This window comes from Pelophylax lessonae (genome assembly GCF_965119305.1).
Source record: "Pelophylax lessonae genome assembly, chromosome: 8".
Lineage (NCBI taxonomy): Eukaryota > Metazoa > Chordata > Amphibia > Anura > Ranidae > Pelophylax > Pelophylax lessonae.
In genome coordinates this window covers 240,687,752-240,976,109 of record NC_138775.1, presented here as the reverse complement: position 1 = coordinate 240,976,109, position 288,358 = coordinate 240,687,752, and the positions used below count along the sequence as shown (strand labels likewise).

General features: G+C 44.1%; 2 protein-coding genes across 3 annotated transcripts in view; both read right to left on the bottom strand.

Annotated features, from left to right (window-relative positions):
* The window catches only part of NRDC (nardilysin convertase), an 88,905-nt gene extending 7,177 nt beyond the window's left edge, over positions 1 to 81,728 (bottom strand). Inside the window, exons 1-28 of the mRNA XM_082265914.1 lie at positions 81,446 to 81,728; positions 75,045 to 75,288; positions 71,460 to 71,541; positions 70,650 to 70,803; positions 68,704 to 68,777; positions 68,514 to 68,609; positions 66,707 to 66,829; positions 66,378 to 66,435; positions 64,067 to 64,140; positions 61,806 to 61,875; positions 61,561 to 61,638; positions 60,325 to 60,445; positions 59,612 to 59,670; positions 59,468 to 59,522; positions 49,506 to 49,610; positions 47,711 to 47,834; positions 47,520 to 47,606; positions 45,492 to 45,611; positions 45,358 to 45,409; positions 41,532 to 41,682; positions 37,645 to 37,772; positions 33,838 to 34,000; positions 33,627 to 33,658; positions 26,356 to 26,494; positions 26,200 to 26,247; positions 25,908 to 25,960; positions 25,083 to 25,166; positions 2,679 to 2,769 (exon numbers count right to left, since the gene is read on the bottom strand). Coding sequence (XP_082122040.1) covers positions 2,679 to 2,769; positions 25,083 to 25,166; positions 25,908 to 25,960; positions 26,200 to 26,247; positions 26,356 to 26,494; positions 33,627 to 33,658; positions 33,838 to 34,000; positions 37,645 to 37,772; positions 41,532 to 41,682; positions 45,358 to 45,409; positions 45,492 to 45,611; positions 47,520 to 47,606; positions 47,711 to 47,834; positions 49,506 to 49,610; positions 59,468 to 59,522; positions 59,612 to 59,670; positions 60,325 to 60,445; positions 61,561 to 61,638; positions 61,806 to 61,875; positions 64,067 to 64,140; positions 66,378 to 66,435; positions 66,707 to 66,829; positions 68,514 to 68,609; positions 68,704 to 68,777; positions 70,650 to 70,803; positions 71,460 to 71,541; positions 75,045 to 75,288; positions 81,446 to 81,708 — 2,928 coding nt within the window. The 5' untranslated portion in view covers positions 81,709 to 81,728. The remainder of the gene's footprint in view (positions 1 to 2,678; positions 2,770 to 25,082; positions 25,167 to 25,907; positions 25,961 to 26,199; positions 26,248 to 26,355; positions 26,495 to 33,626; positions 33,659 to 33,837; positions 34,001 to 37,644; positions 37,773 to 41,531; positions 41,683 to 45,357; positions 45,410 to 45,491; positions 45,612 to 47,519; positions 47,607 to 47,710; positions 47,835 to 49,505; positions 49,611 to 59,467; positions 59,523 to 59,611; positions 59,671 to 60,324; positions 60,446 to 61,560; positions 61,639 to 61,805; positions 61,876 to 64,066; positions 64,141 to 66,377; positions 66,436 to 66,706; positions 66,830 to 68,513; positions 68,610 to 68,703; positions 68,778 to 70,649; positions 70,804 to 71,459; positions 71,542 to 75,044; positions 75,289 to 81,445) is intronic.
* Positions 81,729 to 103,588: 21,860 nt separating this feature from the next.
* RAB3B (RAB3B, member RAS oncogene family) lies at positions 103,589 to 267,903 on the bottom strand. 2 transcript variants are annotated; one of them, XM_082266680.1, is made up of 5 exons: positions 267,627 to 267,903; positions 217,742 to 217,969; positions 126,606 to 126,724; positions 117,316 to 117,440; positions 103,589 to 104,456 (listed from the first exon to the last, which is right to left on the bottom strand). In XM_082266680.1, the coding sequence occupies exons 2-5, from the start codon at positions 217,967 to 217,969 to the stop codon at positions 104,272 to 104,274; spliced, it is 657 nt and encodes a 218-aa protein (XP_082122806.1). In that variant the 5' UTR covers positions 267,627 to 267,903; the 3' UTR covers positions 103,589 to 104,271. The 2 variants fall into 2 exon arrangements, with proteins under 2 accessions (XP_082122806.1, XP_082122807.1); XM_082266681.1 differs by lacking the exon at positions 267,627 to 267,903 and adding an exon at positions 238,676 to 238,754.
* Positions 267,904 to 288,358: the final 20,455 nt, after the last annotated feature.

Sequence of the window (288,358 nt, the reverse complement as noted above, 5' to 3'; positions counted from 1 at the left end):
TGCAACTGATTAGCATTATTTTTTTTCGTTATATTTTTCCCATAAGTACAAAAAAAAAGCTGTTAATCTGGCCAGAAATCCAATGAGCTTCTAACTTTCTTCAGTGAGTAGACAATGCTGCATTAATATCTCAATGATCGGGCTACAGAAGACCTCCACTCTATAGGTTATGGAGATAAAGGGGAGTTCTGTAGTGCAAATCAGGAGTGAGCAGCTTAGGGTGACAATGCTAATTCTCCATAGACAGTACAATGAGTGAGCGCTGACACCCTAGGAAAGGGAGTGTGTTCCTGTCAGCATCATCAGATAAAAATAAAAGAAAGTGGGGAAAAAGAATGCAGCCACCTCATAGAAGGATCAGACAACTGTAATACATTGCACTTTGCTTTTTTTTTTGTTCTTGATCACCATACCAAGGCAAGGACTGGGATACATGTAGCATGAGAAGGAAAACCATGTGTATCTAGGTTTCTGTTTTTTATATTGCTGAGTGACAAAGTGTTTTTTACCCCAACACTTCATATTCCTGATATGTGTCTGCTGTACCATGCACTTATATTAAAAGTATCCTGTTCTCTTTGTATTGCTTCCTTTGAGTGAAATCCCTGGTTTTCCTGCCAGTTTCTCTGCTTTCCTAATAAAAACTGACCACTCTAAACAGGAGAGCAGTGTGGCCAGTTCTCTGCTGGTAACTCAGTATTAATTTCCAATAATGATGATCAGACTTTTCCTGACATGCCCCCACTGCACAGCCATTCACCGGGAAGCTCAGTATGCAGCTGCTTCTCCTCCCCCAGCTATTATGCAGCTGTGAACAGAGGGATTGTGATCATTTATAAAATAAAAAAGGGTGTTTTTTTTATATCTATACAAAAATGTTTTGCCAATTTCTATTTTAAACTGAATGGGTTGTATTACAGGACAAACCCATCAGTCATGCCAGTACACTCCTATAAACTTGCAGAATCCTATTAATTTGCACTAATGCATTTCAGCAGTACCAGTGAGTTTTAAACTCCCCTCCCCTGTTTTTAAACATCCTGGTATACGTGGACTTGTTTAACTTATCCAGAGTAAAGCAAAATGTCTGATGCTCTAAAAACCCTCCAGACAGTTCCTTGATATTTGCTGATCTGATCATCTGCATTATTCAAGAGAAGTTGGTGCCTAAGAGGTGCAGTGTACAATTGAAGATGGCCAACCCTTAGGTTGTGAAATCATTGAGAGTAACTTGGTTTGAGAGTGTTTTGCAAGACAAGAAAAATAATATATTAAATTGTGACTTGATAAACAAGCAATGTCCTGATATACAAGTAGCGTCACGTCACAACGGAGTATAAAAGAGAAGAGAGGCGCCTCTAAGTGTACCAATATGGTTACATTTAACCACTTGCCGACCGCCGCACAACTATTTACTGCGGCAGTCAGCCCCGTACAGGCAAAGTGGCGTAGTATTAAGTTGCTCGCCTAAGAGCCTCTAGGGGGCGAGTGCGCGCCGCCGGAGCCACGCTCCCGCCCCCGCTCGTTCCCTGACATATCCGCGCGAGTGACCGGCGGTTCAGATGTCCGCCAGTCACCCGAGATCTCCCAATGCAGAGGGAGAAAGGCAGGCAGGTAATGTAAACAAAGCCGCCTGTCATTCTCCCTGGTGTAACTGCAGAGATCATACAGGATCGTATGTCTCTGTGGTTACATCACTAGCCACGCCCCTCTATAGTTAGAATTACGCCCCTAGGGACACACTTAACCCCTTGATCACTAATAAAGTTAATCCCTTCCCTGCCAGTGTCATTTTTACAGTAACAGTGCATATGTATAGCACCGATTACTGTAGTAATGTCACTGGTACCCCCAAAAGTGTCAAAAATGTCAGTCAAGGGTCTGATCTGTCCGCCGCAATGTCGCTGTCCCACAAAAAAAAAAACGCAGATCGCCACCATTACTCGTTAAAAAAATACAATAAAAATGACATAAATCTTTCCCGTAGTTAGTAAACGCAATAACTTTTGCGCAAACCAATCAAAATACGGTTATTGCAATTTTTTTTTTACCAAAAATATGTAGCAGAAAACGAATTGGCCTAAAATGTTAAAAATTTTTGATTTTTACATTTTTTTTGAGTATTTCATATAAAAAAAAAATGTGAAAAATATTTTTTTCAAAATTGTTGCTCTTTTTTTGTTTAGAACGCAAAAAGTAAAAATCGCAGAAGTGATCAAATACCACCAAAAGAAAGCTCTGTTTGTGGGGGAAAAAAAGGACATCAATTTAATTTGGGTACAGTGTCGCACGACCGCGCAATTGTCAGTTACAATCACGCAGTGCCGAATCGCAAAACAGGGCCTGGTCTTTGAGCAGCCAAATCCTCTGGGGCTTAAGTGGTTAACTTATCCAGGAGTAAAAGCAAAATGTGTGATGCTCTAAAAACCCTCCAGACAGTTCATTGATATTTGCTAATCTGATCATCTGCATTATTCATTATTACATTGATTAGGTAACAGTGGTGCAAGAGAAGTTGGTGAGTAAGAGGTGCAGTGTACAATTGAAGATGGCCAACCATTGGGCTGTGAAATCATTTACACTCACCTTAAAGTGAGTATAACTAAACAGACTAAACAAAATGTACATTTTAAGAAACTCTTCACATTAGGTGACCCTGCAACTCTATTCCAGTTTACCTGTGTTTCAAAAGCTTCATCAGTCAAGTTGTTAATTTTTTCACCAAAACAAACCAGAAACTCTTCTATTTTCTTGTCTACCACTTCAGAGCTGTGGAGAAAAGACAATGCTTAGGTCATTATGTCTCAAATTTGGTCACAGAAAAAATCCTGATCTGGTTTTAGGACAAATATTGCTCATTTACAGGACAAGTAAAAGCCAAGAAATCGTTCTTCCCAAAACATCAGCTGCTAACAACAGCTCCTTCTCACAGGCCGTGAGAAGCCTGTAGCGTAGCCTCACTTTCTAGTCTCCACGGACCCGGTGTTCAGGACTCCATGCCCTGTACCGGTGACGTCACTTCTGCTTCCGCCTTCTATGCTGGCCAAACCCGGAAGCACTACGGAGGAACACCAGCCCTTCAGCCCCAGTGACGTTGGAGCGATCAAGTCCTCCAGGATGCAGCAGTAGGCGATAGACCTCCACTTCTAGAGATGCCTACTATTTCTTACCTGTAAGTATTTTAATCTTTTGCAATAAACGTATTCCTTATAATAATGCACTTAGTGGCGCCCCCGCCGCCCCCCCCTTTCTTCTCTCTTGTACATACACAGAGCATGTGCACACTGAGGATGGCAGCCTAATCACAGTGCAACCAACCACCTGCACGGACAGCATACACAATTCCCCAGTTCAGATGACTCTCAAACATTGGAATCTTGGGAGCACCAGACTCCCAACAATATTGCTTATCTCAGTATATTATGCAAATATGAGGTACTACGAGTTTCTCTTCTAGCAGATTCCTTCGCCTGCCGCACTCCCACTCCTCTGTGGTCACAGCAGGTTTGCTGTCTCCCTACAATGCAGCCATTAATTTATGGACAGATCAATACCATTAACGCATTTTAGAGTATCTAGAAGGAACATTCTGTTATTCCTAAATGAAAACATTGTGTACAGAGTAAACTGTCTGGACGGCACTTCATTACTCAGCTGAAAGAAGCCATTCCTGTCTGTGTATATGGCCTTACAAGAACTATGCTTAACAGTCTGATGGTGTCCAGGGATGGGAGGGCACACTACAGATGGAATCAGGTCAAGTGCCTTCCCTTTATGACTTTAACTACAAAACCGCACTCTGCAAACACAATGCTGACCAAGCGTATACAATTTAAAGTGCACCTGTGCCCAGATTATGGATGTTAAAGTATTTACATATTCTTAGCGAGAATTAAAAACACTTTAAAAACCGCAGTCACCAACCAGTGGTCCTGATGGTTCACGAAAAAATGTTGGTGGTTCCCAGGGATTTTGCCACAAATCAACATTGTGGCGGATGTAGTCAATACTGTCAGCGCGCATTGATACCCGATGTCTCCTCTAGTTCGGGCTCCTGTGAATTCAGAGGGAGGTGCTGGGAGTAGTGCAGAGAGCAGAATGTGAAGGAGAGGACTTCCAATGGCAGCCCTCATCACAGACTGCAAGAGGGAGCACGGAGCCTGAGCACATGGCTGGATAACGAGGTGAGATCCAATGAGAAGTCTGTGTAAGGAGAGTCGGAGCATTGAGTGCATAAAGCAGCAGTGTGATCCAGGAGGAAGGGGGCAGAGAGATGGAGTATTGTGTGTACAAGGCAGCAGTGTGAGCCAAGGGAGAAGGAGCAGAGAGCCGCATCATTGTGTATATAAGGGAGCAGTGTGATCCAGGAGGAAGGGGGCAGAGAGCTGGAATGTTGTGTGTACAAGGCAGCAGTGTGATCCAGGGGGAGGGGGCAGAGAGCCAGAGCATTGTGTGCAAGGGCCCCAAAGAACCTGAAGAAGGCAATGCCCTCTGAAACGCATTGTCCTGGCAACCCTTTAGCATCCCTTGTCAGCTTGCACAACTTGGAGTCACGTGATCGGGGAGGCGGGACCAGCCTCCCCATGGATTCGGGATCCCTGGTCTGAATGAGCTGCTCAGCCCTCCTACTGTCCAAGGAGTCACACTCTGTATGCTGGCCAGGATTACCTGAATGAACGCTCAGCTTTACATTACTTTTGTGACTGCAACTTCTTTTTATGCTTTCATTTACTTAATAAAACTGTATTGCATGAGGAGCCTGTGCGCTCTGTTTTCCCTTTTATCTACTTAACCACTTAAGAACCAAGCCTATTTCCAACACTTGTTTACAAGTGAAAAATCAGTATTTTTTGCTAGAAACCCCCAAACATTATATATATATATATATATAATATATATATATATATATATATATACACACATATACATATATACACACACACACATATATATATATATATATATATATATATATATACACACACACATATATTTATTTATATATATATATTTTTTTTTAGCAGAGGCCCTAAAATGGAGATCGTTGCAATACTTTATGTAACACTGTATTTGCGCATTAAAATTAAAAAATAAGAAAAGCAGTAAAGTTAGCCCGATTTTTTTTCTACAATGTGAAAGATAATGTTACACCATGTAAATAGATACCAAACACGTCATGCTTCAAAATTGCGCACGCTCGAGGAATAGCGACAAACACTGGTACTTAAAAACCTCTATAGGCGACGCTTTAAAAAATTTACAGGTTATCAGTTTAGAGTTACAGAGGAGGTCTAGGACCAAAATTATTGCTCTGGCTCAAACGATCGCTGTGATATCTCACCTGTGGTTTTAACACCGTTTACATATCTGGGCGTGATTTGAGTATGCGTTCGCTTCTGCGTGCGAGCTCGGAGGGACGGGGGGGGTTTAGTTTTGTAAACTTTTTGTAAACATCCCTTGTAATAGAAGCAAGCATGACAGGTCCTCTAATTCCGAGATCTGGTGTCAAAAAGACCTCAGACCTCACATCTACATCTTTTTCAGCATGAAAAAAAAAGGGGGATTTTGGACTTATCGTAAAAATCTATTTCTCACCTCCTCATTTTCTTGCCTACGTGGGTTATGCTGCCCCCTACAGGACACTAGGCAGGAAAGAACTTGACTACACCTATGAGACAGTCCCGCAGGGTATACTCCCACTCTCTGCTATAGGTACTATACTATAGGTGCTATAGTGCTAGTTTTGTTACAAGCAGTGTCAGAAGAAAGAAAAAAACAGACTCCATAGAGGGGTGGGTGCTGTGTCCGTCAGTGGGCATCAAAGAAATAGATTTTATGGTAAGTCAAAAATCCTATTTTCTCTTTCGTTCATTGACAGACACAGCTCCTCATCTTCTGGACTACGTGGGACTTTCCAAAGTAGTGTCAAACATGAGGGGTGGGAACAGCAAGAAAAAAATACTTCCCAAGGCTAAATAGCCAACCAGGGAACATGGAAAACACCATCTTATAAAACTTTGTGAAAGTGTGACCAGGTAGCCGCCCTGCAAACCTGCAGTACTGACGCAAAGGCACATGACAGAAGGCACAGGAGGCACTAAGCACCTGAGTAGAGTGTGCCTTAACAGGGAAAGGAGGAACCTGACCCTTAATGGTATAAGCCTGAACCACAGTCTGTCTGATCCATCTTGAAATGGTGGCAGCAGAAGCAGCCAACCCTTTGCGAGGTCCATCCGTGAGGACAAATAGTGAGTCTGACTTTGTAAAAGACCCTGTAGCTGCCAGGTACACCCTTATTGCCTGACCACATCCAGAGAATGCAAGGCAATTGCCTTAGGATGCTTAGGCCTGGGACTGTCATGGTCTTACCTTCTTGCTGTTCTCCTTCGTTTGACATGTGCTGGCGGCCATCTTGGTTTCTGGGTTTCTTGTAGCCTCCCACCCTGCGGCTCCTCCTTCCCACTGGGAGGAGCTGGATGCCTAGCTCATATATATAGGAGGTCTGTGGCTTCAGTTCCCTGCTTGGTCCTCCTGTGTTCACATGCTTCTAAGACTGCTGCTACTTCTGGTTCCTGGCTTCGTCTGACTACCCTGCTGGTTCCTGATCCTGGCTTCGTCTGACTACCCTGCTGGTTCCTGACCCCTGGCTTCGCAAAGACTCTGCATCGGTTTTGCCATCCGTTTGGACTTTTGCTTTATAGCTTGTTTTTCAATAAGGCCCCATGCACACGGGACGTTTTTAACGCCGCTGTAAGCAGCGTCAGGCGTTTTCTTTTTGCAGCCTAAAAACGCCCCTCCATGTTATTCTATGGCCTCATGCACACTCAGACGTTTTTGAGCTGTAAGTGGCTTAGACGTTTTTAGGCTGCAACAAGAACCCACCACCTGCGCGTTCTGAGGACCAGCGTTACAGCGTTAAAAACGCCTGACGCTGCTAAAAGCTGAATAACTTTGCTATAACGTTGCTTAACGTGCGTTAAGCCACGTTATACGCTTTTTTTTCTTCCATTCAAAATCAATGGTTCCCTATGGGATCCTATTGATTTGAATGGAGGTCGCACCGCAACACCGCAAGTCGGATCCGACTTGCGGGGTGACTTGCGCTGTGGGAATCTTGAGGGGGAACTCCACGCCAAAATGGGAAAAAAACGGCGTGGGGTCCCCCCCAGGGTTCCAAACCAGGCCCTTCGGGTCTGTTATGGAATTTGAGGGTAGCCCCATGCCGAAAAAACGGCATGGGGTCCCCCCCAAAATCCATACCAGACCCTTAACCGAGCATGCAGCCCGGCAGGCCAGGAAAGGGGAGGGGACGAGCGAGCGGCCCCACCCCCCCTGGACCACACCAGGCCACATGCCCTCAACATGGGGGGGTGTTGGTGCTTTGGGGCAGGGGGAGCTCTGCACCCCCCACCTCAAAGCACCTTGCCCCCATGTTGATGAGGACAAGGGCCTCATCCCCACAACCCTGGCCGGTGGTTGTGGGGGTCTGCGGGCAGGGGGCTCATCGGAATCTGGAAGCCCCCTTTAACAAGGGGGCACCCCAGATCCCGGACCCCCTCCCTATGTGAATGGGTATGGGGTACACTGTACCCCTACCCATTCACCCCATAAAAGGCAGTGTATGGAAATAACGACAAGAGACGTTTTGGAAAGTTTATTAAAAATCTTCATCCGACTCTTCTTGTCTTCTCCTCTCCGGGGGTCTTCTGCTCTTTTGCTGTCCGCCCTTCTTGTCTTCTCCTCTCCGGGGTCTTCTCCGGGGTCTTCTGCTCTTTTGCTGTCCCCCTCTTCTTGTGTTCTTGTCTCCGGGGTCTTCTGCTGTCCCCTCTTCTGCTGTCCTCTCTTCTTTTCTTCTCCTCTCCGGTCTTCTGCTCTTTTGCTGTCGGCTGTCGGCTGTCTTCTTCCTCCGGTCCTCCTCCGACGACGTCTCCGCTGATTATGCCTATCTCCGGTCTCTTCAGCTTATTATATAGCCATTAGGGGCGTGGCCCCGATGACGTCATCTGGAGGCCCCGCCCCCTCATGTCACATATGACGTCATCTGTGACATGAGGGGGGCGGGGTCTCCAGATGACGTCATCGGGGCCACGCCCCTAATGGCTATATAATAAGCTGAAGAGACCGGAGATAGGCATAATCAGCGGAGACGTCGTCGGAGGAGGACCGGAGGAAGAAGACAGCCGACAGCAAAAGAGCAGAAGACCGGAGAGGAGAAGAAAAGAAGAGAGGACAGCAGAAGAGGGGACAGCAGAAGACCCCGGAGACAAGAACACAAGAAGAGGGGGACAGCAAAAGAGCAGAAGACCCCGGAGAAGACCCCGGAGAGGAGAAGACAAGAAGGGCGGACAGCAAAAGAGCAGAAGACCCCGGAGAAGACCCCCGGAGAGGAGAAGACAAGAAGAGTCGGATGAAGATTTTTAATAAACTTTCCAAAACGTCTCTTGTCGTTATTTCCATACACTGCCTTTTATGGGGTGAATGGGTAGGGGTACAGTGTACCCCATACCCATTCACATAGGGAGGGGGTCCGGGATCTGGGGTGCCCCCTTGTTAAAGGGGGCTTCCAGATTCCGATGAGCCCCCTGCCCGCAGACCCCCACAACCACCGGCCAGGGTTGTGGGGATGAGGCCCTTGTCCTCATCAACATGGGGGCAAGGTGCTTTGAGGTGGGGGGTGCAGAGCTCCCCCTGCCCCAAAGCACCAACACCCCCCCATGTTGAGGGCATGTGGCCTGGTGTGGTCCAGGGGGGGTGGGGCCGCTCGCTCGTCCCCTCCCCTTTCCTGGCCTGCCGGGCTGCATGCTCGGATAAGGGTTTGGTATGGATTTTGGGGGGACCCCATGCCGTTTTTTCGGCATGGGGCTACCCTCAAATTCCATAACAGACCCGAAGGGCCTGGTTTGGAACCCTGGGGGGGACTCCCACGCCGTTTTTTTCCCATTTTGGCGTGGAGTTCCCCCTCAAGATTCTCACAGCGCAAGTCGCCCCGCAAGTCGGATCCGACTTGCGGTGTTGCGGTGCGACCTCCATTCAAATCAATAGGCTCCCATAGGGAACCATTGATTTTGAATGGAAGAAAAAAAAACGCTGCTAAAAGCAACGTGGCAAAACGTGCAATAACGCCAATGGAAAAAGCTACTGAAAGCACGTTTTTACAGCTGCTTTTTCCGGCGTCAGAACTAACTTTGACGTACGTTTTTTCTAACGCCCCGTGTGCATGGGGCCTAAAGCTTTCTTATTTTCACTTATCTGTTGTTGTACGTCTGGTTCATGGTTTCGTGACATTAGGACCAAGCCATGAATTCTGACGGTACAGGGCCATCCTCGCTACCCACGCTGGTTGCCAGACTTGATCAGCAGGATCACCTGTTGGGTCGGTTCGCCGTGGCGTTGCAAACCCTGCTTGAACGCACGGCACCACAGGCCACGAATTCTGACGGTACAGGGCCATCCTCACTACCCACGCTGGTTGCCAGACTTGATCAGCAGGATCACCTGTTGGGTCAGTCCGCCGTGGCGTTGCAAACCCTGCTTGAACGCACGGTTCATTTCGCTCCCGTTGCCGATGAGTCGGTTGTCGCTCCTGGGCCCGCTCCTACTGCCGCTCCGGTTGTTGCGCCAGAGTCTACCCCGACACCTGTTGTTGCGCCTGCGGTGTTTCGGGGTATGTCCGGTTCTGCCCCCCTGCCACAGCGCTTTGGGGGAGAGCCAACTCAGTGCCGAGGTTTCCTTAACCAGGTGGGCATTTATTTCGAGTTGCTGCCACATGCCTTTCCTACTGAGAGATCAAAGGTGGGCTTCTTAATCTCGCTGCTCTCGGGAAAAGGCCTTGGTCTGGGCCAGCCCTTTATGGGAGAACAACAATCCGGTGGTTGCCGAGTTTTCCGGTTTTGTTGCTTCTCTTCGGAAGGTATTCGATGTGCCGGCTCGTGCTGCCTCTGCTGCGAAGCTCCTTATGTCCATCAGACAGGGTTCACGATCCGTAGCTGAATACGCCATTGAGTTTCGTACCCTGGCAGCAGAGGTGGGCTGGAATAATGAGGCTCTGGTCGCTGCTTTCTCTCATGGTCTCTCGGATGCCTTGAAGGATGAGGTTGCAGCTAAGGACCTACCAGTGGAGCTCGAGTCTCTTATTTCTTTCCTGATCTTGATTGACACCAGACTCAGGGAGAGACCTTCCTTTAAGGAGAGTCTGCGGAGGCCTCCTAACAGATTGGCGCCTACCTTTGTTGTCCCACCCGTGCCTCCCTCTCCTCCCACGCCTCCTGGGGATGACTTGTCTGGGGGTGAACCCATGCAGCTGGGGTTTGCTCGCCTGTCCGAGGGGGAGAGGGTACTCCGGAGACGCGAGGGCCGATGCATGTACTGTGGTCTCGGTGGGCATTTTCGGTTGGCATGTCCGAACCGTCCGGGAAACGCTCGCACCTGATCCTGTCGGGGGCAGATCTTGGGTGGAGTCTCCTCGTCCCCGGTTTCCCGTGTTGACAAACCACTGATCACTGTTGTCCTCTCCTGGGTCGGAGGCTCGGTGACGACCCAGGCGTTGGTGGACTCTGGTGCTGGTGGTTTGTTCATTGATAGTGTGTTCGCTGCCGCCAATTCCATTCCTCTGCAGGCTCGAGGTTCTCCTCTGGCTCTTGAGGCGATAGACGGCAGACCCCTTCTGCCGCCACACGTGACTCATGAGACCCTTCCAGTGGGGTTAGCCATTGGTGCCGTCCACAGAGAGTCGGTCTGCTTCCAGGTTATTTCGTCTCCACACTACTCGGTGGTCTTGGGGTACCCCTGGCTCCAGAAGCATAATCCGATTTTCGATTGGAGATCGGCCGAGATCCTCTCGTGGTCACCGCAGTGTGGGGCTAGTTGCATCCATGGGCCTGTCAAGTTGCTGTGTACTTCCTCGGACTCTCTGTTGCCCCCTGAATATGAGGAGTACCGGGATGTATTCGATAAGGTGCGCGCGGTTGCCCTACCTCCGCACCGCCCATACGATTGTGCCATCGAGTTACAATCTGGTGCCGTTCCTCCTCGTGGCAAAGTCTATCCACTGTCGGTAGCGGAGAATGAGGCCATGGAGGAGTACGTGAGGGAGGCGCTTTCACGCGGACACATTCGCAAATCCTCGTCCCCGGCAGGGGCTGGATTTTTCTTTGTGAAAAAGAAGGGCGGTGAGTTGAGGCCTTGCATCGATTACAGGGGTCTCAATCGCATCACGATCAAGAACGCTTACCCGATACCCTTGATTTCCGAGCTGTTCGATCGCCTTAAAGGGGCCACGGTCTTTACCAAACTCGACCTGAGGGCGGCATATAACCTCGTAAGGATCAAGGCGGGCGATGAGTGGAAGACCGCGATTAACACCAGGACCGGTCATTATGAATCCTTGGTTATGCCCTTTGGGCTGTGCAATGCGCCCGCAGTCTTTCAGGAATTCATCAACGATGTTTTCCGTGACCTGTTGCAGCAGTGTGTGGTGGTCTACTTGGATGACATCTTGGTATATTCTGAGTCCATGGAGACCCACATTCTGGATGTCAAACGAGTGTTGCAACGGTTACGAGAGAACAAGCTGTTCGGTAAGCTTGAGAAATGCGAATTTCACCGATCCCAGGTAACCTTCTTAGGTTACATCATTTCCGCTGAGGGGTTCTCCATGGATCCTGAGAAGGTTTCGGCTGTCTTACAGTGGCCCCAGCCCAGTGGTCTTCGCTCCCTGCAGCGCTTTTTGGGCTTCGCCAATTATTATCGGAAGTTCATCAGGGACTTTTCCATGCTAGCCAAGCCTCTCACGGATCTGACCAGGAAGGGCAGTAATTCCCAGGTCTGGCCGCCCGAGGCCATCCGAGCTTTTGAGGCTCTAAAGTCCGCCTTTGTGTCGGCTCCGATTTTGTCGCATCCCAACCCTGGGTTGCCCTTTGTCCTCGAGGTGGACGCGTCTGAGACGGGAGTAGGCGCCCTTCTGTCTCAGCGTAGAACACCAGAGGGTCCTCTGCTTCCTTGTGGGTTTTACTCCCGGAAACTGTCTTCCGCAGAGTGCAACTACCAGATTGGTGACAGGGAGTTATTGGCCATCGGGCTCTTAAAGAATGGAGGCACTTGCTCGAGGGTTCGGTGGTTCCGGTCCTCATCCTGACGGACCACAAGAATCTGACCTACCTCTCTGAGGCCAAGAGATTGACACCACGTCAGGCCAGATGGGCTCTGTTCTTGTCACGTTTTAATTACGTGGTCTCCTACCTACCCGGTTCCAAGAACATCAGGGCGGATGCCTTATCACGGCAGTACTCCGACCTGTCCAGGGAGGAGTCGATTCCGACCTTGGTCATACCTCCGAATCAGATCCTGGCCGCCATTCGCACCAGCCTGACCTCTCCCCTGGGTGAGCAGATTTTGGCGGCTCAATCTGGTGCTCCCTCTGGGAGACCCAACGGCAGATGTTTTGTGCCTGAGGAGTTGCGCACTCGGTTGTTGCGAACCTACCATAACTCCAAGACCGCGGGGCATCCTGGAAAGAATCAGCTGTCCGGGGCTGTTTCACGTCTGTTCTGGTGGCCTTCCCTACGTTCCGACATCGCCGCATATGTAGCGGCATGCTCCGTTTGTGCCCAAGAGTAAGTCCCCTCGGCACCTTCCGTTGGGCCTTCTGCAACCCTTAGCCACCGGGGAGCGCCCATGGTCACACCTGGGGATGGATTTCATTGTGGACCTCCCTGCATCCCGAGGCCATACGGTCATTCTCATGATTGTGGATCGGTTTTCCAAAATGTGCCACTGTGTTCCTCTCAAGAAGTTACCCTCTGCACAGGAGTTGGCCACGATTTTTGCCAGGGAGGTCTTCCGGTTGCACGGTTTGCAGGAGATTGTGTCGGATCGGGGGAGTCAGTTTGTGTCCAGGTTCTGGCGCGCCTTTTGCTCCCAGTTGGGGATTCATCTCTCCTTCTCCTCGGCCTACCATCCTCAGTCCAATGGGGCCGCAGAACGATCCAATCAGGCCTTGGAGCAATTCCTTCGTTGCTATGTCTCCGATCACCAAGACAATTGGGTTGACCTCCTGCCTTGGGCTGAGTTTGCCAGGAACACGGCGGTGAACTCTTCCTCTGGGACGTCTCCCTTCATGGCCAACTATGGGTTCCAACCTGCCGTGTTACCGGAGGTATTCTCTCCCCAGGATATTCCGGCTGTGGAGGATCACCTTTCCGTCCTACGTGCTTCTTGGGTACAGATCCAGAAGTCCCTTGAGGTCTCTGCGCAGCGCCAGAGACTCCAGGCTGATCGCAAACGAGCGCCTGCTCCTTCCTACCAGGCCGGAGACCGTGTATGGTTGTCTACCCGCAACCTCAACCTTCGAGTGCCCACTCCCAAGCTGGCGCCTCGCTTTGTTGGTCCCTTCCGAGTGCTTCGCAGGGTAAACCCGGTAGCCTATGCCCTTGCGCTTCCTCCTGGCATGCGGATCTCCAACGTGTTTCATGTCTCCCTGTTGAAGCCTCTGGTGTGTAATCGTTTCACTTCCTCGGTTCCTCGGCCTCGTCCGGTCCGAGTGGGCAATCGTGAGGAGTATGAGGTGAGCAATATCCTGGACTCACGCCTGGTCCGCGGTCGGGTGCAGTTTTTGGTTCATTGGCGTGGTTATGGTCCAGAGGAGCGTTCCTGGGTTCCCTCCGCAGATGTCCATGCTCCTGCCTTGCTCCGAGCCTTCCACGCACGCTTCCCTCAGAAACCGTTCTTTACTCCGCGGAGGAGGGGCCCTTGAGGGGGAGGTACTGTCATGGTCTTACCTTCTTGCTGTTCTCCTTCGTTTGACATGTGCTGGCGGCCATCTTGGTTTCTGGGTTTCTTGTAGCCTCCCACCCTGCGGCTCCTCCTTCCCACTGGGAGGAGCTGGATGCCTAGCTCATATATATAGGAGGTCTGTGGCTTCAGTTCCCTGCTTGGTCCTCCTGTGTTCACATGCTTCTAAGACTGCTGCTACTTCTGGTTCCTGTTCCTGGCTTCGTCTGACTACCCTGCTGGTTCCTGATCCTGGCTTCGTCTGACTACCCTGCTGGTTCCTGATCCTGGCTTCGCAAAGACTCTGCATCGGTTTTGCCATCCGTTTGGACTTTTGCTTTATAGCTTGTTTTTCAATAAAGCTTTCTTATTTTCACTTATCTGTTGTTGTACGTCTGGTTCATGGTTCCGTGACAGGGACACAGGGAGGGAAACACGATGCCTTCATTCAAATGAAAACCAGAGACAAACTTTGGAAGGAACGACGGACATGGACAAAGAACCACCTTATCCCTGTGAACCACCAGGTAAGGCGAATGACAAGTTAGAGCCGCCAGCTCCGACACCCTGCGTGCAGAAGTAATAGCCACCAAAAAAGCCACCTTCTGGGACAAATGTAAGCAGGGGAACCTCCCAAATGTTTTCAAAGGGAGGCTTCTGGAGAACTGACAACACCAAATTGAGGTCCCACGACGGCAATGGAGACCGCATAGGAGGAACCAAGTTTCTCACTCCCTGGAGAAAGGTATGCACCAAGGAGTGTGTAGCCAACAAATGTTAAAAAAAAAAAAACGGCCAAAACCGAAACCCGGCCTTTGATGGTACTCAAGGCCAGGCGCTGCTCAACCCCTCGTCAGAGGAAGGCCAAGATTCGAGTCACTGAAAAGGAGCGAGGGTGTACCCTGAGGGATTCACACCACACAATGTACGTCTTCCAAGTACGATAGTAAATCTTCCTAGAAGTAGATTTTCTAGCTTTCAACAGTGTAGGAATCACTGAGTCAGACAACCCTCTATCCTTCAACACCTGGCTTTCAAAAGCCAAGCCGCCAAAGCCAGCGACTGTTAAAGCAGGATAGAAGATTGGCTCTTGTGACAACAGATCTTCCCTGAGAGGAAGTCTCCAAGCAGCATCGGCGACCACCCGTACCAGATCGGCGTACCAAGGAGAGAGGATGAACCCCAAGAGACTCACACCACGCAATGTTCATCTTCCAGGTGCGATGGTAAAGCTTCCTAGTAGGTAGATTTCCTAGCCTTTAAGAGCGTAGGAATCACTGATTCAGACAAACCTCAGCACCTGGCTTTCAACAGCCAAGCCGTTAAAGCCAGTGACTAAAGTAGGATGGAAGATTTGGGCCACCAGATCTTCCCTGAAAGTCTCCAAGGAGCATCGGCGACCAGCCGTTCCAGATCGGCGTACCAAGACCAGCGAGGCCAGCCTGGAGCCTCTAGGTATTACCGGAATCCCTTCTGCCTCGATCCGGCGCAAGAGTCCCTGCAGAAGATACCGACCCCAAGGAGCCACTAATGCGTCTGTGGCATAGGCTACAGGATCCTGGGACCGTGCCATAAACCTCTGCACTTTCCTTTTGAGGCGAGAGGCCAACTGATCCACCTCGGGAGTACCCCTCTGGAGACACAACTGATGAAACACCTCCGGATGAAGTGACCATTCTCCCTGGTCCAATGCCTGTCGACTGAGGTAATCCGCCTGCCAATTTTCCACCCCTGTAATGTGCACAGCAGAGAGGGCTAGGACGAATCATTCTGCCCACCTTAGAATGCCGGCTACTTCCCGAGCTGCCGGGACACTTCTTGCGCCCCTTGGTAATTGACATAAGCCATGGCATTGTTTGATTGAATCCGTACCGGACACCCCTGGAGATGACATGTCCAACAATCCAGACAGTCTGATCGTTCAGAGTTCCAATACATTGATCGGTAGCCTGGACTCTGCCAGAGTCCAGACCCCCTGAGCGCACACTGTGCAGAGGACGCCTCCCCACCCGGACAGGCTGGCGTCTGTGGCAACGACCGTCCAGTACAGAGGAATGCACGATCTGCCCTGACGAAGTGCTGGAGAATGAAGCCACCAAATCAGGGACCTCCTTTTACTGCGGCTCAACAGGATCAGATTGTCTATAGACTAAGGATTCTTGTTCCATTTCACCAGAGTCTCTTTTTGCAGAGATCTCGTGTGGAACTGTGCAAACTGAACCGCCTCGAAGGTAGACCCCATCAGGCCCAGTACCCGAATGCAGGACCGAAGAGATGACCATCTGCTGGACAGGAGAAGCTGAATTGCCTCCTGCAATTTCTGAAGTTTTTCCTGAGGAAGTAACAATCTGACTGAGGCCGAGTCCATAGGCAAACCCAGATAGTCCAGGCTTGTGGACGGAACCAGAGCAGACTGCTGAAGATTCACAAAGGGTAACTCCATAAACTAATAATGCTCCTCACCCACGGCAAAAAGGAGGAAGTGCTGGTGGCCGACACATATTGGGATGTGTAGGTAGGTGTCCTTGAGGTCCATGGAGGCGAGGAAATCAGGGGGACGCCACCATCATGCGAATGGATTCCATTCGGAACTTCTGTACCCGCATAAAGCAGTTTAGCGCCTTGAGGTCCAGAATTGGACGTATATTGCCTTCTTTCCTGGGAACTGTAAACAGTTTTAAGTAAAAACCTTGAATGTCGGAACCGGGAAGAACTTGTCCAGAGGATATCATCGAAACTCGATCTTGTAGCCGGAGCAAATTACTTTGTGGACCCACTTGTCCTGCATCAGGGAGGTCCACAGATTCGGAAACCCACAAAGACCCCAGATAAGAGTGGGGGCGCCCCTTCATGCGGAGGATGCCTTGCCTGCAGGGCTGGCAGAACCCGCTCGTGGCTTGCCGGACTAGGTCCTCTTAGAACCCCCGGGGAAGCTCTGAAGGGCTTACAGATCCCTTGTCTTGAGACCCTGAGGAACGAAAAGGCTGCTTGTGAGCCGAAGAGAAAAGGCCCCCTTCTGCGACGGGACTCCTTACCCTTGGAAGCCTGAGGAAGAAGAGTACTCTTTCCTTCAGCGAGGCCTTTGATGATGTCATCCAAGGAAGATCCAAACAGGCGATCCCCCACAAATGGAAGATCGGATAAAGCCTTCTTAGACGTCTGGTCCACAGACCAGCATTTCAGCCAGATAATGTGCCGCAGGACCATGGCTGAGACAGACAGTCTAGAAATCAAGGGAGACAAACTGTAGCCCCTGGACCAAACTGATCTGCCAGCTCTGCAAAGGCGGGGGGGGGATTGTTCCAGTGGGGCTGTGTCGTGGGCGACCTAGCGCAGAGCTGCGGTCTGCACGCGCTCGTTGGCCAGACTGAGGGGGACCCTCTGGATCTAGATTATCCAGTCCGTCACCCAGTCCATCACTTGATTGTAGATCTCACAGGAACAAAATAATAAAAAGAGGAAAAAAGTTCCATTCAAAAAGAAAAAATTGCCAGGACTAGAGATCCCAGCAAGGAACTAGGCCCTTACTCCTGACTAGGCAGAAAAAAACTGAGTACCTACAGCATACAACTGCCCCATAGGCGTAGTCAATTTCTTTCCTGCCTAGTGTCTTACTCCTGTAGGGGGCAGCATAACCCATGTAGTCAAGAAGATGAGGAGCTGTGTCCGTCAATGAACAAAAGAGAAAAAACTGAATTTTTGTAAAATCTTACCTGTAAAATTCCTTTCTCTGAGTCCTCCGACAGTCGCCGCCTCTTCATATTCGTCACATATGGGGTATTAGACTTTGCTCCGAAGGAGTAGCTAGGCAACAGAATATGTTAACAATAAAGCTTTAACATATCCCACCCTCAAGGGGTGGTCCCCTCAGTCAATACCCTCCTACTTCCTGCAACCATATCTCAGTTTTAGTGGAATAGCAGTAGAGTATACATACAAACCCCAAAAGAGGGGCGGGGGCGGCGACTGTCGGAGGACTCAGAGAAAGGAATTTTACAGGTAAGATTTTACAAAAATTCCGTTTTCTCTTACGTCCTCCGACAGTCGCCGCCTCTTCATATTCGTCACATATGGGGACGTCCCAAAGCAGTGCAAACATGAGGGGTGGGAAACGCATCCGCGCCGAAAGGCAACGCAGTCTCCACATCAAAGAAAGGAACCTTACCAAAGGAAGGAACTAGCTGGGCAACAGCAAAAATAAGTGCTCAACAGGAGCAACAACCCAGGAAAAGACAAAAAACCAGGGGATACAAAACTTATCCCAACAGCCAGGAGTCCCCAACAAGGGACCCTAGGGAACAGCCGCACTAAGAACCTTGCGGCCAAAGGAAGCATCCGCCGATGCCTGAACATCTACTTTGTAGAATTTTGTGAAAGTGTGCACGGTCGACCAAGTCGCCGCCTTACACACCTGGGCTACAGAAGCCCCATGACGACAGGCCCAAGACGTACTCAGAGATCTAGTAGAGTGCGCCTTCACAGGCACAGGGGGAACCTTCCCCTGCAAGGCATAAGCCTGTTCAATGGTCTGCCTGATCCATTTGGCAATGGTAGAGGCGGAAGCCGCCATGCCCTTCCGAGGACCCTCTGGAAGAACAAACAAGGAGTCCGTCTTTCGAAAAGACTCAGTCGATTTAAGGTAAACCCTAATCGCTCGAACAACATCCAGAGAATGCAATCTCACCTCCTTAGGATGTTTAGGCTTCGTGCACAACGAAGGCAAAACAATATCCTCGTTAAGATGGAATTCCGAAACTCGTTTCGGCAGAAAAGAAGGATTAGGTCGCAAGACCACCTTATCCAAATGAACAACCAGGTACGGAGACTTGCAGGACAAAGCCGCCAGTTCCGACACTCTGCGAGCCGAAGTGATCGCCACCAAAAAGGCGACCTTTTTGGACAACATAGACAACGAGATCTCCCTGATCTGTTCAAAAGGAGCACGTTGTAACACAGACAGGACTAGATTCAAGTCCCAAGGGGGCAAGGGATCCCTCCTAGGAGGAACCAGATGCCGCACACCCTGAATAAAAGTGCCAACCAAGGAGTTGGAAGCTACGGGACGTTGAAACAGAACGGCCAGCGCAGACACCTGACCCTTTATCGTAGCCAGCGCCAAACGCTGATCGACACCCGTCTGAAGGAAAGACAGCACACGGGAAACCGAGTACGTGCGGGGTGAAAACCCCCTGGACTCACACCAGGCAAAATAGGCCTTCCAAGTACGGTAATAAACCTTTCCCGAGGAAGACTTCCTCGCGTTGATCAAGGTATGAACAACCTCTGGAGAGAGACCCTTCTCCTTCAGGACCTCGGTCTCAACAGCCAGGCCGTCAAAGCCAGCGACTGTAAAGCAGGATGGTAAATCGGTCCTTGAGACAGTAGATCGTCCCGAAGAGGCAGACGCCAGGGGGCGTCGACCGCCAGATTCACGAGGTCTGCGTACCAGGACCGGCGAGGCCAGTCCGGTGCCACAAGAATCACCGTGCTGCGTTCCGAGTGTAACCTGCGAAGGAACCGGGACAGCAACTGAATCGGTGGAAACGCGTACATCAGCCTGTACTGATGCCACGGGGCCACTAACGCGTCCGCCCGAGGGTCGCGCGTCCTTGCCACGAACCTCTTCACCTTGTAGTTGAGGCGAGACGCGAACAGGTCCACATCTGGAAGACCCCACTTCGCGCACAACATCTGGAAGACAGCCGGGTGGAGAGACCATTCCCCCTGATCCAGGGTCTGGCGACTCAGATAGTCCGCCTGCCAGTTCTCCACTCCCGGAATGTGAACCGCCGTTATCGCCGGGACATGAGTCTCGGCCCAAGACAGAATGTCGGCCACTTCTCGAGCCGCTCGGGCACTCCTGGTGCCCCCTTGGTGGTTGATGTAGGCCACCGCCGTGGCATTGTCCGTCTGCACCCGAACCGGGCAGCCCTGCAGCCGGTCCGTCCAGCGATGAAGACAGAGCCTTATCGCACGCAATTCCAGAATGTTGATCGGGAGGGAAGACTCCCCCTCCGACCAGGTCCCCTGGGCGGACAGAACGCCCAGAACACCACCCCAGCCCGACAGGCTGGCATCCGTGGTGATTATCGTCCACGAGATCGGACGAAACGACTTGCCCCCGGACACCAACGGGGACTGGAGCCACCACAGGAGGTTTTCCCTGGTGCGATGACTCAACGAGATCTGAAGATCCAGAGATTGAGGTCGCCCGTCCCACTTGGACAAGATCTCCGCTTGGAGACCCCGCGTGTGAAACTGCGCGAAAGGAATCGCCTCGAAAGCCGAGACCATCAATCCCAGACATCTCATACACGTCCGCAGAGACGAGTTCGGAACGTCCCTGAGGGACCTGACTTCCTCCTGAAGAGTCCTGAGTTTGTCTTCCGGCAGGAAGACCTTCGCCTGCACCGAGTCCAGTATCATTCCCAGATAGGGAAGACGAACCGACGGACTCAGAGTCGACTTTGGAACATTTATCGTCCAACCGAACTCCTGCAGAGTTTGCATCGTGACAGACAGGTCCTTCTCCAGACCCTGACTGGTCGCAGACCGAATCAGAATGTCGTCCAGATACCCCAGGACAGAAATGCCCTGGGCTCTCAATAATGCCAGAACCGGTGCAAGCACCTTGGTGAAGACCCGCGGAGCCGAGGCGAGCCCAAAGGGCAACGCCACGAACTGGTAGTGATCCTCCGCAATGGCAAATCGAAGGTATCTCTGATGACCCTCGAATATGGGGATGTGAAGATACGCATCCTTCAAATCGATGGAGGCCATGAATTCCCCCGGAACCAGGGCAGCCACCACCGAGCGCAGGGATTCCACGCGGAACTTGCGAACCCGCACAGAGCGGTTCAGAGCTTTCAAGTCCAGAATTGGACGAACCTTGCCCTCCTTTCTGGGCACAGTGAACAGATTGGAATAAAACCCCCGAAATCTGTCCCGATGAGGCACCGGAACCACCACTCCCTGAGCCCTCAGGTCCCGCACCGCCAGGCGCAGAACCCGCAGGCGCTCTGGAGACAGTTGTAGATTTGAGGGAAAAAATCTGCTCTCTGGCCGAGAGAGAAACTCGATCTTGTAACCAGATCGAACGATTTCCAGAACCCATCTGTCCCGCACACGGGCCAACCAGGGCTGAAGAAAACCGAGCAAGCGTCCCCCCACCCCAAAACTGGGTGAGGGCGCCCCTTCAGGCCGAACTGTTATGGGCCGCAGGTCCGGATTGGCCGGACTTCTGTTTTCCAGACCAGGGCTTCTTCTGAGAGCCCTGGCCCTTGAACGGTTTGCCCTTGTAGTGCGGCCGAAAGGCACGAAAGGACCCCTGAGGGGGCCGAAAATTAGCATGCTTCTTCCCAGAAGCCCCCTTAGCCTTGGGGAAATGGGGCAAGAGAGTGCTCTTACCCCCAGTAATCCCCTTAATCAACACATCCAGGGACTCCCCAAAAAGGCGAGACCCATCATAAGGCAGATTGGCTAAGGTTTTACGTGAAGATTGGTCCACCGACCAACATTTCAACCAAACCAGGCGGCGAGACAACACCGCCACGCTGTGTACACGCGCGGCCAACGGAATCAGGTCCAGGTCCGCATCACACAGATACATGACACCCTGGTGGATCTGATCCACCATATCCAGGGTCGCCGCTGAGGCCGAATCGGCCACTAGGACGCGCCTAAGCATCTGCGTCCAACTTGCGATCGCCTGGGCCGCCATGAGAGAAGCAAACAGAGCCTTAAGCATAGAACCCGTAACAGAATAAGTATGACGGGCAAGAGACTCCAGTCTCCTATCCGTGGCATCACGGAAAATAGGGGATCCCTCTGCCGGGATCGCAGTGGCTTTGTTCAAAACCGCAATAGCATGATCTACTGGCGGAGGCACACACCACCGTTCATCAGTGGCAGGCGAGAAAGGATAACGCAGCTTAAATTTACTTGGTACCGCAAAAGGCTTGCGCAAATCGCGCCATTGGTCCTTAACAGCGCGCTGAAAATCAGCATTGCAGGGAAAGACCTGCGGCGTCCTGCGTTTTCTCTGCGTCCCATAAGCCGCCAAGGCAGCTGGGGGACACACCTCGTCCTGCAAACGTAGCGTCTGCTTAATGGAAGCAATCAACTCATCCATGATTGCAAGCTCTTCAGGCGAGCCAGGGGGAGAATTATCAACCCCCTCAACTTCAGCCTCTACCTCAGACCCCACTAGATCCAGAGAGGAGCGGGACCCCGATAGGGGGGTCCCCGCCAGAACAGCCCCATCACCTTCACCCTCAGAATCAGAGGACAGAGCAACTCTGGGCCGTTTAGTAGATTGAGCAGCCACCAGCATTTGCACCTGTGCAGCAAGGCCAGCCACAATAGTGGCCAAATCCCCCCCTGGGGGGGAAACAGCGGTCCCCTGGCTTTCCACCAAGACTGTGGGAAATTTGCCCTCCTGAGAATCCATTGCCCCTGTATGCCAGACAACCAAGGGTTAACTGCCCCCTTACAGCAAGCGCGGCAAGCGCAGCCCACCGCACCACACTCAGGCACAATGAGACCCCCACAGGGAATATACAGACTGAATACAGGCAATGGAACACAGGAATAGAAGGATAAAACCTGAGGAGACTCCGCTGCTGCTGCTGCCTCGATCGGTGCTTCCAGGAGAGAGGAAGTGATGCTGCCAGGGCGCTCTATGTAAGCCTATGGAGGCTACAAGAAAATGGCCGCCGTGCATGTAAACCATGCGGCCGGAGCGGGCGCCGGTAAAATGGCGCCGTTTGGCGCCGAAATCGCCGCTCCACAGTGCATAAAATCACACACAATATCATCCCATAATATGGATACATGTTAGATCGCCGCAGCGATCGCTGTATATGCCCCAACATGCCATTAAAAACATGCCCCACAGCACACAGCTCCTCACACTGCCCAGCCTGACATACTCAGTGTCATACAGCTCCCCCCCCCCCTTGCAGCCCACAGCATGCAGCCGAGAGATAGGGAGACAAGCAGTGTGATTAAAGGCAGGTTACACAGTCCCAGACTGAGACCCCCCCAGACAGACAGGTCCCCACATAGATACACTTACCTCACATGGCGTGGGGAACCCGCACAGGCGAACAAGCCGCTGCACATGAGGCAGGGAGAGTCGCTACTCAAGACGCACACAATGGCGGTTCAGAAACCGCACAGCGTCCGGTGAGGTAGCCACCTCACCAATCATCCCTGCACCGAACAGGGATGGGTCGTTCACCGTGCCAGGAGCGTTACCTGGCTGAACGCTCGATGGCAGACTGGGAAGCCACTGACCCACGACCTGCGACCAGGGGGATCAGCCCGAGACCCAGTCCGCATGATCCTCTTCGTCCGAAGAACTAACTAATGCTGACAAAAATAACAGCTAAGTAAAGGCAGAGAGAAAACTCAAACAAAATATCAAAAAGAAGAAAGAGTCTGGGACAAAAAGTCCCAGCACAGAGAGAGCCAGCCACTCCTGACAAGCTAGACATTAAAACTGAGATATGGTTGCAGGAAGTAGGAGGGTATTGACTGAGGGGACCACCCCTTGAGGGTGGGATATGTTAAAGCTTTATTGTTAACATATTCTGTTGCCTAGCTACTCCTTCGGAGCAAAGTCTAATACCCCATATGTGACGAATATGAAGAGGCGGCGACTGTCGGAGGACGTAAGAGAAATGGGCCCTTTAAGGCCGTTGGGAGGAAGTGACATACAAGGTCGCTCCGGTCCTCCAAAGCCATAGAGTCCAGAGGGGGCCATCTTGCCCTCACTCGACTTTCTGATTGGGACATGGACAGGCCGGATTGTTTTCCCCGCTACCGACAGTTGTGGTAAGCGGGGGAAAATGACCGGGAAGCGGCAGGAGCGGGGCACCTCTCCCGCCTCCCATAAAAGTGATCCTGCTGCGAGGAACAACTTTTATGTGAAAGAGGACCACCCACCCTGTAAGAAAATACCGGGGTTATGGGAGCTATCAGTGTTATGGCAGCTATCTGCTGTCATAACACTGGTATTTAACGTCGAAGTACCAATGTAAAACTGCGGTGGGCGGTCCGGAAGTGGTTAAATAATATAACTTCTTGTTCAGAATATGTACATTTTAGACATGCACATAGTCTGGACACAGGTGCACTTTAAATGCAAACTTTAGGCAGACAAAATTAATGGGATTTTTGTGCTCACTTTCCTTGGGAGTCCATTAAGTGACACGAAAAGTCTTAAACTTTCGAGATTATACTGCCACCTACATGAGAAATGAACACTCGCAAGGAAATAAATCTGTAGGTCAGCCCATGGTTTGACACCTCCAAATACTAGCATGTCTCAGTTTTGAAGCAAAGCAATACCAAGGGCATGATCATAAACACAGAGCAGTAGTGTCCCTCATTGCACTCCAAAAAAAGGATTTTATGGTGCATGTACAAAAATCATATTTTCTCTCTTGTTCTCATTCATTGAAGGAAACAGAAATCTTAAAAATAGAAATAAAGTCGAAACCTTTTTTTTAATTGTGGATAGAGTAAGGGGGGGGGGGGTTTAACCAACTGTAAGGTTTACATTTGCCATCTGTGTCTCTTTTGGGGGGGGGGGGGGGGGAAATTTGCATTCACATCCTATCTTATAGCCAAAAAACAGTCCCCTCCTGCCGCCTGTAAAAACAACCACGCGGCTGAACAGCGGCTATGATTGTTTTTATGGTGCAGGAAATTGCTGGCAAAACTAAAAAAAAAAAAAAAAAAAAAAAAAAAGAAAAAAGATATCTGAATGATGCCTACAGTTGCAGCCATCATTCAGATATCCCCACTCAAAGTCCAGGACGTCATATGATGTCCAGCGGGCGGGAATTGGTTACAGAGTTATTTCTCTCACTGATAACTCACATGTAAATTTTTGGTAGATGCAAATGAGTTGATTCTTCTCTTATAATTGTTCAGCAATACAGCAGTGATCTATCTGCATCTAAATTATCTGGTCTTTCTTCTGACCATGGTCACTATATAGGATCCCACTCTCCAATGGAGATTTCAATTAGTACTGATAATGAGGGGGGAAATCAATTTCATTTGGGGGGGAGCAAAATCGGGAACAAAGGCATTAGACTTCATCGGCACAATCTCTAGGACATAAAATAAAGTTTGTATTTCAACTAGCATCTTACAAACAGGAGTCTGAGCTTGACTGACTTTTTTCCATGTTTATTGGTGAAAGCAGAAACGCATTAAGTAAAAAGTACAACCAAAATTGATATTTCCAAATCATTCTACATTGTGAAACATTTACAACAGCAGTCAATTTCCATCTCACTTACTTGTACTTATTTGCTTGCGATTCCACTGTGACTGAAAATCCCAGAATTCCAGAAGTGTTTCTGCAAGTTGGATACACATGGTATCTACAAAAATAAATTGTGAAAGAAACTGCATCATTGTGGCTCAATATTATAGACCTCATAACAATAATGTTTAGAACAACTGTTTGCTGTCCGTAGTTGGTTTCCTAATTATTCCTCAAAATATTGGCTGGTGTCTAAAGATCAGTATTTTTGTCTTACAAGTCAAAATGATGTAGTCTGATGTAGCAGAATTGAAAGACTACATCATCCTAAGATCTATCATTTGCCTGGCTCGACTTTTGCTATGCTCTAATCTAAAGTGGGAGTAAACTTGTTGTTTTGTACCTACCAGGTAATCCTATAATAAGGCTTACCTATAGTTACAGTAAATATAACGGTGCACATTTAGGAGAGATTTACATGTGTAGCAGCCAGTGGCGTCACAGGCACATGAGCACTGTGCTCTCAATGGACGGAATGGCATGCGCAGGAGTGATGTCATCGAGGCTCAGCCATTCAAACGGCCGGGGTCCGGGAACCCGGATGGAAGACCAGGTGAAGATGGATTCCCTGTCAGTGGTGACAAGGCGCCACTGGGGGGATCCATCTTTTAGGTAAGTGCTAGTATGCTGAGCATACTAGCACATTATGACATTACCCTAAATGGGGACTAGTTTCTTTTTTAAATTTTTTTTTTAAACGCGGGTTACTACTGATTTAATAAAACTTTTATAAACAACTACTACGTGCAATTTAAAGGTTATAAGTGATTTTATTACTTCTGCTTCAGAAGCCTCTTACCCCAAAGTCTGCTTTGTCCTCAGGAAATCAAAGCAAGGTTCTTCCATATGCATCTAAAAGACAGATTCAAACAATTATGCTACAATTCACTTGCAAAGTAAAATTGTATTTAAAATTATTTTTCAAACAGAGGCAAGTGATTCCTAAAAAGATTTTTCCATGATGTAGCCTCCTGATTTTCTGTGACTTGTGGTTTGAAATCCAATCAAGGCCAACTGTAAATTATTGGATGAGGAGGAGTTTAGCCATATGCACCATGGATTCACTTTTATATGGACAAGCAAGTACTTACCACCAAGAGCTCCATCAGTGTGTATTCCCGTAAATTCTTAGCACCAGACTGCAAAAAATACAGGTCATTAGGGGCTGGCATGGAGTCCATGAACTCACAATGAGGGGAAATGGGAAGTCATAGGGCACATCTTTATAAAAAAAGTCAAGTTCTCACCTGGTAGTATACAGTGACCTCAGAATTGGTATCCCCTTTATTCAGAGTCTTGATTTTACACAAGTGATGAGCAGTTGGAAGCTCTACTACTTGGAACTGCACAGGAATCATCTGTTCCAAAGGCCGATAATGCAGCTTACTTGAGAAAGGCAAATAGGTATCATGTCAGCTTATACTAGGCACATGGCAGGCAGTATAAATCACAACAGAACTTCAGATTTTACTACAAGCAGAAGCTCAGCTCTAGATGACTGTTATGACATGACTAGGGCACCTCCTATCTATGCGTATGTGACATTACCCAATCAGTGTTCCTGCTCAGAGTCTACAATACACATAATGCATGCTTGTTGCAATGGCAGAACAAACATCCACCAAAATGCAGGCTACCAATCAGATAAAAAGGAATGTTGTCACGCAAAAATGCTCATACCTACAGGCTGAAGAAAAAACAGAGCAATCTGTTCAGGCTATAACAGAAGGGAAGTGAATCTTTTCCTGCTACAAAGTTTATGTAGGGAAATACAGACCTTTTCTAGGAATTAAAGAAAGGCTATGGTGACATCCTGGAGAGAAGCAGGACCCAACTAGAAGGATTTTCGAAAAGAAGCTGTGTGGTGTTAAGCACAACTAAAGTCTTGGCAGGGTGGGACAACTCAGATAAGTCCAGAGTTATCTACCAGAGACCTAATGAGCCTTATTGCCCCAAGTCGAGTAACGCCTCGACCAAGGAACTACCCCCTATGTGGAGCACAATCTTTGACCAGACAGGGAGCTTTAGATGTGGGGTCTCGCATTATGGGGCTTATCAGTTCATAAGCCATAGGAAGAAGGAGGCGGCAGGGGTAGACGGAAGAATTTTTTCCATCAAACAGTTTATTGACTGTTTAGCGCAATTTGTTGTGTATTGTGTGCTCTACCCCTTCTATATGTGGGTCATACCTCACGGGCTTTGAGGACTCGATTTAGGGAACACAAACGTAACATTTTAAAAAGAAGATTAGACTGATATTTCCTCTTTTTCCACTTTTGAGATGTCCACAGCAAAAAACTTACAGGCCTCAAGGTGTTTGGCATAGAAGCCATAGTTGGACTTGTGGATATGGGGATGAGGCATCAGAAATTGTGCAATAGGGAAACTTATTGGATACATTAATTAGGCTCCTTGGCTCCTAAAGGGTTAAATGAGAGCATGGATATACATGCAGTGCTTTGATCCAATCACGAGCTTCCCTCAAGGGGGCTGGCTCAGAAGATCTGATCTGGGGCCCATATACATACTGTAGATTGGAAATAGGTGGCTAGGCGAGGACTGGATCCATCACAATGGCAGTTCTAGAGGACACAATGTATAGGATGCCCCCTGCACCTAGGCTCAGGTGCTCTCTGGCCTCCCCCCAGGGCATGCTAGTTGAGATGTAGTTCTCAGCTTTGGCTTATTGCTCACGGATTAGTAGAACAACATAGTATTCACTTTCAGTTTACAAATGTCTATGTACAAGTGTGCATGCCTTCTTATCCTGTTTAAGCATACAGGTACTCATGTAAGAATGTATGTAGACGTGTGCAGTATATCAGTTACAGGAAGGATTGGGAGTAAGCACTTTAGCCAAGGTCCGTATTTTTACAGGTATTAAGGACCCCCAATAAGCCATTCCCCCACTTTGAATGGTTGTCTTCTATACAATGTAGGGAGAGAAAGTTGAGGGGTCAATTATGACCCTATATATTAGACAGAGACGATGTTTCCTAAATTTACTATCAGTAGAAGCTTTTGCTAATGAATTTTATTCTATTTATTCCTTCTGTAGAGGATTAACTAGGACTTGAATTATATTGGAGACCTCCATATATTTAATAAGAACTTGTGATCTATAGAACAGTTTTATTATTATGTAATGGGTGGCCACCTCTCTATGGGTGTTTACTGGTAGTATAAGTGGTACTATTGAGAACATTTAAGACTGTACCAGCTTGCACCCAAGAGAAAATCTTGTTATATATATATAATTTTATATACTTCTGGCAATGTCCTGGTATCTTTTTGGTTTCTTGGATTATATGTATGTATATATTTGTATACACTGCATTTTTGAGCATTGTGCAGATCTGGGTCCCTTCTTTTTTATTTGCAACACTGTGGCTTTATAACAATCGCTAAATACCATCTAGGTGAATGAAGAGAGATGTTCATTGTTGTCTAGTTGTTAAAATGGGCCACCGATTTTATGCTTTTTACATGTATTATATTGGGTATAGTACCCCATTATTGTAGTGCGGGAACAGTCATTTTAGATAGAGCCTTTGTATATACATATATCTTTCTGATTGAGAAGAGTGAATGGGAGGCAATCTGGGGCTGATGTCCACCACACCCCCAGACATCATGCGCACTCAGTGCTTCTGGCTTTCAGACCCAGAAGCTGAATCTGCAGGCCAAAGGGGAAACATTCCAGAAGCCACAAGCTGCGATTACGGGTCCCACCCCCCAGACACCATACGCACTACGTGCTTCCGGCTATTTGATCCGGAGGTCTATCATGCGGGTCAGGGAGCTTGGCATGCGTTACAGAGGTTACATGATCCTCATGGGTAAGAAATAAGGCACTAAACACTCTGGACCATTAAAAGCCACACTTTTGAGGTACACTACAGTATATCTGCAGGTGGGATGTATGCAACCTGAGATGTAGATATTGCAGGTGGTGATGGTCAAAGCTTTATGTATGTTTAAAGACTGGACACTAAAGCTGGATACACACTATACAATTTTCATTCGATTTTTTCCTTTAGACTTACCAAAACCATATAATATGAGGTCAGACCTAAACACTTTCTTATTGCAACAGACCTAAACACTTTCCATTTGTATGCAATCAGGCAGGCCCTTGCACTACATAGTTGAAGGTAAATCTAAAGGAAATCAACCAAAAAAAGTTGTATAGTGTGAATCCAGCTTTACTCTTCCAAGACCTTGAGGTTAAGTTGCCCTGCCTAGTGCAGCTGTTGGATGGGAGGCACCCTAGGTCTGAAATAGTGTATAAATACGGTGGTTTCATTCAGTTGGATCAGCTCTGAGGAATGGAGTGCATCTCCCGAAACGAGTAAGCTTTCCAACAGTGGAGCGGGGCTATCCCCAACACTGGAGATTTGGATTCTTGATGCTTGTTATCATCCCATATTTGTGAGTATGTTTTTGGCGGTTTCTAATAAATGGGATACCCACTCACAAAGATCCTTCAGGCCTGATTGGTCAGAACGCCACAGGATAAAACAAGGAGGGTAAATCTCCATGCGCCAAAGGAACAAAGATTATGTTAATTTATGTAGAAGAGTTTCTTCCAATCTTCTTACAGATGCAACATACACTGCTCAAAAAAATTCAAGGAACACTTTTTAATCAGAGTATAGCATAAAGTCAATTAAACTCCTGGGATACTGATCTGGTCAATTAAGTAGCAGAGGGGGTTGTATTCAGTTTCAGCTGCTTTGGTGTTAATAAAATTAACAACAGGTTCACTAGATGGGCAACAAGGAGATTACCTCCAAAACAAAGACCTCCAAAGAAGGTCCTTAACCAATCAGCAGGACCAGTATCTGCTCCTTTGTGCAAGGAGCAACAAGACCCTTTGTGCAAGTGCAACAAGAGCACTGCCAGAGCCCTACAAAAAGACGGCAAGCTGGCCACTGTTGTGAATGTCTCTAACCAAACAATCAGAAACAGACTTTAGGAGGGTGGCATGAAGTCCTCTAGTGGGCCATGTGCTCACTGCCCGGCACCGTAAAGCTTGATTGGCATTTGCCACTGAACACTAGAATTGGCAGGTCTGCCACTGGCGTCCTGTGCTTTTCACAGATGAGAGCAGGTTCACCCTGAGCCTGTGACAGATGTGAAAGGGTCTGGAGAACGTTATGCTGCCTGCAACATTGTTCAGCAGGACCGGTTTTGGTGGTAGGTCAGTGATGGTCTGGGGAGGCATATCCATGAAGGGAGGCACAGATCTCTAGAGGCTAGACAGAGGGGATATGATAGAAACTTTTAAATACATAAAGGGAATCAACTCGGTAAAGGAAGAGAGCATATTTAAAAGAAGAAAAACTACCACAAGAGGACACAGTTTTAAATTAGAGGGGCAAAGGTTTAAAAGTAATATGAGGAAGTATTACTTTACTGAGAGAGAGTAGTGGATGCATGGAATAACCTTCCTGCAGAAGTGGTAGCTGCAAATACAGTGAAGGAGTTTAAGCATGCATGGGATAGCCATAAGGCTATCCTTCATATAAGATAGGGCCAGGGACTATTCATAGGATTCAGATATATTGGGCAGACTAGATGGGCCAAATGGTTCTTATCTGCCGACACATTCTATGTTTCTATGTTTCTAGACAATGGCACCCTGCCTGCCATTAGGTATTGGGCTGAAATCCTTGGACCGATTGTCAGACCCTCTACTGGTGCAGTGGGTCCTGGGTTCCTCCTGGTGCACGACAATGCCCGGCCTCATGTGGTGAAAGTATGCAGCCAGTTCCTGGCTGAAGGATTGAATGGTCCCCACACTCACCTGACCCAAATCCAATAAAACACCTCTGGGACATTATGTTTTGGTCAATCTGACACTGCCAGGTTGCAGCTCGACCTGTTAAGGAGCTCAGTAATGCCCTGGTCCAGATCTGGGAGGAAATACCCCAGGGCACCATCTGTCGTCTCATTAGGCGCATGTCCCGACATTCATCAGGCATGCATACAAGCACGTGGGGGCAATACAAACTACTAAGTACCATTTTGAGTTGCTGCAATGAAATTTCAGCAAAATGGACTAGCCTGCTGCATCATTTTTTCACTTTGATTTTCGTTCCTAACACATTATCCAGTCCATATCAGTATAGATATCCAGCATATTTTTCCCCATTGAGATCTGATGTGTTTTCAAAGTGTTCCTTTAATTTTTTTGAGCAGTGTATAAAGGAAACCTATACTACAGCGGTCACTAAATGGCGGCCCGCGGTCCATTGGCGGCCCGCGCGATGCTTCCGCCCGGACCGCCACCTGTATTCTGCCCCCTCCTCACTGCGGCTCCCGGCTCACTTGCAGCCGGTGTCCTGTCAGGCCGCGAGCCGCGAGTAGGGGCGTGACGTCACGCGCGCGCCCTGCCCCCTGCTCCTGACTGATAGACATTGCGGTGTCCTGTCGGGCCGCGAGTAGGGGCGTGACGTCACTCGCGCGTCCCGCCCCCTGCTCCTGACTGCGGCTCCCTCTAAGCAGGGCAGCGAGCTAGGGTGTGACACTATGTGCACGCCCCGCCCCCCTGTTCGCGGCTTTTGGACAGCTCCTGGCTCCAGGTATGTGGAGCACATTTTTAGAGGGGAATATCTGCATTTAAAAAAAAACCTCTCAAGCTTTAACAAGTGTGCAGACAAGTGGCATATTTTGTTGTGCTCATTAGAGTGCCCCATAAAAGAAACAAAATATGCCCATCAGAGTACTCCCTTGACATAAAATGTGCCCCATATTTTATGCTAAGGGACACGCTGATGGGCATATTTTATGTTAAGGGGCAGGCTAATGGGCATATTTTATGTTAAGGGGCACGCTAATGGGCATATTTTATGTTAAGGGGCACGCTAATGGGCATATTTTATGTTGAGCGCAACGCTGATTTACACGTTTTGTTTTGCCCATCAGAATGCCCCCTAACATAAAATGTGCCCATCAGAGTGCCCCTTATTTTATGTTAATGGTCACGCTGATGGGAATATTTTATGTTAAGGGGCACTCTGATGTGCATATTTATGCTGTGGTACACACTGATGGGCATATTTTATGTTAAGGGGCACTCTGATGGACATATTTATGCTATGGGGAACTCTAATGGGCATATTTTATGTTAAGAGCAACGCTGATTTACACGTTTTCTTTTGCCCATCAGCGATCCCACCATCATAAAATATGCCCATCAGGGTGCCCCCTAACATAAAATGTGCCCATCAGCATGACCCTTAACATAAAATATGCCCATCAGCGTGCCCCTTATTTTATGTTAAGGGTCACGCTGATGGGCAAATGTTATGCTAAGGGGCACGCTGATGGGCATATTTTATGTTAAGGGTCACGCTGGTGGGCACATTTTGTTCTGCCCATCAGAGTGCCCCTAACATAAAATGTGCCCATCAGCGTGACCCTTAACATAAAATATGCCCATCAGCGTGCCCCTTATTTTATGTTAAGGGTCACGCTGATGGGCAAATATAATGCTAAGGGGCACGCTGATGGGCATATTTTATGTTAAGGGTCACGCTGGTGGGCACATTTTGTTCTGCCCATCAGAGTGCCCCTAACATAAAGTGTGCCCATCAGCTTGCCCCTTATTTTATGTTAAGGGTCATGCTGATGGGCATATTTTATGTTAAGGGGCATGCTGATGTGCATATTTATGCTGTAGTACACACTGATGGGCATATTTTATGTTAAGGGGCATGCTGATGTGCATATTTATGCTGTAGTACACACTGATGGGCATATTTTATGTTAAGGGGCATGCTGATGTGCATATATATGCTGTGGTACACTCTGATGGACATATTTATGCTATGGGGCACAGTGATGGGCATTTTTTATGTTAAGGGGCACTCTAATAGGCATATTTTATGTTAAGAGCAACGCTGATTTACACGTTTTGTTTTGCCCATCAGCGTGCCCCCTAACAAAATGTGCCCATTAGAGTGCCCCCTAACATAAAATGTGCCCATCAGAATGCCCCCTAACATAAAATGTGCCCATCAGAGTGCCCCCTAACATAAAATGTGCCCATCAGCGTGCCCCCTAACATAAAATGTGCCCATCAGAGTGCCCCCTAACATAAAATGTGCCCATCAGCGTGCCCCTTATTTTATGTTAAGGGTCACGCTGATGGGCAAATTTTATGCTAAGGGTCACGCTCTCGGACACATTTTATGTTAAGGGGCACTCAAATGGGCATATTTTATGTTAAGAACAACGCTGATGAACACGTTTTGTTTTGCCCATCTTTCTGAGTCATAGCACAGACTTCAGATCCGGACCTCGGCCCAAAGAAAATTTTAGCGACCGGACCTCCTTGAATTTTAATTCATTACCCCTGCTATACTAGGACAAATACAAAGTCTGCAACAGCTGACCTTTAATTGCCTGGCTACCGCTAAGCACTAGTATTTATAGAATCAACAATGGCAGGCTCTACAGTTCATCCCTAGGGTTCCCTTTAAGCACACATTTATAACATTTATAGTCTCACCTTATGACATAGTTCTGGAACTCTGCGGACTCCTGAAGAGAAAGAAACAAAAACATGCAAATTATCAAAAAAATCAAACCAAATAATATTGCAAATGCAGTTGTTAAACCATTGACCTAACTCTTAATTTTTTTAAAAAAATTGCTTGGGGGGGGGGGGGGGGGGGGGGGAAGTGCCACATTTTTAATACATCATTTATTGTTTCGCCTACCTTACTGGTGAAGTTGCCCTGTACCAAGCCCTCCACATAAAGACGAGACTTGAACTGGTCTACGAAAGAGTTCAGTTGCTCCAAGCTCACACCCTCTAGAATGGTCCTGTATTTCTCAATCATAGACCAGCGATTATGTTCCAGGATGATGAGGCGAACGTCTCTGAAAATACAGAACACAAGACAAGCTACAACCACTTGCACAAAACAGATAAGCTGGCAGACAAACTGCTACTGATCCAGTATGCAGTTGCTTTTATAGATAAAATAGTAGTGCTTAGTGGAAAATGCCAACGATGAAAGTATCCTCTATCTACAGTATACACAATATATTATACCAACAAGGTGTGACAATTTAATTCGTGGAATGCACACATTGTAGCACGTGCTGGGCCACTAAGCCATTCGCACTTAAGCGTGTTCTGACATGTTCCAACTTGCACTCGCCTGGGTCGCAGACCAGTTGACGCAGTCTTTACAGATTAGTAGAACAAAATAACACGGGTGTGCATTACGCTATTGGCGGTAAATGAGTGACAGTAATCGAAGCAGTGGATTAACATAACATTTTGCGCGATAATTGGCAAAAGCACGAGTTAAACTTTTGCTCTGTTGCAACGGGATATGGTGAACATTCCATGAAGATATTAAGTGTTTTTGAATAGCATAAGCAGTTTAAAAAGGAGAGGGAAGATCTCCACAATGACGCCAGAAGTGGAAAGCCACAAAGGACAGCTGCAAATGTGGACAGAGTGCGAACCCTCGTACGCTCGTGATAGTGTGTTTTTTTGATTACAAGGGGATAGTTCACTACGAGTTCATATGACATGGTACAATGGTCAATCAACATTGTTACTTGAAAATTCTGAAAGGTTATGGGAATTTGTTCTGAGGAAAAAAACTGAGTTCTAGCCTGACAAGTGGATGCTCCACCACGACAGTACTCCTCCATTTTTTGTACAGCCCATTCCTGAAATTAATTTGTCTCACCTCTTACAAAGCTTAGTGATGATAATGGAATGAAACAGAAAAAATGCTCTGAGGTTGAGGAATGCATTTTTAAATAAAACCAGTACTGGCAGGAATACGGAGGATACCATTCCTCAACTCCTTATGAAAATGTAATTGCCTGGCTGCCTTGGACTTCAACATTTTGACTCACCGACCCAAAACAAGCATTCAGCGCCTAAGGACAATCTTCAAAAATTGGAGGCATTAAAGGTTTCCTTATCGGACTCTACCATGGTGGGCCTGCGCCCTTTTTTCCCTGTTTAAATGGGCTACTTGCTCAATTAAGTACTTGGGGACCAAAACGTTGGCAAATTTGAATAATATTATTTTTTTCAATTTTAAGCGTCTCCTGTCAATGCTTACTGCCGAACTTACGAAATGGGACTCCCTGGCCCCATCTTGGTTTGGCTGCTGCAATGTACATGATGCCCAGACTCTTGTACTTGTTACAAGCACTCCTTATGAAAATACCTCAGACGGTTTTCCATTCTGTACGCTCAGCATTTCTCAAGTTCATTTGCCATGGCCAACATCCACATCTTGTCAGAGCGTTGTTGTTAAGGCCAAAACTTAGGGGCGGGATCCAAGGACGCATCACACAGGAACACAGGGCCTGGGCCATCTGGTTCATAAGTTCCATCAGCTCCGGGGGAACCATGTCAGGATCCAAGTTCCCTTTCAGAACCTTCACCGATTCCGTAACCGTGTGACACCAAAACAGACACAAAAAACGGTTTCAGGATAGAACCCGCCAACACATGAAGATTGCAGGAAAGGGATTCCACCCGCCTGTCCACCGGATCTGGAAAAACTGGGGAGTCTTTCACAGGCACTATAGTAGATTCGTTCAACCTGGAAACAGGATGATCCACCTTAGGCGGTACCGTCCAAGGGTTGGAAACCATCTCAGCAAAGGGATAACGGCGTTAAAGCGCTTAGGCACTACTAGCACGTGCGTGATGCGCCACCATTGGTCATTAACAATATCATGAAAATTCTTGGGACAAAGAAAAACCTTGCTCGATTTTTGGGTCTTGCGGGAGCCAAAAGACACCCGTGTCCCTGCCGGCGTGGGCTAACCAGCCATTTTCAAAGTTTCCCTTACTGAAACAATCAGGGCTTCCACCTAGTAGAGTTCCCGCGCTGCAGCTGAAAAGGACAGGTCCTCTTCGCCATCGAATTACGAGGACAGCGACTTCTCAGGTAGAGGGGCGTCCGTGGCGATCATATCAGTCTCTGAATCAGAGGACCCCACCAATGATGGTGAAGGCAGCGGCAGGTTGCGGCTAGTAACCTTTTTCATTACGAAAATCGACCTTGGTCGCTAGGCTTTCCAGTGTTGCTGAAATCGCAGCCAGCGACTGCGATCCGGAAGGTCCGGTAGTCGCACTAAGGGGGTATGAGGGTGAAGTCACCACCTGGGACTCTATAGTAATGCACAGGAAAAAAAAGGAGTACTGTCACTTTAAAAGCACCGATCGCGGTCCCCACCGCCGATCACCGCAGCCTGTGGAGTCCTCCTTAAATATATACAGATAGAGTGAGCAGGGATATGCCCACAAAGACCCCAGTACTTAACCACCTTCAGAGAAAACTTCCTGAATTGATCCGCAGCAGGAAAGTGAGAGTCCCAGGAAATCACATCAGCCTGGTATGTTAAAGGTCACGCTGCCTGTGTAGCTCCATAGGGCTACACAAAAATGGATGCCAATGCAAGTCTATGGGAAACACAGGGAAAATGGTTGCCCCATACAAGTCAATGGGAAAAACAGTTCTATTGCCCACACTAAGGATGGCGGCGCCCAATGCGTGCCATGCGGTCAGGGACCCCTAATATGAAGGCCACAAGGGATCTACAACCAGACCCAGCAGGAAAAAGGTACCATTTACACCCCCCCCCCCCCCCAGGGCACAGGGCCGGGTAGCCTGACAGGCCAGAGGGATCTTAAGGAAGTCCAGGTCCCATTATCCCCAGGAGAGGGCCCACGCCCCCCCCCCGCCCCCAAGACCACCAGGGGACAAGGGGGCCGCATTTGCTCACCATACTATGGACCGGGTGGGCTCCGCTCTTAACAAACCACCTCCCACCCGGAGTGGGGGTGCTGCTAGCCAAGGGGTACACTGCGACTCAGGGCATTCCAGGTCGTCGCATCCCAGCAAGACACCCACTCGCAGGCTTGTTAACATACAAAAAGGGGCTCCGTCGTGGAGAGGCCTAGTGCGGGACTATAACTTGCTCACGCTCGTAGGCCAGGCTGGGAGAGCTTAAGGCTCTAGATTATTCAGTGCGAAACCTCAGCCGGCATTGCTTGTAGATCACCAGGAGGATCCCCCTGAACACTAAACTAGCAAAGTGAGTAAAGATAAATAAAACAAAATATTCTTCAAAGAATTAAAAAAAAAAAAAAAAAAACTGATACCGAAGTTCCAGCATGAAACCTAGGTCCTACTCCTTCAATAGGCAGAAACAAACTGTTTTGCTGTAGCAGGGTGTGTGGGCTTATGCCTATAGGGACAGCCCCGTGGGCGTGGTGAATTGCTTTTTTTTTTTTTCCTGCTTAGTACTACTCCTGCAGGGGGTAGCATAACCCAATGGCTAAGAAGTATGAGAGCTGCGTCTCTCAATCGACGATAGAGAAATTGACCTTCACTTTGGTTATATCGATCAAAAGCAACAAAGTAAAATCAAAACTGTATTATGATGTAAAAGTAGTACTATATATACTATTAACCATATTGCTAATATTAAAAGGACAGAGATGTTTTAAACTTGGGAAATGCACAGTAAACACTCACTTGCCCAGTTTCTCTGGTTTTATAAGGAGATTGAAGTAGGTCTTTTTCAGCTGTTGTGTGATCATCTCAAATACGTCAGGAGAAGCTATGAAGTCTGCCAGGTGGTCAATGATCAATTCAAATAGAAGCTACGCAAAGGGGAACAAAAAACACATAACAGATATTATTTCTTAATTTGAATGCTCAGGAAATAAATGATATTAAGTCTCATGCACATTGGACGTTATCAAAACACCAGTAGAAAGCTGTAGCTGTAGATGGAATTTTTTGCCGTAGCATTTTTCAGGGGGTTTTTTTAGCTTTAGCATATTTTAGCTTTTTTTATTTTAGCAAAAACTATACTCCCACAAAAGCTTATGGCTCAAAAACGTTGATAAACACAGAATAGCCACGTTTTTCAGCGTTTTTTGGCATATTCCATTCCAGCTTTTATCAGAGTTAAAGAGTTTTTAAAGCTGAAAAACTCCTCTCAAAACCCACTAGTTCTGGGGTTTTTTTCCAGCCACAAAACGTCCCTTCAAAAAAATGCTGGAGAGGATACTGGCTGCAGAAAAAAAAACGTCTGAAGCCAAAAACAGCAGCTGTAAAAATGTCCAGTGAGCATGAGGCCTAATACTGAAAGGTATGGAAGAGAGCACAGTAAAGCCCAGTAATTTCTTGGAATACATTCAACAACTTCCGATATTCATGACTACTTAGGTTAGGCAGCCACCTTCGGGTGAACACATAATGGCCAAAACAGGCAGAAATAAAATACCCACCCAGGAATCCCCACTCAGCTCACCTAAGCCTCAGTTTTGCAAGCAATGAGGAACACAGATAAGAGCGAAGGGATCTCTGTATCCTGTGATGTACTCCAAGAAAACTATTTTACAGGTAAACCAAAAATTATAATTTCTTAAAATGTACTTTATATTACAGGACAAAGAGGACTTCTAGATATTCATGAATACTTGTGATGTAGCAAAGTATTGAACATGAGGGGTGGGCAACACAGTGACAAGGCCAAAATGCCCAAACTGCAAAAAAACAGAACAGGGGGAACCCTCCTAGAATGCCACCTGAAAGGCCTTCCACCCAAAACTGGCATCCACAGAGGCGTGAACATCTCCCTGGGAGATTTAGTAAATGTATGAAGAGATAACCAGGTAAGCAGCCTTACAAACGAACAGAATGATGTTGAATAGCTCAGGGATGTATTGGTTGATCCAAGGACTCCTAAAGGTATAGAGCTGCAGAACTCTGGAAGAAACTGGGCATAGGAGACCGCATTGAAGGTGGCTACGGTCTTTCCCAGCACATACCCGGATTAAGGAACCTTCCAACACCCTCAGGGACTAAAATACAGCTCAGAGAGACAGGCATTTCTCCTGCAGGAGCAATTTCTTTATCTCCCATGTCGAGCACCAAGCCTAAGCACTTCAGGTGCCTTCACAGATACCAGTGGTAAATACCACCTACTCACAGTGCCTGTTAGGGATGCATTTAGCAGAGGTCCAGGCAGCCAGCAGAGTAAAAGCACGATTAGGCCCAAAAACAAACATTTACTATATTGCAGTTTACCAGTTCTTAGATGTGGTGGTTGCATTTGTTTTCATTTTCACCTGTTTTTCCTGCCAGGGAACTGCCATAGCAGCTCCCGCCTACACCAACCTTTATGTGGACTATATAGAGGGGAGATGCATATTTTCCCCTCCAAGCACTTTACCAATGTGAAACTGTGGACAGAGTTCACCGATGACATTTTTGTCAACAGAATAGGCCCTAGGGAGGATACAGGACATGGTTACTTTCTTGAATTCCATTGTGGAAGGTATTAGCTTTAATCCAGAGAGAACGCACACTGATATTCCCTTCCTGGATGTTAGGGTGTTGGTTAGCCCCGAAGCCTTGGCTTATTTCACTAATGTGACATTGCACTAATAAATGAGGTAATATGTTGATAACAATGTGCTGGTGAAATGTCATCGCTTTAATGCTAGTAAGTCTTATTTTTCAACAGACCAAGTTGTCTAGCAAAAGTGGCAGAATGTTGAGACAAACCATGTACCACTCACAGGGGTGCTTACAATGGTCAGCGTTATTGATTTATTTAAACCTTTATCCCAAAAGGAATAATAAACATTTGCTATAACTAACTGTTTAAGGAGTGTACTTGGACTTCAGATGTAAATCTGCTAATGCATCTAACACTACCCTCTCCCTAGACTGACAATGCTGCCATCCAAAGATGTCTCCGTTGCTTCTTCTTCCAGAGTGGAGCCACCTTAAAGCTGGATACACACTATCCAACTTTTGTTGGTAGATTTCCTTGCCTGCCAGATTGCATACAAAATGAAAGTGTTTAGGTTTGACCTCATATTATATGGTTTTGGTAAGTCTAAAAGGAAAAAGTCTTCAGAAAATCTTATAGTGTGTATGGCCCATAAAACAGGAAGTGTGTTACTGGCCAGATGAAAAAAAAACAAATAAAAAAAAAAAAAAACAATGGAGCCACCCCATATGAGGTTTGGGTAAGCTGCAATAGATTACATTTTTGTTTTCAGGTTTTTTTATTGCTTGAAGAATGTATTTGCTGTTAGCACTGTGTTGCTGTAAACTAGAGATTGACCGATTATCTGCACTTTCCCCGATATAACGGAATCGGCCACCAAGGTTGCCGATATTTCGGAAAGTGCTTGCACCAGAGTGATGCCTGCAGCTAGAGGCATCACCTCGGTACCAGCGTCCATAGTCGATGGTCGGCTGTCTTGTAATGACAACCAATGCGGCCGAGAAGCCGCTCAGCTGTCATTACAAGGAGCCCCCCCCCCCTTTACCGCTTCCGCGGCTCGCCCCGGGTCTCCCATCCCACCGGGATACCCGGACTACCAGCCTGCACAGCCGGTGAAGACCCGATCAAAGCCGCATTCGGCTCTGATCGGGTCTCCATGCAAAAACCCGGAAGTCATGTCATGACATCACTTCCAGGAACTCGGCACCAGATTTAAAAAAATCGACAGCGTTCAAAACAGCCAAACTTGGCGTTTTGAATGCTTTTAAGTGCAGAAGAGGGGTTTGGGGGTCTAAAAGACCCCCAGATCCCTTCACAAGAATACCTGTCAAGTGATAGAAAAAAAAAAAAAAAAAATTAAATGTACGAAAATATGGGCCGATACTGATATGTATTGGCCAAAACATTGGTATCAGCAACGAAAAACCGATGTCGGACGGTCGATCACTACTGTAAACTGTCAGAAGCTGAGTGAACCAGTCAGCGAGGAGGAAGCAGAATGGTAAAGTGAGCTCACCATCACGCTGCCTCTACTGCAGGGGGTACACTGAGGACATCTAGTGCTGGAACAATAGAACTACAGCAGCTGTAGACCTGCAGAGCACAATAGGAGGGAAACATGGAAGAGAAAGTTCAGCGTGCATGGCTCCTCTAATTGTGCTGCATCATCAGGTCCCAGCCGAGGAGATAGGTGGGACATTTAATGATGGTTGGTAATAACAGTGCTCAGCTGCCAAATTAAAAACAGTGTTTACAGTAAAAGCCTTTGCTTGTATGAGATTAATCAGAAATACATCGCCCAGCTGTCAGCTGGGAACATTGCCCAATTGGAAAGAAAAAAAAAAAAAAAAAGGAGGGGAAGGAGATGCAGTCCCCTCACAGTATTCATCAGAACTCTTAATAGTAAAGTGCTTTGCTCTCCAGTAATGCTGCTTATGAGCCAGTCACATGACATGCTGATCGGCTCATACTCAGGACATGTCCATGCCCTCGTCCTGACTAGCTAGATTTGGCGTTTAAATATACCCCAAGGATGCCACGGTAGAGTTTTACATGTCATTAGCTTATCTCTCCTCTGAAAGAATCATTGTAAGTTTAGGATATTCATACTCACTGCAAGCTTGTGGTTGAACCCCTTCACTTTGATGACTAGGCCATGTTCTCCAGCCACCAGTTTATATTCGAGCTGAGCGACATCTGCTTCATAGGCCGGTTCTGCCAGTGTGTGAGCCAGAATATTGACAAAAATGTCAAACAGAACCAAGCTGAAACAGCAAAACAGGGTAGAAGACTGTCAGCGAATATCAAGGAATCAATGCTTTTGGAGCCACTAAAGATACAGATTTTTACATAGGTCTGCAATAATTATAAAGAAATGTATGTCAGAGAAAAGAGAACACAGAGTTAGGTGGTAATCAATATGTAGCACAACATTTGCACATTGCTTCACTTTATAGCTGGATTATTCCCTGTTACATTGATGATCTTCTTCTATTCCATTTAATTTTTTCCAAAGTAGAAAGATCATGGACAGCCTTGGGTTATCATGTTATCTCCTTATTATTAGTATGCTTCAATCAAACATGAACAGGTTGCACTTAAAAATCTTCAATGTCACAATTCCATCCTTCATATTACTGGCAATGCCAGTTGATAGTAAATACCTAGTGCTCCCGTCTGTATGCTCCCCCATGCAGCATATCTTGTGTAGTTTACACATTGTTAGCATTACCAGACACTCACCTATGCATAGGGAACAACAGGATGTCGTGTCCACAGCCTCATTGTCTTTTTATGATGTCAATCTTCTACCTATATCCCTATATGCAATGATTGACAGCAGTTCCTGTCCTGCTGTAAAAAGCTATTCCTTTGAGCACCCAATAAGCCAGGTTACATGGCCGGATGCTGAAGCTCAACCATACCCACCACCCTTGTGTGCAGTGCATTGTGTAGAACTACAGTAGTCACATGACTGCTCTAAAAATCATTTAAAAAAAAAATAGGATTTTGGCTTACTAGTAAAATCTGTTTTCTATACAGGACAGAGGCTTTTATATATTATGACAGGGTTATGCAACAGCCTTCAGGTGATTAGAGATCAGGAAAAAGGTTTGCAGCAGGGACATTCCCATTAATAACCCCTTTCATCCTAGCTAGGCTCCGATTTGTAGTAAGCACTTGGGAGAGCACAGGAACAGAGGGGAGGGACAGACCTGTGTTCTGTACTGTACGCCAGGAAACAGAATATACCGGTAAATCAAAATTCCTTTTCTCATCCCCTTCTCTTTCTTTTCCCTCCTTGTTCTTATCTCCCAGAGTATCAGGGGAATTCTCATGGCCCATTGACGGCCACTTTGGTTGTTTTCAGGGAGCGCTGATTGGCTCCAGATGTTGTTACAATGACGCTGCCTGGCCTCCGTTATGTGTCAACCATCACTTAGCAGCTCTGTAAATAGCGATTCCCTACATTGACCTATGTGATTGTTACTGTACTACATTATTTTTTGAACGGTTCATTTTGTTTTGGCAGTCTCGTAATCCAAGACGACCTGCCAGAAGGCACAGCCAAGTCCTGCAACCCACCTCCTTTCACATGCATGCCCCTGACTTTGAGAATGGCACTGGACCAGTCCTCTAGACCGGCACGGGGAAGACAACGCACAGCAAGGTGGTCTCACACTGTCGCTGCGCATCTTCGGGGCCACAGGACACCTGACCTAGAGCAGCACAATGACAGTGAGACAAGCACAGTGGCAGCTGGGAGTAGGATCACAGCTGCAGAAGAGAAGCTTGTCAAATGGAATTTGCTTGATGAAATAGGAAGCAGAGAGATGGCATCAGCGAGCTGCTGCTCATTTGTTATTGAATCGGTTCTCTCCAAGCTGTATTGCTTTGCCTGCCGGGGGGGGGGGGGGGTTCAAACCGGAGACAAAACAACTGTAAAACATTTGTCAGGGGATTAAACCAGATTCCCCCTCAGGGAAAATACTGAAGTCTTGATTGGGGCTCTATCCTCTTAATCTGCTCAAGTCTGTAAGCTCCAGTAAAGTATGGTGTGTGTAGGGCGGTGCAGTCAGCCAGTCGAATGTCTTATTAGCTGGGCTGCTCTCTGTCCACCCTGTTCATATAGGAGGGCAGTATCAGCAGGGCCTCACTGCACAGACGCTGCTTTCTTCACCCTCCATCTTTTTTGCATATAATTTTCCGTATTACAAAACCCTTGTTTTGAAACTGCAAACAGATGATATGCTCAAGTCGTTTCAACTTAGAAAAAGGTTCCTGCACTACTTAGGGGCCACTTCAGAACAACCTGCATGGATTTCTGTTAAACAAGTCATTTGCAAGTCGTGATGGAGTCCCGTTTTGCGGCGTGGCTTCAAAGTCAGATGACTTTAAAGCTGCGCTAGTGTGAACTGAGACTAAATCATACCTCTGAAGGTAAAGTGACTTTTTAAACAAGGATTTCACAGCTGCTGTTGAGAAATTGCTAGACCGTTGTGACAGGAGAGAGGGACAATACAAAGCATACAGAAGCCTCTATACACAGGTATTGTTAGATGGGATAGAAGGAATGACCTAAATTATTTTCAGTGTATCCCTTTTATTGCAGGTGGTGTTCTAGTGCAATACCTGAATGAAACTTGATTTTAAAAAGAAGAATGAAAAAGAAAAAAAAGACAGTCCTGACTGTCATTGACTGCAAGTTTCTAACCACTTGAGTTCCATAAGATTTTACCCCTTTCATGACCTAGTCATTTTTTGCGATACGGTACTGCGTTACTTTAACTGACAAATTGAGCAATCGTGCGACACTGTACCCAAATAAAATCTTTGTAGATGCTATAACTTTTGCACAAACTATAGGATATTTTTATTTATTTATTTTGAACTAGTAATGGCGGTGCTTAGCGACCTTTAGCGGGACTGAGATATTATGGCGGACAAATTGGACACTGACAATTTTGACACTTTTTGGAGACCAGAGACACTAATACAGTGATTCAGTGCTAAAAGATTTGCACTGTCACTGTACGACACTGCCTTGGAAGGGGTTAACGGGGCAATCAAGGGGTTAACTGTGTGCCTAGCTAGTGGTTACTCACTGTGTGGTGCTTTGACTAGGGGAAGGCAAATGCCTGTGTTACTGCTTTGCAGAAACACAGGATCAAAGCATTCCCCACTGACAGAATGACAATCTGCTTTGTTTACATTGGCAGATTGTCGTTCTGCCTGTGTCATCGGCAGGTGTCTGCAAACATTGAGTCCGCGGTACCCGCTGCTGGGCTTCCGCAGCACGCGCCCCAGACCAGGAGCGGCCGCCCTGCTGCAGTAAATGTATGGTGGGTGGTCCAGTACTGTAGCTTATCTGTGAAAAATTGCTAGCAGGTAGTCTTTTATAGTACAGCCACTTATGTGCAGCTCAGTGTACAGTTTCAGCATTTTACTGATCCCCAAAACCCCTGTGCACATCCACGGAAGTTACATCATTTGTGGCCAGCAAAAAAAAAAACATGAAGGAAGACTCCAGACATAGGAGCAGAACTGAAGAAGATTGCAGCAGTGATGACAAAGCGACAAAAAGTGACCACCAATGTTGCATCGCTAGGAGGAGGGCACTCTGGGAGGCAAGTCTGCAATAATTTGTAAATATGCTGTGCACACGAACATTATGACAAGAGCTCTTGGGGCCCCAAATAGTAAAGTTAAGCTTTAAAGTAGAAAATAAAAATATTCCAGCTGGAGTTAAGATAATGTTGTAGGGGGGGAAAAAAAAAAAAATAGCCTTCTGTTTAAAATAATAGCATAAACCAAAATATTCTTTACGTAATATACATTTTTCTTATTATCAGAAAGCAAGAGGAGTTTTTACTACTTAAGAGCACCCTTTACAGAATAGACAGAGCAGAAAAAAAAATTAATGAGTACAAAGTACTTACTTTTCTGGTGACTGTTGGATCAACGGAGAGATGAGATGAAAGCGGATATAAGCTAGAAAGGAGATAAAACAGAGTTATTCTATCCCCACCACAGCCATTTTTCTGTGTAGTATGGATTATTCTTCAAGCGTTACCTTTAGGTATCTTAAACTTGTTGTCCTTTTTATACCACAAGCAGCCCTGCTCAATGTTCACAATCCTCTCTGGGTACTCTGTGTCTGGACAGTCGGAGGTCTTCAAAGTGAAGTCGGTGGCTGGGTGAGAATTGAAATCATAGCAATTGTCAGGACAAGGAGACCAAGTGCACAGGGACTCAATGAGGAACGTTCATTTTAATCACATTATCGAACAATAAAAAGGTGACCACTCTATCCTTGTGTAATGTATACATTAACTAAAACTATAAAATTAAATACACATCAGGAACCTCTTGTCCTGTCTGAGAGTTAGAGATATTCTATAAATGTCACTGCCAGACAGCATCTTGATTAATTATTGGTCTGTTAGAGATGACTCCAATTGAATTGAAAATATGCGACCTAGCAGTAACTTTTCCAGAAGAATGGTTATAGATCCATGGCATCCCAGACAAAACCCCTGCCAGAACACACCGATCAAATGCTGATTTGCCAATGCCAGCCAACATTCGGTCCATGTGTACCAACTCTAAAAAAACTCAGTGAAGGTAGAGAGGGCTCATTTAGCATGTGATAACACCAAAAACTCATACAGCAAAAATTAGACCCCTTATCTTAAAATTCAAGCTAAATAATTGCAAAAAATCCTCCCTGCTCCCTTCCTTGGCCCCCAAAGTACAGAATAAATCTAGTTCCTGGGCTACCTGTGTCTCCACAATGCCATCCTATAGAATTTAATGGGATATACTGTACACATACTCCAGGAGCAATGTAGGTAGGCGCATGCGCAGTTGGTTATGGTCCGTCGTGGCTCAATGTACTTAACAGTAGTTCATACTGAGTGCCGTGGAAGCTAGTCTATGCATTTCGCCCACTTCCTGTTACCGCAGGCTCCCTCAGGACCTTATACTAGTAGTTTAGTCATTTCTAAATTCTGACTTTTTAGAATTGACAACGCCATTTTTAGTGTCGGGTGGAGCTGTAGATTGTATTGTGTGCAATTTTCTATTGTTATAACATTACCATTTGGGGGTCACAAAGTCCCGTTTTTTTTTTTTTAAGTCTTTACCCTTATTTTCTTTATAAATCCTGTGAATATTAGGTACACTTACCCACATCAGATACGATGCAATAATGGAATGATTCATTTCCCCCTATTACGGTATCACTCGTGGTAAAACCCATCCTAGTTGGTGCAATTTATTTTTTCAATACAATATACTTTATTTCACTTTATTTTTTATTTAACTTTATTGCTATCACACAGGGTTAAACTCCAGTAACTCCCTTGCCCTATAAAGCATCTAACTGAGCAGAGATCTGCTCGGTTAGGCCTCAGTCACAAGGGGTGTTTTAATGGATATTCCGTGTGAGGGCCGGGTTTACCCATGCAGGGATGGACAGGTATGCCGTACATCCCCATGCAGGCAGTCCCACTGATGTCAATTGGGATGCAGCGGCTGCATGGATATAGGCACTGCTCCCAATGTGACATCTATGTGGGTGCACAGCCCCAAATACACATCATGTGAGTTTGGGGACACAAACCACCACGGATCTCAAATTGGGAGCAACCACTGCTTCCAAATTGACAGCAGTGGGACTGCCTGCACAGGGATCCACAGAACACCTGTTGTGGGTAAATATGGCCCACGCACAAGGGTATGCATTAATATGCCTTATGTGAACAAGGCTTTACATGCTTCCCTGGCTGTATCAGCAAGTAAATAATAGCTCTAACCCCTGAAGTGACTAAATCATTGTTGTTTCTGGTTTCATTCCATGCAGAGGAGATCGTGAAATGGCGGTTCCTGTCTTTTCCCACCCATTTTGAAGTCCTCATATGCCATTAGCTTGTGCTTAACCCTTTACTCTCTGGACGTATGTAGTACGCCCAAAAAGCTGAGCTTGTTAATGGATGGCATGTCTTTCATTTTCGGGCTGCACTAGAAATACTACAGCTGGTATAGGACTAGTATTCTTTAATCTGCAAAGTTAACAGGAGTTCTTTCACTGCACACTAACCGATGAACTTGTTTTCTGCTGGAAGGTGGAGGTCTACATTTAATGGGAAGTCGCTGGCCCACAGATCTTTCCACTGTGCACTGATGTCTATAAATAAAATAATGAAAGTCATTACAAGTAGATGCCAAGGATTATAGAGTCCATAAAAGAAATGTTGTAAGGTTTCTCAACATGACCTCCAAGAGTGTTACCTTCAATATTGTACTGAGTGCCAAACCATTTCTCCTTCAGGTCACACTTGCCCTCATTGGCAGGAGAAAGAAGCAACAGATTTGCTTTATCAGGAGTAAGGCCTCGAAGAGCATCTGCAATTATCTGAATGCAACAAGAAGTGGAAATATATTAGAAGTTGTCTGTTTTTTTTTCTACAGTCTGATTCCATTGCCATCAGAAGAAATTCACTGAAGATAAGGTTTGTATACAGCCCTCTCCTTGATGTGTGCTGTTACACCTAGTCGAAATTATAGTCCTACTATCATAAAAGAAAAAAGTTCTCTTTATGCAAGCAAAGCAATCACCTAGAACTGCCACATGAATGCCAAGTAGAGTATCTAGAATATAGTAAAAAGGTCTATAAAAATTGAAGCAAACTTCTGTAAGCCAATTGTTATCACTGGGAGCCCAACACTAAGTTTTAGGGGCTAGCCTTTTAAGACTGAAATAAAGATACAAAAACTCAAAGTGTTTCTAAACAACTCAGGTCTCATGTGTGGTTTTAAAACATCCCAGGGACATTGACTATTAAAAATGGCACCGGAAACCAGCGACTCTAGAGCAGGCATGGCAAACCTTGGCACCCCAGATGTTTTGTAACTACATTTCCCATGATGCTCAACTACACTGCAGAATGTATAAGCATCATGGGAAATAAAGTTCCAAAACATCTGGGGTGCCAAGGTTTGCCATCACTGCTCTAGAGGGTCAAGGCATGGGTGCAGATTGAAACAATCAGCTCCTGGGCTTTGGATCTTGCTACACAGGACAGCATGTAGCAAGTAAGGGATCTGGTTAAATTTTCACTGACTAGATCCAGACCCACAGGAAGAAAAAAAGGTGTTAAAAAAACAAAGAAAGATAAAAAATGCCCCCGTCAGATTAATCCCCAGGTCCCAACAATAATGTTTGATGATCTGGATGACATGTTCATTAACTGTGCAAGTGTCAAATGCTCAGGTAAATGAATGCAATTTAATTCAGATTTCTAACAATACAAAGGAGAAAAAAATCACTATTGTTTTAAATATGTTAGAGATAAAAAAAAAACATGATGGATCAGAGATAGCCTAATGTACATGGGCATCAGAGTCTGTTTACATCTGGCCACACATAGATCTATCACAGGTCCGCCCATGTCCACCGGACACAAACTGAATGAGCACAGCTGTAAAAAAAAAAAAAAAAAAATTGATAGCTGTCCCGTTTGGCAGTGATTCAGCAGGGGACCTGCTCAAGGAACCCCCTACTGAACGGAGCAGACTGGCTCCATGTGAAGGAGCTCTTAAACTTAAAATTCCACCTGCTTCCTTAAAAGTATCTGAAAACTATATATAAACTCCTAAAGCACTGACCATTAAACAATTGCCATTTGTTTTTCCCCTTATAAAGCACTGCTTTGATACTTTTTTTCTTCTCACCACTATCGATCTCCTGCAACCTCTCTGCAGCCACTTTCTCTCTATATGCACTTCAGCATTAGCTGCATGTCATTTCTCAGGGCAGGTTTCCTATTGATGACAACAGCGGAACATTCCTGTGCAATATGTGTTGGACTGGCTGCTTCTAATCTCCTTTGAGAGAATAAATGGACAGCGTGACAAAGCAGGAGAACGACTGGCAGACAAAGCAATGTCATCCTATAACAGGAGGCGTATACACAGCCACCTTCAATGCAGGATCACCAGATATTACTTAATAAAAGCTGCAAATTGTAAAATTACCTTTTAAAGTTTATGTGAGAAGTCAAGTGATTTCTGCTAAAACACTTACATCAGGGTGGTATTCAAAGAGCAGCTGGTCTCCAGTCAGGAAATCTTCTTTGGGAAATAGTTGCATGTTTTCACATATATTCTCTACAAATTCAATGGGATCAGTCTAAACAGAGAATTAGCGAAGAAAAAAAAAAAAAAACATTGCTTCAAAATTCACACCATTTCATCCTATTAGCCAACTACGTGAGGTCTTAAAAAAGTTTCTGCACTTTTAAATTTTCGGTGGAAACTGTGAGGGCAGAAGGAGTTTTGATGAAAGCATTAAAAAAATTGGTACAACTCTGGGAAAAATGCATCGCAAAGGAAGGTGACTATGTAGAAAAGTGATGCAATTTGTTTTGAAATGCTTAATAAAAAAAGAAGAGTTAAAAAAACAAAAAAAGTGCAGAAACTTTTGTAAAGAACCCTTGACTTTTTTCAATACAAGACACTGTCATTAATATCTTAAGCTGGCTACTCAAGGTCTAAAAAGGCAACCATGTGTAATAGGTACAATGATGGGGTTTTTGTACTGAATATACAATCCTTTTTATGGAGTCCTATTGAAGGACACAGGAAGCCTTGAACTTCTGGGTCATCCTGCCACCTACAGGAGAATTGCACACTGGAAAAGAAGAATACTGCTACCAGCATGCCTGGATTTTCTAGCAGAGCAGTCCTGAGAACATCATAAAAAACACAGACGAGTGGGCCCTGTGCCCCTCACTGGCTCCAAGAAAAGGAATTTATGGGGAGTACAAAAATCCTATTTTCCTCCTCATCCATTGTGGACACAGAATGTCTTTAACCTTCAGGACATCCAAAAGCAGTGGGGTGGGCAACACAAAAACTACAAACAGGTCCACAGTAACAACAAAAAATCCTAGACTGCCTGCAGCTAAAAGCAACCTTACATCAGAAGATAGCATTGCATGAGAATGTCCTATTGGTATACGAAGAGGACAGAAGACTAGGTGGCAGGCTTAGACATCTTGGAAATAATTTGTATGATTTTAAAAAGCCCAAAAAAATGCTCTTAGACCTAAAAGAGTGGTCCTTAAAAGGAAACGGATTAACCGTATTCTTGAGACCATAAACTTGAACAAAGGTCTGTCTGAGCCACCTAGAGTTGGAAAAAATGAGAAGCTGTGGCGCCCTTACTGGGGCTATCCAGAATTACAAAAAAAAGTAAATCAGTCTTTCTGAAAGAATCAGTGTCTGAGAGGTACACTCACACAGCCCAAACCACATCCAGACAATGCAGGGATATTTCCTTCTAATGAACTGGAGCCAGACAAAAAGGACCAGAGAACAATGTTCTGGTTAAAGTGAGAGGCAGAGGCTATCCAGGGCAAGAAGGAAATCCTGGGCCTCATTACCACCTTATCCCTATGCGAGACCAAAAAGGGTTCTTTGCAATATGAGGATGCTGGTTCAGACATTCGCTTTGCAGAGGTGATAGGTGCCAAGAAAGAAAGCTTGTAGGAAAAAGAGAAGAAGGTCTCTAATGTGTTTAAACAGCAGTTTCTAAAGTGCACAGAGAACCAAATTCATATCAACCTGCACAAAGGTCTTCATCAAAGAGTGAGAAGCCAATGGTCCCTAAACAGAAGGGACAAATCACAGACATGGCCTTTGTTAGTGAAAAATGCTGGTTTAGACCTAACTGCAAGAAGGGGAGATTTACCACGTGAAGAAATTCCCAGGGTAAAGCCCCTAGAATCACACCACGTGAAGCAAGCCTTCCAAATACAATGATAAGAACCTGTGGAATAAGGAATTCCCAACCTTAAGCATCACAGGAATCACAGACTCAGAGATTCCACAGTTTCTTAGAACCAGGACTTCAACAGCCAGGCCATTAAGGAATGTAGGTCCAAACAGTCTAACAATGCCCACAGTGCATCTGCTAGAAGTCATACCAAGTAGGCATTAGGGATGCACCGAAATGAAATTCTTGGCCGAAGCCGAATAATAATGAAATGCTTGGCCGAAGGCCGAATACCGAACGCGGTGTTTCACATTTTTTAACATAAAATATGCCCATTAGCGTGCCCCTTAACATAAAATATGCCCATCAGAGTGTCCCTTAACATAAAATATGCTCATCAGAGTGCCCCTTAACATAAAATATGCTCATCAGCATGTCCCTTAGCATAAAATAAGGGGCACGCTGATGGGCACATTTTATGTTAGGGGGCACTCTGATGGGCACATTTTATGTTAGGGGGCACGCTGATGGGCACATTTTATGTTAGGGGGCACGCTGATGGGCACATTTTATGTTAGGGGGCACTCTGATGGGCAAAACAAAACATTTAAATCAGCGTTGCTCTTAACATAAAATATGCCCATCAGAGTGCCCCTTAACATAAAATATGCTCATCAGCATGTCCCTTAGCATAAAATAAGGGGCACGCTGATGGCCACATTTTATGTCAAGGGAGCACTCTGTTGGGCACATTTTTTTTCTTTTTTTTTTTTTAAGGGGCACTTTATAGGGCACTCTAATGTAATGAGCATGGCAAGTGGCAACAACATATGGCAGTCTGCACACTAATGCTTGTGCAGCTACCGTATTCTCCCCCAAATGTGCTCAGCTCCACATACCTGAACTGCAGCCAGGTCGGAGCCAAAAGCCGCGAACAGGGGGGCGGGGCGTGCACATAGTGTCACGCTCGCTGGACCTAGTGTGAAGGAGCCGCAGTCAGGAGCAGGGGGCGGGACGCGCGCGTGACGTCACACCCCCTACTCGCGGCCGGACAGGACACCGGCGGCGTGTGAGAAGGGAGCCGGGAGCCGCAATGAGGAAGGGGAGCGGTCCGGGCGGAAGCTGACATTGTTCGGCACAAAATTATTCGGCCTTTTGACTTATTCGGCCAAACACCGAAAGTGCTATTTTCTCTATTTTCGGCCGAATAATGTTCGGCCGCCGAATATTCGGTGCATCCCTAGTAGGCATAGCACATCTGCTTGGGCAGATCCAGAACGAGGATTACCAGAAAGCCCTCTCTCTCGATCATGCGTAGCAGGCTAGAATATTTTTGGGGGCCGAAAGCATTGATCACAGTGTACTGATTCCATGGAGCCACCGGAACATCCACTGCTTTTGCTAGTGGATTCCTGTGGCTTGATACAAAACTGTCCAGTTTATTGTTGAACCTGGAGGCCAGGAGGTCCAAGTCCAGCATTGCCCTTCTGTGACACAGATTCTGGAACACCTACAAATGTACAGATCACTCTCCTGGGTCCAGACACTGTAAGCTGAGGAAGTCTGCCTGCCATTTGTATGGAAAACAGGAGCTGACAAAAGTGGAATATTAGGTTATGCCCAGGACCTTTTTACCACTCGTACTGCAGCAAGACTTCTGTTTTTCCCTAATGGTTGATGCAGGAAACTGCTGTGGTGTTGTCAGAGATAACCTGGATTAACTGAACTGAAGCTTCAACAAGTTAGTCCAAATCTAAAGGGACAGCCAAAATGCCCAAAGTGCCAAGATGTTTATCAAGAGTCAAGGCTCCTCTGACAACTAGGTCCTCTGCACCAACAGCATACACAGGATGTCTCCCCAGCCCAACAGGCTGGTGTCCATTGTGTGAATCTTCTATAAAAGATAGGAAGAATGGGCTTCCCCAGAATCCAGAGCCAGATTCTTGAATCACCTAACCAGAGAAAGTCTAGTCTGAAAAAACGCTGCGTGGCAGAGGTCTGGAGTCAAATTTGGCAGAGGAAATCAATTCTAAGAAGGCTACCATCAGCCCTTAAGACTCTCAGAGGCGAACATCTCCTGATCTGAAGGGTCTGCACATAAGACAGGATAATCCAAGCTTTTCCTGAGGAGGGAACACTCTGGTCTGAAACATGTCTAGGACAACACCCAGATACTCCAAGTGAGGAGTCGGTCTCGGCAAAAATTTATATAGGTTTAAGAAACCAATAAAACCGCTATAACATCTGGAAGTCAGATACTTTGTCTAACAGAGCCCTCTTCGATTGTTCTCTCAAAAGGAGATCGATGCAAGGTGTCCTACAAAAGGGATGCTGCAAGAGTGCAACAAACTAATATAGAAGCTAAGATCTTTGTGATCACCAAAAGGTGCCGACATTAGGCCGAATGTCAGGGACACAAACTGTTAAGTAGTCCTACTGCAAACTTCAGAAAGTGCTGGTGTGCTGGAGAAATAAAAGATGCTTACTTGCATATCTCTATGTCCAAAAAAGGAAGAAAGTAAGTATGCCTAATGAAGGGAAGAAAATGACAGATCTGGTAGAATTCCAACAGTATTGATGATTTTCAACATAGACATTCAAGGCTTTAAGGTCCAAGATGGGGGAAATGTCCTCTACGGGCTTTGGGAAAGTAAACAGGCTGGAGTAAAACAACTGTATTGCGAGAGAAAGTAAGAAGGGTCAGAGATCAAATTTGAATTTGTAACTATGGGACGCCACCTCCAGCACCCAAAAATCTTGATTCCAAGATGTCCAAGCATGAACAAAGGTCAACAAACGTCCCCCCATCTGGAAAGTTGGGGCACATCATCTTAGGAAGAAAGGCTTGCCTGAGGATTTGACAGACTTGGAATGGAAAACCTTGCAGGTGGACTAGATGCCAAGCTTGGGAGGGTCTTGACACTGAATTTGAAGGAGTGGAGAAGCGAAAGGGACATTTCTTGAGCCAGAAAGGAGAAGACAAAAACCTTTGCAGTCTGCTCCTTAGACTTCTTCGACTGGGAAAGAAGGGTGCTTTAAGACCATAAACATCTTTGAGGAGAACATTCAAGACCATTCCGAAGATGCATTGTCCTTCGAAGGCCATGTGGATCAAATGCTTCTTACAAGTTCCACAGTCTAGCACATTAGGCAGTAGTCGTCTATGCATATGCACCAACATGCATGAAAATTGGGGGGAGGATTCCAGTAAGCCATAACAGCAGAAATTCATTGCCACAGCCATCTGTTTCATGCAATCCACAAGCAGAGGGTCAATGGCAGCAATTGTTAGATCTTCTAAGGGGATTTCAACTAGTCAGACATGGTTTGGTAAAATAAAATGACCACCAGAATAAAGTGCACAGCGGGACCACCAGCAAGAACAGAGTTCTGGAAAGGACCTTCAATTGCTTATCAGTTAGGTCATTAAAAGCAGGCACCTCTTCCTCCAGAATAGTAGTCGACTTGTTAAGGTGAGAAATGGTCGAATGCACAAAGGGAATGAACCAGTTATTAAAATCTGATACAATGCCAGCAACCGTTAGGAATACAAAAAGTCTATCAGGACACTTTCAATCTTTGTATAGAAACAGTTGGAGAAGAAGGCGCAAAGGGAAGGTTTTGCTGCATTAGGGGCCCTATAAGATCCAAGGCTGGAAATAGCACTGGTAGCAGCAATGGGCTAAACCTCTAGTTTTAAAGTGCTGTGCACTGCACCAATAAGAGCCAATATGGTCTGCTTTAAAGCCCCCCCCAACTAGGGTGACCACGTGTCCCGGATCGCCCGGGACAGTCCCGTTTTTGGGGTGTCTGTCCCGGGTCCCGGTCACCCTCATTACGGGACAATGCAGTGTCCCGGAATGTCTGCCGAACTCGGTCAGTCTGGACTGTCTGTGTATCATGTCCGAGTCAGTCCGCGGCTGGATGAGGGAGGATGGCTCGTCATGGCTGGGCTGTGTGTACCATTAGAGGGCGGGCTGCCTGCAATTCGAGCCAATAGGAGAGCAGTGAGCAGAGGTGGACTGTGACGTCAGCCGGAGCCGGCCCGGGATCATCTCATGTGCGGCGCCGCCTCAGCTCAACTCAGCCTGCCTGCTCCTCCTGTAACTGTCTCCAACGGCCGGCCGGCGGGCCGGGTTACCAGCATTTAAGAACAGGAGGACAAAAAATGTAAGTTAAACTTTTCAATTCAATGGATGTCTGCTGCCAGTGCCACACACTGACCATAAATATAAAGGACCTATTTCCAAGAACTGTCATAGACATTCTGCAATGCTCTAATGTATGTTCAGCAAGTGTACCACCAGTTGAAATTGTTGTTGTGCTGCATTGACTAAAGAGTTTCTTTTTTCCCTAGTAAAGAGTTTTTATTCAGTGTTACCATTCTATTCATGTGATCTTTACAGAGAACCTGTTAATAGGTATTACAGCTAACTGCAAAAAAGGGGGTCAACAAAAGCTAAACTGGCTACTGGATAAGATGTAAACCTAGGGATGGAGGCCTCATCCCACCCAAGGCTCCTAAAAGCCTCCAGGAATCAGAGCAGAACTTGCAGAATTAGAAACAAAAAGTCTGTTTTCTCTACATCAGCTATAGAACCTGGAACTCCTCATGTGTATATGGGGAATCTAGGTGATACTCATACACTGTCCACAATCCTGCCAGCCAGAGCCTTACAGCAGAAATTAGAACTGTTTCTGGGTCTGACCCAATTCTCAATAAAATGTCTGACACCAGTCCTCCTGGCATGTATTGTCCGCAGGGCGCTTAATTACACAGCAGTGGCGTGATTAAGGTAAAATCTTGCACAATCTCTATCTGTGTAAAACATAGAAGCTTTTTGGGAACTTGGCTTTAGCTTCAGCAAATACAGCTAGCCTTTACATACTGGGTAGCTCTACTAGAGTTCTCAAACTCCCAAACAACAAAGTCACCAGGAAAAGCTTGGAGAGGGGTATCCCACTGTAGCGTTGGGAATCTATTGCAGAATGTCTATGACAGTTCTTGGAAATAGGTCCTTTATATTTATTTTAACTGGCATGTTTCAACTTTAGTCCCATGACCCCCTTTGAATCTCTTCGCTAAATTTCCATTTTAGGTGAATATTCCTATACAGTTATAGTGGTCTTTTTTTTGGGGCGGGGGAGTTGTCGGGGGGGGGGGGGTGTCCCTGAATGGCAGTTTGGAAAAGTGGTCACCCTACCCCCAACTAATCACGATTAAAAAAAAAAAAATAATAATAATTATTTAAAATAACCATTTACCCTGAACAAAGGTGTCATAGCTCTGATGCCTTCATGTGACAATCTTGCCCCAAAGCTTCTCTTCCATTTTTATTGATTTGGGTCCTTAAATCGGGTGTCCATATCAGTGCCTGCCCCACTTGAACACTTCCTATTGGACTGGCAGATGGGCTGCAGCAGGGTCCTCTCCGATGAGAGGAAGAGGACATACATCATCATAGGGACAAATCAGGGGACTGGCTATCTCAGGGCAGAAGGTTCTTGATTAGCAGTCTACCCACCTAGAACGGGTGGTGGTAAGGGACCTGGATGGGGAACTTATCACAAAGCAAGGAAAAAAAAATAATTACCGTAGTTATCAGGGTATAACACACACCTCAAATTTAGGAGGGAAATTTTAGGAAAAAAGCAAAATTTTAAAAAAACAGCATTGAACTCGCCTCGCCAGCGCCGTGTCCACCAATGCAGCCTCGCCAGCGCCGTGTCCACCAATGCAGCCTCGCCAGCGCCGTGTCCACCAATGCAGCCTCGCCAGCGCCGTGTCCACCAATGCAGCCTCGCCAGCGCCGTGTCCACCAATGCAGCCTCGCCAGCGCCGTGTCCACCAATGCAGCCTCGCCAGCTCCGTGTCCACCAATGCAGCCTCGCCAGCGCCGTGTCCACCAATGCAGCCTCGCCAGCGCCGTGTCCACCAATGCAGCCTCGCCAGCTCCGTGTCCATCAATGCAGCCTCGCCAGCGTCGTGTCCATCAATGCAGCCTCGCCAGCGTCGTGTCCATCAATGCAGCCTCGCCAGCGCCATGTCCATCAATGCAGCCTCGCCAGGGCCATGTCCATCAATGCAGCCTCCCCAGCGCAGTGTTCACCAATGCAGGGCAAAGCAACAGACAACAGCAACAGCAGCCTCACCAGCGCCATTACACAGAGCGGCGATATACCGGTATTTTAAAAAGAAAAAGGGCAGGTAGCGCTGAGAGGCAGAGGGGGGCGGGCCGGACCAAGGAGAAGCGAAGACGAGCGGCCGCTGTCATCAGAAGTCCTGGCGCTTATGATAGACGTCACACGTCCAGGCATTGGGCCACTGTGCTGACTATCATAGGAGGCGGGACTCCCCATAACAGCAACCGCTCGTCCTTCCTTCTACTCGGCCTGGCCCACCCCCTTCTAGCTCTCAGCACTGCCTGGACTGTTTTTTTTTTTTTTATTAATACATCGGTCTATAACACGCATTGGTGTTTTGCCCTCCATTTTTCGGAGGAAAAAGTGCGTGTTATACGCAGATAAATACAGTAATTGAATTAATTGGAAGTGGATGGGTGGGTGATCTGGTCAAAAATAGTTTTTGCCTGAAGGGCCTCAACTTAGGCTTAGACGCAGTAGACTGTGATTCCTTAAGGGTAAGCTCAACCAAAATGAATTTGATTGACTCAGATTCAAACAGTCTTTAAAGTAGAAGGCTCATAAGTCACTAGGGTCTCAAGTAAATCAAATACAGAAACTGCGGGCAAGCACAGGAGTGTGCTTATGGCCTCGGTGAGGAGTCCGTAAATAACCAAATAATTTGGGAAATAAAGTCCTGCTGGACCGTAGTAAAAACTTTATCTGAGAACAAAGACCCTGCTACACCCAAGAGAGCCAAAGAAGATTCCGATAAATAGACTAACAACAGAGGGCAACATATTTCCAGGTTGCAGACATCAGCATCATCAGGGGATATGCTACAAGCAGTCCCTGACCTGTTAGCACAAAGTGAGCTGGTGGCACCCAGTACAGTGGGACGGTCTCCCATACCTCCAGAATCCGACATGTTGTGAATGCACAGCAGATAGGCAACATAAAGGCTCAGGGCAAGAGGCAAGGCCTAAATTACTCAAAGTCCAGGCAACTGGTATCAGGTGATAGTCAATGCCGGAGGGTCGCGTGGAGATGAATCCCGACACTGCAAGGTGGAAAAGTCAGTGCAGAGCAAGTGAAACACTCCAAGCAGAGGACGACGACAGTAGGTTAACCCCTTCCACAGCAGAACCGGCAGGAAATGAGGAATAATGGCACCCAGCAATCAGAAAAACTAAAAAAGCTCCCAGTGTTCAGCTTGACCATTCTCACAAAGTCTTCTGGAGACAAGGCAAACTCAGAGGCAATGAAAGCTGCTCTGGACTTAGAACACAGAGCCTGAAAAGTGCCCCATGTGGAAACTAGTTGCCAAAGGTCACTCTTCCAGACCACCATCAATGACATCCAGTGCAGCTGGGGCTGGATGCAGTACAGTCCACAAACTAGGCTAAGGATGACCATATTAGTTGGCTGCCGATCAGAGGAAACACATCAAGCTGCAATGGAGAGAACAGTCTTGACTAAAGCAAAGTAAATTATACAAGAGAAAAAAATTGCTGTGAAAAAAAAAAAAACTGGTTAGTCTTTACAACAGCAGAGCGGAAAAAAGACATTCATCCTCCTAGAAAAGCAAAATAAAAAAAAATAAAAACTGAGGCATGCCTGTAAAGTAGAAAAGGGTTATGCTGGGATGACCTACAGTTTATCACAATCAGACATCGGTCTGCTGAGCTTTTTAATTCAATATTAAATTCCAAATTAGACGTTAAAAGATCCCATGCCTCTAAAGGATACTCAATGGCAATAGAAACAGAGGCACCACAAGGCACAGCTGCACTCTGCAACGACCCCTAATTTCTCAGACTTTAGTATACCCCCTCTTATTATTATGCTTTACAATGTGTTGCTCTCTGTTGGCTGCTATGGCACCTTATGGACTGTAAGATGCTAGAGGAAGGCTTACAAAGGCTGCTGAAGGGTCGAAGTCTTCAGCCCTTGCTACAGAGTGTGGTCGAGTTTGTAAGTTCCCGGACTGCACAGGAACAGTCTGGAGGAAACTAAAGGAACATACATGCATCACATTTAAGCACTGCGGTTGATTTTTTTTTTTTTTTTTAACAAATCCACAGCAGGCTCACTTTAACATAAAGCAAACATATAAACTGTCCATATTGTTGCATTAGAAAGTGTACCTGTTCCTGATAGCGAAACTCATTGGCTTCAATCTTCTGAATTTCCTGGAAAATCCTGAAAATGTAAGCATTTAGGACTCAGCACAACTTCACTGATTGTTTTTCCTTCACATGTCTTACTATCATTTTTGTACAAATAATCACCTTTCTTGTGGACCCAGCTGTTGCAGCATTTTGATATACTGGAACACAATGTGAGTAACCTATTTACAAAGACAAAAACATCAGGTCCATATTAACCATGCAAATACCACATCCATATTGTTTCTACTAGAGAAGATTAGATATGTTGAGACAAAAAAAGTGAATCCTGATCAAACACCCAGATATAATCTTTGACGGTAAAGCCTCATGCACACTGGAAGTTTTTACAGCTGTTGTTTTTGGCTTCAGCCAGAAAACTCCCCAGCATGTTATCCTATGTGTCCATTCACACATATGCTTTTATCAGCGGTTTTTTGGCAGGGGAATTTTCTGGCTGTAAAAAAAACAAAAAACAAAAACAACCAGTGGGTTTGCAGAGGAGTTTTTACAACTGTAATAATGCTCTTCCTCTGAAAAACATGGTTAAAGTTTTGCTAATGCAGAAACCCTGAAAAACTCACATTTTGAACGCAGTATTCTACAGCTAAAGCTACCGGCATTTTTAATGTCCAGTGTGCATGAGGCCTAAACCATAAAAGGAATCAAAAAAGTCCAAAGATAGCTAGAAAAAAAAAAAAAAAAAAAAAAACCTTGAAAAAAAAAAAAATTGCCAAGCAAAACGAAAGAGGAGGAGGAAATGTAGGAAAAATGTAAATGCTAAAAAGGTGTCCACAATTATATGTACTGAGATTGGCTCTAGTTTTAGGTCATACCTCATAGAAGTGTTCATATCCTGCATCTGTCAGTGTTATGGAAATGCTGAAGACTGAATATGTTGTGTTCTGTTCAAACCCAGTCTCACTGTTACCTCCAAACAGAGCCAGAGCCCAACACCTGAAAGAAGAGAGCAAACAGAATAGATGATACTGCCTGGTCAAAATTCCCTCATCTGCATAATGTAACCAGCACTCCAATATAAAAACCTGCATTAACTAGTCTTATTGCGCAACATAAATCCACCTGATTACAGACGCAGAAAAAACATTGGGTATCGGACATCCCAGATTTTTCTAATGAAAATTGGGAAGATCTTCTTAGTACTTATTTTGCCACCACTATCTCCGCTAGGGACAGAATGATACAGTTAAGTATTTTTCAGAGAATTTATTATACTCCATTAAGGCTCTTCCGAATGTGCAAAAGGGATAGTCCTATATGTCAAAGGCCACAAAGGCACGGGTAAATTAATCCACATGCTATGGACTTGCGAGAAAAAAGCACAACCATTTTGGTCAAATGTAACACACTTTATAGCGACTAATTTTAATTTACCAAGGAAAACGGTAGTGTTGCAGTGCATATATTCCACAGTAATCTCCCTCAATCAATTTTAGACCCTGATCAATCACGTACTACCGATCTATAAGCTCACCTAAGGGGCTAGGGGGTTCCCTAGCAAATTTGAGACAGTCCCCCTGTCAGAACCCAATAGCTCAGTGGGGAGATCGCTGTACTAACATCGCAAAGTTAGTACAGAGAGCGCATCAGGTTTTTTTTTTTGTTCAGCCCACTGGGTGTGTACTAGGCATAATTTCTGTTGAGTTAATCATAACTCTTTGAGAACCCTTGGTAGCTTTTCTGCTGGGGTCATCTGTTGGGTATAAAACATACAGACATGAAAGTAGTCTTGGAAATTCAAATAATGGCCAGTTGAGTCACATACTAGTCATGCTCCCATTATGTTTTTCAGTCATGAAAGTTATCCACAGCAAACTCACCTAAAGAAAGCAAAGCATTCTCAGTTCATGCAGTGTCCAAGTAGTGAAAAACCGAGCCTTACCATCACCAGGCTACAGTTGTAACCATTTTAGCCCCTATGCACCTCTGCCACGTCTTTATTCCAAATAAGAACATTCCCCCTGATCAATAACCCATACACATAATCCTCTACATTTCACACTTCCTTCAAACAGGACACACAAGCCAGTAACCTGAAAAGTTTCACTTACTTCTTACGCAGCAAAGAGAGAATACTGCCTTTGCCCTCGTGACCAATAAGCCAAGAAATGTAGTGAAGGGGTTTCACCCTGTAATTAAATAAGTAGTATTTAACATGTTTATCAGAAACTTAATGAGAAAACTATATTATATATGAATAGAAACTCTGTAAATGAAACAACTTAATATCCAGTGGATCAATGTCAAAAGCCAAAGCCTGGACTGCCCAGCAGGGCACACACAAGGGAGTACTCACTTGTAAAACTTTTCCTGGGGAGGAAGGGCCCATGTTATAGTCAAAGCATGAACCTTTTTTATTGGGACAACTGCAAGGAGAAGAAAGAAGAAGAAGAAGTACTTCATTGCTCTGGTTAACACATTTTAAATATAGAATTATCTTTGTTTTGGGAGGTTAAAAAAAGCTAAGGATGTGACATTAGAGAATGTTACTAAAATGTTAGGAGAATAAAATATATTTTCTTAGTGTTCAACTTTCTATGACTTTAATGGAAAATACAGCTTGGAAAAAACGCATAGGTATAATGGGGGCCAGAATCGCAGTGGAATTATTTTTTGTTTTTACACCCAAGCTTCAAATCTGTTAAAACAAGTATCACAATCATTCCAGCCAAGTAAAACGGAGTTCCACCCTGGAATACTTTTTTTTTATAAAAATACCCCCGGGACAGTCAGGGCTAGTACATTCCACAATGGATAGCCTCTGATCTGTCCCAGGTTGCACTTACCTTTTAGGACAAATACTTACCTTGAAAAAGTATTGTCCAGCGCTGCCATCTCAGGTGTGGGCAGCTTGAAGCCAGCGCGATCCTCTTCTGTGTCCTCTTCCGTCTTCTTCGGTCCCACGATGCACTGCACCGGCCCCGCCGTCACTTCTGGTGCGCGCGCGTCATCCCTCCACAGCTTCTGGGCATGCCCAGAAGCTGTTTAGAAGGGAATGATGCGCGCGCCCCGGAACTGACGTCGGGGGCCGGTGCAGGCGCAATGATTCCTGGGAGCGATGACGTTCAGCTCCCAGGAATCATTGCAAGCCAGGAAGTAACGACTCGCCGTGGCCGCGGAGGGGAGGAAGAAGGAAGTAAGGTAAGTATTTTCTTCTTTACGAGGTAAGTAAAATAAAAAAAAAAAAAAAATGTGATTATCCATTTGTTTTTCAGGTGACCCGGAGCGAGAAGATGGAGGTAAGTATCATTTTAGGGTGGAACTCCACTTTAAGTGTATCTATGTTCAAAATGTAAAATTGTATATTCATTTCCACATTGTATTTTCATTTTTTTGTAGTTTACTCCTATTATTTTGAATGATCTTGAAGTTTGTAAACTTACTTTGTGAAGATTCACACACATTTAATCCCTGCATTCTGTGACTCGTAGTCACTATATCCTGTGGGTAGGCACTGTTGTGTCACACATTTCACAGAGCCTGCCTTCTGAACTACAGAGGAGCTGAGAGGAGGAGTTTCAGGAGGCGGAGTCAGTACAGGAATCACTGCTTGTAGGCAGCAAGGTACCATGGGATATATAGTCCTTAGAAATTGAAAGTAAACAGCAGAGGAGACGCTGCAAAGCATGCAGGGAATCTGGGAAGTTGTGGAAAGAGAAGGCCAGCAGGCAGACAAAACTCACAACATTGAAGATTTTTCAATTAAGCGAATATTAGGATGTCAAATATAACTATTGTTTGTTTTGCTACTACAATGTAGATGTTATAAAATAAAAAAAAGTAGGCTGTGACCATAGATTTCCCTTTAATAAATCAACACAACAGGGCAAATTAACTATCAGACTGTGTAGTTTTAAAGGAAAGCGAAGAGAACATGGAGGCTGCCATTGCTGACTTTCTTCTAAAAATGCTACCTGCCATCATTGGAGTCAGACACAGAAAAATCACCCAGATCAGGAGATGGAACTTCACATACTGCATGTTTCTTTCAGGTCAGTAAGGCTTCTTGCACACTATACGGATGTTTGAGCTTTTGCTTTTTTGGATGTCATTTCAGGTGTTTGTTTTGCGTGAATTTGTGCAACTGCACCTATATGAGCGTTCATGCGCATATTACCTTCCTAAGGAAAATTAATTAATTTTTATGCTCAAATGCACGGATTTGTGCGCATCGGCCCAAAATACTGAACGGGAACGCAGATTTTCCCTTTTTTTTTTTTTTAACTGAGGAATACTCAGCGCTTGTTTACATGCCTGTTTGCACAGGCACATTGTAAATAATGGGTTATATTTTAGCTCAGTCAAAAATAAAATGCTGTACTAAGCTTTTCCAAGCTGCAGTGTGCAAGAGGCCTAAAAAGCATAGAAGTCAAAATGGAAAATGGCAATTAGCATTTTCAGAATGAGTTTAACAGGGGCATTCCCAATACTTCTACCAGTTTCCTTTATACAGTTAGGTGTGCTCATCATGATATGGGCAAGAGCTGGAATTTGCAGGAGAAAAAAAAATGAATGGGCAATATTATATTTATATATTCATAAATGAGAAATGCCTACCTCTATAAAGGCAATTAAAGCCAGGGGTGTCAAATGGTTCTGCCAGGTGACTAAAATCAGGCTTTTGTAAGCCACTAAAAGAAAAGGTATAAAGATGTTATCCAGTGATTCAAAACCAGATTATAGCCTATACATAGGATAAATCTAACACTACAGCACAGAAAAATTTGCCAAGCTATATGTAAAGAACGCCTTTAATAAATAATCACTTTCATATAAAGAGCAGACATGAGCTATCCAAAATAGTACAAGTTTGTATCTTAGGCTGCATGACCGCTGAACAGAACATCTAGGAATGCTATTTAGTTGCATAACTTTACATTTTTTTTTTTTTAATATTCCATTCTGTGCTGTACTTAAAAGTGGATCTTCACCCTAATCAGGTAGTTCTCAATTTTCCATCCCTCCCCCACTCCACTACAGAAATATCTGTTTTGTTTCCGTTTCGGTCCTGTCCCCCCTTCCTCCCTCCTCACCTAGGCGAATGACGTGCAGTCCCCTGGTGCCACCTGGGACCTATAACATGCATATTCCTGGAGTTATCAGGAGCACTAAAAGGTATTCCATAAAATAATAGAAGGATGGGGGGCCTAGCAGCGCATCATCGGGATGCTGCAACTGAATTCAGGAGAGTCGAAAGTCTCCCAATGACGTCACAGGACCCGAGCGGTGGCTGCAGTAGAGGATCTCATCAGGACAACAACGGATCCGGTGGGTGGGCGAGTATCTAAATTGTGTAGAACCGAGCAGCCCCCCCCCCCCCCGGCACCAGTTTTCCTTTCAGCCTTCTCAATTGCACTCATCCTTCCTCCTAGCACAGCGGGGAGTGGGAGGTAGCACAGCTCAGGACAGAGAGGAGGAGCGGGGACTGCCCAAGAGAACACTACTGTGGGCAGAGCCAGAGCCAGCATACGGCGGCTCAGGCAGACATCTTAGGGTGCCAGGATGGGGGGGGGGGGGGGGGTAAAATCACCGGCCACTTGCAGCTTAGGCTGCAGAGAAAGGGACTGGGTTACCAGACCCCTGATATGTCACCAAAGCCTCTAAACAGGGCTCATAAAATAATCAAAAATATTGTAAGATTTAATTAAAAAATACTGACGCCATCCACTGCCGTAAAGATACGGTCTACTTTTAAGGTAGGCTACATTTATATTTTTACAGTGACTTTTTTTTCTACTAAATTTTTCTAAATATTCCTTACTACACTGAACAAAATTATAAAAAAAAAAAAACGCAGCTTTTTATTTTTGCCCCCATTTTTCTTGAGCTGAACTCAAAGATCTAAGACTTTTTCTATGTATATAAAAGGCCTATTTCTCTCAAATATTGTTCACAAGTCTAAATCTGTGTTAAGGCCCGTACACACGATAAGAAAATCTGTAGGGAAAATTCGTCCGACGACCGATCTGTCGATTTTCGGATTGTTAGTATGGTGCTTTCGACAGCAAACTCCGACTTTTCGGCTGACAAAATCCTGATGTGCAGGATATAAAATTTTTGTCGTCCGTCAAAACAATGTCTGATTTTCATCTCATTAGTACAGATTTTGACGGAAAAAAATCTTAAGAGCAAGACTAGGCATGCTCAGAGAGGAAAGAACACATACAAAACAATCCAACACATGACATCACTTCTGAAGTAGAATTCAGTCGTACGGGAGAATTCGTATGAAAATAACCTCTTCACTTTCCACATCAGACTAGCATGCCACAAAAAATGGATGACAGATCGTTTGATAATCTGATCGTGTGTACGGGGCTTTAGTGAGCACTTCTTTTAGGCTGAATAATGAAACATGTCACAATGTGCATGAAAATGCACACATTGCAGTGCAGCGTTGTGGGGTGTACGGGTCCAAAGATTTTGCACATTTTTTTCTCTCTTTTTAATACACCTCCAATGTATCAAGCGGATTTTAAATTCAAGACCAGTTACGCCTTTTATTTTCAACGATGTGTGCCATACATCAGTGGCAGCCAGTGGTGTTTCACACACTCCTGCTACAGCCGGGAGTGTGAGTATTTTTCACAAGGCGACTTTCCCATTTCACAAAAGGGATCAGGCAGCAGCACAGTCACCCGATTGCTTTCAATAACCCCCAAAAATGTGTCACCCCCATGGACAGAGGTGAAAAAGACCAGCGAATGGTCATTTGCTGATCTCCCCTGAAACCTGAAAGTTATGTGTAAAACACCACTTCTGTATATATTATTTATTTAATCTCTAATAATAAACAGAATCAGAAACTAAACAAGGACATTTACACTATATTACACCATCAGCGACCCTCTTTTCTGACAGTACATACTTGGATGGAACTTTGCAGAAGATCTCTCGTATCCATTCTTCTAGCGTATCCAGTGTCTCTACAGAGATCACAACAAAAAATTACTATATTCCCTCAACTTCATTAATTTAGCCAGATGCTCAGGATGGTCATACACACGACAATCTAATTGTACAATCCCATTTAAATTTACCAAAACTATGTAGTATGAGGATACATCTGTACAATCCAATCAATTTCTATGCAGTTGCACAGGCCATTACATTACATCATTGTTGGTAGCCCTAAAGAAGATACAATCAGATGGTATAGTGTATGGTGAGCTTAATCATACTTGAATTAGCACATACCATTAGATTGTACAGCCAGGGTCATATAATGGGCTGAGTAGTACATTCTGTAGAATTCCCTGAGGCGAGCATGTGTATCTATATTCTTTTCTTGAGGTTCATACTTCAGAGTTTGTGCATTTCCTGCAAACAACACAAAAGGATTAAAAAAAAAAAATATTGTCACATAAATGGCTATCCTAAGTTACGTGGAACTGCTCTAGAACAGTAGTAAGGATAAATTTAGTTGCTCAAAGCAAAACAATAGTATGTGTGTATGTGGAGTTCCAGGGAAAGCAAAGCATTAAACATAGCACTGTGATATTATAGTTACTGTATTTTCTGGCGTATAAGACTACTTTTGAAACTCAAAAAAATCCCCCAAAAACGGGGGGGTCGTCTTATACGCCGAGTATAATATCTCCAAGGTAACCTAAGTATAAGTATTACCGGTAGATGAAAATTAGGGGGGTCGTCTTATACGCCCAGTCGTCTTATACGCTGGAAAATACGGTAATCACCAAGTTTTTTGTTGCTAAATAAATGAAAAAAAAACCCAAAAAACACACGAACATTTTGCAAATTCCCCCGACGACGTCTGATTGGAGGAAACGTGTTCGGTGGAATCTGGACATACCACATTACTGCATTTGCGGATTGCGGCCATTTTGCTGTTTGGGAACCATTGAAGTGCTGTATATGAACTGCTCGTTTTATACTGTATACATGCGAGTACCTTGGATCTATTTTAATAAACATTGGAGTGCTTTTACATACTACACAATTTTGTTCTTATTTTGGCACATCTAAACCTATGGAGATATGCTCTCAGTAGAGATTACAGGACTCTAGCTTAGCGTTATCTGTGGGGAATGCTGTTATGGCACTTTTCCACTGCAAGTACCGGCTCGGCTCTACTCGGCCCTGCTTTTCCACTGCTGGTACCGCATGGTACAGTGTTGGAACGGTTCGGTACGGTACGGTTTGCTTTTCCACTAAAGTAGTACTAAAGTTAAGTGGGTGGGATAACAACGGGGTGGGTGGGATTCTCTGACCAATCAGTGGCTAGTAGTGACTGCATGCAAAGGATTGTGGGATATGGTACCAGTATGGTACCTCTTGGAACCACAATCAAGGTGGTACTGTTTTTGAGAGCCGTACCGTTCGGTTCCATGCAGTGGAAAAGCGCCGCTGCCATACCGTACCAAACCGTTCCTACACCATACCATGCGGTACCAGCAGTGGAAAAGCACAAAAGCGAGCCGAACCATTCGGTTCCATGCAGTGGAAAAGCCCCATTAGACCACCTATAATTTAGTGGTCCATATCTTAGGGTAAGAGGCCAGGTGTGCTGTGGTGTCAGTGGCGGATCACGATCTCCCCTGATATTTTGCTGCTGTTACACCTTGGGTGCCTCATAGGTTTGTGGACCTTTTATCTGAAATAGACTATAAGAGCGTTGCATTTCTATTTCAAATGTCCTAATAATTATCACCTACAATTTATGCTAACTGCAGTCCGAGGCCTAAACGCGGTTTAAATCTTTTTAGGTTTTGCAAAAAATCTTTCTTCATTAATTTAGCCCAAAATGTATTCTACTACATTTCTTTGGTGAAAATAACCCAAATCAGTGTGAATTATTTAGTCTGTAGGAAAGTTATAGGAGTTCACAAACTAGGTTATATACACAGTATCTGAAAAATCGATCAATCCTGATGCCCAAAAATGCCAGGGCAGTACAAATATCCCCTTTTTGGAAAACAGATAGTCCAAGGTATTGAGTAAGAGGCACAGCAAGTTTTTGAAATTGTAAGTCAACTTCACTCACCCCAAAAGAATTTGCCCATTGGATGACCAGGCTTTGCCAAACTTCCGAAAAGCATCTCCTTACGATTAGAGTCTGAAGGCCGAGCAAGCTCATATTCTAAAGTAATAACAGACAAACGGTTATATTTTGTATATAAACAAGTTTACTGGTGGACAAAATAAAAAAATGATAAACAGAGAACCAATCTTACCACTATCCACAGCCTGCACTTCTCGGTCAATAGCATCTCTGACCATCAGTGGTGCAATGAAGAACTGTGCCCATCTGAGGAGAAACGTGGACATATAAGGGTCTAAATAGTGACATACATAAAGAAGCCGTCCACCTTTGTAAAAAAAATAATAAATTTACATCATCTTGCATATAAAAAAAAAAATAATAATATGGGATTTTTGACTTACTGTAAAATCCATTTCTCTGATGTTCATTGACGGACACAGCTCCTGATATTCTTAACCATTGGGTTATATTGCACCCTACAGGAGTAGGACACTAGGCAGAAAAACTGGATTTTTGTACTTGCCGTAAAATCCTTTTCTCTGAAGTTCGACAGACGCAGCTCCATATCTTCTTTAGACCATTGGATTATGCTCCTCCCATCAGGAATAGGACACTAGGCAGAAAAAAGCTTTACCATGCCCGTGGGGGCTGTCCCTGCAGGCATAACCCCACACACTCTGCTACAGCATCTAGTTTTGTAGCAAGCAGTGTTTAGAAAACAAAAAAAAAAAACATCATACACTCAGAAGCGGAGGGCCGGGTGCTGCGTCTGTCAATGAACTTCAGATAAGGCAATATGCATCAGGATCATTTGTCATGGTATTTGTCCCCAAACTTTCCATTACATCATGCTGATTACTAGGAAGCAGCAAGGCTTAGAGCCAACAAGAGTGCAAGGCTACCACTGGTACTTGTAGACACCACAAGAACATTAGAAACATTTTAGTTAAAGCGGTTGTAAACCCTAAAAAAAAAAAAAACACCTGCAAGACAAAGGCATAATGAGCTAGTATGCATCGCATACTAGCCCATTATGTGTAACTTACCTTAGAACGAAGCCCCGACACGGACCCCCGGACATCGCTGTGGGCGCTGCCATGATCCTTCGCCGTCTCTTCCGGGTACGGCGGCTCCGGCACGGTGATTGGCCGGAAGAGACAGCTCCGGGGCGATGATTGGCCGGAGCCGCAATGACGTCACTCCCGCGCATGCGCGCGGGAGTGATTTTCCGGCAAGCTCCCGGCAAACAAAATTGAAGGTCCCCCGGACCTTCAGAGCGCTCGCGCGAGCAGCTCCATGCACTGCAAATATCTCCTAAACCATGCCGGTTTAGGAGATATTATTTGTACCTACAGGTAAGCCTTATTATAGGCTTACCTGTAGGTAAAAGTGTCAAAAAGCGGGATACTACCGCTTTAAGGTAAGGTTCAACTTTTTTTTTTTTTTTTTAGGTCAGGTTTACTTGAAGTGTTCCCCTAGTCCTATAAAAAGAGTTGCTTTCATTAATGTCACTGGGGTTATTTGGCCAGTTAACAAGCAAATACTGCTTAGAGGACATCTTTAAGACAGGAAAAACTACTGTTTCAGTGATTTTATTTTTAAAGCAGTGTTCCAAGCAGATATACAAGACCTGAATTAAAGCAGATCTGTACATCTATTTTGTTTTATTCTGCAATAAGTGTAAGCTCCTGAATCTGACTTGGTATCAGCCTCTTACAACCAGAGCTCGTACTGGGGGAGGGAGAAGCAGTACAAGGAGCATGCTGAAATAAGGGGATAGCAAAGTGGCAAAGATGAGCTCATCAGTCTGCCGTTTCTTTCGCTGTCTAGTCAAAGGAGAAGGAAAAGGCCTGCAGGTACTCTACTGGACCAGTGAACAATCAGGTTGCTTTCCCTGCCAGACAGGTTTGAGCTGTTTGGTAAGGTAGTGTAAATCTCATAATTAGATGGACAGAAATACAAATCTTTGTTAGGCATGACAGTTCCATGATCTGTATTTCATTTGTGCATTTGGCTATTTGCCTGGAGTTTAGCTTTAGGAACTGAATTGAGTAAGTGTCATCCCATCTACCCAACAGCTGATATAAACTTGTATTTCAACAGAACTTTGCTAAGAGGTGTTAAAGCAAAACATACCGATCCAAAGCCTCTTTGAAATGTTTCCGCTGTACATCAAACTGGAAGACGGTGCGTTCACAGTCAGTGGAGGCGTTGTCACTGCCACCATGTTTTTTAAGGAAAGCATCAAAGCCATTCTCATCTGGGTATTTTTCACTGCCCATGAACACCACTACAAAATGACAAAAGGCACAGACAATTATGGGCTGTAGGACTGCAATAATGCCAAAAAACATACAATGTGTCTTTGACACTAGGTTTAAAATATTAAATTAAAAAATCCTGTAAATAAAGATAACATTTAAAAGAGAAGTATGCGGTTTCTCTTTTTTTTCCCCAGTTATACTTACCTAGGTGGAGGCAGCCTCGGTCCTATGCTGCATGTGTCCCCCTGGCGCCTCTACACTGAGAACTGAGCGATCGAACCCTGCCGATCACTCAGTCCTGACAGCTCCCCGAGCAGAGAGCTGCTGACTGTCAGTCACCGCTCTTTGCTCTGCCCCCTTCTCGCTCATTGGAGCGCTGGGCTATGGAGGGGTGGGGAGCGGCCAGGTCAGGCTCTCAGCAGCTTGCCGAGAGGCTGAGCCAGGTGTCGGTCCAGGAACCTGGCGGATCTCGACTCAGTGTTCATGATGACGCAGTGCCTGGACCAACATCTGTGACGTCAGCAGAGAGTGGACTTCAAACCTCAAAAAAAAGATGGACACCCATGCACGACAATTTCATTACTGGTCATAAAGCTTGCCTTCCCCATTGATTCAGTCTATCTAACCACCAATATACAGTACCTTCATATGCAGACAACTCAATGCAGCACACAATACTTACTATGTTCCAAGAAGTGTGCTAATCCCGGCAGGTCCTCCGGATCACTGAAACTTCCTACTCCAATGCAAAGTGCAGCTGCAGACTAAAGAGAAAAGAGAAAAGAAAAACAAAGCAAGAAGTTTCAGCAAAGCTTATGGGAGGAGTCCCAGGGGGGCAGCATAAATCAGCATCTCACAAGAAAAACAATAAAGTTTTTAAGCATATCTAAACCAATATTTATATTTTTGGATAGGGTAGGAATTGGATAAACCCAGGTCAGGTATTTTGTCAACTGTGTTTCATTAGGGAGATTTAGTGCCGGTTCACATTTGTGCGATGCGGGGAACGCTGCGAATATACAGCGTGTTCCCGCATCGCATCCGCACCCCTAGCAGTTCACACTGCCATATGCGATACGGTGGGGGTGTCAATTAAAAGTTAACGACACCCCCAGATCACATGACATATCGCAGTGCGATCTGCAAGTTCGCACAGAATCGGATCGCACTAGTGTGAACCACCATGCGATACGATTCTGCTGCGGACCAAAAAAAGGGTCCTGCGCGAGTTAGGTGCGAATTCAGCCATACAAACTGTATGGCTGATTTTGCACCGCACAGAGATCGCATGTAATTTTAGGAGCAGTGCGTTCCGAATTACATGCGATCTGTTTGATCGCACAAATGTGAACCGGCACTTACCTTCAATTCCTGTCCTGTAGCGTGGACAAAGACAGCAAACACAAAAAAAAAAAATTCACTGAGGCTCTAATCCTTCTAAAAGAAAGTAAAAAGTCTTTGAGTTTAGATACACTTTATACGTGTGTGTGTGTGTGTGTGTGTGTGTGTCATTTTAACCACTTCCCCCCTCATACAAAAGGCCCCTTTCACACGGAGCGGACCGTATTGCGATCCGCTCCGGCACTTTTTTTTTTTCACGTTTGCGGATGATATACGGACATAATGTATGTCCATGGGATTGCGGATGTCAGGGGATGACACCGCTGACATCCGATTTTGCGTCCTTTGTTTTTTAAACAGAAGAAAAAATAGGGTTCTGTTCCGTTCAAAAAAACGGAACAGAACTGAAAGGATGCAAATCGGATGTCAGCGGATGGTTTTCCGCTGACATCCGCAATCCCATTGACATGCATTATGTCCGTATATCACCCGCAAACAGAAGGGGTGATATACGGACATACGGAACGCCCGTAAGAAAGGGGCCAAAGGGGCACAGCAATTTTTATATTTCTGATTGGTGGGCGGCACTGATAGATGGCAATGATGGGCAGCACTGATGGGGATGGCACTGGCGGGCAGCACTGATGGGGAGGGCACTGGCGGGCTCCCTGAGCCCTGATTGCCATCCCTGGTGGCCATGGTGGGCATCCCTGGGGTCATGGGTGGGCATCCCTGGTGGTTCTGGTGGCACCCCCCCCCCCCCAGAGGGTCTGCACTGGTAATCAATGATGTGATTACCAGTGCAGACCCCCCCCTGTCAGGAGAGCCACAGATTGGCTCTCCTTTACTCCTGCCTGTCAGGCATGTACTGAGGAAAGCCGATCAACGGCTCTTCCTGTGTACTATGTGACCAGCCGTGATTGGACACTGCTGGTCACATGGTAAAGAGCCTACATCAGTAGGCTCTTTACCGAGATCGGAGATGCGGTGTGTCAGTGTGACACGCTGCATCACCGATCGCCGCTCTGCGTATGACCAGCTTATTGCAGCCACCACATATAAAGCCTGGTACACCACAATATAGTACATTTTTGCCTTGGGTTTATTTAAAGAGTATGTAAACCCAACATTTTATTTTCCTGATATGTGCCTGCTGCACCATGTACTTGTATGAGAAAGTATCCTGTTCTCTTTGTATTGCTTCCTTTGTGTGAAATCCCTGGTGTTCCTGCCAGTCCCTCTGCTTTCCTGTTAAAAACTGACCACACTAAGCAGAACACAGCGTGGTCAGTTCTCTAGCTATGTTGGGAACTCAGCCTGCTCTCCTCCAATGACCAACCTTGTCCTGACACATCCCTCCTGCACAGCCTTTCACTGGGAAGACCAGTGTGGTGCTGTTTTTCCTCCCGCCAGCTCTTATGCTGCTAAGAACAGATAGTAAGTGATCACTTATAAGAAACGGGATAATAAGTATTTTATAATGTTTTTTTTTTAATAATCGATACACAAATGGTTTGCTTTTCATTTCTATTTTAAACTGAATGGGTTTTTTTACAAGGCGATTGTTTACAATCACTTTAACCTTTATGGTGACCGAGTTACTTGTGTGACTAGAAATGCCGAGGTATATACAGTAACAGACACCCATTAGAACTGAAGAAACTGCTTGGATAAGAAGCAAAGCATCTTCGGCTACATAATTTGGTTGATTTACTGGAGTGCGCAAAATCTGGTGCAGCTGAGCATGGTAGCCAATTAGATTCTAGCTATAGCTTGTTCAATTAGGCTTTGACAAAAAAAAAAACCTGGAAGCGGATTGGTTTCTATTGGCGCTTTTCCACTGCATGGAACCGAACGGTTCGGCTCGCTTTTGTGCTTTTCCACTGCTGGTACCGCATGGTACGGTGTAGGAACGGTTCGGTACGGCGGCGCTTTTCCACTGCATGGAACCGTACGGTACGGCTCTCAAAAACAGTACCACCTCGATTGTGGTTCCAAGAGGTACCATATCCCACAATCCTTTGCATGCAGTCACTACTAGCCACTGATTGGTCAGAGAATCGTTGTTATCCCACCCACTTAACTTTAGTGGAAAAGCAAACCATACCGTACCGTACCGAACCGTTCCAACACCGTACCATGCGGTACCAGCAGTGGAAAAGCAAACCGGGCCAAGCAGGGCCGAGTAGAGCCGAGCCGGTACTTGCAGTGGAAAAGTGCCATATGAAAGCTGCTCCATATTCTGCACTCTCCAGTTTTTTTAAATCATCTGCAATGAGTCCAGCTGAATGAGCATATCATTCTCAGACATTTTTTTGGGCGTTTTTTGCAGGTGTGTGGAGGCAGGCATTGACATCTAACAAAAATGCTTGTAATCTGCCAAAAAAGAAGCTCATGTACTTTTATCAGCTTCAGGCGGCAAAACGCTCATATGTGAACAGGGGCCATTGAAATGAATAGGATTTTGCTTGTTGGGCCTTTTGAGACTTCAGAGATGAGCATTTTACGAGCTAAAAAACGCTCAGGTGTGAACGGGGCCTAAAGTTGGATAACAACTAAACAATTCTTCTTTAGATTTTTCCCTTTAGATTCACCAAAACCATATAATATGAGGTCAAACCTAAACACATTCATTTTGTATGTAATCAGGCAGGCCCTTGCACTACATAGTTTAAGGTAAATCTGAAGGTAAATCTAAAGGAAATCAAACAACAACTGTTGTATAGTGTGTATTAGTGATCGACCGATACAGGTTTTTTTATTGCCGATACCGATCTTTTGTTCATCGCATATCGATATCGGCTGATTTATTTAATTTTTTCCAACTTAACTATGACCAGTGATACTAGGACATGGATATACGAGAGCCTTCACCGACATTATCACATATAAACACAGCACCAGTGACACAATGACAGAACAATACCAGCTTTTCTGTACAGCCTTTCTTGTCTCTGGAATGCAAGCTGTCCGATTCCTCATTTTCATCTTCCTCCTCTTCATCATCATCACCTTCAGATTCTTCTCCTTCACTGTCTTCCTCAGACTCATCTTCATCATCATCTTCATCTTCTTCTTCATCATCATCAGAGGAATCAGTGGCAGTGTGACCAGGAGGTGCCATATCAGAGATCAGCAGAACCCGAAGACCACTGTCAAGCTGTATAAACCTGCAGGGGGGGGGGGTCACAAATGGGTTAGCATACATATATAATACTACCACTGTTGATTGGTCTCTGTGGGTTACCGCACCCAGGATTAAAGTAAAGATTTTATGGTTTTCATGAAAAAGCAAAGATAAAAATGGCTATTTCACTTTTAGGCTTCATGTACACATAGCCTACCACGATTTGTGGCTGGCGGATAAAGCTTTCCTATCCTGAATGCGATTCTCCTGCGCTCAGGAGAAGTAGGTTGGACCTCCCCTAACCACAAGCAGCTCCTAAACTATCCTAAAAGCCTATATGTACATGGACACATAGGCTTTCATTGAGTGGAGTTTGGAAGCTTTGGTAAAAAAAACACCAAAAGCTGCTAAACTCAAGTTAAGGAGCTGTATTGTACATGAAGCCTTAAGCTCTATTCAGACTGTGATGGTACATTACTGCATGCATGTCAACGTGTGTTGTGTCAATGTAATGCATGACAATCTAAGGGTCATCTAATGGCACTTTTCCACTGCAAGTACCGGCTAGTACCGGCTCAGCTCTACTCGGCCCTGCTTGGCCCGGTTTGCTTTTCCACTGCGGTACCGCATGGTATAGTGTCGGAACGGTTCGGTAGGGTATGGTATAGGTTTGCTTTTCCACTAAAGTAGTACTAAAGTTAAGTGGGTGGGATAACAACGGGGTGGGTGGGATTCTCTGACCAATCAGTGGCTAGTAGTGACTGCATGCAAAGGATTGTGGGATATGGTACCAGTTTGGTACCTGTTGGAACCACAATCGAGTAGGTACTGTTTTTTCAGAGCCGTACCGTTCGGTTCCATGCAGTGGAAAAGCAAACCTATACCGTACCGTACCGAACCGTTCCGACCCTATACCATGCGGTACCAGCAGTGGAAAAGCACAAAAGCGTGCCGAACCGGTACGGTTCCATGCAGTGGAAAAGCGCCATAAGAGCAGCCATGCTGCTGGAAAGAGATGCTAGGAGTTGTAGTTCTACTGCAGCTAGAGATCTGCTGGTTGCCTTTGCCAGGTGTATAATACATACATTACAAAGCCATCACTTTACTGTCATATACAGCAAAATAAAAAAAAAAAAAAAAAAATAAAAAAACCTTAACTTATGGTTTCTCAACCTTTTTACCATGGAGGAACCTTTTGCAAAAAGTTTAGGATCTCAGGGAACCCCTAACTTTTTTTCAGATCTACAGCTCACAAAACATTGGATCTGATCAGCACGCTTATAGATATAACATACATTTTTGTATAAATAGCATTAAATAATAGAATATACGAGAAAAAAGTACCCCCCTAAAAGAGAAGTATGAGATTTTATTTTAATCATACTTCCCTAGCTGGATGCAGCATTGGTCCACTGCCGGCTTGAACACTGAGAACCAAGCGATCAAACACTGCTGATCACTCGCTTCTCAGAGCTCTGTGAGCAGAGAGCTGGTGATGGTCAGTCAAGGGCTCTCTGCCCTGCCCCCACCTCGCTCACTAGAGCACTGGGCTGTGGAGGGGGCAGGAGCGGCGGCTCAGGCTCTCAGCAGCCTGCTGAGAGGCTGAGCTGGGTGCCAGTACAGGCATGTGGGCATGATCTTTCCCCAGCCTGGATCGGCTCTGTGACGTCAGCGGACTTCAGCCTGCTGTCTGCTGAAAACAGGTCACAGGAGTGCAGAACGGCACTCCTGTGATCCACAGGAGAAATGTAGCCAAACAAGCTTTGGCTGTACTTCTCCTTTAATGTGAAAATTGGGCTTGCTTTTTTCTGCACAGAAAAAAAGCTCACCCAACATTAACACTGTGGTGTGAACAAAGCACCCAGAAATCAATTGTTTTCTTTATATCCTTGCAGAGCCTTTCGTTAGAAAAATGTACATCTCTGCACTTGCACAGTTCTTACGTTTTTCTAATGTAGATCTCTGCAAGGACACAAAGAAAACAATTGATTTCTATGTAACCTGTTCACACCACAAATGTTGGTGTTGGGGGAGTTTTTTTCTGCGCAGAAAAAATATGCACATGATACCAATGTTGTCTAGCCTGTAGAGGTCTGTGCTTCCCTCCATGGAAATGCCTCCCCAGACCATCACTGACCCACCACCAAACCAGTCATGCTGAACAATGTTACAGGCAGCATAACGTTCTTCACGGCTTCTCCAGACCCTTTCATGTCTGTCACGTGTGCTCAGGGTGAACCTGCTCTCATCTGTGAAAAGCACAGGGCGCAAGTGGTGGACCTGCCAATTCTGGTGTTCAATGACAAATGCCAATCGAGCTCCACAGTGCCGGGCAGTGAGCACAGGGCCCACTAGAGGACATTGGGCCCTCAGGCCACCCTCATGAAGTGTTTCTGATTGTTTGGTCAGAGACATTCACACCAGTGGCCTTCTGGAGGTCATTTTGTAGGGCACTGGCAGTGCTCATCCTGTTCCTCCTTACACAAAGGAGCAGATACCGGTCCTGCTGATGGGTTAAGGACCTTCTACGGCCCTGTCCAGCTCTCTTAGAATAACTGCCTGTCTCCTCATGCTCTTGAGACTGTGCTGGGAGACACAGCATAACTTCTGGCAATGGAACGTATTGATGTGCCATCCTGGAGGAGTTGGACTGCCTGTGCAACCTCTATAGGGTCCGGGTATTGCCTCATGTTACCAGTAGTAACACTGACCCTAGCCAAAGACAAAACTAAAGAAAAACAGTCAGAAAAGATAGACAAGTAGGAAAAAAAATGTCAGTGGCCTCCACCTGTAAAACCTTTCCCTTTTTGGAGGCTGTCTCATCGTTGCTCATCTAGTGCACCTGTTATTTCATTAACACCAAAAGCAGCTAAAACTGATTAACAACCCCCTCTGCTACTTAACTGACCAGACCAATATCCCAGGAGTTTAATTGACTTGATGCTATACTCTGATTAAAAGTGTTACTTTAATTTATTTTGAGCAGTGTATATAATTGTATTATATTCAATTTTTTAATTAACCACTTGCCGACCGCCGCAAGTACATATACTGCGGCGGTCAGCCCGGCCTGGCAAAGTGATGTACCAATACGTCACTAGCCTGTCACTCGCTTGTGAGCCAATAGCGGGCGAGCGCGCGCCCACCCCGTTCCCTAACAAGTCAGTGCGTGTGACCGGCGGACCCGACGTCCGCCGGTCACTCGCGATCGTTCGCCGGGAAGGGAGAAAGGCAGGCGGCTGATGTAAACAAAGCCGCCTGTCATTCTCCCCTGTGTAAAAATGGAGATCAGACGGTTCTACTATGTAGGACCGTTGATCTCTGTTTTTACACTAGTAGCCATGTCCAATCACAGTTAGAAACACGCCCCTAGGACACACTTAACCCCTCCCTCTCCAATACAGTTAACCCCTTCCCTGCCAGTGTCATTTTTACAGTAATAGTGCATATGTATAGCACTGATTACTGTAGTAATGTCACTGGTAACCCCAAAAGTGTCAAAAATGTCAGTCAAGGGTCCGATCTGTCCGCCGCAATGTCGCAGTCCCGCAAAAAAAAAAAAAAAAAAACGCAGATCGCCGCCATTACTCCCTTTGTTAGTAAACGCGATAACTTTTGCACAAACCAATCAAAATACGCTTTTTGCGATTTTTTTTTACCAAATATATGTAGCATAAAACAAATTGGCCGAAAATGTTAAAAAATTTAGATTTTTGGAAAATTTCATATAAAAAAAAATGTGAAAAATATTGTTATTTTTGCAAAATTGACGCTCTTTTTTTGTTTATAGCGCATGATCAAAAAAAAAAAAAAAAAAAAAAAAAAAAAAAAAATCGCACAGGTGATCAAATACCACCAAAAGAAAGCTCTGTTTGTGGGAAAAAAATGGACGTCAAATTGGTTTAGGTATAGCGTCGCACGACCGCGCAATTGTCTGTTAAAATCACGCAGTGCCGAATCGCAAAATACCCCCTGGTCAGGAAGGGGGTAAAATCTTCCGGGGCTTAAGTGGGTAATATCATGAATTTAATTGAATATGAAATTTTTTTTTTACGTCAATAATTCGACACCTTTAGCACAAGAAAAGCTCAAGAATAATGCATTCCTTTAGGCTGCATTCACACTTGAGCGTAGCGTTTTTTACCGCGATTTTACCGCGATTTTTTGAGGCGTTTTTCATTGACATCTATCAAAAACGCTGGTAATCAGCCCAAAAAGAAGCTCATGTACTTTTTTCAGCTACAGGCGTTTTGCAAAACGCTCAGATGTGAACAGGGGCTATTTAAATGAATGGGGTTTTACTTGTTGGGCGTTTTGGAAGTGTTTCTTTTGAGCGTTTTTGGAGCTGAAAACGCCCAGGTGTGAATGGAGCCTTAAACTCTCTATGTGTCTTCACACTGGTCTGTCGTGCTTCCGTTGTGTTAAAAATATTGCTTGCTGCATGTTTGGTCAGTTAAAAAAACACACCACCTTGGGGGGGGGGGGGGTCAAATAGGGGGAAAATAGGGAAGGGAGAAATTGTATTACTGAAAACTTGTTTTCATTTGTATGATCTCTTTGTGAAAATAAATAAATGAAAAAAAAAAAAACACACCACCTTGAAATGCATTGAAAAGGCAGAAAGAACACAATAATAAAATGTACTGTGTTACCTTTTTGAAGTGGTTTTTGAGTCACATGACCTAAGAAAAACACACCATAAGCCCAGTAAATCCCTGCATTTTCAGCGCCATTATCGACACCTTTTTCTGTCCTGGCAAAATGCTGAAAACACCGTTTGCAATCTATAGGTTTGCTGCAGCACTGATCTATGCATTCTGATGGTGGGGGAGTCCCGCTCTCAGAATACAATGACAGTGCAGAAGATTCCTCCATCATCAATTCTCATGTGTGTGGATGGTGGCCTACAATTAAAACCTGAGATCAGACAGCTCTTCATTACAGAACTCGTTATGTCATTTCTGCAATAACACTCAACTGGCTGCTAACTGACTTCTGTTAAATGTACGCTAAGCTACGCATGCGTAGGATGACATTGTCCCTCACCAACCAATCAAGAGGCCGGAAACACAACCCCTCATAGGTAACACTGGGAGTGATGACAGCGGCTGGTGAGGGATGTATGATTCATGGCTGGAAGGTGGAGAGGAGTATCTTCCAGAGTTTAGTGTCACCTAAAAGAATACCTTTGTTTATATTTGTATAGAGTAAGGAGGGGTTAGACCCCTGATGGGTTGTTATTGCTGCCAGTGTCCCCATTGGAGAGATGTACACTGATTGTTCTCACATCCAATGTCACAGGGGATGAAAGGGAGGATAGAACTAGATTTCTGAGTGGCCTACAGAACAGGAATAGAGGGGAAATCTTTCAGTGAGGGGAAATCTCTCTGTGACAACCAACTCTAAAGGGGGATTTCCCTCCCATAGGAATGATTTGCTGTCTGTAGTGTACAGGGTAGGAAGGGAAGGAGAATCTCACTAATGAGAGAACAAAAAACTGAAAGTGGTTTTAATTGTCCTCAACTCTATCCAAACTGAAAATGTGTGACTTCAGATATTCCTGAAGGGGGCAAGGATGAGGCAGTATTGTCAGAAGGTGGGGGCGGGGTGGAGGGTGTGATATCAGAACGTAGGGGTGAGGAGGAGGCGGTGATGTCAGAGCGAGGGGGGGGCCGGGGTGGAGACGGTGATGTCAGAAGGTGGAGGCGGTGATGTCAGAAGGTGGGGGCCGGGTGGAAGCGGTGATGTCAGAAGGTGGGGGCAGGGTGGAGGCGGTGATGTCAGAAGGTGGGGGCAGGGTGGAGGCGGTGATGTCAGAAGGTGGGGGCAGGGTGGAGGCGGTGATGTCAGAAGGTGGGGGCGGGGTGGAGGCGGTGATGTCAGAGGGTGGGGGCGGGGTGGAGGCGGTGATGTCAGAGGGTGGGGGCGGGGTGGAGGCGGTGATGTCAGAAGGTGGGGGCGGGGTGGAGGCGGTGATGTCAGAGGGTGGGGGCGGGGTGGAGGCGGTGATGTCAGAGGGTGGGGGCGGGGTGGAGGCGGTGATGTCAGAAGGTGGGGGCAGGGTGGATACAGAAAGAGAGGACAGTGATAAAGCAGGGACAGGAAAATCCCAGTGACGTCAGGAGAGGGCAATAAGTGACGTCATAAAATACGGCAGTGACGTCAGACACAGGGTTCCCCCCCCCCGCTCAGGCACTCACCGGTATTTCTTGGGGTCACTGGGAGATTTAATGATATCCACGTCCTCCTTGTTCTCTCCTGCTTCGGTCTCCATCCTGCCCCCGGTGTTATCGCCCCGAGAGGCAGGGCACGGGCAGGCGGCTTTGTGAGAGTTCCTGGCAGGCATGTTTCGCTGACTCGGTGACCGGAGTTCTCCACAAGCCGGTGTCCCAGGCCTCACAGTGCCGGGGGTGAAAGCCTTGGCCAATCGGAGGCTTACGAGAAGAGCACGTGACCTGCTCATCCTCTGCCAACAGGGAGTGAGGGCGGGGCTTAGTGTCTGAGGCGGGGATGTGAGCACGTGACAATGGATGCGGAAGTAGATGCACGTGGTGCTGTGCGGAGGATTGTAGTAGTGTGCTGGATGGGGGAGGAGTACGGAGGGGTCATGTAAGGGTTTGTACTTTGTACGGGGGCGTCTGATTCCCCTGAGGGATAGCCCTCTGCTGTGATTACACTACAGATAGTACGGAATGGGATGTACTGTGTACATTGTATTGCCTGAATTCCTGAGGCACTTTGGTTAGATATAATAGGGAATGGATGCAACACCCGTCATCATACATCTGTGTCTTTGTATTCCTCTTCTAAACACATAGCAGGACACAGCAGGAATAGTGGGGAATCCTCCGGTAGGGACACTTATCTCAGTGACCCCTATGGGAGCTCAGGTGTCATGTACAGGGGGGGGGGGGGGGGGGTAGCATTAAAGTGTTACTGAACCCACAAGAGTAAAATCAGTGTGTATATTCAGTTACGCATGCTTGTTATACTCACTGTGTAATAAGGGGTTAATCCTCTACATTGTGTAATAAGGCTGTTTGATCCTGTCTTCTCAGATTCTCCCCTTCTTTTATTGTCCCCAATTCATCTGCTGATAGAACAGAGTCCTAGTAGGCACTCTACAGCAATACACACCAAACTCAGCATGTGCAGAGTTTTTTTTTTTTTTTATCTTGGGAGAGTGCGTGTGATCAGCACAGGGCCAATCAGCACTGTCCAGACAGAGGGTCAGGGGTCCTGGACCCAGCTTGGACAGTTAGAGTAGAATGAAAACTCCTCCTACAAGCTTTAACCAGGCAATGATAGAAGTCGCAAGACTGCTATATACTGCTGATGAGAAAAGGTATTTAGCAGTTAATCTTTAATAAAATAATTGCATTTCCATGTTCCTTAGGAGACCAGATATAGTGAATGCGGAGTCTTGGATTTAGTAACACTTTAGTAGCATTCAGGTTTTCATTGGACAGAATAGGAATTTGTTCTAGCCTTTGAAATGAACACTCAGGCGTGTTTTCCTGTGTTTTGTTTTTTTTTGGTCAGAACAACCCTCTCCTAAATAAACAAGTGATTTTTTATTTTCTGCCCGTAAATGCCTGTGTGTGTGAATGGACACAAAAGTCACACACCCTTAGTGCCGGTTCACACATACACAATGTGGGAACCCTGCAAATCCACTGCGGGTTCCCGCATCGCACTCAACTCACAGGCAGTTCACACTGCCATATGCAAATCGCTGGGGGTGTCAAAACAAAGTTAACGACACCCCCAGATCAGTTTGCATATCGCAGTTTGAACTGTCAGTTCGGACAGGAATCGGATCGCATAGGTGTGAACACGCATTCAATCCGATTCTGGTGCGGACCAAAAAAAGGTCCTGTGCGACTTTGGTCCAAACGCGATGCAAATTCAGCCATACAATCTGTATGGCTGAATTCGCAATGCACAGACATTGCATGTTATTTGCAGAGCAGTGCCATGCGAATCACGTGCAATGTCTGACTGCACATATGCAGGGTTCGTACGGTCCTTGAAAACCTGGAAAAGTTATGAAATTTTGAGATTCCAGGCCTGGAAAGGTCATGGAAAATTACAATTCCACAAATGTTTTGGAAAAGTCATGGAAATCTGGGGAGGAGCAGGGAGCGGCGGGCAGCGGCGGGGGGAGCAGATGCTTAAAACTTTAGTGTAAATGTATTATTTTATTTAATGTTTGTGCACATATTGATTTCCGGGTCCGCAGCAGCCGAGGAGATGACCGTGCACCAAGCACCAATGACTGGCAGCGGGGAGGGACGGGCCGCGGTTTGCCTGGATGTGACTGGCCAGCAGCAGCAAACCAATCACAGGCGGCGGAAGCGTCACTGGAGGGTGGGCCGCATGAACGTGATGATGACGCGGAAGGGGGCGGTAACCGCTTCGGTTACCGCACCCCCGCGTCATCACGTTCATGCGGCCGGCCCGCCCTCCAGTGACGCTTCTGCTGCCTGTGATTGGTTTGCTGCTGCTGGCCAGTCACATCCAGGCAAACCGCAGCCCGGCCCTCCCCGCTGCCAGTCATTGGTGCACGATCATCTCCTCGGCTGCTGCTGCCTGGCCAGTGACCGACCGTAGGGCAAACTGCGGACACCTACTGTACCAGTCCTATACGGGAATGTTAAAAAATAAATGTAAATAAATTATTAAGCATCCAATCCTGAGTCGCCTTTCTGTGAGAACTCTTTTCTGCCTCATGGGACTGTTAGGTTCGGCCTAAGAATAGTAAGCGCCGCATTTTGTCCAGCTGCACCTTCATGACTGCCTGAACAGCTTTATTTGGGCAAGCAGGAGCACCACTGTTCTTTCTCCCAAAAGTAAGTGCCGCATTTGTGCACCATCATATCTGTGCCATCCATACCAGTCTGCCTGCACCTCATGACTGTCGCTTGGGCCTAAAAGATTACTTTGCTGCATTTTGTGCATCTCACTGTCTGTGCCATCCATACCAGTCCGCCTGCACCTTATGACTGTCGCTTGGGCCTAAAAAGATTACTGTGCTGCATTTTGTGCATCTGACTGTCTGTGCCATCCATACCAGTCCGCCTGCACCTCAAGACTGTCGCTTGGGCCTAAAAAGATTACTGTGCTGCATTTTGTGCATCTGACTGTCTGTGCCATCCATACCAGTCCGCCTGCACCTCATGACTGTCGCTTGGGCCTAAAAAGATTAAGTGCTGCATTTTGTGCCATCCATACCAGTCCGTTCACAGTTACAGCAATGACAGGGAAATGCAGCTTTAAAAATGTATGGCTTCATTTATATTAGTAAAAATATGCTGGGTGTTACATAGATTTTCTTCTTATTTAACACGTATACATAGACATTTCATGAAACATTAGGTCATGAATATTTACGTGAAGTCATGGAAAAGTCATGGAATTTCATTGGTGAAAATGTGTATGAACCCTGCATATGTGTGAACCGGCACTTAGAATGTGGCATTTGTAAAGCCCAGTGTATATGAAGCCTTAGCCCCTGCACATCAAATCCTGGTATTTTCAGGTTCCAAGGAGGCAAAGGCAAAAAATTTGGGAGGATATTTGCAGTTTTCGCAAAATTGCGGGGGTTTTCACGAACAATTATTAGTTAGAGTCTAAGGAAACATCTGCGAACAACTGAGGCCGTGAACTCGGAACTGTGACTTTGTGGGGGTCGACCGTATGTTGAAAAAATAAAAAATTGATCACATGCTGTTCAGCCTGCATCAATGGATGAGTCCAGTAGTGATGAACTCTGGTCCTCTCTTGCAATTTTCTACATCTTCGGAGCTTCAGCAACATCAGGAGCTTTCCTCACACCTGCTCATGATGGGATCCATCGTGAAAAGGCAATAAATAAGACCGCTGTCTACAAGCACATTGCTCTCTCTGCTGCTGCTCTCTCTTCTCTCATAGAATGGCTGAAATAGTAATAATACTAGTTTTTTGTGCATTGTAGGCATTTTGGAGGGTCTCTTGAGGTTATCTTTAAAAAGAAGTATGGGTTTCTATTTCTTTTCCCAGTTATACTTACCTAGGTGGATGCAGCATCGGTCTGCCCGGCACCTCTGCACTGACAACTGAGCGATCGAACACTGCCGATCGCTCGGTTCTCACAGCTCCATGAGCAGAGAGTTGCTGACTGTCAGCAGCTCTCTGCTCTGCCCCCTCCTCGCTCATTAGAGCGATGAGCTGTAGAGGGGTGGGAAGAGGCTGGCTCAGGCTTTCAGTGGCTCGCTGAGAGGCTGAGCTGGCTGTCGAACCAGGCACCTGGTAGATTCCAACTCTGTGGTTGTGATGACGTGGTGCCTGGACAGACATCTGTGATGTCAGCAGAGAGCGGACTTCAGACTGATCTCTGCTGAAAACAGGTCACAGGAGTGCAGAACAAAGTGTACTCCTGTGATCCATAGGAGATGTACAGCCAAATGAGCTTTAGCTGTACATCTCCTTTAAAAATAAAAACACTTCTAGCCTCAAATGCTCATAACTGCTACTAAACTCACAAAAACGTGGTATGTAAAAGCTGTAAAATGGACATTTTTCACTGACGGTTTCCACATGTCAGTTTCCAGCGTTCAGACAAGGTTGTCAACCGCCCTGTGTACAAGAGCCCAAAAGTAGAGTACACACACTTTTTTTTTTGTTCAAGCAGTGGGTTGTGGATTCAGAAATCTCCTCCACCGTGATATCAAGTGGGGGCTCCTCCCCCATAGAATACACAGATCCACACTGCAGCCTTTGGCTGCATGTGCTGATCAATTGCTGGTTTTCCAGTAGGACTGTTGGACAGAAGCCAGTCATTAGACCAGCTTCTGTTGAAGAGAGTACACATGTACTGAAAGTAGGTCAATTCCTGCTGAACTGACCAGATTTTATTATGTGTGTACAAAGCTTAGGAAATATGTAAATACCTAATTTCAGTATTAGGGTCTAGTCATGTGATCTGGCTCCACTGTTTCCCCTGGGGGTCAGGAGAAATGGATTCAACCAAACAAGACATTTGTTGATCAGTATAGAGACCCTCCTAGCAAAAGTGGAGTACGTGACACGATATGCTTTTTGAACCCAAGGTTTTTTTTAAACCTAATAATTTGCTGCCCATAAGATGTGATTCTTGGAGTAGTAAAATGTGGGGCTTTCAAATAATGGAAGAGCAGGGCCCTCTTAAACTTGGAATTTAGGTCGTGGACATTCCATGACAGTACCTTTAAAGGCTTCAATATATCTAAAGATGTCATTAATCTGGTAAATCAAAATCACAGCAAAGTGGCGTGTATAGGGAAAAAAGGTCATCATAGGAGCAGTAAAATGATCATCGGTCAGCATCACGTACACGGTTGAACTACATAAAACATGTAAAATCGAACAAATTCCCAAGTGCAACTGCGCATACACTGCCTTTGCCAGCTCTTCTCCCATGCAAACTGGGAGAACAGGCAGTGAGGCAACAGAAAAAATAGAAAATAAATGACTATTAATAGCCAAAGGCCACATTTGTGCAAAGTCTAGAGAGACGTGGTAGAAGAAGTACCTTTTAGAGTTCCAAGCTCAAAAAACCTGAGGGAGGGCTCCAGTCTTTGCAAAATGTGTTAGGACAGGAGAAAAATGTGAGTTTAGACTAAAAACAAAAGGAAAAATAAAAATGGATCTCTGATCATAGCAAATGCCGACCAACCTTTTGTTTGAAGAGGAGTACTGAATTGAACTGTAGGTCCCTCCGAAGAGCAGTTACAGCAGCTAGTGCTGCCCATAAGCATTTTCATAGGCAGCTCCAAGGATAATTGTGAAATAAAGGTATTAAAAGGATAGTTGTGGCAGAGTATCCAGCCACTCAGAGACAGCAGATGAAGATTCAAAGAATTTAATCAATCCAAGATGCTCCACGCGTAGTTTGCTGGGATAGAGCATGCCATAAGTGAACCCCTTCTCGCGAAGCCGTTTTCTGACCTCCAGAAAGGAACGTTGACGCCTCTGCAACTCGGGAGAGAAATCAGGGAAGAAATGTAGTGTGGTGTTTTCATACCGGAGCTGGATGAGATGCCAATCTCTATAATTACGGAAACAGACTAGGAATGGTCTATGTGGAGATCCCTGTGGTCTGGGGCCTTTTGTGAGCCCTCCCCACAATATAAGCAGCTGATACTTGCGTTACGTTGAGAAAGTTGAAGGATTCTGCGAAGCTGGTGGGAAATGCACGCTCAGATCCCTCAGGGAGCCCCACCACCCTCACATTACTGCGGCAAAGTCTGTTCTCCGCACCCTCTGACCTGGCCATAAGGATTTTTAAGGTCTGCTGCAGTTCTGTAACATCATGTGTGGTGGTAACAGCATTGTCCTCTACCTCAAAGATGCGGGACTCAGCAGTGGAGAGGTGGCCTCTGATTTTGTCTAGATCTTGCCGGATGAGGCCACACTCTAATGCCAGAGTGTAATTTCGGTGTTCTGCCAAAAACTCCAACTTGCCGAGAACTCCAACCTTGTTACTTCCAGTGACTGTACACCAGGAATAATTGGAGATTTCAACCACTTAGTGTTTTTACAGAACACCGGCAGCCTTTACACTTCGGCACACGCTATAATGATGGATGAGGAACCAAAATATATACAGTCAGGTCCATAAATATTGGGACATCAACGCAATTCTAATCTTTTTGGCTCTATACACCACCACAATGGATTTGAAATTAAACAAACAAGATGTGCTTTAACTGCAGACTTTCAGCTTTAATTTGAGGGTATTTACATCCAAATCAGGTGAACGGTGTAGGAATTACAACAGATTGTATATGTGCCTCCCACTTTTTAAGGGAACCAAAAAAGATGGGACAGATTAACAATCATAAATCAAACTTTCACTTTTTAATACTTGGTTGCAAATCCTTTGCAGTCAATTACAGCCTTAAGTCTGGAATGCATAGACATCACCAGACGCTGGGTTCCATCCCTGGTGATGCTCTGCCTGGCCTCTACTGCAACTGTCTTCAGTTCCTGCTTGTTCTTGGGGCATTTTCCCTTCAGTTTTGTCTTCAGCAAGTAAAATGCATGCTCAATCTAATTCAGGTCAGGTGATTGACTTGGCCATTGCATAACATTCCACTTCTTTCCCTTAAAAAACTCTTTGGTTGCTTTCGCAGTAGGCTTCGGGTCATTGTCCATCTGCACTGTGAAGCGCCATCCAATGAGTTCTGAAGCATTTGACTGAATATGAGCAGATAATATTGCCCGAAACACTTCAGAATTCATCCTGCTGCTTTTTTCAGCAGTTACAGCATCAATAAATACAAGAGAACCAGTTCCATTGGCAGCTATACATGCCCACACCATGACACTACCACCACCATGCTTCACTGATGAGGTGGTATGCTTTGGATCATTAACTCTTCTCTTCCCATCACTCTGGTACAAGTTGATCTTGGTCTCATCTGTCCATAGGATGTTGTTCCAGAACTGTGAAGATGTTGTTTGGCAAACTCTAATCTGGCCTTCCTGTTTTTGAGGCTCACCAATGGTTTACATCTTGTGGTGAACCCTCTGTATTCACTCTGGTGAAGTCTTCTCTTGATTGTTGACTTTGACACACATACACCTACCTCCTGGAGAGTGTTCTTGATCTGGCCAACTGTTGTGAAGGGTGGTATTCCGGGTCCTTTGGTGTTGCTGAGCTCACCGGTGCGTTCTTTCTTTTTTAAGGATGTTCCAAACAGTTGATTTGGCCACACCTAATGTTTTTGCTATCTCTCTGATGGGTTTGTTTTGTTTTTTCAGCCTATTGATGGCTTGCTTCACTGATAGTGACAGCTCTTTGGATCTCATATTGAGAGTTGACAGCAACAGATTCCAAATGGAAATAGCACACTTGAAATTAACTCTGGACCTTTTATCTGCTCCTTGCACATGGGATAATGAGGGAATAACACATACCTGGCCATGGAACAACTGAGCAGCCAATTGTCCCATTACTTTTGGTCTCTCAAAAAATGTAAGGCACATATATAAACTGTTGTAATTCCTACACCTTTCACCTGATTTGGATGTGGTGGTGTATAGAGCCCAAAAGATTACAATTGTTGATGTCCCAATATTTATGGACCTGACTGTATAGCCTATATAAAAAAAAAAAAAAAATGTAAATGTATTTTTTATATTAACACGCTATAATGAATGGACATTGTTAGTCTGCCCACTAGTTGTTGCCGCCTTGGAGGCGGCCATGTTGTTGGTTACTAGCGGGCAGACTAAAATTGTTCACTCATTATAGTGTGTACCGGAGTGTATACGCTGCAGCCTGTTCTGTAAAAACACCAAGTGGTTGAAATCTCCAATTATTCCTGGTGCACAGTCACCAGAAGTAATGTGGTTGGAGTGCTCGGCAAGTTGGAGTTTTCAGCAAAACACCAGCCCATCAGTGTGGTCTTGCTGGCCTCTATTGCAGCCAGGATAAGTGAGGTGGAGGAGATCTCCAGAGGAGGTACTGAAGCCAGAGGCTGTGAGGACCCATCGCTGTCCGGATCCATTGTAAGCAGCAGCCATATGTCCGTCTGGACTGCTGCTGTCGGCCTAAAGGCCCGTACACACGTACCGATCGTCGGCATACAAACGTCGGTGGACGAAGGATCTGCCGATTGTACGCGTGTTAGTATGGTGCCTCCGACAGATGTCTGCGCACAATCCGCGGACAAAAGTCTTTCTTGCAAACATGAAAATATTTGTATGCCGACACCAGAACAGACGATTGTTCGCCTGTCAGTACACAATTCGGCCGACAGACCGCAGATTTGCAAGACTGGGCATGCTCAGAAAATAGAAAACACAGGGAAAGTTAACCATTACATGACATCACTTCTGCAGTCGGCGGACAAAATTCTTGTGCTGTCCTTGTGCTGTCTTTGCACTTTTCAGCAGACACCGACATCCCGGGGAGAAAAGAGGAACATTTGTAAGCCGACCATCGGTACGTGTGTACGGGGCTTGACTCCCGGAGAGTGGGGCAAGATGGCCGCCACACGTGTCCCGGCCAGGGAGCTCCAATGCTGGGAGGCGGCTGTTTCTTGCTGAAACGGCCTTTGGATGGCATAGATGAGATGGGGAAACACCCCGACCTGGTGGCAAATGTTTGCTGAGGAGGATGGCTCACCTGAACACAGTATTAGCATGCAAGGGAGCTAGAGCTCTCAACAGCACGTTTTCCCTCTCTCTCATCCAGCCACTCTTCCCCTATATACAGTGTTTTTAAGGGGAAAAAAAAAAGAACAAAACTCATCAAAAATCACATCACAACTGCAGCATTTCCATTGAAGTCTTTTACATGCAAAATGTGGGGAAAAAAAGTCCCCGACCCTTTGAAAAAAAAAAGCACCAGCTGCAAAATGTATAGATGTGAACATGTACCATAGGAAACCATGTTAAATGGACAGTAGTGCATTTCTGCAAAATGCACTAAAAACGCATAGGTGTGAACATAAGGTAAAAAAAGCATCCATTCTGAAACCCATACAGCAATAAATAGATAAGGGAAGATATACCTGGGAGGAAAGGTGCAGAGACACACCAGAAACAAAGCACAAAGACAGCTGAAGACCTCCAGTGTGGCTCAGAAATCAGCCAATTTTGTATTTTTTTGCACACATTTAAACACTTATTTAGGCCTATAAATTAGTTAAAACCCCCAAATGCCATTTTCTGAAAGCAGGGACCCTGGAGAATAAAATAGTTGTAGATAGAATTTATGTCACTTTATATTAGCTCAGCAGTTTATAAAGCACAATTTTTTTTAGTAAAAAGTACACTAAAGTTTCGTACACACTATAAGAAAATCGGGCGAACATTTTCGTCCAAAGAATGTTCATACAATGTTCGTATAGTGTGTACACAACTTTCCACAGCCGATTCTGAATTTTCATATGAAAATTCTCGACAATAGACAAACTCCAAATTTTTTCTCGTATGGGAAAAAACGAACGATTTTCGTTTATTGTGTGCTGTTTTTGTATGACTTTTGTACAAGAAAAATCAGAAAAGAAAGACTGCGCATGATCAGAAACAAATAACAAAAAGAAAGCCTTTGTCGTACGAGAATTTTTGTACGAATTTTCGTTCATTGGTTTCCGACTTAAGGCCTCAAGAACACTGCTGCTGATAAACAGACGTTTAGGAGCAGTTGGGCGTTTTTTTCAGCAGTCCCTGAACTCTTCTCTGTTATCTTATCTGTACATGTACACCGAGTCATAGTCATTTAGAGGGAGTTGAGTTTAGTGGCATTTTTTTTTTAAAGCAAAAAAATGCATTCAGATGGGATTTTATTGGCATTTGAAACACCAAATAATTATAACAGTGTGCAAATGAGTCTAAACGCAGTAATCCGTGTTTATAAGCATTTCGTTTATAGTCGTTTTCAATGGTAATACATTACTGACCATTTTATAATGTAAAAAGGCTTCTAAATGCAAATGCTGCTAAACATGGTATGTTAACGCGGCAAAATGGACGTTTTTAACCGTTGGTTACTAGCTGTCAAGTACCAGCGTTCAGGGGCGGTTTTCAAACGTCCTGTGTACATGAAGCCTAACATTAATTTTATTGCCCACAAACACAATATATCATTCAATATATTGGTAAAATATAAAAGATGAGGTTGCACCAAGTAAATAGATACCCAACCTGTCAAGCTTTAGGCCTCATACACACAGGGCGTTTTTACAGCCGCTTTTAGGAGCATCAGGCGGTTTTTTTGCAGCTTAAAAATGCCCCTCCATGTTATTCTATGGCCTCATGCACACACAGACGTTTTGAAGCTGTAAGTGACATAGGCGTTTTCAAGCTGCAGCTAAAAAAACCCAGGGCCAGTGCTTTCTGAGGACCGCTTTACAGCTGTAAAAACATCTGACGCTGCTAAAGGCGGCTTGACGCCGCATACAGCATTAAGCCGCGTCAAAGTCAATGGTTCCCTATGAGAGCCCATTGAATTGAATGGAAGTCGCAAAACTCCATATCCATCCCCCAAAATCCATACCAGACCCTTATCCGAGCATGCAGCCCGGCAGGTCAGGAAAGGGGAGGGGACAAGCGAGCCCCCCCCCCCGGACTATTCCAAGCCACACGCCCTCAACATGGGTAATGGGTGCTTTGGGGCAGGGGAGCTCTGCCCCCCCCATCCCAAAGCACCTTGTCTCCATGTTAATGGAAACAAGGGCCTCTTCCCGACAACCCTGGGCGGTGGTTGTGTGGGTCTGCAGGTAAGGAGCTTATCGAAATCTAGAAGCCCCCTTTACCAGAGGGCCCCCAGATCCCGCCCCCCTATGTAAATGAGTGTGGGGTACATTGTACCCCTACCCGTTCACCTCAAAAAAGGCAGTGTAGTGTAAATAGAGACGGTTTTGAGAAGTCCTTTATTAAAAATCTTCCTCTGATCTTCTCCCTCTGATTTTCTCCCTCAGGTCTTCTTTCTCTCATCTTTACCCTCAGGTCTTCTTCATCCAAACTTCTCCCTCCGATCTTCTGCCTCTGGTTTTCTTCCTTCGGTCTTCTGTGCCTCCAGTTTTCTCTGCCGCTGCTGTCCTCTCCACCGCCAACCCGGTCCTCCTCCAACGGTGTCTCGTGTGATTATGCCATCTCCGCTCTTTGCCACTTCTTATATAGCCATGGGGCGTGGCCACCCGGTTATGTCACCCAGAGACCCGCCTCTTGTGTTGTCACATGACTACACAAGGGGTGGGTCTCCGGGTGATGTCACCAGGTGGCCACGCCCCATGGCTATATAAGAAGCCGCAAAGAGCGGAGCTGGCATATTAACGGGAGATGGCGTCAGAGGAAGACGGGGTCGGCGGGGGAAAACACCGGAGGAAAAAGACCTGAAGGAGATTTTTAATAAAGGACTTTTCAAAATCGACCCTTGTCATTATTTACACTACACTACCTTTTTTGGGGTGGATGGGTAGGGGTACAATGTACCCCATTCTCATTCACATGGGGGGGCGGGATCTGGGGCCCCCTTGTTAAAGGGGGCTTCCAGATTCCGATAAGCCCCTGCCCGCAGACCCCTACAACCACCGCCTAGGGTTATCGGGAAGAAGCCCTTGTCCCCATTGACATGGGGACAAGGTCCTTTGGGGTGGGGGCGTGCAGAGGCATCCCTGCCCCAAAGCACCCACCCCCCCCATGTGTAGGGCGTGTGGCCTGTTATGGTCCAGGAAGGGGGGGGTGCTTGCTCGTCCCCTTACCGTTCCTGACCTGCCAGGCTACATGCTCAGATAAGGGTCTGGTATGGATATTGGGGGGGGGACCCCACGCCAGTTTTTTATTTTTGGCATGGGGATTCCCCTCAAAATCCATACCAGACCGAATGCACATTAATGCCAATGGAAAAAGCTACTAAAAGCGTGTTTTTACAGTGGCTTTTTCCTGGTGTTGGTAGTGGCTTTGCAGCTCGTTTTTTCTGACACCCTGTGTGCATGAGGCCTTAAGTTGTGTGAGGCCATGAAACAACAACAAATGTTCTCACTCCGGCATGCAAGGCAATATGTAACATGTAATGCAATCAATGTTTTCTTATGTAGGCTTCCCTTATTCATGCATTTACATATGTATGTACATGGGGACAGATTTGGCTCAACATTTTTTTTTCTTGGGGAGGAGTGGCAGGTTTAAGTGCTTGGGTGTACCTTTTATTTTTTTACACTTTATAATGTATATTTCACTTGCCTATATTTCCTATGTGATAGCATTTTTTTTTTTTTACATTGGCTCTTTTTTGTTTTCATAAGTTTTTTTTTTGGGACATCAGGGGTCTATTAGACACAGTGATGTCAGTAGGATGAAGGATCTATACTGGTCACTTACCCCCCCCCCCCCTTCTCAGTGTGTGTGTTACAGAAGTAGCACATTTGATTGCACACTGTGAGGTTTTATTTACAAAAATTTGAGAGTGCAAACTCTTGTTCAGCTCTGCATAGAAACCAATCTGCTTCCAGGTATTATTGTCAAAGCTTAATTGAACAAGTTGAAGTTGGAAGCTGATTGGCTACCATGCACAACTGGACCAGATTTTGCACTCTCCAGTTTTAGTAAAACAACGTATGTCTCCGTTTCTGTCTTGAAGTGATGGTGGATCCTGCTGCTGATCATTATACACCCGGCTCGTGGCATGTGTGGCCTGGCTGCTATCCCTGTAGCAACTGCTGATGCTGTACGACGTCATGCATCTCTATAGGCTGCATAACACAATTCCTCTCCCTGGGTGTCTTCTGTTGCAAGATCATTTTTAAAATTTTTCACTCACATGCTAAAATTTGCATTTTTGACATGAAAATTGTACTTAAAACTCCCCCAAAATATACATTTTCTAAAGCAGAGAACCTAAAGAATAAAATGACAGTGGCATTTTTTTGGGGGGTTGCAAAATGTTTGTGCAACAGTTTATCAAATATGTAAGGTAACACTTAGAGGAGTGCACTCCCCACACCTGGAGTTTTGAAAACGTCACCATATGTGACGAAACGCGTCAGAACGTGGAATGCACAGCGTGACGTACACTGGAGCGCAAGCCGGAATAACCTCCGCTCGCCACTCTGCACTTTTAAACCTTTTTGCCGATCATTGCTATTTTATCTTGACTGGAACCTTTGTTATTTATGGGAATAAAACCCTTTTAAAACGTTATCACGCTATCTGGAGCTTTTATCTTTTTTACACCAACATTGTATGCTGACCTATGGAGCGGTGAGGAGGGAATCACCACCAGCACACCCAGGAGGCACCACAAGGGGACCTACTGTGGCCCTGAGGGCCTACAAGCGTAATTAGTCTCAATATTGTATGATATATGAGACCCATTACATCTGGTAAGTCACCCACCTTCTAAACTATATCTCAGGATAAAAGAAATCAGCAACTGCACTTTTAAGAAAAGTCACTATATAAAAACTGTGAAAAATATCACTGAGCACCTTCACTTTATTATCGTTACTTGAAGAAAGGAAAACGACAAAAATTGGAACTTTCACTATCACTTATTTATTTATATCACGTGATGAACTTTTAAATATATAAAAAAATGTTTTATGTTTTTTATGTCACATTTTGATACATTTTTCACATGATTTATTTATTTTCAATATATATGTACGTTTTTATCAAATTCTGTATTGGGATCACTGTGGTTTATATTGTTTGCACAATATTTTTGCACAACTTGTACATTTATTTATATTAGCAAACGCTGTAGATAGTTCCTATTAGGACTATTTTTCTTCTAAACAGTTTATCAAAGTCTTTTTGTTAAAAATTCTCAAATTAATTTTGGTACACACAAACAATATCATCTCCAAATCTGCTGTAAAATATCAAAGGCAACATAGGGGTTGATTTACTAAAGCTGGAAAGTGAAAAATCTGGTGCTGCTGTGCATGGTAGCCAATCGGGGTTCTAACTTCAACTTGTTCAATTAAGCTTTGACAATGAGGCCCGGTTCTTACTGGTATGACATGGTTCTTGATTTGTGAAAGCACAAGTCAGATGACATGGTAAATTCAATGTTTCCCTATGAGAGCCGTCTTAAATGATCTGACACAAGTCTGTCCGACTTAAGAAAATGTTCCTGCACTACTTTGGTCCAACTTTGATACGACTTCCATGCCACAGAGTATAAAAAGTCACATTAAGTCGGATCAAAGTTGGATCGGAAGTCGTGCGACTTTTATGTTGGAGCAGTGTGAACCTGGGTTAAAATCTGGAAGCTGATTGGTTTGTATTCAGAGCTACACCAGCTTTTATACTGGCCAATTTTAGTAAATCAACCCCACTGTGTTGAGTAAATACCGATTATGTCAAGCCTCTAAACTGCCAGTGTCATTAAAAAACTTTGATACTTCAAATTGTCAAAAGGTGATGCTTAAAAAAAATACCTTACTCTTATGAAGCCATAATTAACTTACTGTATAGAAATGGCCGTTACCTGGTCATGGGGGCAACAATTTTGACACTTTTATACAAAATATTTCATATCTGCAATAAAAAGCTGCAGGGGACGTCTAATATTAACTCTCCAAACGCCCCTCTGTGGTCTGATCCAAATTTAGGATGATTGTATAAATTGTCTGCAACCAGACGTTGGGCGAGATTCGGTCCAACGTATGCCCATCAATTATTCTCTGAACAGAATTTTAAAACCTTTTTTGTTTTTAGAAGCAAAGTAGGAGTCACGCCTATTAACCACTTCTAGTATATGCAGGTCAGACATGGGGGTCACCTCCTGACCTCTAAACTTGAGAATGCGTTAATAGACAAAGACCATACTAAACGAATCTCCAGGTACTACTCGCTTCTGGTTGATTCTTCTGCACTGATGGAGAAAATCAAAGGGCAATGGAGATCTGCTATACCGGAATTAAATGATGAAATTTGGGAGGAAGTAGTGGAGTCTCAGCTTACTGGAGTTATAGCTGCCGGAGATAAACTCATTCAATTGAAGTACCTCTATTAGATTTATTACACACCTTATAGACTTTATAAATGGGAAGGGCCCCATCCCCAGACTGCTCTAGATGCCAAGTGGCTATTGGGGACTTTTTCCACATGATTTTGGATTGCCCAATGGTGCGCACATTTTGAAGTGATATATGTGGGTTTATCAAAGAGAAGCTGGCCTTATGCAATATATGTAATCCTGCCCGCTACCTACTTGTCTTGGCAGAGGAGGAGAACCCCAAAAGTCTCTACTTCGCCTTCTGTTTTTTAATGCTAAAACAAAGCATTGTGCTGCAGTGGAAGAGGCCAGATCCTCCTTGCTTAGAAACGTAGGTTGACCTAATTAACAAAACATTACCAATGTATGAATTGACTTACCTTGCTTGCTCGAGGATGCTCTAAAAATGTTGATAAGTTATGGTCAGGATGGATTGATGCTGTATCAGGTAACCTAGAGTTTGAAGTGTCTTTATTCTGGCAAAGAGTTTTGGTGTTAGGGAAAAAAAACCTTAAAGAATAATTATCCTAATACAGTGCCTTGCGAAAGTATTCGCCCCCCTTGAACTTTGCAACCTTTTGCCACATTTCAGGCTTCAAACATAAAGATATAAAACTGTAATTTTTTGTGAAGAATCAACAAGTGGGACACAATCATGAAGTGGAACGAAATTTATTGGATATTTCAAACTTTGTTAACAAATAAAAAAACTGAAAAATTGGGCATGCAAAATTATTCAGCCCCTTTACTTTCAGTGCAGCAACTTCTCTCCAGAAGTTCAGTGAGGATCTCTGAATGATCCAATGTTGACCAAAATGACAAATGATGATAAATAGAATCCACCTGTGTGTAATCAAGTCTCCGTATAAATGCACCTGCACTGTGATAGTCTCAGAGGTCCGTTTAAAGCGCAGAGAGCATCATGAAGAACAAGGAACACACCAGGCAGGTCCGAGATACTGTTGTGGAGAAGTTTAAAGCTGGATTTGGATACAAAAAGATTGCCCAAGCTTTAAACATCCCAAGGAGCACTGTGCAAGCGATAATATTGAAATGGAAGGAGTATCAGACCGCTGCAAATCTACGAAGACCTGGCCGTCCCTCTAAACTTTCAGCTCATACAAGGAGAAGACTGATCAGAGATGCAGCCAAGAGGCCCATGATCACTCTGGATTAACTACAGAGATCTACAGCTGAGGTGGGAGACTCTGTCCATAGGACAACAATCAGTAGTATACTGCACAAATCTGGCCTTTATGGAAGAGTGGCAAGAAGAAAGCCATTTCTTAAAGATATCCATAAAAAGTGTCATTTAAAGTTTGCCACAAGCCAACTGGGAGACACACCAAACATGTGGAAGAAGGTGCTCTGGTCAGATGAAACCAAAATCGAACTTTTTGGCCACAATGCACAACGTTATGGTTGGTGTAAAAGCAACACAGCTCATCACCCTGAACACACCATCCCCACTGTCAAACATGGTGGTGGCAGCATCATGGTTTGGGCCTGCTTTTCTTCAGCAGGGACAGGGAAGATGGTTAAAATTGATGGGAAGATGGATGGAGCCAAATACAGGACCCTTCTGGAAGAAAACCTGATGGAGTCTGCAAAAGACCTGAGACTGGGACAGAGATTTGTTTTCCAACAAGACAATGATCCAAAACATAAAGCAAAATCTACAATGGAATGGTTCACAAATAAACATATCCAGATGTTAGAATGGCCAAGTCAAAGTCCAGACCTGAATCCAATCGAGAATCTGTGGAAAGAACTAAAAACTGCTGTTCACAAACGCTCTCCATCCAACCTCACTGAGCTCGAGCTGTTTTGCAAGGAGGAATGGGCAAAAGTTTTAGTCTCTCGATGTGCAAAACTGATAGAGACATACCCCAAGCGACTTACAGCTGTAATCCCAGCAAAAGGTGGCGCTACAAAGTATTAACTTAAGGGGGCTGAATAATTTTGCACGCCCAATTTTTCAGTTTTTTTATTTGTTAAAAAAGTTTGAGATATCCAATAAATTTCGTTCCACTTCATGATTGTGTCCCACTTGTTGTTGATTCTTCACAAAAAATTACAGTTTTATATCTTTATGTTTTAAGCCTGAAATGTGGCAAAAGATCGCAAAGTTCAAGGGGGCCGAATACTTTCGCAAGGCACTGTATATTAATGTGGTATGTGCATTTTATGAGAGCTGTCACCCCCCTTTTTTTTTTACTTTTTTTGTACCCCCCCATATGTTAACTTTTGGCATGCAGGCACATGAGATTGTTTGTTTATGTCACCAGCTGGTTATTATTATTATACAGGATTTATATAGCGCCAACAGTTTGCGCAGCGCTGGTTGCTGTTTGTTTTGTTTTGTTCAGTTAATGCACACCCAATTAGACTTTTGGGTGTTCTTTTTGTTTGCATCATAAAGTTAAAATGTATGCTGTATCTGTATTAATCACATATGTATATCTGTGTGATATACTTTTTTTTTTTTGTTTTTTTTTCTCGTGTATGTTTTACCTTACAAGCATTAATAAAATTACCTTTTAAAAAAATACCTTTTACAGCTCATCATTTTAGAGCTAACCATAAATAATGGCCCTAGAATTCCTTTCAGCATGAACTGGGATATCTTTTATATGTGTTGCACAATCCATGGTAATGTGTGTGTAATGTTGGGGGTTCTTTGAAAACCTGTTAAATTTCTCAGTATTTCACATTAAAAATCACGTAGTTTTCTTTATTATTCTCTTGGCATCAATGTTCCTCTGGATACCTAGAACATAGACTGACCTTGTCACATGGCAAAGACTTCCAGGGAAATGAAAGACTCGTCCTTGGCCAAGTTGTGCTTTGCTTCAATGTCGAATTGTGTTTTTTTTTTTCGTTTTGTTTTTTGTATGCATCAAAAGTTTATTGAATGAACATACCATAATTTAAAGATGCAGTCATGGCTCCCAAAATACTATTCTAAAAAATACTCTACTAAGTACTTTATATCAAACAATTGCATAACATAACTATTATAAATGTGGAGAACCTGTTAGGTCCTGGCAAGGCCAAGCTTACCAACTAGCATTGGAAGGTGTCATTGACTGACCTGCTATTGTGGTGCTAGTCACTAGGAGGCACTCTGCACATGCTCAGTTTGGTGTGTCTCTCTAGAGTTTTTTTTTTTGGTTGGAGGGTGCATGTGATCACCACTGTCCAGACAGAAATTCAGAAGTCATGCAGCCTCATAGAACAGTCAGAAGAGAATGAAAACCCCTCCTACAAGCTTTAACCAGTGCTCGGCCGGACACGGATAGAAGTCACAAGACTGCCATAACTGCTGATGAGAAAAGGTATTTAGCAGTTTATATTTACTAAACTATTTGCATTTCCATGTTCTGTGCATTGTGGGAGACCAGATATAGTGAATGCAGGGTCCTGGTCTTTGTAAAACTTTGAATGATGGTTAAGGCCCCTTTCACACAGGTGGACCATTCAGATCCACCTGTCCGTTTTTCAGGCGGATCTGAACGGATGCCCCATGCATCCCTACAGGGCATCGGATGTCAGTGGAGACATGTCCGCTGACATCTGATCCGTCAAATCCGGACGGATTGGAAACCCTATTTTCCATCCATCTGGCAGATCGGATCGGATGAGAACGGACAGACGGTCCATTCCCATCCAGGACAGACAGACGGTCCATTCTCATCCGATTTCCCCATAGAGAAGAATGGGGACCTGACAGCTCTGTATCAGCACACAGCGCGGAGACAGAGCTGCCATCCGCCTGCTCAGTGGGGGATCGGTGGATCAATGACGGACTCCCTGTGTGAAAGGGGCCTTAGGCTTGGAGGAAGAGGTTCTTTGCAGAAGAGACATGCAAAGTATCTTATGCCAAAAAAAAAATCAACTTCTTCCTTTGGCTCCTGGCAATATTCCCATTTTGATTACTCCACCTGTAGTGTGAGCACAATGCAGTGTACACTCCTGGCAAGATACGGGGAATGAAGCCGGGGGCATGTACCATATATATCCAGCACATTCGCACGTGAGTTGCATTATTAGTGGTAGACTCAAACGCCAGCCACACTAGAAGATAATTAAATTAGGTAATTTATGGTAATGGAGTGATGAGGGGGTATAGATCCCCCATACAGAGTCCCCCTTACATCAGAGACCCCCCACAGAGACCCCCTTACATGAGAGACCCCCCACACAAAGCCCCCCTTACATCAGAGACCTCCCACACAAAGCCCCCCTTACATCAGAGACCCCCCCACACAGAGCCCCCCTTACATCAGGGACCCCCCACACAGAGCCCGCCTTACATCAGAGCCCCCCCCCTTACATCAGAGCCCCCCCACACAGAGCTCCCCTTACATTTTTTGCTGGAGAGAGAGCTTACCTCAGTATGGAGGCTTACCCTGTCTGCAGCTTTTTCTTTCTTTAAACTTCCCGCCTACACATCCCCGGGGAGTGTGGGCGGGGTAGACCCAGGAGGAGAAGGGGCGGGAGGAGGAGGAGAAGGGGCGGGAGGAGGAGGAGCTGACGATCTCCCCTCTGGCGTCCCTGCAGAGAGGAGGAGAGGAGGGATCTGTTACCGGCGGCGGATCTGAGGCTGAGCTGTGTGTGATACACAGCTTAGCCCTGCAGTTATGGGAGACCAAGGCACAGCAGCACAGCGGGAGGTAAGCGGCGGCCACGGCCTGTGTTAACCCTGTCCAGGCCGCGGTCACCGCTTACCTCCCACTGTGCGGCCTGATCATCTGCAAGCTGTGATGGCCACATGGCGTCCCTGTTGCCCATGGCGCCCTGTGCGGTCGCACAGCTCGCACACCCCAAAGGCCGGCCCTGAGTGCTGTGGGTGGATTTGCGATGTGTGGGGGGGGGCGGGTGATGTGAAGGGGGGCAGTGCTGTGTGTGTGGAGGGGGGTGATTTGAAGGGAGGCAGTGTTTTGTGTGTGTGTGTGGGGGGGGGGGTGGGCATTGCTGTGAATAAAGGGGGTTCAGTACACTACTGTGAAGGGGGTTTTGGGGTGACGTGAAGGGGGCCTGAGAATACTTCTCTGAAGAGAAAACTGTGATGTGAAGTGGGGGACTGTGACGTGGGGGGGACTGGAAGCACTGATATAAAAACAGGATTGTGATATAAGGGTGGGCTGTGATGGGAAGGATCTGAGTCTTTGCACAAACATGCGATTCTGACCTCTGCTGGAAGAAAATGTTATTGATCAGACCTCCATATATTTTATGTCGATACTCCTGTTGTTCTAGAAGCTGGATTTCACTGTAGTAGGCACTGCTACTACGTGGATCTCCATTAGCTGCCAGATCTGCTGCTCTGCTAGAGGCTGCTCACTCGGCATGGGCACCATTCAGGAAACCCTTTGCATTTAGCAAACTGTTCTCTGATTGGATAGGGGGGAGCGGCCTGGTGGTGACTTCACAATCCCATACACATGACCATAACTAATGTGCACTGCTTGTTCCAAGTGGAAGTGAGGGAGAAAAGAAGGGGTTTGGAGCTCATGGAGAATGTTAGAAGAAGACTGAAAAATGCAAAAAGAAACAATTTCATGAAAAATAGATTTCGAGGCCATTAAAGTGTTCATCTTTACTAGGTGATTACTCCTATTGCTGTTAACTCACTTGTGATGTTATGCTGTTCCCCTTTATGGGGATACAATCATTTTCTGGCTGATTTTGCCGTGAGGTTGCTATTGCAATGGTATGGTCATGCTTCATCATTTTGGGATGATTTTACAAATCCCATTTCGAGTATATTCTCGGTATTCTTGGGAGGTGTTGCACTAGGGGGGAGATTTATTTTTATTTTTTTTGCATGGTTTTGTCTACCTGTTAACAAAAAAAGAAAAGGTAAAATAATCTTGTACAGACCCTTGGTCCCACTGTACTTACTGCACCTCTGATGATGCTGAACTGTCAGTGCTTCTTCAGCAGGCCCAGCAGTTCGAGGTTTAGAAATGTACGTTCTTTACGCTTCCAGATGCACCAGAATGATTTTGATTGGTCAGCGCCTGCACAGTAAATTGCACTGATCCATGCCGAAAGTGCTGCACAGAGTAGAGAGAGGGAAGATATCAGGGATTTCAAATCACTATACTGGCTGCAGGAGTCATGACCGCTCAACATAGCCAGAGATAAGACAGGCAGGGGGAATAGGTAGTACAGTGTTCACGTTTTCTGTAATGGTGAACTAACATTTTAAGTAGAAGATGTGTGGGGGTCTCTTTAAGCTATACTAGTTAATAGTAGTAGTAAGGCTGCATTCGAATCACGGCGAGTCTGCCCACAATTCTAGAATCGCAGTAAAACTCAGGTCGCGTTTGAGATGACATTGCTTGTTAACCTCGGTGTGATTTTGCTGCGATTTATTGCATGTGTTGTCGCTCAAAAGAAGCTCCTTCTCCTTTTTCAGAGACAAGCTTCGTGATCCATCCTTTCTGCCATTCATGCGCTGTAGTAATCCATGCAGTGTGATTTATCGTGATACAACAGTGGCAAAATCGCACTGCGATCGGGGTGCTATTAACAAGTAATGGCATCGCAAACGCGTTCCACGTTTTGTCGAAATTCTGGAATCGTGGGCAGAGTCATGGCAATTTCACCCGCGATTCAAATAGCCTAGGTGTAAATGGAGCCTCAGAATCCTGGTTTGGTAGAATACAGTGTGGTTTGCTCGGTGTATCACTATTTTCATGCAATGATTTTCATAGATTTTTATTCTCTGTTCTCGATCTGTCTGTCCAGTATTCTGTTCAGCATTGTTAGATACAAAAATGAAAAAAAGAAAACATACAAAAATGAAAAAAAGAAAACATACAAAAATGAAAAAAAGAAAACATACAAACCAAGATTAATTCCTAACAAAGAATGACTTTAATGGCAATGTCTTTAGATTTAACATCAAAATATATTTATATATGTACATTTCTAAAACATTTAAAAAATACCTGCAAACACATTGAAGACACAAAGATTTCAACAGTAATAAAAATGCAAGTTTAAGAACAAAGACTAACACACAGTACACACAAGTAAGACAATGTAGTCACTGTAAATGGGCAAGGGCATGCTGCCACCTTCAAAACTCAGCATACACAGATGGCACAGCATGCTGGGACTTATAGTTCATCAAATGATGAACAGCTGATGCTTACTTCTCAGTGAAAAAGTGGACTTCCACCAAAATTCTGTCCCAAATTTGACAATATGTAGTGAGACCATTGCCCAGCTTTGGTAAGCCGTGTTCTTTGTAGCATAAGATCACGATTAGTCACTTTTGGGACAGTTGGGATATAGATTGTGGGTTGCCCTTGCTTATTTTAACCATAATATGACACACAGGAATTACCCTTCTTTTGCACACAGAGGTCAGCAGCTAATTTCTAGGGATTGATATTCTGCTTTGTGGGATCAGATCCCAGCCCTTTTATCTGGGGAGAGTTCTAAGTATTGGTATAGTGGCTCCATTGGAAATGTTAACGTAGTTTGGAGTTCAAGGGGTTTTGGTTGGTCCCAGACAAGGTGGTAATTGGGTTAACACGAACACTTTTGTTGTATAGGGGGATTGGCGTCAAAGCGCAAGTTTTTGCCTCCACTGGCTGCCGAATTCTCATTTTCAAGACTCTCGGACATCTTGTCGCAGATGATATCAACAAGGCGCTCAAAAACCTGTTTCACCTGAATATTCTCCTTGGCACTGGCTTCAAAGAATTCAAAACCTGTGTATAGAAAACAATATGATTAAATATTGAAGTCGGTATATATTAGGCACATTTAGGTGGAACTATTAATAAAAAATACATACAGTAAGTCAATAGCCAATAGTATTAACATAGCAGGCTTATTACTAGCTATGGTAATACATCACATATTTGTGTTACCTGTTGATCCTGCCAAGAGATCAGCTATTTTTCCTCTTCCTGTAACAGGTCAATCTGTCTAGGAAAAGTGACTGATACAATTGGAACACCAACAGGGATGTTTACAATGGTCAGTTTTTGTTAATATAGCCTAAATTCTTTTTCGCAAGAGTCAGAAAATAAATTGGTGTAACTGCAGGAGTTGGGCTTTAAGCTTGCATTTAGACCGGAGTGGGGTGGGTTTCTGGTGATTTTGAAGAGTTTTTCTCAGGCATTTTTGCATGTATATCAAACTTCAAGCGTTATGGCACTTTTCCACTGCAAGTACCGGCTCAGCTCTACTCGGCCCGGTTTGCTTTTCCACTGCTGGTACCGCATGGTACGGTGTTGGAACGGTTCGGTACGGTACGGTATGGTTTGCTTTTCCACTAAAGTAGTACTAAAGTTAAGTGGGTGGGATAACAACGGGGTGGGTGGGATTCTCTGACCAATCAGTGGCTAGTAGTGACTGCATGCAAAGGATTGCGGGATATGGTACCGGTATGGTACCTCTTGGAACCACAATCGAGGTGGTACTGTTTTTGAGAGCCGTACCGTTCGGTTCCATGCAGTGGAAAAGCGCCGCTGTACCGTACCGTACCGAACCGTTCCTACACCGTACCATGCGGTACCAGCAGTGGAAAAGCACAAAAGCGAGCCGAACCGTTCGGTTCCATGCAGTGGAAAAGCGCCTTTAAGCATTAGTGTCCTGGACTGGGCAGAGGAAGGTTAGCAGTTCTGTAGAAAAGGAGTTTTTCAAGTGTAAAAATGTGCATATCACGCACTCATGCGTGTCATAGGCTCTGTCATTGATTGGAACAAAAATGCCTGAACATGATAAAAAAAAAAAAAAAAAAAAAAGCTTATGTACTTTTTAAACATGGGGCAAACTGAGTGTGCAAGTGTTAACAGGAACAATTAGAAAAAATAGGATTCTGCATGTCAAACATAGTCACTCATAGGGAAATGAACAGAAAAATGCTCCAGTGTAAATAGGGACTAATCTGTTTTGTCTTTCAGAGCCCATTCACACTGCTTTGCTGTGGAAACACGCATAGTGTTGCAGTGCACTGCAATGCAAATTGGGCAATACCATGCGTTGGTGGGCACTGCACTAGAAAAAAATGCAGCAGTTTAATTTTTGATCAATTGTGGTGCATTAGGCAGCCTGTTTAAATGAGTTGTATAGGCTTTATTTTTTTTTTCCCCAATTATACTTACCTAGGTGGATGCTGCATCTGTCCCCCAGTGCCTCTGACTGAGAACCGAGTGATCGAACACCGCTGATCCCTCGATTCTGACTGCTTCCCAAGCAGAGAGCTGCTGACTGTCAGTCACCGGCTCTCTGCTCTTCCCCCTCCTCACTCACTGGAGTGCTGGTCTGTGGAGGGGTGGGGCGGGCAGCTCTTAGCCACTTCCCACCCGTAGGGCCTTTGAACAACTCATCCAAGAAGGATCCAAACAACCTGTCCCCCGTAAAGGGAAGGTCAGAAAGAGCCTTTTTTGAGGCCTGATCTGCAGACCAGCTTTTCAGCTACACCATGCGTCTAATAGCAATCCCCACCGCAGACACTCTGGCTACCAGTGGAGCCGCATCTAGCGACGCATCACGTATATACAGAAGGTCTTGAACCATTTGGTCCGTTAGCTCAATCAGGCCCGATGAGAGCTGCTCTGTTTCCAAGTCACCTTTTAGCAACTTCACCCATTCTGTGATGGTCTGTGACACCAGAGTGATCACAAAGACCGGTTTCAGTATTGAGCCCGCTAACACATGCAAATGGCGGGACAGAGACTCAATCTGTATATCCATGGGGTCTGTAAATAATTGGACTCTTCCACCGGAACCAACGTAAACTTGTTTAGTCTGAAAACTGGATGATCCACCTTTGGTGGCACGGTCCACCTAGTGGAAACCGCAGCCGTGAAGGGATAACGCCTTTTAAAGCGCTTAGGCACCACTAACATTTGTTTGATGCGCCCTCACTGTTCATTGACAATGTTGTCAAAAAGTTCCAGACAGGGAAACGCCTTGCCTGACTTCTGGGATTTGCCAAAAGACACTTGTGTCCCTGACGCTGTAGATTCATCCGGCATTTTTAAGGTTTCCTGCACCGACACAATAAGTGCCTCAACCAGCGCGCTTTCCCACGCAGCAGCTGACGAGGATATGTCCTCCTCGCCGCCTGAAAGCGAAGATGCAGATCCACCAGGATGGTATGCGTCCACGGCGGCCACATTTACCTTAGAATCTGAGGACACTATAGGGGCAGGTGAAGGCATAGGGCGCTTTCGGTTAGTCCCAGCCCTAGCACAGCCTGCAGCAGGGGGAGTGAAGAATACCTACAGGGACCCCAGGAACATACCACCAAAACAGTCTGGAGGCTACAGGAACGTTCTTGTGCAGAGAAGAGAAGCGATCTGACACAGGAAACAGAAAAACACCTGGGTCCTGCCTAGATCCCCTAGCTTCTCCCTTGCTGTCCAGCGATCTTGGACTTCAAGAAAATGGCCAGCCCATGCATTCCTATGGGGAACTACCAAATCATAGCCGCCCATGCATATCAATGAGAGACTTTTTACATTGATGCAGAGCCAAAAAACTACAGCAAAATGGCGGCCCCCACGACGCACCATGCGTTCTCCAGGACCCCCCCCCGGGGGGGTCATCAGACAGACAAAACTCCCCCCGCAGAACCGTCGCAGCAGCCGCAATACATCTGCCCCCCCCAGAGGTAGGAACTTGCTTGTGGGGGGAGGGGACAGCTGAAGGGGGGCCTGGTATCATTGAGAGGACAGGGGAACCGAGGGATACTCAAGGGTCTGACTTTCCCAGGGTGGGGGCCCACGTCCACCCTGAGACCACCAGAGAATTGGGGGGACACTTCCTCACCATACCACTGCATCAGGTGGGCACCACTCGGAACAGACTACCTCTCCACCCGGGGTGGGGGTACTGACAGCTAGGGGGTACGCTGCGACTCAGGGCATCCCAGGTCATGTGCCTCCCGGTGAGGTGTTTCAATAGCGGGCCAGCCCCCGTCCATCGGGGCTCTGTCGTGGTGAGGCCTAGTGCTGGACTATAACCTGCTCACGCTCTCTGGCCAGGCTGGAAGACCTTAAGGATCTAGTATATCCAGTCGGAAACTCAGCAGGCTGTTTCTTGTAGCTCTCTCAGGAACACTAACTAAAAAATAAAGTCTTACAAAAAGGTTCCCAAAAAAAACAAAACGCTAAGACTGAAGTTCCAGCAGGGAACTATGTCCTACTTCTAAACTAGGCAGAAATAAACTGAGGATATAGCAGAGTGTGTGTATTCCTGCAGGGACTGCCCTATAGGCGTGGTAAAGTTTTTTCCTGCCTAGTGTCCTACTCCTGTAGGGGGCAGCATAACCCAATGGTCAAGAAGATATTGAGCTGTGTCTGTCAATGAACGATAGAGAAAAACCTTCAGTGTGCAGCTCCCCCCCCCCCCCTCAGCCCCCCTTAATACTTACCTAAGCCCGATTTTGATCCAGTGATGTGCATGAGACCCAAGGCTATCCCGGGTCTCTCCCTCCTGATTGGCTGAGATGCAGCAGCAGAAGCCCTTGGCTCTCACTGCTGTCACTCACAGCCAATGAGGCAGGAGCGGGGAGTAAGGCAGGGACGGGGCTGAGGTGAGCCGCCCTTTTTATGTCTTATGGATGCAGAGAGCCGGGACAAGCATGCACGAGTGTCCCCACAGCAAGCAGCTTGCTATGGGGGCAATCAGCCAGGTGGAGGGGTCCAAAGCATTGGCAAGGGACCTGGGAAAAGGAGGATCGGTACTGCTCTGTGTTTTTTTTTTTTAATAAAATGTTTTCCTTTTTAATCACTGTAACCACTTCCGGACTTCCCGTCGCAGTTATACGCCAGGACTTTGATTGTAAATATCAGTGTTATGGCAGCAGGTATTTTCTTACACGACTAGCGGTCCTCTTTCACATAAAAGTGGTCGCAGCAGCAGATTCGCTGCGGTATCCCTTTTATGGACGGCGGGAGGGGTGCACCTCCCCTTCCAGTTCAGGGTTCAGGGTACACAGTATGCTGTTGAATAGAGTGCCTTGCCGGGGCGCTGGAGTGACATCATTATGGCCCTGGCCAATCAGATGGCCTTTCGGGCGAACCCAGAAGGCAGACCTGTGAAGATGGAAGCCCTGGGGGAAGCCATGACAGCGCTGTGCTGGGGGGGCTCTGTGTGCAGGTAAGTGTGTCATAATGTGTTAGTATGTGGTGCATACTAGCACATTATGGCTTAGACCTGCAGTGGACCCAATTTATTTATTTTTTTTCGCTGGTTTACTACCGCTTTAAGACAGATTCACAAGTAGCCCATTCATAACTGATTATTTTTAAGGAATCTGCAAATATATGATTGACATTGTTTTTTTTAACAGTATTTAATTTCTATAGAGCTTTGTGTCATGCTTAGCAACCGAAGAAAAAAAATTCCTATAGGACATTAGTGGCTGGACATGTAAAGTTTCAGCAGGGATGGATAGAAGGGTAGTTATGTTTTGCCCCTATCCAATCTGGGATGGCTCTGCTAGCTATACAGTAGCTTTACAATGTAGACTGATGACTCTGATGTTCTATAGAGCAACACTACAATGCACACAATCAGCTGGAAGGATAACAAAGAGGAACATGGATTTCAGCTGATGCTGTACTTTTGACTTCTTTACAAAACCATTAGCTGCCATTGTCCTCTAGTGCTGATCGGAGCTGCAGGGTGATGGGTAGAACGTGGGGACATGTGGTATGGCATACTCATATAGCAAGAAAGCTGAATAGCAGCAGGGTTTATTCAGGCACCACAATAGTTAGCCTACCCGACTTCTAGAAGTATGATGATTTTCACCTCTCTTTTAGCAAAAAAAGGTTTTAAATTAACCACACAGGAGGGCCATGAATTCTTCCTTCAGCAAAGATCAAGCCCTGGGAAGATTGGTTTTCAAACATTGTGCATATCCACTGCTCAGTACATGTCATAAAAGGTCCTATAGGGCAGTGGTCGCCCACCTTTCTGACATCATGGACCACTAAACTCACAATTTTGAATCCTGTGGACCACTAACATTAATTAGTCATGCCTTATACACTCAAAGCTCCGGGCTCTCTGACCCCTTCCCCCTGGATCACACTGCTGCTTTTTACGCACAATGCTTCGGCTCTATGTCCCCCTCCCCCTGGATCACACTGCTGCATTTACTCACAATGCTACGGCTCCTTACACAGACTCATCATTGGATCTTACATCCTCATCCAGCCACGTGCCCAAGCTTCTTGCCCCTTCCTGTAGTATGGTAAGCAACGGGTTAAGTTGCTGTCTGCAAAATGTTACTTGTCTGTGTTAATATACTACACTTCCCACAGTCTTTGATCAGCGCTGCCATTGGAAGTCCCCTTCTTACTTGTCTCCTGCTGTCTGCACTACTCCCGGCCCCTCCCTCTGAGTTAACATGAACCAGAACTACAGAGGAGGCATCGGGTATTAATGCCAGTATTGACTGTCAGCGCGCATTAGAAACAACATTGGGCAGTACACATCCGCCACAATTTTGATTTGCGGTAGAACCCCTGGTGAGTGGTGACTACTAAAATTTTCTCGTGGTCCACAGACCACTGGTAGGTGACCCCAGCTATAGGGTGTCTGCTAAAAGCTGATCTAAAATTAAATTTTAGGTCTGCCTTAAACAAAATTAGTGAGGAGGTAGGGAAGGTGCGCAAGGGTGGTAAAATCAATTTAGCACTTTTATAACTAGGTCACATTCATTTTATTACAACTGATGGCTGAGTTTTTAAGTGCATTGCTATGCCTGCAAATACCTGCATTAGTTTTCAAACTGAGCCCCTGGGATCCTAAAACCCAGTCTGTATATTTTCCATTTTGATAAACCCTACCATCGGTCATGAAACTGTCCAATGCAAGGCCTTAATATAATCAGTTCAGGCTCTGGCATTAGACAGCCGAATAATGGAGCAGGGCATAATCTTGACTTGGACAGAAGTAGAGGCCTAGTATGCAGCCTGAACTTTAAATCCAGAGTGTCTACAGTGGAAAATGTGAAGACTTGGTGGCAAGTCCACACTATTGACCTGTTTGTACACAAGGATGTTGTTCATTTTGAGATAGAGCACAGCAGGACCTCCTTAACAGTCAACTCCAGGCAAACAGCTCCATAGACCAGTGCTGGTCAACTTTCTTGATATGGTAGGCCTCAAATGTGGCCCTCAACATCAGTCCCTTTCTTTGTCTCAAAAGGGAAATAGGAAAAGGCCCCAGTCAGGGCTGCTGATAGAAATCATGGGGCCAGTAAAGCTTGAGCCTACCTGACATGGCCCCCCTCCTATGAAAATTTCAAATGATACTTTTGCTAAAATGCAACGTCTGCATTGCTGTGCTTTGCAGCCATAGAGGAAATTATTCCCCCATCGAATAAGACCCATTCAAGCGAATAGCGGCACAGAGGCAATAGCTACACCCCAACAGTGAGCGAATGGTACTAATCGTTCACTGTGTTCATTCAGGATGATAAGCCCCCCCAACCTGTTCACCATCCTGAAATAACCCCCCTGTGTGCCCCCAGTAGCCTCTGGCAGTAGAGAAGTGAAACAGGCAGCACTGCGGGGAAAGGGGCACACAGGGGTCCCAGACAGCTTGGAGCGCAGATACTAGAATCGTTCCCCCTGCAGTGCAGCTGGAGGGAGAAAAGAAAAGTAGAAGCCAGCAGGACTGTACAATTGTCATCAATAAGGCAGTACTGCAGGCCCTCCTGCTGGGCAAGTATCTGGGCCCCCCTTTTGAACTGATGAGGCCTGGGCCCACTACAGGAGGGCTGGCTGTACTGCCTTATCAGCAGCCCTGGCCCCAGTTGTGGGCCAGGGAGGCCCTTTATGGTTTCTTGCACCAGGGCCCGAAGGTTCTAGTTACGCCTCTGGGCTGCACATAAGATTCTGTGAATATTTAGCATCTGAGACAGCAGACACACGACAGGATATAGTCGAAGACTAATTGCATGAAACAATAGATGGTCAAAGACTGCTGACAATGGCACAGGAGACATTCAGGGACTGCAGAAATTATACAAGAAATGGTCAGAGACTGCAGACATGATACAAGAGATGGTTGGAGACTGCAGACATGATACAAGAGATGGTCAGAGACTGTGGATGTTATACAAGAGATGGTTAGAGATTGGGGACATGATGCTAGAGATAGGCAGAGACTGGGGATATGATGCTAGATTGATGCAGGAGATTGTTAGAGGCTGAGAACATGCTAATAGGCATTGTTGTAGACTGGGGATATGCTTCAGGAGACATATTACATGAGATTCCTAGAAATCACTGCTATAACAGAGCAGTAGGGAAACACAGATTACTGTCTGCAGGAGCCCTGAAGACCACACAAAGAGCGCCACCGGGCCACAGGTTGGGTGCCAGGGGACATAAATAGTTGAAATAAAAGTATTTGATAAAACCAATATGGCAATGTACATGTGATAAAGCTCCACCCCTATATCCACCCACAGGACCTGTTTAAATCTTTAAAAAGGAAAGCTAGATCAACCTCTATTCTCCTTTTTGTTTTCAAGAGCTACACCCGCAAGACAGTGATGTTGAAAGTCCCTACCTGCCGACTGATTTGAAGTCTGTCTGGGTTCAGCCTCTCCCAGCCGTAGTCCCACATCTTAGATTGCTAAATGCACCAACAATGTGGGGAGCCCCTTCTGGTGGTCTTTTAGGGCTGAGGGGTTCTCTAACTAGAGACGACGGAACCTCATGTGGTGCACTTCAGCTGGTGTTTGGTTGCTGCAGTCCTTGCTGCATGTGTTTCTCTGTACACCAAAGCTGGTGTTTGGTTGCTGCAGTCTATGCTACATGTGTTTCTCTGTACACCTGAGCTGGTGTTTGGTTGCTGGAGTCCATGCTGCATGTGTTTCTCTGTACACCAAAGCTGGTGTTTGGTTGCTGCAGTCTATGCTGCAACTGAGCTGGTGTTTGAGTGCTGGAGTCCATGCTGCATGTGTTTCTCTGCACAACTGAGCTGGTGTTTGGTTGCTGGAGTCCATGCTGCATGTGGTTCTCTGCACACCTGAGCTGAAACCTGGTGCTGGAGTTCCTGCTGCCTTCTTCTTTTTTTCCCACACGTTTGTGCTATCTCTTTTAGTTTTGTCTCCCTTGCCCCTACCTTCATTAGGTTTTGTCATTTTTCCTTTGTGGGAGCGATTTGGATTTTTTCTTTTGTCTACAGCTTTTTTTCCTTTCATCTTTGACTTTTCCTGTGGTCAGCATGCATGCACGATCCGGTCCAGGTTTTGTGGCGGTTTCTGGTCTCCGGGTCAGCTATAGCGTCTACACATGCACTGTGCAGAGGGCCTTGTGTGGTGCCCATCTTTGTTCGAGCATGTCCAGGCTCTCACTTGCGTGAGGTGGGTTTTTGACTGGAAACATCTTCTGTTTTCCCTTGCTTATGGTGCAGGGGAATGGGGGGGGGGGGGGGGGAGGAAGGAGAGTTTGCCACATGTCTATGATCTGTTTGCATCCTCTTTTTTTTTTTTTGCTGCGCAATGCTGACATCCTTGCTCCAATAAGAACTTTATGCCACATAGAAAATACCTCCATGTGTTCAGGTTGGGACCATTAGTCTGGTAAGTAAGAAGAGGGGAAAAAAGTGCCTTTCCATGAGCGTGGCTTTCGTCTTCTTCATGACAAAGTCCAGGGTGGACAGCACCAACGATCTTATCCAGGAGGCACAGAAAGTTAAGAATGAGTGTCGACATTCCTCCCCTGAGCGCTAATAGCAACAAAAGAGTAAGAAGTGCTGGGCCTGCGGCATGGACCTATTACCAGACTAACATGTCAGTAGATATTCCCGCAACAATCTATCTAAGAACAAAGGATGCTGTGAGCCAGCAAGTCATGGCCTTCATGGACAAATGGTTAGTGAGTCTCTGAGATCTCCAGCCACTTATGCCAGCGGAATCCGGGTGCAACGTCAAGGACGCAGCTCTGCAGATGAGTTAAGGGCATCACAGTTAGCCCTCCTAACCAAGGGGGCCCCGCACCCATTACAGCCATCTTTATTCCGGCTCTGAGGGCTCTTTTATTCAAACAATTCACCACTGCCTTGCACCTGGCTTTACCAGAGGTAGAAGGTCGGTCAGTCGGTCATCCTCCTTGAAAAGGCTAAGCAGGTTTTGAGTATCTCTTGGGTCCAGTTATTCATTAAGCATGCCCGGAATAGCATGACTGACCCAGATGACTGCCTTCAAAGTCAGAACATATTTTGCATTTTCAAGACATGGCCTTCCATACCCCCCAATGAATGAATGGAAAGGTGAAGAATTTGATTCAAGAAGAGTGGCAGCAGTGATCTATAGTTTTACATAAGTAAGCAGCAGCTAAGTTATACTCTAACCTGGTGGAAAATGCCGCTTCACTATTTAAAAGAATGGCACTGCAATGTGCTAACACACTTAACATGCGTTGCAGTAACACACACGTTATAGCAGTGCACCCCACTGCAAAGGTATGAATGCTACCATTATGCATTTTGTCATGCGTATTATTCTTCCTAGGGAATATTCCATTTCTGTTGGCTGTATCCCCGATCGATGAATTGATGGATGTCTGCGGGAGTTATGTCGAGAGGCAGGGGATGCTTGTAAGCCTGTCATAGGATTTCGTGGCAAGTGCAATGCAGTTGAGACCCAGAATCTCAAGGTCACGATCACCCATTGTCGTGGAAAATAAATAGGCTTGTACTGAAAAGTACAAATGGCCCGCTCTTTTGCATAACGATTTACCAAGCACTCGGCGATAAAGAAAGGAACAAACGCGCTGGGTCATTTCGATGCCATCTGCCAGGTCTCTCTCCATTGGATATGTATGTGTGTGCATTTGTGTAGTAATAGCAAGTGTTTGTGTGTGTGAGTTTATGTGTCTCTTAAATGGCTATGTGAGCTTGTGTCTGTGTGTCTATGTCTGTGTGTGTGTGTGTCAGTGTGTGTGTGTGTCTGTGTGTATGTGTGTGTGCCTCCTTCTGTGTTCTGATCTGTTCTGAGCAGGGCTTGTTTATTTACAGCAAGTAAGTGAGTTACAGGGAGTGGCTTCATGGCCACCAATCACAGATACGTATACATTCAAAAAGCACAATAGAAGCTGTGGAGTACACGCCCATAGATGGACAAGAGTGAACAAAAGACTAAACTGCCAGAAAGCCCATGGCTTTTCATTGTTCATTCATGTCAATCCATAAACATGCATTCCATTACCTGTTGGTGGGTTTCCATCAAACATGATTCATGTATATAAACCAATTTTGATAGTGACCATTCTATTTGTTCCAGTTGATGAGGTTTTATCTGCATAAGATAATAGCAGCAGCCCCCCCCAGTCACACCGATCGAATGCGACTATAAGGAGCAGTCTATTAATCTTGGTAAAATAAGAATTTTCCATATCACAGACCCATCTCAGCAGCGCAGGGCCCTGAACCGCAGACATAGACCTATGCGATGGACTCTCTTTACTACAAGTATTTTGCCATCTCATCCATTGGAAGATTTTCACCAGCAAGTCTTTCCTACAATGACAGTTAAAGTGACAATCGCTGTGAATAGCGATTATCAGTAAAACCGACACTGGGAGACATTATGACTATTTAAACTAAAGAATATGTCTATCAAAATTTCCACAACACCATGAATTGCTGAAAGAGCAGATTATTAGTACTCTTGGTGAGCTTAAGTGCTTGGCGGATTTTTTGGTTGAAGTAGCATTTGTTGGTATTAATGTTCCCCAATAGCAGTGCTGCATTCAGTGACAAAGAAGAGGGCTATAAAGCCCAGCCAACAAACCAGTCCTCAGACAGGGTGGTTGTAAGTGCCTGTATGATAGGTTTTTCCCTCTGACCAGAATTTGTGACTTTTTCAAGAGACTCACCACTGCTCAACCCTGGATGTCCTCCGTTTGCTGTGTAGATGGATAGTGCTCGCATGTCGGCTCTTTGTTGCCATATACCTGTATTTAAGTTTCATAGACAGCACACATCCTTGCAATGTTGAACACACTTTATTGGTCACAATTAAAAGTCACATTGTACATCCCAACGCTAAGCACTATTCCAAGAGCAATCAGTGGTTTGTCTGCAGTCTCTGGCGGTTCAATTTTTTCCGGCAGAGGCAGTACCTAACCTACACTGGATGTGCCACACGTCTAAAATGCCTAAGGTTGTTTGTGTGTCCATCAGGCAAATTCGGAGAAGGAAGCTACAGCAAAACCTTGTCATCTTGGAGTGTCAAGGTCACCCAGAAAACTTTAAAAAAACGAGGTCCATTTCTATATCTTGGGGCAGCGCATGCAAAATGTTTATGGAGACATTTGAAAAGCTGGAGGCTGGTTGGTGCAGTGCACCTGCCTCAGGCGCTACAGGGGAGATCCAGGGACTCGTACGTCAATAGACTTCAACCGAATGACAGTCCAGACTTCCATGTCCCTTATAATAAAGTTTGATTATACATTTTAGCCCTCCCTCTTTAGCCTGTTATTTATCATATGTATGCTGCCATGTTGGTATCAGGAAAATGGAAATTTGTATCAAATGCTTACCATCATTTTCCTTTCCTGACGCCAATCCATGGCAGAATACGAGCCCTCCCTTTTTTTATCTTGTTATTTTTACGCAGAATGAGGGAAGTTGCTCTAGCTTTCCTTTTATAGATTTAAACAGGTCCTGTGACTGGATGTAGGGGTGGAGCTTTATCACATGTATGCTGCCATGGACTGGTGTCAGGAAAGAAAAATTACGGTAAGTGATACAATCTTCCATTTTTTACTATTTATCCTTCCAAAAGGATTACAATTCTGTTCAGCCAGTCTTGTGATGTACACTCTTTTAACACTGCACAGAGACAGGCAGGTGACACTTATATCCTGCTTCACCAATGTAGTTTTATATATGTAATTTCTCTGTCTCTAGCCTTCCTAATAGCCAGATGATCAAGCATTATCACCTCTGTCCAATGGATAGGGATGCCAAAACAGGAGATGGCCTCACTGACTCCTATGGGATGGTATCATACAACTGACTGGGACCAGGAGACCCTCAAACAGGGTGTATGCTGAATATGCATTTTCTGTAACCGGGGATTAGCAGCAGAATTTCACGAAATTCAGATTGCCGCAAAACTACCATTTTTACTTTGGGCAAAATGTTGTCAATGTTTGCCTCCAATTTACTCCAATGCATTCCTATGCAATGTCTTGAGTGAAAAACTGACAATTTGTATTGGAATTAGAGTCGAATTCCACCCAAGACAAGTCATCATTTATCCCAATTTGTAAGCAATCATCCATTCTAATATCATCTTCTGCTGTAATTATCACCATCTTTCAGTGTCATCAGCTGCCATCATCATTATAAGCTGATAAAATCTATTATTTGTGAGCTTGCATGTTAGTAATAACTGGCAAAATATCAGTGGGGTATGCTAAATTTTGCAAAATAGCCATATAAATGTATGACTGCTCTCACTGAATAGAACATAAAGAGGAAAATCTACACAAGAGTAAATAAATATACTGTACTTAGCAAAGAAGTGCCTTTAATTTCTCTGAATGCCAGCAGAGGGTGCTGCAGCACAACACATACCAAGTTGATCAGCTAGGTGCTTTCCTTTGTCTGCAGGTACCACTCTCTCATCCTCCATGTCACACTTATTTCCAACCAATATGACCTGTGCATTGTCCCAGGAATAGGTTTTGATCTGTGTAGCCCTAAAAAAAAAAGAATACAATGAAGTTTAGGGATTTAATTATTAGACTTCTGTATATATTTCCTATACAATGCCTGCAGAAAAGCAGCAGACAGAAGCATTGTCAGTCTGGGGGGTGGGGAGTGTTAGATGTAATAGAAGATTTAAATAATCCAACAAATTGAAGACAAACTCCAGCCAACACTTTATAATTAGTTACAGCAAAAAAAAATATTATTTTTTTTTTTTAATTTATAGATCAAGGTTTTGCACGAATAAATAAAAGTTTATACATTTTATTCACTCCTGCTAGTGTTAAAGTAGATGTAAACCAGATTTATGAAATATGACCTGGGCACATATATCTGTAGTGTTTTCTTATCTCTCTCCAAAGCCCTAAGTATGATGTCTTTATGCTCCTCTGTTCCTCTGTTATCAGCATGATAACTTCTGACAAGTTCTCCGACACAGGAGATAAAAGCAGCTGAACATTTGTGTCAGGGTGAGTGTTTTTAAATTTATTAGCAGAGAGCTGGTCTATTCATAGCAGAGCTTTGCAAGTGTCTTGGTTCTTCTGCCTATGTGGAGGGGGGCGTGTGCCTTTCCTCCAATCAACTGTCACACAGTGTATGACAGGACTCCACTCCCATAGCTGAAACAGGAAGAACAAATTCTAACACAATGTGCACTTTCTAAAGACTATAGCAAGCTGAAGACAGCAGATATACATGTAAAACTTATGTAGGGAGATTTGTTTCATCTCTGTGTATCATCTGAGGCTGTTCACTTCACTGGGTATATGTGAGGGTTTACATCCACTTTAAGTGATTTGTCACATCCATGTACACTGATACATTCTTCTGAAGAGCTTGTGCTTTGAAAAACAACAGACTTGTTGGCTGGTTTACCAGATGGAAATAGATGAAAGCCTAAAAAAAGGAATTGAATGTAGACATCACCTCTAAGAGTTGGTAAGTTGCAATATATTAAATGTTTGCTTTTGGGTTTAATTGTGCTTTAAGCATGAACCTTGGGTGAGTTTATTATCCTTTTGCTCCTTATAGAGACTCCAGTAAAGATATAGCCCCTCCAATAAGGTCTAGCTTATCCCCCACAGCATTACTATATTTTGAGATTCCCAGTGTTTGATCCAAAATCCAATGTTGCCCATTGAAATGACATTGAGTGATGCCCTAGCTGACCATTCTAGGAGAGGGACAGATTAGAAAACCTTGTTTGACTGTCACGGTTCTCTTGCAGATAAGATGGTGCTGCAGTCTGAGCATCACTAAGGCCGACCATACACGGAGCAAATTTTTGTCCCATTAAAACAGACAGTGTTGATGCAGTAATCCCTCCTGCCGGGCCGTTGTCTTCTTCCAGCGTGGGAAGCTGTCCCCACCGGGAGAAGACAGTGCTATAGCCACTAGCGATAATCGCAATAGAATCCAGAAGGCTGGTTGTACCCAAGTCGATCAATCACCTTGGTACATTTAACCTGCCCATTAACGGTTCAAATCTCAGCCGGTTCCTGCCAAGATTCAAATCGTGTATGGCTGGCCTAAGGTTCCAATTCTTTAACCCTTGTGTTGAGACTTTTACAATTGTTAAAAATTAACATAAGTTTTAATTGTAATTTTGCGTGTGTATTTTTAATACCTAATCCCAATAAGGGATATTTTTCCCAGTAAAAAAATATAAAAATGTCTTACTGAGATCTTTTATTCAAAACATGACTGAAACCAGTTACAAAAAAAACAAATGGAATGCCTTATTTATCATGCCAACTGCATAGTTTTCCTATCTACTGTACAGTATGTTCACTTGTGAGGAGCGCTGCCAATTACAACCCTCCTTACCAAGACAGAGATAAGGAATCTTTTCAGTTTAAAGTAGAACTATAACCAAGATTTTTTTATCTACTTTTGAATCATTTGGAGAAATTTTAGAGTAGCTTTGGGAAAGGTCCCAGCAATAAATGGCTGGGGAGTGCAGGAAGATTGGTTACTAAGTCAGGATCTATTTTGGTGACGTTTACAAAATGTGACTCTTCTTAGAATTGATACGTTTTCAGCATACGTTTTGATACGTGGACATCACAGAATGAGTTCAAACCATGAAATACACAGAGACGTTATTTGCTTTGGCTAGAAAAGGTGCTCCTTGTCTACAATTATCTCCAATTTTTGTTGCAAAGATTTTGTTGTAACAAGATGTGCAACAGATACAAATGCACTGCAATGTATTTATTTAAGCATAGGACAAACTCTAAAATGATACAATAATGCTTTGATACATCTGTCCATATAAAGTAGCACATTAAAAGACAAGTATGGGATTGTAAAAAACAAACCATTATACTCACTTAGGTGGATGCAACATCGATCCAATGCTGCATCTGTCCCCTGCCATCTCTGCAATGAGAACTGAGCGATCAAACACCGCTGATCGATCAGCTCTCCCCCTCCGCTCTGAGCAGAGAGCTGGGACTGTTAGTCAGATCTCCCCTCCAATGCTCACTGGAGTGCTGGGCTGTGGAGGGGGTGGGAGGGGCTGGCGCAGGCTCTCAGCAGTTCGCTGAGAGGCTGAGCCAGGTGCCTGTCCAGGCATCTGGGTGGTGTCCAACCATATGGTTGGGATCTTTCCCGAGCCTGGACCAGCTGAGTGACGTCAGCCAACAGCGGGCTTTAGCCCACTGTCGGCTGAGAACGGGTCACATGAGTGATCCATAGAAGTATGACCCAAAAATGAATGGCTTCCTTTAATGCAACCCATTGTGTACAATTGTGTTGCTACCAGTGATTGGTCACATGGTACAGACAGGGCCAATCACAGCCCATATGTACCATGTGAATAGCTGTTGCCAATCACAGCTAATCACAACAATACTCAATCAGTTTTATTTAGTAAAAATGGTTGCTTATACCAGTGAAATTCATTGGTATAAGCAATCATAATGTGTAAAAAATAAAAAATCCTGATCCCTTCCCCAGAGTAAGTACAGTGGTAATAGTAGAGTAGTACAGTGCAGTGTGTGAAAAAAAAGTACTAGAAAAAAAAAATAAAAAAAAAATGATTAAATGTTGTTTTTTTTTTTTACATACTGTCACCAGTCTGTGTTCCTGATCACTACCACACCAGTGATTTGATGACTCTGTACTGCACTGGTGACAGCTATGATTGTGATAATAAATTAGAACTTCAAAAAACTCGCCATGCCTCCTTCTAAATACCTTGTGCTTTCTACTTTCCAAAAAGGGCTCATTTGGGGGATATTTGTACTGTCCTGCCATTTTCGGGACTCAAAAAAAAAAAAAAGAAGTTAGGGTGTCAGTACTTCAGGATTGATCAATTTTCAGTTATATACACCGTAGTTCGTGGACTCAAATAATAATGCTTACCTATAGGTAAAATGAATGTACACCGTTCAGGAGATATTCCAGTGTTCAGCAGCCAGTGACGTCATCGGCACATGCGCTCTGAAGGAATGGTATATCTGTGCTGTTCCTTCAGAGCTCAGTGCCGTGACCAGGGCTCCTGTGTGCAGGAGTGACGTCATCGCGGCTCGGCCAGTCAGAAGGCCGGAGTTCGCAAACCCATGAGGAAGTCCTGGTGAAGAAAGAAGCCCAGTCAGCAGTAACAGCGAGCAACTGGAGGCAGTGGCGGCTGGTGCTCAAAATTTTTTGGGGGGGGGGGCAAAAAGAAAAATGTAATAGGTATTGCTTCGCGCCAAAAAACGCAGTAAAAAATTGCGTGACTTTGAAGTCATGGTACAGGCATGGCACAGGTGATGGTACAGGCATGGCATAGGTGATGGTACAGGAGATGGTATAGGCATGGCACAGATATGGTATAGGCATGGCACAGATATGGTATAGGCATGTCACAGGTCATGGTACAGGAGATGGTACATGCCCCCTTTCAATGCAGAGACCAGCGTACATGCCCCCTTTCAATGCAGAAACCAGCGTACATGCCCCCTTTCAATGCAGAGACCAGCGTGCGTGCCCCCTTTAATGCAGAGATCAGCGTGCGTGCCCCCTTCAATGCAATGAACACTGTGCTGTGCCCCCTTCAATGCAATGAACACTGTGCTGTGCCCCCTTTAATGCAATGAACACTGTGCTGTGACCCCTTCAATGCAATAAACACTGTGCTGTGACCCCTTCAATGCAATAAACACTGTGCTATGCCCCCTTCAATGCAATAAACACTGTGCTGTGCCCCCTTCAATGCAATGAACAATGTGCTGTGACCCCTTCAATGCAATGAACAATGTGCTGTGACCCCTTCAATGCAATAAACACTGTGCTGTGACCCCTTCAATGCAATAAACACTGTGCTGTGCCCCCTTCAATGCAATAAACACTGTGCTGTGCCCCCTTCAATGCAATAAACACTGTGCTGTGCCCCCTTCAATGCAATAAACACTGTGCTGTGACCCCTTCAATGCAATGAACAATGTGCTGTGACCCCTTCAATGCAATGAACAATGTGCTGTGACCCCTTCAATGCAATAAACACTTTGCTGTTACCCCTTCAATGCAATAAACACTGTGCTGTGACCCCTTCAATGCAATAAACACTGTGCTGTGCCCCCTTCAATGCAATTAACACTGTGCTGTGCCCCCACAATGCAGAGTTCAGAGTGCGTGCCCCCTTCAATGCAACTGTGCTTTGCCCCCTTCAATGCAATGAACACTGTTCCGTGCCCCCATCAATGCACAGTTCAGCGTGCGTGCCCATTTCAATGCATAGCGCCACAGCATTGTCCCCAATCACTGCAGAGCGCCACAGCATTGTCCCCAATCACTGCAGAGCGCCACGGCATTGTCCCCAATGATTGCAGAGTGCCACAGCATTGTACCCCAATGATTGCAGAGTGCCCACAGCATTGAACCCCAATGATTGCAGAGTGCCCACAGCATTGTACCCCAATGATTGCAGAGTGCCACAGAATTGTACCCCAATGATTGCAGAGTGCCACAGAATTGTACCCCAATGATTGCAGAGTGCCCACAGAATTGTACCCCAATGATTGCAGAGTGCCACAGCATTGTACCCCAATGATTGCAGAGTGCCCACAGCATTGTACCCCAATGATTGCAGAGTGCCACAGCATTGTACCCCAATGATTGCAGAGTGCCCACAGCATCGTACCCCAATGACTGCAGAGTGCCACAGAATTGTACCCCAATGATTGCAGAGTGCCACAGCATTGTACCCCAATGATTGCAGAGTGCCCACAGCATTGTACCCCAATGATTGCAGAGTGCCACAGCATTGTACCCCAATGATTGCAGATGTGCCCACAGCATTGTACCCCAATGATTGCAGAGTGCCACAGAATTGTACCCTAATGATTGCAGAGTGCCACAGCATAGTACCCCAATGATTGCAGAGTGCCCACAGAATTGTACCCCAATGATTGCAGAGTGCCACAGCATTGTACCCCAATGATTGTAGAGTGCCCACAGCATCGTACCCCAATGATTGCAGAGTGCCACAGCATTGTACCCCAATGATTGCAGAGTGCCCACAGCATTGTACCCCAATGATTGCAGAGTGCCCACAGCATCGTACCCCAATCAATGCAGAGACCAGCGTGCGTGCTCCCTTCAATTTAATGCACTTACCTGGCGGCGGCGGGTTCTCCCCTCCTCAATCCAGTTCGTCCTCTTCTGCGGCGGTGGCGGTAAGGTGAACGGCTTCTCCCTTGTCCTCCGAGCGTCGGTGACGGTGAGTGACTGACGCACGCACCGGCCCCATTGTGACGTCAGCGATCGGATGTCCTGGATGATGATTGGTCCACTGATTGGAGACTGGACCAATCACAGCCAGGATATCACGAAGGTGGGGGTGGCCAAGCGCTCTTTCCTGCGCCCAGGTTACGCCCCCAGAAGGCAGCCAATCGGCGCCTTTCTGGGTCGTAAACCCCACCCCCCCTTTAGCCACCACATAGGCCGGCGAACCGATTTTTTTTTCTAGAACATTATTGTTCTTTTTTGTCTTTTTTTTCCTTTTTTTAAGGGGGGCGGCGCCCTGGCGCCCCTATGCACGGGCCGCCACTGACTGGAGGGCTTCGTTTTAAGGTAAGTACTTCATTTTCTGCTATTATGCGATGCATACTAGCACAATATGACATTGCCTTGCAGGTGGAAAACTTTTTTTTTTTTTACCCAGAAACTTTACTGCCGCTTTAATTAGGACCAATGCTGAGCCCTTCACGTGAAATAAATACTGGACAGCAGAAGCGTAACTAGAACCTTCAGGGCCCCGGTGCAAGAAACCATGAAGGGCCCTCCTGGACCCCTGGCCGGAGCCCTTCCCTTCAAACCTGGGGCTCTTCCCACTGATCCTGGGGCCCTTTACTCTTGTTGCGGGGGTCTTTATTATAGTCCCACTGCGGGACCCTTTCACAAGTTCTGCAGTGGGCCCCCTTCCTGCCATCTTAGGGCCTCCCCATGGTGGTGGAATGCCAGGGCCCTGTCGCAATTGTGACCTTTGTGATCCTGAAAGTTCACCCACTGGTGTCAGTAGTTTTTATTTTTTGGTATTTTTATTGTATTTTTTAGCATTTTATTTTATTCTTTTACAATGTCACTGACTATGACTCTGTCCATACAGAAAAGGAAGGAGCTGGTAAATTACATATTTACCGACTCCTTCCTGGTTCTCTATTGTGACACATCCCCTGCAGCAGCCAGCAGGAGAGGGAAGGGAGCATAGTAGGGGGGGGGGGGCAGCACAGTAGAGGGGGGGGGGGGCCAGAGGAGCACACAGGGGCCCAGACACAGCAGAACACAAGTGAACTGGATAGGAGGAGTGGCGGGGGCAGCATACAGAGGAACCAATCTCCTCCATTTTCCTCCTGCAGCTACAGGAGGGAAAAGGAGGATAGTTATTTCTCTACATGCTGCCCCCACTGCCCCTCCTATCCAGGAGTACAGGGGAGCCACACATGCCCCCTGGAGCTTGGGGCCCGGTTGCAATTGCAACCCCTGTAGTTACGCCCCTGCTGGACAGCAGTTCCTGAGCAGTAATGTAGCTTTCAATGTCTCTAATGGAGAGAGATCTGGGTAAAAGTTTGTGATTTCACTACAGTGGTTCTCACTGTTCTATTTTCTGAAGACCGATATTAAGACCATGATGGCTGCTTCCACACATAGACAGTCCTGGACAAGGTATAAGTCAGTGATGGGGAAATGATCAGCTGCAGGAAGAGACAATAGGCAATACTGCTTTCTAGCCCTTTGCCCTCTGCTTGCTATTTTTAGGCACAGCTTCCAAAGTTCAGATCCTTTTCAATACTGTACAGCGAACATGTGAAGATAGAAACCTGAGCGCTGCCATTTTTAATTTGTTTTTAAAGTAGCAAGCTTCAGAAATTTTATCATGACCCCTAGCACCTGCTCTATGTTTAAATTAGTGATTTGAAGGCTGCTGAGTCACAACTGGTAGGGGGAGCAGGAAGAGCTCACATGCTCACAGAATGCCTCAGCTGACTTTAGTGCTTTTGCTGTTTAAGGAAGAATTGCTACACTATATCTGCAGTTACAGGTGTCAACAATGGCCTGTTTTAAAGCTCATTCAGTGTTTGTTGGGAATGTGTATATAATTAAATGTCTATAGCCTGCCCACAGTTATAGCCCAAGCTATGTTAGTAGTTCAGCTGGAAAAGATCCATAAGAAGAAAACAGGCTTCAAAGCTCATCTATAGATAAATACTGCTATCTAAGGCTCCATTCACATTCAAGAATACTGGAATCGCGGGCGGAATTGTGCAATTCTGTCTGTGATCCAAAATCGATCCAAAATCATGGCAAAACACGAGGCGCCTTTGCGATGCGATTATTTCTTAATGGAACCCCAAACATGGTGCGCATTTGCCGCGATTGTCGTGGGACAAAATACACATCACAGCAAAAAAACGCAAGGCCTGGCTCTGTGACAGAATTTGGTACATGAGCTTCTTTGGTGCATTTTTTGAGCAGAGAGGCCATTGAACTGAATGGTGTCGCTCCAAAAATGAGCCACAGAAAAAAAAATTAAATCGCAAAAGACGCAGTGCAGAAGCCAATCAGCCAATGTGAAATCTGATTATCTCCCTTTTAAAAATCACGTGACCAAAAACACATAAGCTCATGTTGCTCAGCACTGAGGGGAGCTTAGAACAGCATTTTCTCTAGGAAAGATATTGAATTTCTTCTATTACTCTGCCTCATCAGGCAAGAATGTTAACTTGGCTTTACATCCAAGTTAGAAAACGTCAGTCGGGATAAAGATATCCAGTAATTGTAAATAAGTTCCGGTTATTTTTATTTTAGTATATGGTTATGAGTATTATTACCTGAACTGATCAAAGAATTTGTATATAGGCTATAATATTCTAGTACCTCACCCATATCATATATATATATATAATTTCTAAAGAACCTTTTGGACTTTACTGGAACCAGAAAAGGACAGTGAACAGTTAGTAGTATAAAATCAAAATGTTTTATTACAAAAAGCTAAAACAAATCTTAAATAGAATTATAACAAATCATTGCTTATATGGATAGTGCAGATCATAATTATGAGAATTCTTCCATGCTCCTTTACTACTGTGTCAAGAGGTTGACGCGTTTCACAATTTTTGCTTCTTCAGGACCTCAAGCTTTAAAGTTTGCAAAGAAAAAGTTGATCATCAAGGTAGTTCAGAATACGTCATGTGACAGCAAGAGCATGATGTAAGGTATGGCAGAAGGCCGTAACACTGTAATGCCAAAAATTATTTTTGTAGTATTGTAGTAACTTTGCAAGCTATCCTTTAAAGCATACACTATAGAGGCATAACCAAATATCAGGTGTTCAATTCCATAAGTTATTGCACAGCATAAACAGATAACAGGGTCCAGGGAATATCATGTCCCCTGCATAGGTGTCTACTCACAAATATCACATTCTCTGCACAGATATATTCTCACAAATATTGTCAGCCCAAAATAGGAAATCTTTTGTGAATCCCAGCAGTCACCATAGCACCATCCACGTCCATGTACTGAAAAATACAAATCGGATCCCCACTGATTTCCAATCACACAATTTAGTAGATGTGGTAAGGACCACTTCTGGATGAAACTGAACTATAAGCTTGACATTCCTGGTTGATTTATTTTGCAGCTCCGCATTGAAATCTACTTACCAGTCCTGGACAGCATTATAGGATTCCTCGTTTGTGATGTCATACATCAGTATAAATCCCATTGCACCTCTGTAATAGGCAGTTGTGATGGTCCTGTATCTCTCCTGACCAGCTGTATCCTAAAAATAAAAAAAAAAAGAATTTAAATTCTGTAATGTACATAAAAGGAATGTATAGGGAATGCATATAGTTTTCTTACTTTCTAATACCCAAAACTTCAAATACCTTTTTAAGTCCGGTTAGAATGACATATTGCATATTAATATTATGTAGTCTTATGTCCTACCAGAAGATGGCACTATAATCTTTTCATATCAGAACCCTCAACTGTGCCAAAAAAAGCACTTCCACTTTCTCCAATGACTCACTGCAAGGAGCTATTAGAGCATTAACTCAATCCTTATCAGACACCTCAGTCTAAGGTTTCTATCAGACAGAGGGAGCTACAAAGCATGCTGCTCTGCTGTGCGGTTTCTGTTTTTTTTTCTCTTTTATTAACTGTAGTGCATTGGGGACCCATGTTAAAATAAAGGGGAAAAAAGCTTCAAGTGATACTAAAGTTTATTTTTTAAATAAAAAAAGAGGTCATACTTACTCTGTGTCATTTACATTCTCTTTTAGTAGTCCCCCGCTGGCGCTGTCACCTTTTCCCTTTTTTTAGGTGCCTCCTTAGCAAGCCAGGTGCTAAGAAGGCGCCCATGTGTGCACACTCCTGTGCTGGGTGAAAACCCCGCCCCCCGTGCTCCGCTGGTCGCAGTTTCCCCTGTGAAAGCAGGTAGTGAGGAGAGCTTCTCTACAGCTGGTGACATTGCTGGAGCGGTAAACGGCGCCCAGGTGTTTGAAGACTGGGGTTCTAGGACAGATAGTGGGGTGTTTTTTTACCTTAATGCAGAGAATGCATTAAAGTGATTGTAAACAATCACCTTGTAAAACAACCCATTCAGTTTAAAATAGAAATGAAAGGCAAAACATTTTTGTGTAGAGATAAAAAAACATAAATACCTTTTTTTTTTTTTCCTTTTTTATAAGTGATCACATTCCCCCTGCTCTAAGCTGCAGAGGAGCTGGGGGGGGGGGGGGAGAAGCAGCAGTCCACTAAGCTACCCAGTGAATAACTGTGCAGCAGGAGCATGTCAGGACAAGTCTGATCATTGGAGGAGAGTACACCGATTCCCCAGCATAGCTAGAGAACTGACCACAGTGTACTCTACTACTTAGTGTAGTCAGTTTTTAATAGGAAAGCAAGGGGACTAGCAGGGACACTAGGGATTTCACATAAAGGAAGCAATACAAAGAGCAAGATACCTTCTCATATAAGTAAATTGAATAGCAGGCACAGATCAGCAATATGAAGTGTTGGGTTAACAAACAATTTAAGTTAAAACACTTTTAGACTTCGTAACCCCTTTAACAAATGAAAACAAATGCAGCCCTGCAACTTGCTTTTGGGTTTAATATTGTTTTATACTTCTTCCAGAAGTTTATTTCTGTCTTCAACCTCACTGTTGAGTCCACTTCCTGTTCCTGTGACTCCAGGTGAAAAAATTTGGAGAGTATTGGTCACTAAGACAGGAAGACTCAGATAGCAATAAAACATTGTCAAACATTCAAACCCTCCATACACTTCTAAAGTGTCATTTTGTTTGTTTCCCCATTAGAAATATCTCTGGTTATTTCCCTGTCCTGACAAGAAATGAAAGGAATTTTCCACAAAAGGGACACAGAGGGAAATAGCAGAAGTTCAAACCCAGGGTTCCCCAAAGCGGTCAAATAATGACCCAAGGGTCAATAAGGCTATCCAAGTAATTGATACAAAGGGGTCAGTAGGTGTTCAATGATGAAAGGTCAATTTGAGTAAATTTTTCTTTTGAGATCTTTGTAGAGTTTCAAGCCAGTCCCTTATCACAAAAATTGGGAAGCTAGTGTTAAGACTAGGGATCGACCGATTATCGGCAAAGCCAATATATCGAGGGCCGATATGCACTTTTCCCGATATATCGGAATCGGCCCCGGAGGTTACCGATATTGCCAATATTTCGGGAAAGTGCATCACCCCGGTACCGGCGTCCATAGCCAACGGTCGGCTGTCTTGTAATGAGAACTGATGCAGCTGAGAAGCCGCTTGGCTGTCATTACAAGGAGTGGGAGGGGACGTCCCGCCACCTTCCGCGGCTCGCCCAGGTCTCCCATCCCACTGAGAGACCCGGGCAACCAGCCTGCACGGTCCCTGAAGACCCGATCAAAGCCGCATTCGGCTCTGATTGGGTCTCCATGCAAAAACCCGGAAGTGATGTCATGAGTGACATCACTTCCGGGTACTGTCTGGCGCCAGATTCAAAAGAATGACAGCATTCAAAACAGCCATTAATGCTTTTAAGTGCAGAGGAGGGGCTTGGGGTCCAGATCCCTCCACAAAAGTACCTGTCAAAAAAAATATATATATTCACTATGCTCATAGAGATAAGAGTGGCACCTAATAAATGATGACTGTGCATATACTTTACTAAATTCAGAATTGTAACCATAATGACAGCTGAAGATACCAAGAGGAAGTGTCCACTGTGGTCACACAAATAATATTTTTCATAGTATGTTGTATTTATCAAATTCATTTCATACAATCAATGTTTGGGTACTGAAAAATAATCTGAAACTTCAAAAAAAAAAAAAAAATTGCCTGTATTTCTACTTTATGCAGACTTGCACTACACAGCTTGCAAGGTAAACCTTCCCATAGTCCCTTCTCCACTGTATAGCAGGAGTAGATACTCACTAAGTCCCAGAATAATAGAGTTTCTGTGCTGCTGCTTTTCCAGCTCTATCTAGACTCTGATCCAAGTGCTTTCTCTCACTTAGGAGCCCCCCCCCCCCACCTCCTTCTCTTATGCCTAGCTGGGACATTGATGTCTTTACAGGACTCCTGAGGTTTCACCTCTCTCTTTGCCCCAGGGGCAGAGTCCCCAGCACAGGGGTCTTCTTCTGCAGGCTAGACCCTGAAACTCTGCACCCTGGCTTCTAGGCCAAAGGATAGGCTATCCGACCCCTACTGGGCAACCCCTCTCCAGGGATTGGGCAGAGATCCATTAATATTCAAGCTGCTTTTTGTTCTCTCCCTCCCACTATACTTCCAGAACCATCCAGAAGAAAAAGGGAAGGAGCAAAACAGCAGCCTGTTAGACAATGGACAGCCCAAAGCAATTAACCCCTGATCATCTACAAAATAAGCTAACTAAATTTGCCTACTCTAACTAGGAGGGTACTACACTTAGATATTTTCAGGCCACTCCAGTCAAGTCACATAATTTCCCTGTGTCAAACCAAAGGGTAATTGCCCTCAACATCTCTTCAACTCCCCAAATTGACTTCAGCCACATCACAAACTGAACTCAATAACAAAAGTGACCTATTATAGATACTCTTGCCATTAATATTGATGCAACTCTACAAAACATGTAGAAAAACATAAAGAAAATTCCAACACCCATGCCATCCACATATCTGAAATAATGATGGCACGTGAGTATCTGTAATACATTATATTTGTTAGTAATACAGTAATATTAGCTCTTTAGTTTAAATGGTGTGGTTGAAGCCTTTTTGGGGAGTTGTAGAGGTGTTGGGGGTTAGTACCCCATTAAAGCAGTGAAAATATTCAGTAATTTCATTCCATACATAAATTGGTACAATTGATGTCCTGGGGGGTTCCTAGAATACATTTCCTTGTCTATATTCTATATAAGTTTGGGATGTAGGTACTTGAATTGTGCAGATAGACAGCCCACATACTATTGATGCAATAATGTATAGTATTTTTCATGATAGCAATTCTTCAAAAGTGATATTTTGAAAAAGAAGGTCGCAAAAATTGCTGCTTTAATGAGGCATTCCAAGGAGTCTACGATTAATATATAATCCTTCATCCTTATCTTTCTTAAATCAAAAGGTATGAGCCGGTAACACAATATATAATTAAATAAAGATTTTATGATTGGTGTCTACATTTCTCAGCTTAGCAGGTTAAAAGCTGCCATTTCACCACAGCAGATCTGTCCTTTCAAACACTCTAAAGGTCCATCTGTATTTCTGTGCAGGTCAAGTCGATCTTTGATGACAAGTCATTTGGCTAATGACCTGATCCATTTGCCTGCAGCTGAGCAGAGCAATTTATACATATCCAGTGATTATGCACAGCAATTAGCGGCATCAGTAAAATGAGTACTTTCCATGAGAAGGTTACAGACTCTTTCAAACTCCTCCACAGCATCAAATTGTGCCTATGGGATGGAAGGTGAATTGGGAACTCTTCAGCTATGATTGTGAATCAGCTACATAAGTATCTAGGCAGAATGTAGAAAGGATAATGGTTGTTGACTTGTCCTCATGCAAGTCCTTATAGAGAAGAGGTTTTACAAAAATGTCTGTTGAAATTTATAGGTAAAGAGAACCTATCACAGAAAAATTATAATATTTTATTAATAAAATAATCTTTCTCTACTTTTTCATCCTATATGCATCTCAATACTGCTGATTTGCAGCCTCTTTGCATTTCTTTTCTAACATCATGCACTCCAGCAAAGTCTGCATGGAATTTCTCAGGGTGATTTTCTGCATAGTGACAACAATGGATCGTGCCTTTGTAATGCGTGTTGAAACAGCTAATAGTTTCCATCAGACATTCATGTGACAGGGTAACAATATAGGAGCACAACTGGGACAGAGCATTGTCACCCTATATTAGGAAGTGTCTAAACAAGGACCTTCATGACAGGATCATTATGTATTATTTTAACCACTTGCCGACTGCTCACAGTAATCCTACTGCGGCAGTGCGGCTGTTCTGGGTCTACGTCGCTGGACTCCTAGTGATTCCGGCGGTGGTCTAAACACAGCAGGAGGTGGGCCGGGGGAGGAGAGAATCGGCGATCGCCGCCTCCCTTCCCCGATCATTGGGGAAACTGTGAGAAGACCCGCCTGCTTATGTAAACAAAGCAGGCGGATCTTCTCAGCGACAGACAGGCAGGGATCACTAGATTCAGCATAGCTGAACCTGCAATCTCTGTGTCTGTCACAGAACCCCCCCCCCCTCCCCCACACACATCAGTAGGCATGAGGCATACATTTAACCCCTTGATCACCAACAGTATTAACCCCTTCCCTGCCAATGGCATTATTACAGTAACAGTGCATATTTATAGCACTGATTACTGTAGTAATGTCACTAGTCCCCCCCAAAAGTGTCAAAAATGTCAGTCAGGGGTCCGACCTGTCCGCTGCAATGTTGCAGTCCCGCAAAAAAAAAAAAAAAAAAAAAAATCGTAGATCGCCGCCATTACTAGTAAAAAAAAAAACCAAAAATGACATAAATCTTTCCCGTAGTTAGTAAACGTGATAACTTTTGCGCAAACCAATCAAAATACGCTTATTGCAATTTTTTTTTTTTTTACCAAAAATATGTAGCAGAAAACAAATTGGCCTAAAATGTAAAAACATTTTGATTTTTAAATTTTCTTTTTTGGAATGTCATATAGCAGAATGTGAAAAAATATTGTTTTTTTTTTTCAAAATTGTCGCTGTTTTTTGTTTATAGTGCAAAAATTTAAAATTGCACAGGTGATCAAATACCACCAATAGAAAGCTCTATTTGTGGGAAAAAAAGGATGTCAATTTTATTTGGGTAAGGCATCACACGACCACGCAATTGTTTGCTAAAATAATGCAGTGCCGAATCGCAAAATAGGGCCTGGTCAGAAAGGGGGCAAATCCTTCCGGAGCTGAAGTGGTTAATGAAAGTGGTAGACTTATATTAGAAACTTTTAAAATTACATCTACGACATGCTAAAGCTTATATGAAATGTATTTATTTATTACAGGTTCTTATATAGAGCCATCAATTTACACAGCACTTTACATATATACAGTATCTCATAAAAGTGAGTACACCCCTCACATTTTTGTAAATATTTTATTCTATCTTTTCATGTGACAACACTGAAGAAATGACACTTTTCTACAATGTAAAGTAGTGAGTGTACAGCTTGTATAACAGTGTAAATTTGCTGTCCCATCAAAATAACTCAACACACAGCCATTAATGTCTAAACCGCTGGAAACAAAAGTGAGTACACCCCTAAGTGGAAATTACCAAATTGGGCCCAACAGGAATAGTCAGAGACAAGCCAAAGTCGGTACACAGAAGAGTAGTTCAAGCAAACAGGAAACTAACACTGTTGAACAGCAAAGCAGACCTGCAGTGCACTGGTTAATATAGACTTCCTGTGATGACCTGGGCGGGGCAGGAACAGGAAGTAGAGGTGATAAAAAGGAAACAGAAATGCAGTCTGACCTCTAATACAGACATGATGGGACAGGTAAGCTCGCCAAACTATTGCAAGTCCATGACACATATTTTGTCAAAAGTATCTCGTTGGTTACTCAGAATTTTCTCAATCAATGAGTGAACCCTCATCCAAAAGCAGAGAACCTTAGGGCATGTTCACCATACATGCAATGGTGTGCCTATCTGGCCACAACCCCTGAAGCATGTGGCTGAGGTGCCTGAATACATTTTTTACAAACGCTCCAGCGCCAAGTACCATCTAGCGTAGACTTTATAGCCTGCTTCAATCAGGGCAGCATTGAGAATACCCTTATGAATCCGCATACTCCATTTACACTAATTCTCCACCTCAGGGGCTATGAAGAGGTCCCTTTCCCATGCCACCTGGTAAGATCGTCTATCATTGGAATTGATAAATAATTTGTATAGAGATAGAGTAGAAAGTAGTAAATTTGTTGTGAATGGAAGCACTCGGTAGAGTATGAAGAGGGCCATACGCCTCTGTGGTCTAAATAGTCACCTATATAGTAAAAACCCATATTCAGCCACCAGCCATACCTATCAGGTTTACCCCTGGTGGAAAAGTATATATTCAAGTAGTAAAACAAAATCTCCTGCGCTCGAGTGATGTCTGATGGAGTGAAAAGAGGTGCACTACAAACTCAGGTGTTGAAGGAGCTATTGGTCTTGCTGCCCCCTTCAGGATCAAGGGTATCCAGAACCAACTGGTAGAAAAGACAAAAAAGAAAAAGAGGGGCGCACCGACCTAGTGTATTACCATAAAACCATTTATTAAAATATTAAAAAGTGTACAAAGTACTCACAAGACTGGTGTGATACAACACACATCAACATAGCATATGCAATCTCCAAGGTAGCCAAGGTCCCAAATGTAGCGAATAGACATGCAGATGGTCGCATTGGGCTGCTGTGGCTAGGCTGACGCATTCAGAGCCAGAAAGAGTGCTGCTGGATCACATGTCGGACGGCCGAAGACTAAATGGGAGCTGGCCCCACCCCTTCCTGCTCCGCCCCAAACCCAGCAGGAAGGGGTGGGGCCAGCTCCCATTTAGTCTTCGGCCGTCCGACATGTGATCCAGCAGCACTCTTTCTGGCTCTGAGGAAGGGGGTTCGCCCCTGAAATGCGTCAGCCTAGCCACAGCAGCCCAATGCGACCATCTGCATGTCTATTCGCTACATTTGGGACCTTGGCTACCTTGGAGATTGCATATGCTATGTTGATGTGTGTTGTATCACACCAGTCTTGTGAGTATTTTGTACACTTTTTAATATTTTAATAAATGGTTTTATGGTAATGCACTAGGTCGGTGCGCCCCTCTTTTTCTTTTTTTTCTTTTTCTTTTTTCTTTTTTGTCTTTTTTACCCCTGGTGGAAACAGAGGGTTGACTAAAAGAGGAACTACTGGAATATGTGCAGATCAGCAGTTTTTAAAATACTCAGACCAGCCAGTCTGGCACCAAAAACCATGCCACATTCAAAGTCACCTAAATCCCCTTTCTTCCCCATTCTGATGCTCGTTTGAACTTCAACAAGTCGTCTTTACCACGTCTAGATGCATTGAGTTGCTGCCATGTGATTGGTTGATTAGCAATTTTGTGTTACCAAGCAATTTAACAGGTGTACCTAATAAAGTGGCCGGTGAGCGTATATTGCACATTCACATCAAGTCCCTGCCTCTAAGGAACTTACAATATAATGTAATTGAGTTTACATTACTAGGCGTATTACACACACACATTTTTAAAAATATGCATTCTAAGTAGTCTGGTTGACATTCCCTAGTGCATAGTTTTCTAGCTATGTGAGCACAAACACTTTCTTTGGATACCGTCTGCTGCAGGCTCACACAGTGTGGCTTTCCAGAACTTCCTGTCAGGGAGAGCGTGTATTGAGCATCAGGGCTCAAGAGACATCACAGGTACCAGCAGCTGTCTATCAATGTTCTTGGAGGGGGAAAAAAGGAGGGAGTAGGGACATGGCTTGCTGTGGATATTGCTGCTGTATGGTTGCATGCAATGTACAACACATAGCATATACGTCCAATCAAGTTCCTCCACCCCAAACTCGCTCATCCATGTCATTATGGACCTTGCTTTGTGCACTGGTCCAAATCATTTGGTGGAGGGGGGGATTATGGTGTGATGTTGGGCATGGCCCCTTAGTTCCAGTGAAGGGAACGCTTAAGGCGTCAGCATACCAATACATTTTGGACAATTTAATTCTCCCAACTTTGTGGGAACAGATTGGGGGTTGGCCCTTCCTGTTCCAACATGACTGCAGTCAATGGGCCCCGGTACTTTTAAAGCCACTATGTAGCTTTAAAAATCAAAGTTTTATTTAAAGGTCAAACCTGTAAGCCTCTCTTGGCTAAAAAACAACTTATTGGAGAGAGTGGCACTGTCCTACCTGTGATCTGATATGCCCTGTGCGTTGGGTACACTCCCAGCACCACTGGAACAAGCACGCTCCCTCTTTCAAGAACAGCATATAATTCACAGTGACAAATCATTTGGTCCAACTCATTTGGTGGAGGGGGGATTTTGGTGTGGGGTTGTTTTTCAGAGGTTGGGCTTGGCCCCTTAGTTCAGGTGAAGGGAACTCTTAAGGCCTCAGCATACCAAGTAATTTTGGATAATTTCATGCTCTCAACTTTGTAGGAACAGTTTGGGGTTGGCCCTTCCTGTTCCAACATGACTGAACGCCAGTGGACAAAGCAAGGTCCATAAAGACATGAATGAGCAAGTTTGGGGTTTAGGAACTTGACTGGCCTGCACAGAGTCCTGACCTCAACCCACGAGAACACCTTTGGGATGAATTAGAGCACAGACTGCGAGTTAGGCCTTCTCGTCCAACATCAGTGCCTGACCTCATAAATGCACTTCTGGTCAAACATTCCCATAAACACACTCCTAAACCTTGTGGACAGCCTTCCCAGAAGAGTTATAGCTGCAAAGGGTGGGCCAACTCAATATTGAACCCTACAGACTAGAAACCGGGATGCCATTAAAGTTCATCTGTGTGTAAAAGCAGGTGTCCCAATACTTTTGGTAATATAGTGTATACTGTATTTCAGGTTGTACCGTTTTTACTACAAACCCAAATCCAAAAAAGTTGGGACACTGTACAAATTGTGAGTGAAAAAGGAATGAACTAATTTACAAATCTCATAAACTTATATATTATTCACAATATAATATAGATAACGTATCAAATGTTGAAAGTGAGACATTTTGAAATGTCATGCCAAATATTGGCTCATTTTGGATTTCATGAGAGCTACACATTCCAAAAAAGTTGGGACGGGTAGCAACAAGAGACCGGAAAAGTTAAATGTACAGTGGGCACGGAAAGTATTCAGACCTCCTTAAATTTTTCACTCTTTGTTATATTGCAGCAATTTGCTAAAATCATTTAAGTTCATTCTTCTTCCTCATGAATGTACACATAGCACCCCATACTGACAGAAAAACACAGAATTGTTGACATTGTTGCAGATTTATTAAAAAAGAAAAACTGAAATATCACATGGTCCTAAGTATTCAGACCCTTTGCTGTGACACTCATATATTTAACTCAGGTGCTTTCCATTTCTTCTGATCATCCTTGAGATGGTTCTACACCTTCATTTGAGTCCAGCTGTGTTTGATTATACTGATTGGACTTGATTAGGAAAACCACACACCTGTCTATATAAGACCTTCCAGATCACAATGCATATCAGAGCAAATGAGAATCATGAGGTCAAAGGAACTGCCTGAAGAGCTCAGAGACCGAATTGTGGCAAGGCACAGATCTGGCCAAGGTTACAAAAAGATTTCTGCTGCACTTAAGGTTCCTAAGAGCACAGTGGCCTCCATAATGCTCAAATGGAAGACGTTTGGGACGACCAGAACCCTTCCTAGAGCTGGCCGTCCGGCCAAACTGAGCTATCGGGGGAGAAGAGCCTTGGTGAGAGAGGTAAAGAAGAACCCCAAGATCACTGTGGCTGAGCTCCAGAGATGCAGTCAGGAGATGGGAGAAAGTTGTAGAAAGACAACCATCACTGCAGCCCTCCACCAGTCGGGGCTTTATGGCAGAGTGGCCCGACGGAAGCCTCTCCTCAGTGTAAGACACATGAAAGCCCGTATGGAATTTGCTAAAAAACACCTGAAGGACTCCAAGATGGTGAGAAATAAGATTCTCTGGTCTGATGAGACCAAAATAGAACTTTTTGGCCTTAATTCTAAGCGGTATGTGTGGAGAAAACCAGGCACTGCTCATCACCTGTCCAATACAGTCCCAACAGTGAAGCATGGTGGTGGCAGCATCATGCTGTGGGGGTGTTTTTCAGCTGCAGAGACAGGACGACTGGTTGCAATCGAGGGAAAGATGAATGCGGCCAAGTAGAGGGATATCCTGGACAAAAACCTTCTCCAGAGTGCTCTGGACCTCAGACTGGGCCGAAGGTTTACCTTCCAACAAGACAATGACCCTAAGCACACAGCTAAAATAACGAAGGAGTGGCTTCACAACAACTCAGTGACTGTTCTTGAATGGCCCAGCCAGAGCCCTGACTTAAACCCAATTGAGCATCTCTGGAGAGACCTAAAAATGGCTGTCCACCAACGTTTACCATCCAACCTGACAGAACTGGAGAGGATCTGCAAGGAGGAATGGCAGAGGATCCCCAAATCCAGGTGTGAAAGACTTGTTGCATCTTTCCCAAAAAGACTCCTGGCTGTATTAGATCAAAAGGGGGCTTCTACTAAATACTGAGCAAAGGGTCTGAATACTTAGGACCATGTGATATTTCAGTTTTTCTTTTTTAATAAATCTGCAACAATGTCAACAATTCTGTGTTTTTCTGTCAGTATGGGGTGCTATGGAAGAAGAATGAACTTAAATGATTTTAGCAAATGGCTGCAATATAACAAAGAGTGAAAAATTTAAGGGGGTCTGAATACTTTCCGTACCCACTGTACATATAAAGGAACAGCTGGAGGACCAATTTGCAACTTATTAGGTCAATTGGCAACATGATTGGGTAAAAAAAGAGCCTCTCAGAGTGGCAGTGTCTCTCAGAAGTCAAGATGGGCAGAGGATTACCAATTCCCCCCAATGCTGGGGTGAAAAATAGTGGAGCAATATCAGAAAGGAGTTTCTCAGAGAAAAATTTGAAAGAGTTTGGAGTTATCATCATCTACAGTGCATAATATCATCCAAAGATTCAGAGAATCTGGTACAAGATCTGTGCGTAAGGGTCAAGGTCGGAAAACCATACTGGATGCCCGTGATCTTCGGGCCCTTAGACGGCACTGCATCACATACAGGAATGCTACTGTAATGGAAATCACAACATGGACTCAGGAATACTTCCAGAAAACATTGTCGGTGAACACAATCCACCGTGCCATTCGCCGTTGCCGTCTAAAACTTGATAGGCCAAAAAAGAAGCCTTATCTAAACATGATCCAGAAGCGCAGGTGTTTTCTCTGGGCCAAGGCTCATTTAAAATGGACTGTGGCAAAGTGAAAAACTGTTCTGTGGTCAGACGAATCAAAATTTGAAGTTCTTTTCGGAAAACTGGGACACCATGTCATCCGGACTAAAGAGGACAAGGACAAATCAAGTTGTTATCAGTGCTCAGTTCAGAAGCCTGCATCTCTGATGGTATGGGGTTGCATGAGTGCGTGTGGCATGGGCAGCTTACACATCTGGAAAGGCACCATCAATGCTGAAAGGTCTATCCAAGTTCTAGAACATATGCTCCCATCCAGAGGTCGTCTCTTTCAGGGAAGACCTTGCGTTTTCCAACATGACAATGCCAGACCACATACTGCATCAATTACAACATCATGGCTGCGTAGAAGAAGGATCTGTGTACTGAAATGGCCAGCCTGCAGTCCAGATCTTTCACCCATAGAAAACATTTGGCGCATCATAAAGAGGAAGATGCGATAAAGAAGACCTAAGACAGTTGAGCAACTAAAAACCTGTATTAGAGAAGAATGGGACAAAATTCCTATTCCTAAACTTGAGCAACTTGTCTCCTCAGTGCCCAGACGTTTGCAGACTGTTATAAAATGAAGAGGAGATGCCACACAGTGGTAGACATGGCCTTGTCCCAACTTTTTTGAGATGTGTTGATGCCATGAATTTTAAAATCAACTTATTTTTCCCTTAAAATTATAAATTTTCTCAGTTTAAACATTTGATATGTCATCTATGTTGTATTCTGAATAAAATATTGAAATTTGAAACTTCCACATCATTGCATTCTGTTTGTATTCACAATTTGTACAGTGTCCCAACTTTTTTGGAATCTGGTTTGTACTTTTTAAGGCACGTGTGGAGTCTAGGGCAGAAAATGCCACAAAATACAAAAGGTATTATTACCAGTGATACGTGAATACATAAGGCTCAATCAAATTAATCGCGGCAATGCAATTTTCAAAGTGTGGATTATTCACCACTGCCCAATGGCAGTCAAGTGAACTGGCAGTTCACTTCTGTACCCTTTGCCGGCTTCTGCCCCCTCCAATTTGCGAGTGATTGGCCCTACAGCTGGCTGTCAAACCTAAATAAACTGGCATAGAGCACCAATATACTCATCCCAAATATTTTTCTCTCCTCTTGCCACCTCTAGACATCAGTGACTAAATCCAAATAAAGCATAGTAGGTAGCAGACAGGGTCCACAAGATAACAAAAAATGTCGTCTATTGTGTAGCCAATCTGTACAGACAATAAGCCGTTCTCAATAATACATTCTATTTTGCAACAAATTTTAAGTGACAAAATAAGCTTGTACAAAAGGATGGTGTCATCATGTACGCCCAAGGCAGCATGATGGCAAAATATCCTCTGGCTTCCAGGTAATAAATGACAGCAGAAGCAAAGAACAATCAAACCCATTTTGGTTTCTGTCACGCCAGTGCCAGTGGTATACATGACTGGTCTATTGAAGATAACTGCAAAATAAAGAGTCTTCTGTGACTTGTTTCTGTAAAGCACCTCTCAGGCATTGCTCAGAATAACTTGCAAACATCAGGTCCTTATCTCCCAGACACACTCACATCGCAGATCCGGCTCACTTTGCCATGCTGTGTATACTGATGAGCTATGCTGACTCAATAAAAGATAATTACGCATCCTGTTTCAAATTGGATATCAATCTGTAGGTGAAAGAGTTATTAAAGTGGTCAATGGTCAGCAAAATAATCGAAATACAAAATAATACAAATTTTCCTTCTACTGACTACAGGGCGTAGGTCATATTTATAAGATTCTTTAAGGTGGCTTTTATGTTGGAGTATATAGAGAAATTGCTGGTCAATGATATATGTAGCCTGGCAGAAGAGCCAATATCCCAGTCTGTCATGTAGAGAAAGTGAGGTATTTATTGAACTGAGATCCCGAACAGCACTGAAGACCCAAAAAACCCCTACCACCAAAATAGAGAGACTATAGGATTGATTTACTAAAACTGGAGTGTGCAAAATGTAGTGCAGCTCTGCATAGAAATCAGCTTCCATGTTTTTTTGTCAAAGATTAATTTAACAAGCTGACGTTAGCAGCTGATTGGCTACCATGGAGAGCTGCACCAGATTTTGCACTCCCGAGTTTTAGTAAACTAACTCCTAGGTTTGGAGAAGTTGCTCATTAAGATAGCACAAACAGATTTTGTGCAAAGTGCAGTAACAAACAGTACACAGCCAAACCTTTGTGGGCACTTGACTATCACAGCTGCACTATATGGTTAAACTTATGTGGAAACCAATGGCGGCTCTGGTGCGCCATGGGTTGGGGGGTGGGCGGCAGACGGACTGCTCCATACCCCCCCCACCACCACCACCACACCAGGCCGCACACCATCCCCCCCCCCAGGACCACAACAGGACCACCCCCCCCGGCTCACTCACCCTGCCTGGACATCTGGATATGTGCTCGGCGGCTTCGGCTTCTTCCCCCTCAGTCTTCTGCTTCTCCTCCCTCCCCCTTCATGCCCAATGGCATGGCTTCTCCTTACGGTCAATCAGGAAACGGGTCTCAGGACCCGCTTCCTGATTGACCAGGAGGAGGATCCGTGTGACAATAGCGAATATTCCTTCGCTATTGTCACACAACTGGGTGGGCTCATTCTATGCATTAGGATAAAAAACCTTCTGTGTGCAGAAGCCTCCCTACTTACCTGAGCCCATCTCAATCCAGCCATGTTGCACGAGAGACTCGGCTGTCCAGGACTCTCCTTCCTCATTGGCTGGGACAGCAGCGGGTGCCATTGGCTCCTGCTGCTTTTATTCATAGTCAGTCAGCCAAAAGAGGAGAGAGGGGGCGGGGCTGAGACGCAGCTCTGTGTCTGAACACACGGAGCTGCAGCTCAGCTCGGGTGTCCCCATAGCAAGCTGCTTGCTGTGGGGGCACCAAAGAGGGACCTGAGAATAGGAGGATCGGATAATAACTGCATAGAGCAGGTAAGTATACCATATTTGGTTTTTTTAAATAAAAAAAAGAGACTTTAATATCACTTTAAGGTTCCAGCATGATTGTACCCCTGTGTAAAAAGCCAGTTCCATAAAGACATGGTTTGATGAATTTGATGTGGAGACACTCTAGTGGTCTGCATAGATCCCTGACCTCAACCCTATTGAACACCATTTGAATGAATTGGAACACCAACTTCAAACCAGGTCTTCTCATACAACATTAGTACCTCACAAAAGCTCTTTTGGTTGGATTGCCAAGAATTCCAATCTTTTATGATTTTACAGAAGAGTGGGGCTGTTATATCCACAGGGGATGGGGGCGAGTGGACTACATATTAATGCTCATTTTTTCTGAGTGGGTTGTCCAACAAGCTCATATAGGTAAGATGGTCAGGAATCTATAAATGTTTGACCCTATAGTGCCGGGGTCCTCAATAGGCGGACTCCGGACCCACACGGACTTAAATCTGGACCGCTGAAGTGGTCTGCTTCCTTCTGTCATCAGCGGGGGGGGGGGGGGGGGGGGGCAGAATGGAGAGGATCGGGGTGGCTGTGTCTTACGCTGGCAGCGCTGCATGATTACAAAAAGCTGAGTTCTTCTGCTTACCCGGCGGAGAGGATGTCCTACAAAGTCCCGCCTCCTGGGCCGGCTCTTACCTATGATAGACAGAACACTGGTGACGTCTATCATAGGAGCCAGTGTCTAGGAAGTGGGACTTTGTAGGACATCCTCTCCGCCAGGTAAGCAGAAGAACTCGGCTTTTTGTAATCATGCAGCGCTGCCAGTGTATGACACAGCCACTCCGATCCTCTCCATTCTGCCCCCCCCCCGCTGATGACTTGACTTTTTATAATCATGCGGTGCTCTAATCCGCACTGGTCAATCTGCATTAATGGGGGCATGGGTCACTGGTCAATCTGCATTAATGGGGGCACACACACTGGTCGCTCTGCATTAATGGGGGCACACACACTGGTCGCTCTGCATTAATGGGGGCACGCACACTGGTCGCTCTGCATTAATGGGGGCATGCACACTGTTCGCTCTGCATTAATGGGGGCACGCACACTGGTCAATCTGTATTAATGGGGGCACGCACACTGTCAATCTGCATTAATGGGGGCACGCACACTGGTCAATCTGCATTAATGGGGGCACGCACATGGTCACTCTGCATTAATGGGGGCACGCACATGGTCGCTCTGCATTAATGGGGGCACGCACATGGTCGCTCTGCATGAATGGGGGCACGCACATGGTCACTCTGCATTAATGGGGGCACGCACATAGTCGCTCTGCATTAATGGGGGCACGCACATGGTCACTCTGCATTAATGGGGGCACGCACATGGTCGCTCTGCATTAATGGGGGCACGCACATGGTCACTCTGCATTAATGGGGGCACGCATGCTGGTCACTCTGCATTGGATGGGGGCAAGTTTTGGGGAATGCCTTTTTTTGTTGTTGGCGTTCTGTATTTGGAATTTGACGGTCACTTTTCTGGACCTCGGACTGAATGGAAAATTTGTAAGTGGACCTTTCAAGTTTACATTTGAGTACCCCTGCTATAGTGTAACAGCTACACTTTTATCCCTGGAAGGGCTATCAGTGAAGGAAGTGAGCTGATTTGTTGCCGTTAAAAAGGACCGAGTTCAGCATCTTTTTTCAATGTTATCTTCAAATGTATTTTTTTATAATGAGTTGTTTAACACAGAGAATAATATTATAGCAGATGAAAACAACAGGTACATGTGTTCCCACGATAAAAATAAACTAGGTGTTTCATCCTCTTTGTCACACTCAGGAAACCTTGAATACCTTAATTCCCGAAATGACACAGAAGTATTAATACTACAAGTGTTACCAGATTAGATGTTTTGTATGGTAATTTTTGGAGCTATGGAATTGATAAATGTAGCATAAGAAAAGTTTCTGAACTGCTATACTGTATGCATTGGCAAGAAACATTCAAAGGGTAACTCCACTTTCATGGGGAAAAAAAATAGCAAATAAAGAAAAAACAATATAGCGTATACACTTACATAGTCACATAGTTACATAGTAGTTGAGGTTGAAAAAGACGATAGTCCATCCAGTTCAACCTGTGTAGGTGTGTGTGGACGTATTCATTTCACATACCCCTGAATGTTCTGATCCTTGAGATGTACGTCCAAGAGTCTTTTTAAAGTAGCCATACTTCCTGCAGTTACTACCTTTTGTGGTAGAGTTCCACAATCTTGTAGCCCTTCCTGTGAAAAACCCCCTGCGTAGCCTTAGGTTAAATCTCTTCTCCTCTAATTGCATTGTATGGACTTGTGTCCTCATGAATTCGTTGCGACTGAACTTTTTTTTTTTTTCTATGCTGAGATCACTGTTGAGGTATTTGTAAATCGCTATCATGTCCCCTCTCAGGCGTCTCCTTTCCAGGGAGAATAAATCAAGCGCTTGTAAGCGCTATTCATAATTAAGGTCCTCCAATCTCCTAATCAGTTTAGTCGCTCTCCTCTCTGGACTCTCTCCAGCTCCAACACATCCCTTCTGAGGACTGGTGACCAGAACTGGACAGAATACTCCAGATGCGGTCGGACCAATGTTTTATAAAGTGGAAGGATTATAGTTTTATCTCTGGAATACATCCCTTTCCTTATGCATGCTAATATTCTGCCGGCTTTAGCAGCTGCAGCTTGACATTGGATGCTATTGCTAAGTCTATCTTCCACTAAGACTCCCAGATCTTTCTCCATTTTTGAATTCCCCAGAGGTTCCCCCCCCCCCCAAAGTGTATTGTGTGTTTATGTTTTTAGTACCTTACACTTCTCCACATTAGACCTCATTTGCCATGAAGTTGCCCACTCTGTTATTTTGTTCAGGTCATTCTGTAAGATTTCTGCCTCACAATGTGAAGTTATTGTCCTACTTAATTTATGCATCTGCAAAAACTGAGATTGAGCTACTGATCCCGTCCTCAATGCTATTTATGAGTAAATTGAACAAAATTGGTCCCTGGACTGAGCCTTGGGGGACCCCACTTATCACTCCAGACCAGTCTGAGTACGCGTTATTTATTACCACCCTTTGGACACGCCCCTTTAACCAGTTTTGTATCCATGAGCAAACCTTGTGGTCGATGCCTGCAGACCTTGGGACACAAATCATATTGTAATTGAATGTTATTAAAAATTACTTTTCCTTTTCAATCTGCAGCTATTGTAATTTTCTGAAAATGCAATGCAATATGGCTGCCTGGAGCGGTTTTGTACACAGAATGTATACTGACCACACCCCAGAAACATAATTTCCTGCTTGTGTGATTGGCTCACCAATTGTCCCAGAAGTCTGCCTAAGTCAGATTTCTGGCATCCCTTGCAACAACAATGTCATTTTTGGTGAGATACTCCCAAAAGGAACATGTCTAAAGGGGTGCAGGCCCAGCAGTGTCCTTCATTAGAGTCCTGCAGCTGCCACAGCTAATAGATAGTTATGAAACCACTCCCATTTGACCCACTCAGCACAGAGGCACAGAGGAACAAACAATGATATCTTCAGAATAACAAAAGGTAGGAATCTGCAACAAAGTTTGTTAAAATTCCTGCAATGAACAGAGATCACCCAGAGGGGAATGTTTTTTTCTCAACAAAAGTGGAGTTACGCTTTATAGCAGAACTCCAGTCTAAAACAAAATAAAAATAGCTAAAGCTAAAATGACAAAACCAGCTTTTACTACCATATTCACTTTTAATGCTGAGATTTCCCTTGCAGTACTTTTTTTTCTGGCATTAGCCTAATGGTCATCATCATACAACTCACATCCTCTGAACCTGGGTCGTCCTCGACCTATCCCAGCCTGTGAAGGGAGAAGCAGCATCTCTTTTTCTGCCTTCTCCTACCAGCATGTTCTTTTCAAAACAAACGTGCTGCTTTTTCCTCTCACACTCCAGCCTTGCTGTACAAAGACTGCAAGAAGCCTATACCAGATAAAATTCAGGTGTTTACTGCTTTCAGGTCCAATCTGTCTATGTCCAGGGCCAGTCTAATGTGAACAGTAGCAGACAACTACAGCTCCTGTCAGCCTGTCATTGCTTTGTACATTCTGAGTGGCCAGCTGTTCACACACACCTGTGATTCTAGGTGCAGGAATTGTTGATACAGAAATCCGTTGTCCAGCCATAATTGGCCTTAAGCTGGCCATACACTATACAATTTTCTTTAGATTTACTTTCAACTATGTAGTGCAGGTGCCTACCTGATTGCATACAAATTGAAAGTGTTTAGGTTTGACCTCATATGGTTTTGGTAAATCTAAGGAAAGTTGTAAAAAAATTGTATAATGTATGGCCAGCCTTAAGCCTAGTACACACGCAACGAATTTCCGCCAACCGGTCGTCCATCTTTTGTCCAGAGTGGTGTTTTGTTGGTCTGAATGTGCCTAGACTGCACACGAATTTTCCCGCACGACAAAATTCTACTTCAGAAGTGATGTCATGTGATGGTTTGCTTTCTTTGTGTTCTTTCTTCTCTGAGCATGCCCAGTCTTGCTCATAAGATTTTTCCCTGTCGAAATCTGTACTGACTGCATGAAAATCGGACGTGTTTTGACAGAGGACAAAAATTTTATAGCCTGCACACCAGATTTTTTTCGGCCGAAAAGTCGGAGTCGGTTGTCGGAAGCATCATACTAACAAGCCGAAAATCGGCGAATAGGTTGTCGGACGAAAATTCCCGGCCGAATTTCGATGCGTGTGTACGAGGCTTTAGAGATCTGAGTTTCAGGCCCGGTTTACACTGGTGAGACATGCGCTTTGACTTGAGAGCAGGTGGCAATACATGTAAAAATCAATGTTTCCTTGTGAGAGCCATCCTAACTGGTCCGACTTGTGTCAGTCTGGCTTTTTAAAAGGTTCCTGCATTACTTTGGTCCGACTTGGGTCTGATTTCAGCCCATTAAATTTAATGGAAGTTGCATCCAAGTCGGATCAGCATCTTAACTGACATGTGACATGTGCTGAGAGGCAATGTTAGCAATGTAAAATTTATTTAAAAAATAAATAAAAAATGGGGTCTACCCCAAAATCCATATCAGGCCCTTTGGGCGAGTGAGCTATACAAGGCCACATGTCCTCAACACGGTGGGGGGGGGGGGTTATTTGGGGCAGGGAGGGCCTCCCCCACCCAAATGCACCTTTTCCCCATGTTGATGGGGATAAATGCCTCTTCCGAACAACCCTGGGCTGTGGACGTGGGGGTCTGCAGGCAAGGGGCTTATCTGAATCTAGAATCCCCCTTTAAGACCCAGGGGTCTGGTATGGATTTGGGGGGTCCCATGCTGTTTTTTCTTAAATCATTTTGGTGTGAGGTTTCTCCACTCATCTCAAAGTCAGATCAAAATCAGATCCCATTCAAGGTAATACCCTAAACATATTACTAGATTTAGATTTTAGATGTAGGGCAAGTTTATAGAGATTTGAGATGTAAAGAGGTTTTGGAGGGGGATCACAATTATTTTTAAAGTGTGTAATTTATTATCTCTGTAGTGGTATTTAATAATAAGTTATTTTTTTAAGGTATTTACATATAGATTGGAGCTTAATATCAGAGGGGGGTTTGGGGAGGAAGGCCTTTATTGTTTTAATTTTATAGCGAGTACTCAATTTATTATCTCTAAAGTGGCATTACATTTAGTGATAAGTTATAAAGCAAAGCTCATTATGGATTAAAGTTTAATTTGGAGGAGGGGAATAATATTTTAAATTATTTTTTATATGAGGCTATAATTTATTATCACTGTTGTGGCATTAAATTAGTTTATTACATAAAAGAAAATCTCATTATAAATTAGAGTTTATTGTTTGAGTGTGATTTGGGAGGGGGCAATATTGTTATTAATTAATTTATAGATAATACTATACTCTGTATTATCCGTGTAAGGTCATCACATTTAGTAATTAGTTATAAGGTATTTTACTGTAGATTAGAGCGTACATTTGTGTGGGGGAGAGAGGCAGTTTTTATTGATGACTTATCTTTATTACAATTATTTATCTACACTGCTCAAAAAGATTTAAGGAACACTTTGAAAACACATCAGATCGCAATGGGGAAAAATATCATGCTGGAGCAGATAATGGTCCTGCTGATGGGTTAAGGACCTTCTACCGCCCTGTCCAGTTCTCCTAGAGTAACTGTCTGTCTCCGAGAATCTCCTCCATGCTTATGTGACTGTGCTGGGAGACACAGCAAACCTTCTGGCAATGGAACGCATTGATGTGCCATCCTGGAAGAGTTGGACTGCCTGTGCAAACTCTATAGGGTCCAGGTATCACCTCATGCTATCAGTAGTGACACTGACCCTAGCCAAATGCAAAACTAGTAAAAAACTGTCAGAAAAGAGGAGTATGGCAAAAAAATTTCACCGCTGGGACCACCCTTATGTTAAAGTGGTCTGCCTGCAGTTTAAAAAAATACCGGGTTATGGCAGCTATCTATTTTGACGCTAGTAACGTCAAAGTACCGACATAAAACGGCGGTGGCCTGTCTGTAAGTGGTTAACAACCCCCTCTGCTAATTAACTGACCAGATCAATATCCCAGGAGTTTAACTTGCTATACTGTGATTAAAAAGTGTTCCTTTCATTTTTTTGAGCAGTGTATTACAATGTATTCCTGGTTAAGAAAAAGAAAACAAATGTGCTGCCGTTCATAAGAAGTGAATTGATGTATACGTTCTCCTTTTGAATTTAAATATCTGGACAAATACTGCAATGTCGTTTCAGAGGTAAGTTAATAACATTATAGGCTAGAAGACATAGATAGGACAGGCCACATTACTAAACTATAGGCATTATTATGGGGGTCAAGTAAGGTCCAATTTACAATGAATAAGTACTGTAATGTGTTTGCTTTACACCCCACTTTCATATCCCAATGTAGTTTAGAACATATGCCAACATCTGGTTTTGTTTGTATTGAAAACAATAGCTATTACAAATTGTCCTTTTGGCTATGAGCAGTTAAGACAAGGTCTCTGTGTTGCAGTAAGTTGGTAGGTAGCTCTAGACCTTTAGCCGGCTAACGTTGGGGTCCAGTCCTTGAGGTGGTGCACATGAGTAGCAGTCCCATTAAGCTCTGCATGCAGTGATTAGAAGCTACTAGGTAGATGGTAAGTCTATATACTATCAGTCTCTGCTAGCAGTGGTAAATCAATTATAGCAGCAGCCACTCACCATTCCCAGCAATACAGCGAACCCCCGATCCAAGCTGTCAGTAACTCCACTACCTCTACACCCCAGGTAACTCTGGTCCTCAGCTCACAGGTTATCAGAATTCCAGTTGTTTGTCTCAGACTGCTATTGGAGCTGACAAATGTGCACACAGGAACAGTAATGTCCACCCTCCGATCTCCTTGCAGCAAGAGTAAGTTCTCCATGCCACAGCTTGGAAAAACTTCTTTCTCCTCCCCCTGATATTCTCTCCCTGGAAATTGTAGTTCATTGGTCTATTGAGTTTCATAGCAGGATCTATCCTTCCAACCACATCTCCCACAGTTCAGTGACCCCTGCACCAAAATCTCATGAGCTCCTTCTGCTTGTTGGCTCCCTCTGCTGACTGGAGGTGGATAGCATCAATTAATTCAGCATGACAGTCTGGTGAAGGTACACAGAGCAACTGCTGTGCAATGTCCTGAATTGCTCTCTCTCTCTCTAGCCAAGCACCTGGCTACAAATGGCTTGAGGAACACAACAGGTTCAAGGTGTTGACTTGGCCTCTAAATTCTCCAGACCTCAGTCCAATATAGCATCTGTGGGATGTACTAGTAAAACAAATCCGATCCACAGAGGCACCACCTCGTAACTTACAGGAAATAAAGGATCTGCCACTGACAGCTTGGTGTCAGATACCACCGTATACCTTCAGAGGCCCAGAAGAGTCCGTGCCTTGACAGGTCGGGGCTGTTTTGGTAGCAAATGGGGACCTACTCAATATTAAGTGGGTGGTCAAAAAGTTATAGCTGATGTGCCTTTCTGGAGAGATTTCCATTTACTTCATGTCCTAGAGACACAGCAAGAAGGAGGGAGAGGAAGTCTCCCCAAAGTGGTGGAAATTCCTATCTTAGACAGTTATCAGTGAAAGATTTCTGATCACCACTTCTTCTCATGACAACGGTTGCATTTTGGATCTCTCCCCACTTTCTGTTCTGGTGACAATGATCACCAGGTAAACAGAAGTTAATCTTGCCACTTTCTTTTAAACAAAAAAAGGATCTAGCGCCCAGGTGATCAATGGCTACACAACCAAAAGAGTGAATCAGAACAAACGGCTGCTAATCAACTGCAGGTGTCCCACATACAAATAGGAAAAAAATATATCAGCGCATGTTTGTATTCCTCCCTTATTGGCTAGATCGTATAGATATAAATCTTGTCACTTTTTTTTGTCTTGTCTTGCGTTGGGACTGTGCTAGTGTCACTTTTAGGCCTCATTCACACAGGCAGACAGCAATTTTTTGCCAGCAAAGGAACAACTGGACAAATCAATGGCTGGTCTCGCTGCTGCTTATATGTAACCATTCATCCGAGCAGTTACATGCCATTAGGGACTCTGACTGACCCTAGAGGCAGACAGTTTGTTTTCAATGACGGCATTTCTGGCCGCACACAAACTGGTGGAAGCTAATCGGACAGTTTGTATGTATCCATAGCACACATTGATGTGTCCAGAGGTGGTATTTTAAGCTGCCTATGAAGGCAGCAGTTCATCTGCCCTCATTCACTCATCTGAATGAGGCCTTAGCTAGCTATACAGACATTTAGGTCTGGATTTGCACTTTCATAACAATAACATTTATGAACAATGAAGTTACTTGAGAGCTTACCAAGCAACAAGTCATAAAAATGATATCTGCTCAGGTAGAATATCACACAATATAGCTGTCAGAGGCATTGAACACTAAATATGCGCAATGCATATGTAAAATATGTTACCGCAGAAAAAGACAAGGACAAGAATATATGTGCCCTGGTTTATATCATGAAAACAAACATGAGATTTATTGTAAGACACGCTGCTATAATGTAAGTAGAGGCAGTGCTCTAATCTTGTGTGCCTCCATGAGATCTGTATGTTGCCATATACTGTGTATGAAATGCCAATTTGTAATATTTGATCTAATTTATTAAAGAGTACTCATGTATCCAGATGTTTTTACATGTAGATCAGTGCCTCTGGATGTCAGACAAGTTAAGTCTATTTTCCCTTGTTTTTTAATATTGTAACCAATAGATGTTAAATTGTTGTAGTGTCCTTCATGCACTGCACCATCAAGACTTGACAGCATAATCAGAGTACCAACATCAGGATGCTCCCCATAAGGATGAGCACCACATCATTAACATATAAGGTGCTCACCCACTGGTCTAATAACTGGTGATCGCAGGGCAAAGGGAGGTTGTGCTTTGAAGCGGAGGGCAGGTAAGCTGGTAAAAGATTTAAAGGACCTTTTTATCAGTTCACATCACAGCATAAGGTGGAAAAAGTGTGATTTCACATTGAAAACATTGCATTTTAGGCAGGTTAAAGAACCTCTACTAATTCTGCACGCTTCCAGTGAAAATTCCATCCTTCTTTCTTTGTTGATTACAATACCAGATACTCCATTTTTTTTTTGGGCCCAGAAACATCCCAGAGTTCACAGATCCACTCTTTATGTTCACAGACTTCAGGGGTAATTGGGGGTCCCCAACATTTCCAGATATTACATAGTGGCCCAGATTTCTCAACTATCTATCCCCCCAAGCAGTTTTGGGTGTCTCTAGAATTGCCTAACTGTGCCCTGCCAGCACTTCAGGCTTTACTATGGCTTCCACCCAAACTACACCCACCCTCCCTGAGCACCTTGATGATTCAAAGCTTGTGGGTGCTATTCAGGCAACCCGATTTCCCAGTTTTTGCTGCTACTACCCATCACCCACAATCCCCTTATTCCCCCGGGCCTGGAAGAAGCCCAAGTTTTTCCTTGGTGGACATCACATTACTTTTTTACCAATCCTTTCCATCCTGGGAGACCCTTCGAGAGACACATGAAGCTCCAGTGAAGGAACAATTTTGCTTTCTTCAACCGAAGCACTGGATTTCTGCTCTTCACCGCACATCCACATACACATTTCGCAAGACTCATTTTAAAGACATGTGCCAACACGCCCCCATCTCATTTCAGCTATTTATGCCTTCCTGAATGGCTGACTGTCATCAGCATCCCTCTCATACATGTCTCATTGGGAGTGGGATCTCCAGATTTCCACTGATCTGCCGGACTGGACTAAGCCCTAGACAGCAATTGCCAAATATTCTTTCAACACAAATATGCTTGAGGCTGCATATAAAGTCATACTCAGATGGTACTGGGTCCATGCCCGGGTTGCCCACGCAGTTTCTGAAGCACAGAGAGAACCAAATTCAGATCCCAGGGAGTCACAGAGGAACAAAGAGCGGGAGCTGTATGAGAGACTGTACACAATTGTTAAACAAGGAGTGGGAGGCCAGTGGTCTCTGAAACAAGATAGAAAGAGCAGAAACCCAACTTTCACCTGTGCTGGGATCAAATCACTGGTCCAGACCCAGCTGCAGGAAGGAGAGGTACAGCCAGACAGGGGCAAAAGGATCGTCCACCTTGAATGGTGTGCTACAGAAGGCACAGCTGCCTCTGCATCATCCAGATGTTCTGCATAGTGCAAGTTTGAGCTTTCAATTTGACAGCTCAGTTCTGTAGATTACACTGGGAGAGAGAGCAGCTTTCCCTGTACAGTATAACCAGCAGCACTTTGCTATCAATGTGACAGCCGCTTACTCTGTGCGCTCCTGGTAAACCGAGCATGGGGTCCAGCTGTCACAATGCTCAGGTGATTTACACAGGGAGAGTTGCATTCTCCTTCTTAATTTTTAGGATTGAGCTATTAGTTTTATAGCCCCAGTTCTGTTCAGTATTTATAAATGAAAGCTACTGCTGTAGCTTTTATTCATAAATTACTGTTGTGTGCAATTTAGCTTTTTTAAAGCAATATTTTAGCCCCCTTAGCAAACCCTGGTTTGTTTTTATTAAATCCTTTATTCCCATATTCCCTTAGCATTTTTTATTTTGCCAGATTTTTTTTTTATTAATTGCTTGCATGCAAACCTTTTAAATTTGCACATGCTAGTGTTTGTAGTGCCAAAATGTTTTTTTACAAGAAACATGATTCTAGTGCTTTTATAAAAGCGGACACATTATAAAATAAAATGAACGAACATTAATGAATCAAATTAAAAGGCAAAAAGACAAAACAAACACAAAAGTGGGACTTTATGTGAGGTGTGACCAGCTGTATTTCATAATAAATTCATCATAGAAAGGACCAGAAGGGTAATAGTTCATAATTTTATTAAAACTCTGAAGACCAATTAGCAGTAAATCCAAAATGTTCCCAAAAGTATGTAAACCCATGGTAATGGGATAAACATAAGTGATACATGTAGGATGCAAATGGTCCAGAACAGTAATATAAAAAGATACAAAAATGAACCTGGTACATTCTAATACATTACAGACATACAATGAGGTCATGTAACAGAGGTATGTAATATAAACTTATAAAGGATGAATATAACTATGCTTGACTCAACGCGTTTCGTGAGGATTCACTTCATCAGGAGTGTACATAGTTCAAAATATAATCAGGTAATGACTGTGTCAAGGGTCATATCTCGTCCGGGGGTGGGTCCATCCCGGGCACTGAGGGAGCGAAGCTCGCATGCGCCAGGCAGGTATATGAAAGAAATAATGTGGTGAGGATCTCCATGGACGGATCTCAAAAAGTCTCCACTGACCATACAATTGTAAATCTGCATGAGCGCAAATGCCGAGATCACACCCAGCGTCACGTTGGTGCTTAAACATATGGGAAGCTGCCGGACTGAATGAATCCGCCGTGCAGTCTCCCCATTTGAAGCACAGGTGGAAGTCACGTGACGGGACGTCGGCGCCAGATGACGTCACGTCCCATCCGGAAGTACGTGTTGCCGATGCATTGCGGCTAAATCCCGGCCCCTCAGCCAAGACCCCGCCCAAAAGTGCCAGGGAGGAGGGGGAGGGACAGGAGATGGGCGGGATGCATCGCAGTGCCCAGGGAGGAGCAAAACCCCAGAAGAAAAGCAGCCCCAGCACTGTAAAACATGATGATAATACAAACATGGTAATGGAGCACATGCTGGGAATATCCCCAGCAAGGATCATCTATCGCCATGATGGTGAAGAAATGTATATGTTGGACAGAGACAAGCAAAATGTAAATTGCCAAATGAAGTAATCAAATTGGTAAAATATAGCTGGTATGTCACACCTCCATCCCTAAATCTAATGAAAAAAGAGAAGGGTTTGGGACTTTATATGAGACTCATGATGACCAACTGAGTCTACATCCCTGATGCATGAAAGCAAAAAGACAAAACAAACACAAAAGTGGGACTTTATGTGAGGTGTGACCAGCTGAATTTCATAATAAATTCGTCATAGAAAGGACCAGAAGGGTAATAGTTCATAATTTTATTAAAACTCTGAAGACCAATTAGCAATAAATCCAAAATGTTCCCAAAATGTCACACCTCCATCCCTAAATCTAATGAATAAAGAGAAGGGTTTGGGACTTTATATGAGACTCATGACCCACTGAGTCTCCATCCCTGATGCTTATCCCATTACCATGGGTTTACATACTTTTGGGAACATTTTGGATTTACTGCCAATTGGTCTTCAGAGTTTTAATAAAATTATGAACTATTCTATATTTACTGTGACTTGTTATATCACGACATGTACCTAATCTTTCTACTGCATGTTACTGTACCATGTTTCTTTTGCCTTCAATAAAAAACATTTAAAAAGAAAGAAAATTATGAACCATTACCCTTCTGGTCCTTTCTATGACAAATTTATTATGAAATACAGCTGGTCACACCTCACATAAAGTCCCACTTTTGTGTTTGTTTTGTCTTTTTGCTTTCATGCATTAGGGATGGAGACTCAGTTGGTCATGAGTCTCATATAAAGAATCAAATGAGAAGCCAAGCCAAGTCAAATATTGAATCCACCCATTCTTAAAAAATTATTACATTTAATTTTTACATGTCATTTATGTAAGTATTAGAGTTTCTCTTGTTATCAGCCTTTGTTGTCCTGTGAACAATAGAACACAGAAAAGTACAAGGAGGGTCAAAGATCTGAGCAAATCAGGTTTTGCTGTAAGCACGTGCCAACATAAACTTGCTGACAGAAGGAGAGAGATAATCTCATCAGTCTGCTCTTTCACTGTCCAATTAGAGGTTCAAGGCATATAGATGGCCAAGCTGCATTTATTCAACTGCAGTAGAGAAAAGTCCAGCTTTCTGGCAGGGTTGTGTCTACAAACTAGCTGAAGAAATCAAAAATTCTCTGACAAATAAAACAGTACATTATTTTTAGCTTTGCTTTCAGAGCACACAGAAGTGATTTAAAAAGTCTTTAAAATGCAAATATGGTTTATTTAGAAAAAATACAGTGTTCACATTAGTCATCAAGGAGTCAGACCCATTGGCAGTCCTATTAGACTGACATCTGTAGATGTCACAGGTTTCAGAGGAGCTGTGTGTATGCAGATCCTGTGTGCTTGATCTGAAAATAGTGCTACAGTGACAAGTGATAAGATGTTTGGACAGCTGCTGTTGTTCCCCAAGGACTAAATACTAAATACAGTATTGTGCTAGCACATCCGTGATTAACTATTTTCACAAAATGCATGAAGAAAATAGGATAAATCACCATGTGGCATGGCAGCTGGCTGCTAAAGGGGTTTTCCAGAAAAGGTGAATTTTTGTTTTTTCCCTGATTTGTCTTGATCCTTCAGAGTTGGATCTGTAGCATCACATTATATTTGGAATACAGTCTGATGAGAGAAGGTTTATAATGTTGTGTGGCCATAAATACACTGGAAGGTTTATTGCTATAGACTCTGTGTAAAGTTCTGCTAAATCTTTAGACTGGTAGCAGAGACCATCAAAAGGAGCAATACAAGCAATAAAATGATTGAAAATGATAATTTTGTGAAAGAACCCATTCAATTTAGAAATGCGGACCGCGTGTCCGTTCTCATCCGATCCCATCTGATCCGATCCGCTGGACGGATGGAAAATAGGGTTTCCATCCGTCCGGATTTGATGGACAGGATCGGATGTCAGCGGACATGTCTCCGCTGACATCCACTGCCCCATAGAGATGCATGGGGCATCCGTTCAGATCCACCTGAAAAACTGACAGGCGGATCTGAACAGTCCACATGTGTGAAAAGGGGCCTTAGGCAAGTTGAACTTTCATATGGACTCTTTTGGGGTCTGCAGCCCATCCGCCTTTTAACTTTTTGTTTTTTTGTTAAAAAGCCTACCTGTCAGCATTTTTTAAAATTAGTTTAGTGATAGTGATACTTGGGTTCCTAAAATCAAAATAATAAATTTTGTGCAAAATGGACTTAAAAAAAAAAGAAGTACAGAGTGGAAATGGTGGGAAGCCTGCAGATATGAAGAAGTGGTTAATGAACCATATAAAGAGTTAACCCAGCATGAATATATCATCTCATTATTTATCCTAGCATCTGTTCAGCCGCACCAGTTCAGGGGGATTTCTGACAATAACCATCAGATATATGACGCCTTAATACAAGTCTGCTCCGATCTTGTCAAATAAAATCAAGAATTGATGCCGATCCTCCCATCATCTCTAAACTTCCAGACAGAAATAACTACGAAATGACAGAACCCTTGGGAGAGGGATGAACAGCAGCCAAGCGGAGAGATCGCAGAGAATACTAATGACATACATATAAAACGAGCGGTAGAAGGACAAGTGTGTATACATGATAGAAGTGAACGATGCTTTGCATAACAAGTGCAGGTATGGGACCACTTCCAGGACCTAGACCAACTTTATAAAAGCTATGCTCCAGCAAGCGGCTAAATACACATTTTATATATTAGGGGGAGCCACTGTTTCTGTATCTGTAACTCTGTGGAGCCAGTCTTGTGATTCAGGTACTCCTTGCCAGACAGAGCAGCCAGATCCTTGACCTGCAGCAGCACAGCTTGGTTAAGAATACGGGGTCAAAACACATCTCCAGATTGGGGCTCGACAATGACGCAACATCCCTCTGCTTTTACCCTGATGGTATCAATTTCCTTTCAGCACATGTGCATGCAACACCCCCAATTTGCTCCTAGTGCTAGCACTCCTCTACCAGTCTGACTGCTGCAGGAGGCTGATAGCAAGTCAAAAATAGAGAATTACAATTGCTGCAAATGAAGTAAATGAGAGAAATATGGGGGCTGACCACCTTCTGAAAATGCTAGCTGCCCAAGCTCTTTCTGACCTTCTGGCTTCAGTACTTTTTGGGTTGCTGACCCATAACCACTATACAGGAACGTCAAAGTGAATTCAGAAAACCTTCTCAGCACACTTTTTTTGATTGAGGGACTCATGGTATTGATGTCAAATTTCAGCATGACTGCAATACATTCAACATTTTCAGAATGAGAAGTCTTCATTTGCTTTTAGATTTTATGAAAAAGGCATTGTGATCATTTTTTTAATAGTTTTCAATAGTGTGCGGAAGGGTTAGACCTTTTTTCAACTGTTTATTGCTGTCTGTATCCGTGCTGGGGAGATTCACTCATCTAACAGTCCTGGTCATCACTGTTATCAAGACAGAGAGTGAAGGAAAATCCAAAATGTAAGTGCTCCTTAGCACTGCCACAGGGGACTGTATATACACTTTGATTTGGAGACTGTGGAGTAGAATCTGAACCAGATTTTTATTGGATTGGTTGGATATAATAATTAGATGGTACATCTGGTCTGCTGTTGACCTTAGCCCGGTCCAGTATCTGCCATATTTTGAGGACACTATTTCCCATCGTCCAACATGACTTGGGTTGGTTTACCCTTTTGGCTTCATATACACACTATGACCCCTGTCGTTGTCAATGATTGTATGCTTAAAGTTTGAACTATTGGTAAGTGTATAATGATGAAAATATATATTTGTGTGGATTTGTAAACACTGTTTCTCTGCATTCAAACGCAGGTTTGCTAGTGTTATATCCTAATGTAATTTTACAAAGTATTAATTTTATTTATGTTATTGTCTAGAACCATTAAAGAGGTCACTACTACTGTTGGTCCCCGAAGAAGCCAACCCGACACGTCTGTTTGTACACTGTCTGTCTGCTTTATCTATGAGGAATAAAGAAACTTATTAATTTCATCATAAAACCTTGAGTGCGGTCTCAACTTGGATTTCTTCCCCGAAGAAGCCTACTATGTTGGTGAAACATGTCGGACCCTGGTGACCCTATTACTGTATCTCTTGGTTCATATTGTTACTTTTTGTAATACATATACATTTCTTGTATTTTTCTATGCAATTTTGCATCCTTGTTTTTATGATTGTCAAGTTTGATTTTCAATAAAATTATACCTTTTAACTGCCTTGTCTATATTATCTATTTTTGCCATACAAGTCACTGCCTCCAAAATCCCATTACGGTGGTTTTATGACTGTATGCTCCTTGGTGGGTTGATACAGACATTTGCCACTTTTCAATTTCTTTCCAGTGGCTGGATATAATAGTTTGACATGCACTGGAAACTCGTCCCAACTTTTATATGCATATTTTTTGTAGGTAAGGGTCTTTGAGGCCACTTTTTTTTTTACATTATTAAAGCTTCAAGAGCATATAGAACCTGTGAAAAGAAATCTTCCCCAGAAGATACTGCTACTGCGTACAGCCACCCAAAAAAAGCAATTACAGGTCAAGCAACATAAATATGTTCTTTATTGTTGAGAAACATACAAGCGGTATTATTGGAGCTCTGGTCTCAATGTTTAAAATTATTTCATGGTATTTGGCTTCCTCATCAGACATCCCCTAACACCTATCCTTTTAATTATCCTACCTAAATGGGCAGCGTAGGGTTCTTTCTTTGTTCTTCTTCTCCCAAGCCCCCGTAACATACCATGCTTACTTCCACCTCCTGCTCCCTTGGAACTGTTTCAATATCCGAGACCAGTTTGCAAGTAAAGATCATGCTTTACTTTTTGTAAATTCAAGTAGAGTTGTGATAATGCAATTTACCATCCTTATGCTTATTATTGCTTTATTGTAATCTTTATTTACATGCCAATTGTACCTGTTCACTTAAAACCTCAATAAACATTTTTGTAAAAGAGAATCTTATAAGCATATTAATGGATACCCATTAGAAATTCTGGACTTATGGTCCACTTGGATCTAATACGCCCATGCTTTGCTTTAGCTTGAAAGCTTTATTTCCTATTTTGGGTCCCCCTTTGTTCTCTTCTTTTCTATCTAACCTACTCTCTCTTTTCTATTACAGAGACCCTACTGAAGACAACTTTCTCAATATTTGTCAGTACTTTCAGTTGACTAGCTACCAATGAAGAGATGCAGTTATCTTACTATATATTGACATTCTTCATTGCAAACTAATTGAGGGTGGATGACAGTAATATGTGACTGTAACATTTTAAAAAACGTATTTCTAATACAAACTATTAAAAGTGAAGGCTATATGCAGGTATACACCAATACATGTGTAAACATGGGCATGCATGCACAACCCTGGATGTAGAGTGTATTTTATAGTTAGCTCTCTGATGGCCCCTGTGTTCTACCCACCGACTTTCACCACACTACAGATGGAGGCTATATAACTAGAACACAGGGCTGCTGGAGAGAGGAGTATAGGAGAACAATAACAGAATTGCTTTAAACATCAAACAAGGGCAGCCAGTCCTCCTCCTACTGTAAGGTGACCAGATTTTTAAAATGAAATCCAGGGACATTTTTTATTGGCAACTGGTAAACTATTTTATAAGCATATTTTCCTCAAATTATATATGCAGTGTATGTGGTTAGTGTTTATGGAATGATTGTATGATATATACGTTATTTTGTCCATGAGATTAAAAAAAATAGATACTTCTTAGAATTTTTTGAGATATGACTACAAAATGTTATGAAGATAAGATAGAGAAAAAACAGAGTGCAGAGTTCAGGAGTGCGCTACATAAAGAATGCAGGGCTAAGTAGCGCTCAGGAGTGTGCTACATAAAGAATGCAGGGCTCAGGAGTGCACTACGTAAAGAATGCAGGGCTCAGGAGTGTGCTACATAAAGAATGCTGGGCTCAGGAGTGTGCTACATAAAGATTGCAGGGCTCAGGAGTGTGCTACATAAAGATTGCAGGGCTCAGGAGCGTGCTACATAAAGAATGCAGGGCTCAGCTGTGCCCAGTGCCCAGCAATGCAGCCTGACCAGTGCCCATCCAATGCAGCCAGACCAGTGCCCATCCAATGCAGCCAGACCAGTGTCTGGCAGTGCAGCCTCTCCAGTGCCCATCCAATGCAGCCTGACCAGTGCCCATCTAATGCAGCCTGAGCAGTGCAGGGGATCAGAGAGAAGAGAGCAGCTGTATCATCACAGGCCAGCGTCCCCTACTGTGTCAGCTTTAATTTAAATCCCGCCCACCGTCTCACAAGTCCCACCTCCTGGATCGGCTCCTATCTCTGATAGACAGAACATGTCCCTGCATTGGACAAGTGTGCTGTCTATCAAAGGAGACAAACTAGGAGGCGGGACTTTGTGTGATGGCGGGCACCGGCGAGTCAAATTAAAGCTGACACAGTGGGCGACGCTGGCCTGACACCACCCAGTGTGTGCCACCTGTGGTGGACTGCCCCCCCTCTACCTCAGCACCTGCCCAGGATCTTTCCTGCACTTAGCGCCGCCCCTGCAATCCGGCGACAAAACTGGGGACAGACTAGCTCCGGGGACAGTGTCCTCAATCTGGGGACTGTCCCCGGGAACCGGGGGCGTCTGGTCACCCTATCCTACTGGCCACAGCAGGTATGAAGACCCAAAAATTTAGGAGATAATCACCAATTATAGAAGGCCACGGCGATTCTCATTTTTTGGTAAATAACTTGTGTACTGAATGAAAATTTTTTGAACTCAACAAAGATTCAGGAATTGTATAAATAATAATAATGATATCAATTCTCTGCAGATCATATAAGTCTATCTCTTGTCTATAATAATTCCTTTATGTACCTTATCTCTTGTCTATCCCTTGCCAGATTTTGAATATGTGTCCCTAGATCTGTGGCTAGCAGAGCACTGTCCTGCATGGTTTAGCTATAAATCGAAGGAAATAAATCTTGAATACAGTATTTACATTAGGAGCTTACATAGCGTTTTGTTGATATAGGACAATGGTTGATAGAAACATGCAGGCTGTGGTGACCTCGCTTTCCATAAATATTAGTTGCCTGGCAGGCAGGCATATCGGTCCTCCAACTTCAGCACATTTTGAGACACTTACTTGAAACAAGTATACCAATCAGAAAACATGATTTCACTTGCTGCATTCTTGTCAAAAGCAAAGTACTGAGACCAGATGGAGCCAGGCATCCCTCATTCTTAGAAATTGATAAAAAGTAAAGAGCGCTTGGTGTCCAGAGAAATGTGGAAATGGAAATGTTCTAAAATATGGTTCGTAGACGTATTTTAAAAAATAGCAACATGTCCATCAAACCAACGCTTCTGGGGGTATTGACTCCCCCTTCTTCAGGGTAGAAACCAGGATGGCAGGATGCTGGCTTTAGTTGTATAGGCAGAAATGCCCTGGAGAAGGGGGGAGTCTATTTCCCGAAACATATTGCCTTGATGTACATGTTGCTACTTTTTAATAAACGTCTATGAACCATATTTTAGAAGTCACATTTCTCTGAACTCCGGGCACTCCTTTCTTTTTATCTATGTCTACATGCTAAAACGACCTTAAGGGTGCAAAGAAAAGGCAGCATCCCAATCCCTGAGAGGGCCCATCACTCTTATCCATTACTGGGCACTATCCACTGGAAGGCATGCCTTCCTTTTTGCCCAAATACCCATTCAGGACCAGTGACCAATCCAGTCAGTCCAGCGCGGTCTCCAACACAAATTAGATCATTCTCAGAGATAACAACCTCTGTAAACTTTTCAATACGGAATTCCTTAGAAAAAGTGTTTTGTACTGATGTTTAGCCCTGCGTCATTCCTGTGAAATCTAGCCAGCACATGGTTTACCGGTAAACTTACAAATTATCACATTATGGGTCTTGTTTTTCTGGCTGTGAGATGTAACAGCACATGCAATGAAAGCTGAGAAGCCTTTAGAAGCAGTAAACATCACCTTCTTTAAATCAAGAAAAGCAGATGCTGTGTTGATTCGATAATGGAACAGGTTGCACTGTGGGCAACGCTTACTGTGTTGACTGGGACCCACAGAATGGAGGACGCGGTCTGAGAACGGTGTCATTTTTTTCTTTGGGCAGAAAAACTTTATAGAACACATTTTTTTTTTAACTTACAAAACAGTCGATTCAAAAACAAAAAGATGATGTTTGTCCCTTAAATTTGAAGCTTCGTTATTGGGGTGCAGTCTTTTAACAAAGAAATGATTAGCAATGAGTGGAAGGCACTTTGGACCATCTACCCCTTATGTAGCTCCCCACACACCCCACTATTGTGTTTTCTGGCTAGTCTGCAGCATCAGGAGTCATCTGTGTGCCATTTAACATATTAACCACTTTACCGCTGCTCACTGAGCTGCTACTGAGGCAAAGTGGCTCGATAACGTCTGACGACGTAGACCTACGTCGCCAGACATTCCCCTCTCTTGGCGGTGCGCGCGCCGCCGGAGGCTCACTCCCGCTTTTTCAGTCACAGCGGGAGTCGGGCCAGGGAAGGAGCGGCGGTGATCACTGCCGCTCTTCCCCGATCGTCGGGGAATCGAGTGTGGAGATCCGCCTGCTTGTGTAAACAAAGCGGGCGGATCTCCTAAGTGACAGGCAGGGTCAGATTGCAGGGTTCAGCATAGCTGAACCTGCGATCTGTCCCTGTGTCACTCAGTCACCTCCCCCCACACACGTTAGTAAGCACCAGGCATACATTAACCCCTTGATCACCAATAAAAATGAACCCCTTCTCTGCCAGTGTCATTTTTACAGTAACAGTGCATATGTATAGCACTGATTACTGTAGTAATGTCACTGGTACCCCTAAAAGTGTCAAAAATGTCAGTCAAGGGTCCGATCTGTCCACCGCAATGTCGCAGTCCCACAAAAAAAAAAATCGCAGATCGCCGCCATTACTCTTTAAAAAAAAAAAACACCAAAAATGACAGAAATTTTTCCCTTAGTTAGTAAACGCAATAACTTTTGTGCAAACCAATCAAAATACACTTATTGTGATTTTTTTTACCAAAAATATGTAGCAGAAAACAAATTGGCCTAAAATGATAAAAAATTTTGATTTTTACATTTTTTTGGGGGGGAATTTTGTATAAAAAAATGTGAAAAATATTGTTATTTTTTCAAAATTGTCGCTGTTTTTTTGTTTATAGCGCAAAAAGTAAAAATCGCACAGGTGATCAAATACCACCAAAAGAAAGCTCTGTTTGTGGTAAAAAAAAGGACGTAAATTTCGTTTGGGTATGGCGTTGCATGACCGCGCAATTGTCAGTTAAAGTTGCACAGTGCCGAATCGCAAAAAGTGGCCTGGACGTAAGACAGCAAAATCCTCCAGTGGTAAAGTGGTTAAGTACACCCCTCCCGCCCCATTTAGAGTCTTCCCTTAAAATTTAGATTCTGCGATGTTCTTTTTGGGTAACTAGTACCTGTAAACATCTCTAAAGTAGCAATCTGATGAATGGGCCTCACTGTATTACGTTTGTAAGATCACAGCTACAGATGGCTCAGTGCCTGGGTGTTATTGCTGTCAGGAACAGCTACTGATTATTCAGTGCTGATAAGTGTCTCTGACGTCAGCCTGGCGACTATGATTGCAGCAAGTTACTATCAGAGACCCATCTATCACTTTATACAATGTATGGGCTTTAGAGTCACAGCTAATCCATTTGGCTCATCCGTACAGGTCCCTCTGTGCTGGAAGCAGCTGGCGGGGCTAAAAATAAATCCATTTACTGAGGCACTCACCCATCTAACACTCCTCTCGCTGTTTAACACGCTGAGTACCTTACATCAGACAATGGCTGTGTCAGTACCCTCACTGCTGAACTTTGCTTAGTATAGCTCAGCTTCCAGGTTGACTCTGGATTCACGCAAGTACAAATAGAGATCTCTGTGCTCATCATCGGTGGCTGATGAGCACTGTGCGTCACCCAGCAACTAGTATACATAAGTTCATGTGGTATTTGGGAATATTTTGTCTGAAATGTGTTTACTGAATACTTGGAAAATCTTTAATCCCTCTGCATAAAAGAGCAAATGGTTGGGATCTGTTTGCAGAGAGAATTTAAAACCTAGGAACATTTAAAAGTCTGCAAGTCTGAGATCAGATGCCGGTCCACGGGGATGGGTCTAACAGTTGGACTTGCAGCAATGAGATGCAGGGTACCTGGAGCGTGTTGTGGCAAATCCAAAGGTTTTACAGGGTCACACCTGGGTGTACTTCAGCAAAACATGGGGATAATATGGTGGGATAGTGGCAGGCCAGCAGGGTATTACATTTTGGTACGATGGTCCTTTATACAGTGTTGAATTGACAATATGTAGGCAAATGGCAATCCTGACAATTTGCAGGCAACAAATGAGCAATCATGGCAATATGTGGTCAACAAATGGGCAACTGTGACAATAAGTGGCACTGAGAAAAATAAAAGTGACAATAACTGTAGCCCAGTACAATCCCAATCCATTCATTTACTCCAGTTCCTCGGCTAGTTCCATGCACTTTCTTGTGTCCTCAGTGGCCAGAAGGAGAAGAGAGCAGAACTCACACCCCCATCCAGATCTCCTAAATCATCAATGCAGCTGGTGAATAACAGAATTAATAACACTGATGTCACTACTTCAGTCAGTGCATTAGTAGCTGAGCTTTAGGGATCTCCAGGTGGCTCAGAGACCCAATACTCAAACTTTTTTTCCCCAAGTCCCCAAGTAAAAGCCAGGAAGTTCCCTGTTATTAAAGTATTCCTCTTCTGTACCCTGCCTACCTAAAAGACACAATATTTTCATGAAGCACACCCAAACCCTGCTCTGATTTCACATAGTTACATAGTTAACATTATTATTATTATATAGGATTTATATAGCGCCGACAGTCTACGCAGAGCTTAGACAGAACCACTTGCCGACTGCCGTCAGTAGATTTACTGCGGCAGTCAGCCCCTCACAGGCAAAGTGACGTAAATATACGGACCCCCCCGCGCGTGTGACCGGCGGACCCGATGTCCGCCGCTCACTCTGCGATCGGCGGGGGAGAGGGAGAAAGTCAGGCAGCTTGTGTAAACAAGCTACCTATCATTCTCACCTGTGTAGAAACCCTGATCATACGGTTCTACTATGTAGGACCGTTGATCAGTGTAAATACAGCTCAAGCCACAGCCAATCACAGTTAGAATCACGCCCCTAGGGACACACACAGCCCCTCCCTCTCAAATAAAGTTAACCCCTTCACTGCCAGTGTATTTTTACAGTAACAGTGCATATATATATAGCACTGATTACTGTACAAATGTCACTGGTAACCCCAAAAGTGTCAAAAATGTCAGTCAAGGGTCCGATCTGTCCGCCCCAATGTCGCAGTACTGCAAAAAAAAAATCACAGATCGTCGCCATTACGCGTTAAATAAAAAAACAACAAAAATGACAAAAATCTTTCCCTTTGTTAGTAAACGCAATAACTTTTGCGCAAACCAATCAAAATACGCTTTTTGCGATTTTTTTTACCAAACATATGTAGCATAAAACAAATTGGCCGAAAATGTTAAAAAATTTTGATTTTTACTTTTTTTTTTTGGGGAATTTCATATAAAAAATGTGAAAAATATTGTTATTTTTGCAAAATTGACGCTCTTTTTTTGTTTATAGCGCGTGATCAAAAAATCGCACAGGTGATCAAATACCACCAAAAGAAAGCTCTGTTTGTGGGAAAAAAAGGACGTCAAATTCGTTTAGGTACAGCGTTGCACGACCGCGCAATTGTCCGTTAAAATTACGCAGTGCCGAATCGCAAAATACCCCCTGGTCTTTTAGCAGCCAAATCCTCCGGGGCTTAAGTGGTTAATACAGTAGGAATCAGAGGGCCCTGCTCGTTAGAGCTTACAATGTAAAAGAGTCACAATCTTTACATAGTTGGTAAAATTGAATAAGACCAGTTCAACCTGGTGGATGTGGGTGTGGGCATTTTTATGTATTTAGGTCTTTACCACTTCCCATATCCCTGCATATTTTGTATGCTAAGATTCCCATCTCAATGTTTTTTGAAATCCTGTTGACACCACCAATTGTGGAAGGGAGTACTACTCTAACAGTAAAAAAAGAAAAACCTATGCAGTTTAGGGTTAAACTGCTTCTCATCCAACTTCATTAAATTGATGTAAACCCCATTCATGAAATCTGACCTGGGCACATATATCTGTAGTGTTTATTTATCGCTCTCCAAAGCCCTAAGTCCTGTGTCTTTCTGCTGCTCCGTTCCTCTGTTATCAGCATGATAACTTCTGACAAGCTCTCTGACACAGGAGATAAAAGCAGCTGAAAATTTGTGTCGGTAAAGGGACTTAGAGACAGATCAGCAGAGAGCTTTTCTATTCACAGTACAGCTCTGCAAGTTTCCTCATTCCTCTGCCTATGTGGAGGAGGGGTGTGTGCCTTTCCTCCAATCAGCTCTCACACAGTGTATGCCCTAACTGCACACCCACTGCTAGAACAGGAGGAAAAAATTCTAACATAATGTGCACATTCTAAAGAATATAGAAAGCTGAAGACAGCAGATATACATGTAAAACTTATGTAAGGAGATTTGTTTTTATCTCTATGTATCATCTGAGGCTGTTCACTTTACTGGGTGTAAGAGAGGGTTTACATCCAATTTAACCACTTCCATCTCCGGAAGGGTTTACCTCCTTCCTGAACAGGCCGTTTTTTGCAATAACTGCGTTATTTTAACTGAAAATTGCGCGGTCATGCGATGCTGTACCCATGTGCAGGATACCTTGTACAACTATTTCACCTCTCAATAAGCAATTAGAGTAATTTCTGTTAGGGATCGTCCAATTATCGGCAAAGCCGATATATTGAGGGCCAATATGTACTTTCCCTGATACAGTATATCGGAGGTGGCTGATATTACTGATATTTCGAAAAGTGCTTGTACCGGAGTGATGCCTGCAGCTAGAGGCACTCCTGCCCTCGCTCGTTCCCTGACATGTCCGTGCGAGTGACCGGCGGTTCGGATGTCCGCCGGTCACCCGCGATCTCCCGTTGCAGAGGGAGAAAGGCAGGCAGCTGATGTAAAAAATGACAAAAATCTTTCCCTTCGTTAGTAAACGCAATAACTTTTGCGCAAACCAATCAAAATATGCTTATTGCGATTTTTTTTACCAAACATAGGTAGCAGAAAACAAATTGGACTAAAATGTTAAAAAATTTTGATTTTTACATTTTTTTGGGGGGGGGATTTCATATAAAAAAAATGTGAAAAATATTGTTTTTTTTTTCAAAATTGTCGCTCTTTTTTTGTTTATAGCGCAAAAAGTAAAAATTGCACAGGTGATCAAATACCACCAAAAGAAAGCTCCATTTGTGGGAAAAAAAGGAAGTTAATTTTATTTGGGTACAGCGTCGCACGACCGCGCAATTGTCCGTTAAAGTCACACAGTGCTGAATCGCAAAATAGGGCCTGGTCAGGAAGGGGGTAAAATCTTCCGGGGCTTAAGTGGTTAAAATAAAAATGTTTGTACAGCAATCCTAAATTACCGATTGACTACATTCCTGGAACACAAATTCCCTGATTTACAACCCCAGCACTGACATCATCCCTGAAATTATCCCTCCTATCCCCCCCCCCATATAAAGGTTGATCAGAGAAAGGAGAAGAATAGGAAATAGCTAATCACAGACAGGAAGGGAGAAAATGCAGATAGCGAGCATCCAGCTCATTATCCCTTTCAGGTTTCCAGGAAGCGTCTCTGGGAGACTGCAATGAAAAAGTTCCACTTGGCTGAGCTGGTTATCGCATCAGCTGTGGTCTCAGCTAGACAGGTGAGATACAGATACAGGTCACTAACTATGAAACACTTGGAGGTGGAAAGCTGTATCCATTAACCCTTTTGCATCACCACGTTTGAAGCTGTCCATGCTCCATTATTCTGTCTGTACTCATCAGAGCTAGGATTGGGATACCATGATGCATGTTTGTGTCTCTATGGCACTGGTTCCCAAAGTGGGGGTCGCGACCCCCCGGGGGGTCGCGGAGTGGGGAGCGGGGGGTCGCGAGATGATTTACAGAAACTTTTTTTTATTATTTTTAATGCGAGTTAATGCGAGACACCGCAGGCAAAAACATTGTTTTTTTTTTTTACTGGTCAATTTTGAGATTTTTGGATATTTGTCTTCAATAACATGTCTTCTTTCAGACTGTGGTGAAAAAAAAAGTCAGAAATACACATTTAGGTCTTTATTTTATTACACTTTGTCTGTTTGCGTCTGTAGATTTTGCGTAAATAGGAAATAGAAACCCTTTATTATAAAAAAAATAGGTGGCTCTTAACGTTTTTCTGGCATAGCGGTGCACGGCAAATATTTAATGCATTCAATGAAAATATTCAATGGTATTCAGTGCAAAACAAAAATGAAAAATACAATTAGCCAATAAAATAAACAAATTATTGTGGCATTAATTAGCCCATAAACAATATTTATTGTAAAGCCTAAACGAATTTGTTTAAAGAAAGAGGCCGCTCACTCTAACGTTAACCAGATAAATGTTAGCTTTTATGAAGCGCATATCCAAGTGTTTGTGCAGAGTGGAGCGCGCACTATATGACATGGATAGAGGCGCCGCTGCCATCACTCGCATTTTCCTATCAACAGTGGAAACAACTTAAAATACTTCATTTCTGGTCGGCAGCTTGTTCGTATTCTGTCTGTAAGCATTTCACAGTTATGGATGTATTTGTTTTTGGCCATAATTTGTTAATAAAATAGCCTGGCTTAGAGATTGTGTTCCTTTTTGTTTTAGCTCTGTCAGTATGTAACCAAATCGCAAATCTTACATACGAGGGGGAGGGGGAGGGGTCGCGGGTCGTCAGCAATCTAATATTGGGGGTCGCGGTCTGAAAAGTTTGGGAACCCTTGCTCTATGGTATAGTTTAAAGAATATGTAAACCCAACATTTCTTATTCCCAATATGTACCTGTATGAAAAAGTACCCTGTCCTCTTTGTTTTGCTTCCTTTGTGTGAAATCCTTGGTGTTCCTGCCAGTCCCTCTGCTCTCCAAATAAAAACTGACCACACTAGGCATGAGAGCACAGCGTGGTCAGTGCTCTAGCTGTGCTCTCCTCCAATGATCAGAATTCTGCTGAAAGGCTTCTGTTGTACAGTCATTCACTGGGAATATCAGTGTGCTGCAGTCTCCTCCCTGAGCTACTTATGCAGCTGAGAACACAGGAAATGTGATCACTTATAAAAAAGGGGAAAAGGGATTTATAATATATATATATATATATATATATATATATATATATATTTTTTTATGTATAAATAAATGTTTTGCATTTACTTTCTATCTTAAACTGAATGGGTTGTTTTACAAGGTGAGGGTTTACATATTCTTTAAGGCCCGCCTGTCAGTTTTTCAGGCTGATCTGATCGGATGCCCCATGCATCCCTATGGGGCAGCGGATGTCAGCGGAGAGATCTCCGCTGACACCCGCTGCCATCCGATCTGATTCTGTCCGTCAAATCCGGACGGATGGAAACCCTATTTTCCCTCCGTCTGGTGGATTGGATCGGATGAGAACAGACAGGTGGTCTGTTCTCATCCGATTCCCCCATAGAGGACAGCGGGGATCTGACAGCTCCGTCTCTGCACACAGAGCGGAGACGGAGCTGTCATCCCCCTGCTCAGCGGATCGATCCCCCGCTGAGCAGAACAGACTCCGTTGACGGAATGGAGCCGTGTGAAAGGGGCCTTAGAGGTAAAGAGGAGCGCCAGTCTCCTAAACAAAATTGTAACAAAAGCACCCCCGTAATTCTTATCACTGGCAACATATAATTCGGATTTTGCTATAACGTTTCAAATAATTGTTACTTGCCAATTTTTAATTTCTTACATGCTCCTGGCAGGCAGGCAGCGGCCATTAAAGATGTGGGCATCTGAAACTCTCTTCTATGAATTCCATGCAGCTGGCTACCCAGCATGCACCTGCGCAGTAATGCCACTGCGGGGCGCACTTTGTTGATAACAGGTTGTCTTAGCAATGGCGATGGTGGAAGCTCTCTTCTACTATCAATATGCCCCATTGTACTACAACACACCTGGTTATCCTTGTGCTGCTTCTTTCTCCTTCCCTCACACCTCTGCTGTACAGGGACATCAATAGACTAATACAGGGATCCTCAAACTACGGCCCTCCAGCTGTTGCGGAACTACACATCCCATGAGGCATTGTAAAACTCTGACATTCACAGACATGACTAGGCATGATGGGAATTGTAGTTCTTGAACAACAGGAGGGCCATAGTTTGAAGACCCCTGGACTAATACTATGTCACAACCAGCTACATACACTGCTTGCACCTAGCGGCACTTACACTTTGCAGAGTATGCAGCCAGGGACAAATATTCGCAACGCAGCCTGAACTCCATGTATTCATCCCTGGGCACACACTGCCCTAAATGAGAGTATCGGCAGGAGCAACATCCAGGCCCAGCAGCTGGCAGCCTCTTAAAGAGTTTGGGCTACACTCCCAGTATGCATGAAGACTAAACTTTTTCTAGCAAGCATCAGTATGGAGGAGTTTATTACTATTAAAAAGGTTAAATGTATAAGTAGTTCTAGTTAAGACTAAAAATACAATTTAGATTTTTTTTTTTTTTTTAATATAATGCAAAGGCTGCAGGAATAATGAGCACAAGTGTCATGAATGATGGGCATCTGTGAATTTCACAGATTTTTTACACGGCCGATTATTTTCAGGGGAACAGACTTTAATTACAGATAATAACATACAGTATCTCACAAAAGTGAGTACACCCCTCACATTTTTGCAAATATTTTATTATATCTTTTCATGTGACAACACTAAAGAAATGACACTTTGCTACAATGTAAAGTAGTGAGTGTACAGCTTGTATAACAGTGTAAATGTTCTGTCCCCTCAAAATAACTCAACACAGCTATTTATGTCTAAACCGCTGGCAACAAAAGTGAGTACACTCCTAAGTGAAAATGTCAAAACTGGACCCAATTAGCCATTTTCCCTTGCCGGTGTCAAGTGACTCGTTAGTGTTACAAGGTCTCAGGTGTGAATGGGGAGCAGGTGTGTTAAATTTGGTGTTCTCTCTTACTCTCTCATACTGGTCACTGGATGTTCAACATGGTACCTCATGGCAAAGAACTCTCTGAGGATCTGAAAAAAAGAATGCTTGCTCTACATAAAGATGGTCTAGGCTATAAGAAGATTGCCAAGACCCTGAAACTAAGCTACTGGTGGCTAACTGGTGGCCAAGACCATACAGTGGTTTAACAGGACAGGTTCCACTCAGAACAGGCCTCACCATGGTCAACCAAAGAAGTTGAGGGCACATGCTTAGCGTCATATCCAGGGGAAATAGACGTTTGAGGGCTGCCAGCATTGCTGCAGAAGTTGAAGGTGTGGATGGGGGAGGGGCAGCCTGTCAGTGTTCAGACCATATGCTGCACACTGCATCTAATTTGTCTGCAAGGCTGTCATCCCAGAAAGAAGGCTCTTCTAAAGATGATGCACAAGAAAGCAGGCAAACAGTTTGCTGAAGATAAGCAGACTAAGGATATGGATTTCTGCAACCTTGTCGTGCGGTCTGATGAGACCAAGATAAACTTGCTTGGTTCAGATGGTGTTAAGCGTGTGTGGCAGCAACCAGGTGAGGAGTACAAGGACAAGTGTGTCTTGTCTACAGTCAAGCATGGTGGTGGGAGTGTCATGGTCTGGGGCTGCTTGAGTGCTGCCGGCACTGGGGAGCTACAGTTCATTGAGGGAACCATGAATGCCAACATGTACTGTGACATACTGAAGCAGAGCATGATCCCCTCCCTTCAGAGACTGGGGCACAGGGCAGTATTCCGAAATGATAACGAGCCCAAATATACCTCCAAGATGACCACTGCCTTGCTAAAGAAGTGGAGGGTAAAGGTGATGGACTGGCCAAGCATGTCTCCAGACCTAAACCCTATTGAGCATCTGTGGGGCAATCTCAAACGGATGGTGGAGGAGCGCAAGGTCTCTAACATCCACCAGCTCCCTGATGTTATCAGAGGAGTGGAAGAGGACTCCAATGGCAACCTGTGAAGCTCTGGTGAACTTCATGCCCAAGAGGGATAGGGCAGTGATGAAAAATAATGGTGGCCTAACAAAATATTGACATTTTGGGCCCAATTTGGACATTTTTACTTAGGAGTGTATTGACTTTTGTTCAGTTGTTCCTCGGGAACACAGAAAAGTTGAGCTATGCCTCTTTTACGGATAAACTCCAACTACTTCTGGATAAAAATCCATTTAATGTTTTGGAATATCTGGGAATTCCAGGTTGAGAAACTTGGGAGTACAAGTAGAGGATGTACAGTATCTCACAAAAGTGAGTACACCCCTCACATTTTTGTAAATGTTTTATTCTATCTTTCCATGTGACAAAACTGAAGAAATGACACTTTGCTACAATGTAAAGTAGTGAGTGTACAGCTTGTATAACAGTGTAAATTTACTGTCCCCCCAAAATGACTCAACACACAGCCATTAATGTCTAAAGCCACTGGCAACAAAAGTCAATACACTCCTGAGTAAAAATGTCCAAATTGGGCCCAAAATGTCAATATTTTGTTAGGCCACCAATTATTTTTCAGCACTGCCCTAACCCTCTTGGGCATGAAGTTCACCAGAGCTTCACAGGTTGCCATTGTATCCTCTGCAGAGCTTCCACCGCTGGAGATTGGGTCGGATCGGCTTCAAAAAAGGTATGTATAGTGATTTCTTCTTTACAGGGCTAGATAGGTTAGTGTTGGATCATAGAGATCTATAGATGCAGGGACTTTAATTTTAGGGTGGACCTATCCTTTAAAGTGTTAGCTGGAGTTTGGCTCTTTTTTTGTTGGTCAACTCCATCTAAATCAGCTAGTACATCTAATGCTACACTCTTCCCGATTGACAATGCTGCTGTCCAAGAGTGCAGACAGCATTGTTCCTCAATTTGGTTAAGCATTGCTCCTCAATAAAGTGTAGTCACTGTAAGGCTATTTTCACACTGATCTGACACAAAAGTAGTGCAACTTTGCCCTGCGACTTAATGTCTGACTTCAATGAACAGGATCTGACTTTGATCCGACTTTGAGAGGATTGCGACTTGTCCTTTGACCAGTCAAAACAATTCCTTTGCTTCTGGTATGGAGGAAACCTCACGCCTAATTTAATAAAATAAAAACTGGCGTGGCTCCCCCAGATCCAGACCAGGCCCTTTGAGTCTAGTATGGATCTTGAGGGGGAACCCCACAGTAAAATTGAAAAAAAAAAACACGGCGTGGGGTCCTCACCCAAAGCACCTTGTCTCCATGTTGATTCTTTTGAGCATATCCTCTAATTATTGAAAACCGAATGTGTGTGGGAAAAAAAGTTAGCACAACACAATATCTGCGATAAGAGAACAGACAGGTCTACACAGAGAGTGGTTGAGCAGGATGGCTCGCAGGTGTAAATCTGCAATTTGTCTCTTAGTAACCGGTGTCTCAGGAATGCTTAATAAGGGATTGGGCTGTGTGTAGGGACCCTAAAATATAAAAATAAATTAAGCCTTATAAAAGCACACATATACATCAGGGATTTTATTTCACACACTCCCAGCAAGCATGCAAAATACCGCACATTCCGCACTTACATTAACTGCACATAACATTTAAAGGAAACATTACATGCAATCCCTGGGATAGGATCTGTAGGTTCGTTCTTAAGTTGAATTTGTATGTAGGTTTGAACAGGTACTTTTTTAAGTGTAACTCCAGCAAAAAAATATTTTTAGTTTTTTTGGATAGCTTAGGGAAGGGTTAACACCCCTGCTACGTTTGCTTTGCTGTCTGTACCCCTGTTCAGAAGATTTCACCTCACTTTCTGTCTCTGTGACAATTGAATTTTGAAATATTTGGGTTGTTGTGGAAACAAGGATTAGTAATAAATAGTGTTGAGCGAACACGGACTGTATTATTCGTGTTCGTACCGAATAATTGGATTTTTTTTACCCGAACACGGACACGGACACTTTACTGTATGTTCGGGTAAAAATCCGTGTTCGGTCGTTTTATTTCCGGGTTTTGCATGCTTTGGCGCTCTTTTCATGGCGGGCTTTCAACAGCCAATCAACAATCGTTTAACTGGTGTGCCTTAAGCCATCCCAGCCATGCCTGCAAATGTCTTAGTAGCTGTGATTGGCCGTCTGAAGCATGTGACCAAGTCTTTATAAGTTCGAGGCAGCCGCCGCAGCAGCGTCATTCTGCTGCTTAGCTAAGGGACAGAGCACACATCAATGTGCTGGCTGCTGATTAGGGAAAGACAGGCAGGAAAAAACCATTTGTGTCCGGATAGAATTGAGGGACAGGTCGGAGTGTTTAGGCAGGGCGAGTTGTAGGCATTTTAGGGATAGAGTCTGCTGAATTATAGGGTCAGTGTCTTCTACAAACTACAATCGATATTGCTGTGTGGGGGGTGGGGTGAATCTGCACTCAATCCTGATCTACGATCTCTTCTCAATCCTGTTAGGGACAGAGTCTGCTGAATTTTAGGGAAACTGTGTTCTACAAACTACAATCGATATTGCTGTGTGGTGTGGGATTGGAGATAGGCAGGTGTCAGTGATCCACATCCATTTTTCTGTGTGTGAGCTGCAGTGAACACAATCTTTTTGGGCTGCAGTGAACACAATCTTTTTGGGCTGCAGTGAACACAATCTTTTTGGGGTGCAGTGAACAAAATCTTTTTGGGGTGCAGTGAACACAATCCTTTTTGGTGTGCAGTGAACACAATCTTTGTGGGGTGCAGTGAACAAAATCCTTTGTGGGGTGCAGTGAACACAATCTTTTTGGGGTGCAGTGAACAAAATCCTTTTTGGGGTGCAGTGAACAACATCCTTTTTGGGGTGCAGTGAACACAATCTTTTTGGGGTGCAGTGAACAAAATCCTTTGTGGGGTGCAGTGAACACAATCTTTTTGGGGTGCAGTGAACACAATCTTTTTGGGGTGGAGTGAACAACATCCTTTTTGGGGTGCAGTGAACAAAATCCTTTTTGGGGTGCAGTGAACAAAATCATTTTTGGGGTGCAGTGAACACAATCTTTTTGGGGTGCAGTGAACACAATCTTTGTGGGGTGCAGTGAACACAATCTTTTTGGGGTGGAGTGAACAACATCCTTTTTGGGGTGCAGTGAACAACATCCTTTTTGGGGTGCAGTGAACACAATCTTTTTGGGGTGCAGTGAACACAATCTTTGTGGGGTACAGTGAACAGAATCTTTGTGGGGTGCAGTGAACACAATCTTTGGGGGGTACAGTGAACACAATCTTTTTGGGGTGCAGTGAACACAATCTTTGTGGGGTGCAGTGAACACAATCTTTTTGGGGTGGAGTGAACAAAATCATTTTTGGGGTGCAGTGAACAACATCCTTTTTGGGGTGCAGTGATCAAAATCCTTTTTGGGGTGCAGTGAACACAATCTTTTTGGGGTGCAGTGAACAAAATCCTTTGTGGGGTGCAGTGAACAGAATCTTTGTGGGGTGCAGTGAACACAATCTTTGGGGGGGTACAGTGAACACAATCTTTTTGGGGTGCAGTGAACACAATCTTTGTGGGGTACAGTGAACAGAATCTTTGTGGGGTGCAGTGAACACAATCTTTGGGGGGTACAGTGAACACAATCTTTTTGGGGTGCCGTAAACACAATCTTTGGGGGGTACAGTGAACACAATCTTTTTGGGGTGCAGTGAACACAATCTTTGTGGGGTGCAGTGAACACAATCTTTGGGGGGGTACAGTGAACACAATCTTTTTGGGGTGCAGTGAACAACATCCTTTTAGGGTGCAGTGAACACAATCTTTGTGGGGTGCAGTGAACAACATCCTTTTAGGGTGCAGTGAACACAATCTTTGTGGGGTACAGTGAACAGAATCTTTGTGGGGTGCAGTGAACACAATCTTTGGGGGGTACAGTGAACACAATCTTTGTGAGGTGCAGTGAACACAATCTTTGTGGGGTGCAGTGAACACAATCATTGTGGGGTGCAGTGAACTCAATCTTTGTGGGGTACAGTGAACACAATCTCATACTTCTGAAGATTTGAGGGTGCTGCCTGTTCCATACTCCCCCTACTCCTCATCTAGCCTTTTAGGGGTACAAACAATAGTAATTGGGGCCTAGTGTGGTTGTGTACGTGTGATATACATACACTTTTTTGGATCATATTTTCTATTCCGCTATTTAATCAAAAACCTTTGGGGATCAGTTAAATTGGGGGATAGTCTGTGTTGGTACGTGTGAGAGAGATCCACCTTTCCAAGTTGTTGGGGTTCATCTCATACTTCTGAAGGTTTGAGGGTGCTGCCTGTTCCATACTCCCCCTACTCCTAGCCTTTTAGGGGTACAAACAATAGTAATTGGGGCCTAGTGTGGTTGTGTACGTGTGATATACATACACTTTTTTTGGATCATATTTTCTATTCCGCTATTTAATCAAAAACCTTTGGGGATCAGTTAAATTGGGGGATAGTCTGTGTTGGTACGTGTGAGAGAGATCCACCTTTCCAAGTTGTTGGGGTTCATCTCATACTTCTGAAGGTTTGAGGGTGCTGCCTGTTCCATACTCCCCCTACTCCTCATCTAGCCTTTTAGGGGTACAAACAATAGTAATTGGGGCCTAGTGTGGTTGTGTACGTGTGATATACATACACTTTTTTTGGATCATATTTTCTATTCCGCTATTTAATCAAAAACCTTTGGGGATCAGTTAAATTGGGGGATAGTCTGTGTTGGTACGTGTGAGAGAGATCCACCTTTCCAAGTTGTTGGGGTTCATCTCATACTTCTGAAGGTTTGAGGGTGCTGCCTGTTCCATACTCCCCCTACTCCTAGCCTTTTAGGGGTACAAACAATAGTAATTGGGGCCCAGTGTGGTTGTGTACGTGTGATATACATACACTTTTTTTGGATCATATTTTCTATTCCGCTATTTAATCAAAAACCTTTGGGGATCAGTTAAATTGGGGGATAGTCTGTGTTGGTACGTGTGAGAGAGATCCACCTTTCCAAGTTGTTGGGGTTCATCTCATACTTCTGAAGGTTTGAGGGTGCTGCCTGTTCCATACCCCCCCTACTCCTCATCTAGCCTTTTAGGGGTACAAACAATAGTAATTGGGGCCTAGTGTGGTTGTGTACGTGTGATATACATACACTTTTTTTGGATCATATTTTCTATTCCGCTATTTAATCAAAAACCTTTGGGGATCAGTTAAATTGGGGGATAGTCTGTGTTGGTACGTGTGAGAGAGATCCACCTTTCCAAGTTGTTGGGGTTCATCTCATACTTCTGAAGGTTTGAGGGTGCTGCCTGTTCCATACCCCCCCTACTCCTCATCTAGCCTTTTAGGGGTACAAACAATAGTAATTGGGGCCTAGTGTGGTTGTGTACGTGTGATATACATACACTTTTTTTGGATCATATTTTCTATTCCGCTATTTAATCAAAAACCTTTGGGGATCAGTTAAATTGGGGGATAGTCTGTGTTGGTACGTGTGAGAGAGATCCACCTTTCCAAGTTGTTGGGGTTCATCTCATACTTCTGAAGGTTTGAGGGTGCTGCCTGTTCCATACTCCCCCTACTCCTCATCTAGCCTTTTAGGGGTACAAACAATAGTAATTGGGGCCTAGTGTGGTTGTGTACGTGTGATATACATACACTTTTTTTGGATCATATTTTCTATTCCGCTATTTAATCAAAAACCTTTGGGGATCAGTTAAATTGGGGGATAGTCTGTGTTGGTACGTGTGAGAGAGATCCACCTTTCCAAGTTGTTGGGGTTCATCTCATACTTCTGAAGGTTTGAGGGTGCTGCCTGTTCCATACTCCCCCTACTCCTCATCTAGCCTTTTAGGGGTACAAACAATAGTAATTGGGGCCTAGTGTGGTTGTGTACGTGTGATATACATACACTTTTTTTGGATCATATTTTCTATTCCGCTATTTAATCAAAAACCTTTGGGGATCAGTTAAATTGGGGGATAGTCTGTGTTGGTACGTGTGAGAGAGATCCACCTTTCCAAGTTGTTGGGGTTCATCTCATACTTCTGAAGGTTTGAGGGTGCTGCCTGTTCCATACCCCCCCTACTCCTCATCTAGCCTTTTAGGGGTACAAACAATAGTAATTGGGGCCTAGTGTGGTTGTGTACGTGTGATATACATACACTTTTTTTGGATCATATTTTCTATTCCGCTATTTAATCAAAAACCTTTGGGGATCAGTTAAATTGGGGGATAGTCTGTGTTGGTACGTGTGAGAGAGATCCACCTTTCCAAGTTGTTGGGGTTCATCTCATACTTCTGAAGGTTTGAGGGTGCTGCCTGTTCCATACCCCCCCTACTCCTCATCTAGCCTTTTAGGGGTACAAACAATAGTAATTGGGGCCTAGTGTGGTTGTGTACGTGTGATATACATACACTTTTTTTGGATCATATTTTCTATTCCGCTATTTAATCAAAAACCTTTGGGGATCAGTTAAATTGGGGGATAGTCTGTGTTGGTACGTGTGAGAGAGATCCACCTTTCCAAGTTTTTGGGGTTCATCTCATACTTCTGAAGATTTGAGGGTGCTGCCTGTTCCATACCCCCCCTACTCCTCATCTAGCCTTTTAGGGGTACAAACAATAGTAATTGGGGCCTAGTGTGGTTGTGTACGTGTGATATACATACACTTTTTTTGGATCATATTTTCTATTCCGCTATTTAATCAAAAACCTTTGGGGATCAGTTAAATTGGGGGATAGTCTGTGTTGGTACGTGTGAGAGAGATCCACCTTTCCAAGTTGTTGGGGTTCATCTCATACTTCTGAAGGTTTGAGGGTGCTGCCTGTTCCATACCCCCCCTACTCCTCATCTAGCCTTTTAGGGGTACAAACAATAGTAATTGGGGCCTAGTGTGGTTGTGTACGTGTGATATACATACACTTTTTTTGGATCATATTTTCTATTCCGCTATTTAATCAAAAACCTTTGGGGATCAGTTAAATTGGGGGATAGTCTGTGTTGGTACGTGTGAGAGAGATCCACCTTTCCAAGTTGTTGGGGTTCATCTCATACTTCTGAAGGTTTGAGGGTGCTGCCTGTTCCATACTCCCCCTACTCCTCATCTAGCCTTTTAGGGGTACAAACAATAGTAATTGGGGCCTAGTGTGGTTGTGTACGTGTGATATACATACACTTTTTTTGGATCATATTTTCTATTCCGCTATTTAATCAAAAACCTTTGGGGATCAGTTAAATTGGGGGATAGTCTGTGTTGGTACGTGTGAGAGAGATCCACCTTTCCAAGTTGTTGGGGTTCATCTCATACTTCTGAAGGTTTGAGGGTGCTGCCTGTTCCATACTCCCCCTACTCCTCATCTAGCCTTTTAGGGGTACAAACAATAGTAATTGGGGCCTAGTGTGGTTGTGTACGTGTGATATACATACACTTTTTTTGGATCATATTTTCTATTCCGCTATTTAATCAAAAACCTTTGGGGATCAGTTAAATTGGGGGATAGTCTGTGTTGGTACGTGTGAGAGAGATCCACCTTTCCAAGTTGTTGGGGTTCATCTCATACTTCTGAAGGTTTGAGGGTGCTGCCTGTTCCATACTCCCCCTACTCCTCATCTAGCCTTTTAGGGGTACAAACAATAGTAATTGGGGCCCAGTGTGGTTGTGTACGTGTGATATACATACACTTTTTTTGGATCATATTTTCTATTCCGCTATTTAATCAAAAACCTTTGGGGATCAGTTAAATTGGGGGATAGTCTGTGTTGGTACGTGTGAGAGAGATCCACCTTTCCAAGTTGTTGGGGTTCATCTCATACTTCTGAAGGTTTGAGGGTGCTGCCTGTTCCATACTCCCCCTACTCCTAGCCTTTTAGGGGTACAAACAATAGTAATTGGGGCCTAGTGTGGTTGTGTACGTGTGATATACATACACTTTTTTTGGATCATATTTTCTATTCCGCTATTTAATCAAAAACCTTTGGGGATCAGTTAAATTGGGGGATAGTCTGTGTTGGTACGTGTGAGAGAGATCCACCTTTCCAAGTTGTTGGGGTTCATCTCATACTTCTGAAGGTTTGAGGGTGCTGCCTGTTCCATACTCCCCCTACTCCTAGCCTTTTAGGGGTACAAACAATAGTAATTGGGGCCTAGTGTGGTTGTGTACGTGTGATATACATACACTTTTTTTGGATCATATTTTCTATTCCGCTATTTAATCAAAAACCTTTGGGGATCAGTTAAATTGGGGGATAGTCTGTGTTGGTACGTGTGAGAGAGATCCACCTTTCCAAGTTGTTGGGGTTCATCTCATACTTCTGAAGGTTTGAGGGTGCTGCCTGTTCCATACTCCCCCTACTCCTCATCTAGCCTTTTAGGGGTACAAACAATAGTAATTGGGGCCCAGTGTGGTTGTGTACGTGTGATATACATACACTTTTTTTGGATCATATTTTCTATTCCGCTATTTAATCAAAAACCTTTGGGGATCAGTTAAATTGGGGGATAGTCTGTGTTGGTACGTGTGAGAGAGATCCACCTTTCCAAGTTGTTGGGGTTCATCTCATACTTCTGAAGGTTTGAGGGTGCTGCCTGTTCCATACCCCCCCTACTCCTCATCTAGCCTTTTAGGGGTACAAACAATAGTAATTGGGGCCTAGTGTGGTTGTGTACGTGTGATATACATACACTTTTTTTGGATCATATTTTCTATTCCGCTATTTAATCAAAAACCTTTGGGGATCAGTTAAATTGGGGGATAGTCTGTGTTGGTACGTGTGAGAGAGATCCACCTTTCCAAGTTGTTGGGGTTCATCTCATACTTCTGAAGGTTTGAGGGTGCTGCCTGTTCCATACTCCCCCTACTCCTAGCCTTTTAGGGGTACAAACAATAGTAATTGGGGCCTAGTGTGGTTGTGTACGTGTGATATACATACACTTTTTTTGGATCATATTTTCTATTCCGCTATTTAATCAAAAACCTTTGGGGATCAGTTAAATTGGGGGATAGTCTGTGTTGGTACGTGTGAGAGAGATCCACCTTTCCAAGTTGTTGGGGTTCATCTCATACTTCTGAAGGTTTGAGGGTGCTGCCTGTTCCATACTCCCCCTATTCCTCATCTAGCCTTTTAGGGGTACAAACAATAGTAATTGGGGCCCAGTGTGGTTGTGTACGTGTGATATACATACACTTTTTTTGGATCATATTTTCTATTCCGCTATTTAATTTAACTGGGCCTCCATGCGAGACCTGTGTGCCTTGTTGCGCTGTTTTGAGTACTCCACCAACATGGCCAGTGGCAATGACGCCGTTCTCAGCTTAACTATCCCACTTCTATGCCTCCTTGAAAAAACAATTCGGGCGATGATGGAAGAGGATGTGGCACAGGATGAGGAGGAGGAGGAGGATGAAGAGGTAACATTTCCAAGGCTTTCAGGGCAGTCATTCGCAAGGGGCTCCGAGGGTGGGTTCCTGCACACGCAAACGCCAGGGACGCAATTGTCCAGCAGGGGCACAGTTCTGGAGGATGAGGAGGATGAGGAGGAGGAGGAGCTGGAGGAGGAGATGGAACCATGTTCACAGCAGGGTGGCACCCAGGCCAGCTCATGGCCATCACTGGTGCGTGGCTGGGGGGATACAGAGGACACGGACGATACACCTCCCACAGAGGACAGCCTTTCGTTGCCTCTGGGCAGCCTGGCACACATGAGCGATTACATGCTGCAGTGTCTCCACAACGACCGCCGAGTTGCCCACATTCTAACTTGTGCTGATTACTGGGTGGCCACGCTGCTGGATCCCCGTTACAAGGACAACGTACCGTCCTTAATTCACTCACTGGAGCGCGATCGCAAGATGCGCGAGTACAAGCGCACGCTGGTAGACGCCATGCTGCTGGCATTCCCATCTGACAGCGGGGCCACAGTGGAAGCACAAGGCAGAGGAGGAGGAGGAGGAGGTCGCCAACGCAACCAGGGCACCGCCAGCACCTCAGAAGGCAGGGTTAGCATGGCCGAAATGTGGAAAAGCTTTGTCAGCACGCCACAACAAACAGCAGCACCAGCAGCTCAGATGGAACGTCTTAGCAGGAGGCAGCATTTTACCAACATGGTGGAGCAGTATGTGTGCACACGCCTACATGTAGTGAATGACGGGTCTGCCCCCTTCAACTTCTGGGTCTCCAAATTGGGCACATGGCCTGAGCTTGCCCTTTACGCCTTGGAGGTGCTGGCGTGCCCTGCAGCCAGTGTATTATCTGAACGGGTATTTAGCACGGCTGGGGGCGTTATAACAGACAAGCGCAGCCGCCTGTCCAGAGACAATGTGGACAAGCTCACGTTCATTAAAATGAACCAGGCATGGATCCCACGGGACTTTTCCGTACCTTATGCAGAATAGCAATGGATACCGACCTTACCCACCCATTGTTCCATTTTTGCTCTTTCTCACTCTTTTGGGGTGTACCCTCATTTAAAATTTTTGAAAAGAAGCAGTGTTGGCTACCTCGTCCTCCTCCTCAGGGCCAGATTAATGTAGGGGCTATTGGAGCTGCAGCTCCAGGCCCCTACCTTTTTATATAGGCCCCGGGTTGGCCATATTCACTGTTACCGCTCTTCTGTCACTTGTAAACACAGAAGTCTGGCTTCTATGCTCGCTTCCCCAGGCAGCACCCTCAGAACCTCCCCACACAGCGTGAAGGCCGGACAAGGAGGGACAGTTGGCGATGCATGGATGTGTTTATGGGCTTCAGAGACAGCATCCCATGTTGAATTAGGCATGCATGGCTGCACCCTTCCTCCTCTGGGTGCATGGCAAGGCACGGCCCTTAAGGCCCTTCAAAATCCTCAGCACCAAGCCCATGATGCTGTTAATCCGGCCCTGGTCCTCCTCCACCGCCGCTTCCACCTACACCGCCCATAGGTGTGCGCAGCCTATTGCATTAAGGTGTGCACCCCAAAGTTGAAATACACATGCATGTGTTTGCCAGCAGGGAGAGTAATGTATCGGGGCCATGTACCTGTAGGCAAGGAGAAATAGAGCAGAGCAGGTCCCAGGGAGATCTTTCCCATCTCCTCACTGGCAATGCTATGTGCCCTAGGTGATTAGGGTGTGCCCAGGCACACCCAGCACACCCTGTGCGCACGCCTATGTCACCGCCACATCCACCACCACCTCAACCTCCCTCCTACTCCATATGGGCCTCGTCCTTCAGAGATGAAGAAGAACATTGTTTTATTTTTCTGTTTTTTTTTTGTTGTTTTAAGTTATTTCCCTATCCACATTTGTTTGCAGAGCACTTGCCATGCTCTTAATTACGTTTTGCTGCCATTTGCAGCACTCTAGCCCTTTCCTTTGGTGTTTTAGAGCCATTTTAGTGCCTTAAAGTTCGGGTCCCCATTGACTTCAATGGGGTTCGGTGTCCGGGAAAAGTTCGGTAAAAGTCCGGGACACGGACCCGGACTTTTTTTTAAAGTTCGGCCGAACCCGTCGAACACGGACATCTAGGTGTCCGCTCAACCCTAGTAATAAATAAATTCAAATATGTGAACAAATAATCTGTAGAAAAGCAGCCAATTGTGTAGTGTCACCACATACTGAATATATTAAAAAAAGAAATATGAATCGACGCTATTTTCTATGTGAGCAGAAGCCCACTGTGATAAATAAAATTCCTGTGTGTATAAAATATGGTAGGCTTCTTAAATATGTTGTAAATCATAAAATAATAGTATCACAGATAAAGTGGTTAAGTGCAAAATAGATGCAAATCAACCCCTAAAAGGTGACAAAAGTGCCAGTGTAACACCGAATAAATAATAAACTTTACAAATACATCTATGCGATCCAAATTGAATATAAACATATAGTAGGCTATATTGCAGTAGGTGGGTAAATAATCACAAAAAAGTGTCCATGCGCAAGGTGCAAGATGAAAACAATATAATATATTGCACTAATGGTGAATAAATCTCATAACGATAAAGTGTCCATGTGCACAGTGCAAATTAATCAATGAATCAATACCAGTTGTATAAACCACGTAAATCTTCAATTTTCACAGGGTGTGTCACCATACAAGTATATCCCAAGAAGCATAATCCTAAAATGAGTGAAGTGGCCGCTCCCCTCCAGCAACACTCAAAAGAGCGTTGTTTATAAAGCAGACTGTTCTGGATACTCCTCTCTGTAGGGACTGGTAGGGCCTAATCCTCAATCACCCAATCATATATAAGGACTGGTTCAGCAACTGGTGTCACACCACTTCCAGGGACTCACGGAGAAACGTCCTTCATATTCCCCTCATGGGAATACTTGGGAAAACTGCCAGGGAAGTTAAAATACACCTCTCCCCGGTGCCGCTCGGTTCGGCTCGGTCACGTCTAATCAGTCAGGCGCAGAGGGGGCGCTTACAGGAGTAAATTTCCCTTCCTAGGGGTAGATTTCCTCTCACTTCCTGTTGTCTGCCTCTGTAAGGAGGAGTCGTTTGTAAGTCAGATGTTTGTAACCCAGGGACCGCCTGTAATGGGTTAGTATAACCAAAACTGACATTTAATTTTAGGGTACTGGCTGGAGAGCCGACAGTTTCTAATACTAAAGGCTCATTCACACAAGTGGGGCACTCATTATGGTGCACATAATATGCATACAGGTATACATTGTGCACAGCGATGCATGGTTATAACACATCACAGTACACTTTATGTAACTTGAGGCATGGCAGTCATGTTCTACGCTGCAATAAAATGTAACTCTGCACCAGTTTATCGTAGCGCATCAGTGTGAACAAGCCCATGCAAAATTACTGCATTCAGATTGCATTCAGCATTAGCCCAACCAGGCTGGTGTGAACAAGCCCTTAGGAATTATTTTGTTGAAATTTTGTGTGGAATTCTTGACACCTGTGTGGAGGTCTGGAAACCTATTGTGGCTATTATGAGGGTTCCTATTCTTTCTGTTGGACTTTGCATTTTATATTATGGAGACACAAAGTGCTGGAGCAGGGAGCAGGAACACAGTAAATTCCCAAGCAGAAAGAAATAGAATCCAGGTATTGACTGGAAACCTCAGTTTTGGAGCACCAAGATAGAGAAGCCAGAAACCACCCAAAGCTCCATCCAAAATAAATCACTTTTGAAAGGACTAATCTTTTAATATAGTATTTTTTAACATGTCAGTTGTTAACCAACAACAAAATGGTGAGCATCTGCACACAGACTCCCTGTTGCATGAATGTAAATGAGACAGGGTAAAGGATGGCTTCAGCTCCTGTTCGCCACCTGTAGAGAACTCCTCAGATGTATTTCACCTTTTTCTGGGTTTAATCATAGAGGCTTCTATGATTAAGCCCCAAAAATGGCAAAACACATCTAAGGAGTTCTCTACAGGAGAAGAATATGAGCTTAAGCCATTTTTTTACGGATTTCATTCACATTAATGAAACAGGGAGTCGATCTCTATGTCCAGAGGGTCGCCACTTTGTTGAAGTCTACTAGAGACTGGCAAGCCAATCCTGTCTGTCTTGTACCAGTCTTTTTCACATGCTAATCTCACTGACACAGGTTTGGGTTGAATTCTAGCGGTACTATTTTTATTGTTTTGAGCTACAATTGTTAACCATCACTGAACTTACTAAGTGCCAGTTACAAGGCTCATAATTTGAGGTAGAGAGTCAGAGGCTTCATATACTACCTAGGTCATTTTATGTTTTAGTTGAACCTACTGGCACCCCTTGCTATAAGAATCCTTTCCAGGCCTCTGCATAACTATGGCATGCATTATTTTTTCCTCAACAACAAGGCATGGGTGACATTTGTATGGAATTCAGATAAGTAAATGATCAGGGAGAGCAGAATCTAGTTATACCAATACCAATTATCCACGACCAAAAAAAAAAATGAATACCACGAATTTGGTGCTACATATTCATAGTCATTTATACAACTGTCTTGTCTTTACAGCAGATGACTTAATTTCAGATTGTAGAAAACAGATATGCAGCAAGATAAACGGTTGCATTTTACAAGTTACAGCTCCATGATCTAAAACAGATCAATCATTTAAGACCAGGATCTAATAATAGATTCAGGATCTAAAAATAGACTGAACAGTTGGGACCAGGATCTAAAAATAGATTGAACAGTTGAGACCAGGATCTAAAAATGGATCAAACCGTTTAAACCAGGATCTAAAAATAGATCCAGGATCAAAAAATAGATCAAACAGCTGAGACTAGGATCTAAAAATAGATCAAGGATCAAAAATAGATGAAACAATTGGGACTAGGGTCTAAAAATAGACTGAATAGTTAAAACCAGGATCTAAAAATAGATTCAGGATTTAAAAATAGATTGAACAGTTTAGATCAGGATCTAAAAATAGATTGATCTATTTTTAGATCCTGGTCTCAACTGTATAATCTATTTTTAAATCATTGATCTATTTTTAGATCCTGGTCTCAACTGTTCAGTCTATTTTTAGATCCTGAATCTATTTTTAGATCCTGGTCTCAGCTGTTCAATCTATTTTTAGATCCTGAATCTATTTTTAGATCCTGGCCTCAACTGTTCAATGTATTTTTAGATCCTGAATCTATTTTTAGATCCTGGTGTTAGCCGTTCAAGCTATTTTTAGATCCTGAATCTATTTTTAGATCCTGGTCTCAGCCGTTCAATCTATTTTTAGATATAGATCCTGAATCTATTTTTAGATCCTGGTCTCAGCTGTTCACCGGAGTGGTCTCCTCTGCTAGGCAGACTCCCAGGGGCAGTTTACAGTACTCACGAACTGGGAATGCTTTCCTGAATCTGGACCCCCTCTGCTCCGCTGGTCCTCGGCACACTGGATCCTCTCTGCAGCTCAGCTCGCTCCGTCCCCTCAGGCAAGCCGCACTGGACAACCGATTCTGCTGACAGGAGGAGAGACAGCCGTACTCTCCCTCCTGGGACTCTGCTTCCCGCCAAAGACGCTGCATCATGCAATCCCCTCAAACTTATACCCACTCCCAGAATCCTGTGCGTCAGAATCTGCCTTTCTGGGGTAGATACAGGCCTGAGTGTGCCATTGGCTGGGTTTAATCCACTGCCCAATGAGACGCCTCTCATGCAGCACAGTGGGGAGACAGCTACACCTGGGAAACATGACAGCCCAGCTGAAAATCATGGCCCTGCTGTTAGGCAGCTAAGGCCCGCTATACTTTGCCTAGCACCTACCTTGTAGGGTGCTACATTTAGATCCTGAATCTATTTTTAGATCCTGGTCTCAACTGCCCAATCTATTTTTAGATCCTGGTCCCAATTGTTTCATCTATCTTTAGATCCTGAATCTATTTTTATATCCTGTTCTCAGCTGTTCAATCTATTTTTAGATCCTGGTCTTAACTGTTCAATATATTTTTAGATCCTGAATCTATTTTTAGATTCTGGTTTCAGCTGTTCAATCTACTTTTAGATCCTGAATCTATTTTTAGATCCTGGTCTCAGCTGTTCAATCTATTTTTAGATCCTGGTCTTAACTGTTCAATATATTTTTAGATCCTGAATCTATTTTTAGATCCTGGTCTCAACTGTTCAATCTACTTTTAGATCCTGAATCTATTTTTAGATCCTGGTCTCAACTGTTCAATCTACTTTTAGATCCTGAATCTATTTTTAGATCCTGGTCTCAGCTGTTCAATCTATGTTTAGATCCTGGTCTCAGCTACAATCTATTTTTAGATCCTGGTTTAACCTGTTTGATCTATTTTTAGATCCTGGTCTCAACTGTTCAATCTATTTTTAGATCCTGAATCTATTTAGATCCTGGTTTCAGCTGTTCAATTTATTTTTAGATCCTGGTCTCAGCTGTTCAATCTACTTTTAGATCCTGAATCTATTTTTAGATCCTGGTCTCAGCTGTTCAATCTATTTTTAGATCCTGGTCTCAGCTACAATCTATTTTAGATGCTGGTTTAACCTGTTTGATCTATTTTTAGATCCTGGTCTCAACTGTTCAATTTATTTTTAGATCATGAAACTATTTAGATCCTGGTTACAGCTGTTCAATTTATTTTTAAATCCTGAATCTATTTTTAGATCCTAGTCTCAACTGTTCAAACTATTTTTAAATCATGGTCCCAATTGTTTCATCTATTTTTAAAATCATCGATCTATTTTTAGATCCTGGTCTCAGCTGTTCAATCTACTTTTAGATCCTGAATCTATTTTTAGATTCTGGTCTCAGCTGTTCGATCTATTTTTAGATCCTGGATCTATTTTTAGATCGTGGTCTCAACTGTTCAATATATTTTAGATCCTGAATCTATTTTTAGATCCTGGTTTCAGCTGTTCAATTTATTTTTAGATCCTGAATCTATTTATAGATCCTGGTCTCAGCTGTTCAATCTATTTTTAGATCCTGGTCTCAACTGTTCAATCTATTTTTAGATCCTGAATCTATTTTTAGATCCTGATCTCAACTGTTCAATCTATTTTTTAGATCCTGAATCTATTTTTAGATCCTGGTTTCAACTGTTCAATCAACTTTTAGATCCTGAATCTATTTTTAGATCCTGGTCTCATCTGTTCAATCTATTTTTAGATCCTGGTCTCAACTGTTCAATCTATTTTTAGATCCTGGTTTAACCTGTTTGATCTAGTTTTAGATCCTGGTCTTTCCTGGTTTAACCGGTTTAATCTATTTTTAGATCCTGGTCTCAACTGTGCAAACAGTTTAAACCAGGATCTAAAAATAGATCCAGGATCTAAAAAAGATCAAACAGTTGAGACCAGGATCTAAAAATAGATTCAGGATCTAAAATAGATTTAACAGCTGAGACCAGGATCTAAAAATAGATCAAACAGTTGAGACCAGTTTCTAAAAATAGATCCAGTATCTAAAAATAGATTGAACAGTTGAGACCAGGATCTAAAATAGGTCCAGGATCTAAAAATAGATCAAACAGCTAAAACTAGGATCTAAAAATAGATCAAGGATCTAAAAATAAATGAAACAATTGGGACGACTAGGATCTAAAAATACAGTAGACAACAGTTGAGACCAGGATCTAAATATAGATTCAGGATCTAAAAATAAATTGAACAGATGAGACCAGGATCGAAAACTAGATTGATCTATTTTTAGATCCTAGTCTCAACTGTTCAATCTATTTTTAGATCCTGAATCTATTTAGATCCTGGTTTCAGCTGTTCAATATATTTTTAGATCCTGGTCTCAACTGTTCAATCTACTTTTAGATCCTGAATCTATTTTTAGATCCTGGTCTCAACTGTTCAATCTATTTTTAGATCCTGAATCTATTTTTAGATCCTGGTCTCAGTTGTCCAATCTATTTTTAGATCCTGGTCTCAACTGTTCAATCTATTTTTTAGATCCTGAATCTATTTTTAGATTCTGGTCTCAACTGTTCAATCTACCATTCTGTATGTTTGTAGCATCTATAGATTATTAATTTTATAATCATATATAAGCAATAATGAAAACCCAGGAGATTATACCTGTAAATATATGTCAAAAACAGTAGTTCTATTATTTCATTCCTGTCAGGTTTCCTATATTGGTACCCAGGAAATATTAGCACTATGCAGTCAGCAGAACATCTACTGCAGAAAAGGTGGACAAGTAGCAAGGAAGGATGTCGAAAAAAATGCAGGAGGTGGAAAGATCTAAGCCTGCACTCACACCCGAGCAGAGCATTATAAGAGTGTATTTCTCGTGATTTTGAATAATTTTTGGGGCTTTTTTATGTTTTATATGCTTTGTGCATGAGTTCTTACATTTGTAGCAAGCTCGGGTTTTGGTGTCCTATGGTGGGCAAAGAGAGGAGAGCAGCTCTAGAGAATAGGAGTCTTTCAGGGGCAAAAAAGCATCACACATTTATAGGTGCTCCCACTGATGACTGGTCAAAAACATCTGATTGCACAGAAAAAAATAGTTCTGTACTTTTTGGAGCATAGGGTGCCATGTGTAAAAGCAATTGAGCACTGAACTGTGAGCAAACACAACTACAAACAATAGGATTCTGCATGTAAGCATATCCAGGCATAGTAGGGCATAGGGAAATGCATTACAAAGTGCTCAGGTGTAAATGTGGGTTAAGTGTAAGCAGTTAGGAATAGAACCTGAAGAGACGAGTGATAGGAATAAAGGCAAGAGGAGAGCAGACAAGAAAGCAGGTTGGTTGATGACTTAATCAGCATTGTTGCGCATCTTCAGTGCAACAGGGTAAACGGAATTGGCAATACTCAGCTGGTCTGTGAGATGGGGCTACCCATAGGTGTGCACAGCCCATTGCATTAGGGTGTGCACCCCAAAGCTCAAACACGCGTGCCTTTCTCTGCAGCCTCAGCTGCACTGGACAGGGAATGAATGGAAAGCTGAGCGGCTTCCTGTTCATTCCCCAACTGAAACATTGTAAATATTGTTTATGATGCTTCAGGTATGATTGAACACAGGCAGTGAGTGTGTTCATTTAAAATAAGGAAAGGGACTTTAAATGACATATTGATCAGCCCCTTCCCCCCACTCTCCATACTGAAACATCCCCGTAGCAGCCGGGGGTAGATGAGAGGAAAGGAGGGAAGCCAGCAGCACTGCGGGGGGGGGGGGGGACGACGGAACACAGGGGGTAACAGCACTGCACAGAGTTATAAGGGTGTGCTCAGGCACACCTGGGACACCCCATGGGCATGCCTATGGTGTTACCAGAACACACAATTAGTGTCAAAGAGGTACGTTTCAGAACAGGGTGACTTGGTACATAACAGCAGTCTGTAGAAGAGACAGAAGCCCTGGACAGGCAGGTTGTGTTCATTGTGTTCACTTTGTGCCTCATTTCCATGTTTGTCTAGAGTGGACCTTTAGTGCAGCTGCACATTAGATGTCACAGCTTTTATTAAAAGCAACCCGTTTCTTAGATTTGCTGGCATTTCAATTAACAGCAGAATCCAGTGGTTTACACAGCCAATGAAGGGCTTTTAAACTTGCAATTTATTTATAAATTGGAATGTTTATTCGTATTTCTGAGTTACAGACTGTCTTCAACCCATTGCAGCAATTAAGGCTGTTCCTGGAAAGAAGGAAAGCACACAAGATAAGAGCAGAGCCCGTGCTGTGGACTAAATACTATCTCTTAAGGTTCTGGGATTTTGAGCATTGATGCATGATGCCTAATTGAAAAAGCAAAGCTCAATCTGAAGGATACAATCAGCTAAAATAACCAACCAATCAGATCATTTTCATTACACACCAATTTTTGAAACCAATTTTTAATTGGCTTTTATAGGGAATTCCATTTCACTCATCTTTAAACTTTAATTAAAGGGATTGTAAAGGCAGAAGGTTTTTTTTTTTTTTTTTTATCTTATCTGGGAATATTTTTTTTAATAAAAATACCCCCGGGACAGTCAGGGCTAGTACATTCCACAATGGCTAGCCTCTGATCTGTCCCGGGTTGCACTTACCTTTTAGGAGAAATACTTACCTTGAAAAAGTATTGTCCAGCGCTGCCATCTCAGGTGTGGGCAGCTTGAAGCCAGCGCGATCCTCTTCTGCGTCCTCTTCCTTCTTCTTCGGTCCCACGATGCACTGCACTGGCCCCGCCGTCACTTCCGGTGCGCGCGCGTCATCCCTTCACAGCTTCTGGGCATGCCCAGAAGCTGTTTAGAAGGGAATGACGCGCGCGCACCGGAACTGACGTCGGGGCCGGTGCAGGCGCATTGATTCCTGGGAGCGATGACGTTCAGCTCCCAGGAATCATTGCAAAAGCCAGGAAGTGATGAATCGCCGTGGCCGCCGAGGGGAGGAAGAAGGAAGTAAGGTAAGTATATTTTCTCTACAAGGTAAGTAAAAAAAAAAAAAAATTGCGATTATCCATTTGTTTTTCAGGTGACACGGAGCGAGAAGATGGAGGTAAGTATAAATTTAGGGTGGAACTCCACTTTAAGATTAAAAAAAAACCTTCTCTGTGCAGCAGCCCTCTCAGCCCCCCTAATACGTACCTGAGCCCATCTTTATCCAGTGATGTTGCAGGAGTTTCTCAGCTGCCAGGGACTCCCCTCCTTATTGGATAAGACAGCAGTGGGGTGCCATTGGCTCCCGCTGCTGTCAAAGTAAGTCAGCCAATCAGGAGAGAGAGGGGGCTGGGTCGAAGCTCCATGTCTGAATGGACACAAGGAGCTGTGACTTGGCTTAGCTGCCCCCATAGGAAAGCTGCTTGCTGTGGGGGCACACAACAGGAGGGAAGGGCCAGGAGCACAGAAGGGGACCAGAGAAGAGGAGGATTCAGGCCACTCTGTGCAAAACTAACTGCACATAGCAGGTAAATATAACGTTTGTTCTTTTATTTATTTATTTTTTTAAACAAGGCCTCAGAATCACTTTAAGGCCCCTTTCACACTAGTGCGACTACAAATAGTTGCGGTCCAAATAGTTTGGACAGCAAAATCGCATGACAAGGCGTTTTCCATTATTTTCAATGAGCCCCATTCATATCAGTGCGTTTTGAAGTCGCACCGACTTCAAAGTAGTTCCTGCACTACTTTGCCACGATTTGATTGCGTTTTGAGCCATAGCCATTGCTTTCAAAATCGCGTCAAAATCGCGGCAAAGTCACGTCAAAATCGCGCCGCAAAATCGCGGTAAAATCGCGTCGCATAAGTGTGAAAGGGGCCTAAAGGCTAAGTTCACCTTTGTAACAAAATTCACAATGCAGTCAATGGGCCCGGTACTTTTAAAAACACTATGTAGCTTTAAAAATCAAAGTTTTATTTAAAGGTCATACATGTAAGCCTCTCTCAGGCTAAAAAACGACTTATTGGAGAGAGTGGTAATGTCCACCTGTGATCTGATATGCCCTGTGCGTTGGGTACACTCCCGGTACCACTGGAACAAGTGCTCTCCCTCTTTCAAAAACAACATATAATGTGCAGTGCAAAATCATTTGGGCTAAATCTGGTCCAAATCATTTGGTGTAGGGGGGATTATGGTGTGGGGTTGTTTGTCAGGGGTTGGGCTTGGCCCCTTAGTTCGGGTGAAGGGAACTCTTAAGGCGTCAGCATACCAAGACATTTTGGACAATTTCATGCTCTCAACTTTGTGGTAACAGTTTGGGGATGTTCCTGTTCCAACATAACTGAGCACCAGTGCACGAAGCAAGGTCCATAAAGACATGGATGAGCGAGTTTGGGGTGGAGGAACTTGACTGGCCTGCACAGATTTCTGACCTCAACCCGATAGAACACCTGTGGAATGAATTTGAGTGGAGATTGCAACCCAGGCCTTCTCATCCAACATCAGTGCCTGACCTCACAAAGACCTTCCTCCTGGAAGAATGGGCAAACATTCCTATAGAAACACTCCTAAACCTTGTGGACAGCCTTCCCAGAAGAGTTGAAGCTGTTATAGCTGCAAAGAGTGGGCTAACTCAATATTGAACCCTACGGACTAAGACTGGGATGCCATTAAAGTTTATGTGTGTGTAAAGGCAGGCGTCCCAATACTTTTGGTAATATAGTGTGTTTTTGTATTGATATTTTTGTATTTTTAGTTTCTCCGACATCAGTTGTATCAGTTGGATCCCACAAAACATGTTGATTTTGACACCGACTGACTCTTGTGCTTTGTATTTGACAACTGTTCATTGCAATGACCCCAGAAAATTTATAAATTGCTTTTAATGTGATCACCACAAAGGTGGTAATTTTAACTATGACAAAAAAAATATTTAGTGAATTTTAATTGTGTGGTTTACCATTTGAGGCACAATTTAAAAGCCCATTACGATATATAGTTGGTTGTAACATATGTTCAAGGGTTCTAAGTGGAAAAGATCTAATCTTTGCACTCCCCCGGGGCCTTTTTTTTTTCTATGCAAGGTAACAATCAAGAGAAAAGGGAGATTTCTGCTGTCTGAGCTGCAGAGAGTCATATAACGCTTCAAGAAAGAAAAAAATACCAGCAAATACTATAATTACTACATTTCATTTTCTGCTATGGTGCTCTACTAGACCAACAAATACCTCATGGCAAGTATGACCAACCATTGAACTCATCACCAGACATTTAACAAACAATATTCAGAACCTAGCCAATTTCACTGGTACTAGGTCACAGGGCCGGCCCTGCCATGGGTCCCACTGGGTCCATTGGACCCAGGCAGCACTTGGAGAGGGGCAGCACATTGGCTCCCAAGATTTTTTTTCCAGCAGTTTTAGGTGTCATCAGTTTGGGGTTCTTTACGGGTGGCATTTCCCCATCTCATACTGCCACCCATAGTGCAAACTGATGAGTATGAGGAGGCGGAGCGTCTCCTCCGGGGAACGTCCCTCACGTGATTGTAGTGTGCGCAATGACGTCAGACATCAGCGCACTTCATCTCACGCAGGGCAGGCTGGATCTTCTAGGGCGGTGGGCACGGCAGACACAGGAGTGACAGGAGGACTGAGGACAGACAGCGGGTGTTTAGTGGACCGGTCCGGTGGTGAGGTTTGGAAGAAGATAACAGTATATATAATTATTTCAAAATTTTATATTTATATAAAATAATGGATGTGAGGGCCTTTTGGTGGGTGTGATTTTTTTTGGGCCCAGGCAGCACAATGTCTGGGGCCAGCCCTGCTAGGTCATCTATTCAACATGTACTGTCCTTTCTTCCTTCTTCTATTTTAAAAGTCCTAATGGTAAATCTAATGGAGGATGAAAAAGTACTCCCACAGGAAAGTGAGTCATAAGTTACATTAAGATGATAGACTGTCCATTATATAGCAGAGCATGTCCTATGAGATTTTATACAACATCAGAGACATAAAATCAGTTATGTATCGCTGTGTCAGGACCTCACTTTGCCACTCAAAGTCGTATGTCACATGCTACTGTTGATAATAAAAGTGATCAATACTTGTGAACATTGGGATGTGCTATCCTGTGCTCTTAGCTAAGACACACTGAGATTTGTAGTTCTTAAAAAGAAACTTCAGCTAGGCCAGCAAAAAGTAAAAGTCAGCAGCTACAAGTAATGTGACTTCTGAGAAAAAAAAAGGTATTTATCAGCCCATGGTGCCCAGCACTGTCCTGGTGCAATCTGAAACCTTCAGTACTGTCCTTGGTCCTATGTGGCTATCTTGGACTAGAGGGTTGGCTGTGATACCTAAGCAGATGCAGCTGACTCCCCATTGAGCATGCGCAAGATGCACAGTTTGGAGAAGACTGACCCAAAGTCTCCCAGAAGGCTGCGAGTGGGAGGACCCAACAAATGTCATCCTTGCCTAATTGAAAAATATAGCGAGGAAAGTAGTAAAATAGCATTGGGCCTGTAAGGTTATCTTATTGTTATTGCCATTTTTAACTATAAATTTTATTCTAATATAAGTCAGGAGGGCAGTCCAAAGAGTATCTAAAACATTTCGGGGCTCCAAAAATGCCCCCTTTATCAGGGCTTAATTGAACACAAAGTGAATGAACTAGAAGAGAGATGCCAAAGCAGCTGCTGACAAGGCCTGTACTTGTAATCACACTAGAAACACTACCATTAAAGCAGTATTAAATCTAAAACCAAAATGTATTATATTGCAGCTTACCAATTTTTGGATGTGGTGGCTGTATTAGGTTTAATTTTTAGGCTCTCTGTCTTTCTTTTTTCATCTGGGGATCCAGCCAGTAAGTCTGTTTTTTTGTCATCAGAAAAGCTCTCTTGCAGTTGCAGGTACCATTTAACACAGGCAGGGAGGGGTACTTAAAATGATCAGCTTTTATTTATTTATTTTAAACATTTATTCCAAAAGGAAAAAATTAGTGAATCCTATATAATATAGTTCATAAAAACCATATTTGATAGTGATCATGCTTTTGTTCGAGTGAATGGGACTTTACTATATCTGCAAAAGACAATAGCAGCAGTATTTCAATCATATGGATCAAATATGACAGAAAGATGCCAGCCATTAACCCTGGTAAAAGGGCAGATATTATTAAAATGATAACAATTCCACATCACAAACATATCTCCGTAGTAAATACCGGGGCCCCGGCTGGCTGATATACATTTGTGTGGTGGAGTTCTCCTTGCACTGCCATAAATCTGGACCGGCACAACCGATAGGTATGATCAGGCTACAAGTAGCATGCAGTCTCCATTTAATGGAAGGTTTCCACAATTACAGGTCTTTCCTCAATGCCAGTTAAAGCAATATTTGCTCTGCATAGTGATTACCAGTAAACTGACACTGGGAGACATAATGGCAATTTAACTAAAAATACATCCTAAAGAAATGTCCACATAAATATAATAAAATTTCCACAACACGCCTGACGTCAGCAGGGAAACAGCCCACCCCCTGTAGTGCTTGGATCGAGGAGGGAGAGCGCCTGCAAATCACATGAGCACCAAGGGGCGCTGTAAAATAAGATATTTTGCAGAATCTTTTTTAAAAACTACAGATACTACACATAAATCTTAATGTAGGAGAGGGGATTATAGGTTTTATCAAGAGTGACTTTACAACCACTTTAACTTCTACCCTTAGTTTTATGTTTTAAATAGGTACATCAAAGTTTTCACTAGTGACAAGCACATGGAAGCCTTAGGGGACCAAAAAGGATTTGGAATTGCTGCTTGAAGCAACTGCCAGACACATATAGTAATCAGTACCACAGACAGCTCCATAACGAAGGTCATTACAGAAGATAATAATGACAATAACATATACACAAATGCCTGTATTTCTAACACATGTAATTATGTCAATTTACTTCTGTATTCCTTAGAAAAACACAGGACAGAGACGTAACCTACGCAGTTTATAAAGCCATCATAATTTACTTTGTAATTCTTCCTGCAGAACATGTGCACCTGGATGACTCATTGTTTCCTAAACTTGTCTCCATATTTATTCAACTTGAATGCAGAACATGTCATACTAAAAGCAGTGGAAAAAATGATTCTGGAAATAAAAGTTGTGTAAGAGCAATATTAGATTTGGACACATAGAAGATGCCACTTCGATGGCTGTAAATAGGAAAGATTTGTGGATCTTGTTGTTCAAGAAAAGATAATAAAATGTACAAAAAAAAAAAAAAAAGAAACTTCTGCTTCTGCTCAAAATAAAAAAAATGAAACGTTTTTTCAACAAGCCCTATCAGCTCCTAGCAGATGGATTGAAAAAGTGAATTCAGTAAGAAATGCTTTTTCTGCTTCTAAGATCTGTATAGATGGTGACTGCAGCTAAGAAATTAAAGGAGACCTATATTTAGATGTTAAAGCTATGTTAGCAGTCTTGTTGTGATGGATAAATAAACTGTCACAGAAGGATTAAATAACTTGCCTTTCCTGGAGCAAATGCTTCTCCAGACTCTCTCCAGTGCTGGCCTTGTGTTTGAAACCCCAAGCATTTGGGCATGTGATCTCTGTTGAAGAAGGGTATCAAAGTTCAGATTGGCTAATCCTCCCTTTTAGTAGAGAACGCATGACCAAATGACTAAACTTTTAGACATTGGGTCAGCACAGGAGGGAACACGGAGCAACGCATTCTTTGGAAAAAAGTAATATTTCAGCCTATTTCTCTTGATTTCTCCATCCATAGCTATAAATCTACTAAAGAAGTCCCCACTTTGGAGGTAACGTATATAGGGGGCCGGCTGAATTGCTGATGCTATCCCACGGCCATCTTAGCTCCTGGTGAGATGCCGGCTCTGTGTTTAACGTCTTGCCAACCACCCTATAGCAGTTTTACTGCTACCGGGCGGCTGCTGTGCGAGGGATCACATACACACTGCTCAAAAAAATGAATGGAACACTTTAAAAACATATGAGATGTCAATGGGGAAAAATATAATGCTGGATATTTATACTGATAAGGACTGGGTAATGTGTTAGGAACAAAAAGCCACATCGTTTGATGGAAATGAAAATTATTAACCTACAAAGGGCTGAATTTAAAGACACCCTGAAAATCAAAGTGAAAAAACGGTGCAGCAGGCTAGTCCATTTTGCTGGAATTTAATTGCACCAACTCGAAATCGTACTCAGTAGTTTGTATGGCCCCCACGTGCTTGTATGCATGCCTGACAACTTTGCTCCTAATAAGATGATAGATGGTGTCCTGGGGTATTTCTCCCCAGATCTGGACCAGGGTATCACTGAGCTCCTGAACAGACTGAGGTGCAACCTGGAGGCGTTGGGTGGACCAACACATAATATCCCTGAGGTGTTGTATTGGATTTAGGTCAGGCGAGCGTAAGGGCCATTCAATGGTATCAATTCCTTTATCCTCCAGGACCTGGCTGCATACTCTTGCCACATGAGGCCGGGCATTGTCGTGCACCAGGAGGAACTGAGGACCCACTGCACCAGCATAGGGTCTGACAATGGGTTCACATTTTCATCCCGATACCTAATGACAGTCAGGGTGCCATTGTCTAGCCTGTAGCGGTCTGTGCGTCCCTCCATGGATATGCCTCCCCAGATCATCACCGACTCACCACCAAACCAGTCATGCTGAACGATGTGTACAGGCAGCATAACGTTCTCTACAGATTCTCCAGACCTTTTCACGTCTGTCACATGTGCTCAGGATGAACCTGCTCTCATCTGTGAAAAGCACAGGGCGCCAGTGGCGGACCTGCCAACTCTAGTGTTCAGTGGCAAATGCCAATTGAGCTCCATGGTGCCGGGCAGTGAGCACAGGGCCCACTAGAGGACTTCAGGACCTCAGGCCACCCTCATGAAGTCTGTTTCTGATTGTTTGGTCAGCAAAATTCACACTGGAGGCCAACTGAAGGTAATTTTGTAGGGCTCTGGCAGTGCTCATCCTGTTCATCCTTGAACAAAGGAGCAGATACCAGTCCTGCTAATGGGTTAATGACCTTCTACTGTCCAGCTCTCCTAGAGTAACTACCTGTCTCCTGGAATCTCCTCCATGCTCTTGAGACTGTTCTGGGAGACACAGCACACCTTCTGGCAATGGCACGTATTGATGTGCCATCCTGGAGGAGTTGGGCTTCCTGTAGAACCTCTATAGGGTCCAGGTATCACCTCATGCTTACCAGTAGAAAAACTGATCCTAGCGAAACGCAAAACTAGTGAAAAACAGTCAGAAAAGATGAGTAGGGAAAAAATGTCAGTGGCCTGTAAAACCATTCCTGTTTTGGACGTTGTCTCATTGTTGCCTATCTCATGCAACTGTTAATTTTATTAACAGCAAAGCAGCTGAAACTGATTAACAACCCCCTCTGCTACTTAACTGACAAGAGCAATATCCCAGGAGTTTAATTGACTTGATGCTGTACTCTGATTAAAAAGTGTTCCTTTAATCTTTTTTTTTTTTATCTTTTTGAGCAGTGTTTCTACGGAATCCTGCACTTCCAGGTAGCAGCAGTGCCATCTTAAGAGCCTTATAGGCCCCTGGGCAATGCAGTGCACTGGGGCCCCCTGGCTACACAATCACGCACGAGAATAAAAATATACATATTACAGGGACCAATATATACTACAAGAGAGTACAACTACCTGGAGTATATACCTTACTATATAAATATTACAGGGAACACTATATACTACAAGAGTCTCTTTTAGTATATAGTGTTCCCTGTAATATGTATATAGTAAGGTATATACTCCAGGTAGTTGTCTCTTGTAGTATATATTGGTCCCTGTAATATGTATATACTCCAGGTAGTAGTTGTACTCTCTTGTAGTATATAGTGTTCCCTGTAATATGTATATAGACTATATACACATTACAGGGAACAATATATACTACAAGAGAGTACAACTACTACCTGGAGTATATACCTTACTATATACATATTACAGGGACCAATATATACTACAAGAGAGTACAACTACCTGGAGTATATACCTTACTATATACATATTACAGGGACCAATATATACTACAAGAGAGTACAACTACCTGGAGTATATACCTTACTATATACATATTACAGGGAATCCTATATACTACAAGAGTCTCTTGTAGTATATAGTGTTCCATGTAATATGTATATAGTTAGTAAGGTATATACTCCAGGTAGTTGTCTCTTGTCTTGTAGTATATATTGGTCCCTGTAATATGTATATAGTAAGGTATATATTATCCTCCAGGTAGTAGTTGTACTCTCTTGTAGTATATAGTGTTCCCTGTAATATGTATATAGACTATATACACATTACAGGGAACACTATACTACAAGAGAGTACAACTACTTACCTGAAGGATAATATATACCTTACTATATACATATAGGCCAGGGACCAATATATAGTAGGTAGTATATCCTCCTCCTGCCAGGACAGGTAGTAGTTGTCTGACTGTCTCTTGTGTCACTCACTGACTGTCACATCGATACAATGCCATCATTATCACTTCACATCATGCCATTGAGAATGAGTTAAATAAAACTGGCAGACTTACCTTACCTTACACGGCTGCACATGGCATGGGAGGAGGTGGGAGGAGGCGGAGCCAGTCTTCTTCTAGGGTCGACTCGACGGACGGAGCCGGAGGAGAGGAGAGTGAGGAGGAGAGCCGACGAGGATCCTCCTCCGAGTCCTCCGCTGCGGCGGCGGCGCTGTGCATCCTGGGTCTGCTCTGCTGCTCACGTCACTGGTTGCTAGATGCCAAGCGGGCTGGCCTTAGCAACCAGTGTGTGCAGGGCAGACTCGAGCCACCCACTGCCGCCGCCGGACTCCGGACCGGAGGGGAGGAAGCAACAAGGGGGGCCCGGCGGACAACGGAACGGGGGGGCCCTAGACCACCAGGGAGTGAGACATCACATGCCACCAATCCATCGATCCATGTGGGGCCCCTTGGCAAGTGGGGCCCCGGGCAACCACCGGGTATGCCCAGTGGAAAAGACGGCCCTGGGTAGCAGACGCAAATGCGCTCAGCCGGTGGATCGCTCCCGCTGTGGTTATTTACAGTAGGAGCCGATCTGCAGGTACCGCAGACTTGATGCCTGCCGGCACCCGCCAATTGTTTGGTACAGAGGCAGAAAGACAGTCTCCCTATGAAAACAAGGCAAAAAACACAGGCTAGGCACACAGTTAACCCTTTGATCGCCCCTGATATTAACCCCTTCCCAGCCAGTGTTTTTCTGTGTTTTTATTCACAGCAGGCTTAAACAAATATTTCAACAGAGAACACTAGGTCTTGCTTTTCTCTACCTTTATATGCATGTACCTTTGCTTCCTATGTGTGCTGACAATGAGAGAGGATAAGGTGTGTACGTCAGGTGATTTAACCTTTGAAGGGTGAAAATGCTTTATGACCTTACTGTTAATGCAGGGATCAAATCTCCGAGGTGAGCGGCCATTGTTTCACTGGTGGTAGAGACACAAGCAAAACATTTTTTTGATATCACTCAGTTTATGATCACGGTGGTGATTGAGTATCTTGGACTCTACTATATGATTAGAATTTGTGGACTTTAATTTATTTATGAGATTCGCTAATTTAATTTAAGGTTGAGCTACACTATATTGATTTTTTAGTTTGTTAGTAAGTGTCGTGAAATAATTTTTTGTATGTTTTCATGGCAACCTATTTCTGTATATATTGATTTTTTTTAATCATTTTTTTTACTTTTTTTGATAATTTGGCTACGCTGACTGATTGTTTTTTTTTATCCACGGTAGCTTTAAAGCCTATCCATAGTCAAAATTTTTAATTGTAAATTCATTTTCACATTAATCTGAGCAATCCTGAAGCTTTGTAAACTTGTGATGTTCCCCACACATTTACTTACTTAAGTTACTTACCTAGAATTCTGTTATATGTGTTCACTATATACTGCTGTGTCACATTTCACAGAGCCTACCTTCTGAACTATAGAGGAGCTGAAATGAGGAGTTTCAGGAGGCAGTGTCTGTACCGTAATCACTGCTTGCAAGCAGCAAGGTACCATGGGATATGTAGTCCTTAGAAATGGAAAAAAACGGCAGAGGAGAAGCTGCAAAGCATGCAGGGTATGCAGGAAGCTGTGGAAAGAGACGACCAACAGACAGGCAGAACTCACAGCACAAAGTAGAAATTTTAAAGTAAGCTTATATTTGATTGTCAAAAACAACTATCAATTGTATTATTATTACAATACTGTTTTATAAAATGAAAGTGTATGTTGTGACTATAGGAATTATTGAAGTTAGCATTTAAGTATATAACTTTAAAAAAACAAACAAAAAAAAAAAGCTATGGCAAAACTAGAAAGACAGAGAAGGCTGGATATATGAGATTGGCAACAAAGATTCCTATAGTTGAGGCAATGGTTTGCCTAATATTAACTTAAAGCATAAAGAAATTTGAACAATGAAAACTGGGACTAAAGCGCAGATATTTTGGATGCATAACACAAAGGCAAGGAGAAAATACTAAATAAATTACACTATTACAGAGAAAAGAATATAAAGTACCCCAAAGCCCCCCATGTTCACACTTCTGCATTTTGGCCCCATTCACACACTGCTCTGCTACTTCCTCAAGCAGTTCCAAAGGCACTAACTATAACGGCACATATGTTTATATGCATTTTGCTAAATAATAATTATTTTAAAGTGTAACTAAACCCACAACAGTAAAATCAGTTTGCACTTGCAGTAAAGCATACTTGTTATACTCACTATGGAACCTAAGGGGTTGTGTAAAAAGGCTGTTTGATCCTGTCTTCTCTGATCCTCCCCTTCTTCCGCTGACACCTAATAATTTCCTGATAACGCAGAGTTTATGAAGTCAGGATTCACATGCTCAGATTGGTATGTATTGCTAAAAAGGTTTTTATTTTTCTTGGTAGAGTGCATGTGATCAGCACAGGGCCAATCATCACTGTCCAGACAGAAGCTCAGGGGTCTTGCAGTCACAAAGATCAGTTAGAAAACTCCTCCTACAAGCTTTAACCGGTGCTTGGCTGGACATTGATAGAAGTCACAAGACTGCTATATAATGCTGATAAGAAAAGGTATTTAGCAGTTTATATTTACTAAAATAATTGCATTTCCATGTTCTGTGTACTGTGGGAGAGCAGATATTGTGAATATCTGATGAAGGGGGGACACCCCGAAACACGTAATCGGTTCTTTGGAGGTCCACATCCCACCACGGCCTGCATCAGCAGAGGAAGCCTAGTGGGGAGTCTTGGTGGTCCTTGATTGCACATGTTTGCCGTGTTCCAACTTGTTTTGTGAGTACAATGTTTATGCTATTTTATTTTTATAAATTGTTTTAAAGATAATGCGATAGGCTGGTGCGCCCTCTGACCGTTCCTTTTTTATTGTGAATACAGGGTCCTGAGATTAGTAACCCTTTCAATTTCTTAAAGTATAACTTTTTACATGATTAAAACCGCAGGCAGTTTTTTGCCATCTGTTTCATACTGAAGAGATTTCCCTTCACTTCCTGTCCTGTAGACAAAGCAGGAAGTGGGAATGGAGGAAATCACTCTCTAAGATAGCAGTCGCTGAAACAAGCATCTCCATTGGAAGATTTCCCCTCTTTTCCTGTTCTGCTGACAACTGAAAATGTTGGCTTTTTCCATCACACTCTGTTGCAGTGACAATGGACACCAAGACAAATGGAGAAAGTGAATTTGAGGCCCTGTGCGTTCAGGGATGAAGGTCCGGAACGCAGGTCAGGATGCATTAAAACAGTGGAAGAAATGCTCTGCTCTTAGACAGCCCCATGTGTAAGTTGCCTTAGGGTTCACACTTGTGAAAGTACAAGCCCAGCTTGCAATACCCTTGACACCCAATGTGTCCAGGCCTTTTGAGATGTGCAGTGCGTCTGTACAGGGCCGGCCTTAGGTGTTCAGGCGCCCTGTGTGAGCTAATCCTGTGGCTCCCCCCCCCCACCCCTGCCCATCTTCACCCCTCGCCCCCTGGTCACCTAAACATACATGTATACATTACATACATACATGCATTACATACATTACATTACATTACATGCATACATTACATTCATTACATTACATGCATACATTACATTACATTACATACATGTATACATTACATACATGTATGTGACTGCCATTACCAATGCAATTATGTAGTAAACATTTTATTTTTATGTATTAATTTATTGTATTTTACTTCTTTTTTTTTTTTTTCCTTATGTTAAGACACTTAAGTCCCTTATATCCTCCCCTTCATTGTCAATAAAATAGAAAGTATTTAGCCTAATTTGTCTTAAAAAGTAGATCCACACAGCAGTGACACTTACCGTTCTGTGGATGGTGGCTTTGCATTTAAAAATGGCGCCTCCCGGCGCTTAGACGCCACTGCGCATGCGCCGTCTGCCCGAGAATAGCCAAGCGTGTTAGGGTTTTCCTGAGCAGCGGTGCCTGCGCAGTGTGCCTTTCGGGAGCCGGCAGCAGCCATATTTTTTTTTTTTGCAGGTGCCGATGTCTTCACCCAGTCCCAGGGCAGGGGGACCTGGCAGCGCCTGCTGGTATGACTCGTTCAGACTCCACTCCACTGATGTGAGTAACTAACTGTCTGCAACTCACAGTCTGCGAGTTGTGATGGCCGCACGGCGCCCCTGTTGCCCATGGCGCCCCGTGCGGCCGCACAGCTCGCACACCCCAAAGGCCGGCCCTGCTTCTGTAACATAGTGATGGATGACCTCTACTCTTACTGTCCCTCAATTTACAAACCTCTAAAGATTTGACGAATGTTAATATGGGGATCATCACAGCAGATGCTGGGATTGCAGAAGAAATATGACTGGTAAATGGTTTTACAGCAGCATTTTTGACCATTGTGACATGGTGATGGGTCTATGCTATATATAAGGGTGCCTAACACAATCACTCAATAATCAAGCAAAGAAAATTATTAGATAAGCGTGACACATTAATGGCAGAGTAGACACCCCCTCACTGGACGGCAGAGGTGAGGATCTGGGTGATCCCAGGCTTAATCACAATGCTCATTATATGCCTGAGTTAATGTATAGTCATTAAGGATTGCAAACGGCAGAAGTAGATAATACTGTATTTTATTTTAAGACATGAAGAAGCTAGTTCTTTTATTAAAACAGAATTTTCATTATTAACCCCTTCAAGGTATAATCTGCACATACAGGATCCATATTATGGGTCAGATTAAGTGTTTCAGAAATATCCACATAAAATCATATAATATCAATAATGTGCAGTTTGCTGGGTATTTAATTTGACTGCCTAATACTCTCGTATGTAATACTGAAAGTCCAATTTAAAAACACGACTTTAATTGTTTACAAAAAATCCTGTTTAATAAAAAAAAAAGAAAAAAAACCCATCCAAACCAATATACTCCCTTTCACACTCTGGTGCTATATTCCCTGTCCTCATGTACAGATGTGCCACAAGGCGCTCCCGGGGATAAGCCCTATGGCACAACTGCACGCACGCAGGGGACATGGAGAAATTCTTGCCTAGGTGAGAATTGTGGAAGTGTTTTTTTGCGGCACAAATATAGCACTTAAAAAATTCCATTTGTAAGGGAGGGGGGGGGGGGGAGGAAGCAGGGCACCACAACATGCCCTTTAGAGTGAAGGTTCGCTTTCATTTCCTCCTCCCCAGCAGCCTACATTCCCCTTTCCTTCACTTAGCTACCGCTCCATTCCATTCAGCCACCAGGAGCAAAGAATATACTCAGTACTTCCAGGTATGAAAGAGCATGTAAATAACTTCCCAATATCTTATGTAACAAGCACTCGTGCTTCGTGATTGGCCAAGGGCTGTCACATAAAGCTCCAGGGGCACAAGGCAATCTAGCTTCTATGCAGCTCTCCTGGCATTTTAGTACCTCCAGGAGGGACAAGTGGAGTGATGGCCAGTCTATCGCAGGCTGCGGCTGGACAAGTGGTGCTCGTGTTTAGGGCCCTATGTGTTCAAGGACTGATGCCTGTAATGCAGACCTGGGGGCATAAAAGCAAATTTGCCCTGACCTGCATGAGCACAGGTTTGCTTTAAATCCTAAGTGAAATAGCAATTGGATGCATTTCAAAATTCTTCACTTTTGAAAGGAGAGGTTACCATTAACTGGGATGGAGGTCTTCATTAAAAAAAAATAAAAACCAACAGCAACAGCAACCTCTAGGATCTGAATCACCACTTTCAACCCCACACACTGCCATTGCTAGCCATCAAGTTGCATTGTTTCCAAGCATATGGGAAGAATAGGGAAACCTTTAAAATGCAGAATTTCTCTTTAGAAGTGTAAAAGTGTGAATTTAAACATATTACAAAAAAATATATACAAATCGCAGGCAGCAAAAAGTGGATCTGAAGCAGCACACCTTTAAACTCCACAATGTGGGTAATACAAGAAAGGAAGACATGTTGAACATAACCCATGCCATATAACAGTATCAGCAAGGCAGGAGGCAAACATGGTCATAGTTCTTCAGCCGTGAGGTTTAAAAATATAACATATGCAGTTAGCTGAAGTAAACACTTACAGATAAATCACAAATCTACGCCATAATCTACATTGAGCTAATTGTCCAAATACAGGCAATATGTCAAAGTTGGCAAAACAATTTAGCAACTTGCAATGCTTAGTTAAAACTATAAATCAACATTTTCTTGCCTTTACTACTCCATGTACAGACAATGGTGTGGATTTACTACATGCAAATAGACTGTGCAGTTTGCAAGTGCAGAGTCTTTAGGGCTTAGTAAATGAGATAAAGCTTCAATTGATTGCAAAGTCTCCATTTTTTTCTATTAAAATAACAAACATGTTATACTTACCTGCCCTGTGTAATGGTTTTGCACAGAGCAGCCCCGATTAGGGATTGACCCATTATCGGCAAAGCCGATATATTGAGGGCCTATATGCACTTTCCCCCATATATCGGAATCAGCCCCAGAGGTTACCGATTTTGCCGATATTTCGGAAAGTGCTTGTACCGGAGTGATGCCTGCAGCTAGAGGCATCACCCCGGTACTGGCGTCCATAGCCGGCGGTCGGCTGTCTTGTAATGACAACCAATGTGGCTAAGAAGCTGATCGGCTGTCATTACAAGGAGGGGGACGTCTCCCCCCCCTCCCGCCACCTTCCGTGGCTTGCCCGGGTCTTCCGTCCCACCGTGAGACCTGGGCAACCAGCCTGCAGGGCCACCGAAGATCCGATCAAAGCCGAATTCGGCTCTGATCGGGTCTCCATGCAAAAACCCAGAAGTGATGTCATGACATCACTTCTGGGTACTCGGCGCCACATTATAAATAAAGAGAACATTCAAAGCAGCCAAACTTGGCGTTTTGAATGTTTTTAAGTGCAGAGGAGGGGTTTGGGGTCTTCTAGACCCCCAGATCCCTCCACAAGAGTAACTGTCAAGAAAAAAAAATAAAAACATATCGGCCGATACCGATATGCATTGGCCAAAATATCGGTATCGGTAACGAAAAACCGATATCGGTCGATCACTACCCCAGATTCCCCTCTTCTCAGGTCCCTGGATGGTGCTCCTGGCCCCTCTCTCCTGTTGAGTGCCCCTACAACAAGCAGCTTGCTATGGGGGCACCCGAGCTGCAGCTCTTTGTATCCATTCAGACACAGAGCTGTCGTTCGGCCCTACCCTCTCTTTTCCCTGATTGGCTAACTGAGTTTGATTGATAGCAGCGGGAGCCAATGGCGCCGCTGAGTCTCAGCCAATCAGGAAAGAGAGTCCCAGACGGCTGAGGCATTCGTGGACAACACTAGAGTGAGATGGGCTCTGGTAAGTATTGGGGGGGGGGGGGACTGATTGGAGCTGCTGCACACAGAAGGCTTTTATAAAAAAAAAAACTTCTGACTTTACACCCCCTTTCACTTTGCAAAGAATACCCAATCACATGCAAGGAAAATAAAACAAACAGCATTTTTGCTTATATATAATCTGATGGAAGAAGTTCGCAGAATTTCCCTTTATTTTCTAAACTCTGGAGAAACTGCACTTGCAGAGTGCACAGTCTATTTGCCTTTGATAAATCCACCCCAGTGGAAGTAGATACTCTAATGCTATTGCATGAAAGTCCACACACAAGCTAAATTCTTACGGGGAGTGGTAAACAGGCAGTTGAGCCCCCTTTCCCCTAATCTAAGGTAAAAAATGGTAACTCCTTAAACTTCAAAGAATGCCAGCTCACAGTACAATAGTATGATGCTAACTGGGAAGAATACTCCTTACACTGGGTCATGGAGAGAATCTCATCCTTAGCTAAAAAGATCATTATTGTTAGTGTTTACTTATCGGAGAGGAAGAAATTGCTCATTGCTTAAGGACTCCTAGCAACCTCTGGAGGAACCCTAGTGTTATATGGATTCCTGGTTGAGAAAGGCTGCTCTAGGTGTTAATCAATAGGACCCTGCATGCTCTTCTTACTTTACGGCTGCATTGCATGTGCAAAAAAGAAGACTAGGTATTTTAAATAAGTGCACCTTGCTACTTTAACCACTTGCCGACCAGTCACGTTGACTGTACTGCGGCAAAGTGGCTCGTTATCGTCTGGCGATGTAGACCTACGTCACCAGACATTCCCCTCTCCGGCGGCACGCGCGCGCCGCCGGAGGCTCGCTCCCGCTGTATTCAGTCACAGCGGGAGTCGGGCCAGGGGAGGAGCGGCGGTGATCACCGCTGCTCTTCCCCGATCGTCGGGGATCTACTGTGGAAATCCGCCCACTTGTGTAAACAAAGCGAGCGGATCTCCTAAGTGACAGGCAGGTTCAGATTGCAGGGTTCAGCGTAGCTGAACCTGCGATCTGTCCCTGTGTCACTCAGTCACCTCCCACCACACACGTCAGTAAGCACCAGGCATACATTAACCCCTCCCTCTCCAATAAAAATTAACCCCTTCCCTGCCAGTGTCATTTTTACAGTAACAGTGCATATGTATAGCACTGATTACTGTAGTAATGTCACTGGTACCCCCAAAAGTGTCAAAAATGTCAGTCAAGGGTCCGATCTGTCCGCCGCAATGTCGCAGTCCCGCAAAAAAAAAAAAAAATCGCAGATCGCCGCCAAAAAAAAAAACACCAAAAATGACAGAAATCTTTCCCTTAGTTAGTAAACACAATAACTTTTGTGCAAACCAATCAAAATACGCTTATTGCGATTTTTTTTTACCAAAAATATGTAGCAGAAAACAAATTGGCCTAAAATGATAAAAAATTTTGATTTTTACATTTTTTTTTGGGGGGGAATTTCATATAAAAAATGTGAAAAATAGTTATTTTTTTCAAAATTGTCGCTCTTTTTTTGTTTATAGCGCAAAAAGTAAACATCGCACAGGTGATAAAATACCACCAAAAGAAAGCTCTATTTGTGGTGAAAAAAAGGGCATCAATTTAATTTGGGTACAGCGTTGCACGACCGCGCAATTGTCCATTAAAATAACACAGTGCCGAATCGCAAAATATGGCCAAGTCAGGAATGGGGTAAAACCTTCCGGTCATAAAGCGGTTAAAAATACGCTCATTGAGAATTTTTTTGTCAAAGACATGTAGCTAAATACATTTTGGCCTAAATATATGACAAAAATGTAATATATTGGATAATTTTTAACTGTCAAAGTAGAAAAATATTGTTATTTTTTCAAAATTGTCGCTTTTTTTAATTAATATGAAAAATTAAAATGAAAAATCGCACAGGGGATCAAATACCACCAAAAGAAAGCTCTGTTTGTGGGGAAAAAAAGGACGCAAATTTTGTTTGGGTACGGCATTGCATGACCGCGCAATTGTCAGTTAAAGTCGCACAGTGCCGAATCGCAAAAAGTGGCCTGGACGTAAGACAGCAAAATCCTCCGGTGGTAAAGTGGTTAACTGAAGAAGAGGCAAGTAAGGTCTTTTCTCAGAGAGAGCAGTGCTGTGTACCAGATCTCTGTAAATATTAGAATTGGATGACCAGAAATACATATCCTTAGGCTAGTAATACAGCTACCCTTATAAGAAGTTCCTTTGTTTATCTATCAGATAGCGTGGAGCCCAGCTTTAAAAAGCCTGTAGTGAAGTTCCTTGGCTCTTATGCTGATACAATGGCTTTAGTGCTTTCCAAGTCCTCTGAGAACAAGTATGCCAGTTAGGAGTTTGGAATTTACCCTGAGACACAAACAAGCATACAGATCTGGAAAGTCAAAGTATTGAAGCCACACAACCAGGCAACTAGCTTTGATGGGAGTCATCAATGGCAGACTCAATTTCTTTAATGAAGAGGCATCAATTAAAATCTATCTCTATTTTTATTTTTTTAGGTTAGATAGAGTAGGGAAGGTTTAAAGAGGATTTCCAGGTATGGATATTTTCTGTTTCAATTATTTCATTCGAAAAATATCATAAAGAGCTACAAAATAGGAAACCAACTGTAATATCATTATATACTGTGCATCCAGCACATTCTGGAAATATAGTTAGGAGAACTGGAAAACAAAAGCATCCTGGAATTGTTATGGGTAAGCAGCGCAAAGAGTACGTCTAGTATAAAAAAAATAAAAAAAAGAAGATATACAACAGTCTCCCATTAACTTATTGATAATGCAATGGTCAACATATACAAGAAAAGCAATAAACAGAAAACATGCTAAAGAAAAAGTAGTCTATTGGGAGCAGCAAACCACGACACCAGGCCCCAAATAGGTTGAAATTACTCACAAAAAACTACCATTAACAGGTATACCTAAAGTGAGAATATTCATCCATCAAAAAGGTGTATCAATAGGACTACACAATATTTAGCGTTGTTGGTAAATAAAAAAAAAAAGGATAAAAAGAGGGGAGAGGAGGGAGGAAAAAAGAGAAAGGGGAGAGGAGAAAAAGAAAGTGAAAGAGAAAAGGAAATAATCCTGTCCGTTCAGAAGCTTCCCACCAACCACATATCCAATTGCCATTAAACACCCGGTACTTGTAAATAAGAAAGCCAGGGCTTTCATATCTTATCAAAATGTGCTTGCTTATCCCGTAGGTCATTTACAATTTTTTTATTAAGCAGGTCAACTTGTGCTTCAATAGGGCCAAGTCAAGTACAGGGCTCTTCCAAGCTGTTGCAATGGCTATCTTGGCCCCTAAAATATAAAGTAAATTAGGATCTGCGAATGTCTCGGGATGTTATCCACTGACATGTTCAACAGCGCAACCCGAGCGTCCCTAACAATATTAACCAGTGTAATGGAATATATCAAAGAGTGGACACATCCTCAAAACCGTCTAACCTTAGGGCATGTCCACCAAATATGAAGCCTGTCCACCTGTCCACAATCCCTAAAGCATGAAGATGTAGAACCTGGAAATATTTTTGGGAGGTGTTCTGGTACTAAATGCCACCTGGAGTAAACCTTATAGCTCGCCTCTACCAGTGCTAAATTTATAATACCCATATGACTATCAGCATTCCAGGTTTGCCAATCTGTATCATTAGGGTCTAAGTTAAGATCCTTCTTCCATGCCAATTGATAGGGCAATTTGGAGGACAGAGCAACAAATAGTCTTTACAGTATTGAAATGCACCCCTGTTGCAATGCACCTTGCAAACATCTATTCTCAAACACTGCTTTCGTTGCAAGGTTAGTGCTCAGCTTTTGAAGAGAGCTTGAGTAATGTAGAATTTGTTGTGGACGAAAGGTGGCAGGGTGGCATTTCTAAATTCTGCACGAAATATGAAGAATGGCGTATGCCCTTGTGATCAAAAAAAGTGGCCTATCAGGCACAGTCCGTTGTCCATCCATCATCTAAATGAATGGACCAATGTATCTATGTATATGAGATACCTGGCTGATGCCCCTGAAGATGGAAATCACTGAAGTAGACATCACTACTCCAGTGATCTCCACTTGGTCTGCGTCCCGTGCTGAGTGGCTGGCCTGATGCTTTGGGAATACAGGAGGTCGGCCACTCACCACGGGTGCCATTCAGAGAATGTCTAGCATTTTATAAACAAATGCAAAGAATTCTCTGATTGGACAAGGTGGAGAGGCAGGGCGGTGACTTCACACTCTCCACCTTGTTTAATCAGAGAACAATGCAATGCATTCTCTGAATGGCACCCATGCCGAGTGGCCAACCTCCTGTGTTCACGATGCAGCATGGGACCCAGAAGCAAGTGGAGATCACTTAGTTGTATCTACTTCACTGGTTTGCAGCTTCCAGGAAGATCAGCCAAATATGGTATATACATAGTAACATTGGTCCAAGCTATAAAATGTCAATACTTGGAATTCATCTTTAAATCCCGTCTTTTTTTTTTTTTGCTTTTTGTCCTGCTGAATAAATTTTGCCTTCACTTCCTATCAGAGAGGCACAACAGGAAGTGAGAAGAAATCGTTCAATAGGAAGGGGAAAATCCTTACTTAGCTGTTCCCTGTTCACACTGCAAGATTTCCCCTTACCTCCTTCTACAGTGACTGTTATACAACTGTGGATTATACATTTTTCTCTTCCGGTCACAATGGTCACCAAAACAAAAAGAAAGTGTGATTCTACTCAGCGGGGACACAAACAGCAATAAAAGCCTGACCGAGGTTTTAAGCTTTTCCTACTCTATACAATACTGAAAAAATGTTTTGACTAGAGATGAGCTGTAAATAGGAAAATGCAGGTCAGCAAACACAAATCTACTGCATAACACCAGCACACTGTAAATTAAAGCGGAGTTCCGGCCACAAAATCGACATAGTCGATTTTGGGCCATTCGCTTGCTTTTAGTCACCTTAAAAATAAATGGATAATTACGATTTTTTTTTGTTTACTTACCTTGTTATTGAAGAAAAATATACTCACCTTTCTTCCACTTCCTCCCTCTGCGGCCGCGGCCCGCGCCGTCACTTCCTCTTTGCATTGATTCCTGGGAGCTGAACATCATCGCTCCCAGGAATCAATGCGCCTGCACCGGCCCAGCTCGTCACCTCCAGCGCGGCGCCTCATTCCCTGCTAAACAGCTTCTGGGCATGCCCAGAAGCTGTGGAGGGATGACGCGCCCGCACCAGAAGTGACGTGCAGGGCTGGTGCGGGCGCATTCTGGGAGAAGAGGACATGGAAGCGGACGCAGAAGAGGACGCGCTGACTTCAGCTGCTCACATCCGAGATGGCAGCGCTAGAGAAGAAATTTTCAAGGTAAGTATTTCTTCTAAAAGGTAAGTGCGACCCGGGACAGTACAGAGGCTATCCATTATGGAATGTACTAGCCCTGACTGTCCCGGGGGTATTTTTATTGAAAAAAAATGTAGTGGCCGGAACTCCGCTTTAAGTAAATGCAACGTATTAGGTCATACTAATTATTAGAAAAAACATCTGCTGTGAACTCGCAGGTGATCCCTGATGACGTCAGACGCTTTCTGACAAAACGCGTCGGGTCCCGAGGCACACCCCTACGTCACTTTCGGTCATTGGAACGCATCCGGAACACAAACGGCACCATCAATGCAGCTCCACGATCCGGATGTTTATTCCTAGCTACAATGTAAGTTACTACTTTTTTCTTAAAATAATGTTAAATACTACACTATGAGCCTCCCCAATTCTCTTATGGCTATTAGCTGAGACCACACCACTAACGAGGTTACATCAAGGTTTACAGTGGGATCATACACAGCCCCTATACCGCGCTCTACAGCGGACCTCCAGAGGATACCCCCACCTCAGTGAGAGGATTCCATCAAGGTACCCAGAGGGACGTCCGGGAGTTATCTAAAGGGGACCACTTCCCTACGCTAGACCCCAAGGGGTCATCTGGTAAGTGGGCTGAGATTAAGGTGAAGGATCCCAACTTAAGTGTACACCTGGGTTTTTTAAGGTCATTCACCATTTTGACCATCACCGAGCACAAAAGCAACTTTATTTGAAAAGACTGTCAAGTTTGGAACATCATACATAGACTATTATCTAAAGTAATACATTTATGCACCTGGATGTGTTTATGAGTTTACCATTACCCACTCAGTGCACAGTCACTTTATTTCTCACTGCAATTTGAGCACCATTGGTGTTGAATTATTTTTTATTTATTTATATTCAAACGTACTTATTTATTGGGGAAGTGTATTATACACCAATTTGTGAGCGCTGTCTTCAACCCCTTTTTTACACTTGATTCAACTTTTAGATGTTTGGACAAGCAGCTCATATTCACCTATTTATTTATACATTTATTTATTCATTTAACACAATGCCATCCCCACTATATTGATCATAAGTCTCCTAGATGTGATCACGTGAGTGTATATCACTCCAATTTTTTTTTTTTTCTTCTCCAAAACAAAAAGAAAGTGTGATTCTACTCAGCGGGGACACAAACAGCAAAAAAAGCCTTACAGAGGTTCTAAGCTTTTCCTACTCTATACAATACTGAAAATATGTTTTGACTAGAGATGAGCTGTAAATAGGAAAATGCAGGTCAGCAAACACAAATCTACTGCATAATACCAGCACACTGTATCTGAAGTAAATGCAATGTATTAGGTCATACGAATTATTAGAAAAAACATCTGCTGTGAACTCGCCTTTGACAAGGATACATCTCAGTTTTATCAAAGTCAGCAGATCTGAGCAATAGTTCACGGCCTATATAAGGCAAACACAGCTTCTTCAACCAAGTCCAATCTGACATAACATGGCTGGAGTAGAAATAAAACAGACACTACAGGACGTTCAACAAAGTCTAAACAAAGAAGATGCAACCATTTCTCTACCGGCTGGTGTGTGCTTAACCCCACAAGGGGTTAAAGAAGGAATTAAAGACGATTAACCAGGCCTTATCCATACGTTTTCATGAGCAAAGGCCAACTAATTCCGGAGCATTGTTTTTTTGTACAGGTTCAGTCACAGAAGAACCTCCATATATACAATGTGAGGCACACAGTCACTATACTTGCCTACTATAGAGGAATTAAAGGGCAACGTGATTCAATACTGGCTTTTCAGTTTTGTATTTTTGCTGCCAAGCTTACACTTATATCTTGAAGGTCAGAGGTTGTGACATTATCAGCCCGCATCTATGACTTCTCTGATTCAGAGGAAGCTTTGTATTCATTGATAGACTACACCGCTTTCTGTGATACTGCGGGTGTGGTAAATTTTGAAAAGTCCCAAAAATACATGAAATACGCAGGACCCATTGATTTCTATGGTGATGGTGCTCATAGGAAAAGCACCCGCTGTGTGTTTTTGGAGTCACTTGTCCAAGTTTTACAAGTGCAGGAATCAAAAAAAAAAAAAAACACACTAAAAACACATTGAAAATGCATTAAAAATTAGTTTTTGCAAAAGACATACCAGGTTTTTAAACCACTTAAGCCCCAGAAGATTTTACCCCCTTCCTGACCAGGGCCTATTTTGCGATTCGGCACTGCGTGACTTTAACTGACAATTGCGCGGTCGTGCAATACTGTACCTAAACGAATTTGACGTCATTTTTTTCCCCACAAACAGAGCTTTCTTTTGGTGGTATTTGATCACCTGTGCGATTTTTTGATCATGCGCTATAAACAAAAAAAAGAGCGACAATTTTGCAAAAATAACAATATTTTTCACATTTTTTTATATGAAATTCCCCCCCCCCCCCAAAAAAATGTAAAAATCAAAATTTTTTAACATTTTCGGCCAATTTGTTTTATGCTACATATGTTTGGTAAAAAAAAAAAAAAATTGCAAAAAGCGTATTTTGATTGGTTTGCGCAAAAGTTATCACGTTTACTAACAAAGGGTAAGATTTTTGTCATTTTTGTTGTTTTTTTTTAACGCGTAATGTCGGCGATCTGCGATTTTTTTGCGGTACTGCGACATTGCGGCGGACAGATCGGACCCTTGACTGACATTTTTGACACTTTTGAGGTTACCAGTGACATTACTACAGTAATCAGTGCTATACATATGCACTGTTACTGTAAAATGACACTGGCAGTGAAGGGGTTAACTTTTTTGAGAGGGAGGGGTTGTGTGTGTCCCTAGGGGCGTGCTTCTAACTGTGATTGGCTGTGATTTGAGGTGTAGGAACAGTGATCAACGGTCCTAAATAGTAGAACCGTATGATCACTGTTCTTACACAGGGGAGAATGACAGGCCTGCCTTTCTCCCGCTCTAACGGACGATCGCGAGTGGCCGGCGGACATCGGGTCCGCCGGTCACACGCACAGGGGGGTCCGTGACCGCGTGGGAGCGCGCCTCCGGTGGCGCACGCTCGATCCCTAGACCCTCACAGGCTAGCAACGTAGTACTACGTCGCTTTGCCTGTGAGGGGCTGACTGCTGCAGTAAATAGTCGTGTGGTGGTCGGCAAGCAGTTAAGCACACCAGTGTGAAAGGGCCCTTACACTGACCAAGGCAATGATATGATCAACTTTGTATGTTGCATTTTTTTTTTTTGCCAAGTGCTAGAAGTATTTATTGTGAACAATGGAGAAATGTAAAATGTATTTTTGTAAATGGTTTAGTGTTGGGAAAACAGTGGATATGGTTTGTAAGATTCTTAGTACACACAGGCCATGAAAAATGGTCTGCTCATATGCTCATATGCATTGGGAAGGGTTCTGTGAGGTTGTAATTGCTTTTTTAATCCCATTGATGAAACCCAAATGGAAAAATGTTCTATCCAGGTGACCAGTGTGAGAAAGAAAAAGAAAAGAAGGCCAAGCTCCCCAATGGTGACACATACAAGGATGGAAAATGTAACCGTTCCTAAACCTTCCCCATTTCATCTGAAACTAAGAAAAAGGCATTAAAGTATGCCCTGACACAAAAAAAAAAAAAAATCTTGTTACCTGGCTACCCTGTTTCCCTTAAAAATAAGCCCTACCCCGAAAATAAGACCTAGCATGATTTTCAGTGATGGCTGCAATATAAGCCCTACCCCGAAAATAAGCCCTAGTAAAATCCTTGCTCTCAGCCGCTCCCTCTGCAGTATTCGGAGAGGGAAAGTAGAGCTCTGGAGGGTCACTTGAGTGCCCAGCAGCGCTGTAAATAAGGTATTTTCCACAATAAAGTTACGAAAAGGAGACACACTACACATTACATAATCGTTTTACAAAATCAATTACATAATTTTACAATGACTTTATCCAAAGTTTATTTTTGGGATTACAGAATGTCATAATGCTGACTACTGAGCTGACAGGGAGAGAGGGGGAGGGAATTTTTTTTAACATTCTATTGTTTTATTCCAGGTATTTGAAACATAGAGAGGGCTAAATTACACAGCAAAAGCACTGTGCTGTCTATCATGCTTTAAAGGGTCAGGATATTTATCTATTTATTTTAGGGTTACAATCACTTTAAGATCGTCATTGTACATACCGTAAATAAGACATCCCCTGAAAATAAGCCCTAGTGTGTTTTTGTGTAGCCAAAATTAATATAAGACCCAGTCTTATTTTCGGGGAAACACGGTATATCTGGTTGCATCAATTCTGAGTCACAAAACTGGTACACGCATGCAGCAAATGAAAGCCATAAAAGTAGTTGCATTGAAGATAAATTCTCAGCTTGATGGCCAGGCAGAACTAGCATTTTCATAGAAAGGGATCCACACCAGTAGCCTACATACATCTCTCATATTCTGCTTCTATTTACAATAGCACATTATTAGAAATGTAAAACTGAACGACAGTCTATTATGGTAGTTTTGATAAAGAGTATCTGTAGCTAAAAGTCTTTTTCGTTGTTGTTTTTGATAGAGTGTGAAAGGATTAGAATCCCTCTCAGGTTTTACTGCCATTGTGGGCTCAGCCGAAGAGATTCACTTCCTGTCTGGTAAAAAAAAGTTGTCCCCAGGACAGAAAGCGACAGCAACACAGACAAGTAAAATGCTTTTTTTTTTTTTTAAGTTAAAGTATAACTACTGTAAAATATTTTAGTAGAGTGGTGAAGGGTTGGAACCCTTGTCTTGTTTTTTTTTTTTTTTTTGAGGTATAAATGCATTAAAAAAATATCCTTACCCAAATCTGCAGCTTCACCCTCTTGTCATTTCGGTAAACAGTCTTCACCTTGAAGTCAATTCCCACTGTGCTAACAAAGGCAGATGTGAAGGTATCATCGGCGTACCGGAAAAGAAAGGAGGTCTTCCCCACGCTGCTGTTCCCAATGATCAGAAGTTTAAACATGTAGTCAAAGTTTTGGTCTGAGACATCTCTATGCCCATATCTTGCATCTGTGGCTGAGGCCATCTGCAACACACAAAGTCAGAAATCACAGGTTGGGGGAAACTATGAATCCTGCACAGAAAGCAGCAACTACAGATGATGCAAGTTGCAATGAGAGGTGAGGTTTAGGGAGGACTAAACAAAGTAACTGAAGCATGCCAAGACATTCCTCACGTAGGGTGCAGATCTCCACATATGAGTGAGAGGAATGCGCTACATGGCCCAGCTACAGCTATACAAAAACACTGGAATACCTTCTATTATTACACAATATCAAAGGCATACTGAAGTGAATATTGCCCATTCCGGTAAAACCACATATGAAGGAATTGTTATTGCAACATTTGGAAACCATTTGACATTCATGTTTAGGAAGTGGCAAACATTAAAAGTGTATAGAAACCCAACAAGGATTTTCTATATTGCAGCTCGTCAGTTCTTAGATGTAGTGGTTGTATTTTATTTCTTTTTATGCCTATTTACCCTTTATTTTTATCTGGAGATCCTGCCAATACCACAGTTTCTGTCTTGGGGTGACAATGCTCACTCATTGTACTGTATCCATGGAGGAGCTTGTAGAGTGATATAGGCACTCTGCAACTACCCACCTTGTGGGACCTTCTGGGTTCTCTTTGTGATATGTTCAAAGTAATTCAATTTTCATCAATTTTGGTAAATATAGTTTTTATTTTCACATTTGTATATATTATCTTTTTGGAAGTCCCTCTGTATGATTTAGTCTACATACATCCCCCTAGAAAGGATACTCTGGTAAAAACCTTTTCTGCTGTCCCATCCTGAGCACTTTTGGCAGCTTTACAACTGTACGCCTTTTTAGAGTCTATCCATTTCTTTGGGTTTATGAGACTTTGGTCTACATATTAAGTACGTTTATTTTGGACACTATGCGAAGTGATAGTTTTTCTCTTTCCTCTTCTTACAGTTCAGGTCATTTATATATTTATGTGTAATTTTTGACAGTAGGCCATTGTCCCTTGAGCCCTTCTTTGACCGCCGGGTTGCCTGAGGGAGTTGCCCTGGGTGTCTTAGTATTTACTGGTCTCCATTAACAACAGTGTCATTTCATATTTGTACTTTACTCTTTATAATGTTATATTGTCATTACTTTCTTTGTTAATTTGCTCTCTACTCTTTGGTTGCTATTTAGTTTTTTTTAAAGTCCTCCAGCTATGCTATTAAATAAACCTCCAGAAGACTGTGATAGTTGACATGTGTTGGGGTTAATCTCTTAATCTATGATCTTTGATTGATAGGGATTCTCATGATTCTGTACATGTTTTTTATGTATATAGCTAAAGATTATGTATGGGTTTTAATAACCTTGCTTGTTTTTAAAATATTTGTACAATACACTTTTTGTATTTTAATTATGATGTTGGTTTCATGGTGCCTTTAATGTTCCATCCATAGCATAATTTCCTCCTGCATAAATGACATGTTAAAGCTTATATGATATTTTAGAGTTTAGGTTTATTTTAAATTTTAAAGGAGTTGTAAAGTCTCAAGGTTTTTCACCATAATGTGTTCTATGCATTAAGGTGAAAAACCTTTGGTCCTGCAGTTGCCCCCCAGACAACCCCCCCTATTCTTACCTGAACCTGATCGTTCCAGTGACGAGCATGAGCCCAGCAGCTCCAGTCACTGTCTCGGGTCCTCATTTGATAGATTGATAGCAGCAGGAGCCATTGGCTCCTGCTGCTGTAAATCAAATCCATTGACTACGGAACGTGGGAAGGGGGGGGGGGCAGCCCTGCTGGCTGTGTCAATGGGCACAGCAGCGGGACTCGTGAGCGCACCCGCACGGGTTCCCCATGGAAAGCGGCTCTCCGTGGGGGCACTCAATAAAGAGGAGGGGCCAGGAGTGCCGAGGGGCACCCCAGAAGAGGAGGATCAGGGCTTCTCTGTGCAAAACCTTTGCACAGAGCAGGTAAGTATACCATGTTTTTTTTTTTTTGCAAAAAACTAACCTTTACAATTACTTTAAGCCTATGATATGCAGCTTGCAACATTTCAAGTACTGCAGAACAATACTGTGTGCCCTGACAGGCTCTGTTACCTATATGCCCTATGCAGAACTGATATTTCAGTTATGGGTGGGCCTAAAAGGCTAAAATATGTATTCTAAGTTTATTATTCAGTTTATTTTGCCAGGACTTCAGCTGGAGGACCCAGATCTGTCCCCCACAACCAGGACTGTTGTATTTTCTGATATAGAATAGTCATAATGTACCTCCTATGAAATGTACACTTGGGGAAAACTCCAATAGTGAAAAAAAAGATCCCCTCATAATGTCCATAAAATAGCCAGGATTTCATACATAAGACCTCTTTGGTTGCAGTGCTCAATGATATACTAGATCAACAGCTCAACTTCACAACTCAAAGAAATGAAAAAAAATGAAAATAGTAAAGGCCCATTTACACTGCTGCATTTTAACACAGGAATGCATCATAAAAATAGTGCCTGTTGCCATCTCAGTTCATTTTTAGAAATTCAACATCTGTTTTTTTGGGGGGTTTTTTTGCATTTTCGTGTTTGGAGAGGATTATAGTAGTCAATAGCAATGGATTAAATTACATGTTACAAGAGTTCTGATGTGTTGGCAACAGATATTATCAAGCCTGGATCAATAGATGTTAACTGTATCAACTCTAAATTCAAAAACATATTATAAAATGCATGTCAATTCATAAAGGAAATGCATGCTGATGCATGCCAACGCACCTGCATAAGCACACACGCATAGATCTAAATGGGTCGCAAATGGCCAATTTAGAGCACAGAGACAATGTCAATATTTGCTCTCTTAGGAACCTACAGTAAATATTCTACACTGTACCTGCATTTTACTTTATCATAAAATGCAGAGCACAGTGAGGAACCTGCGGTATCCTTAGTGTACTCTGCATACAACTGAAGAGAACACTCTGTGATAGGTAGAGAGCTCAAACACATGACCTTTTTATCCCATTCATGTAAATCATTGGGGTTGCTCTTGGTTTTAAATCAATTGATAAGAAAAGCGCACAGGTTGTACTAAATGTTTTAACAAACCTTTTCTTTGAAAGAGAAAATAAATGGACTATTGAGTGTCTGCTGTAGGATCAGCAAAGTTTGCCTAACACTAGATTGGAGACAGACTCCGTAGGTAGGTTCCTGTATGTGAGAAGTTAGCCGCCCACAGTGGCAAGGATTTATTTTGTGTTTTATTTTATTTTGGATGTATTTAAAGGCTTGCACTTGTGTGAAGTAAACTGCAAGAATAAACCAAACTGTTGTTTGCAACCACTTCTCGGCTATCTCCCTGTGTAAACGCACCCCCCAAAAGGGTCATCCACGCCTACCACCGAGCTAATCACTCACATATGGTGGAGGTATGCATTGGGCAGAAGCAGAGATCCCTGCAAAGAAGTTCATCTGTCCTGTGAACTTTGTCTGGTGCATGAGACTGCACAAACTGTGTGTGCAGGAAAGGAGATCCTGCAAGAGAGAGAAAAGCTACTGGCTTTAAAGAGACAGTGGTCTCAAAATTTTTTGCTGGACTGTGAAAAATTTATTGTGGAGTAATTGAAGATGGAGCGATCAAAACGCCTGAAAGATGCAAAGATAGCTGAAATGAGAGACCGGATTCTATGGATGGAGGGGATGCTACCCCCTGAACGAGCCCCATCCATGCCTAAACAGAATCTGCTAAAGAGAAAGGTTGTTGGGGGCGTGGCTGAACTGCCTATGTGAGCGGACGTGTCCCGAGTCGGCTCTGCTATCCTGCCTGATAACATCCTGATTACTGGACCCTAACACCCGATACAACTACCAATCTGACCCGCACCTCCGTACATTGCACTCCGGTGATCGTTCTGTGCTCCTCGCTGCCTCGCTCCGCCATGACTAGGAGGAAGGATGACAGTACCGCCGCGGCCAGGCAGATCCAAGATGGCGCCGGCCCGCTCCCACAGCGTGCGGTCCGTGAAAAGCTGCCCACAGCCATCGCTAAGCTGGGGAAGTTTGCCCGTGACCCGGCTAAGCACAAGCCTGCTACCTCTCCTCCGGCTCCTTCACCGACCTCCAGGAATCCTCCCTCTTCACCCATGGCAGCGCTGTCTCCGCACAAGGCTATCCAGGCCGGATCTCCTCCAGGGCCCGCAGTGAGTACACAGCCGGAGGGTGCTGAGGACGCAGCTCCGATGGAGGATGTCTCCCAGGCCGTCCCCACTATCCAGGACGTCCTAACGGCGATCCATACCTATGGTGCTTCCCTCTCTGAGCTGTCAGGGGAAGTTAAGAGTATGAAGGAGGGTCTGCTTCATATCAGGCAAGACATGCAAAAGATGAGAGAGCGGACCACAGCTTTGGAGGGCCGGGTGAGTGCGGTTGAGGATGATTTACCCCCCCTGATCCAAGATGTGCGAATGAACTCCTCAGGGGTCTCTGAAGCGATGAACAGACTGGAGGATATGGAGAACCGGCTGCGCCGCAGTAATCTGCGCCTGGTGGGCATCCCAGAGAAAGCAGAGGGTAAATCTCCGGTGGAATTCATCGAACAATGGTTGCTAACTACCTTTGGGAAAGACAATCTCTCCCCATTTTTCTCTGTGGAGCGTGCACATAGGGTGCCTTTCAGGGCTCCTCCACCAGGGGGCCCTGATAGGCCATTTCTGCTGAAGCTGCTTCACTATAAAGATAGAGATATTATTGTGAGACTTGCCCGGCAACAGCCTCGCATGGAGATTCAAGGCGCTAGAGTTTCCATATATCCTGATTTTTTGGCAGCTCTACAGAGATAGAGGGCGCGATTTACTGAAATCAAAAAACGCCTGCGTGCCATTCCATTGGTGTATTCCATGATGTATCCGGCCAAACTTCGTGTAGTGGCGAACGGAACAGTGCACTTCTTTGAGAATCCCACTTCTGCCACTAACTGGCTGGATCGCCAGGAGCGGCAGCTCAGAGCTGCGGCGGAACAATCATCCCCACGTGGAGCAAGGGTCTACTTAAGCTGATTGGGTCCTTTAATATTCTGCTGTGAGCCACGGAGCCGTACATTGTTCGGGGATTATGGTACCACCGTTGTCTCACTTTCTGGAGCCCGTGGAAGGGAAGAATCGGGTCTATACAGTTATGGAAGTTCGGGCCCTCTTCTACTACCCCCTCGCCCTGCTAGGGCTGGATGACTGTTGGCTCCTCCTGCCACTTTCCTGCAGTGTTTAGTTACCATGGCGACCATTAATGACTCTTTGTTATCCTGGAATGTCCAAGGACTGGGGGACCCTAGCAAACGCACTGCTGTTATGACCCTGTTGTCGCACCAAGGTCCTGCGATGGTGTGCCTGCAGGAAACCCACCTTACTCCAGACTCGGCTGGCGGACTCCGTTCTAGGCGGTTTCTGATCCAGTTTCATTCCTATCACAGCCAATATTCTAGGGGTGTCTCGATTTTACTTTCAGCAACTATCAAATTTGAATTGCAGGACTCCTTGGTGGACTCTCAAGGCAGATTTATTTTCTTGGCTGGAGTATGGAATGCATTTGTGTGTATAATAGCGAATGTGTATATCCCTCCTCCCTTCTCCTTTGAGGTGCTAGAGTGCCTGTCTCGGTTTGTCGGGAAACATCCCCAAGTGCCAATATTAGTGATGGGTGATTTTAATAACGTGCTTGACCCGACCCTAGATGTCCATAGGAGATTCTGCCCCGGGGGTTTCAGGAGGCCCGCTCCGTTTGCTCGATTTATGGGGGAGCTGGGCCTGGTGGATCTCTGGCGCAGTTCGCATCCGCTTGCTGCTGGTTTCTCTTGTCATTCCCTGTCTCACTCCTCACTATCCTGTATTGACCTTGCCTTTGGCTCGGACCTTACCCACGCCCTTTCCCCGGTAGTTAGCTATTTAGCTAGGGGGTTGTCGGATCATTCCCCACTCCAGCTACGGCTCCGGTTTCCGGGGGGTAGATTACCCATGCATTGGAAGCTGAACCCGTTTTGGCTTTCGCTGTTCCCGGATCATGCATCATTTGCCACCCAGTTGACGCACTTTTTTACTGAGAACAGGCACTCTGCAGCTCCGGGGATTGTGTGGGACACTATGAAAGCATATTTACGTGGGATGTGCATTAAGGAGGTTTCCTCTATTAAATCTAATAGCAGACGCTGGGCAAAGGAGGCTGGTGAGGCGGTGCTCCAGGCCGAGCGGGACTACATAGCTTCCCCCACGGCGGCCTCGGAGGGCCGTTGGTTGGAAGCACAACGTTTCTATAGATCGGTACAACACCAGCAGGCGGACCATAAGCGCTTCTTCACCTCCCAGGCTTACTTTGAGGAAGGGGAGAAGACAGGTCACATGCTCGCTGTGATTTCTAGAGCTCAGCGCCCTCCATCCATAATACACAGGCTGGTTCTTTCTGCTGATCGGGAGGTCACGGACACTGCGGATGTCTTACAGGGATTTAGGTCATTTTTTGAGGATCTGTACTCCTCCAAGGTGTCTTATGACTCGGTGGACCTACAGACCTTCCTTGGGGAACTCCAGCTGCCGAGGGTGTCTGCCCGAGATAGGGCGATGCTGGATTCCCCTATCCGGTTGGAGGTATTACAGGAGGCTCTGGCTTCTTCCCCTAATTCTAAGGCCCCAGGGACGGATGGGATACCATTAGAGATGTATAAAACTTTTGGAGGGGTTTTGTTGCCTGAGTTACTTACTGTCCTACAAGCCTCTTATGAAACGGGGGAGCTCCCACACTCCATGTATGAGGCAGTGGTAGTTGTTCTCCTGAAGCCCGGGAAGGATCCGACTCGCCCAGAATCTTATAGACCGATTTCTCTATTACCCACTGATTTGAAATTACTGGCTAAAGTGCTGGCTACTCGTTTGTCGAAAGTTATTGCCAAGCTGGTGCATGGTGACCAATCCGGTTTTATACCGGGCCGGTCCACGGCCACCAATATCCGTAGACTGTATTTGAATATGCAGGTCCCTCCGGATAATTGTGGTCGAAGAGCAATACTATCGCTTGACGCTGCTAAAGCATTCGATAGCGTGGAATGGCAGTACCTATGGGCGGCCCTTGAAGGCTTTGGCTTGGGACCCTCCTTTATTAAATGGATGAAGATCCTATATGCTGCACCTACGGCTTGTCTCCGCGTCAATAATTCGCTTTCACGATCATTTCCGCTGTGTAGGGGCACTAGGCAGGGGTGTCCGTTGTCCCCCTTGCTGTTTGCCCTAGCGGTGGAGCCTCTAGCGGCGGCGGTGAGGGCTGACCCAGCTATTGTGTGTTTCCGACGGGGGGAACGGGAGGACAAGCTTGCATTGTATGCTGACGACGCGTTGTTGTTTTTGGGCGACGCGTCGGGCTCACTGATTGCATTAATGCACCTGATTCATAGGTTCAGATCCTTCTCGGGTTTCCAGATAAATTGGGATAAGTCTGTCTTGCTGCCGCTAGACCCCCTGGAGGTTGCATTGCCCCCGGTTGCGTCACAGATTGAGGTGGTGTCCCAATTCCGCTATTTGGGAGTGGTGGTCCACCCTGATCTGGGGCAATATATTAAGCTCAATATTCTCCCTTTGTTGCATAGGTTTCGAGAGAAGTTGACTAGCTGGGTCAGGTTGCCTCTGTCGGTGGTTGGCAGATGCAGCCTGATCAAGATGATCTGGAATCCACAGCTCTTATATGTTTTGCATAACTCACCGGTATGGGTCCCCATACATGTGTTCAAGCGCTTCAACATTGTTTATCGTGCACTCATTTGGAGGAAACAGTCCGCCAGGATTCGTTTAGAAACTTTGCAGGAAGCCAAGGATAGTGGTGGTTTGGCCGTTCCGAACCCCTTCTATTACTTTTTGGCGTCCCAACTGCAGCATGTGACGGGATGGTTGCGAGATGACGCCAATGATCCTGTCAGGCGGATCCTTGAGACTCGTCTGGCTGCGAGGTTTGTCTGGCTGTCCCACTCTTGCGCTTCTTGACAGGGTTTGGCAGAGAGCTAAGAAACATTTTACTTATGTTGGATTCTCCAAATACTCCCGTATACTGAATAACGCTAACTATCCCGAACTGGATAAATTGCGGACCTCTCTGCGATGGGGGGGGACTATGGCATCCGCTTTATTTACCAATTGTATAGGGGGGATGTGCTTAAGGATTTCCAGTCTTTACGCACCGAATTTGGCCTGCCTAACTCCCTCTTCTTTCAGTATCTCCAGCTACGTCATGCCATTAATACTCAGTCTAGGGTCTCTCCATGGGGTATGTGCCAGCCAGCTATCCTTCTGAATTTAGTTAACACCACGAGTAAAAAGGGGCAGATCTCCTCGCTCTACACGGCCCTCATGGGACAGGTTTCAGGAGCTATGACACTTAAATGCAGGGAATCCTGGGCTGAGGACCTGGGTCCCATTTCTGCTGAGGAGTGGACCGGTATCCTGGACAATGTTCCCAGGGTCTCTCTGTCCTCCTCACAGAGACTTACTCAATTATTTATTTTACACCGTACCTACCGGACCCCGCAGCGCTTGCATGGTTGGCGGCGGAGGGATACTCCCCTGTCCCCTCGATGCAAAGTTCACACGGGCAATTTATTACATATGCTGTGGCGCTGCCCAAAGTTACATCGCTACTGGCATGGGATTATACGCTCTATTAACGATATCTGGAAACTGACATTGTCTGTGGAACCCAAACTGTGTATCCTGGGGTGGCTGGATGAGGAACTCTACCCCCCCCCCCCCGATGTACACACTGCAATCCTCAGAGTACTATTTATTGCTAGAAAACTGATAGCCCGGAAATGGATCTCTGCTCAGGCTCCTACGCATGACGCCTGGGTGGAGGAGGTTAAGGTACTCTTGAACAGGGAGCATCTCACCTATAAACACAGAGGGAATGCCATGAAATTTGAGCGCATATGGGGCCCATGGTTAGATGTCCCGGGTCTAGCCCCACTTCATCTAGTGTCCAATAGGATTATGGGTGGGGTTCGACGATCTTAGGTCTACCGCAATTTCCTTATGGCTGATACGTAGACATCCCCTGTGGCCCACGTGTATGGAATTGCTCACCGGAATTTGTGTGTCTTGTTTTGTTTTGTTTCTGATGATGAAGGAGACATATCCTCCTGGAACTTTGTTCTGGAAGTATGATGCTTAGAGTATTAGATTATTTCTACTGCACTGTATTTTCATGGATGACATATTGTAGTGATGTTGTGCACTCGGCGACGGTTCCTCGGCCGCCGCATTTGTTCTGCCCATGCCTCTCTAAGTAAGGTATTATCGAGAAATGGAGAACTCATCGTCTGTTCCCTTTTTTATGTTTGGTTTTGTTATGTATTGTATGTGAAAAAAGTTTTTGTGTGTTTTTTTTTTTCTCAATAAAAATTATCTGATTTAAAAAAAAAGAGAAAGGTTGTTGTCCCTAGCAACACTGGGGCAAATGTGGATTTTCAGCGGAGCTTTGCAGCTCAACAAAAGGCTCACCAAGAGAGCATGGCAGGCTGGAAACAGAGACGCCAGCAGCAAATGGAGGCCATCGGTTTGGAGGAAACCGAGTATGTGTGCAGGGCTGAGTTGGATGCCTTGCAACGGAAAATGGAAGAAAAAGAACAAGCCCTGGAGTTGCTTAGGATGGAGCATAGAAACTTGCAGGCTCGGGTGTTACAGTGGGAAGAATCCACTGCTCTTGTTTTTTCCGAATTGCAAAAACGCAGAGAGACTATAATAGAGAAAGATACCATCCTCATGGAAAAGGAAATTGAAATAAGACTTTGCAGGAGCAAAGTATGGGTGATATGTTGGAGTTGCGTAATCAGCTGAAAAAAAGTCTTCAGTCTTTGGAAGCTACAAAAATAGACCTGCAGGAGGTGCAGGAACAGAATGTCTCTCTGAAAATGACATTGTCTCTCAGCGACAAGGAGAAAAGTGAGAGAGAGGCTAAATTACTGAGTACTGTGTATGAGCTCAACACTTTGAGCAATGTGGTAGATGAATTACGTACGGACTGTGAAAGTTGGAAAGATGAAGTCCAACGTGTCCAGCAGCAGTTAAAGGAGAAAGAAGCCTGTGTGGCAGAATTACATTCCCATTCCCAGAAACTAGCCAATGAGGTGAAAGCTCTTATGCAGGGAAAATGAGATTCTGAACACAAGAGAAAAAAGTAGAGGCACAGCTGCAGGAATCGCAAGTCAAAGCATCAGAAGGTGACCGATTGTGTGCTAGCTAGGCTGTCAGAGAAGGCAAACCGACTGCAGGTTGAGTTGGACAATGTCACAAATCAGCTTTCTCAAGCAGACAGCAAATCTAAAGAAATTGCCAAAGATTTCTCTATCTTGGAATCGCAGCTGCAAGACACGCAGGAACTCTTACAGGAAGAGAGATGTCAAAGGCTGAGTTTTAGCACAAAGCTCAAACAAATGGAAGATGAGAAAAATGGCTTCCTGGAACAATTAAAAGAGGAGGAGGAAGCAAAGAAAAACCTATCAGAGCAAGTCGCAACACTGCAAGCTCAGATAGCGGATATGAAAAAACGCATGGAAGAAAGCGTTGGTTCATTAGAGAGTGTTGAAAATGTAAAAAAGAAGTTTGATCAGATGCTTGGTGAGGAGAAGACTGTGTCTGCAAAATATGCAGAAGAACGCGACCGTGCAGAAACGGAGGCGCGTGATAAAGAGAGCAAAGCCCTGTTCTTGGCTAGCTCCTTGGAGGAAGCTCTAGAGTGTAAGGTTGAACTAGAAAGAGTTAACAAACGGCTGTGTACAAAAATTAAAGATTTGGTCAGCTCCAAGGATGATGTTGGGAAAAGCGTTCAGGAGCTAGAAAAGTCTAAGCTAGCCTTAGAACAGAAAGTAGAAGAGATGAAGATTCCGTTGCAGGAACTTGAAGAGGAATTACAGGCAACAGAGGATCTGTCCCAAAGAGGGGATAGTGTGCCTGATGCAGTTTTTAAAAGGATCAGTGTTTTGGGATCTGTCCTGAGTGAGCATCAGAAATTTGATGACATGTTGTTTGAATCACCCCTATGGAATAAACAGTTCCTTCAAAAACTTCAAGCACTGGAAAATGTATCATTAGAACTTCAGCAAACAAAAGAGCTGCGTAAGAAATGTGATAATTTCTCAGTTCAGGCTGAAAACCTAGTGGAGAAAACTAAAGCAAGTGATATAAAACTTGGAGAAAAAAGCAAACACCACCTAGTGGAGAAAACTAAGGCTGTTGGTGAAAACGTGAAGCAAATGAATTTCAAGTGCCTTTCAGGGAATATTTCCAAAATGGAACTGGTGAAAGACAGGTGGCAGAAGTTTGATCGTGATCTTGAGATACATTCCATGTGGAGTTCAGATAAAGAAAAGGAACTAGGTGACCTTAAGCGGTCAAATAGTTCAGCAGAAAGTGCATTGAAGAAACCTGTAATAGACTGTGTTGTTGCTTTTGACCCATATGTTGGTGGAAGGAAAGTTGATGATGTTGCTGGAAAAATGAACAGGGGTCACTTTGAAGAAATGAGTGACAGCCTGTTGTCGCAAATGGAAGGCCTTCTGCACAGCATCTTAGAGCAAGCCAAGCTCAAGAAGGCATTTCTTGGAACAAAGCCAAGTGAAGCAGAGGTTCTCAAAGTGTTGTGGAAATCATTTATTGATTGCAGAGAGAGGCGGCTCAAGAATGTTGAAGACTTTAAGACTAGCACAATTGAGTTGCCTATGGATCACGGTCCTCCATGGCGGATAGGACAGACGGTTATGAAGGACAAACTTAAGGAGCGAAATGATGCCAAAAATGCAGTTGAAGAATGTGTATATGAGATGAGGGACAAACTGTGTGACATTTATGAGAAATCTGTCAATGAAGATGACAGAAACAGTTTCATCCGGAAGCTTGAGGATACTAGGAGGCTTATCAGTGAAAGTCAAGAGAAGTGCCTGACACATGCGTGCCTGGAAAACTGTGTCCCAACCCGAGGGTTGAAACAAGAGGGGGGGGGGGTATGTGACAGGAAGTCAGGTAGATCTGTGGATGTAGTCACAGACAGGAGATACATTTCCACCTGGTTTAGAAAATTCACCAATTACTATAGGGTGTCGGCTGCAAAGGTAGCCAGAACTGTCTAAGGACGTTGAACAGACTTCAGCTGTTCAGAATGAGGAAGTTAAGGCCTCTATAATTTGTCCAAAGGAAGTCTATGGATTGCTGCCTCCTGACGCCGTGTGGGCTGGGGAGAGGAGGACAGTCAGATGTGTGCCTCCTGACGCTGTGAGGGCCTGGGAGAAGGATTGCTGCCTCCTGACGCCGTGTGGGTAGCGGAGGACAATCAGATGGGTGCCCCCTAAAGCTGTGTGAGCATAAGAGGGGAAGACCTCCTGAAGCGATGTGCGCTGAGGAGGGTAACAAGTGTGAAGACTACTCAAGGATCGTTTCTATGTGAAAAGAAACCAATGGACATTTCCTGTGTGAAGGGGAAATGAATTAAGACTGAAGACTTCTCAAGGTGAGAAAATGGACTATTTCTATGTGGAAGAAATAAATGCACTGTTTGCTATGTGAAGAGACAAACAAAGGAATGTGTTCTATGTGAAAAGAAAAGCCAAGGGACATGGTCAATGTGAAGAGGAAAAGGGACATGTTCAATGGACATTTGTTGTGTGAAGAGAAAATAAATGGACTATTGAGTGTCTGCTGTAGGATCAGCAAAGTTTGCCCAACAGTAGGTTGGAGACAGACTCCATAGGTAGGTTCTTGTATGTGAGAAGGTAGCTGCCCACAGTGGCAAGGATTTATTTTGTGTTTTATTTTATTTTGGATGTTTTTGAGGCTTGCACTTGTGTGAAGTAAACTGCAAGAATAAACCAAACTGTTGTTTGCAACCACTTCTCGGCTATCTCCCTGTGTAAACGCACCCCCCAAAGGGGTCATCCACGCCTACCACCGAGCTAATCTCTCACAATATATATATATATATATATATATATATATATATATATATATATATATATATATATATATATATATATATATATATATATATACACACATATATACATACATACACACACAAGCTAATGGATCCTGCTGCTCCCACTGAGTCCAGTAATGAAGGAGAGAGAGAGAGAGAGCAGTGCCGCTGCTCTCATGCACAGCGCTGGATTGAGATCAGGCTCAGGTAAGTATTTAGGAGGGGGGGGGTACACCTAAAAGTTTTTTTTTTTTTTTTTTTTACGTAATGCAGAGAATGCAATAAGGTAAAAAAAACCTTTAGCCTTTAAAACCACTTTTAGTATTACATTACAAAAATCAAAAAAAAAAAAGCATAACACTTCTGCACAGCATCATTATTTCAGGGGGTGAAAGAGTTAATGTGATATATTCCCAGGCCAAAGTAGCAATTGTGCTGCCATTTAATAAAAACAGCAGCTTCATTAATGAGCTTCGTTGGCTGATGATTACTCATCTACCGATATTCATGAGCTTCATGGAGCTTCCAGTCCTAATCAACATCTAATTTCTATGATTTGATGAAGGTGTCATTTAACCCTTTAACCACAGCGGTATGCATACAGAATTTTATATGGTTGGAATCATTAGGTAAACTCATGTAAGTCACTTTTGGGACCAGGTGGTCAAACAAAATTGTGAAACAGGGTGCAGAAGCCTTAAAGCAGAGCTAAAGTGTAAAAATAACAAACTGAGAGCAGGCAGGCAGGCAGGCAGGCTATTTATTACAGAAGAGACATGTAATGTCTCTTCTGCAATAAAATAAACTTACTTGCCTGTTCACAATCTCCTTTACATGTACATTGGGCTGTGCAGAATGAATAAATTCCTGTGCATACACAGAAGATACGTCATCCCATGCCAACCAATAAAGATGGTGAGAGACTGGACACCTGGAAGAAACCAGGGAGGAGATTCCAGTGAAGGACCTCACAGACAACTAATCGTAGTAGAAGAGGTATTTGTGATTTTAGTTCTGCTTTAAAGTGGAAATAAAATCACTGATTTAATTCTTTCCTAAAAGAAAGCTAAAGTTAGAAATGTTCAGAAATGTGATTAAATCTTTGAAGACCAACCATAGGAAATAGGAAAAATAATCTACTATTGCAGTGTGGCTTCTCCAGGGGAGGACTGGGCCAGGGGGCAGGGGGGCAATTGCCCCCCGGGCCACTCTGATGCCCTATAAAAAGGCTGCACTGCTTCTGCCACAGACATGCCTAAAGGATTCCTGGTGAAGAAAAGTAAAAAGCCCCCACCGCTGACCTACTGAGTGCGGGATAAAGACAAGACAGAGCGCAGCCCTCCCCCCAACATGGATGGTGTAAGCGGTCTCTGAGCAGAGGCCGGTGTCATGCCCCACTGGAGACTCTTCTCCTCCGGCCAGCCCCAACCGAGCTGTCCCAGCTCCCTCCAACCGCCCCTGCTGGCCAGGTCGGGAAACCAGATTCGGCCAGTGAGTAGAGAGTACCTGGAGTGAAGCTTCAGCCTGAAATGGGGGTCAGGAGGAGGCCGGAAAGAGAGAGTGGGAGGGGGGGCCGAGTCGCTGCACCATGGACCTCTGGTTTGTACTTGTCCTCTGGGCTGAAAGTTGCAAGTCAGCCCCTGGTCTTCTCTGTACTTCAAGGGTCAGATACCTGTTAGGTCTAGGAGGTACAGTATAGGAACAGGTATTATTACTTACCCTGATACCCTGCTTTGGCACTTTCCTCTTCTCCCTGAAGCTCTAATCTTTGGGCAGTCCCTCTGCCTCATCACGTACAGTGTAGGTCTATTAACCCTGAAAACCCTGCATTGTACATGGAGGGGGCAAGCATGCAACTTTTGCCTGCTACATCTTAGAGAGAAGTCTGCAGTCAAGCACTGCTGGAGGGACCCTACTGGAGGGCAGAATAATGTAAGGTAAGCATTTCTGCTTTTGCTGGCACTCCTAGACATAACGAACATGTAACCCTTGCAGTGCGGACGGGCTGCATTTCAAGAGTATTTTTTTTTTCTCATTGGATTTAATTAAATATAACAAAGTTGTTACCTGCAGTATTTTAATTTACATTCTGCCTACATTCAAGCCATGCTGTCACAGTTGCCAGTGCTTTTGTTAGCTCTCAATCAATCTTTCAAGCCCTCAAATGGCTGATTAGATATGAAATACACACACACACACACACACACAATATATATATATATATATATATATATAGTATAAACATAGGTTATCCTTGGAGGATAGAAAGACAGGAGGGTTGAGTTCCACTTTCGGAAGAGCCCTTGAGGTAAACAGGACTTCAAATACTGCCTCACCTGCATTAACTGTATGAAATAAGACTCCTCAATCCCTGGGTGTGCAGAGCATTATGACAGCCTCTATGTGGGCAGATGCCATCCAAAGCTTTCCTATATTTAAGATAAATGTGTTGAGGCTGTAGATTCTGTTAACAAAAGGAAGCCTTCATTAGAAATGTCCTATGGGGCTGACATAGGTGTATGGGCCGATGCAGGCCCTAATCTTAGCCTACCTTTGACTTTGGACTTGCCTGCGGATTCTACCATTTCATCCTCTGCCTCTTACTGACCTCAGCCTGTATTATGAAATATGTCCTCAGCTGCCATCTTAATGCTGTCTCTGCCTGCCTGTTGCTGACTCTGGCTTGTATTTAGACTTTGCCCTGCTGCTTGACTTTGCCATAACCCAGCGCTGCCTCTGACATGTGCCAAACCTAATTTCTGTACCCAGTATCTTAAACATAATCAGACACTGACATCTCTGACAAGGCACCAGCTGCTTCTGGTTTGTCTATTCTCCAAGCCATTCCATGCCCAGGAGTACTTGAGCTGGAGGTCCAAGGGAGGCCCCCCTCATAAGCGCATTCTCCGCCAAGACCATGATATCCTGTCACAATGTTACATAACGAAGAAGATGCAAAGCTAGATAATTCTATAAAATAATTTTGTTTTGTAGCTCCCTCTTTCTTTCCACCCTCTTCTCATAACACAAGTGCCATTCACACCTAGCTCTCCTAAAAATGCTGGGTCTGTCTGAACATAGCTCTTGAAATGTTGACAGTAGTCACGTGTCCCTCCAACCTGGCTTGGTTCTAGAAACGGTAGCAAGAAGGCGACTGGTAGGTATCAGAATGCTTTTATTAGCAATAGCAAGTTAAAAGATATAAAAGTTGCAAGAGATTGCTATGTTAGAGAGGTACTGTAGTTACTTTAAAAGTCACTGACCCTGAACAGGTGGCAGATAAGGACTCTTATGAGGATGTCCACTCTAGGTCAGAAACTCAGTGCCGTGGCCTAAAATAACAGCCAGGCAGCAAGTTTAACTACTGCAGGTGAGCAATGGCAGTCTCTGTATTTGTCCATCAACAAGTTTACATTAAAAAGAAACAAAATCTTTGATAATGCACAAAAACCATTATCTGAGAAAGGAGGAAACAAAAGGAATGCAAATCTTGTAACTGCAAGATAAGTTTGAATAAGTGACAGGTACTTTCAATACTGGCAAAGCACTCCCAGAACAATTTTCTCCTTATACATTGTGCAAAACAAACGCCCGAATTACCGGACCAGTGCTGTGGAGCAACAAAGGAGAGGTAACACTATTGTACCTGATAAATATATGTGTATTTCAGGTCACTGACTCCAACACCCCTGGAAGTGTCAGGTCAGGTTCTACGTAATCTTCACCTGGGGTGCAGAGAAAGCAGAGTGGGCAGCAAGTGACATGTCCCCTTGGAAGGGAATCCCTAACTTGAATACTGATCCTTGTGACAGTAGCTTTAACATTTCCAACTTGGTAAAGAAGTTGAACATGAATCTTGTACAAGCTAGGGTGTAAATACTGTTTACATAACTGGTTATTTCAATTTCCTGTTTTTTAGTATGAACGCTGTCAAAACGATAAAATGAAGAATGATAGAAGAAAATTATTTTCATTTGGGAAACATTTTCTGCTATAGTATAGAACCACTTAAAGGACAGGCATGCTTTTAAATAACATTTGAGTCTCGTAACTGGCATACACCACTAAGGTAAAGAAGAAAAAATGTATTTGTAATATCTGGTTCAATTCTATGGGATGGGCAGCAGATTCCTGAGAAAGATGGGGGGATTCATGTCAATATATAACAGTAAGCATGTATGGATGTCTCTATAAGCCTTAGCAACAGACAACCACTACTTCAGTAAAACAGTACAGGACACAAACAGCTACTTGTGAGTATACTCATAAACAGGATCCCTCTCAGTAAAGTCACGGTAGATCTGGTAACACAGACAAACAGCTGGAGGGATCCAAAGCCCAAGGACATGGGGGTGGGGGGGGGGCAATCCACTGGAACTGCAGTACTCGGCTAGTTCCCCACAGTAATAGGGTCCTCTAGAGAAGCTGCATGCTATTAGGCGTTCTCAATCTCCTGCATGCCAGTTCTGACAGTGGAGGACAGCTCACCCGTCTTCAGTTCACTTGACCGGCTACCCCTGCCTCATCTTTGAGCTGCTGATTGAGGGAAGCAGAGGAACTTCTCTTCCCTGGGCATGTTCAGGAACACAGGGAGTGGCAGGAAAAGGAGTCTGCACCTGCATCTGGGCATGGTGAGTAAAAGGGCACTCTATTACATAACTAAACCCAAACCCAAAAACAAAAAAAGTTGCAGATTACCAGTCCTTCAATGTGTTGACTGCATTCGATTTCTTTTTAGTATTTATTCCCCTTTCACACAGACATCCTGTTTACTTCAAAAGGAACAAAATATTCCATGACACATAAAACTTTAACTGAGAAATATAGAAACAAAGGGAATGACAATCTTTTAACTGCAGGATCAGTTTCCATTCTGATCGAACTCAGCAGAGGATCAGTTCATGGATCCCCTGCTGAGATGAAGTGGAAGCACTCCAATGTAAGGGGCCTAAGTTTTTATTTTTCAGGCTAAGGACATTTTCAGCAAATACAGAGAATACCTATTGATCTTGCCAGAAATGTATTGTCCATGTCACTTCCTCTAACCAGGACAGCAAGCAAAAGTATCTTATCTTTCCAATGTTAAATTATTAATTCTATCATCCCTCATGTAATAGAGATAAACAACGGCAACATGATTAAAGTCCAGGCTGGGTGGCAACCATGGCTACCTCATTAGAGTGTAATAGAAGGTTTAAGTTTATTGCTCCCTGTGCCACCTTAATTCTTTTCTCCTTGACATGCAGTTATAAAAGTTGTCACCAAGACAGCAATTCACAGGGAGCCTTAAGCTGGCCATTTTGTTACAAAATGTTTATTTTTGGAATGTTCGTTTAATTTTTTAAATGTTGGTAAAGTCAAATTGACATTCATATTAGACTGCAGTGACGAGAAAATTCCAAGGAGCAGGATGTAACATTTTGTCTTGAACCAGCAGTTGCCATTCAAGCAACAGGTCTGGGCAAAACTTTAAGGGCTTTTGAATGAAATTAGTTGTCAAAGTCCGGATCTGAACCCGCATTCTCTGTAGTGTCCAGCTGTAGCTCTTCTCTTTGTGCCACCTGAGATGCTGGACAGCTCCCTATCTGATCTCTTAAGACACTCTTGTCTTGTCCATTGTTTCTCTTGAACCTAGAAATCTTTGCTCCTCTCTCAAACTTTATAATTTAAGCCATGTCTCCTCACTTTCTGTTTACCAGATTATTGTGCTCTCTCCCACATAGCTACAGCTGTCTTTATGTTTACTACCAATTGTTGCCGAACTTTGGCTTGTTCCCTGACTATGCTTCTGCTTGATCCCAACCTGCAACCACCTGTTACTGACCTTTGACTTGTTTACTGACTACTCTTCTGCTTGATCTCTATCTGCTATTGGACCCCTGCATGCTCACCTCTTTGTAAGGCGATCCTGGAGACCACGACCTGGTACTAACATGCAGCAAAAGTCATCTCCAGCATCAGAAGCTCCGGTGAATATCAGTTAGTGTTTAGACTCCACACCTAAGGTGAGCCTGTGTGAATACCATGAAACCTATCTACTGGTCTCCGAGCCTAACTCCTGACCGTGACATTAGTTGATCCAACATGGGCTAGCAAGAATGTTCTTACAAACAAAATTTCTACAACCGTTCAAACAAAAATCTAATGGTTTAAACGGTTATTCTAACCATGTAACCTGTGTTACAACCCTTCTCCATGGTATACAAAATAAATGCAAAAGTTTTGTCTGTATTTTGGCTCCAAGTGAAAAATGTACTCTAAAATAAAACTTAAAGTTATATTAATTCCTTTTTTTGTTCAGATTACTTTTGAGCAAGCTAGAAATAATTGAAATAAAATGTGGAAATTATAATAATGATTTTACATTTTGACCATAGATACTCTGTAAAGTAGTATTAAACCCTCAGGGTTATCTAGCATTGTGCCCAATTAACTTTCGCCAATAAAGTTTGCCTATTTGCTAAAATTCTTACCCCAGTACTTGCAGATTACAGCTATTTCTCTAACCTTCCAGTCTTCGTAGAAAATAGTTAACCATGAACAGTGCAGTCTGGAGTCTGTCTGTTGGCCTGAAAAAAGGAGGGGGAGGAGGAGAGAGGAGCAGGAGGAGCAGGGAAGTGCCTTGCCATCCTGGGCTATGGGGCTGTGTATTTCAATTAATGAACACAGAGTAGGGAGATGCAACTCTAGTCTCTGCATGCAAGGGTGACCCCATAGGATGCTGCCAGAGAACAGAGCCACCCTGAAACAGGAAACCTGGAGCAGCGGTTATGGCGCCAGCTTGTACTGGAACATAGGCAATAGACATGTGTGGTTCATTTCGTTCCAAATAAAAATTCGGACAATTTTTTTTGTTATTTGGAGATTTGGATATATCCGAATACCTGAATTACAGTATAAATGAAGTTACAGAATGCTCTGAATAACGAAACGAAATTCGTCCAAATTTCGGAAAATACATTTTAAATTCAAATAGAATTTTACATCGAATTCCAGTCCAATTCAAGCTGTAAATATATTTCTGAAATCAAAGACTACCATTTCGAAAAAATTCTGTTTTTGTTAAGCCAAAAGTGACTTAAAGAGTCATTGTAATCATTTGATGAAGCTTTTTCTTTTGATTGTTCACTTTCCCAAAAAAAGAAAAATCTAAAGTTTTCAATTCGACCGATTCAAAAGTTATCGATTCTAACATTTCGAAAAGAAAAAGATCAGGAAATTCTAAGATAATTTGAAAAAGACATAAAAACTAATTTTGAATACGAATAACGAAACTAAATAACTAGATTAACGAATCTAAACGAAACAAAAGAAATGTTTTCGTCAATAACACACATCTAATAAGCAAGGGTTAAAGTTAAAGAAGCTGCATGCTCATTAGGTGATTAAATCACTTTAAGCCCAGCAATAGCAATTCATTTTATGTAGAAGAAAAAGATGTAAGCAGTACAGATTTATCCTTTCCTCCATAAATCACTGAATTATATATTCAACAAACAATTTGATATAGCAGAATGCCAAAATAAATTCTAAAAAGTAAAAAAAATGCCACGGACATTAGAGGTACAGTTTAGAAGAAATCAGTTGTCAAATTAATAATTCAGCTGGATACAAATGCTATCCCTCTATTTTTATGTTTTTCACCTTTTCCATGGACCCTATTTAAAGGTCATACTTCTAAAGCCCGACTAGCCTGCCCATACCAGTTGTCATGCCGATGGAACATGGCTGGATTTTTTTTTCATACTTCACTGGCTACAGAGAACGTCTACCTTCTGTGTGTCTTAGAAGCCAACCTGCATGGATTGTGAACCTTCCTGATGAATCGGCATTACACTTCTTCCATGTAATTCACACAAAGCTTGTGAAATAAGCGTAGCTTTTAAATTGCTAATAAGAATTGTGTCATATTGCGTTTTCACAATCTCCCGTAATTCGGAATGAGAAATTCATGGTGTGTAATGTGATGTCGAAAAAGGACTTTGCATACTTTTCATACCCACTCAGTGCAGAACACCATTTTATTTATTAATTTAGGGTCAGTGCCCCAAAGTATAAAATATGCAGTTATTTTTTTTTTTTTTCTGTGGGCTATTTTATACTTTTTCCTCAAATTATTCTTTTTTTATTATTACTTTACACTTTTCTTTCATAGATCACTTGTTTTTGCTAGGAAAATAAAATATATAAAAAATAATATTATAAGAAAATATTTAGCATTTTTTTTTTCCTATGTAAGTCAGTTCATTGTAATTATAACACTGGTTGCTTGAAGCCCAACTAAACTTTCAGTTTAAATCAGCTACATACAGTACAATGCAGATACATCAAAACAAAAAGTGTTTAATGTCATCAATTTTATTTCTTTAGAAACCAGCCACAGCCTGAGTAGAAAAGCCTGCCGCCTGCCAGCTTGTTGCACAAAAGGACTCTTGCTTTTTGTGTAAAAGGAGTGGTCTCTCTGCAGAGCTCTGATACACCCCCTGCCAAGACATGAGCTTTTCTAAATGCAGACCTATAGATCTGACTCAGCAGGGGGCGCATCGGACCTCTGCATAGAGACCACTGCTTCTACACAAAGAGCAAGGATCCTTCTCATCTGTACTCAGGATGTAGCATCCATACACACAGATTAAAAGATGCAGAGAATTACATCCACCACTGTGTTTTTAGAGCCCTCCAACATGTTTATTAGAGCCAAAAAGTCCACCACTATGTTTCTATAGACCACCAGCAATTTAAAAGCAGAATGTTGCAGGAGGTTTGATATATTAAGTGTACAAACATTTCTGTAACAATAAACAGTAAAACCTTGTGTAGCACTATTCCCTGGGGAGCTGCTTGAAGCGGGTTCCCCTGGGTTACCCATAGCAATAACTTAGCAATTCAAAGTACTTTAAGCGTTTGGCTCAGTCAGAAAACAGTCCAGGGGATGAGTTTTTTTGTTGGTTTTATTTTGGAACTTGGATAGGAGAAGGATAAGTGGGATACTCCAACTGGATGAACTATGCACAATTTTCGGACTTCTAACTATGCTAAGTACGGCAAGGCCGTTACTTCACCTTGCCACTGTAGTGAAGTATTTGATAAGCAAACTGTATAGTGAATTACTCTTCAGGGCCCCGCATGCCCCCCCCCCCTTTACCCCTACTCTTCAGGGTTCTACTTGGCACCCCTTTACTCTTGTGTGAAAAAAAATTGTAACTGAAAATTACAAAAGTGCGCTATTACTAAACAATAAAACAATAAACATTGTCCATATGTGAAAAAATCCAAAAAACAATGCAGAAAACCATGAGGAGTCTATTCCATCTGAAGGGGAGTGTTCCCAAGGTGATGCATGTAAAACGGACCACCTTCTATCCTCTGACTTCTCTGGAGGGGTCCCCCTTCCTGGGCAGACCCCTTGGCAAGCCCCCTGGTACACACAGACACTGTTTTTCCCAGGTGACTCTGCCAGCAGCTCCACCGTCAGCTTTCCAGGATCCTTCAGGCTCAGCTCCACACCTGGCTCACTAGGCCAACTGCCTGTGACCACCTTCCTCAGACAGCAGGAGGAGAGACAGCCATCACCCTCCTCCCGGGACTCTGCTCCCTGCCAAAGATGCCCTGTCACATGTGCCCTTGGCTTTTATGGTCAATCCCAGGATGCACCGTGGTAGTGCCCTCCCACTGGAACTGCCACAAAAGCCTGTTTGCCACTAGCCAGGTTTCCTCCACTGTCCAACAGGCTCCCCTGTGCATTGTGGATCAATTAATTCTTAGGCCCCATGCACACGGGACGTTTTTAACGCCGCTGTAAGCAGCGTCAGGCGTTTTCTTTTTGCAGCCTAAAAACGCCCCTCCATGTTATTCTATGGCCTCATGCACACTCAGACGTTTTTGAGCTGTAAGTGGCTTAGACGTTTTTAGGCTGCAACAAGAACCCACCACCTGCGCGTTCTGAGGACCAGCGTTACAGCGTTAAAAACGCCTGACGCTGCTAAAAGCTGAATAACTTTGCTATAACGTTGCTTAACGTGCGTTAAGCCACGTTATACGTTTTTTTTTCTTCCATTCAAAATCAATGGTTCCCTATGGGATCCTATTGATTTGAATGGAGGTCGCACCGCAACACCGCAAGTCGGATCCGACTTGCGGGGTGACTTGCGCTGTGGGAATCTTGAGGGGGAACTCCACGCCAAAATGGGAAAAAAACGGCGTGGGGTCCCCCCCAGGGTTCCAAACCAGGCCCTTCGGGTCTGTTATGGAATTTGAGGGTAGCCTCAAACGGCATGGGGTCCCCCCCAAAATCCATACCAGACCCTTAACCGAGCATGCAGCCCGGCAGGCCAGGAAAGGGGAGGGGACGAGCGAGCGGCCCCACCCCCCCTGGACCACACCAGGCCACATGCCCTCAACATGGGGGGGTGTTGGTGCTTTGGGGCAGGGGGAGCTCTGCACCCCCCACCTCAAAGCACCTTGCCCCCATGTTGATGAGGACAAGGGCCTCATCCCCACAACCCTGGCCGGTGGTTGTGGGGGTCTGCGGGCAGGGGGCTCATCGGAATCTGGAAGCCCCCTTTAACAAGGGGGCACCCCAGATCCCGGACCCCCTCCCTATGTGAATGGGTATGGGGTACACTGTACCCCTACCCATTCACCCCATAAAAGGCAGTGTATGGAAATAACGACAAGAGACGTTTTGGAAAGTTTATTAAAAATCTTCATCCGACTCTTCTTGTCTTCTCCTCTCCGGGGGTCTTCTGCTCTTTTGCTGTCCGCCCTTCTTGTCTTCTCCTCTCCGGGGTCTTCTCCGGGGTCTTCTGCTCTTTTGCTGTCCCCCTCTTCTTGTGTTCTTGTCTCCGGGGTCTTCTGCTGTCCCCTCTTCTGCTGTCCTCTCTTCTTTTCTTCTCCTCTCCGGTCTTCTGCTCTTTTGCTGTCGGCTGTCGGCTGTCTTCTTCCTCCGGTCCTCCTCCGACGACGTCTCCGCTGATTATGCCTATCTCCGGTCTCTTCAGCTTATTATATAGCCATTAGGGGCGTGGCCCCGATGACGTCATCTGGAGGCCCCGCCCCCTCATGTCACATATGACGTCATCTGTGACATGAGGGGGGCGGGGTCTCCAGATGACGTCATCGGGGCCACGCCCCTAATGGCTATATAATAAGCTGAAGAGACCGGAGATAGGCATAATCAGCGGAGACGTCGTCGGAGGAGGACCGGAGGAAGAAGACAGCCGACAGCAAAAGAGCAGAAGACCGGAGAGGAGAAGAAAAGAAGAGAGGACAGCAGAAGAGGGGACAGCAGAAGACCCCGGAGACAAGAACACAAGAAGAGGGGGACAGCAAAAGAGCAGAAGACCCCGGAGAAGACCCCGGAGAGGAGAAGACAAGAAGGGCGGACAGCAAAAGAGCAGAAGACCCCGGAGAAGACCCCCGGAGAGGAGAAGACAAGAAGAGTCGGATGAAGATTTTTAATAAACTTTCCAAAACGTCTCTTGTCGTTATTTCCATACACTGCCTTTTATGGGGTGAATGGGTAGGGGTACAGTGTACCCCATACCCATTCACATAGGGAGGGGGTCCGGGATCTGGGGTGCCCCCTTGTTAAAGGGGGCTTCCAGATTCCGATGAGCCCCCTGCCCGCAGACCCCCACAACCACCGGCCAGGGTTGTGGGGATGAGGCCCTTGTCCTCATCAACATGGGGGCAAGGTGCTTTGAGGTGGGGGGTGCAGAGCTCCCCCTGCCCCAAAGCACCAACACCCCCCCATGTTGAGGGCATGTGGCCTGGTGTGGTCCAGGGGGGGTGGGGCCGCTCGCTCGTCCCCTCCCCTTTCCTGGCCTGCCGGGCTGCATGCTCGGATAAGGGTTTGGTATGGATTTTGGGGGGACCCCATGCCGTTTTTTCGGCATGGGGCTACCCTCAAATTCCATAACAGACCCGAAGGGCCTGGTTTGGAACCCTGGGGGGGACTCCCACGCCGTTTTTTTCCCATTTTGGCGTGGAGTTCCCCCTCAAGATTCTCACAGCGCAAGTCGCCCCGCAAGTCGGATCCGACTTGCGGTGTTGCGGTGCGACCTCCATTCAAATCAATAGGCTCCCATAGGGAACCATTGATTTTGAATGGAAGAAAAAAAAACGCTGCTAAAAGCAACGTGGCAAAACGTGCAATAACGCCAATGGAAAAAGCTACTGAAAGCACGTTTTTACAGCTGCTTTTTCCGGCGTCAGAACTAACTTTGACGTACGTTTTTTCTAACGCCCCGTGTGCATGGGGCCTTAATAGCATCCCAAAGTACCACAACAAATCTGTCTTTTAGAGTGTGTGAACCATCTGTGTGTTGTAGTGTGCAGGAAAAAAAAGTTACAAGTCCATTAAAATGAGATAACGGCTTTACTGCACTGCGCATTACCACACAACACACAATTTCTGACTCCAGACTAAATAATCAGACATATTACATTAAAATTCTGCTATTGCTAAATATCGACACAACATGTAGATTAACTACACAAGCATCATTACATCATTTCAGGGAAGGCTCTGGCATTTGGCAGCTGCATCACAGCGGCAGGGCCCAAAGTGTTGCAAAATTTTGAAAAAGCTGAGTTTTATAGAACATTTGTTTAGCTCATTACATGAAAGGTTAATAATATAACTTAGATTACAAAATCTTCAGTTTTACTCAAAATAGTTGATGCAAAAATGAATACACCCCACAACAAAAACTACTACATCTGGTATTTTGTATGACCTCCATGATTTGGAAGGACAGCACCAAGTCTTCTAGGCATTGAATGCCTGGACATCCCTGTGAGATGCTTGTAGTTCCATCTATGGTAAATGTTTGTATCACTTTTGTTACGGTATTCCGAATGATAAGTAAAGCTTTGCTGATCTTCTTGTAGTCATCACCTTTCTTGTGTAAAAAACGTATTTTCTTTCTCAGGCCTTGTGACATTTTTCTTCCATGTGGTGTCATTGCTGACATCATGAAATAAGGGTCCTTTCACACGGCACAGTCCGTTTTTTCATCCGTCCGGATTTCATGGACAGGATCGGATGCGGATGGCAGCGGCTGTCAGCGGACATGTTTCCGCTGACATTCGCTGCCCCATAGGTATGTATGGGGGATCCGATCAGATCCGCCTAAAAAACTGACAGGCAGATCTGATCGGATCGCTCGTGTGAAAGGGGCCTAAAGGTTTTCTGATAAAATCTGTTGGGTATACTCATTTATGCTGAGCAGTCTATATATTGTACATTCATATCAGTCCCTGCCCTCAAGGAGCTTACAATCTAAGGTCCCTATCTCGCATTCATACATACACATACCAGGGTCAATTTTGACAGGACTCAAGTGTGGGAGGAAACCCATGCAGGCACAGAGGGAATATGCAAACTCCAGGCCAGTAGTGCCATGGCTGGTTTTTGAACCAACAACCTGACTGCTGCTAGGTGGAAGTGCTAACCATCTAGCCACTGTGCTGCCCAATCTGTTGACTACAAACACCTCCCCCTATGTTACGGATTGGGGGGGGGGGGTGGATGGTATTATACACTCCTAATACACTCTCTTCCCAGAGTTGCAATGCTGCTCCTCCTAGACACTGTACGGTTGTTACCCTAGGACAGAGAGTTTGTTCCTGGCAGGATCACCAGGGGAAAATAAAGCAGAAAAAAATTGTGGGGGAAAAATCCAGCCACCGTATCTAAGCAAAGACAAACTGTGATTCATTAAATTTTTGTTCTTAGGTTTAGATACACTTTATTGCCAGAAAGGAGTGGGATTTAATGTCAACTCATAGGCAGTACAAGATCATCAGTATGTTAACTAGGATACATTTAATGCCATGATAAGATAAAAAGATAAAAAGGGCCCTCTGGGACTTAAAGTGTTGGAAAGGCAGAAGGTTTTTTAACTTGATGCATTCTATCCATTAGGATAAAAAACCTTCTGAGTGCAGCAGCCCCCCTAATACGATCCATCTATATCCAGTGGTGAGAGAGACTCTGCTGTCCGGGACTCCCCTCCTCATTGTCTTAGACAGCAGCACATTGATATTAGCTCCCGCTGCTGTCAATCAAAGTCAGTGAGCCAATGAAGAGAGAAAGGGGGTGAGGCTGGACTGCGGATCTGTGTCTGGACACAGGGAGCTGTAGGCCGGCTCGGGTGCCCCCATAGCAAGCTGCTTGCTGTAGGGGAACTCAACAGGAGAGGAGCGAGAAGTGCCGAAGAGGGAGCCAAGAAGAGGAGAATCTGGGCTGCTCTGTGCAAAACCACCAGCACAGAGCAGGTAGGTATAACATGTTTGCTATTTTTAATGAAAAAACAACAAGACTTTAGTATCACTTTAAGCGCCCATTTATACTACAGTAGATAGGAGTTGGTCAAGTGTCTGCACCCTCTCCCTCTATCAAGCTACTCTACATCAATACAAATAAAATGTTGTACTTTGGTGATACTTCAATGGGGGTCCAAAATGTGTTCTCACACAGGGACTATTGGGTGAGCAATGTCTGCCGCTGTGTGCCGCTGTGTGCCGCTGGTGACTTGTTTTTTTAGAGTACAAGCTTCAGGGGCCTAGAGACTTACTAACAGTCAATTACCACCTCAAATCTTAAAGCTATTTTTCATGTAGGAAAGGCTTATCTGCACTGTTATAAATAAAAAAAGAAAACTTTGGTCTTGACCATTTCGCAAAAGAATAGAAAGCTGGTAATCTTTAACTGTATATTACAGCAAGCAAGAAACAGAGCCAAAGGACCAGAGAAATGGACAAAATGTTGGTCCTAAACAAATGCCCTCAAAGAGTATTGAGGAAGGAATTTTGTTATCTATTTGATCCTATAAATATCCTATGAAAAGAGTTACTGCTCTCTCTTCAGTTGGGTTCCTGCAGCGTTGCTCTTTGATGACCTTTCCCCAACTTTGCCTATGGCTCTCATGGCTTTTTGGAACCATGCCTGTCAACCAATGACCCTTTAGGGGCCATTTCATGGTCATTGCACCCCACAGCATTATTTCTAGCCCATGAATTAGAGACAGGATAAAGCTATGAGATATCTTTTAGAACAGATTCTATATGCAACTACAGTAGTTTATGAGAATATGGAGTGACAATCTCAAGAAGCCCCAGGGTTATAGCTAGCAAAAATTCTTGCAACATTAAAAGTAACAAGAGAACTGGTGGGAAGACACTGCATCTGATTACACAAGCAACATACACACTTATGTGTTAGAACAGTCAAACTTTACTCTGGAAAAGTGTAAAAAAATTAAATTTAAAAGAAACATGTTCTAGTAAAAAAAGATGTAGGCTAACATTGCTGAGCTGATTTTGAAAATACTAGTCCCCTGGCTGTCTCTTGCTTCAATACTTTGAGTCACTAAGTGGCTCTTTAAACAAAATGCTTCTTTATACTGATGAGCTCAAATATATGACAGAGCTGTAAAGCAGCCTGAACTAAACTGATATAATTACTGCTTACCTAGCAGCAGACTGGAAATAAATCCAGCTCTACAGACACCAGATGGGAAGCCTAAAATGCTTCTGTGTTAATCACCTGCAACAGGCAACTAACAATAATGTGTACAGCAGAATCTGATTGACGGATGAAAGCACAAATGTGTCAATTCTGCATTGTACAGGTGATCTCTGTGCAATTTTCAATGTCAAAATTCCAGTATCCAAGAGTAAAGTGTAATATATTTAGACAGGAACTAAACAAAATATCTCTTATATAACGGTTGTACATTGTCTATCAAAATGTAATCTCACCATACATAAAATGTAAATATACAGTATATACACCGTGCCAAATATAGGCAACAAATTGTCCTCTAAACAAAAGTGTCCAAAAATATCCACACATAATCTTCCAGTGTAGTGATTTACATATCAATAATCACACAGGGGTTATTCTGTATCAGAGGAATTTCCATTATACCGTGGCACAAGGCAAGGGTGTCCCTTGTCACTCCTGCTCTTTGCTATAGCGTTGGAACCATGGGCAGCAATAGTAAGAGCTTATTAAAAAAGAATAGCGCACACATGCAAAAGAAATGACTATCAAATATGAAGACAATCCATAAATAAAAATGGGGATTTGGTCCCACCATATGGCCATATCGTGCTCAAGCCCACCACTACGTCAAAGTACCCCATTGTCAGTGGGTCCTACACTATCCATAAAAAAAGGATGAATCCAGCCTCTCTAACCCTTGGAGACAACACTCCTTGCTGGGAGAGATGTGCTAATGCACTACAAGGGACTCCTCCTATATCTACTTGATAGTGGACACTGATAGAGTACAGGTGTGTGTGGGGGGGGTGGGGTACTCAACCTCAGAAGTCTGGTCTGACCAGACTTCTGAGGTTGAGCACCCCACCCCCCCCCCCCCCACACACACACACACACCTGTACTCTATCAGTGTCCACTATCAAGTAGATATAGGAGGAGTCCCTTGTAGTGCATTAGGACATCTCTCTCAGCAAGGAGTGTTGTCTCCAAGGGTTAGAGAGGCTGGATTCATCCTTTTTTTATGGATAGTGTAGGACCCACTGATAATGGGGTACTTTGACGTAGTGGTGGGCTTGAGCACGATATGGCCATATGGTGGGACCAAATCCCCATTTTTATTTATGGATTGTCTTCATATTTGATAGTCATTTCTTTTGCATGGTTGCGCTATTCTTTTTTAATATACATGTCGCTTGGTTCATAGCTCCACCAGCTTTACAAATACATGTTCAGGGTTTGCTCCCCCCACTTTTTGCTTGTTTAATAGTAAGAGCTTCACTGGATGTCATTTGGTTTAGATGAGGGCATAGAGAAGAAAAGATTTCACTGTATGCCGATGACATCTGTGGGTGACACGGCAGGTTCATTGTCATCGGTAATGAAAATTATGGATCAATTTGGTTAGAAGTCTGGCTTTTCCATTAGAAATCCAAAGGTGAGACCGCACTCGAGGCAATTTGTTGAAATCAATGAATTTCTTTATTCCTCATAGATGAATACATACAGACAGTGCACAACAGACGTGTCAGGTTGACGCGTTTCACTATACAACCGATCGCTTACTTATAACCACATGGTTATGAGTAAGCGATCGGTTGGATCGTGAAACGCGTCAACCTAAAACGTCTGTTGTGCACTGTCTGTATGCATTCATCTATGAGGAATAAAGAAATTCATTGATTTCAACAAATTGCCTTGAGTGCGGTCTCACTTTTGGATTTCTACTGTTTCGGATGACGGATCTGACCTGCACCAGGATAAGAGACTACACCTGAGCGGCTTTTCCTTGTTTGTTTTCATTATCTCCCTGGCTTTTCCATTAACTGGCACAAGTCAGTACTTCTTCCCTTGGATTCATTGCCTACCGCTTTACCAGACAAGTGCAGGTTGTTACCTCTTTCAAATATTTAGGTATAGTAGTAACTGGAGATCCACTGGATTCCGCGGCAGAGTATATACCTCCATCAGCTCAGGATATGGTACAGTCTGAGTAGACCAAAAGGTCAAAAGATTAGTACTGGGCTGGGTTTGGTTATCATCAGCCACTGTTGTGGATACCGTGGTCTGTGTCTGAACACGTCTCTTCAGTCAGTTTTTCATCTTTCCATCTAATAAATCCTCTGCCCTTGTTGTTTTAACTTTGAATAGTAAATCATTTTTTTCTGCCAGTAAATACCTTATACAGCCCACTTCCGCTTTCTTGTCTGGTCATTTGTCTAGGCTAATGACATCATGCACAGCTCTCTCTCTCGCTCTCCTGAGAGTTTTCCAGCCACAGAGGAGGGATGAGTCATAGGAGAGCCAATGAGAGCTGCAAAGCTGGAGGGGGTTAGATGAGGGTGGAGATAACAGGAGACTGCAGAGATCCATGAGGAGAAGTGTGCAGGCAAACAGTGGTGTGAATGTGTCTGTCTGTATATATGTGTGTATGTAAGTGTGTGCCTCTGTGTGTCTGTGTAAATCCAGGAAGTGAACAGGCAGCAGCTTCAGCTGCCCACAGTTAAAATGGCTGCAACCAGATTTAGTCTAGGGATATTTCTGCAGCATATTTGGCAAGTACAAAATCACAGTATATATAAAATAATATGCAAAGTGGTTGGAGGGAAGCTTCAGAATGCCAAAGATGTTTTTATTACAAATTATGTGAGAAGACTGCAGTTCCTCTTTAATATGATAACGGTGTTCTGTAGTGTCTGCTGTTCTGGCAGGGGACCGTCTTCCTGTCAGAGCACAATAGCACAACAGGGAAGAATGCTGTACTAACATCAGATTGTTAGTACAGCGGCTCCACACCGAGCGGTCAGGTTTTTTTTTTTCGTTCAACCCAGCGAAAAGCTAGTAGTATGTATGAGCAGGGCCATCTTACCAAAATGGACATGCTGGGTAGTTGCCCAGGGGACTCCACTTTCCCGGGGGGCCCCCACCTGCCCAGCAACCCAGCCCAAGCCAAGCATTAGTCCCGATCCCCATGTGAATCCCGCCGCCGTACTTAGCAGGTGCCAAGCGCCTGTCAGCCCTGCGTTGCTGTCAGGCCACTTGGGCCGTGGAGGCACAACTGTAGGAGTGCCTGTCCACCTCCATGGGCACAGGCACACACAGAACAGTCAAGTCTAACTCCCGTTTGTGTGTGTGTGTTCACCAAACCCAGCCACCAAACTTAAAAGCTGTCATTAGCTTTGCACTTCTGTACCAATAAATATAGCCTTATCGATAATTTGAATTTTTATTCTCGTGGGTGATTGTGTAGGCACAGACCCAGTGCACTGCATTGCCGGGGGGCCTGAAATACTCTTAAGCTGGCACTGTGTATGAGGCTTTAGACCAAGAAATCTAACACTATTAGAGCTTGAAGATGGGGGAGCCCTAATCCCTTGAAATGAGCTAGCTATGTTTTAGGTTATATCTATGTTCTTCAATTGGCTGCAGTTCACAAGACTTTCTATTCATGCACAGAGATCCTCACAAACCTCCACAATCTTTACATTCTTATTTTTTTTTGTCAATTATTTATGCAAAAAGACAAGGGGTATATACACAACCAGTAGAGAGAACAGAACAGGTTCCTCAATACATAGTATAGTAAGCAGACATACATACATTCAAGTGAAGCAGATATGTATAATACACCATGTAAAATATAGTAGATTCAACGATGTGTCATGCACCATGGCATGGGCACATAATTTGTACAGAGCACCACGTAAACTAGATGGTGGAACAGTCTGTCCACAAGGTGGGCACCTCCCCCTGGTTTTTTCTAACCCGAAAAATGTAAAAGAAATAGAAACAACAGAACAAAAAAAGAAGGATGTATGCATTGACATAAAAAGCATACCATAAAGGAATATTCCGATATCGCCCAAGAGCGCCCAGGCCACAGAACAACAACACCAACAACAATAAAAGAAAATTAAAAATAAAAAAGGGGGGTGGAAAGGGGGGGGGATGAAGAAGGGGAGAAAAGGATAGTAAAGGGAAGGGTGAACGAAAGATGGAGAGAGGGAAGGAGTGGTTTGAAGAGGGGAGTGGGGCCCATCCCTGATCCCAGCCGGTGACAACAGCACCCCAGAATGCTCCAGTACATTTGCGCCAATAGAACTATTTTTTTTTAAATTTGTCTCGCGTGTCTCTGTGAGCTGAATCTTCACATTCTTAAAAGGGAACAACTCCAAGGACCCTCCCACCAACCTACTCACCTTCATGAAGGTTTAGTGGTACCCCCACATGTGTACTACAAAGTTAAAGTTGTTAGAAGAGACAGGAATGGAGAAATTTCTCAGAGCTGCAGTGTGATAAGGGGAAGAACACTAGTCTATCTCTGAGCCTATGAAGCATGATGGGGAGATTAATTAATGGAGCCAAATATAATCCAGAAGAAAAAAAACTCCAGAGATCACTCACATGACCACATGAAACCACTAAGCAGCTGCTTGGGAGAGCCTTCTTCCGCGGTCCTCCATCACTCGGTAGAGTGATAGTGGGGGAAGATCACATGCCTCCCACTCTTACAGTGGACTTATGGCATAATGATGCTGAAATACAATACACATAGTGGTGCTTTTGGGCAACTTCCTCTCCTTACTGAGCCAAACTTGTTAAATACAGTCTTTGATTATTGAAGGGTTTTGGGCTAACTGTGACATGACAGATAACTTTGGTGTACTTCAGAGCCACCCATGGCTTTGCAATAGGATGCTGCAATGCACATCTCATAGGCCAAGAGTAGCACCAACCAGAACATGTGGAGCTCCCACAGGCATCACAGAGGCAGAGGAGGCACCAGCCCTGAGCCTCTGTGTGTGAATGGACAATGTCCATCGAGAGGAGTGCGGCTCAGGAGCCAGCCTGCTTGAGTGCCCCCATAGCAAGAGGCTTGCTTTGGGGGCACTCGGCGGGGGGGGGGAGCCAGGGCCGCTGGTGAGGAACCTAATAAGAAGAGGATTGGAGCTGCTTCGTACAAAACCATTGCACAGTGCAGGTAGGTATGGAATGTTTATTATTTTTTGTTATTTTTTTAAATTACAACCTTTGGAATCACTTTAACTGTGGTCAAAGCTGTACATTTTGTTTTAATCTAGAGGTGCCTCTTACCTGTGTAGCACTGCCCCCCTTGAGGGCTGCTGGTATTTCACACTTTCTGGATTCCCCTGGGTTACCCGTAGCAACTGCATGCAGAAATCTTATCACTTTACGTTCTTGGCTCAGTCAATGATCAGTCTAGGGGTGGTTGTTTTGTTGTTTTTATTTTATGTTGGGATAGGAGAAGGGATGAGTGGGATACTCCAACGTTTGAACTATTCAAAATTCTGAGGACTCTAACTTGTGAATGCGGCAAGGCCTCTGCTTCACACTGCCACTAGATGAATCTGAGGTAAATGTTCCTGTTTGTATTTCTCTTCAGGGCACTCACCTAGCACCCTCTTTCTGTGTACCAGCCGACACACATCCACTGACTGCACTCCCCGGAGTGGTCCCCTTCCTGGGCAGACCCCTGGGCAAGATCCTCTATACTCATGATACTGCTTTCCAGATTCTCGCAGTGCCCCAACTCCTCAGTCAGCTCCCCTGGACCTCTGGGCTCAGCTCCACACTGCTGGCTCACCAGGCCGTCCGCCTGTGATCATCACCATTCACTTCAGAAGAGGAGGCAGCTGCGACCCTCCTTCTGGGACTCTGCTCACCAGCCAAATACCTTGTGCACCTGTGCCCCTGAGTTTATATACTACACCCCACAATGCACCGAGACAAATGTCTGTGCCAATCCCTGGGGCTGTAACAAAGCCTGTGTGTCATTGGCTAGGTTTCCTCCACTGTCCAACGTGCCTCCCCATTGGGCACAGTGGGGCACTCCCTCAGACAAGATGAATCACACACTGGGCACATTGGTTAAGGTGAACTTACTCTTTAAAGCCCCACTCTGAGATTGATCCTACCTTCTTCTCCCCTTTATCTGGCTGCTGTAAAGAAAAAATAAAGATTTCCCATCAAAATGCCCCTTTTATTTACCTTAATGGGTAGTCATGTGGCGCTGCAGCACTGAGCCTTCTCTTCTACTTTTTACCTCCTGGAAGGGTCCTTCTTCAGGTATCCACATCAGTGCCTGCATGATATGGACACTTGACATGATATAGCTGTCCAGCAGTGAAGTCCTCCCTTAATCTAGAAGAGGACAACATCATCATGTGAGACCAAAAATCTCAGGGGCATCGCAGCACTGGATCAGCTTTCCCCCTACCCAGGACCAGCAGAGATGAGGGACCTGAAGGGGAGACTTGGTTGAGTATATCTGCCTTTACAAGGGAAGGAAGGAAGGTGCGTTCATAAAAGTGAAAGATCACTCAGTGCTGCAGTGCTGTGTGATCCACCTACCAGGGCTGTGTATTTACAGATCGCAGATAGCTCACAAATCACTGCAGCGGTAGGAATAAGCATTATAGCACCCTACAGTAACAAGCATAAACCTCATGTGGCAATTTCCTCCAAGGTTACACATATAAAAAAACAAGGAAGAAGGAGGAGAGACAACTGCCTGTATGGCATCAGAACAGGGATAGATGAATGCAACATGTGTACCAATCATACATGCATTTCCACATTGTATTTTGATTATTTCTAACCCACTCACATTAGGCCCTGGTTTCCACCATTGTAGATTTGAAATGACCCTCGGGCTAATCTGAATGATCTTGAAGTTTGTAAACGTATATTGTGAAGAGCTCCAAAAATCTGTGACACATAAGTCCTGTGAGTAGGCACTGCTTGTTCACACATTTCACAGAGCCTGCCTTCTGACCTACAGAGGTACTGAGAGGAGGAGTTTCAAGAGGCAGAGTCAATACAGAAATCACTGCTTGCAGACAGCAAGGTACCATGGGATATGTAGTCCTTAGACTAAGTTTACACTGGCTTCAAAAGCAGGTGTTCTATGAACATTTTTGAAGCTCCTTGAACGCCTGTCAAAATTGTGTGCATTGCAATGCCCAGTGTTGTTCACGTGGTTAAATTAGCATCGCCAATAGAAAATATTTGACGCATCTTAAAAATGAAAAATACAACAAAAAAGACACAGGACTGTTGAGCAGATAGAATCCTATATCAGGCAAGAATGGGACAACATTTTTTTTATCCCAAAACTCCAGCAACTGGTCTCCTCAGATCCCAGACATTTACAGAGTGTTGGTAAAAGAAGAGGGGATGCTGCACCATGGTAAACATGGCCCTGTCCCAACTTTTTTGAAACGTATTGCTGCCATCAATTTCAAAACATACCGTTTTCTTTTTCTTAAAATGGTACATTATCTCAGTTTAAACATTTTATATGTTTTCTATACTCTATTGTGAATAAAATATGGGTTTATGAGATTTGCAAATCCATTGCATTCTGTTTTTAAGTAGATTTTACAGCGAGCCAACTTGTTTGGAATTGGGGTTATAAAAGCAGGCTGTGGGCAGGCGGCGAATGGATTTCGGCATCAGGGCATTTCTTTGTGCTCAGTCTTCACTGTGTGCTGAACAAGGCCTATACAAATTGTGTTTACTAAGAATGACTGAAGAAGCATCTGATGCACTGGAACTATACAACTAAATTGCCGGTGTTCTGTCAGATTAGCAAACCCGTCAGATCAGCGAACAGAAGTGATGTTCCGTCAGCTGACTGACCACAAACACTTAAGCCCCGTACACACGTACCGATGGTCGGCTTACAAATGTTCCTCTTTTCTCCCCGGGATGTCGGTGTCTGCTGAAAAGTGCAAAGACAGCACAAGGACAGCACAAGAATTTTGTCCGCCGACTGCAGAAGTGATGTCATGTAATGGTTAACTTTCCCTGTGTTTTCTATTTTCTGAGCATGCCCAGTCTTGCAAATCTGCGGTCTGTCGGCCGAATTGTGTACTGACAGGCGAACAATCGTCCGTTCTGGTGTCGGCATACAAATATTTTCATGTTTGCAAGAAAGACTTTTGTCCGCGGATTGTGCGCAGACATCTGTCGGAGGCACCATACTAACACGCGTACAATCGGCAGATCCTTCGTCCACCGACGTTTGTATGCCGACGATCGGTACGTGTGTACGGGCCTTTACTGCTCATGCGTTCCATTACTAGCAGATTTGCTAATCTGACAGAACACCTGCAGTCAGAAGGCGGCAGCGGATACTGTATATTTTTACACCCAGCCAAGTCTTCAATTTCAGCCTCATTATAGCAATAAAGTGAGCATATATGCTTATATACAGTATTTTGAAACCTGTGAGACTGTTTTGATGTTTAATTTTGAAAGCCTGCAGTAAGAAGGTGGCAACGGCCATCTTGGTACACCCCACCCTGCTCAGCGCCAAACTTATAGGCTTTCAAAATGAAACATCAAAACAGTCTCACAGATTTCAAAATACTGTTTTTAAGCATATATGCTCACTTTATTGGTATAATGAGTCTGAAATTCAAGACTTGGCTGGGTGTACAAGATGTCCGCTGCCGCCTTCTGACTGTGGGTGTTCTATCAGATTAGCAAACCTGCTAGCGGTGGAACGCATGCGCAGTAAGTATTCTTGGTCAGTCAGCTGGCGGAACGTCACTTCCAGTGTTCTGTCAGTTTAGTGAACCCCTCAGAACAGTTAACAGAAGTGACGTTCTGTCAGCTGACTGACCAAAAATACCTACTGCGCATGCGTTCCACCGCAAGCAGGTTTGCTAATCTGATAAATCACCCGCAGTCAGAAGGTGGCAGCGGACATCTTGTTACAACCAGTCAAGTCTTGAATTTCAGACTCATTATAGTAATAAAGTGAGCATATATGCTTTTTATACAGTATTTTGAAACTCATGGGACTGTTTTGATGTTTAATTCTGAAAGCCTATAAGTTTGGCGCTGAGCAGTGTGGGGTGTACCAAGATGGCCGTTGCCACCTTCTGACTGCAGGCTTTCAAAATTAAACATCAAAACAGTCTCACGGTTTCAAAATACTGTATATAAGCATTTATGCTCACTTTATTGCTATAATGATTTTAAAATTGAAGACTTGGCTGGGTGTAACAAGATGTCCACTGCCGTCTTCTGACTGTGGGTGTTCTGTCAGATTAGCAAACTTGCTAGCGGTGGAACGCATGCACAGTAGGTATTTTTGGTCAGTCAGCTGACAGGACGTCCCTTCAGTTCGCTAATCTGACGGGTTCGCTAATCTGACAGAACACTGGAAGTGACCTTCCGCTAGCTGACTGAACAAAAATACTTACTGCGAATGCATTCCACTGCTAATGCGCTTCACCTGCGTAAATACCCACCATAGTTCTGTCAGATTAGCAAACAGAAGTGACGTTCCGTCAGCTGACTGACCAAAAATACTTACTGAGCGTGCGGTCCACCGCTAGCAGGTTTGCTAATCTGACAGAACACCCGCAGTCAGAAGGCGGCAGTGGACATCTTGTTACACCAAGCCAAGTCTTTAATTTCAGACTCATTATACCAATAGCCCCGGTTCACACTACTGCGTGTGCGGGGTTCGCATGTCATGTCGGAGCGCACTGCTCCGACATGACATGCGATCAGCTGTGCGGTGCGAGTATAGCCATACAGTTTGTATGGCTAAATTCGCATCGCACCCGCAGCAAACACGCACAGGAGGCATTTTTGCTGCCGCATCAGGATCGGATCGCACAGCGGTTCACACTTGTGCGATCCGATCCTGTGCGAACTGCACGATCACACTGCGATATGCGATCAAACTGGGGGTGTCATTAAGATTACATTGACACCCCCAGCGGATCGCATATGGCAGTGTGAACTGCCGGGGGTGCGTGTGCGATGCGGGAACAGGCTGCGAATTCGCAGCCTTCCCGCATCGCATCAGTGTGAACCGAGCCATAAAGTGAGCATACATGCTTATATACAGTATTTTGAAACCTGTGAGACTGTTTTGATGTTTACTTTTGAAAACCTGCAGTCAGAAGGTGGCGACGGCCATCTTGGTACACCCCGCACTGCTCATCGCTAAACTTATAGGCTTTCAAAATTAAACATCAAAACAGTCCCACGGGTTTCAAAATACTGTTTTTAAGCATATATGTTCACTTTATTGGTATAATGAGTCTGAAATTCAAGACTTGGCTGGGTGTGACAAGATGTCCGCTGCCGCCTTCTGACTGCGGGTGTTCTGTCAGATTAGCAAACCTGCTAGCGGTGGAACGCATGCGCAGTAAGTATTCTTGGTCAGTCAGCTGGCGGAACGTCACTTCAAGTTTTCTGTCAGTTTAGTGAGCTAACGGCACATCACTTCCATTCGCTAATCTGACAGAACACCGGTGGGTGTTTACGCATGTGGAACGCATTAGCGGTGGAATGCATGCACAGTAAGTATTTTTTGGTCAGTCAGCTGACAGAACGTCACTTCCATTTGCGAATCTGGCAGAACACTGGTGGGTGTTTACACATGTGGAACGCATGTGCAATATTTTTGGTCAGTGAGCTGACGGAACGTCACTTTCATTAGCTGATCTGACAGAACACCAGTGGGTTTTTGCGCATGTGGAACGCATTAGCGGTGGAACGCATGCACAGTAAGTATTTTTTGGTCAGTCAGCTGACAGAACGTCACTTCCGTTTGCTAATCTGGCAGAACACTGGTGGGTGTTTACACATGTGGAACGCATGCGCAGTATTTTTGGTCAGTGAGCTGAGGGAACGTCACTTTCATTAGCTGATCTGACGATCTGACAGAACACCGGTGGGTGTTTACGCATGTGGAACGCATGCGCAGTAAGTATTTTTGGTCAGTCAGCTGTCACATCCGTTAGCTGATCTGACAGGTGTGCTCATCTGACAGAACACCGGTGGGTTTTTACGCATGTGGAACGCATTAGCGGTATCCCAGAGACCTAAACAAAATCAGAGTCTAAAAATAATAGATAAACAAGTATGAAAACAAACTCACTTCACTGTACATGAGGCACACAGGGATTCATAATTACTTTTAATGCCAGCATGCCTGAAATGTATTATGAAATCTGGAAACTTTCAGGTCACTTCCAGCAAACGCTTCACTTTAAGCCTTTGATTAGCGGTATTTAGACACAATAAATAATGAGACGTGATCATTTGAGAAACGTTGGAGAGTGCAATTTCTAGAGAGTATTTAATTATTGCAGTATATAAAAGCATCACCTGTTTATTACTTTGAAGTACTGGTAAATACAACCTTTAAATCCCCCATGCTGTTTACTCATTAACTGACGTCAGCCATCACCAACACGCTTGCCTTGTAGACTTCTGTGTTAACCATTTTAGCCCCACATTCAATGAATGTAGGAATACGCATTATAGCGCCCTACAGTAACAATTGTAAACCTCATGTGGCAATTTCCTCCGAGATTACACATAAAAGAAACAAGGAAGGAGGAGGAGAGACAAGTGCCTGTGTGGCATCAGGACAGAGATAGATGAATGTACCTGATTAACCACTTCAGCCCTGGAAGGTTTATCCCCCTGGCAATTGACCAGGTAATTTTCTGCGATAGGGCAATGTGTTATTTTACCTGACAATTGCACGCTCGTGCGACACTGTACCCAAATAAAATGCATGTCCTTTTTTTTTTAACAAATAGGGCTTTCTTATGGTGCCATTTGATCACCTCTGCAGTTTTTATTTTTTGCGCTATAAAAAAAAAAAAAAATGTGAAAATTCTTAAAAAAAAAACAAAACATTTTTTACTTTTTGCTTTGACCACTTGCCGACTGCCTAACGCCGATCTACGTCGGCAGTCAGCCCCTCACAGGCAAAGTGACGTAGGGCTACGTCACTAGCTTGTGAGGGTCTAGGGAGCGAGCGCGCGCCCCCGGAGGCGCGCTCTCGCTCCCGCGTGGTCACGGACCCCCCCGCGCGTGTGACCAGCGGACCCGATGTCCGCCGGTCACTCGGCGATCGGCGGGGGAGAGGGAGAATGTCAGGCAGCTTGTGTAAACAAGCTGCCTGTCATTCTCCTCGCTGTAAAGACACTGATAAAACGGATCTAGTATGTAGATCCGTTGATCAGTGTCCTTACAGCTCAAGCCACAGCCAATCACAGTAGAAAGCACGCCCCTAGGGATACACACAGCCCCTCCCTTCCAAATAAAGTTAACCCCTTCACAACCAGTGTAATTTTGCAGTAACAGTGCATATGTATAGCACTGATTACTGTAGAAATATCACTGGTAACCCCCAAAGTGTCACAAATGTCAGTCAAGGGTCCGATCTGTCCGCCCCAATGTCGCAGTACCGCAAAAAAAAAAAAAAAAAAAAAAAAAAAAAAAAAAAAAAAAAAAATCGCAGATCGCCGCCATTACGCGTTAAAAAAAAACAACAAAAATGACAAAAATCTTTCCCTTTGTTAGTAAACGCGATAACTTTTGCGCAAACCAATCAAAATACGCTTTTTGCGATTTTTTTTACCAAACATATGTAGCATAAAACAAATTGGCCGAAAATTTTAAAAAATTTTGATTTTTACTTTTTTTTTTTAGGGGAATTTCATATAAAAAAAATGTGAAAAATATTGTTATTTTTGCAAAATTGACGCTCTTTTTTTGTTTATAGCGCGTGATCAAAAAAATCGCACAGGTGATCAAATACCACCAAAAGAAAGCTCTGTTTGTGGGGAAAAAAAGGACGTCAAATTCGTTTAGGTACAGCGTCGCACGACCACACAATTGTCCGTTAAAGTCACGCAGTGCCGAATCGCAAAATACCCTCTGGTCAGGAAGGGGGTAAAATCTTCCGGGGCTTAAGTGGTTAAAACATATCCAAAAAAAAAAAGTAAAAAAAATCAAATTTCTTCATCAATTTGGGCCAATATGTATTCTACTACATATTTTTGGTAAAAAGAAATCCCAGTAAGCATATATTGATTGGTTTGCACAAACGTTATAGCATCTACAAACTAGGGGATATATTTATGGAATTTTTATTTATTTATTTATTTATTTTTTACGATTAATGGTGGCGATCAGCGACTTGTAGTAGGATTGCGATATTGCGGTGGAAAACCGAACACTAACTGACACTTTTATGGGAACCAGTGACACTAATACAGTGATCAGTGCTAAAAATATGCACTGTCATTGTACTGACACTGGCTGGGAAGGGTTAACATCAGGGGCGATCAAAGGGTTAACAGTGTACTTAGCCTGTGTGGGAGGTGTTTTACTAGGGAAAGACATGGATCCATGCCTTCCCTCCTGTCAGAACGGCAATCTGCCTTGTTTACAGAGGCAGACTGCCATTCTGCCTCTCTGCAGGATGATGGACAGGTCCATAGTACCCGCTGATCGGCTCCCACTGTGTATAATCACAGCGGGAGCAATCCACCAGCGGTAGGCAATCGCGCCCCCTACCCAGTAGTGCAGGATAACAAAAATATATACGTGATGCTGTGCACAGTGGCCGCCCTGTGGCAGTATAACTACTATGGGGTGGTCGGCAATAGGTTAATAAAGCATATCTATGGTCAAAATGTAAAGTCATTCATTAATTTCCACATTGTACATCGAATATTTCTTGCCTACTCACATTATTGTGAAGGATCTTGAAGTTTGTAAATGTACATTGTGATGATCCCCACACATTTTGAATTCTATGCCTTGTAGTCAATGTGAGTAGGCACTGCTGTGTCTCACATTTCACAGAGCCTGCCTACTGAAGGGAGGAGATTCAGGAGGCGGAGTCAGTACAGGAATCACTGCTTACAGGCAGCATGGTACCATTGGATATGTAGTTCTTTGACTAAGTTTTCATTAGCTTCAAAAGCAGGCGTTTCATTAACATTTTTGAAACTCCATGAATGCCTGTCAAAATTGTGTGAATCGCAATGCCCAGTGTTGATCACATGGTCGCATTACCACCGCGTTGCATTGCTTCCCAAGCACTTCCCTTGTTGTCAATGCAAATGCGCCTCAACTGTGCTATGGCGATTACAACATATTTGAGATGTCCTAAGAAAGCGTTTCTAGCCGAGATGATCATGCAAAAGTCCATGCTATAGAAAACTAATACGGGGGCGTCTGGCAAGGGTTTATTTAATGTGACGCATTAGGTGCGTTAATAGGCACTCATATTTCTTTCACGTTTTAATGAACCCTTAGGAGTTGAAAGTAAACAGCAGAGGAGAAGCTGCAAAGCATGCAAGGAATCCAGGAAGCTATGGAAAGAGAGGGCCAGCAGACAGAAAGAACTCACAACATGAAAGGAGATTTTTCAGGTAAGTTTATATTGGATTATCAAATTAAAGCGGAGTTCCAGGCACAGAAGTCATTTTTCACTGAACATACCCCCGGGACAGTCAGGGCTAGCACATTCCACAATGGCTAGCCTCTGATCTGTCCCGGTTCGCACTTACCTTTTAGAAGAAATACTTACTTATAAAATTTCTTTCACAGCGTTTCCATCTCTCTTGCGGGCAGCTGAAGCCGGCGCGGTCCTCTTCTGTGTCTTCTTCCACGTCTTCTTGTCCCAGAATGCGCCTGCACCGGCCCCTCTTGTCACTTCCGGCGCGGCGCCGCATTCCTCCACAGCTTCTGGGCATGCGTCGCCCGGAAGTGACAAGCGGGGCCGGTGCCGTTGCATTGATTCCTGGGAGCTATGACGTTCAGCTCCCAGGAATCATTGCGAGACAGGAAGTGACAGCGGAGCCGCGGCGCTGAGGGAGGAAGTACTCTGAGGTGAGTATATACGATCTTCATTTACAAGGTGAGTAAACAAAAAAAAAAACCTAACTATCCAATTCCTTTTCAGGTGATGTCTAACTAGCGGAGGGGCACAAAAAAAAAATATTGATTTTGTGCCCGGAACTCCGCTTTAACTATTGTTTGTATTGTTATTACAATACTGGTATAAAATGAAAGTATATGCTGTGGCTATAGAATTCCATTAAAGGAGAAGTATGGCCAAAGTATTGGCCATACTCAGAGTTGTATAAAGTACTCGAAAACCCATACTTGAGTAAAAGTACAAGTGCTCGATCAAAAAGTGACTTGAGTAGAAGTACTAAAGTATTCAACATTTTTTGTACTTAAGTATTGGAAGTAGTTGTTTTAAAAATTTTGCTACTCAAGTACTGAAAGTAAAAGTACCAGTAGTTTTGAAAAAAAAATTGCTACTCAAGTACTGAAAGTAAAAGTACAAGTACTGTGTTATGTAGTTATTAAAGAAAGAAGTCAAAAGTTTGAACATCATATTGTTTTTTATTATTTCAAATGCAGCTTTTATTTATACATACAGTAGCATTTATTTTTGTATGCGCTGATAATACACATGTTTTGAGCTTCATGAAACCTGCCATCTACTGTTCTGGCAGTAGTAATTTTTATAATTGTAACGAGTAACTATGCAGCACAAAAAAAAATATCGGAGTAGAAGTATTGAAATCATCGAAAAAATGTAGTGAAGTAAAAGTGGAAGTAGGAGAAAAAAATTATACTTTAGGAAAGTACAGATACCGCCTTTCGATACTTAAGTACAGTAGTGAAGTAGTTCTACTTAGTTACTATACATCTCTGGCCATACTTCTATGGATCGCAGGAGTGCAGTTCGTTCAGCACTCCTTTGACCCAGTTTCAGCCGACACCTGGCTAAAGCCCACTCTTGGCTGACATCACCCAGCCAGTCCAGGTTCAGGAAAGATCCCAACCATATGGTTGGGGATCCATCCAGAAGCCTGGACTGGTACTTGGCTCAGCCTCTCAGCAATCCGCTGAGAGACTAAGCCAGCCCCTCCCGCTCCCTCCACAGCCCAGCGCTCCAGCGAGAGTGGGAGGGGAGAGCAGAGAGCCGCTGACTGACAGTCAAAACTCTCTACTTAGAGTGTAGGGGGGAACTGAGTGCTCAGCGGTGTTTGATCAGTCAGTTTTTACTACAAGGCTGGTGGGGGACAGATGTAGCATCGGATCAATGCTGCATCTACCTAGGTGAGTATAAATGTTTATTATTTTTTTAATCCCTAACTTCTCTTTTAAATATTTTTAGTAGTGAACCTGTCATTAGGCAAAACAATATGAACCAGCATTTTAATGGAATAAGAGGTATGGTAAGGGCCTGTTGCAATGGGTTTTTGATGGCATCAGAACTGCTGCTCTCCTCATACAAGTCAATATGGAATCCAAAAGCAGCTTGAAGCAGGCTGATGTAGCTTAGAAGATGCTAAAATGCAGGTCTGAAGGCTACTAACTGTGGATGAAATAAACCTGTTATTGAACCTCTGAATGATTTGAGAAGTGCCACAATCTGATCTCAAATCCATCTGAAAGCAAGCTGCATTTGCACATTTACCTTGAGGTACTGTCACATAACATCCACTGAGCTAAATGGAGTTCCAGCACACCCCAAGAGGAGTTTACTAGAACACCAGCATTTACATAGAATTTCTCAAAGTCATCACCATCAGGACTGTCAAAAGAGAAATAGGGTATCTCCCATTGCTGTCTACTTCATAAAGCACGGACTTAAAAAAAAGAATGCAGCCAATGAAGTCAGGACTTAACTCCCTCAAAGCAAGATGGCAGGATTAAAACTTGGACCTTTTGATCTTTAATTTGGGCCTTGTACCATTGATCAAAGCTTAAACCTTTGATTGGATTTTTGATCTTTGATTGGGATCATGGACCTTCGATCAAACCTTGGATCATTGCCAATGGCAGCTCCCGTATCTCTATCATGACAGCTTCACTTTCAAGTAACCCTGTAAATAAATTCAGACACGAACATATAACAGCAGGTGCCTGCATATATTCTTTTGATGTTTACCCAGAAAGCCAGAGAGTTTACTTTGTTAATGTAATCTTGAAGCTCAGACAATTGAGTTCTTGCAAACCCAGTGTCACTCTGAACCAAAAAGAGGTTTGCAAGCCTCTTGCCTCCTACCTTCCTACCTGGTAATAAGTTGAATTAAAATGCTTACCCAGCCAGCCAATCCAGTAGTGTCCTGCTATGATCCACCACCCCTCGGTCACATGCTGTGTCCTGTTCTGCCATCATAAGGTGCCGGCTGCCTCTTCCAGGTTCAGGCAGCCCAGCCTTCTAAAGACGTACTGTTGGGTCTGCCCTCCACTGGCCACTGTATGGAACCTGAAGTATCCTGGGATACATGATGTGCATATCCCAAGAGGCTTCAGAATAGAGGAGACACCATACTCACCTAGACAAAATTGGCAGATAGGGGGAGAAGAGGCAGACTAAAAAAAATAAAAATAAAATAAAATATTTTTTTCCATTGCGAAGGAGGAAGGGGTGAGGACTGCAATAATGTCTAGTTCATCTACTGAGTTAAGATCAGCTTTAAAGCAAAGTTTCAAATCAACCAGTGAACTGAAGTTATCCAGGAAGTACTGCAATTGTGCTATAAACTTAGTAATGGCAGTCATAATTCACAGAGCTCCACACATGTTCATTGGCAGGGTCTGGTTCCTGATGCCTGTACTGGGGAGAGGGTTGACTGTTGCACCACAGATATGCACGATTGATAAACTAAAGCTCCAATCCGGTTGGCCTAATTTGACAGAAATGTGCCTTTAAGTGCAATACACCAGTTAAACAACATTTTCTAAATTCATATAAAAATACTTTAATTTCTAAATAATTCCCTATATACAATGCTAAAAAAAAAAATAAAAAATAAAAAGACATAAAATATACTTGGGATAAGTGATGGAAGCTGGGTACTATAATGTGTTGTATCTTATCTTGAACAAGATAGTGGATGACCACACTAAAGTATAAAAAGACTTCTTTATTAGTACACATCCATTAAAACCATTACAACAGAAGTCTCAATTTTCCTGTTGTATTGGCTTTAATGGATTTGTACCAATAAAGAAGTCTTTTGATACTGTAGTGCGGTCTTCCACATATCCTGTTTATTACTATCTCAGCAATGAGCTGGATGCGCACCCGTAGCCGTGCGGGCAAGATGGATCAGCCTGAAGCGGTATTGTATTGATTTTGTCTGGATGGTATCTTGCTTATCACAACCAGCCTGCAGGCAGTTCTACTGGGTTACACAGAGGAGTCTCAACGTCCCTATTCTACAATGTGATCTACTTCCAAGTCCAGGGGGCTATTAGTCTATGCCAGGGGTCTTCAAACTATGGCTCTCTAGTTGTTCAGGAACTACAATTCCCATCATGCCTAGTCAAGTCTGGGCATGTCAGAGTTTTACAATGCCTTATGGGATGTGTAGTTCCGCAACAGCTGGAAGGCCGTAGTTTGAGGATCCCTAGTCTATGCAAATACTGACTTTCAGAAAGTCACAGCCTTCAGAAAACTTTCAGAGGCTCCAACTGTGCCATCAGAAAGCAGACTGAACAGAAAGGCAAAAAATGACCTCCTTATCTTAGATACTAAATATTGCTTTGCATAGTACAGGTACACTTCTAATTGATCTTAAATTTGTTCTACAGCTGCAAGACTGTAGAACACATTAATTCCATTACTTTCAGCAATGGCCAGGGCAGCAAGTTTTTTTTTTTTTTTTTTTAATTACAGAGGAGCCCTTTAAAACATGTTCAGGTCTCAGGGAACTCCTGCTAAAATAAACTCATTGGGGATCATTGGGAAAATTTCCCTTATGCTGGTGGCCAGTGGGAATGACCCCCTTAACTTGTATTAACATGGGCAGCCGCTGGTAGGAATCAGTAGATGGCAGCGGTTCTAAAGGCTGCATGCGTACAGTGTGTGTGAACAGCAGCAGCTGTCAGAATTGTATTCTGTACACACCAATGGCCGCTGCCACCAATGTTTGCATGTAGCTGCTCATCTAAAGGGGGTTACATGCAAATAGAGGCTCTGACTGACCCTGGACACGTTCCTGCAGAGCTTCTTGCTGCACACAAACTGGTTTCAGCTAATCAGCCAGTTTGCATGCAGCCATGGCACAAAGTGCTTCTGTGTCCGGAGGCGGCATTTAGCAATCTCTGAATCAGGCATGTTCAACGTCTGAACATGAATGAGCTATCCCGCTAGGAAGCTGTCACTGTGGACAGCCAATCATACGTGGTGGAGCCAATCTCCACATTTTGTGTATGTGCAGCTGAGGGGAGAGGAGTGCCCCCACCTAGGACCGACCCTACCATAGGTCCCACTGGGTCCATTGGACCCAGGCAGTACTTGGAGAGGGGCGGCAAAGATTTTTTTTCCCAGCAGTTTTGTGTGTCATCAGTTTGCGGGCAGTTATGGATGACATTTTCCAATCTCATACTGCCGTCCATAGTGCAAACTGATGAGCATGAGGAGGCGGAGCGTCTCCTCCGGGGAACGTCCCTCACGTGATCGTGGTGTGCGCAATGACGTCAGCGCACTCCATCTCACGCAGGGCAGGCTGGATCTTCTAGGGTAATGGGCACCACAAACACAGGAGTGACAGGAGGACTGAGGATAGACAGTGGCTGTGTGGTAGACCGGTCCAGTTGTGAGTTATGGAAGAAGATAAAATGTATACATAATATTTTCTACATTTTAAATTTATACAAAATAATGGATGTGGGGGGCCTTTTGTTGGGTGTGATTTTTTTTTTGGGAGGGGGGGGCAGCATTTTATTCTTGGACCCAGGCAGCACAATGTCTTGGGCCAGCCCTGCCCCCACCACTTATAATTAGCTGTCTGCAGTGACAGCTTTCTGGTGGGATAGCTTATATGAGTTGGGAATTGTGTCTGAACCCGCCTGGGCTCATTCAAGTGGCCCTAATGCCTCGTACATACGCAACGATTATCGGCCAACCGATCGGACGTCTTTTGTCCAGTGTTGTTGTGTCGGTTGAAATGTGCTCTAGACTGCGCACAAATTTTCTCGGCCAACAAAAACCAACTTCAGAAGTGATGTCATGTGCTGGTTTACTTTCCGTGTGTTTTTTCTTCTCTGAGCATGCCCAGTCTTGCTCATCAGATTTTTGTCTGCCGAAATCTGTACTGACTGACGGAAAATCGACCGTTATGTTGACGGCCAACAAAAATTTTATAGCCTGCACACCAGATTTTTTTCGGCCAAAAAGTCGGAGTTGGTTGTCGAAAGCATCATACTAACAAGCCGAAAATCAGCAGATCAGACGTTGGCCGAAAATTCACGGCCAACTATCGATGCGTGTGTATGGGGCTTTAGACAGGCATCATCCTGAGAGGCCAATCAGCCACAGCTCAAAGACCCCTAACACCCTCAGCAGCCATTCTCAACCAGGATTCGGTAGAACCATAGTGTTTCTCCAGAGGTTTTTTGTGGTTCCTTGAGGTGTGGCTCATTGACCTCCCATTTGATGGTGCCTGCATAGTTCTAGGCCAGTGATGGTGAACCTTGGCACCCCAGATGTTTTGGAACTACATTCCCCATGATGCTTACCTACACTGCAGAGTGCCTCAGCATCATGGGAAATGTAGTTCCAAAACATCTGGAGTGCCAAGGTTCGCCATCACTGTTAGGCCAATGCCAGTTGGCAGAGCCAGCAACATGGCACCAATAATCTTTTCATCTCCCTGTAAGAGTGGCAAATTGGACCACCACTGAAATAGGGGTATTCTTCTCACTGACCACGAGTGCAAACACCAATTATCCCACTGATCCCTGATCATTTGGTTTTGGCAGGGAATCCCCCAATAACTGAAAGCTTTACATTTTCATGGTTTCAAGGGGGGAAAAAGGCTGCTCTGGAGGAACCCTAGTTGAGAATGGCTGGGCTACAGTATTAATAGCTTTATATACATATGTGAACTGTGTTATATTAGCAATACCTCAGCAAAGCTAAATAAGTAGCATGAGCAAAGAGCCCAATTTCAAACATATTTACAATAATTAGTGTAGCAATAACAAATTAAAATCATTATGTAAGCGTTACCATACATTAAACAATCTGACTATACAATCTCTGTACAATCAGCTTTAAAATTAACAAAGCAATGTAATACGAGGCAGATCCCTGCACTACATAGTTGTTTATAAACCTAAAATACATTTTACAATTAGAGTATAATCTGTGTGGTGAGTTTAACAGAACAGCTTTGTGATGTATCAGGATAGACTAAGCAAACTCCTTCTGTACATACCTTACGCACTGTGCAGATCAGTAAATAAAAAAGCTTTTTAAAGAAGATCAATGGAACAAAGCAGGATTCAGGGACCTGAGTAGCACCTGCAGAGCAGTATGTGCTTGCTGGGGGTTGTAGTTCCCCAGCAGCTATTACAGGTTATCTGGAAACTTTCTTACCTTGGTCTCCTGGGAGCCTCCTTGTGGATGCTATTTTGCTGAGAGACACGTCTGTCTTCCTCTGAGCCCACCTTGGTGTGAAATGAAATCTCCCCTCTAGTCTTGTCTATCTGACCCTACTGTAATGCTGGCAGCTCCAGCTCTCCCTGCAAGCAGCAGTCAGATCCCAGCCTCCTAGTGATCAGCCCTGGTCATATCTCCTACACAACTTTCCATTCTCTCTCTCTTCTGGTTTAAATCCCCTTTCATATAATCAGCTCAGGTTTACAAGGAGCAAACCCTTCCAGGCGTGGCCAGCTGTCAGAACGTCAGAAGGGTGTATCTAAGCCACCCAGTTCTGCATCCCAGGGGGAGAGCTGCCATTAACCCTGTCTGTGCTGTGCAAGGTGCATGCTACAGTGGCTTAGAAAGGAGTAGCTGCCACTGACAGATTTATTGCTCCTTGTGTTAAATGTAAAAAAAGGAAAAAAAAAAAATCCTTTTTTACATTTCTTGTGGCCACAGCCACTGATGTTACAGATCATGTATGGAGCTAGTTTTTATAAGGGTCACCATAGTCATTACAATCTGACCATACAATCTTTGTACAATCGACTGTTGATTTACCAAAGTTACGTAATATAAGGACCTACCTCATCTATCCAATTGCTTTGTATCCAATCAGGCAGACCCTTGGAATACATAGTTGGTGGTAGGTATCAAGGAGATTGTATAATCATATTGTAATGTGGGTGGTGAGCTTAACCACTTAAGCCCCGGAAGATTTTACCCCCTTCCTGACCAGGGCCTTTTTTGCTGTACCTAAACAAATTTGACGCCCTGTTTTTCCCACAAACAGAGCTTTCTTTTGGTGGTATTTGATCACCTGTGCGATTTTTACTTTTTGCGCTATAAACAAAAAAAGAGCGTAATTTTTGCAAAAATAACAATATTTTTCATATTTTTTTATATGAAATTCCCCAAATAAATGTAAAAATCAGAATTTTTTAACATTTTTGGCCAATTTGTTTTCTGCTACATATGTTTGGTAAAAAAAATCGCAAAAAGCGTATTTTGATTGGTTTGCGCAAAAGTTATTGCGTTTACTAACTAAGGGAAAGATTTCTGTAATTTTTGGTGTTTTTTTTAACGCGTAATGGCGGCGATCTGCGATTTTTTTGCGGTACTGCGACATTGCGGCGGACAGATCGGACCCTTCACTGACATTTTTGACACTTTGGGGTTACCAGTGACATTACTGCAGTAATCAGTGCTATACATATGCACTGTTACTGCAAAATGACACTGGCAGGGAAGGGGTTAACTTTATTGGGGAAGGAGGGGTTAAGTGTGTCCCTAGGGGCGTGCTTCTTACTGTGATTGGACATGGCTACTAGTGTAGGAACAGTGATCAACGGTCCTACATAGTAGAACCGTATGATCACCATTCCTACACAGGGGAGAATGACAGGCGGCTTGTTTACATCAGCCGCCTGCCTTTCTCCCTTCACGGAGGACGATCGCGAGTGACCGGCGCACATCGGGTCCGCCGGTCACACGCACGGACTTCCCAGGGAACGAGCCGGGGCTCTCCCGCTATTGGCTCACAAGCAACTGACAGGCTAGTGACGTATATATATACGTCACTTTTCCTGGCCGGGGCTGACCGCCGCAGTATATGTACTTGCGGCGGTCGGCAACCGGTTAAAGTGGAGCTCCACTCAAAAGTGGAACTACTGCTCATCTATCTCCTCCCCCCTCAGGTGCCACATTTGGAACCTTTTCTGGGGGGGGGGGGGGAGCGGGTACCTGTTTTTGACAGGTACCCTGTCCCCACTTCCGTCAGACCTCACCCCGGCGAGGTACGTCAGAAGTTCAGCCCCCTTCGCCTCCCTCCAGGCCAGCAACCGAGCGCAGCGCGCTTTGCGCATGCGCAGTAGGGACCTGGCCATGAAGCCCCAAGGCTTCACTACCGGTTCCCTTACTGGCAATGGCACCCAACAGCTGATGGTAACATCAGCTGCAGTGCCGACATTGCTGGATTCAAGGACAGGTAAGTGTCTTAATATTAAAAGTCAGCAGCTACAATATGTGTAGCTGCTGACCTTTACTTTTTGGAGGGGGAGGCCAGAACAACACTTTAAGGACTCATTTACACTTGTAGTTGAGGGGGGGGGGTCAGTAAAACTCTGACGCATTTTTACTGCCCCTCAACCACTCCCCCTTTAACTGCAGAAGCAGTGACCGGGGGTGTACGTACGCTGCAGTCACAATGCCTTGCTTGGTGGCCATGGCATGAATTCTACCCCCTCGTTTAAGTGAATGGGGATGCATTGCAATTGCCACGCAGGATGCATGCAGTTGTAGCTCAGTAGTCTAGCAATTAGAAGAGTAACACAGGTGGTGAAGAGACGATACAACACCTCTTCACTTTCTCTCAAATGCTCTCTGAAGAGCAATTCAATATGGATCGTTCTTCAGGAAGCAAAGTGAGTGTAAGCGAGCCCTTAAACTAAGCATACATTATTTAGCCCCCATTCACATTGGAGCGATTTTGACAGGTCAGATCGCATGACAAGTCGCATCCTATTGCCGGCAATGGCAGTGTTCAAATCGATGTGACGTTGACTTTGTGGTGCCGCATCGATTTGAAAACTTAGTACATACACTACGTTTAGTGGTTTCTGGTGAGACTTCAATAGACATCTGTGCATGAAGCCACACAGATGTCTTCAAAGTTGCACCAGAAGTCGCACTGAGATGCGGCTTTGAAGTCGTGCGATTTCAGATGAAGTTGCACGATTTCAATGCTGCAGTCAATGTGAACAGGGGCTCAATCTGATTTTACAATCTCATTTAGATCTACCAGCAACTATATAGTAGAGTCTGCCTGATTTAATACAAATGCAATTAATTGTTTAGGGATGTCTTCATTTTACATCATTTTGGTAAGTCTAAGGCTACATTCACACCTAAGCGTAGCGTTTTCGCGCGTTTTTTACAGCGATTTTACCGCGATTTTTACCGCGATTTTACCGCGATTTTTACCGCGATTTACAGGCGTTTTTTGTGCAGGCGTTTTTTGATTGAATAGATACCAATGGAAAACGCCTGTAATCTGCCCAAAAAGAAGCTCATGTACTTTTTTGAGCGTTGGGCGTTTTGTAAACTGCGTCAAAACGCTCAGATGTGAACAGGGGCCATTGAAATGAATAGGATTTGTCTTGTTGGGCGTTTTGAGAGCTGATCCTAGAGCAGAAAAACTCCCCAAAAACGCCTAGATGTGAACGGAGCCTTAAGCTTACCACACTTGCTGTCACAATCTGGTTGCACAATCTCCATTGGATTTACCAACAACTATGTAGTGCAAGGGCTTGTCTGATTGGATATAAATTGATTGGATAGAGTACATAGATCTTCATATTACTTAGATTTGGTAAATCTAAAAGTTGTTGTACAAAATTTGTACGGCCAGATTGTAACATGTATAGTGACTCCAACCTCCAAAGCTGAACTATACATATTCAATCGCTGATAATAGTTACTGCAGATTGCATTTACAAATCCAATCTATTAAAGGGAAAGAGGTGGATTTTTGTGACCACTGCCAGTGATGTTACATAGATTTCATACATGGAAATAGTTTCTAAGACTCAGATTTGAACCAAGGAAATGCAAATCTTATAGTGATATTAAAGTGGAATTCTGGGCTAGCTAATCTTAAAACTGCTCCCACCCCCTTCTAACACCTATGAGAGCCATTCTCTGTAAGAAAGATGCATATTACCTACTTCGATTTATTCACTTAGTATACTGCTTGTTTATCTTTTAATCCAGTGGCGGCTGGTGCTCAAAATTTTTGGGGGGGCGTTAAAATAAAAATGTAATAGGTATTGCTTCGTGGGAAAAAACGCGTTAAAAAATTGCGTGACTTTGAGGTCATGGTACAGGCATGGCACAGGTGATGGTATAGGCATGGCACAGGTGATGGTACAGGAGATGGTATAGGCATGGCACAGGTCATGGTAAGGGCATGGCACAGGTGATGGTACAGGCATGGCACAGATGATGGTATAGGCATGGCACAGGTGATGGTACAGGCATGTCACAGGTCATGGTACAGGAGATGGTATAGGCATGGCACAGGTCATGGTAAGGGCATGGCACAGGTCATGGCACAGGTCATGGTACAGGCATGGCACAGGCATGGCACAGATGATGGTATAGGCATGGCACAGGTCATGGTACAGGCATGTCACAGGTCATGGTAAGGGCATGGCACAGGTGATGGTACAGGCATGTCACAGGTGATGGTATAGGCATGTCACAGGTCATGGTAAGGGCATGGCACAGGTCATGGCACAGGTCATGGTACAGGCATGGCACAGGCATGGCACAGATGATGGTATAGGCATGGCACAGGTCATGGTACAGGCATGTCACAGGTCATGGTAAGGGCATGGCACAGGTGATGGTACAGGCATGTCACAGGTGATGGTATAGGCATGTCACAGGTCATGGTAAGGGCATGGCACAGGTCATGGCACAGGTCATGATACAGGCATGTCACGGGTCATGGTAAGGGCATGGCACAGGTCATGGCACAGGCATGGCACAGGTCATGGTACAGGCATGGCACAGGTCATGGTAAGGGCATAGCACAGGTGATAGTACAGGCATGTCACAGGTCATGGTAAGGGCATGTCACAGGTCATGGTAAGGGCATGTCACAGGTCATGGCACAGGCATGTCGCAGGTCATGGCACAGGTCATAACATAGGCATGGCAGAGGTCATGGTACAGGCATGGCACAGGTCATGGTAAGGGCATGGCACATGTGATGGTACAGGCATGTCACAGGTGATGGTATAGGCATGGCACAGGTCATGGCACAGGTCATGGTACAGGCAAGGAACAGGTCATAACACAGGCATGGCACAGGTCATGAAACAGGCATGGCACAGGCATTGCACAGGTCATGGTACAGGCATGGCAAAGGTCATGGTAAGGGCATGGCACAGGTGATGATACAGGCATGTCACAGGTGATGGTATAGGCATGTCACAGGTCATGGTAAGGGCATGTCACAGGTCATGGTACAGGCATGTCACAGGTCATGGCACAGGTCATGACACAGGCAAGTCACAGGTCATGGTAAGGGCATGGCACAGGTCATGGTACAGGCATGTCACAGGTCATGGTAAGGGCATGGCACAGGTCATGGTAAGGGCATGGCACAGGTCATGGTACAGGCATGTCACAGGTCATGGCACAGGTCATGGTACAGGCATGTCACAGGTCATGGCACAGGTCATGGCACAGGCATGGCACAGGTCATGGTAAAGGCATGGCACAGGTCATGGTACGGGCATGTCACAGGTCATGGTAAGGGCATGGCACAGGTCATGGTACAGGCATGTCACAGGTCATGGTAAGGACATGGCACAGGTCATGGTACAGGCATGGCACAGGTCATGGTACAGGCATGGCACAGGTCATGGTAAGGGCATGGCACAGGTCAAGTAAGTGCATGTCACAGGTCATGGTAAGTGCATGTATAGATTGGTAAAAGCAGATAGTGCCCATTGCATTTACAAATTCCATTTCAAGATGGGAGAGGGAGACATTTGAAAAAAAACAAACAAACAATTACCCAGAGGGATAAGCAAAATTGGTTTGGAAAACTCCTTTAAATGAAAAAACAGACATTTAGACGTTTTCCTATCACACTTAGGCTCCATTCACACCTGGGCGTTTTCAGCTCCAAAAACGCTCAAAAGAAACGCTTCCAAAACGCCCAACAAGTAAAACCCCATTCATTTAAATGGCCCCTGTTCACATCTGAGCGTTTTGCAAAACGCCTGTAGCTGAAAAAAGTACATGAGCTTCTTTTTGGGCTGATTACCAGCGTTTTTGATAGATGCCAATGAAAAACGCCTGAAAAAAATCGCGGTAAAATCGCTGTAAAAATCGCGGTAAAAATCGCGGTAAAAATTGCGGTTAAAATCGCGGTAAAAAACGCTACGCTCAAGTGTGAATGCAGCCTACAGGCTAGTCTACAAAAAACAAAAAAACAAAATAGTATTGTTTAAAAATTTGTATTTAAAACAATGAGGTTTTAGTTGCAAACAGTTACAGATATACAGTATGTAGAAGCTGCACTACCTCATCATGGCCCCTCTGTAAAGTGCGGTCCTTACTTTTATATTTGAGAGACTCCATATTGGAGCGTATTTAGAAATGGATGGAAAGTCCTTAAAACTGTTCTGAACTTGTCTTTAACCACTTTACCGCTGCTTACGTTGATGCTACTGTGGCAAAGTGGCTCTTGTAGGTCTGACAACGTAGACCTACGTCGGCAGACCCTCCCCCTTCTAGGCGGCGCGCTCCCGCTGTGTTCAGTCACTGCGGGAGTCGGGCCAGGGGAGGAGCAGCGGCGATCGCCGCTGCTCTTCCCCGATCGTCGGGGAATCGAGTGTGGAGATCCGCCCGCCTGTGTAAACACAAGTGGGCGGATCTCCGAAGTGACAGGCAGGGTCAGATTGCAGATTGGATCTGTCCTTGTGTCACATAGTCCCCTCCCCCCACACACGTCAGTAAGCACCAGGCATACATTAACCCCTCCCTCTCCAATAAAATTAACCCCTTCACTGCCAGTGTCATTTTTACAGTAACAGTGCATATTTATAGCACTGATTACTGCAGTAATGTCACTGGTACCCCCAAAAGTGTCAAAAATGTCAGTCAAGGGTCCGATCTGTCCGCCGCAATGTCGCAGTCCCGCAAAAAAAATCGCAGATTGCCGCCATTACTCGTTAAAATAAAAAACACCAAAAATTACATAAATCTTTCCCTTAGTTAGTAAACACAATAACTTTTGCGCAAACCAATCAAAATACGCTTATTGTGATTTTTTTTACCAAACATAGGTAGCAGAAAACAAATTGGCCAAAAATTTTAAAAAATTTAGATTTTTACATTTTTTTGGGGGGGAATTTCATATAAAAAAATGTGAAAAATATTGTTATTTTTTCAAAATTTACGCTTTTTTTTTGTTTATAGCGCAAAAAGTAAAAATCGCACAGGTGATCAAATACCACCAAAAGAAGGCTCTGTTTGTTAGAAAAAAAGGACGTCAATTTAATTTGGGTACGGCGTCGCACGACCGCGCAATTGTCAGTTAAAGTCGCACAGTGCCGAATCGCAAAAAGTGGCCCAGACGTAAGACAGCAAAATCCTCCGGTGGTAAAGTGGTTAAAAAGGTTTTTTTTTGTACTCTAATAATACATTCAGTGGCAGTTGTCAATGATGCCATGATCAATACATGTCAGCACTAGCATGGTAATAATTGGCTTTGTTGATAAACTATACCATGGCAGTGACATAGAATCATTTAGCAATAAAGTCATCAAAATGTCACACTTGGAAGTGGGTCTAATGTGGCTTTGTCTATAAACAAAGCCATGGCACAAAGCAAAGGGGTCTGGGAGCCAGGGCCGCTGATAGGGGGGGACCACCAGCCCTCTTGTAGGGAGCCCGAGCACACAGGGGGGCCCACACAGAGAGGGGGATTAATGATGGACAACAAATATAGAAATCTTCCTCCAGCACCTGAATCTGATCTGTCCCTCTCCCTGCTATCAGCTTTTATGTGTTGAGAAAGAGACAATCGTCCCTCACTAATCCCCCTCCCTTGTGTGGCCCCCACAGCACTTATCTCTGCTCAGGAGTTTATTTGTAAATTGTAACTTTGTTTCTCTCTCTGTCTCTCTGATCACTGAGCTCCAACTGCCCAGACTGTATATTTTTCTCATCCCATCTTCTTTTTTATTTAACATAGTTTTTTTTTTTTTAGATTTAGCAGGAATTATGTGAGTTATGTTATATTTGTGTCTGCTAATAGTGGTTTTGTTGGAATTTTAGCTAAACATATCTTTAATATTTTCTTGGGGGGGCCCTGCCAGGTAGTCTGTACGGGGCCCCGTGATTTCTAACAGCAGCCCTGCTGGGAGCTACGAGAACTGCGTACTCCAAGTTGAAAAGGGGAATTTTTTTTTCAAAGATATTTCAGCTAGCAGTTCTAGTGGCATTGGTGACTGGGAAAAATAGGGTGAATCTCTCCCGAGGAGTCGCAGCAAAAAAAAAAAACCTCATAGTTTTAAAATGTAGCCTAGCATTCTATTCACATGTAATTTGATGCATTCTCAATGATATATTAAAGCGGAGTTCCGGCCTATTTTGCAACTTTAGTGATTCCTGGAGTGCTCGCTATGATGATCAACAATTGGGCATTTTAAATTTTTTTCGGGGGTCCCTTACCTTATTTTCAGGGAATTTTTGATTGTACTTCTTCCTCCTCCCCCCTCTGTGGCTACGGCCACGACATCACTTCCGCCTTTGCATTGCATCCTGGGAGCGGTTTGTCATCACTCCCAGGAGGCTGGAATCAGGAAGAACTCCCAGAACTCTCCCTGGAATCAGCAGATTACACTGCAGCTTCAGATGCCCACATCCAAGATGGCTGCGCTCAGACAGCGTTTTTAAAAGTACGATTTTGACTAAAATCCAATACTATACACCTTGTAAGTTTGAGAATAGCGGTTCTGTAAAGGGCGATGGATTAGTATTATAGGGGTATTTTTCGTTTAAAACGGTTTTTGAGGCCGGAACTCTGCTTTAACTGCTTCTCAGGCACTTAATATTTCTCAATATGCTGTTAAGCTCTCTGTAATGTGATGTCAGCCTGCTCTAGCATTGCTGAGTTTTGTCACACATAATGATTAAGGTAGATCTAACCCCAATCAAAGAAATCAAGTATACAGTAGGCTTTAAAGCGTTTGTTACCCCAACACTTTATATTCCTGATATGTGCCTGCTGTACCGTGTACTTGTATGAGACAATATCCTGTTCCTTTATATGAAATCCCTGCTGTTCCTGCCAGTTTCTCTGCTTTTCTATTAAAAACTGACCACACTAAGCAGGAGAGCACATCGTGGTCAGTTCTCTAGCTATGCTGGGAACTCAGTGTGCTCTCCATCAATGATCAGACTTGTCCTGACACGCCCCCGCTGCACAGCCATTCACTGGGAAGCTCAGTGTGCTGCTACTTCTCCTCTCCCAGCTCCTATACAACTGAGAGCAAAGCCAATGTCATCACTTATAAACAAAGGGAAAAAAGGTATTTATAATGTATATTTATATCTATAAAAAAATGTTTTGCCTTTCATTTATATTTAAAACTGAATGGGTTGTTTTACAAAGTGATTGTTTACAAACACTTTAACTGTTATTGTAATTTCAAATGTTTTCAATCTTTTACATATGCATATTTTATTTAGGCCCCGTTCACATCGGGGCGACGCCGCGACATTGAAGTCTATGGCGGTCGCCTCCTGGTCGCCCCAAAGAAGCTCCGGACCCTTTTTCTAAGTCGGAGCAACTTGTGTCGCTCCTATTAGAACGGGTCCGCAGCTTCCCTATGGGAGGCGACCTACGGCGACCTGTGAGGCGACCAGGTCGCCTCACAGGTCGCCTCAGTGTGAACCGGGGCTAAAAGAATACCTAGGGATTCTGCCATAAAGAGGACATTGTTTAGGCATTGGGTGACAAATATTTCCTACTTGTGCTTCTATGTTGCCACCCTAACACACTACACATGGTGTAGGCCTGGTCCACCATTGTCTCTATCAGAAAGCTGGTTTAGGCTTCATTCACACTTGTAGGATTCCAGAGTTGCCCAGACGTTGGAGTGCAACTTAAGTGCAACTTTGATGCAACTTTGGATGGGTGCAACTTGGATACGACTTTGGCTTTGACTAATAGAAAACTGTTGCATTGTACAATATTCAGGTACGACTTTCATGCAACGTTTGAGGGTTACCATTGAAGTCTATGGCCCTCAAGTTGCATAAAAGTCGGACCAAAGTAGTGCATTAACTACTTTGAAGTTGCTGCAACTTTAAGTCGCATATATATGAATGGGTATGATTGGAAAACATGGGGAATGACTTGTGGTGCGACTTTAATGTCCAAAGTTGCATGACAAGTCGCACAAGTGTGAATGGAGCCTTAGAGCAATGACGTGCAGCTAATGTTGTAGAGAGGACATGTAGGTTAGAAAGTGCCTGAAAGAGATTGAAGGAGATCAGCAGCACTTGATTCTAGAAGGGTCTGTTAACACCGATCTGTAAGTCCTGTAGGTTCTGTAGTGAGTGGGCTAGTGGAAGGAACCACATAGTGTGGAGTGGGAGCCAGTATTCTACACACTAGTGTGCAATGTCTGCAGCAGCATTTCAACACATGGGCTCCCAAAAATGAATTTATATTATGTGTAGTCATAGGGTCACTGTAAAATGCTGTTCTCCTCTTTTTCTACCCTTTCACATTACTTTATGATAAAACAAATATAAGTGCAGCACTAAAAACATGGTGTAAAACTTAGTGAAGGAGTAAACATATAAATGTTCATAAAAGTGAGTCCCAGGTGAAAAAAGCAAAAATCTCCAAATCCTTAGGTGACGTTTAAAGATGAGATGATCCCACCAACAAGGAAGACAATAAATGCGCTCAGCGGAGGGTATGGACCCAATCTACCTTTTAGCAAATGGGTCATACAGGCTGGTTTCACTGAAAACTCCACAAAAGTAGTTGAATCACTCAAGGTTTCCATAAGGTGGTCAGAGCATTTCATTTGTGGATGCCAGGAAATCCCTCATGAAAACATGAAAAGGGATAAGCCAGGCAAAGCCGACATAGTGTAAAACTGTTTGGATTTATTGCAAAAAAGAACAGGAATACACTCATAGACATCCAGTGAAAAACAATCAGGGAATGCAGTGTTTAGATGGCAATACTGACGTTACTGACGCGTTTCATCATCACAGACATAATCATAATCATAGGGAAACCAGCCTGTATGACCCATTTGCTATAAGGTATATTGGGTCCATACCCTCCAGGGGTGGTGCATTTATCGTCTTCCTTGGTGGTGGGATCATCTCATCTTTAAACGTCACCCAAGGATTTGGAGATTTTTGCTTTTTTCACCTGGGACTCACTTTTATATGTTTACTCCTTCGCTAAGTTTTACGCCATGTTTTTAGCACTGCACTTATATTTGTTTTATGGTTTATTCAACTTATGTCAGTTGATGTGCTAGCGGCTCATTTACTTATCCAGTTAGCGCAGTTTGATATTTTTACCTCCACATCACTTTATGGGCTGTGTACACCAGCAGGAGTGCTTTATGGCAAGCATAATGTGTGCTGCAATGCACTGTTACAGCACACTGCGGTGCTTGCTGTCCTTTCTTTTGTTTAACCGTATTTAAATTACACCTTATTCATGTCTATGTGTAGCAGTGCGTTGCGACATGTTGCCACTCAATGTAACTTGCTGTGTTGCAAGAAAATGTAGTATGAGAGGTAGAGACTTTATGGTAAGCTCCTAGAGAGCAGAGAATGTACGATATATATGTAAAGTGCTGCAGAAATTGGTCACGCTATATAAATATTTGTAATAGATACTTGCATCATTTTACTGCAACACACACCAATGCAGCACAGTGATGTGAACAGGCCCTATACAATGGAAAGCTTCTTCTTTGCATTGGGATCACGTTGGGCAACACTGTCCAACAGGGCTGGTGTGAATAAGCATTTAAAACCCAACTCCAGAAGAATGAAAAATTCCTTCCTTGCAATGAGGCTGTACCTACACTGTAAGGGTTAAATGCTTGTTTAGTCTAAGGGATGATAAAAACAATTTTATATAATGGATCCTCCATGCCCTTTAACCACTTTAAGACCGGAAGGATTTGCCCCCTTAACGACCAGGCCATATTTTGCGATTCGGCACTGCGTTACTTTAACTGACAATTGCGCAGTTGTGCAACGCTGTACCCAAATAAAATTGATGTCCATTTTTCCCACAAATAGAGCTTTTATTTGGTGGTATTTGATCACCTATGCGATTTTTATTTTTTGCTCTATATACAAAAAAAGAGCGACAATTCTGGAAAAAAAAACAATATTTTTCAAATTCTGCTATATAAACATTCCCAAAAAATGTAAAAATCTAAATTTTTTAACATTTTAGGCCAATTTGTTTTCTGCTACATATTTTTGGTAAAAAAAAATCGCAATAAGCGTATTTTGATTGGTCTGCGCAAAAGTTATCGCGTCTACTAACTACGGGAAAGATTTATGTCATTTTTTATTTATTTATTTATTTATTTATTTTTTACTAGTAATGGTGGCGATCTGCGATTTTTTACGGGACTGTGACATTGCGGCGGACAGATCGTACCCCTGACTGACATTTTTGACACTTTTGGGGGGACCAGTGACATTACTACAGTAATCAGTGCTATAAATATGCACTGTTACTGTAATAATGACACTGGCCGGGAAGGGATTAACACAGTAAGTGATCAAGGGGTTAAATGTGTACCTAGGGGTGTGTTTCTAACTTTTGGGGGGCGTGGCTTGTGAAATGACCACAGAGACCTGTGATCCTATATAGCAGGATCACAGGGACTCTGTGATCATTCCAGAGAGAAGAACGGCCAGCTGTGTTTACAACAGCTGTCTGTCCTTCTCTCTCAGCGGGGAGCGATCACAGGTGTCAGGTGGCAATCGGAGCCGCCTGCCCTGTGCATCGGGATCCCCGCTGATGAGCGGGGGCGGGAGCACGCCACCGGCGGTGCGCGCTTACCCCATAGCTGCAGGCGCACGTCCGACGTATACCTACGGCGATTCGCGCAGGAGCGGCTGCCTGCCGCAGTATAACTGCGGCAGGCGGTAGTTAAGCGGTTAAAACCCAACTCTGGAAGAAGTAAAAGTCCTTCCTTGCAATGGGGCTGCACCTACACTGTAAGGGTTAAATGCTTGTTTAGTATATGGGATGATAAAAACAATTTTATATAATGGATCCTCCATGCCCTTTACCAGACAGCGATACCCTACCCTCTCTGCGTCCTCACATCCGATGCAGGACTATCGCTATTGATGAAGTCAGAGGCAGCCGACTGCCAAGGTGCTGGGGAAAAGACGATGCAAGGATCGGTCAAGCAGTACTGAGGAGCTGGCGGCCCCTAGACATACATGAGCAGTTAGCTTTTGTAGTGCAGTAAGGGTTTACATCTATGTCAGGGGTGCTAAGCTTTTTGTGAGGCCTATTTAAAGGGGAGCTCCAGCCACCTATAATAAAAATAAAAGTCAGCAGCCACAAAATGTGTAGCAGCTGACTTTTAAAAAACAGCCACTTACCTATGCCACAGTCCAGCGGTGAGCTCACCGCATCCGTCTTCATTCTCTGTCCTCCCTTGGCGGCGCCAGCATCTCCACTATGGACATCCCGGCTGTGACAGCTTGCGGCTTCAAAACCGGGTGGCCCACTGCGCCTGAACAACCCCCCCCCCCCCCGCTCCTCAAAAGTGCCAATTGTGCAAGAAGAGCTGGGTATGAGTCCCTAAAGAGGAACTTTCCCTTTTAGGTGGAGTTATGCTTTATGTGATTTGGTAACCAGTCATGGGCCACAATGAAATGAATTGGGTTAATTTTTGTTATTTTGAATAGCACAATGAACATTTTCCTCCTGCAGCTGGAGGAGGAAAATGGAGAGGATGGGTTCCTGTATATGCTGCCCCCCTGCCCCTCCTGTCCAGATGTAAAACAGAATGTGACAGGGAGCATGGGGCAGGTTCGCCATTATGACCCCTGAAGCCACACAATTGGTTGGGGTGTGTGCTAAAATCATCTTAATTTATGGAGTTTTACCACCTCCCCAAACTGCCAATGTAAATGAGCCCTTACTGTCCTGAGCAGGGTTGCTGTCATAAATCATGTGGCCCTGTACTTACTGTCCTGACGGGGTCCCCCTAACCCCACCTCTGACCCGGAGGTGCAGTGGGACAGCGGCACTGACTTTATGTACCTACGCCTCGAAAATGAAAAAGAAGTCCCTCCTCTGCTCCCACCTCCTGGGCCTCTCTGTTGACGTGATAGGGCTCAGGGCAATGTAATTTAGGACCTGGTAAGCAAGTAGGTGTGGGGGTGTGGTCTAGTAAATTCAGTTTATTGGTTTAGGTAGAAATGAACAATAAAGCTTCCCTGGGCCCCCCTGGTTAGCTGATGAGGCCTGGGCCCAGTACAACAGGACCAGCTGTATTGCCGTATCAGAGGCCCTGGTCCTGAGCCCCCTTTAAGGCTGCTTTTATACTGATGCGCTGCAGTTTACCCGCACCAGGGGTGCACCACAGTGCACCTGCAGCTTTCCTGCGGGTACGCTATGCTTTGCCATAGACTTCCATTATATCTTTAGGGTGTGGTACACTTTCAGAAAGTGCACCAAATTTGTAAAATATAATAGAAGTCTATGGCTCAGTGCAGCTAACCTGCAGTAAAGCCAGAGGTGCACTGTGGTGCACACGCGGATCAGTGTGAAAGCAGCCTATAAGTTGTTAACCCTTTTATAGGTGCTAACATGCCCATTACTAAAGTGCAGTTTATTTGATGTTTAATACACTGACCTTGTTTTCCTTTTACAGCTTCTGTGGGCATCACTCTCTGCATCTAGGCTGTTAGAAGGGTCCCAGGTGGAGTGCACTTGGTATCACTCCACCTGGAACAGGAGCCAGCGATAAAGAGGAAGCATTGGCCTATGCGGCTCCTGCTCCCTCCACATTCACCTGCTTCCTGCGCTGCTGGCACCGGCTTGATTGACTCTGATGCTGTGAGATGGCAGGTTGGCAAGCCCAGATCACAATCAACAGGTTGCTGACTTAGGGCATGTGCTTCCCTGTTTTAAGGTTGAAGGTCACATCAGAGGGTTCCAGGGGCCACATGTGGCCTGCAGACCACAGGTTGAGCACCACCGATCTACGTTATTACATATTATAATTTCCAAAATGCTACTAATACAGCTAATTGTAATAAACTGGATATATATGAAATATTTCATCTTTGTGGGTAGTCTAATTTTGTCATGAAGATGTATTTGTAAAAAGTTTGATATGCTTAATTTATTTTTGAGCTTTAGGGCTCTTTCACACAGGTGGCTGGGGGGGGGGGGGTAAGAACAGACAGCTTAGCCACAGTTTACCACCCCCAGCCACCCAACCCAATATATACACTTTGCAGCCATAGCATTTTTAGGATGGGCTGCAGAGGCTGACAGGCAGCACCATTAAGATGAGCATTTGGCTCGCAGTTGAGGCTCAGACCGAAAGAAAAATTGCTGTTTGGCATGTCCTAGTTGTTGGAGATGTGGAGATACCTTGTATCTATATATTTATGATATGTGTTAATGTTTGCATTGAATTCTCAATAAAAGTTTTTTAATTGGGAAAAAATATATATATATATATATATTTCAGAGGACCCTGCTGCATGCCTTTACACATTAGTTCTCTGCCAAAACGGAAATATCGTCACTCCATTGTAATCTATCTTCTAAATGTGCCAAGACTAATATTCCAACCAATTGGAAATCCAATTTAACCTCCATGGTAGGTCAGTGAGTCAGGGCAGTAAATGATATCAGGATCTCATGCTGGGAGCATGGTTTCTTAAAAGGTGGTTTTACTGGAGCCAGTTCCAGTTCTCAGATACTCACAAGGAGACTCTGGCCACAGAATGGGTGACACATTTCTGCCTTCCTTACACCCCCCCCCCCTATTTTTTTTTTACTCTCTATTCTTTTTCTGTCATTCTGATTTTTTATTTTTTTTTTATACACTTTTATCCACTTGCTTGCCATCCCTCCCCTTGGCAAAGCTGCTAACATTTTTCATTTGCAGACCTCCCATCTTTGAGTCTTTCTGTGGGTGATTTCCTACTAATTGAGTGGAAGTATTGATGTATTGGTTGTCACTTTGCCGGTTGTAACATGTTTGTAACTGTTATGGTGCTTCTGGTATGGTGACATTTTGTGCATATATGTATATGTATTTTCATCTTCCAAAAAAAAAAAAAAAAAAACAGACATCAGGAGGTGGGGCAGTAACACCTCCTGAACGCTTGTCAGCCAATGCTATACAGAACTTCACCATGGATCACTTTTTAAAGGGCAGTAAGCTTACCACCATTTAATAATATAAAAATTGTAGGCAGACAATCTGCACTACTGCCTTGTTGTCCTACCACTTATTATGCTCCCAATACTTTGAAGAGATGTGGTGTAATTGGCACAAATAAAAAATTGAAAGGCTTAAGAAGTCGTATAACATACAGACATAAATTACGTTTTTGGATGCTTATCTCACATTTGTAGGAGGACCATGCCAGACACGCTTTGTCTCCAGGAAGAGTCAATCAGAAACCTTCCTGATCACTGTTATCTCCTTATGAGATAAGCAGTGTTGGCAGCATCTGTTAGTGACGCTTGTCTCCTCCCCAGTACTCTATTGATTGTGAGATCATTCATAGGTCTAGGTGGCCGCACAATACACAGTATGTTAAAATTATTTTATCTGTGATAACTGAAACATACTACAACTGTGGAGGCCCCTGTAGATGTCCTGTGTGGTCACCCAATTCACAAAACTACGGCCTGCAATGGCTGGTACATGCAAAGCAATTTTCAACGTATACTTACTGTCAGGGCCATCTTACCGAATGGGCACGCTGGGCAGTTGCCCAGGGGCCCCACTTGCCTGGGGGACCCACCTGCCCAGCGACCCAGCCCCAGCTAAGCATTGGTCCCAGATCCTGTGTGCATTCCACCACCGAACTTAGCAGGTGGCAAGCCCCTGTCAGCCCCACACTGCTGTCAGGCCACTTGGGCCGTGGAGTGGGAGCCCACAACTACAGGAATGCCTGTTCACCTCCACGGGAACAGGCACACACAGGACACTCGAGTCTGACTCCCGTATGTGTGTGTGTTCACCGGACCCAGCCACCCAACTTGGAAGCTGTCATTAGCCTGGCACTGCTGTACCAATGAATATAGCCTTATCAATAATTAGCTTTTTTATTCTGGTGGGTGATTGTGTAGGCAGGGCCCCGGTGCACTGATTGCCCGGGTTACTTTAATGCTCTTAGGATGGCACTGCTTACTGTACCCAATCATTGCAGAGCGCCACAGCATTGTTTCCAATCATTGCAGAGCGCCACATCATTGTCCCCAATCATTGCAGAGCGCCACAGTGTGCCCCCTTCAATTGCAGTGTGGGCTCCCCCCCCCCGAGACCAATGCACTTACCTGGCGGCGGCTTCTCTTCAGTCCGCAGCGGCTTTTCCTCACTCTGTCCTCCGGCGCGTCTCCACGAGTCCTTCCAGTCCCGCCTCATCCTCGGCCAATGGCATATCGGACACGCTTCCTGATTGGCCAGGAGGAGGATCGGTGTGGCAATTGTCACACAATGGGTGGGCTCGGGACGCGCAGCTCTGCGCCCCGGCTCCACCCTTTGCATCGCCATATTAGAGCCTCTGGCTCTAATCAGGTAATGTAAAAAAAAAAAAAAAATCCCCATTAAGCTCCATGTGTCCGGCGCCCTGCATGCAGATTAGGGGGCCGGACACATGGATGGGGGGGCGGCGCCCCTGCGCCCCATATACACCAGCCGCCACTGATGTGCACACTAACAAGTGGAAGAGTGCCTGGTGAAATCCTAAGAGCAAGTATAAATCATCTGTGACCGCTGACTGCAGATAGGATCTTAGATACACGATTACCTTGGGATTACAAACATCGCGCTGACTAGTGATAAGAGCTCCAACTGCTGGCGAAGTTTTAGCAAGGCCTTGCTAGGAGAGGGACTTCAGCACCTGTTGTCTCAAAGGGGACCTGTTATAATAATATTGAGTCATTATTAGTAAGGATTAGATATTGCTGGACTTGATTCCAGAGGTCTTCAGCTAGAGTCATAAGTTAATGTATGTTGCAATAACATTGACAGGTTTAGCTGATGATACAGTTGGTTTGCATTATCAATGTTGTTTGATATTCCTTATTGATCATTTACATTCACAGCACAGGACTCTGAAGACTCGGCACCGGTGGCCGTTCCTTCAGAGCGCATGCCCCGATGACGTCATCAGCTGCATTAAAAGTAATATCTCCTAAACGGTGCAAGTTTAGGAGATATATACAGTACCTATAGGTAAGCCTTATTAAAGGCTTACCTATAGGTACAAGTTCAAAAAGAGGGTTTACAACCTCTTTTAAAGTGTACAAAAATGTTGGCAACTCAGAGCTGCAAGAAAAAGTAAAGTTAGTGATTACGGATTGGAAAGGAGGGTTTTTTCAGGACATGGGCTAAGTCTTTTATGAAAACAGAACTCTGTGTATGAAGTGGAGAGAAATGAGTGCAGATCACTGAGGTGGCTTATAAAGATTTCCATGTTTATGAAGAAGCAAATCTGATGTTGGTTTATGACAAAGCCTGTTACATGTGCTCTCAAAGCTTGGAAAGAATTTCTCTTTTGCGCTGTGCGACCTTAAATGTCAGGCTGGAAGTGCTTTCAAGCTTCCTGCCTGATGCCACAGGCTTCAAAAAGACCATCTCTCAATATGAATAATGGCTTATTTATGGGATCCCTAGTTAAAAAAATAGATGTAAATCCTAATGCTTGGTTTGCTAAAATATTTTATTCTATAAACAATTCTTACAGTTTATTCTTTAAGAAAACACTGGTTAAACCATTTTTCAGTGCTGATGATCTCCTCCAGCCTTTTTGTTGCCACTTCCTGGCCCAATGCAAGTCCTCCTGCAGCTAATGCATGCTAAGAGCAGGCTTCATTAAAAGAATAATGGTGGAACATACAAATAAATAAAACTTAATGTCCACCTGGAGTTCCACCTTTAAAGGTCTCTACTTTTAGGAAATTCCCATAAACATTGCGATAGATAGATAGAAGCTCATCTTCTTCACAAATGTCCATTTCCTCCTGTAATCAGGGGTCCCAAAGTCACTGTCACCAGCCCCGTTTGGAGATATCTCCATAGCTAGCCATGTGCTAAGGTGACACCTGTGCGTGCTCCCTCCCTGAGCTGAGCTGTGTGCATCTACAGACATACAGCACTGACAAGCCATGTCCCCAAACTCTTCTCCCAGCAGTCTGACTGATGGCAGCAGGAGCCGATCACTCCACTGCTGAGGATCCCTGAAGATCGCCGCTGATGGAAGGACACTTTCAAACATATTATGGTCAAGAGACTAAGAGAGACTTTTATTATTCATTAGGTGTATGGTATTTTTTCCACAGGTTATTTAAGTTATGTTACATGAATGAATTGCGCTGCACTGTTTATATATACATACATATATACAGTGCTTTGCGAAAGTATTCGGCCCCCTTGAACTTTTCGACCTTTTGCCACATTTCAGGCTTCAAACATAAAGATATAAAACTGTAATTTTTTGTGAAGAATCAACAACAAGATGGACACAATCATGAAGTGGAACGAAATTTATTGGATTTTTTAAACTTTTTTAACAAATAAAAAACTGAAAAATTGGGAGTGCAAAATTATTCAGCCCCCTTAAGTTAATACTTTGTAGCGCCACCTTTTGCTGCGATTACAGCTGTAAGTCGCTTGGGGTATGTCTCTATCAGTTTTGCACATCGAGAGACTGAAATTTTTGCCCATTCCTCCTTGCAAAACAGCTCGAGCTCAGTGAGTCGGATGGAGAGCGTTTGTGAACAGCAGTTTTCAGTTCTTTCCACAGATTCTCGATTGGATTCAGGTCTGGACTTTGACTTGGCCATTCTAACACCTGGATATGTTTATTTGTGAACCATTCCATTGTAGATTTTGCTTTATGTTTTGGATCATTGTCTTGTTGGAAGACAAATCTCCGTCCCAGACTCAGGTCTTTTGCAGACTTCATCAGGTTTTCTTCCAGAATGGTCCTGTATTTGGCTCCATCCATCTTCCCATCAATTCTAACCATCTTCCCTGTCCCTGCTGAAGAAAAGCAGGCCCAAACCATGATGCTGCCACCACCATGTTTGACAGTGGGGATGGTGTGTTCAGGGTGATGAGCTGTGTTGCTTTTACGCCAAACATAATGTTTTGCATTGTTGCCAAAAAGTTAGATTTTGGTTTCATCTGACCAGAGCACCTTCTTCCACATGTTTGGTGTGTCTCCCAGGTGGCTTGTGGCAAACTTTAAACGACACTTTTTATGGATATCTTTAAGAAATGGCTTTCTTCTTGCCACTCTTCCATAAAGGGCAGATTTGTGCAGTATACGACTGATTGTTGTCCTATGGACAGAGTCTCCCACCTCAGCTGTAGATCTCTGCAGTTCATCCAGAGTGATCATGGGCCTCTTGGCTGCATCTCTGATCAGTCTTCTCCTTGTATGAGCTGAAAGTTTAGAGGGACGGCCAGGTCTTCGTAGATTTGCAGTGGTCTGATAATCCTTCCATTTCAATATTATTGCTTGCACAGTGCTCCTTGGGATGTTTAAAGCTTGGGAAATCTTTTTGTATCCAAATCCGGCTTTAAACTTCTCCACAACAGTATCTCGGACCTGCCTGGTGTGTTCCTTGTTCTTCATGATGCTCTCTGCGCTTTAAACGGACCTCTGAGACTATCACAGTGCAGGTGCATTTATACAGAGACTTGATTACACACAGGTGGATTCTATTTATCATCATTAGTCATTTAGGTCAACATTGGATCATTCAGAGATCCTCACTGAACTTCTGGAGAGAGTTTGCTGCACTGAAAGTAAAGGGGCTGAATAATTTTGCACGCCCAATTTTTCAGTTTTTTATTTGTTAACAAAGTTTGAACTAT

What these genes read in the sequence shown, in the direction of transcription:
- RAB3B (XM_082266680.1), bottom strand. Translation starts at nt 217,969, where the DNA reads ATGGCCTCAGCCACAGATGCAAGATATGGGCATAGAGATGTCTCAGAC. An exon ending in TATAATGCTGTCCAGGACTG is followed by an intron (nt 117,441 to 126,605) that starts GTAAGTAGATTT and finishes TTTTTTTTTTAG; the next exon opens with GGCTACACAGATCAAAACCT. An exon ending in GCACCTAGCTGATCAACTTG is followed by an intron (nt 104,457 to 117,315) that starts GTATGTGTTGTG and finishes TTCTATACACAG; the next exon opens with GTTTTGAATTCTTTGAAGCC.